The sequence below is a fragment of the Rousettus aegyptiacus genome, unplaced genomic scaffold (assembly GCF_014176215.1).
Source record: "Rousettus aegyptiacus isolate mRouAeg1 unplaced genomic scaffold, mRouAeg1.p scaffold_m13_p_4, whole genome shotgun sequence".
Classification (NCBI taxonomy): domain Eukaryota; kingdom Metazoa; phylum Chordata; class Mammalia; order Chiroptera; family Pteropodidae; genus Rousettus; species Rousettus aegyptiacus.
The window spans coordinates 153,029,039-153,254,858 of NW_023416307.1; the positions used below are offsets into that span (position 1 = coordinate 153,029,039).

The following is a 225,820-nucleotide window of genomic DNA, read 5'->3' on the forward strand; positions in this document are numbered from 1 at the left end:
ATGAAACGTAGTCATTTCCTCTTGTTAATCTGTCTCCCGGCTACTTGATTATTAACCTTGAAGGGAGAAGGAACTTTCCTCCTCCCCCACACATGCGTCACTTCTGCCTGCTTCCTCTTGGTCGGGATTTAGTCACCTGGGGAAATGTGGTCCTGTCTGGGCAGCCACCTGCCAGCAAAAACTCTGCCTGAGGCGAGGGGAACCCGAGTCTTTGGTGAGCAGCTGGCTGCCTCTGTCACCGGAATAGTCTTCATTCCAAATTCTTGGTTGTCGCCCTGTGTCTCAGTTACCTTCTAAAGATCTCAGTTGTCTGCTAACACCTGCGTTTACAGACACCGCCTGGTTGACAACTGTTGACCATCGAAATCTGTGAAAGCTGCTAATTGTGACTCTAAAATAGCTCTCAGTCACAGAGATCATCACTTACCCGGCCGATGGCCGATGGCCGCCCTGCCCTTGGTCCTAGACTCCGGCCCTCACTCCACAGAGATGTGCAAACTCACAGACCTGCTCTGTGCCATTTACTTCAACGTTTTGTTTACTGGTCCCCAGTTCTCCCCACTCTGCCCTCGTGGGACTCACACACTGGTTTGTGGAGACTGCTTTGGTTTGGAGTGTTTTGCTGCTTTGGAGAGTGTGGGACATTTGGAAAGGTAGAGAAAGGCATGCTTCCCAGGGGCCCTCAGGAAACCTGGGAAATTCCTCGGATTCCTGCTTCTGAAGGGTCACGGCTGTTCCTTCAGCCTGGAAATGTGACACATTCCTGCACGCTTCACTGTGTTTTTGTCCTGGAGATTTACACCTCACTCCCCACTCCACCTTGACACACACACACACACACACACACACACACACACACACACACACACACACACCGTAGACACACACCACACCACACGCAACACACAGAACACGATACAATACACAAACATAGCACACATAACACAATGCATGTGCACACCACACACAACACATAATACAGGCAAACATCACACACACACATAACACACATACATGCCACTCACACATACAGCATACGACAGATGCACATGCTGCGTGTACCACACATAACACGAATGTACACACACGACATGTGATACACACACATACCGGAGCCCACAGGCTGAGGGGACCTGGGTTGGGAGGGTCACTGTGCACCCTTGAGCCACCGCACCCGAACCCTGCTTTGAACCCTGGGGAGAAGATGAAACCCTCAGGGTCTCAGGACTGAGTGGATTGTGACAGGTCCGTTCCAATGGGGCGTGTCCCAGGGCCCACCACGGGGGTGTGAGGCTGAAGAGGCTCAGCTGGAGCATATCCGACCTGGCGTGGCCCGCGGGGAGGCCTCGGTGGGGCAGGTGCCCTGGGGACTGCCTCCCTGTGGGGGTGGGAGGGGAGACTATGAAGAGGCAGGTGGGGGAGGTCCCCAGGGGAGGGTCCCTCCCCACCCACCTCCCCTTGTGTGTCCACTCCAAGGACTGAGGGAGGTACTCTTGGGCTACAAGAGGCCCTGGGAGTCTTTAACCCAGGGATGCTCCATTGACTCCCCAAACCCTCCCTCAGGAAACCTGCCCACCTCCAGGAAAGTGCCTTTTTGGAGGTGTTTGCAAAGTTATGCAGCATCTCATTGCAAGAGTTGCCATGCACAGGGAGGTGTAAATAAAGTTTTATTGGCCCACTGCCATACTCGCTTATCTATAAATTGTCCATGGCTGCTTCTGCACATAGTTAGGTAGTTGTGATAGAGACTCTATGGCCCACAAAACCTAAAATATTTACTATCTGGCCCTGTACAGGGAAAGTTTTTTGACCCTCGGCATGAAGGAAGGGGCTTTGGGCTGTGGTGATTCAGAAACTTGGGTTGAGTTCTGGTGCACCTGTTTCTTATCTGGTGATCTCAACCTAAGCTTCGGCCTCTCCAAGCCTCCGTTTCTTTATCTGTGAAATTGGGCGGTAATGCCCATTCTACCCAGTTGTCATGAGTATTCAATAGATAATATGTTAATTGTACCTCTTGGATTATTTTTAGTGGTTATTGTAGCTATTACAACATTCGATCTTAACTGATAACAGTCTTCCTAGAGTTAGTTATACCACTTCACCAACAATATACAAATTGAACTGTCCCTACAAAATTCCTGCCTGTCTTTTGAACTATTGTCAAATTATTTCTACATATGTTATTAATCCCATGAAAACAGTATTACTGTTTGGTTTAAACAGCCAACAGTCTTTAGAGAAATTTTTTAATGAAAAAAAAATAATCTTTTCTATTGACCCAAATACTTATCATTTCTCGTGTTCTTGATCCTTCCTGCAGATCTGGCCTTTCATCTGAGAAAATGTTCCTTTGGCTTAAAGAATTTTCTCTGGTGCTTCTTATAATGGTTTTGCTGGTAGTAAATTCTCTCGAGTTTTCTCAGCTTTTATTTGTCCAGAAAAAAAAAAATTCCTGATATTTTCACTGGATATAGACTTCTGGGGGACACTTTTTTTCTTTCAACATTTTAGGTGCCATTCCGTTGGGTTCTGGCTTTTATTATTTTTATTTTTTAAATTTATTTTATTATTTTTTATAATTTTTTTTGGTTGTTGTTCCATTGAAGATGCCGTCTTTCCTTTGGCTACTTTTCAGGTTTTCTCTTAAACTCTGTTGTTTCGTAGTTTGAGTAGGATCTGCCTAGATGTAGTTTTCTTTGCATTTATCCTGCTCGGGGTTCATGAGCTTCATGGATCTATGAGTTGAGTTTTTTCATTAATGTTGGAATGTTCTCAGCCATTACGTCTTCACACAGTTCTCCGCCTCGTTTTTCCCATCCGTCACTTACATCTATGTTAGATCACTTGATACTGTTTCGCGGTCCTCTGACGCTCTATTCTGTTCTTTTTTCTTTCTTATTTTTTTAATAGACTCGCACACAGTTGTAAGAAGTCTTACAAACAGAGCCTGTTCCCTTTACCCATTTCCCTCAGCGGTACTAAGATCTTATATAGTACAATATCACAGCCAGGATCATGAAATTAATACAATTCATCGACCTTATTCAAATTCCCCCAGCTTTACTTATACTGATGTGCGTGTATAGCGGGAGTGTTTAGTTCAACACGATTTGATCACAAATGTGGTTTCACGTGACCAGCGCCACAGTCAAGGTACGGAACAGCTCCGTCGCTGTAAGGATGCCTTGCATTGCCGCTTTATGACCACCTCGCCTCCAACCCCACGCCCTAACCCTGACGACCACTAATCTGTTCTCTATCACTATGAATTTGCCATTTTGAGACTGTTACATAAATGGAATCAGATGGTATGTAATCTTTGAGACTGGCTTCTTTTCTTTTTTTTTTCTGACTCAGCGCAATTCCTTGAAATTCATCCAAGTTATTGCATTTATCGATCGTTCACTCCTTTTTATAACTGAGATGTAGTCCATGGAGGCTATTGTCTCTTTAACCTTTCACCCCATTGAAGGACATCTGAGTGGTTTGCAGTTTGGGGCAATTATCAGTGAAGCTGCTATGAACATTCCGTGGACAGGCGTCGGCATGAAACACTGAGCTTGCCCACACGCCGAGACCGTTGTTGCATTCCCATCATTCCGGTTGTGTTCATTTGGGTCCTCTGAGAAGCAAGTATCAAGATGAGATTAGACGTAAGAGATCGATTGGAGACAATGCCTGTGCAGGAGAATGGGGAGGGTGGCGGAGGGGGTTGGGAGAACCCCAGAGGGAGACTCGGGTAGACCCCTGTGAAGGGGAGGAGGGAGAAGGAAGGAAGGTCCTAGACTGCTGCCCAAGGGAGTCCTCGTGTCAAAGTCACCCATTGCAGGAGCTCCCCCGTCTCCTAGGGTTGGGACTGCCTTAGTATCCCTGCCATGCCCAGCCGTGGGCTGGGAGCAGCCCATGGGAGGTGTGGCCTCAGCACACCTGGGTTCAGAGGCCGATGTCTGGGACGTCAGACAATCGTGCTCCCCACAGTAGGAGGTCGGAGGGCCTGCCGGGCGGGCCAGGAGGACCAGCAGTCCTCTCCCAGCCCTGCCGTCAGCTCGGCCCCTACTCAGGGTAGGAAGCCTGCGGCCTGAGGCATCCCAGTGGGTGGGAGTTGCAGGAGGGAGGCAGGGCCCCCACCCAGGACGGCCGGCCCACAGTGTCAGGGAGGTACTTCAGCGTCAGTGAGGGCGGGATGTCCTCAGAGAAATCAAACCATGAAATCATTTTCAACACGAAAGGCCCATTTATTTTGACAACAACAAAAAAAATAGTGGCTCCAACCAGCCCTCAGACGGCAGGTGCCCTGCGGACGGCCTCTACATCCCTGGTCCATCCGCAGCCCTCGGAGGGTATGGAGTCAATCTTTCTCATCATTTTTTTTTTTTTTAACAGGATTAGAAGTTCAAGAGTATTTTGTACATCTCAGCGTTTCCCCCTTTCTAAGCTCCCCATCCAGCCTGGTTGTGCCAAATAGACCAAGCATGACACATGGCTCTGGCCTCAGGCCTACGTTTTTTTTCCTCCTAAAGGGTGAGGCTTGAAGAAGGGGGAGAAGCAAAATTAGGCAGACAAAAATAAACGGGACATTCTTCTCCCCCGTCTGTAGGGCTCCCATTCCCCAAGCGGCAGTCGCTTCTCCAGGGTAGCAGATGGGGACTGCCTCATGCCCAGATCCTCAGCTCGCGGTTTCTCTAGCGCCTTCTGGGGTTTCCTCAGGCTGCCCTCAGGATGCGAGGTGCCCCTTTCACAGGTCACGCCCCAGCCATGTTGACTCATAAAAATGTTGCAGGCATTTTTCTTTTTCTTTTAAATATCGCTTTACAAGTGTAGCACTAAAGTCCCCAAAGTCCTCTGGCCTTCGGAAGTCACCCGCTTCTTTATGACCGAAATAAAATAGCCCCAGCCCCCAAATCCCACGAGACTGAAGAATTCGAGCCCCCTCCCCACTGAAACTGCCCTGCCTGTGACCTCCATGTGACCTCCAGGATGCAAAGCCCACAGATAGGTCTCTCTCCTCCTAATTCACAGACACATTCCTTTCTCTCATCTGCGCCTGCCTCCCTGGCCATTCATCTCAGCCTTGTTCTCTTTGAACTTCAGGGTTTTGGTCCTGGGCCCTGTATTCTTCTCTAATGACACCCTCGGCCCAGGTGAGCTCACTCGGGCCAGCTGCTTGAAACGCCAGTGACTTCAGATTTCACAGCCAGCCAGACCTCTCTTCCGGCTGGTTTCTCGCCACTCCTCTCGATTTTCCCCTCCGACCCCATTTCTCTCCAAGTCTGCTGCATGTCAGTAAATGACCCATCGCCCGCTGCCCGACCCTCCCAGTTGCTGAAATGGGAGACTTAGGAGTTCACCTCGATTCGTCCGCATTCCGCCCGCCCGCCTCCCGGGGATCTCGAGTCCATCGGGTCCATCTGCTGTTTCCTGGCTCCAGAGTCCTCTCGCGGGTATCAGCCCCATCACCCCTGGCACTGCGACAGCCCCCTCGCCCTCATGCCCCGCTCCGGGCTTCCCCTCTTGGCTGCAGACCCCACTCCCGGGCTCTTTGTAACACCGCAGCCGTGGCGATCTTTCCAGAGCTTGGCTCAGATCACGTCTCTCTCCTTGTTTAACAATACCAAATGCCAAACCCAGCAACGGGCCAGTGAGACCCCACCTGCCCCGTCCCTGCCCGCCGGTCGTCCCCCACCCTCCCAGTGCTCCCCAGAACTGGGCACTGCCTTCCCCTCTTCAGGAAGGCTCCTCCTGGCGTCTGAGTGCCTGGCTTTTCCTCAAACTTCGGATCTCCCCGCAAATACCAATTACGTCCCTGACAGGCCCTCTGATAATGCCCGTGCTTTTTCGTACAGAGAACGTGCATCCCCCCCTTTACACGAGACTATGAGCGGCCTGTGTGCGTGAGTGGCGGGGGGCGGGCTAACTGCTCATCGCTTGAAGGCCAAGTCATCGATTATTTTCATCTGCTCTGAGGACCTCACCATCAGCCACGCAAAGAACTGGCTGAGCAGGTAAATGACCCTTGTTCTCCTGCAGCTTCGCCTGTCACCTGCCACCTCCTCGGATGCAGCCTGAGGCCAAGGCCATGTGCTTCTTGCCCCAAAAAACTTCCTGTGAGCCAAATAGGGGCAACGGAAAATCCTCCTCTATGCCTTCTAGAGCATGACTCGTTCTAGGAGTCATGGCGTTCCCCTCCGCGGTCGTGGTGACTTAGTGTTTGGAGCTCTGGTACGGGTCCGCCCTTCCCGCTGGGAATAACGACTGAGCTGGGCAAGGACATGACTCTCTCCGGGCCAGTCAGAGTTCCTTCCCAGGAATCTGGGTTTGAGACAGAGTAAGTCGAGTCGATCTTACCGCGAGTCCCTGGACAGGTGGGATCTGAGGGCTGGCGGTGGTCATCGCGTAGCCCGAGAGGCCGAGGGCAGGTCTGCAGTGAGCAGAGACGAGCGGGGTGAGGGGAGGCACCCCGGCGGGGCACCGGCCTCCACACCTGCCATCACCTGCATACCCTGACATGCGCCCTTCCCCCGCCATCGGCTCCCGTGTTTCTCAAGCCAGGCCGAGATGGGCCACTGTCGCTTACATGCAGAAGAGTCATAATACAGAATGCAGGAGGCGAAGATCCAGCCTACCGAGGGTTAAATAGTGGGGGCTCTTTATGAAAGAAATACTCGCCCTAGTCTTTCTTCCCTAAAACCAGACGGATCTGAGTTTGAATCCCAGCTTGGACCCAGGGCGATGCTGGGCTAGTCACTTGACCTCTCTGAGACTCAGGGAGCTCATCAGTAAAATGGAGCTGGCGATGCCCACCCATGCTCTGGAGGAGATACAAAAGGATGAACATGTTACGACGGCCAGGATTTTCTCCTCCTGTGGCCAAAGCTCCCTATTCCCAGGCGTCTGGCGTGTATGGCAAGAGTGTCAAACGCCCCAAAGATCCGGCCCATACCTATTGAGTCAGCCCTGTTTGGGTAGGGATCTATCCCAATGGAATGAATAATCACGTCGTGCCGAGATTTATGGACTCCAGAGTCCAGCGTAGCCGAGAGCTAGGAATGACTCAGTGGTGGGGACCGGTTTCATAAATCCTGGTGAATCACTTCCAGAAACTGTAGTTTAGATTGTGGTTCTCACCCTTCTGGAACCCCCTTTGAAAATGTGAAGAAAAACACCAGCCCTCTCCTTGAAAAGATGCGCGTATGTATGTACATTTTCACAACATTCAGCTCATTTCAGAAAACTCCGGGATCCCCCGAAGCTCCGTCGAATGAATTGTTATTTGAAAGAACCACTGAATGATATATGTCAGTGATATAAATTAACTAGAAAAGAAAAATCAGACTACCAAGCAGTCTGCACAATATGATCTCAGTTTTGTGAAACAAAAACAATTTACTCACCTACGCATGTATACACATACACTCATACACATACATATGGCGGCCGGTCAGACCTCTCTTAAAGACAGAACCTTTGAGCTGAGCACCTCCAGCTGCAGCCCCGGAGCCAAGGCCACACGCTCTCCCAGCCAGCGACTGAGCTTGGTGGGGTACTAGGGCTTAGTCATTCATTCCACCCTCACACAGGACTTTTCTGGGCAATCTTGGTGCTGGAGCTCCATGCTGGGTTGGCCAAAACTCTTTAGGTCTGAGGCTCTCCCTACCCAAACCTCCTTCCCTCTCCCTCTGCTCTTACAGGTGTTGGATGTGCATCACAACCTTTGGCCTAATCTCTCACCCCTTTATATACGAGGGTGACATATTCTGGACACATCACTTGACCTTTAACTCTGTCTTGGCTTTGGCTTCCTAGGGGACTGTGACTGGCTTCAATGTTCTAAGTATTCGTCATGCTTTCCTGATTTTTGTCAACTAATATGATATCATTTTTGGCATCAGAAAACATGTTTTCCTTGAAACATAAGCTTTACATTTAAATATGCTCTGGGAACATGGAGCCCCATGGATCACGAAATTCCTTTGCTTAACAAGAAAGCGAGTGCCTCATTCACCTCCAGTAGTTGATCTTCCTTCTCACAAAGAAGACAGAATTCTTGGTGGCAGCAACACAGAGCTTTCTGAGGTCACGGAACGGAGCACTAGCCCTGGGCAGGTTGGGCGCACCCTCTCTGTCCCCACCGGGGCCCCTGCGCATGCCCCAAATCCTTTGTCATTCTGTTCCAGGATTCTAGATTCTCTCTGTGGGGACAGGGCTGGATGACAGGGACACACACTGTTTTTGGCTGCCTTTTCCCCCAGATCCCAGGCAGATGAGGGCTTCTCGAGGGTCAAGAGAGGTCCTGGCTGCTTTGATTTGTTGAGGCTTCCAGTATATTATTTGAAAACAAATAGCATCAAAATAGAGTTCGAAGCCTGTTGCGTATTTTAAATATTTACCTTAAACAAAATAGCATGCCGAACACCCTCCGGCTCATGCGGAACTTCCACAGTCGTAGCATGATTCAAGGATTTGTTTGTTTTTCAAATGTTCACCTCCTTGCACACAACATGGCAATGTGGCTGATAAGGGGACAGGGAGGGGCAGGACACACGTGGCGAATGCCTTTTTGTCCTCGTCTGGGTGGCACTTCTCTGTTCACCTTCGTGTGAAGACAGCGACGGAGCGCCAGCCCGGGGCCCAGCGTGAAGGGCTGACAGCCCCCTCGGGCCCTCGGTGGACAGACCATCTTCTGTTGCTGTTGAGCCTTATTTTTTTCAGATGAGTCATTGACTCAGGGGGTTTAATATTTAGCTTTCATTTTTTTTTCTGTCTTTAAACATTATTGGCTTCCCACCCCCACCCCTCCCATGCAGACTGTAATCTATTCACTCTGAAAGATTTAAATGATTGGAATTGTTTAAAATAGAAAGTGAAAGTCCCCCCAAATCCCGTCCGCTGCCTTCAGGATAACCACTCCGACAGTTGGGTGTATCTTCTTCCAGCATGTTGTCTTAAAACATAATTAGGAAATATTTGATACATTTAAATATATCACATCCATACTACGAAGCGTAACACTGAAAACCAGACGGTGAGCCCAGCATCCCATGTCGGAACTGGAATAGTCCCTACACCCCGGAAGCTCATGTGTCCCCTGCCCAGGAACGCAGGCAGGTAACCGACGCCCGAAGCATTTTTAATTTAATTTTATTTATCATTTCCTTGTATTTCCTTGTACTTTTGCTTATTTCTGAACTTTATAAAAATGTCTCTTGCTATAAATCATCTCCTGGGACATTAGGATGTATCCATAATAGTGAATAGTGCTGTAGTTCATAAAATGTGGACTGAAATATATATATATATATATATATATATATATATATATATATATTTTTTTTTTTTCCCCACCCATTCTAACATCAGCGGGCTTAGGGGCTGCTTCTAGCATTCTGCTATTACTAACAATGCTGCTGTGAACGGCGGGCTCCTGTCCCCTAGGGCTGGGTTTCTCTGGGGAGAGCCGTTGGCGTGGCTCCTGAGGTTGAGGTCTACAAGATACCTGTGTCCCCGGTGGCCCTGAGTTCATGTCCTGACAGTAGAGAGCCTTCTTTACTCCACGTCCTCGGCACAATGCGGTGTCCCTGGGCTTTGTGACCAGTGGCCATGCGGTGCTCGGCGAGCAGTATTCTCTCACTACTTGCCAGTCCTGGAGGTGGGGTCAGGGTTAATTCCAGGGTGAGTTGGCTCCCGAGGCCGCCTTCTACTGGAGGGCTGGGGGCCGGGATACAAAATCCTACAGCTGCCTTGGAAGGCCGTTTGGCAGTTCCTTACAAAACTAAACTTGCTTTAACCATGGAATCCAGCAGTCTTGCTTCTTGGTATTTATCCAAATGGACTGAAAAACTTACATCTGCACAATAACTTGCACACAGATGTTTATAGCAGCTTTATTCACAGTTGCCAAAATTCAGAAGCAACAGAGATGTCCTTCAGCGGGTGGATGGATAAACTGTGGTACATTCAGACGATGGAATATTATTCAGTGCGAAAAAACAAATGAGCTATCAGGCCATGAAAAGACACGGAGGAATCTTAAATGCATAATACTAGGTGAAAGAAGCCAATCTGAAAAGAAGAGACCTCACGCTGTACTGTCTCAAATATATGACATTTTATAAAAGGCAAAACCATGGATGCGGTAAACAGGTCAGTGCCTGTCGGGGTTAAGGGGAAGGGAGGGGTGGACGCGCGGAGCGCAGAGGATTTTTAGGGCCATGAAAATGCTCTGTGTGATACTGTGACGGTGGATACATGTCATTATGTATTTGTCCAAACCCAGAGAATGTACAGCACCAAGAGCGAACCCTGATATAAACTATGGACTTCGGGTGATAATGATGTGTCAATGTGGGTTCAATGACCGTGATGTGTACCACTCGGGTAGGGGGTGTTAATCATGGAAGAGGCTGTAGGGTTAAGGGGGTCCCACGGGGTATACAGGAAATCTCTGTACTTTTCACTCAATTTTGCTATGAAACTCAAAATTGTACTTTTGAGTACACAGAAGTATAATTTCCACTCTTAAAACTGGCCTAAAGTATAAAGTTTATTAATTTTTTAAAAAATGACATGTGGCTTTATCTTCAGCCTGCACCCAGTGGAGGTTCATTCCTAGATGGGAAATTCATACATTCACAAATTTAGGTGCCGACATCACCCAGCAATCACACAGGGCGGAGAGCAGACATCCAGAGATCAAATCCCAACTCCTCTACTTACCATCTGGGTGCCTTGGGCAATTTACTTAACCTCAGTGAGCCTGTTTTTCCATGTGTAAACTGGAAGTCATAATGGGATTTATCTCAGAGAGCTGCTGTGGGGATTAAATGAGATCATTATGGCAAACCCTTAGCCTGGGCTCCACCAATGTCACAGTTTTTAGCATTAATATTATGAAATACAACATTCATTCATTCATTCCTTCATTCAATAATAATTAAATGCACAAGGTACCACAGTGAACAAGATGGACGCCCTCACAGAGTTTACTGTCTAGTCCAGCCTCCCTCAGGGCACCTGGTGGTGTTAGAAACGCAAGCCATGATCCCTCCCGTTCAGGCTTGGCAGGCAAGCACCCGCTGGCACACACACCCCGGAAGCAGCTTCAGGGGCCGTGGGCAGCCAGGCTGTTGCTCAGATGACTTTGTGACGAGAGGTGGAGTGTCACAGCGCCGGGCTGCCTGGGCTCCATCCAACCCCAGGCCCACTGCGTCCAAGCAGCAGGACCTTAGGCGAGTTCCCTACCTCCTCTGTGCCTCCGTCTTCTCGTCTGTGTGACGCAGTGGGCAGCAGAAGTCACCTCGTGGGTCTTGGGGAGGATTAAACAGTGGCGCATACGTCAAGTGTAGAGAGTGGCACCGGGCACAGAGAGGTTGGTGACGCCTTAGTGACTGTTGGTTCTTGTTCTTGTTTCTGTTCTGACTCATCAGCAGTTTGAACACCGACCCCAGGGGGATCGTCACCAGGGGAAAGTGAGGCTTCCTCCGTGGTGACTCAGAAATCCAGGCAGCCGAGTCATTTCAGCAGCCTGGCGGAGTTCCCAAGAACATGCCTACCTCGTGGGTGTTTATCCCACGGATAGGCTTGCACAGGTGTGAAATGATTTCTAAGTCATCCATTGCTGCGGCCTAGTAATAGCAAAAACATGGACGCAGCTTAGAAGTCTGCGATTAGGGCACTGGTTAAAAACTCCATGACTCACCCAAAGAGAAACGTCGTCCGAAGCAGCTGCATGTGAAATGATGTGAAAAGGTTTCCAAGAGGATTGTGAAGCGCGAAAAGCAAGGGGCTGTGCAGTTTCATGCTCTGTGTTTAAACATGTGTGCGCACGCGCACACACACACACACGCACACGAAGAAATGCACACGTCCACGTTCTTTGGTAACATAAGGGTGGCTGTCTTGGAGGGGACGCTGGTGGGCTGGGGCTCAGAAGTGCAAGAGACGTGTTCTTTGCACTTTGTGCTGGTTTGCACCTTTTGAGTTTGAAGCCATATATGTGTTCTGCTTTTTTTTTTTTTTTTTTTTTTTTTAAAGGGTAAGCAGAGATTGGAGCTGATTCAGCAATCAGCACTCTAGGTCATTGTCTCTTGTTAAACATCTTTTGCTGCTCTCCAAGCAGATGGCCCTGGGAGGGGTTGGGCTGGGGCCAGCAGGCCGCCTCCCTTCCCTGTGGGTATGTGGAGACCACGTGAGGCCTTGTGGCTGGGCACATGCCTCCAGCTGGGTCTTCCTGTGTGGCGGAAGGCCCGGGGTGCAGGGCTGAGACTGGTGAAGAGTGGGCCCCAACTGCCTGGCAGAGGCTGCATGCACACAGTGCAAAGTCACGGTCCTAACATCTGGGTCTGGCCTAGGCAGCTTTCCAGGGCAGACGATCATGACCCAAAGGCTCGTTAGAAGCACCAGGAAAGGACCTTCATCGCAGCTGCTTCTCTCCATTCACAGGGCAGTACTATAGTGAAACTCAGGCGCAGAGCAGCCCAAGGCTCAGGAAACGGATTCGGAGGGGCCAGGGTTTCCTGGCCTGCTCTGGGCATCCGTGGGATGGAAAGAGCCCAAAGGAACCTGGGTTCTTAATTCTTCATCCATCTGCTTGGCTGCAATATAAAGATTCTTTTCAGAACTCTCCCTGAAGTGACCCTCCAGCTTTGGGACACACACAGCATTGTGTGCAGAAACATTCCCTGTAGCCAGCAAAAGGGACAGAAAGGCCCTTTCAGTTAACCGCAAAATAAGCAGGGCTCTGTCCAAGGACAGGGCCCTTTGCTTCCTGGGGCCCTGGTAATTCACAGACTGTCTGGGCATTGTTCATTGCCTATGGTTTATTGGATTTGGGTTTTCCAAATGCCCTAGAGCCAACAATTCTCTATATGTACCTGTATAAAAAAAGCATATGTATGCATGCAAACGTATTCTTAAATCAAATATCCTTTATACCAGTGGTCCCCGGCCTTTGTGGCACCAGGGACCAGTGCTCCTATGAGAATCTAAGGCCTGAGGATCTGAGGTGGAGCCGAAGGGTGATGCTAGCGCTGGGGAGCGGCTGCAGAGACAGATGAAGCCTCGCTTGCTTGCTGGCCACTCACCTCCTGCTGTGCAGCCTGGTGCCCAACAGGCCGCAGACTGGAACCGGTTCGTCGCCCCAGGGGTTGGGGACCCCTGGTCTAATGGAATTGAAATCCAACAAACCACCCCAAAAGGTGCATGTCGACTGATACATAGTAATTAAAATAGTGATCAGAACTGATCAGGAAATAAAGAGGGTGCTGAAAATAGGAATGATTCTGAGAGGGCAGCAATGGGAAGGATGAGCCAGGGAGACGCTCCAGGGCAGGCTCTTGGCACACACAGCAGGAAGCCCCTGCAGCTAGGGCACAGGGAGGGAAGGTCCCCAAATCAAGTTTGGGGAACCAGGGCCTGCTAGCGCAGGAGGGACACTGTAGGGGGGCTGATATCAATCTAGGTAAGCATTGGAGGGTGTGGACCCAAAAGGAGTTCTATGGAAAACGACCTCACAGGGTGATCTGATCATAAAATCACAACTGGGCAGGTCACGGTGGGTAGTCGTACCCCAGGCCTAGAACTTCTTTAGTAAAAAACTTGGCTTTGCCTTAAGCAAGCCCTGTCCACCGTTGCTGTGCATCCAGGTTAACACACCTTTGTGATGTGGCTCTTTTCCTTAGAAAGCTTGACCCTTGGGCGCGACCTTCTTGCAACATTCCTTAGCTCCCTCCTTAATTCCAGAAGCGGAAAAGAAGCTGCAAACTGTCATTTTTTGGAGGAAGCATTTATCTCTGTTGAAATCTCGATGCCAGACACGTATTCTGTTTGGCCCAAATAAGTTTTTATAAAAATTCTCTACATGTTGGGACATTCTTAAATTGACAAGGGTTTAAGCAAGGAAGTGACTGGTCTGGTATTCGCCTTAGGATCACTCTGGCTGCTGTGTAGGAAGTGAAACCTCCCCAGTCACCTGAGTTGATGCAGGGAGCCTGGGGCCATGCGGGGGGTGGGGGTGGGGTGTCCAGGAGTCAGGCTGGCTGCACCCTGAAGTCGCCGGGATCTACTTGGGGGTCAGGAACGCTGATATGAATGAGGCGCCACCCGGGCATGCTTTTTTGTTGCTGCCCTGAGAACCTGAAAAGCGCTCACTCCGGAGAACATGACTTCCCCCGCCTTTCAGAGTACTCGGGCTCCCAGCCACGCTTTGCTGGTCACGTGGGCAGCTTGGACACTTCCCTTCCGTGTCTTAGTCTCCCCATCTGTCAGAGGGGATGTCGGGCCAGCTCAAGGGTCGCAATCTAGGGCTCCGAGGTGCACCTCGGCAAGATGGGCAGCAGGCATGGCCGGGGCAGAGGCGGCGTGGAGCGGCACCGCGCGGCGGCTTCCCGCTCGGGAGACTGAGGCACGGCGGGGCCGGGCGCGGGCAGCCTGGTGGTTTCTGAGACTCCCGCGAAGTTCGAGCCCACGTCCCGGGCCCACGCAGGCGGCCCGCGCCGCGCGCCGGCGTCTCCGCGCGGAGGCCCGGGCCCGGCGCTGCCCGCGGCGGGGCGCGGCCGGGACTCGCAGGGCGCGGCGGCGGGGGCCCCCCGCGCCATGAGGGGGCGGTGCGCGGGCGCCAGAGCGGGACACGCCTTCCGGCTCCGCAGCCCGGCGCGGGGCCGCGGCCCGCCACCGCCGCCGGGCAGCCGCGCGCAGCAGACCCGGCCCCGGGCGCCCGCCCCGCGGCGCGCCGGCCCCGCCCCGCGGCCGCGCCCCCGCCCCCCGCCCCCGCCCCCCGCCCCCCCACCCCCGCCAGCAGGCCCGGGACGTGCCCGGCCCGCGACCGAGCGGCGGGGACGGCGTCCGGCGCTCTCACTTCCGCGTCCCGCCGCCCTCCGGTCCGCGCGCGCCCAGCCACCGCCGCCATCGGACAATAGGCCGTCGGCCCGGCGGCGGGGAACCTCCTGCCCGCGCGGCCGGCCTGCGCGCGGGGCGCCGCGCTCCTCTCGGCGCCGGCCGCGATCGCAGCTCCGCGGCCGCCGGGGAAGCAGCGGCCACCGCGCGCCCGGGACGTGCCCGCGCCTCCGGCCGCCGCGCCTTTGCTCCGGCCGGGCAGGTCCGGCGGCCTCTACACCCTCCGCGCAAGCCGGCCTCACCTCGACCTCGTTCAGCGGCTGCCGCTGCTCTGAGGGTTTCCGACTTTGGTTGCTTAAGAAGGGTGTGATTTTTTGTTTCTATTCTTTTTCCATTTATGATTTGAAAACGAGAAAAGAACACACAGCCGGCCGGGACAGCGAAGCGCCACCGTCTGCCCCCACGTGGACAACTCCAGGGAGAAAAGGAGTTGGAAACTAACTTGGTCCAGCTGGCTTGGAGGCCTCAACTGCGGCTGGACTCCAAGGCCTGGGGTCATGACCCTGCCTCTGGGCAGGTGGAAGGCTTTACCTGTCCTAGGCTGGACTTGAGCCCCTGTTCTCGCCAGCATTAACCCCTCTGATCCCTCCAAAAACACACATACCCACACTACCAGCACGGGACTGCGACATGGATAAGTACGACGACCTGGGCCTGGAGGCCAGTAAATTCATTGAGGACCTGAACATGTATGAGGCCTCCAAGGATGGACTCTTCCGAGTGGACAAGGGTGCAGGCAACAACCCCGAGTTTGAGGAAACACGCAGGGTGTTTGCCACCAAGATGGCCAAGATCCACCTCCAGCAGCAGCAACAGCTCCTGCAGGAGGAGACCCTGCCCAGGGGGAGCCGAGGCCCGGTCAATGGTGGGAGCCGTCCAGGCCCACAGGCCCCCCGGGAAGTTGGTGTCGGCAGCAAGCTGACCCTGGATGGTGCTGCCAAGCCCCCTCTGGCTGCCTCCACGGTAACTCCTGGGACATCCACCACCATGGCTGCTGGGCAGTCCCTGTACGCACCCCAGGAGCAGAGGGCCAGGCCGTATGTCCGTGGCACAAGGCCTGGGAGCCAGGACTGTGGTTCCAAGGAGAGCCTGGTGGTTTCTGAGATGTCTGCTCTCCATCAGCCGGGCCCCTGTGAGGATCCTTCCTGCCTCACCCACGGAGACTATTATGACAACCTCTCCTTGGCAAGCCCAAAATGGGGTGAAGAGCCGGGAGTGTCCTCCGGCATGAGGCCGGGTGTAGGGAGTGGGTGGCCCGGCCCCCCAGGAAGTGATCCGGCCCCACCCAGACCCTCCAGGGACCATCACCTGTACCAGCCACAGCTCTCTCTGAGCTCCGGCAGCAGGCCGTTTGAGAGTGGCCAGGATGGTGTCGACGGCCGCAGCAGTGAGAAGCCAGCGGGCCTTTGGACCACGGCCTCTTCCCAGCGGGTGAGCCCTGGCCGTCCTTCCCCAGGTCCGGAAAACGGGGCCCTCCTGGGGCCCGCTCAGCCCAGGACCCCTTCTTTCTCAGCACCGCTGGCCCTGGGCTGCCCCAGTCAAGGAGCAGTTCCAAGAACAAACTCGGGGTTGGGGAATGAGGTATCAGGCATGATGCCCAAACCAAACGTGGACCCTCAACCCTGGTTCCAGGATGAGCCCAAATCTTACCTTTCTAGTTCTGGCCCATCATCCTTGCCAGCCAGCATGGACAGTTTGCATTTGGGTCCGGCCCCTGGGCTGGGACCCAAGCCTGGCTGCGCAGACCCTGGCATTGGTCCCAAGCTCAGCCCCACCAGCCGTGTCCATCCAGTGATGTCCACTCTGCCTGAGGTACCTTGTAAAGAAGGTCCCCCTGACTGGTCTCCTGATGGCAGCCTGGGGCCTGTGCTCCCGGAGAGCCCCAGCCACAGAGTGAGGCTGCCCTGCCAGACCCTCATCCCAGGCCCTGAGCTTGGACCCTCTGCTGCCGAATTGAAATTAGAGGCCCTCACCCAGCGTCTGGAGCGTGAGATGGATGCTCACCCGAAGGCCGACTACTTCGGTGAGTGAGAGGCTGGTGGCTCTGCCCACAGTGGGTGATGGGGTCCCTACCAGGGGTGCCGTAGCTTTCCTTGAGTGGCTCGCCCCCTTTTCTTTCCCCCCCAGCTTCCTCTTTCAGCTGTTGCTTTTGATTCAGAAACTTGAAAGCATCCCTGGGTAGAAAGCGGATCTTGCAGCTGGGGGCTACCCATGTGCGAAGGGAGAAGCAGGGTGGGATTGCTCATGACTGCTTTCAAAAAAAGGAAGTGCTGTGACTTTGGTTTTCAGGGGTTTCGGGTATGCCTTAGGGCCTCTCGCTGTGATTGGCTCATTCAGGACTTGAATGGCAATAGCTCTGTACAGCCGTGTGCGTGCGTGTGCGTGCGTGTGCGTGTGTGTCTGCAGGTACCGTGTGCAGTGGAGGCAGGTGTCACAGGAACGTGGAATACTTGGTTCCAGACCAGTGATTCTCAGGAGTGTAGTCTCTGGACCAGCCCCATCTCTTCACCTGGGAACTGGTTAGAAATGCAAATTAGAGGGCTCCGCCCAGACAGACTGCATCAGGGACTCTGGGGTTGGGACCCGGCAATCAGCGTTTTCACAAGCCAGCCAAGTGATCCTGACGTTTGGGGAAATTTGGAAAATTTGAGACCTGTGAGCTAGGTGCCTACAAACTCAGCACCCCGACCCGGGTCCAGCCCGCAGCCAGGTTACCCCAGCAGTCATGGGTCACGAGAGGATGGAAGATGCGCTTTGCCGCCTTGGCGTAAACGTGCAGATTTTGTTTTATTCTTTTTTTTAAAAAAAAACCACAGACTCCTGGAGACTGCTGGCTTCAGCCTTTTTCCCTCCACACAGGGTCTGGAGGCAGCAGAAAAGCGGCTCTTTTCTGTGGAGCAGTGATGTAGCCATCTCGCAGGAGAGCGAACTAGAAAGACAGCCTATTTTTAGAAGAGTCTGAGGGTTTTTTTTTTTTTCTGTTTTTTCTGTTTTTTTTTTTTTTTTTTTCCATTTTTGAACTCCGGCGTCTTGGGGTCACGATTGCTCCCTGTGAGGCCAGAGAGCCCTGGGAAGCCAAGTCCCACTGGGGTGGCAGCTCTGCCGCGTGGAGGGGAGCAGGGGCAGGGCAGGCCCCGGAGGGGAGGAGCCCGGCCTGCCGCTTTTGGCCTGTCCTGTTTTCCGTGAACATGAACGGTCGATTCCGTCCCCAGGTGCTCGGAGGGAGGGGTCCAGGCTCCCGTGGTAGCACTGTGTTCTTGCTCCTCCCGAGAACCACCCGGTGACCAGTGACCTGTGACCAGCGACCGCTCTCACACCACCGCGGGCAGCCAGAGGTCGGGGTGATGTGTGTTGGCTTATGAGCGCATAGCACCATCTCACTGAGAACCGTCTCTCTTCTGCAAATCAGTCCCTTTGGGAATAATGCTTAGCTGGCTGTACTGTGGGTTTTTTTTTTTTTTTTTTTAACTTAAACTTTGAATCTTTAATTTCAAGCTCACTAAACAACAAAACAGCAGTCGCGTCTTTCCAGGGAGGCGCATTTACACTCGGATCAGGGTGGGGACACTGGCTAACGCCATCCGTCCGTTCAGCACGTTTTCACTGAGCACCGACCGCCAGGCCGCGCGCTGCTTAAGGCCCTGGGGTGCAGAGGGAGCAGGACAGAAACCTCTGTCTTCCCAGAGCAGACAGCCGCTTCCAAGGAGAGGCAGAGGGAGAGGAGGGGACGGGTCCTGCAGGGGTTGCCGAGGAGGGGGGGGGGCGGTTCCAGTTTTAAATCAGACAGTCAGGGATGGTCCCACCCAGGAGGTGGCATTTGAGCAGAGGCTGGAAACAGGTGAGGGGGCGGACTGTGCATCTGCCCAGGGAAAGCGTGTCCTCAGCAGGGCAGACAGCAGGAGCAGAGGCCCTGGGGACCCAGGCGGTGCCAGGCGCTGGGCTGTACACACTCGACGTGGACTGTGCAAGGTACTTGTCACAACGACCCAGGGAGGCAGGCTCCGTCGTTGCTATGCCTGTGTGACTGACAGGAGGCTGGAGCTCAGAGGGGCCACCCGCCCGACGTCTCCCGGGCGATGCGGCTGTTGCGGGCGTTCGAGCGCCACCATTCGGCCACCAGCCACGCCGCCCCTGGAGCCTAGATGTAAAAACCTTTCATTCGTTCATTCCCTCGCTTTTACGTTTTTTTAAATCAAGGTAAACTTCATGTAACGTAAAACGAGTCATTTAAAAGGGACCAGTCCGGCGGCATGTGCTACGTTCACAGCGCTGTGCAAACACCACTTCTGTCTAGTTCCAAAACGTTTTTTTTTTTAATGGTAAATACTCTTTATTTGATGAGGTACCTAAACCACGCTAAAATGCCTTTAAGTGAAAGGCGACAGTTTCGATACAGGGAATTTCATTAAATTGGCATAGTTAGGACCAAAAAGATGGAGTGGACATTGCCACCTTATCTCCGGCCCTTGCCTTTTTAGCAGGCCGGTGAACACCACCTGAAACACAGCCAGGTCTCGCGGTTCCACGAGACAGCAAAGGGATTTCCTCAGCGTTGAAACGTATTAACGTAACCGGCTGTATACATCTAAATGTAAAACCAACCTCCTGCAGGTGTTCAGACGGCCGTCACCGTTCCTGTGAAAAACCGAACCTTACTAATCGTGTCCAGTCGTATCTTTCTTTAGAAGGTGAAAACAGGGATAGCTCTCACGGAACCAAAGTTACCATCGAAGTTCAAAAAACTGATCGTATTCGTTTAACCACAAGCCGATCTTATTTCAATGAGGCCTGCCCTAGAGAGATGTTCTGTTGGCCATTCGTGATCTCGGCTCCGGTGTACGAGATCAATTTAAATATGGCACACATAAAAAAAAAGTCATGCGATTTACGTTTTGTAATAAATAAGGCAGTGGCCCACTACTACTCCTTAGTAGCCTTTTTGGACAAGCTGTCAAGTCTGCCCTTTCTCCAGGCTCCTTAATGCCAGCAAAGATCAGTTTCGTTTCAGGGGTGTACTTCTTAGGGTTCTCCAAGGACTCCGTCAGTGTCTCCCCTCCCCAGGGGATGTTTTGTTCTTGTTGGCATCGGTGTAGGAAAATCCAGGGGCCTGACCTGTCTTCCGCCTGAACGGACCGCAGAGACTTGGCCAGTCGCGGGCTTCCCCGCAGTACGGCGCCGGGCGCTCTCCTGCACAAAAATCTCCTTCCCCTTCTCAACGCCGCCCATTTTTAAACCGCCTTTTCGTCGCCTGCGATACTGAGAGCCACGCTCGCAAACCAGACGTCCTGCTCTCCCCCAAGACACTTTCATCACCCCAGAAGAAACCCCGTGCCCATAAAGCCCTCGCGTCCCATTTCCTTCTGCCCCCAGTCCCTGGAAACCTCCAACCTACGTTCTGTCTCTGGATTTACCTAGTCTGGATATTTCATACGAAGGGAGTCGTTTTATTTATTTCCCGACTATGCGTTACACTTACATGTAGAAAATTCAAAAGATGTAAAAACAAATATGGGGAAAACTCAGCCTCCCTCCCGCCCCCATGTCTAGTCAGGTGTCCTGGGAACGACGAACACACATAGACGTGACTGCGATGTGCGTGTCGGTCTGTCGGCCACGGTGAGGCCAGCCGCCCACCTGCCCTCTGCCTTTGCCACCGAGCGTGTGTCCCGTCAGTTCTGCGTCGGCATGTGTCGTGTGCGCTCCGGGTCGCCGTTGTGTGGCCGTGCCCCGGGTTACGTGAGCAGCCCTCGTGGGGGACCCTTAGAAGGGGCCACCTGCCAGGTGCAGGCGGAGCTGTGGGACGAACGCCCAGGGGTGCGATTGCGGGGCTGGGGGCTGTGCGCCCTTCAAATGCTGCCTGGTTGTGCTCCTTGGAGCCTGAGCCATGTAGGAGAGGGTCTGCCCCGTGCCCGCAGCGGCCGCCGAGCCTCCGTCCGCACTGTGACCGGCCGTGTGGCAGGGGAGGAAGTCGGTCATCAGAGCACCGAGCAGTCGGTTCCTGACCCAGCCTCGCCTGGGACCTGGAACAAACCCTGTCCTCCACCAGGCTGGGAGGCCGGGCCCGCTGGGGGCCCGCCTGCCACACAGATGCCCCTTCCTGCCCTAGGCCTGGCGTTGTTTGAAAGATTTTGTCTATTTAATAACACACTACATTTGTTAAATAATGATGAACTTTTCCTTCCAACTAGAAGGATATTTGCTGATCCAGGGCCCTTGCCAGAGAGAACCAGGGTAGCGGAACTGTCTCCGCCAGGGTCATCGTAATTCTAGCCAGAAGCAGAGCAAAGTGGATGTGTTGGTTGGTCACCTAGGCCCCGCCCTGGATCGGACACAGGTGTCCCTGTGGGTATTTGGCATCGTGGGAAGAGCTTGTGAATCTCCGCCACCACCTTTGAGAACGCTGAGATCTGAAGACACCTTGGAGTCCAGTTATTGATCAGTTCGTCCCCGAGGACCCTTCTGGCACGTTCCATGGCCGTCTTTGGGGGCTGGTGCAGCGTGGTGCTAGGGAGGCGCTTCTGCCCCGTCTTCCTTCTCCGGGGTCCTGCTGTGGCCTCTCCGCGTGTTTCTGTCCGTGAGGAGAGAGCGGAGGGCAAAGTCCTTCCCAGGCCTGGCTCTCGGAAGACGCCGCCCGGAGCGGCGTGGGCGGCCTCTGTTTCGGCCCCGCCGCCGACACCGCAGGGGAAGCAGAGGGCCTCACGGCCTCCGTTTAATCTTTCCCACCTTTTCCGCCACGGTGTCCACCTGTCTTTCACGCTGGGCCTCTCCTCCCTTTCCGAGGAAAAAGGGCACAGGCTGGGTTTCCTAGGAAGCTGACTGAGACGGAGTGTGGTGTGCAGGTGGCTTTTAGGGGTGTGGGGGGCGGGGAAGGAAGCAGGGTGGGCAGCGGAGCAAGCCCGGGCCGACCCCGCTGGGAGCACGGGAGCCGGAACAGCCCCTCAGAGATGTCCCCAGTTGGGGCGAGGCGGCCTGGCTTTCACTCTACCCATGGGTCAGTTGTCAGATGTGGGTTGCCCTGGGAAGGGGGTGACCTCGGGCGAGGCGGCTCTGTGCCGTGGTGCTGACAGGGGAGGGTCCGCTCCTGGCTGCACCCCCGGCATCTGGGCCACACGCCCTGGAGAGGAGGAGGGGCTGGGTGGCATGTCACAGCGTCCGCCGTGGCCCCCGTCGTGGAGCAGATCAGACCCCGTTCATGGCGACCCTGGGCACCGCGACGCTAATCCCGGTGACCGACTGCCGAGTGCCTGTGCCGCACCAGGCGTCGGGAAAGTGCTCGTGGGCACCGTGCTCGTGTAGCCTTCCCGGCCAGGCTGTTCTCTGTCCACGCCGAGCCACGGAGGCCGAGCCACGGAGGCCGGCCTCGCTCAGGAGCACGGGCGGAGGCGGAGGTGTTGTCACGCCAGCGGGGACGCTGACGCTCGCTCGGCGGCGCTCGGTGGTCTCAGGTCTGAGTTGGACGCCCGCGCTCTGCCCCTCCGGGTCACCGTCCACCCCGCTGCTGCGGGGGCGTCAGTGGGCCCCTGCCCTCCCCAGGCCTGTGCCCACGCCCAGCACCTGTGCACCTGGAGCGCCCTCCACTCTCCCTCCCTGCGTGGGTGGGTCCGGGGATCGGTCACTGCCAGCACCACCCGGGGGAGAATCACACTGCCCCGAGGGGAGAAGGCTCTGCCAGCTCCGTCGGGCACCAGGGGGTGGGGAGGCAAGAAGTCTGTTCCCGGGTCACCTTCACCCGGTGCTGGGTGGACGGGCCGCCCGCCCCTGCAGAGGGAGGAGAGGCTGGCTTTGACCTTCTGTTGCCTTCTGGACGTCCTGCTGCAGTATTTGAACTTAGAAAATCTTAATAGAGACCCGCCTTAGCCCTGGGAGCCTGAAAACTGGTGTGACTCCTCCTGGGAAGGGCCCTGCCCTTGCCAGGGGCAGGGAGCCTGTCACACTTGATTGTGTTTTACCAGCAATGCAGGAGGTTAAACAAGCAGTTTCAACAAGGGACATGGAGAGGCCCTATTCGCTCCTACAGCGTGGAGCTGTTCCTGCAGAAGGCTCCCAGGGTAGAGCCGTGGCCGGGCCCGTGGCAACGCAGCACGTGCCATGTGCTGTGTGGTTCTCGGCTCTTTGGCCAGATGCAGAAGCGTTTCCTGAGCTAGAGGCCCGTTTGCTCTGCACAGTGTGTCTGGTGAAAGCGAGATTAGAAAGGACCAAAGATCTCCTCTGGGAACAGTCGAACCTGAGGCGCCGCTGCACTGCGTTGCTCACGCACCCCAGGGCCTTTGGAGACCCTCGTTCTGGCTAACCTTGGGGTCCTCGGTGCGGAAGACAGCTGGGAGCACTTGGTGCGGAAGGCGGCTGGCAGCACCGGCCGCAGGGCCCAGGGGCCTTGTGTTTGCTGGCCTCCTCCCAGGCCTCCTCCCAGGCCTCTTCCCAGGCCTCCTCCCTGGGCTCCTGTGATGTCTTCGGCGGTGCTGGGTCTCAACCTGGGTCATCGGACACAGGACAGTGGCCTCGGGGCCCGGCACTGTCGGCTGCACATGATGGGGGCTTGGTGACGTCTGTTGAAGGAATGGAGGGGCTTCAGTTGGGGTGCGAAGGGGGAAGGAGAAGGGGGTTTTGGCTGGGGTTATGGCTCTGAGATAGTTTTGCTAAAATTTGCCGAGCAGTTGCTCTTTGCCCGGCACCTCTCAAATCATCTCGCAGGCACTCACTTGCTTAACCCTCCCAACAGCCCCATTTCATTATCCGCGTTTTATAGGTGGGGAAACTGAGGTACACCGGAGCAACCCACCTACTACGTGTCACGAAAGAGCTTTGTTTCGTGCGAGATCTTGACCACCGCGCTGGGTGTCCTCTCAGCTCGTGGGAGCACGGCGGCTTTCCGACGAAGGGAACGGCAGGGCCTTCGCGGTCACGCGTGGGTCAGGGCTGAAGGCGCCCCCTTTCTCTGGTGAAGCAACAAGGAAGGCAGGGCCTGGAGGGGCCTGGGCTGGCGGGGGCGTGGGACCCACTCTTGCAGCCAGGACAGCCCCCGCGTCCCAGGCGGTGACGGAACCACGGAGACCCAGAGATGCGCATGGCCGCGCAGCGAGTGGCCTTGACCACCCACAGCCCCGCGGGCCCCCGACTTTTCATGTTCCTCTGAAGGCCGTGGGTTAGGGCGAGGGAGCCATGCTCTCGGGGCGCCTCCCCAAAGCGTTGCAGGCAAGGATAGGGGTGCGCCAGCCCACAGTTTTCTTGCGGGCAGCCAGGACGCCTCGGCCGGGGTCGATGTCAACCCCGGGCCGAGTGTTGGATGCAGCTACGCTTGGGGCCCGTCTGGCAAACTGAACAGAAACTCTCCGAAAACTAAACAGGCCTCCGACATGTCCAAGGCGCGTCGACAGCCGGGGAGCACTCGCCAGCAAATATTTATATCTGCTCCAGGTTTTGTTTTTCATTTGTCCCCGCCCAGGGTGACCAGCTGGACACGGAGTCTCCGGGGCACGCTGGAAGGCTGGAGACTTTCTGCTTGAGTGTTCCAGGGGGAATACTTGAGGGTCCGTGGCCAGGTTATTTTTAAGTTTTGAGGGCCACGAGTTTAATGTTGACCAAATTCCTTCCTCTTCCGTCTTGTTCTGTGGCTCGTCTCTGCGTGTCCCAGGAGCGTGAGGACTGGTTGGTTACTCATGGTTACTGACAGTCTCTTGGGAGTGTATCAGGGGGCTCCATCTTTCTCTCCACACACACATATTTGTAACATATAGAAAGTTCTGGAAGTCTGCCATGATGGCTGTCATTCAAAAGAAGAGGATTGAGTTTAGCGGGGATCTGCCGTGCAGCTGATCCCAGGAGGTGTAGAGACCCTGGGCGTTTGAGGACCGGATGGACAAGGCGCCCCTCTCACGGTGCAGGCTCTGAGTCACGGCAGGCGCGATCGCGCCAGCCTCTGGGCCGGACAGCACGTGCCGGACACTCCGGCAGACAGACAGCAGCGGACTCGCCTTCTGCTGCCCGAGGCCCCTCTGACCGCAACAGCAGCTGCCCTGTCCTTCGAGCCTCCTGTCGGCTGAGCGGATGGTTTCCTTTCAACGATGGAGCCAGCCCATTCGCTCACGCGGCGGCCAGGGCTGGCCCAGGGCTTGGGCGGAGACTTTGCAGCTGCAGAAATGTCGCCTGTTCTGCTCTCCTGGCCCCCACCTTAGTTCGCGTTGTTTCCTGATGATGCAGTAGGTACTGAATTTAGAAGGAGACGGGTTTCAGGCAGCCCGGCTGACGGTGGCCGTGGCCGGGCTCCAGGGCATTTGCCGACAGAGCTGTCTTCACGTCCAACGTGCTGGCGGCCGGGGGAACAAGTCGCAGGTCTCCCTGTGCCACCTCGGGCGCCCGGCTCTCCTTTTCTGCCTGGGCGTCCTCACCTCATGGGGAGTAGGTGTCCTGTGCGCATTATCATTCCGTTTCCTGTCCTGTGCTGCAGCTGAACTTGGAAGAACAGCCCGCACGCAGCAGAGTGGAGGCGCCTGGGGTGGCGAGGGCGCGAACCCCCGTGCGCGGGTGGACAGGCCCAGGCAGCGGGCCAGTGGGTGGCGATGCAGGCCCGGCCTTGCATCGGCCCACGAGGTCCTCCTATGAGATCATCGTGCCCCAAGCAGGGTGACTCAGAGCGGCCCTCCCACCAGCCCTGCGTGGTCATCGTTGTCCTGGCTCATGGAATCAGAAGTCCATTCTTTGGGGGCAAAAGATGTAAGCTGTATGATAAAGAGGCACCGAAGAAATGAGGACAATGAGGGAAGAAAACCCAACAGCTAGTGATAAGATTCAGAATAAAGTCACCAGGCCCGGTGTATATGGAAGTTACTCATGAAGAATTTGTGGAGTGAATGACTCACGGTGTGTATTTATAATGTTATGTAATCAGAATGAAAGATTGAAGCGTTTGGGTCACGATGCCGCTGCCCAGCACGTGTGAGCCAATGCACCGGGGATGCCGATGCGATTTCTCCGTGACTCGTGCCCGGCGGAGGCTGTGACGCCCTGGGCTGATATTCGTCAGACCCGACACCCTGTCGGGGTTGAAGGATGAGCTTATGGGGCAAGGACTGGGTGACGTGGCTAGTGGCGGGTGGCCGGACACGGAGCGAAAGCTGAGCAGGGGAGGTGCTGGACCTCCAAAGTCCATACACTCGGAGACGCCCCGTTCCCTGGACGCGGCCATATGCCGAGGAGAAGGGAATTTCAGCTGGTCACGTGAGACCTGCCTGAGTCTCGGGGTGCTTCCTGTCTTGCTCGGGTGAATGGAACCCTGAAGCTGGGCTTGTGGCCCTGAACCCCGAGCAGGTCACTGACTTCCCTGCTGGGTCCCCGAAGCTCTCACCTGCCCCTCGCCTCAGCCCTTCCCCAGACCGTTCACCCACCTCTGTCCATCACCACGTCCAGTTCCAAGCCCGAACCACGTGTCCCCTCGACAGCCGTTGTGCAGCACCTACTGGGTCCAAGAGACCGAGCTGGGGTCAGTGGGGCTCCCTGTGTGCACACCGTCACCCAGACACTGTCACGTGCATTCCACACGAGCAGGGTGCTGTTCTGGTCACCGCTGTGTCTCTGGGGCCCAGGGCAGTGTCTGGCACACAGCAGGGTGCTCAGCAAGTCCTTGTTGAACAAACGAGTGACCATGAGGCCAGTGGAGGGACGGGGACATTCCCCGACGCCCTTCTGAGTGTCAGCGCTTCAAGTGGGGGTGTTACCGCTGCTGGGTCCCTCATGCCCACGTGCTAGCGAGCCAGGGGCACCAGGCATGTCGTCCTGCCCCCTCCCCCTGACCAGGAGTTACTCAGGTGGGCTCTCCCACATGGGGGAAGGCGCCCTGGTGACTGAGGATTGGAGGGGCCGGGAGAGGTTGGGATGCCATGGTTTGTGTGGGTGGGAAGTTTGCAGAGCTTAGGGACCCGCTCACCTAAGTCCTGGGGGTGCTGGGATGGGAGCAGGGAGCGGTGCTGGCAGGAACACCTGTCCTTATCTGAGAAGCCATTTGTATCACATGAAAATCAGAATTCGAGGGGTGCTCGTGGGAACAAAAACCCACGTAAGTGTGTCCGCCTGGGCTGGGTCTGCCGTGGGCAGACTACTCAGCGTTCTCGTGCCTCAGTTTCTCTGTCAGGAAAATGGGGATACGGTGGTGGCGAGGGCTAAATTAATTTGTATATGTCTGTACTGCCAGTACAGGAGCCAGTAGCCCAGGCCGTGCTAAGCCCTTCGACAGGTGGCCTGCGTGAACCGAGGTGGCTCTATGTGGAGGGGGAAGTGAGTAGCTCCTTCATGTTTTTATGTTGTTTAAGTGAGAATACTTTGGACAGGTTGGGCTAAATAAAATAGGTCATTAAAATTAGTTTCCCCTGTTTTCACTTTAAAGTGGTACTCGACAATGTAAAATCACAGACGGCTTGCATAGTTTTTCTGTTGGACGGGGCCGTGCCGGACGAAGCACTTGGAATGGGGTGTGGCACATGCTGATAGCTTACTTGTACGCACACGCACACTTACCATCATTATTTTCTCAAAAATGTCAAAGCATCTTTACCTTGTCCCATCTGAAAGCCGAGCTGAAGTGTTTTGTTCAAATCCACAAACGCTTAAACAAAAAGTTGTACTTTGTCCAAGGGAGACTGATTTCACGCCCCCCCCCCCCCCGCTCCCCACGAGCCCGCCGAGGCTCTGATGGAGGCGGGAGGGGTCCTCTGGGGTCCTCAGATGGTGTCTGCATGGGGCGTGACGGAGCAGGTGGTAATGTAGCTGAGCCAGTTTTCCAGAACCTTCAAGGCACCCTCTGTTTAGTGAGTACAGGCAGGGTGACCACAGAGACCGCCCCTCCCCTGGCTGTGGTTAGCGAAGTGAAAAGCGTTTCCTGCGGAGAGCTGGGGGAAGGGGCCGTCACCTTTGGGATGGGGCTTCTCCGGGGCCCCAGCTGACAGGCCATCCACACCCCACACCTCAAGCCGGGCTCTGGAGGCCTTGCCTCGGCGTGGGGGAGGGGCCGCGCAGCTCCCAAAGACCCGATTGTGTGGGGCGTGGGGCCTGTCCCGACCCAGCCGAGGTCCCTCTCAGGTGGCCGGGCGCAAACAGAGGCCCTTTGTCGGCCCGCCGCGGAGGTCCGTGTTCGAGCTGGCAGCCCCTCCTCTGCCCTTGGCCCGCCGGTGGCTGCCACCTGGCCAGGTTGCCCACCCCGGGCGGTGGGCACGAGGGCGTGAGGAGAGGCGGCTCTGCCCGGGTTTACGCCCAGGGAGCGAAGGAAGCGCGGGGTGAGGAACGCTCGGCGTACCCCGCGTGGGGTGGTTTTCATCTCTGCGCGGTGCTCGAGCACCCAGGCCGCCCTTCAGCAGCGAGGCCTCTTCTGACCACCACGAGCCCGCCCCCTTCAAGGGGAGGGGCCGCGGACCCCCGCCTCTCCGCGGGAGGGGCGTCCAGGAACCTGTGGCTATGTTTTTCTAAAGTTGCGTTTACCTACAGTGCAACGTGTAGCCCCGTGAGTTCTGACAGACGCATGCGCCCAGGAAACCCATCAAGATGCAGAGCGGTTCCAACCCCAGAATGTCCCCTCGTGCCTCCTCCCGGTCCGTGCCCGCCCCCAGGCAGCCCCTGTTCCGATTTCAGTTTGCCTGTCCTACGGGGTGACATAACAGATCCATACGGGATCCACTACACGCGACCCGCATTACTCACAGACCCCGTATTTGTGCATTTGCCGACTTGCTAACATTTATTCGTGACCCCAAATCAGGGCTCACAGCTCCTGAGCGATCCCCTTGAGGACAGGTGTCGAGCCCTGTGACGTCCGAGTCACCCACACACGTTCCCGGCTGAGGTCCCGTGGGGCGACACTCTGCTTGTGTGTGCTATTAACGAGCGTCCTTCCCATGGTCCGCGTAGTGCCATGGGGTTTTGTTTTTTGTTTTTTGGGTTTTTTTTCATTTTTGCGCTCTTTGTTGGTGATTTCTCTGTTTTAAGTGGCCCCCAAGCACAGTTGCTGGAGTCCTGCCCGATGAGAAGGCCGTGGAGAAAACACGTGAGTTAGATAAGCTTCGTTCAACATGACGAATCAGCCGCATGCACCGAACACGGTGTCGTTAAACAGAAGCACAGACCCACGCGGCTCTGTGTTGACCGGCGGGTGAGCACGTGGCCCGAGACTCACGGGGACCTAGCCCTGTGTTTCCTCTGGGAGCAGTGGTTCAGTGTTCGCTAACTCGGTATCGGCGGTGACTTCATGGAAGGTAACTATGTGCATGAGGAGAATCTCCCGAAGTCACACGGCGGGGACCGTGGAAGGCGTGGACCCACGTGGCGGCTTCTCCAGGCCTCTGTCCTGCCGTGCCAGACGGGCGCTGCGGCCCACGCGGTCCAGGGGTGCCCCCTGCTCTGCAGCCTCGGCGGCGCCATCTTTGCCTCTGGGCCAGTGGCAGGGGGCGTCCCCCTTTCGTGTTTGCCTCCTGGCAAGGTGGAACACCTTTTCGTATGCAGATTGGCCATTTCTGTTTCAGGTGAGAGCTGAAAAAGCCACCTGGGCTCTGAGTGGAGAGACCAGAAGCCATCAGGGCTGGGGGCAGGGTGCAGGCCTTGCTCAGGGGATACCTCGAACTCCCTCCCTTTGGAGAGTGGAGGGTAGGGAATGATTGAGGCCAGAAAGTGGGGGTGCGCTGGGCAGTGTTGTCCCTGCAGGCAGTCGGGCGAGGCTCGCTGCAGCTGACAGCCCCTGGGAAATCACTCTGGGAACTTCCCACTGCCATGAAGTGTTGAAGCCGTGCTTGGCTTTGAGCAGCTTTCAGAGTGAAGAAAGCAGACTGGCGCAATGACCCCGTCACTCAGAATGGCCTGAAATACTTCCTCTGTGGCTTGGTGGGAGCTCACCGCGTGACTCGGGAACGTCGGGGCGCATGGGGAGGAGGCAGAGGCTGGGAGGCGCAGGAGGCCAGGTAGGATGTGGTGTGTTGCGTTTTCTGCATCCATGGTTCTCAGCCTTGGTCGCACCTTAGCATCACCTGAGGAGCTTTGGCCCCACCCCCAAATTAGAACTGATCCCTGGACATCATGATGGTCATCTACACCGATTCCTACCACCAGGCTTGAGAAGTGGCCATCTGCATGTGTGGCGGGAGCCTGGCACCCACTGCCTCCTGGGGGTATGTGTGTGTGTGTGTGTGTGTGTGTGTTTGATCTTAGAGTTTGACTAGGAGGAAGACAGCTGCTGGGGTCCTTGGTCCAGCTCTGCCCCAAACACTTGGCCCCTTTTCCAGAATTTGTTGACTCCCAGAGCTGCCCAGGTCCACAGGCTACAACTGAGAAAAAGTCTTGCTCAATTTATGTTCAGAATAATTTATTCAGATGATAATCCATTTGGACCCACCCTACCCTGCCTGCCCCCTGACCTTGCCTGGATGCCCTGACCCGCCTCAGCCGGCTTTCGGCACAGTAGCTGGTTCGTGGCTGCGTGACCCCAACAATGAGGAGGTGCCTCCACCAATGTCCAATCGGGGTCGGGGCAGCTTCCGGAGGGCTCCCTTCCAAACTGAGAGGAGCAGTCGCCCAGACCAGCCCCACATGTGAGCTGGGGGTGCAGGGCCACACTCATTGGCCAGCCTGACGGAACCTTTATAGTTCAGACCTTATCACGACAATGAAAGAGGCTGGCTCGCTCGTCACCCAGGTTGGCCGTTGAAGGAGGCCTCCAGGGTCCTCGGCGTGGAGGTTTCTCAGGCAGGAGCAGAGGCAGCAGGGGGTAGCGTTGCCTCAGAGGAGGCCACTTTGCGGGTCCCCTTGTCTGTGATCCGGCCTTTGCAAGGCAGTGGGGGGGGCGGTGTCCTGGCCCTGAGCCAAGTTTGTTTTTTGGCTTCGGGTGTGCGAAGATGATTGAACACCAATTCGGGGTAACTATTTCACAGGGAGTGCTGCTCAGGCCGGGCCGGGGGACAGTGGGGAGGTGTCTGCCTTCGATCAGTTCTACTGTGTCACTCATTCTCAGAGTCTTTCTAGAACTGCTGTCGGGGGTCGGGACAGCCCAGGAGGCAGAGTGGTCTCTGTCCCGCCTCAGTCGTAAAACTAAGCGGTTTCCCTTTGGTCTGTTACCTATATTTAAGGTTCTTCTGATACTTTTTTTTTGAGAAGAGTTTCTCCCTGTTAAGCCATTTGAAAACCTCGTGCACAGGGTTAGGCCGGCCTGATGACATTTCTTCACCGGTGCCCTACTGCGGAGTTGAAACAACAGTGACAGTGACAGTGACCACGCAAATAATAAAATGTCAAATTCCTTCAGGAGTAAAACTTTCCGTCTAGTTCCGGTGGATTGAAAATCGTTCAGGAAGGCCTGTTATATTTCTTGTGCCTCCTAAAGGACGTGACATCACAATAAATCACAGCGTCAGGAGCGTCGGTCACCGGTACCCAGTTTTTCTTCTGTGTCACACAGAAGACTGTGTGTCAAGCTGTGGACAACGGCCCCAGTGCCTGGCCCGCCCAACTCCAGCCTCCTGGGCGAGAGTCAACCTGGGAGGGACAACTTGAGGGTGACATAGGGTCTTCATCTTTCGGGAGGTCGTGTGTGGGAGCGGCCCCACCTGTCTGGGCCCCTCAGCAGGAAGCCTTGGCCTTCTGGGAAACTGCAGCCCCCTTTTAAACCCTACCCGCTGGCCTAGACGTGGGGCGTCTTTCTGCCCCTGTCGTCCTCGCCAGCGCCAGCTCCCTGGCTCACACCATCCCTCACCACCCCCGCCTGTGTCCCAGGGGTCCCCTCTGGAGTTTCCTTGCCCCCAGTCCTTCCTCCTCCAGCCCAGCTGGCTCATCGCTGTGCATGAATCATCCCCCAGCTGCGCACATGCCTCTGGCCTTCCTGCCTCTGCGCCTTCTCCTACCTTTTCCTGAGCCGAGAACACCCTCCCCTCCCCCGGCTCCGGCTGTTGGACACATTCAGTGCTTGTTTGGCACCTAATGTGTGTGGGGCGCTCTGCCTACCTTCCGTCTGTGGGGATACTCACACATATACAGCCAGGCCCTGCCCTCAGCAAGCTTTTTTTTTTCTGATGGACAAGAGGAGATGTACATGACTAGCCCCACCTAGGAGAAAACCACAAGCCATAAATGGAGGTGGGCGATGTGCTTGGATCATCCCTGGTGGCTCTTTGCCTCCGTTGTACATCTTTTAAAACAGGAAGCTGTCCCTTGGCCTAGCCCTTTCCTGTGGGAATATTATGATTTTCAAAAGATTCCCGTTCAGCCACTTTGGAAGACAGTTTGACGGCATCTTACAAAACTAAACATATGCTCACCATACAAGCCAGCTCCTTGATATTTACCTGAGTGAACTGAAAACTTACCTCCACGTGGAAACCTGCACACGGATGTTTATAGCAGCTTTATTCATAATGGCTAAAACCTGGACGCCCCTGAGATGCCTGTCAGTAGGGGAATGGGTAACTAGACCGTGGTCCATCCGGACAATGGAGTATTATTCAGTGCTAAAAAGAAACGAGCTTTCAAGCCACGGAGAGACATGGCGGAACCTTAAATGCATATTGCTAAGTGAGAGAAGCCAACCCGGAAGGCCACGTACTGTGGGATTCCAACCGTATGACACTCTGGAACAGGAGAGATGGCAAAGGGGTCGGCAGGTGCCAGATGTTGGCGAGGAGGGACAGGCGGAGCGCAGAGGGTCCTGAGGGCAGCGAGACGGCTCCGGGTGACATGGGTGGATGCACGTCACTACACATTTGTCCAGGGCGCAGAACGTACACCACCCAGCGCGACCCTCACGTACACTGCGGACTTCGGGCGATGGCGACGTGTCGGTGTAGGGGCATCGTTTCTCAGACGCGTGCCACTCGGGCGGGGCGGGGGTGGGGGTGGGGGGAGCCGATAACGCGGGAGCTCTCCGCACCTTCCATGCGGATTTGCTGCGGACCCGAAACCGCTTTAAAGCGAGTCCTACTTTAAAAAGTGCCAGAAGGGAGTAAATTACCCCCCCCCCAAGTCCCCGCCCCAGTCAATTGACTGTTAATGTTCCCAAAGGCCCACCCAGTTTCGCAAGCTCTCCAGGTAATCCCATGAGACAGAGGCCCTGGGTGCACACACACGTCCTGCCGGGGTCCCTCCGTGCCCGGGACCCCCAGGCCACCATCTCTGGCAGGGGGCGAGGTAGGCTTGACCTCCACCGCAGAGCTGCAGCCAAGAAAGGAGCCGTGCTCCCGCCAGGGAGCTGGTGTTTAGGGACTCACTGGCGCCCCAAGTGCGAAATGTCGAGTGTGGAGCCCCTGGGACCTCTTCTTCCCCCTCGCTCCCTCACCACCTCGTGGGAACGCGGCGGGGGGCACCGCAAAGGACACGTGGCGTGAGCCCCACTTCACGCCTTCTCCTCGCCTTCGGACTGCAGTGTCTTCATCTGTAATGTGACGACGACGGCCGTTCTGTGGGACTGGAAGTGAAGAAACAGGTGTAAATCTCGCAGCGTGTTTGCCGGGCACATCTGGTGCCCGTTAGCGCCCCCTGGGATAACGGGGACTGGATCGTCCTCCTGCCTGAAACGCCCCCCCCCCCAAAAAAAAATCACACACACAAAAAGCAAAAAGCAAACAATATATGAACCAAAGGTTTTCGAGAACCCGGGCGTCAGGGGACGAAGTGATTTTTGGAAGACGGGAAGGAAATGAGGCGAGCCCTGTGGTCACCGTGGCAGAGCCCAGGAGACGCCTTGAGTCGAAACGTAGCTAAGAGTCCGGGGAGACTAAGGCAGCTGGAGTTTGTAGGACTTTAGCCAACTCTTTTCACAGCACCTATTTGACAAAGGACTTGTATCCTCGTGACTCAGCAGAAAGAAAAAAATAGGCAAAAGATTCGAACGGACGCTTCACCAAAGAAGATATGGGATGGCAAATACGCATATGAAAAGTTCACATCATCAGTCAAACCGTCAGTCACTAGAAAAACGCAAATTCAAACCACAATGAGATACTACTGCGTACCTATTAGAATGGATAACATTTAAAAGGCTGTCGTTTCAAGTGTCGGCAAGGCTGTGAAGACACTGGAACTCTCGTAAACTGCTGGTGGGACTGTAAGGTGATAGAACATCTGTGGAAAACAATTTGGTGGTTTCTTAAGTTTAACATACACCTCCCATAAGACCCAACCTATTCCACTCCTGGGTCTTTTTCTAAGAGAAAAAGAAATATATGTCTATACAAACATTTGTACACAAGCAGCTTTATTTGTAGCAGCCCCAAACCGGAAACAACCCAGATGTCCGTCAACAGGTGGGTTGGTCGACCAGTTGAGGTCCTGCCATGCGATGGAATATTACTCAGCACTGAAAAGGGACGGACTCGGTACGTGTATCAACACGGATGAATCTTGAAATAATTACACTGAGTGAAAAGAAGGAGTACGTACTGTAGAGTTCATTTATGTGACCATTAGAAGAAAGTGCGAACTAATCCACGGTGACGGGAAGCAGCTCAGTCGTTGCCCGGGGAAGGGAGGAGGCGCACGAGGCGTGGGCACACGTGGAGCCTGTGGGGACGGCGGGCGTGCGCCCTTCCTCAGTCGTGGCGGTTTCCCAGGCGTGTACAGATGTCGAAACGCATCAGCTTGTGCACTTTGAACGCGTGGTTTGCTGTTCGTCACTCACACTTCCTTAAAACTGTTTGTGTAAAGATGGCTCTGACGAGGGTTTGGAGCGAGGCTTGGTGGGCAGTGAGTCCGAGTGCGGGGGGAGAAATGCATAGCCCTTCCTCCCTTCAGAAACTTTAATTCCTTTTTTTTCCCTCACTTTCCACCTGGTTTTTAGGCTTCGATGACTATAGGAATATGTGATGACTTCCCCTTCCTCTGTTGGTCATCTCTTAAAACCCGGTAGCCGAGGGGCCACGTGGAAGCAGAGGGTGTCGAGTAGCCCTTTCTCCTCCTTCAGCCAGCCTCAGAAGAACTCACTTCTGTTTCTCTGTACGCCTGCCGCTCACACTCAGCTCTTCAGACACCAGTCGTGTGGTTTTTTTTTTCACACCACCAACTCTCCGACACCAGCTGGGTGTCCTCTAAGATTCAATTCAGTTCCGATGCTAATTGGAGTGCGCACAGACCAGAGACTGCCCTGCCCCCGCCCCCACGTCCGGTGCCCCTCGCAAGTCCAGGTTGTCCCCTGTGCTTCTGCCTGACCTGCTGCGCGTGGGTTCCCATAACTCCCTCCTCGGGTTGGATCATTTGCCGTAATGACTCCTAGAATTCAGGGAAACACTTATATGTTCCAGCCGATTATAAAGAATGTGATAAAGGATACTGATGACCAGCCAGAGACACATGGAGTGAGGTCCAGAAGGGTCCGGAGCGCGGGAGCCTCTGCCCCATGGGGTCGGGGCACACCTCCCTCCTGGCCCCTGGATGTGTTCGCCAGCCTGGAAGCTCTGTCCAAACCCCGCGGTTGGAGGATTTTAACGGAAGCTTCATCTCGTGGGCACGATCAGTTACATTAACTCATCTTCCAGGCCCTCTTCTCTCTCCGGAGGATGGGGTGGGGCTGAAAGTTCCACGCTGCGATCATGGCTTGGTCTTTCTCTAGTGACCAGCCCTGTCCAGGAGCCCACCCAGAGTTGCCCCATTAGAACATAAGATGCTCCTGTCACCTAGGAAATTCCAGAGGATTTGGGAGCTCCGTGTCGGGGACTGGGGTCCAAGGCCAGAGAGTGGCAGAGGCCAACGTATGAATTTCCTGCTGCTTGGCCAGCCCGAGCCTCCAGGCGAGGTTGGTCAGCTCGCTGCTCAGCAGGGGCAGATTCTAGTTTCCTGGCTCTTTAAGTGGACTTCCGATGGGGGCAGGGCCAGAGTGCTGTCACTCTGCTCACCATGTGCTGCCTGCCAGTGTCGGGGGCGAGCCTGGCTCCCAGTGAGTGAGAGAGGGTGTTCGTGGGGTGGATGCTTCAGCTGCAGTGATCCTGCAGGAGGGCAGGACGGAGTGAAGGTCTGGGGGGGGGGGGAGGGGGTGAGACTCGTGGGGAAGTCCCAGGCCAGAACGGGAGGGGCCGGGTGGTCAGTAGGAGATCTGGGCAGGGCTGGTCTTGGGTCTGAGTCCCCGAGCGGGTAGTGTGTTGGGGAGTGAGGAAGGAGCCCCCTGTTTTTTCCGGGGGGCTCCATGTGTGTAGCTAGAGTAGCCACAGCTGCCCGCCAGACGGGGGTAGCAGGGCCTCTGAGTTAGAGCTGGGCTCAGATTCCGTCTCTGGAACCCGCCAGCTGTGTGACCTTCAGTTACAGCCCTTTTCCTTCTAGAACTGGGGTTTTAGAAACGGGGTGGCAGCAGCTCCTTGGCTGGAAGGGAACTCCCAGCCCAGGGTCTGCTGGGGACATTATTTGCTACAATATGAAATTTACTTTGATCAATTTTTTTTTCCTGCCAACGGAAGAACAAATCTGTTTCCTGCCCACGTGGTACCTTGTATCCGTTTGCCACAGGCCACAAGGCCGAAGTGTTTCCCTACCTGCATGGCGTCTTACGGGATTGCCCTCGCTCCGTGACTGGCAGGCCGGAGCACTCGTGGCTTCCTTCCTTGCTTTGTGTCTGTGCTAGACGGGCAGCTCGGTGGGAAAGGCCATCAGCAGCCCGAAGGAACAGGAGTGCACGGGGGGGAGGGGGGGGGAGCGCGGGGGGGGGGGGAGGCTGCAGTCAGTAGGTCACGGCCCCCAGATTAAGAGGAAGCCGGAGGAGAGTGTCGCTCCAGCGGCTGCGGGGAGCGGAGGAAGGCCTGCCCTTGGGAGATAAAGTAGCAGGAAGACCGGGAGGCCCAGGCGGGCGGTTGTCCGTGTCCCCTTGAAGACACTGTCCGTCCTGCCACTCACTCGACGAGCAGGAGTGGGGGGCGGGGCTGGTCTGATTTCACTCCCCAGACCCACGCGAGGTGAGTTCACGTCTTCGCTGTGAGGCGGCAGCACCCCACCGACTCACGGGGCTCCTTCTGGCTCCGCGCCTTGGCGAGGCGTCCTGAAGGCTGGTCCCCGACCTGCGTTCCCCGGTGTCGGGCGGAAGGGCCGCCCACGCTGTCGCCCCGAGCATTTCCACAGCATTTCCACAGCGGGGCGAGCGGAGAGGCCGCAGCGACCCGCAGCAGCGGCGTGAGCCTCGAGGCGGTTCCGCCTCGCACCGTGAGCAGTTACGGTCCCGCGGCTTTGACGCCCGCCCCGTCCAGTCTGCTTTGCGTGAGCTTCGCTTGCGGTTCACAAACCAGATCTTGGTGCAAAGGTTTAGAGCCAGCGCAGCCGGGGGGCTTGGGGCGGGCGGTCTGGGCGTAGACCCCGGGACCACCAAACGGTGTAACTGATACCTTGGCACTGCTCGATGTGACGCTTTCCAGGTGCTTTCTCCCCATTATTGAATTGTGCCACAGTCGGTGCTCAGCAGGTGTCTGTGAAATCTGTTTCTGTGTTTTCGCGTGTTTGTTGAGGCCAAACTAAGTGCACTTTGTCAGGGGCTGGGGGTGTGCAGAGGTAAATGACTCTGAATGTTTGTAAAAGGCACTTACTAGGGGGATGGACAGGTGTACCCCAGGTACAAGGAGGCGAAGAGGAAGAGGGGAGGAGGACAGGGCTGCTTGTGGAGCTACACGGGAAGTGATTCGGCTGCGCAGGCCTCTGCTAAGCACCTGCAGAGGCCACCGTTAAGATGCGGCCCCGATCCTGCAGGTACCTCCAGTTCACTGGGCGAGGCAGACAGATGCCCCGGTGACCAGTAAGCTGTCACAGCACAGTAGGTGCCGTGTCCAGGGGCGAACACGCCAGCACCTTGTCCCTACACTGCGCATGCTGCACACCCTGGAGGCCCCACCTGGCCTGGCCTGCTCCAGTGACAGGCCTGGGGCTCCCAGCTGCAGCTGTCAGCACCGCCGGAGTCTGTAGGGACGAGCCTGCTGGCGTGAGCCTCACAGAGCTGTCGTGACAGAGCCTGCCGTCTGCAGCACGTCAGCTTCCCTGATAACCGGCACGGCTCCGAGCGTGCCAGCTACAGGGTGCAGTTTGCCCAGAACTGATGTATTTCCTGACTTTTAAGAGTATCCTACGCCGCGTATGAAATTATCAGACAAGAGGAAATTCTGGTGCTTCTGAATTCCTTGACGTTTTCCATTTCACAGTCACAGAGGCTCTTTATTAACTTTCCCGCTCGCTCGGTACAGAAATACCAGCTGCCCGGTAGCCCGGTCCTGTGCACACGCGTCTCACACATGTGTGCACACACACACACACACGCATGCGCATACACGCGGGGTCATAGTGATGAGAGAGAAGATGGAAGGGCAGGGCATTGGGGAACTTCCTGGGCTCTTGGGAATAGTCTATATCTGGACGTGAGTTTGTGTTACATAAATCATTTGCCAAAATTCATTGGATGGTAGATTTATAATCTGTGTGTTTCACTGCTTTTGAATTTTATCTTGGGGAAAAAAAAAAAAAGATGAGCAAACAATGAACTCTAATTAGTGATTTGCCAGCAGAAGTAAACGGTCATCTGCAGCCGACTTTGAAATGCATCAAAAATAAGATGGATTGTTGGATTGATTGGAAACCAGGTAGTGAAATGTTAACAATTGTAGGATTGGGATATGGGCAAGTGGGTGTTTGCTGTATGATTCTTTCAACTTTCTGCATGTTTGAAAATTTTCATAATAAAATGTTGGAACCGAAGAATTGCAAATCGTATGTTCTCTAGGAGGTTCCATAAACGAGGTCCCCAACAGCCGGTTTTTTGGCGGCCACCGTTCCTACAGATGGCCTCACCTGCGTCCCCAGGCAGCTTAGTGCAGCAGCCTGAGGGCCCTTGGCTTCCTGGGTCCTCTCTGGACCTGTTCAGTGTGGCTAGTTCTCTTTGGACCTGTTCCGGTAGGTGTGGTTGGTTTGGGTGCGTTTTATAGAGGTTGTGTTAGCGCGGAGTTTCTCTGAAGGTGGTCTACTTTATCACCTTAGGCTGATAGGAACTCTGAAACACAGGCTTTCTACCCTGTAGCAAAAAGCTGAGGATTTGCAGCCTGAGAAAGTCCTGACAGGTTGCAACTAGAATCAGAAAAGGATGCCTGAGCCCCACTGACCGAGGATGGGAGCTGGTTATCCTGCTGGACGGATATTGGGGAGCTCTTTTTATATATGTGTGTATAAATGTAATTGATTTTTCAAAAATTTCAACATTATACCATATATTTAAAACATAAACTTTTTCGAGACTAGGCTTTTTTCCTTTCCTTTTTTTTAAGCTATAAAGTATTGCCTGCTCTTAAAATACAGAAAATGCAAAGAAATAAAACGGGCCACAATTTTACATCCCAATGAAATTACTATTTACATTTTGGTATTTCCTCCTAGCATCTTTTTTTTTTTTTTTTTTTCAATCTTATTTACGTGATCATGATGTTTTCATTTGACCATAACGGGGGAGTTCTTTGGAAGACTCCAAGGCCTCCTCTGGGCTGGCCCAGCGCCTAGGCTGTTGTAGTAGAGGTTCCGGGTTGGTCCAGACAGAGAACTTCCAGCTCATTCCCAGGGTGAGATCCGGGGAGGCCCGGAACTTCCCGGAGAGCCCACATATGTTGCACAAACTCCTCGCTGAGTGCAGGGACGTTATCGTCATCCTTATTATTTATATGGCTGTTCATGGAGCATTTACCACATGAAGGGTCCTGTGCCAAGCGCTCTTCGTGTGACCTCTCGGTAACCCCGAAAGGGGCCCCCGTTACCCCATTGTACAGATGAAAACCAGCAGCTCGTGGCGTGGCAGTTCAAGACCAGGTCTTCCTCAGCCTTGTCGTTGAGGCAGATGAGCTCTCTAGAGCGTCTTGGTTTGGAAGGCGGCCTTTACCGCTGCTCTTGGGAACGTGCAAGGTGGGTGGAACTAACCTTTCTTCCTAATTAAGAACCGATGCTCGGAGGACTTACCAGGTGAACGCAAGCCACGTGGGAAGCGAGTAGGCGGGAGGCTCCGGGTTAGAACTGGTGCGTTAACCTTCGGTTCAGCATGTTGGCTCAGAGCTGGCGAGCCAGAGGCATGCGGACAGGCCTGAAGGACGAGAAGGGACAGGAGGCGGGTGCAGGGTGCCAGGCAGGGGAGCCCGGGAGCAAGGCTGAGAGCTGAGAAGGAGGTGAGAGGCCGGCGATGGGGGCAGGGAAGAGCACCGGCTCCGCAGTCCGACAGACCTGGGCCTGGGGCCTGATGCTTTCGTAACACGTGAGGAGGGTAACTCCTGGGTGGTGGTTCCCACTGGGAAGTAAAGGACGTCATTTAGTTGACGTTTCCCGACCTGCGTGCCTGGCACATTATAATCGTGGCGAGGTGTTATGGATGCTGTCTTAGAAACAGCGAGAGCCTTTGAGAGCTTTGGACAAGGGAGTGGGTCAACAAAGTGGAGGCGTGCCGCGTGGGGGACAGCGTGGGGGACAGCATGGGGCGGGCAGTGGGGGCCTGGAGTCCAGCCTGGTGGCTGTCTCCTGCAGTTGGAAGGACCGATCGTTGCAAGCTGGTGGAGGGAGGGAGCATGAGAGAAAGACATTTCAAAGGAGTTGCCCACGGGGTTCGGTGAAGGGTCGGCTTGGGGAGGGATGGGTTTTCTGGCTTCGATCGTTGGCCTTTTGCGACTCGGCTTCCACCGTTCCCTCCTGATTCATTGCCGTGTTCTCGCCCTTGCAGGAGCCTGTGTGAAGTGCAGCAAAGGGGTGTTTGGGGCCGGCCAGGCCTGCCAGGCCATGGGGAACCTCTACCACGACGCCTGCTTCACCTGCGCGGCCTGCAGTAAGTGTGTGCGGGGGCGGGGAGAGGGGGTAAGGATCGTGGGGACCGAGAAAGGAAGGAAAGGGAAGAGCGTCCGTCCAGGAGACACTTGGCCCTCCGCCCTCCACGGTCCCACGGAAAGGCAGGACAGTGTCATCCAGAGCAGGGTTTTGTACCCCCAGCATAGGGCCCACCAGGGTAAGGTGAGGTGACTGATCACCGAGGACCGGGGTTGCCTGGGACGGACTCTGGTGATAAGTCGAGTGGATTCGAAGCAGTCCCTAATACCATCAGGTTTGTGATGCCTGTCAGAGGTCTCGGAAGAGCTGGGCGGGGGAAGCTCGGGGGTTCACCAGTGTCTGCCTGTTGTCACTAATCTCTCCCACTGTGGGGACTAGCCAACCACAAGGCGACTGAGTCAGTCAGTTACCCCCAGCGCAAGGCGGGGTGCCTTTGTAACTCTTTACTTCAATCTTTGGTTTGGAGGCTGCTGTATGAGTGGGAAGTGTGGGCATGTGCATGAGTGGCTGTGTGTGCACACTGCACAGGTGTTGGTGCCTAGCAGCACACACACCTGTGGGCATCTTTGTACTCTGGTACATGCCTTATGAGGAAAGCAGCCCATCAGGAGGCCAGGCCTGTGCTCGGCGCAGCAAATGCTCGCTGAATCCATGGCACCCGCAGTGAAGGTTCTAACACGTTGCCGGACGTTTGCCTAGTCTGACCAGGTCGTGAATTATGGCTGTTTTGTGGTCTTTACCCAAGATCGGTTTTGAGCAGCGTTTTTGAAAAATGTCCCACCGATGCTCTCTACTTCTATACCAAGGCTAGCAGCTGTCAAATAACAGGAGACATTGCAAGAAATCCGGAGTGTCAGGGACAGAGGGGCCTTAGCATCTCATCCAGTGGTTCCCCATCCTGGCTGCCGTGAGAATCACTGGGGGGCATCTTAAAAACCAGCGATGCCCCAGCCCACCGAGCGGAATCGGAAGCCCTAGCGGTGGAGTTTCTGGAGTGGGGCAGGTGTACTATTCAGAGCCCTTCAGTGACTCTAGGGGTTGGCCAGGGCTAAGCACCCTGGATTGGTGCCAGGCTCCTCCTTGTAGAAGCCTCAAGAAACGGGAAAGAAAGGAACTTGCTCTCAGCCGGCCCGAGACCCAGCCCTCGTGGTCCTCCTGATTCCCGGTCTAAAGTTAGCCAGGCGAGCGTGGGCCCGCCCCCTCACCTGCCAAGCCTTCCTTATACGCCTGGCTTCGAAACCTCACGCTTCAGTCTCCACTGCCGTTTTCCATAAAACGCACGCCTGAGAGTGTACGGTTTGGGCGCTGATCAGTATTCACCTTCGTAGGGAAAAACCGGGGAAGACTTTGGAACGGATCAGAAAGTCTTCTGGGCGTCCTCAGTGGAGACACGGTTGTCTGGTTACCGGCTTCCCTGGGCCCTGGTTTTGCTTTTTCTTTGTGCCACGTTGCACTCTGCACGCTGTCCTGATGGCAGCGCATGTGATGTTCACCCGTGACCACGCGGGTCCTGTCTGGTGGCAGTGCAGTCGACTGTCCCCCCGTGGAGACTGACCACTGCGGTCTGCATGTTACAGTGTAGCATCTCTCGTGCGTGGTTCTTCGCAGCCTCCCAGCTGTTACATCTTACCGGCTCCCTCATTAACCGATGAGCGAAATAAAATCTTTGACACGTGATCATACCTTCTTTTAAAAATTATCTTTGACTTTTGGCTTCTACAACTACTTCTCAATATTTGCTCTGTTTTCCAGGAAAACATACACACACACACACACACACACACACACACAACATTAAGTTGTTTTTCTTCTCAAGCAATTAGCATTTGAACTAAGAAAGTTGTTGGGGGAAAAAAACATCAGTGAGTCAGTTGGTTCCTCCTGTGGCTGTGTGACCAGCTGTCAATTCCCTAATGGGTTGAGTTTGTCTTGCTTCACAGTATGACAAGCACAAAGGCGTAAGGAAGACAGACGCTTTGGGTTTTTGCTTGTTCTACCCTTTAAGGCCCTTGAGGTCTAGTCTCTATTATTATTTTCTACTAACAGCACGGTCAAACTGAACTTCTCTGTTCCATGTTCGTGCACCCTAGAATCTCCTCTCCCCACTCACTCCATCCACTTAAGTTCTGGCCAGCCTTGAGGACCCCGATTAAAGGCTGCCTCTTCCAGGAAGCCTTCCTTGTCCCTGCAGCATGGAGTAGCCTTCTCTCCTGAAGCTGGCATGCCCTGCTTTCTTGTCGGTGCTCTCACGCAGGCACGAACCACATTCTCTGGGACTCTGGTGCCAGCAAACTAGGCCCTAGAGCAGAGTTGCTCAAGGAATGAGGACAGGGACTGCATCAGATAGCTCCGCGGTGTTTCTGTTTGCCAAGGGGCCTGCACGCACTCGTGTTGTGTGTAAACACCCAGCCTCCGCCCCCTCCCAGGGCGCAGTTAGAGACCCAGGCATGTGCCTGAGCGGCTTCTCTTGGACACTGGAAGTAGTTTCCTTGTTCAGTTGACTTACTGCCCTGTGACTGCTTTCAGCAGAAGGAGGTACCAGGTTGCTTCATGGCCTGGCTCTGTAGGTCCTCAAGTGTGTCTCTGTGAACGTCATTGTCATCGGGATGGCACAGCTGGGGCCGGGCTCATCCAGCCTCTCCCCTCCTTCTTCGGTGGAAGAGGGAATGAGGCCCAGAGCGGGGAAGTGAATTGTTCAAGGTTAAAAACCTGGCAGGGGAGCTGGCGCCAGAATCCAGATGAGCCTGGCAGCTAAACGTCCCCATCTTTCTGGTCGGTTCGTGTGTATATTTGTGTGTGTGTGTGTGTGTGTGTGTGTGTGTGTGTGTTTCTGTTGCTCTGTTTGCTTTATGAAAATAATATGGCTACAGAGATATATTTCTGTAGGTGTGCACACACACACATGCACACACTCATGTCTTAGATTTTCTTGATAATCTGTTAAAACAGAATGTGGGATCTTGTCAAACTCACACGTGCTTGCAAGGGGAGGCCGAAGCCGGACGCCTTCGATACAGATGAAACGAGCCGCTTTTAAGTTCAGAGAGTTGATTACCTTCCTGGGCAACAGAAAGAAGGGATGTGCCCAAGTTGCCAGCTTCCCGGGTCCTTGTCCTACACACCGAAAAGGACGACACCAGAGGGGCCGGGTGACCACCGTGCAGGCTGTGGGATGCGGAGCAGCCAGTCCGAGATGCAGCTGTATTCTGGGGGTGGGGCGGAGCCCACTCTTTAGCAGGGACGAAGGCTGTCTCACCTCGCGACAGGCACCCAGGGAAGCGAGAGAGGCTGGAGGGAGATGCTCTTATGGAGCTCCTTACAGGCGGTCCCCGACCTTTGTGGCACCAGGGACCGGTGCTCCTGTGAGCATCTAATGCCTGATGGTCTGAGGTGGAGCTGAGGCGGTGATGCTAGCGCTGGGGAGCGGCCGCAAATACGATGGAGGTTTGCTGGCTCGCCCGCCACTCACCTCCTGCTGTGCGGCCTGGTCCCTAACAGGCCACAGACCTGTAGTGGTCCATGCCCAGGGGTTGGGGACCCCTGCCTTGTAGCCGCCTGTCCCCTTGGGTCTTGGGAGGATCACAAGGTGTCCCCACCCAGACCTTTGCCTCCGTGGAGGGCGCGGCGTGGTCCCCCTGTACAGACGCGTGTGGTTCCCCACCTCTGAAAGAAGCAGCAACGTTGAATTCATTTTTAGTCGTGAGGACAGCATGACAACCACGAAGAAAAATTTAAAGGCAGGAACCTGTTACATTATTCTAACGTGGGTATTTTCCCTTCTGGGTTTTGACCAAATTTATAAATTATAAAAATTTCTCTAAAAACTATTAGAATTGTAATCATAGCATATAAACAGTGTTGTATCCTTTTTTATTTAATATTTTGTCATAAATCCAACCACGGCTCTGTAGTCCTCATAATAACCGGTCCCATGGTTACCGGCCGAGTGGTATAAAACCATGGGCCACGGGGCAGTGAGCTCGTTTCCGGGCTGGTGGTTGATCACACACAGCCCTGGCGAGTGTCTTTGTGCATGCGACTTTTTTTTTTTTATCCCTCTGCCGAATTGTTTCCTTGGTTGGTTTTCAGAAGTAAGCTTCAGGGTGTGATGTGTGGGCGGTTCTGTGGTTTGTTAAAGTTCTTCTTTCTTAACATGCTCCGGGGAGGAGAGTGTGTTTGGTTGCCATGGAGATGTATGCTGTGGGTCTCCCTTCTCCCCCTGCAGGCTCTGCCCCTCTGAAGTGGCTGTGTCCCCGACTGGATGCTCTCAGGAAGCTGTTGGCGCACCGGGGGGTGGGAGGGAGGGTCAGTGGAGAGGGCGGGCAGGCCTTGGCTGGCGGCCGCAAACCGTGCGTCAAGTGCGCCGTCTGAGGAGAAGCTGGCGCCCATCTGTGGCTTGAGAGGGGCGGAATGAGAAGGAAGAAAAAGTGTGCTGGGCTCGTGGGGGCAAGTGGCATTCTCGTCGGCACCTTCCGGAATAGACTGTGAGGGAGAAAGACGGCGAGGCTCTGCGTCTTCACTCCAGGCAGGGTCAGGTCCAGCAAGTAAGATTTTGTTCATTTTATAAAGACTAAGCAGACTCCATCCTGGAGTCAAGGTGAACCCTGTTCGCCATGTCATGGCTCGTTCGTGGCTGCTCTTAGTTTTCGTCTGGATGAGTGGGAAAACGATGGGCTAGATGAGCGATTCCACGTATTCTCCTCCCCAAGGCCCACAGGACACGAGGGCGCCCGGGTCCTGGGCGTGGGGACCAGGGCATAGTAGTGCGAGGCCTATGGGAATTGTGCCCAGTGCCAGCCCGAGCTCAGGGGAAGGCCGCCAAGCGCCACACGGGGTCCACGCAGTGCTGGGAGGTGCAAGTCGAGGTCAGAACAGGTGACCTCCGTGCTGTCCCCGAGTGCTTACGTTCCCGGGCGGGGCGTGCACTGTGACCTGCCAGCTGTGCCTCAGGGAGAAAACACAACAAAACCAAGAACTATATGCCATTGTCCATCCAGCCTTCCAAAGAGCGAACATCCATGCCTGTTACCGATTGCGAATGGGTTTTATAGTGAAATCTCGCACACTCGGACCCAGTCAGGGAAGAGTCTCTGAGTCAGAGGAAAGCCCACATCCAGAACACTAAAAAAGGGCCGTTTCATGACTTCAGGTAAGTAAAACAACTAGAATGCAGCCCAGCGTTGCAGAACAGAGGGCCTTAGTGAACAGATCGGTCACTGACTTTATAAACTACGTTGCCAGCCCAGGCTTTGCAAACATCAGAGATTCTAAAACGGTTGAGCGTGAACTAGGAAGCGCCTCCTTTAATCCACGGGAGGCCCGTTTCCTGAAAATAGTCGTCACAGTATTTATAAGCACAGTAAGTCTTCACTTACCGTGGCCAGTAGGTTCTGTGACTTCATGTGCGACGATAAGTAATGAAACCAGTTGTGCCACAGGCTAATGGATATAAACAAGAGTTAAGCTCCTAAGGCATCTCATCCATGTGATAATGAAACGAGTTCTAGGTGAGCTTTCCAGCTAAGCATCAGCCTGACTCCTTCCCGAGCCCTCCACCCACAGCAACTCACCAAATCCTGTAACAATCCAGCGAGTTCAGCACGATCACCTTCATTTTACAGACGCCGGCTCGGAGAGTTTAGTTTGCTTGCGGCTGGTTACATCGCTGTTAAGTGGCGTGACTGAACTTGAGCCCAGGACCCTGTGGACCCACAGCCCTTGCCGTCGGCCTCTGTATTAAGCCACCTTTGCTTAGAGAGACTGTGTGCTAAAGAAAGGATGCTGGCTCTGGACATGGGTCTTGCCATTGTTCTCGGGTCCAGCTGCCGTCTTGGGGCTGTGTGACAGCAAAGGTTGGGTTTTCAGATGACCTTGAGTCGTGCACGCTCTCACGGCCGGGGACCTGGAAGAGGGGCGATGGGACTCTAGGGTGGCTGCACCCATGGCACAGAGGTGGCTTTGGTGAGAAGCGTCTTCCTCCTTAAGGCCTCTGATCCCTCCGTTTCTGAGCCATCACGGTCAGCGTTGCTGTGTGAGCTGAATGAGTCAGTCAGCCGGATCTAAGGAAGAAGCCGAAGACCAAGAACGTGAGAAAGGAAGAGTGGGCCGACCTTCTAGGAAGTCAGTGGGCGAGTGGGCGCGGGAGAAATCAGGAAACAACTGAAATAGACGGTTGGGCAAAGGGCCGTGGGGGTCGAGGGGAGGGCGGAGAGGGACGACTTTTACTTGGCGGGTTATCAAAGCGTCTCTATGTCCGTCTTCAGCAAACTCAGGTCTGCTGGGCGCACCGGAGTCGGGGCCAGGCCTGGCTCCCCAGATCAGACTTTGTCAATTCAACCAGAGGCCACGAAGTCCCTGATGCAGGAGAAAATCAGATTCTCGGTGCCGGTGACGTTAATAGAGTCGGGGTTTTTGAACCATATCGTAGTGGTAACTCCAGGGTAACTTCCACCATTAGCTGCCATGCCTGCTTGCCAAGCACCTGCGTGGTTTTGGATGGAAATCTACATTTCTTTCTTTCACTGATCCCAAGGGTGAGACCTGGTGGTACGCCCTGTGTCACCTGACTCCTTACCTCTAAGAGGAGAATGCAGAGTGTGCTGATAGGCCAGGGGCACGACACCCTAATCAACATGAAGACGTTGTTCTGGGCGCCTCATCTCAGAGCCGGAATCCTGGATTTGGGAGTAAGATCTTTTCTGGGGGTCTGAACTTTATTTCGGCATCATATACACTATGTAGGTCTCCTTGGCTCTCTCATCTTTCTAAGAGCATCTCGTCTTTTCTCTTTTAGATGTACTGTCTCTCTAATGTTCTCTGAAATTCCTGTCCCCAGCGCCAGCTCCGTGATGGTTAATTTTGTGTGTCAACGTGGCTGGGCCGTGGGGTGTTCAAACGTTGGGTCAGACATTATTTTGGGTGTGTCTGTCTGCAAGGGTGTTTCCGTGAGATTAATAATTGATAGGCTGAGTACAGCAGATTGCCCTCCCTAACATGGGTGGGCCACGCCCAATCAGTTGAAGGCCTAAATTTAGCACACAAAGGCTGACCTCCCAAGAGTAAGGGAATTTGAGCTGGGACATCAGTTTTTCTTGCCTGTGTACTGGGACCATCAGCTCTTCTGAGCCTCCAGCTTGCTGACTACAGATCTTGGGAACCTGTCGGCCCCCATAATTGTATCGGCCAATTCCTTATAATAAATCTGTCTACACACACACACACACACACACACACACACACACACAACACACACACAACACATACACAGCACACACACACTGTTGGTTCTGTTCCTCTGGAGAACACTGACTAACATGGCCCGTTCATCTTCCTTCTCCTCGACTTTCCCTTCCTCCCTCACTTCCTGTCTCTCTCATGCTTCCTCGCCAACCCTGGTTTCCGTCGGCACTCCTGCGCCTCTGCCACCAGTTGTAATACGAGCCACTGTTTGTGGAGCAAGAGCAACGTGGGGTCCCAGAGTGGTCACACTCTGTGCGTGGGAGACCGAGGTCCCAACTCAGGCGCAGGCGGCCCCGCGGTGTGAGTTCCTGCCACCGCATCTGCGGGTCCCACCTGTTACAGCACATCAGTCACAGTCCCACGGAGCCTGTTACAGTGCAGACCCCCGGCTCCACCTGATTCCCGAAACCCGTGGACCTCAGGCCCAGGCGCCATGCCGAGCATCCCAGGGGACACGCGGAACCTGCCCCTGGCCCCGCAGCCGGCCTCACTGCCCACCTGTCTTTACCTTCGTTTGGCCTCCGGCTCCCTGGCTGCGGCCCTGAACTCGAGACTCACATGGTCCCGTGGGGCAGCCAGTGGCCACCTGTGGCTGTTGAGCACTTGAACTGTGGCCAGTGTGACTGAGGAGTTGAAATTTTAATTATATTTCATTTTAATTAAAGTTTAAATTTAAATAGCCGCGTGTGGCTAGTGGCTACTGTATTGGACAGTGCTGGTAAAGTTTCTAGTTCCTAAACCAGAGATCACTTATTCATAAGAAATGATCAGTGAACTTTATTATTTTTCATACTTCATACATCACAAAGGCAGTATAGTCACATTGAAAATACAGATATATTTTTCCTCAAATATGTACGTGTATCTGTGTATGTATTTATGTATATATAAATATATATAAACATATAAGTATATAAACATATAAGCATGTATATGTAGCTCCATACCAAAACAAAAGGAATACCGTAACTTTTTTGTGGCATAGATCTGCCAGTGATGAATTCTTTCAGAGTTTGAATGTCTGAATTCATCTTTATTTCACTTTTGGTTTTAAAAGATATTTTTTTTGCTGGGTTATAGAATCCTAGGTTGATAGTATATATATATATATGTACCGGAGGTCTTTGCAGGGAGCCTGGCAACAGCGATTGTGCCGGACACTGAGCACGAGCCAGCGCCGTGCTGGGCTCCGCGCGCTGATGCCCAGCGTCGTCCTCTCCACCACAGGACCCAGGGAGGTGGGTGACCGGCCAGCCTCTCGTTTCTGGGAAGTGGCAAAGCCGAGGACCCTACGCTGAGTGCTTTTCCACGCTCCCCCCTTTCCGTGTCGTTCCTCGGCCCACCGAGGCTGGAGGAAGCCTGCGAAATTCCAGGTGGATCTAGTTCATTTGAGCAGAACCAACTTGGTTGGTTTCTTTTCCGTTTCTTTGTTAAGAGTTAACCTATTTTGGAAAAAGTCGTTTGAAGAAGCGGATCGGGTAGAACTCCGTGCGGTGATGCGAATGTTGTACAGCTTCCCTAGACACGAGTGGCCATCGGGTCCTCAAAATGTTTCTATTCAAGCACTTGGCTGAATTTTTAACGTTTTTTTGGTTTTGTTTTTTTAATTTTAATTGATTTAGGTTGACATATGAATGGCCAGCTATGACCGGTAGCCTTCACGAGAGCACAGGTTGAAATTACCAGTTGGGACAATACACTAAAAACACAGTCTGAACTATTATTAGCTCCACTTCCTTTTCTCAGAAACTCTTCTCCTTGTCGGGAATACCTCACAGTTTTCCTTTTCTGAGGTATTTTGGAAACTGAAATTTGTGGTGAAGTCTTACAGCTAAGGGCCAATTACTTGTCCGGAATAGACGAGTCGCTTCTATTTCTAGAAGGAAGAATGGGGGTAGTGCAGGTCTAGTTTCGTTTGTCAGGTTAGATGGCCGACCCCTCCTTGGGACATTCCCCACTGCTGTCTCCTTCATCAGGCCACACTGCGTTCACCCGCATTTTTCTCTTTTCAACTGAAGGTGCCTCGAAGGCAAATATAAAATATTCATTCACTGCGTCTATGGGAAGTGGCCTGTAGAGTGCATTCTTGATGAGTCTGCACATTTATTAGTCAATATTTTATAAACTCTTAAATAAAGAGCAGCTTTGGGTACTGTATTTTAAAGCTCTGGAAAAACGACTTGTTTGGTACGTGTTTGGTGTGCCTCTCAGGGGCTGTCTCCTGGTGCCCGGAATCCTTCTGCCGAAAGCAGGACGACCCCGAAACTGAGAGATGAAGGTGTCGCACGGCCGTGCCTGCGCCCTCCGCAGCTCTGTGTGTGGCGCCCATTATTCAGGGGCGGCGCGGGTCTTAGCGCTGTGGTCTGACCGAGGTGAATGCCATCAGGTGGAGACCCCGGGGACACTCAGGGTGTGGTCCCGGGACCAGCAACCCGCAGCATCACCCCGGAAAGGCCGGTTCTCAGGCCCCTCCCAGACCTGTGGAATCGGAACCCTGGCGTGGGGCCCGCGACGTGTTGGAACAAACCCACCAGGGCCCCCGAAGCATGCTGACGATTCAGAGGCACTGGCCTGATGTTTGGTGCTCACCCCTCCGCCGTCCCGTTTTGGCCCATGTCTGTGTCAGCACCGGCACAGCCATCGCTGGCATCTTGGGGTCATGCCCCCGAGTGTGTGCCACCACAGGGAGTCGGGACGATGAAACGTGTCCCCCCTCTACTCCCTTAAGGTTTGATCGGGAAGGCCAAGAAATCCGCTTTCTTTCCCCAAGTCTGACAGAGACGCCTTCTGGCCCAAGGAGATACTGCAGGTGCATCAGAGAGACCGGGGCTCCGATCCCCGTTCTTCTACTTAGTTTTAGCCACACAGGCGAGTTGGCCTGGCCGATTGAGCTTTCGCATAGTGCGGTAGGTGGACAGGTCCTGCCTACGGTGCAGGGCACATTGCTGCACGATTTATGAGACCACCGCAGCCCGCCCCTCCACCAGCCCGCCTGGAGTTCTGTGAGGTGCTGCCCGCCCCCACCTCCCGCCCTGGTCCTGGCTGGGCACTGGCGCCACCTAGTGGTGTCTGGCCGCTCCGGCTTACATGTCAGTGAGGACGGCTCTAGGTCCTGCCGGTGAATGAAACAGTGGTGGTGGTTCCCGGGATTTCCAGGTTAGCTGCTGCCTGTTTCACTGGCCAGATCTGGAGTGATTACGGTTCCCTCTGCCTCCCGGCTTCTCGAGATGAGGTTGCTGGCTGTCTTCTGCCAGACGTCACCCTGCCCTCCACTCCACGTGCCTATGGTGGGAGATGGGTCCCAGTCACCAGTCAAGTTACATTCACATGTATGCCATCACAGGGGTTTTTACAGAATTGTCAAGCAAGTGAGAGACAGTGTATGTATAGTGCCCAGGATGTAAAACATGCTTTAAACAAATGAAAATTCCCTCTCTGCTCCCTGGTAGGAGGAGGGAAGTGGGATTCCACACGTAGTGTGCACCCGACGAGCATTAAGTAGTGCGGGTGGGCTGGTGGCACCCTGGGACAAGCATGCGCTTCTGAGTCACACACACCTGGGTTCCCGTCCTGCCCCCTCACTTCCTGGGAGAGCCTCTCTGAGCCTCAGAATTTACAGAACGGAGATGGGAATGTTTAACTTAGGAGTACTGTGTTTTTATGAAGAGAAAAGGAAGCCCCCGCCAGTTGCCAGCAATCCTGGGGTGTCATTTCCAGTGATCCCCAAGAGCAGCCGGTGCCCGCCACCTTGTCCTGCTGCCTGATACTGACTTGGGATGGGTTTTATTTCCACCTCGTTTTGGGGGGAGGGGGAGCCCTTTCCACACTTGCTGAAACCCAGAGGAAGAGACAGGGAGTGAGGTGTGGACTTCTCTATAAATAGCATGTGGCAGCTCAGGGACAGAAAGAGGGGCTAATGATGCAATAATGTGTGTGTGTGGCAACGTTTTTAAACATTTAAGAAACTTTGAAATATGAAAGTTCTAAACACAGTACTTGAAACACAGAAGGCATTCAACAGATGTTAGCTTTTTCTCCCACTGACAAAATACAAACTGATAACTTTGGATGTGGGATTTGGTTTCTAAACTTAGGTGGTCTCTTCAAACTGAAGTAAACACTGGAGCTTGAGTCCTTCAGAGCAGACTAGGGCCCCGCCCTCTGCGGTCTGTGGAGAGGCCTCAATTTTTTTTTTTTTTTTTGAATAGAAGAAAAGCAGACACACCCTTGAAGCCCCTTCCCTGGCCTTCAGGGTCTGAACAAGAGGGTCTGTCTAGCCACCTGGGCAGTTTTTAAAATGATGATTAAGGTAATAACTGCTCGTTATTAGAATTTTGGGAAGCGTAGGAAAGTATTAAGAAGCAAACAACAGGCAAACCATCCACACTCCCCACCCACGTCATGCAGAGACTGTATATGTGGCCACTCAAAGGCACTGTCGCTCTTGGGCAGAAGTCTTTCTGTCTTTTTTCTTTGAATGTCTTCTTTATGTAGTTGAAATATATAATTTTTAGGTCTTTTTTTTTTTTGCCTTTCATATTATTATGTTCTTTTAATTAAAAAAATTATTTTTCAGATCGTAAGTACATAATTCTATAAGAATTTAACAGAAATGGATGAAGCGAAAGTGAAATTTCTCTTACATCACCCACCAGTGTACCTAATACTAGGAAAAAAAACTTTTTAAATATTAAAATGTGTAAAGTAGTAAGTGAAGTTTCCCTTTAATACACTCTACCAGTGCTACATAATACTAGACAAGTTTTTTTTTTAAGAAAAAGAAATTTGTAAAATGAAAGCGAAATTTCCCTGTAATGTATCTACCAGCACTAACCACAATCATATTTATACTACCAAATTGTACTGTACAGTTGTCCAGCTTGCTTTTTTCACTTACTAGTGTATTTTGAGTGTCTCTTTATAGTATAAGCATTTTCCAGTATCACTAAAACATTTATTTGAGTGATATTTTTAAATGGCTACATAATATTTTATCATTTAAATGTACTCTGTTTTATGTAATCATTTCGCTAAGGATGCCAATTTGGATCTAAGTAAACATTTATTGACATCTCAGATTCTTTCCCTAAGCTAAGTCCCAGATAGCCCCACTGAGTCAAAGATAAACATTTTAAAGCTTCCTCTTTGGAAAGAGTTTCATCATTTTTACACTCTGCCGTAGCTTACAGAAATATGCAGGGACAGGAATCGCATGTGACTGTGATCATTTAAAAAATCTTTGTTGATATCCTAAGTGAAAAAGCTCTTGTTTAATTCGCATTTCTAGGACTTCTAGAGAGTTCAGTGCTTTGGCGTGTTTGATCATCTTTCTTTGTGATTTCTGGAACAGAGATAATCTGTCCTCTATTAAAACAAAAAAACTAATTCCCAACTCGGATTCCTTAGAACTTCCTAGACCCAATCCTGGAACCAGACTTTGGTGTTCCACACACAACGAGTCAGAGCCTGTCCTCCCTCTAGGACAGGGGTCCCCAACCCCCCCGGACCGCATACTGGTACTGACCAGTCCATGGCCTGTTTGGACCCGGGCCACACAGCAGAAGGTGCGTGGCGGACGAGTGAAACTTCACTTATATCTGCAGCCGCTCCCCAGCGCTAGCATCACCCCCTCAGCTCCACCTCAGATCATCAGGTGTTAGAGTTTCATGGGAGCATTGTTCCCTGGAGCCACAAAGGTTGGGGACCACTGTTCTAGGAAGCCCCTAGTGGTTTTAGGTGGCCTTCTCGCGCCCTCAAGTGGCCTCGTCGGCAACTGCAGCCTTGCCCCCTTTCCTGTCTTCAGAACCGGGTTCACCCCCTGTAAGTAATCCCAGAGGGAACCGCAAAAAAGGGAACCCCAACAGGCAGGGCTGGGCCTGGGCCCTGTTGCTGTCCGACGACGTGGGGATTACTCTCCTTTGTGTCTGGGGAGCTCCTCTTAGTGTGGGCCGTTTGTGCCCTTGTCGCCTTGGCTCTTGGGGAGGGATGGGAGGTCGCAGGTCAGTTCTCACGCAGGTGCCCGATAGAGACAGAAAGTGGAGAAGATACTTCAGTTCTCATTCCCCGCCCCCCTAAAACTCTGAGTGCTCTGGCTTCTTTTTTATAGAGGTGGGAAATTATAAGGCAACAATGTCATTAAAATTAACTTCCATGGCTGTGAGGGGTTCCTGTTAGAGAACCTCGGAATCTCCTAGCGGTAAGCAGTCATTCTTGTTACACCCTAGTTTTTAACAAGTCAGGAAACACTTGTGAAGAAGATTCCAGAACATTCTAGAAGTGAGGGGGACTAACTTTAAGGGCAAGGCAGGAGTTAAGTTTTAGAGACCTAAAGAGTGTCACTTTCTAACATATGCCCCACGGCCCTTCTCACACTCCTCAGTCCTTACATTCTGCTCCAGGCTATAAAAATAATACAGTCACTGCAGAAAAAACTTACTAAGAATCCCCCATATCCTGTCTGCGGCCACACCACCTGTACAAGCCCGGTCCCATCTGAGCTCGGGAGCTAAGCAGGGTCGGGCCTGGTGAGTACTTGGATGGGAGACCACCTCAGAAGACCAGGTGCTGTGGGCGTAAAAAATAAAAAATAAGGGATTGTAAACTGACAAGGTCTTTGTAATCTGCGAGGTCAATCAAGGGTTGCCTCGCCTAAAAAAAAAAAAAAAAAATCACCCATATTTCTACTCAAAGCTATTGACCATTAACATTTGGCATACACCTGATGTGTATGAGCATACACATCATTTTGGAATCACATAGGCGTGTGAAGTATGTGTATACGTGTCTGTACACACACGTGCACACACACACACACATACATCTTGTTTTAAAATAAGTATCTGTGTCATTAAATCTTTTTTCTGAAAATGCAATATTTTTTATGTCTGCGTAATAGTATAAACACCATGATTGATTTTATAGGACTCAGACATTTGACGGTCATTTTTGTAGGCTATCGTAATGATGCTGAGATGAAGATCCTTTAAACGATCAAACTTGATTATTTCCTTAGGATAAATTCTTGCAGTAAAATTTTTGGGTCAAAATAATCTGAACTTCTAAATTCTGTTGATAGTTAATACCGAATTTTCTTTTAAAAGCTGGTTTAGTTTCTGCCGTCCCTGCAGAGTGGAGAATGTCAATGTTGTTATAATTATTATTTTTTTTTAACCTCTGCCAGTGATAGATAAAATATGGAACATTATTTTAATTTGCAATTTTTTAAAATCATGAGACAGGTGAAGATTTTTCTTTTACATTTATTGGTCGGTCATTTACACTTCTCGTCATTTGTCTTTTCCTAATTTTTTTTTTATATTGGACTGTTAATTGAGTTATTTGCGTTTATGGGCTGTTCTCTTTTGCCTTAGAGTGCAGATATCTTCTCTTACTTGTCATTTGCTTTTGGTTTATAGTATTTCACCTGAAGAAGTATTGTGTGTGAGTGTGTTTGCCGTTTAAAAACTATGGGAAAGTACTATAGCAAATAACCTTTATTTACCTACCACTTAGAATGCACAAATATTTGTTTGTTGTCGTTTTGGCTTATCGACTTATTTTTCACAAAGGAAGTAGCTATTACGGGTAGATTGGTTCCCCTTCCCATCCCATTTCCCCTTCCCCGGGCAGCTGCTGTCGTGCATTGAGTGTACGGATCCTTCAGGCCCAGTTTTTCTACTGTTACGACGTATACGAGTGTCAATAAACAACACGCAGTACTGGTTCGTGTGTGCGCAAGTGTGCATGTGTGTGTGCTTTCACTCACATGTATAGTACCTCTCACATTAATCAACACTGAGCCATCTTCCTGTTTGCACATCAATACGTTCAGTCCAATCCATAAGGGCACGTACAAATCCAGTTCATTTCGACTGCTGTGTAGTATCTCATCCCAGGAACATAACTCTAAATTCTCTCTCAGTGTTTGCGTCAAGTTTCCCTATACCGGCGAACACAGACGATGCTCTGGGTGTCCAGGTCTTTCTCTCAGGGCTGCAGTGAGCATCCGTACCCGCCACCTCCTTCTGCACACCGGGAGGCCTTCCTGAGGGGCGTCCCTCGGCGTGTGCGTGTGCGTTGGTAATGGGTTCCCAGCTCTCTGGCCTCTGGTCACATTCTTCCCTAAGCGGTTGCCAGTCGACACGCCCCTCTTGTCCCGCCCCTTCACCAAGACGTTGTCAGGCTCAGTGGTCTTTGCCCGTCTGGAAATGAGATAGCCTCTCGTCGTGCTTTTAATTTCCACATCCTGTTTGCTGGTGGCATTGAACGTCTTTTTTAAATGGTTATTGCCTAGAGTCGAACAGGTTTGTCCTTCCTATTTTTGACCTTTTTTTTTTTTTTTTTTTTACCTCTGAGTTGTCTTTGTCTTATTGTTGATTTTTTTTTTTTATATATGTTTCAGATACTAGTACTTTGTCATATGGGTTGGCCTTTTATTTCTTCAGCTCAGATTTATTGCCCTCAGACCACTGCCAAGTCCCTCCCAGTATGTAGCTGATTGGAAATCATGTTATAGTCTTAAGCGATGTGGCAGATATTCAGAGAATTAAAAAGTTCTGTGGGAACCACTCAGAGGAGTGGGGAGACACTGAGACAGCATGGGTCTGGCGGGGCCTTCCTGGGAAGTGGGGTACAGAGGCAGAAGGGCACGCGGTCAGCCTCCGAGTCTGCAGCCACGCTCACCCGGGCCAGCCCGCCCCCTCCTGCCCCCTCCACCTCCTGCTTCTCCCCACGCGGCCTCAAGTCCCCGGCCCCCCGCCTTCTCCTTCCACCTCCCTGCCAAGAGGAGCGGTTCGGCTTTTCCACAGTTTTGTCTTTCAGACTTTGCGTTTGTTGTTTTATGTCGAACAGAAGTTTCGACTTTTGACGTCCTGTTTATCAGTCTCTACCTTTGTATGACCATTTGTGCTTTTTATGGCTTACCCAAGAAATCCTGTTCCGCGCCAAAGTCAAAGACACAGCTGCCTAGATTTTCTTAGAACAAGAGCTTTTGTTTTTCACACCGAGCTCTTCAATCCCTCCTTTAGTTAAATCCACCTCCTTTTCTGTGGCTTTCCCTCGTGGATGCTTTGAGTCCTGTCCACGCTCCAAGGCCACGTCGGCAGTCTCTCCTCCGTCCCCTTGTGCTCCGCCTGCTCTGGGGACACTCGGGGTTCGCTAAGGGGATTTCTCTGTGTCTGGAGCACTGTTTGTGTTTGTGACATTGGAGGTTTTGGTTTCGTGCAATGGACCCTGGCTCCAGATTCCACTCGTGTTTTGAATTCCTTCAGTTTGGGGGATTCCCTTTGGAGCCTGTCAGGTATGTTTTGTGCCTGGCACAGGAAATGGTCTCTAAGGGGCCCAGAGTCAGCCAGAAAAACGCTTCTGCTCACCCTGAACACGTGGCCCATGTGTTCAAAGGAACTGATAACATAAGTTGTTCTCGTCCGTGTCCTAGCCTTATGGACACTAAAGTTACTCTTAGAAGTTGGGGCGCTTCAGATTTTTCCCACTCTCGCTCGCCCCCACTTAGAAAAAGAGAAAACAAGAAAAATCATTATCCTTCCCACAATCCGTATTTTCTATAGTTCAGATGAGAAAACACCTGAAAATTAAGAAAGTAGGACTTACAGGAGTGTCCTGATAGGTCATCACCAGCGTCCCTTGAAGAACGTGTTAAAGGCGATGGTCCCAAACACCTATGGGAAACGGCAGCTTCAAAAGGGACTGCTGCCCGGTCCCCAGTCCCTCTAGGACGGCGTGCACCCCGGGCGTCCTGTCACCGATGCCTCGCCGGCTTCTTTCCCAGCACCAGGGAGGTTCGAGCAGTGGGCGCAGGGCGATTCCCAAGTCAGCCCGTGGTCCTCCCCTCCAGGCAGCACCCCAGGGGGCCCTGTCTCCTGGCCTCAGCCACGGGCCACCAGCTGCTTGTAGTAACCGGAGACTTATCGACAGTTGGCATGGTCTGCCCGTTTATTTCTGCTCGAAATGATTTTGCCTTCTTTTCTCTGTGTTCGCTGCATAGTAACATTTTTCGACCCTGCCTCTGTGTTTCTTCCTAGGCCGGAAGCTGAGGGGGAAAGCCTTTTATTTCGTCAACGGCAAAGTGTTTTGCGAGGAAGACTTCCTGGTGAGTTTGTCGCTGAGGCCCCCCTCCCCGCAGTCCCGAGCAGAACCAGGTGTGGAGACGCGGAGGGGCCCCAGCCAGGACCAGAGGGTGGCTCCCCGCTGTGCTGCCCCAGGAGGGGGTCCTGGCCTTCCTTCCGCAGATGCCCACGCTCCGAGGCAAGCGACAGACCACAGGGCTTCAGGCTCTGAAGGGACGTCAGGGTCAGTCGGCCTGTCCTCTTGCTGCTTTGCCCATTTCTGCCTGCTCCACCCATCCCTGACACCTGGGACCCAGGCCTGCCTTCTTTACCTCTCACCCCACCTGCCCTCTGCAAGGACCCAGCCTCTCAATGCCTCGACAGTCCATCTGTGGGCCACTGACCCCCAAATCCAGGCTCCAGCCCTGTCAGCACCTCTGAGGCCAACTGTCGACATCTCACTAACCACTAGACAGTCTCTGGACTGTCCCCTGGCCCCTTAACCCCACTCGTCTGAAGCAGAAACATCACCTTGCCTTGAGTCCTGTCTCTGAGAACCATGTCCTAGGTTCATCCTCGACCCCTGATTTCTAGTCTCTCCCAGATGCGGCCAAGCCCTGAGCCTTGTGCCACCACGTCCTCCCTGGGCCTGCTTAGCTCACAAGGTCAGCGCGGCTCTGCCGGCCTGGCCTCAGGGTCTGCTCCACATGTGCGTGTCCACCGGGCTGAGGGGCGGGGCACAGCCCCAGGGTTCAGAGCGTGCGCAGAAAAGCGCTCTGCCTCCCTTCCCACCTGGGCTCGCTCACCCTGGGGCTTGCCACTTTGCGCGCCTGCGCGCCGCACCTGCCCGCCGCCCACCCCGCATCCCCCACCGTGGGACGCGCCTCCTCCGTGCAGCCCCCGTCTCCGGGGCCTGCCTTGGCAGAGCGCTTGGCGCACAGCATCTCATCCGGTGAGGAGTCTTTCTCCCCAACGGGATTGTAGGCTCCTGGGGAGGGAAAAATATGCATCTCCACCTTTACATCATCGGATCTGAACACGATGCCGAGCATGGAGAGTGGGAGTTGACCTGAGCCTGCATTTCAGGGGTGAGGAGTGTGAGACCCAGGGCTGGCCTGGGACCAGCTTCTTTGTGGATGTGTGGACTGGTCATCATGACTCCCATTTGCCAGGCACAGACTAGCAAACCCAGACCGGCTTAAGCAAAAAGGAAATTCACGCCAGCAGCGCCCTCAGGAGTCATTCTCTCCTCCGGTTTTGGCCCCGCCTCGCACCGTTAGCGTCTGTCTCGAGCACTGTAAGGTGGCCACGTGGCGACAGCCCTGCAGAGCGTCGGTCCTGCTCTGAGAAGCCGCTGCGAACAGCTCCCGGCGCCTCATTGGCTCTCGTTGGGTCTCACGCCATCCCTGGGCAAAATCGTTGGTGCTGGAGGAATGCGAAGCTCTGATAGGCTAGATCTGAGGGTCAGCCCCACGGGAATCGTGGGGACTGTGAGGTGGGCGTGGGGCGGGAGCCCAGGTGAAAAGACGGAACTCTCCTTACCCCCAGAATGGAGCAGGTGCCTGGCAGCCGAAACCGCCGCTACATGGGGAAGAGTTGCGGAAAGTTCCCAACTTTTCCTTTTCCCCACTTTCTTTTCCATTACATTTCCCCCCATTAAGCTGTGTGTGCCATAGCTAAACTTGAAGTACCTTCCAGTGCGTAGTGTACAGTATGTTTTCTGAAGAGAGTTCCTCGTTTCTTTCAAGGCTCCAGCTGTGTGTGTGTGTGTGTGTGTGTGTGTGTGTTGGTAAGGTAAGAAAGTTAATATTTATCGAATTTTTTTGAAGCTAACTAGAAAAGGTATTGGCTTTTTAACCAGAAACAGACTTGAATTTGAGGCTTGTTCTTACTCTTTATAGGCTGTGTGACTTTCACAAGGTCACTTAACCTCTCTGAGCTTCCATTTGCGAAGCAGTATACTATAGACATTGCAGAATTTTAAGGATTAATTAGAGTGGTGATCTCAAACTTGAACTTGCATTAGAATCTTCTGGAGGGCTTGTGAAAACACAACTTCCCTGCCCCCCCCCCACCCCCTCATTTCCCAATTCAGTAGGTCTGGGGTGGAGCCCAAGAATGTGCGTTTCTTAAAGTTCTGGGTGATGCCAGGGAACTCCTCTTCGAGAACCGCCGGGTTGGAGATTAAAGCCTCTCCGTGTGCAGCCTCTTACAGAGAGCCTGGCATGTCGTGGGTGCCAGACACAGCTGCCGTTCGGGCAATTGGTATTAGTATTCGTGGTGGCTTTTGTGGCAGAGAATATTCCATGATTCATCACACAGCTGTGTCGGCCTCGCGGGAATGACAGGTTCCCAAATAGAGTGACAGATCTTTCTAAGAAATTCCTCGTAATCCTCGTGACTGTCAGGGAAGTGGCTGGATCATCTGCCCTGCCTGCGTTTACCTTTCTCTTCTGCTTCCTCTGCAGTACTCCGGCTTCCAGCAGTCTGCTGACAGGTGTTTCCTCTGTGGCCACCTGATCATGGACATGGTGAGTTGGGTCAGTCCAACAAGATCATAACATGGTGGGAGGGGAGGCTTTCAGAGAAAAAAGAAATGAACAGTTGAGAACAGTTATCTTGACTTGTGGTTACAGCTGGTTTTGTTAAAAGTGGACCCCATGCAATGCAGCCTGTTTGCTCCAGTAGCACCCACATTCTTGGCGATTATTGGTACCAGCACCCTCATCCATCCAGTGCACATGATGTGTGCTTCTGATGAAGCTCTGACCTCCGGGCTGTTCAGATCACCAGGGCCTCCCTCTGATCGCCTGTGATCCTGGCGGCCTCCCAGGGGAGATGCCAAACAGAGCCTGTTGTTTCTATAGAATTCTCTGCTACCTCGGAGTCGGTGCAGAAAGTCAGATAAACGTGGCATTATCCGCTGTGTTCAGCTCCGCTTGATCCGTTCCTAAAATGAGTTTTTGGGAACTATTGTTAGTTCTGGAACGGCGGAACAAGGAAGAGTTTTATGCGTTCTGTTTCTTGCTCAGCCACCGGCTCTCTGAACTGTCTTGGGCCTCAGAATCTTTATCTCTTCAGTAGGAACAGTTTTTCCTTCCTTGTCTTTTTATAGAGTGAGGTCGTGGGCTTAAAGAATACAGCGTTCTGATTCTGTCTCAAGGATCAAATTGTCCTGTCCACCTTTGGAGATCAGCCCTGTAGAATTTCCTTAATGTACCGGGTAGAGAAAAATGATTATAGAATATTCTTTTAGCTGAGAGGACTGAAATCCCTCTCTAAGCTGACCTATTCATTCATTCTGGAGAAGGAAGTGACTAATTATTGCTGTTTTTAAAATGTTACCTTTATATTGATGAACAGCTCATAGAATAAAGGGTACACATCTTAAGCGTACAGCTGAATGAATATTTGTTTGCATATACCCATGTAAGTACCACCCAGATCAAGACGTGGATCATCCCACACCCTAGAAAGTTCCCTCTTGGCCTCCTGCTAGTCAAGACCCCCTTCTCAGAAAGGTACCCACTTTTCTCACCTCTCTTGCCCCAGATTTGTTTTGCTGGTCCTGGAACTTCATATAAGCAAAATTGTAGAGTGTAGAGTCCTTTGGATCTGCCTTTTCTCAGTGAGAAAAATGTTTTCGAGATTCATTCACGTTGTTGCCTGTGTTGGTAGTTTATTTTCATTGCTAAGTAGAATTCCATTGCACGGATGTAGCAGTTCATCTGTTCCCCGTTGATGGGGTTTTGGGTGGTTTCCAGTTTGGGGCTATTTATGAATAAAGCTGCTGGGAACACTCTTAGGCATGTCTTTAAGGGACGTAAACACTCATTTCTGCTGGTTTTATGTTGACACATACAAAACAGTGACCCAGAGCTATCCCGTTTATGAAGAGAACCTGCTGTCAGCCAGGCTTTGACACACCACAGCAGAGCTTAGCCCTGTGAGCAGCACCCCTGGGAACATGGCCCTCCACCCAGTCCCCCCTGGGGGGTGGAGCAGGCAGGAGCTGCACACCCTCGCCCCCCGCCTTCCCCAAGAGCCTGCCAGCCTCCTCAGGGTGCCACTGCTCTTTAGCAGAATTTGTCCTTGATTTGAGAATCTCTCTGACACATCCACCATGTCTGAGGTCAACAGCGTCCAAAGTTATAAACGTGATTATACCCTATTCTTCCGGGTAGCCTAAGCCTTCTCTAGGTATTTCATTTATTGCTGTATGACACACCACCCTGACACTTAGTGGGTTAAAACAACAGTGACTTATTATTTATCATGATTCCATGGATCACGAGTTAAGTCAGGGCTCAGCAGGGCGACTCTTCTGCTCCAAGTGGCATTGGCTGGGTCTCTTTCTCAGCTGTGTTCAGCTGGTTGGGAGAGTTGAATGTCCAAGACGACTTCTCATGTTCCAAGCCTGTCTCCCTGGGGCTGTTAATCTCATCTAGTATCTTGCTCGGACTTCCTTACAGCAAGGGAAAGGAAGCAGAAGCTGCCAGCCTTCTTATATCCTTAACTCAGAAGTTCCAGAACGTCATTTCTCCCTCATTCTGTTGACCAAAGAACATCACAAGGCCAGTCCTGACTCAAGGGGAGGGAAGACGGTTTCCCTTCTTCCAGTGAGGAGCAGCCTGTACGTACGAGAAGGGAAGGAATTGAGTTTGGGAGACAATCTTTACCACACTGGATTCTGGCAGGCCTTCTCTAGGACTTGCAAACTCTTAGTGAATGTCTGTCTGGTAGTGACACTTAGTTTTAAAAACAGAACCCTTACCTGCTGCTCAAAATTATAATGGTGCAGAGAAAGATTCCTTCAGATACCATTCTCGGTTCTCCGGCAGAACCCCAGTTGTTCAACTCTTCGTTTTGATTGTCTGTCCGTGCCCCTCCCCCCCTTTGTTCTAGACAGATTAAATACTCTGGGTTTGCAACGTGGAGCTGGGCATTTTCCCACATAAAAAAAATAATAATAATTCCAGCTAGTCGGAGTGCAACAAAATGGCATCTTTATCCTGCCGTGCTCCTGGTACAGTGTGGGTTAAATTAATTTATGGGTTTCTTTCTGCCAAGACAGCTCTAGCCCGAGGGTGAAATGCGTCCCAGGGTCTGAATGGCCAAGTGGACTTTGGCAGCCCAGCGTAGTTCTTTTTATTTCGGTAGTGGTAGCTCGAGAGGGGCCTTGAAAGTTAGCGAAAACCTGGAGGGAATGAGGCAGCCAGGAAGCCGAGCTTTCAGAGGAAGGCTGGGGAAGCAGGAAGTCCTGCCCGCACCTCTGCGGCCGTCCTGCGAGGTGGGCACCGTGTGTGAGTGTGCGGGGCGTGGCTGGCCCCTGGAGGCAGGAAGGAGCGGGCACGGCCCGTCTCTGCCACAGGTCTGACAGTGCACTGACAAGGCTTCCCGCAGTTTCAGGCTCCCTTCCTCCTGCCTCTCTGGGGGCGCCCTGTGTGGTCCCCACTCCCGAATGCCGACGACTGTTCTGTCCGATGCGTGTTTTGGTGCCGGCTTGCTGGTGCTGGTTCCAAAGCTCAGTCGTTTGTGCCCAGTTTCATAGCCCAGGTAATTGCAGAGATGAATCTCCTACTGAGTCACTGAAGATTTTTTCAACTCACATTATAGAAAAACCGAGACTCAGGTTAACTCAGACTTTCATATGCATCGGAATCACTTGATTAAAACACCACCTGCGGGGCCGTACCCCAGAGTCAGAGTCAGTGATTTGAGAGCTCTAGAGTGGGGCCCGAGAATGTGCATTTCTCGCAAGTTTCCAGGTGATGTCGATGCTGCAGACCGAGGGCTCGTACTTTAAGAACCACTGACTTAAGAGGGAAAATGTTTTATCTCACCCAGCAAGAGGTTCGGAGGAGGGCAGTTCCGTGCCGGGTGAATTCGGTGACTCACCGACGTCACCAAGGAGTCTCTTTCCATCTCTCCTCTTCCGTCTTGGCTCTGTCCTGGTTTCAGGATGGCCACTTTCAGTTCTAGGCATCACATCCAGATCAGATGATGCCGAGAGAGGAAAAAAGGTTTGCGAGGCGTTCTCTTCCGTGTGTTTAAAAACAACAACAAAGAGGCTTTGCTTGTACTTGGATTTGAGATAATCGGGGCCTGAGTCACGGCTTCTGGATTATCATGTGGCAGAGTCAAAGCTGCTTAGAAGGGGCCCCAGGAGGCTGGAGTTAAGAGGTTTTTTCCAGAGCTCTGCGTTTTCCTGGGGAATTTTCTTTCTTCTTTCCGTGCGTTCCCCACTTCCCAGGTCTGGAGTGGATCCTTTTGTGGCCCTGCTTTGCATCATTTCCTGCAAAGAACCTTAAACATTTTTTTTTTTTTTTTTTGATAGAGAGCCCTTTAAATTCCTTCCCGAAGGTTTCTGAGTGCAGGAGAAGGATCCCGTTTGGTCTCCTCCTGTTCGTACGTGTAACCGGATCAGCCTTTCCTGACCCGTGTCGTCTCTCCTGACCTTAGTCCAAGTGAAACTCTGGAGCGAGCGTGCCCCGTGCGGTGTGACTGCCCACGCGGTCCCTCCGCCTTCCGTTGTCCCCTCCTTCCCCAGCATCCCGCTGAGTCCTGGCCTCGTTCCTTCTGCCCCCAGATCCTGCAGGCCCTGGGGAAGTCCTACCACCCCGGATGTTTCCGCTGTGTCATCTGCAACGAGTGTTTGGACGGGGTGCCCTTCACCGTGGACTCGGAGAACAGGATTTACTGCGTCCGAGATTACCACAAGTAAGGAGGGCCGGGAGCCGCATGCATGAGCCGCACGGCTTGGAGCTCAGCAGGGCGACAGGTGGCAGCCAGCTGAGGCCCATCCGCAGGCAGCTTGTGCCGTTATCCACAGTTCAGCAAAGGCTTAATGGTGTGAGGGGGTAGGAGGGGCCCCGGGAGCTCAGCTGATGCCGGAGCAGACTGGAGCTGATTAATCAATCATGTTCACTGAATCAAAAAACATCAGAACCGCAAGTCCCATGCCTCCAGCGTTACCTGACTTCACAAGGCCCCGATTCAGGTGGCCGCCGCCACCCTCGGGTGCCTGGGCCTGAACCAGGCACCATGTGGAGAGTAAACAGTCTCTCTCCCTAGTGAGAGGAACCCGAATGTGCCCGTTACCACTGGGGAACAGTCCCAAAGCTACATAAGCCAGTCCCCAAGAGTGAGTCGGCTCTGTCTGCTCAAGGTCTGGGGGTTCACTTGAAGAGCAAAGGCGGGAGGTGGGGCTCCGGGCGGGTCCCGGGGGTGAGTCTCCCAGGAGCACCCCAATGTGCACTTGACTGCTGCTTTGCTTCTCCTCCCAGGGTGTTGGCCCCCAAGTGTGCAGCCTGTGGGCTTCCCATCCTTCCACCTGAGGTAAGAGGCTTCTCCAGACCCGCTCCTGGGGTCCTCCTTGGTTTGGAGTTCTCTCCGGGGTCATTCCCAAGATCTGCGTCCTGTCCTTTCACCTTTAAAGAAAAGTCCTTCTAGAATCTCGCCTCCGAGGTAAACGGTGTGCTCGCCGAGAAGCCCCTCTCCCGTTCGCTGGCGTTCCCCGCCCGGTGCCCGTCTCGTGCCCTGTTCGTCCCTGTGGTCAGGTCAGACTCTGACGTGACGCTCACTCCCCTGCGACGTGCAGAGCCCCCCAGCCGCCTCTCGTTCTTGCTCTTTCTTGGTCCAGGGCTCGGATGAGACCGTCCGTGTCGTGTCCATGGACAGAGACTACCACGTGGAGTGCTACCACTGCGAGGTGGGTCCCTCCCTGCCCAGGCCCCAAAGCCTGACCGACGGCCCAAGAGAAAAGCATCCCAGGGGACCGGGGTGGTGACGGCCCACGAGGTTCAGACAAGGGGCCGCCCTTCAGAGCTGATGGAGGAAACAGGGTGGGGCCCGATTCGTGGGGTGGGGTGAGGCTGGAGAGGATGCAGGCGTTGAGGCCGTGAAGGTCTATACTATTTTCTCCACCATCCTACCCACCGAGTCCCAAGGCCATCACAGCCTCCCTCCTTGAGGCTGCAGAGCGAGACAGTCACAGGGAGTGTGGATTTCAGGTCCTGTTTGGGGGCCACATTGTCTGGCAAATGTGTGATTTGGGGGATGGATTCCCCTCCAGCTCGTAGGCTGTTCTATGAGCCCCTCTCTTTGCTGAGCCCTGGAAGTCATAAAGAAACCCCCACTGGGAAGCAGGGATGGCTCTGGCTGCTGTGAAGGTGGGTGGGGGCCGTCCGCGTCTTCTCTGTACTCACGTCACACACTCCTCAGGCTAAAGGAGCCACTGGTGCCCGTGACTGTTAGGCCCGCCACAGGGCGCCGCTCAGCAGCCCTTGTGTACGGTGCGAATATGGTCAGTGCCGTGGACTTCCAGCCAGAAAGTAGATTCACCCCTGGAAGGAGACGGGACGTATTTTGCGCTGTGGTGCGGGGGTGTGGGTGGCAGGTGGCTTGATCCCACCACCAGCACTGAAGACATAGCTGGGAATCGTTGTCGGCGGTGCCCCAGGTGCTGGCGAGAGAGGAGGGGACCCTGAGTGGACAGTCCCCGCTGCGTGTTCCAGACCAGTGCTGTCCAGTTGGAACTCGAGAGCCGCGGAGTCCCGTCACAGGAGCAGTTTGCTTTCTAGTAGCTGCGTCTAAAACGTCAGAGAAATAGGCGGGATTGATTTTCATGACCGTATTTTATTCTACCTAATCTATCCAAAATCACTGTAAAACGTTTTCCTGAGATATTTTATATCTATTCTATGTCCTAAGTCTTGGATCCGGTGTGCATTTACAGTGATACCCGGGCTCGTTTCTGGGCAGCCCTGTTTTGAGTGCTCGGTAGTGACATGTGGCCGGGGGTTGGACCGTGCGGTCCAGCCCTCCCCCGGGGAGCGCGGGGCGCTCTGCACCCGCATTCCGCGTCGGTCGTACAGCCCTCTGCTTGGTTTCGTCACCGCCGGACATTCTTGCCTCACCAGGACTGCGGTCTGGAGCTGAATGACGAGGACGGCCACCGCTGCTACCCGCTGGAGGACCACCTGTTCTGCCACGCCTGCCACGTCCGGAGGCTGGACAGAGGCCCCTCAGCCCCGGCGCTTCACCAGCACTTCTAGCCGGAGCCTCCTGCCGACTCGCGGGGGGCACGAGAGGCCCGGGGGGCACAGTGAGAGGTCCGCCTGCAGTCCCAGTGGCCCCGGGGGTGGGGGAGTGCCCGCGCCGGTGTGGGGGTGCCTTGCCTTTCACCCCCGAGGTGACCCCTGCTCATCAGGTTTGTGTGTTTGCCAAGTGCCTTTCTCCACCGCCATGCCCTCAGCACATTACTCAGGAAGACCTTCCAGCAAGCGGGTGGCATGTCACAGATCCCATCAGTGCCACTCAGTGACCTGGCCTGTCCCCTCTGGGAACAGCACACTTCAGAGGGAAAGGTTTGCACTGAACGCATTTCACAGTGTCCTCTGAGGAGAGATTTCAGCTGCCGATGTGTTCGGCCCTTTCTCTCCAGGAAATTACCTGCACTCGACGTCCACACACATGTGCACATGCACACGCACGCGCACACACACGTGCACACACGTGCACACACACACCGTGATTTAAGGCTTTCTTCCTCTCCAGAGCTTCAGTTCGTAGAATGGCTGCAAATTTTAATTGCCTTGTGGGAGGAGAAAAGCTCTTAACTTGTGCTTTGTATCTTAGGGAGAATTTTCCTGGTAAAGCGGAGTCAAGTGTTGGAATAAGTGAGACAAGGTGACCCACCAACAGCATTCTGTGTCCCCCCCGCCCCCCAAATCTCCACTCCCTTCCAGGCAGCCGGGGGCCTGACGGGGATTCGTCCTGTTCCAGCAGGGTGTGCTTTGGGGCAAGAGCTTGGTGCGGGCGCCAGGCCCCCTTGACCCCTGTTTGCCCCTTTTCCCGTCCACAGCCCTTGAGAGTCTGTGACCTGGGAGTCGCTCCGGTGAGGGCGGGTCTCAGGACCCCACGCGCGGCCACCTCCTTGTGCCCGTTTAGCTTCTCTAATGATGGGCGTTTGGAGGGCCCGCCCGCGTCCCAAGAGCCAGCCCCTCGTAAACAAGAGGTGTTTGTGTGTGTGTGTGAGACCCCTAAGCCAGCATGGAGGGCGTGCCTGAGGATAAGTTATTATATTCGTTTCACAGGTTTCTCTCTTGCCCTATTCTCGGCATAGGCAAGACATTTGAAGAAACCAGTATAAGGTACACTGCTTTTGTCTGCTTTTTTTTTCTTTTTTTCTTTTTCAATTGTTTCCCTCCACTTTCAGTCTTCCACACACAAAAAATACCTCACAGATAAGAGCTTCACCAAATCTCAGAGAAACAAGGCATTCGGCCCTTGCAGTGGACTCAGACACCTCCTTGGTGTGTTAGGGACCTCTGGCTTCATTCGGGCCCTTCTCCAGCGGGTCAGGGCACTGCCACCCGAACCAAACTGGGTCAGCTGGGAATAGAGCCGATGGGAATTGGGTGCTACAGCCTTACACAATTCATCATGCTGGCTCCCCGAGGTCGCAAGGGCGGAGGGAGGGCCGCACACTGGCAAGATTCCAAGGCCACCTCTGCGCCGAAGAGGCAGAATTTGCCCCGCATGTCACAGGACGTCAGTGCCCCTTGGTATTTCAGTTCTGCTCCCCGTTTCCTTACCTCACACCCAGAGCAAGAGGCCTGGGGGGCCGGGCCGTGGAGGGCGGTCGGCGGAACCCGGAGGCACCCGGGACTCGCAGACTTCAGGGGGCCCGGTTCCACTTGTAGGCCAAGTTTTGACTCCTTCGGGAGCAGCTGCCTGTACGAGGCACAGGACTGGCACTGTGGATTGTTTCCCATTTTTATTCGTGTCATTCTGCCGGGATCCTCAGGCCCGATGTCACTTCAGGCCCAGGCCGCATGCTTCCAACGATCTGAGCCTTCTGAAAACCTGTGGTCGCGCAGGGCTGGGGACGTGACCCCTGGAGTCACATTACTCTCTTGCCATCAAGTCCTCCAGTTCAGCTTCGGCAAGGTGGCTGGGCAGACGAGGCCAGCCGACGTGTCTCGCCCCGTCTCTGCTGGGCCGGGAACATGTCGGCATTTGCCGACTCACCTTTGCTCCACTGTCAAGGCCAGCGGAGTGAAGAAAGCTGCCCGGGAGCCACTGTTAGAAGCAGCAATGACTGGTTCACAGATGGGGTCACTGGTTAAATCTGTGATTCCTGTTCGTAAGTAAGAATTTAAAAATGGCCTTGGTTGAGGTGATTCAGATCTCGCCGTCAATGTGGCATTTTATGTTGAAGAAGAAGAGGAAGAGAATTTCCAGACGGCCTAAAAACCTGGGTGGCGGTTTCTCGTGTTACCAGCGTCCCCGGAGAGGGCGCCGGGCAGGACTCTCTCTGCGTTTCTGTTCCCTCCTGCTCAGGCCCTCGCCGTGGAGAGACATTCGCCTGTCTGGTATTTAAACATTCTGTAAGTTATTAGCCAAATAGAACTGTAATGGGCTTGTATTTATAGGCACCTAGAAAGAAAACACAAGGGCCTGGGAGGCCAGGGTGAATATGTTTGTTGTGAACGTCGGAGCCAATAGCCTTTCCTGAGTCCCCTAGACACCTCTTGGACTTTAGATGAACGAGAATTATGGCCCGGTTCCAGACCCAAAGCCAGCCTCCAGCCTTCTCCCTTGGCTCATTTCGCCCCTTTAGTTTTTTCATGACTCACCCCGCCTCCCGCCCTGACCCCACCTCAGGTCAGAAGCTGCCTGGGTGGGCTGAGGGGAGCCAATAACCCAGTGTGGCCCTGCTGTATCAGGATTCTCTTTGTCTCTCTGATACCGTTCCCCCATCCGTCACTGACTAAAGAGTGCTGTGTTCATCTCTCACCACGGAATGGCATCCTGCCCATGTCATGGCCTGTCCCCAGTGCAAGACTTTCATCGCTCCATGGTTAGTGCTGCAATGAAACCTCCTTCAGCTGAGTCCCGAGGTCATGCCGTTGAGTCCTGGGTGGCTGAGGGACCTGTCACGGAGTTCTGATCACCGGCAAGCGCTGCTCACCTCGCCTCCGCGGGCTCAAGTCACACTTACGAAGGGAAGACGGAACGCTTAGGACCTTGGAGAGTTGGCATTCACCGTCCTTTGCAGGCTGTCTCTGTGTGCCACTTCCCGTGTGTGTGCAAGTGTGAGCTGTGACGGCTGCTGGTACTCTTGCAAAGAAATGTGTGCCAGACGATTTCACGTCCTTGATGCTTGATGCGCTTGTTAATAAAACCCTGTCTGCCAGCAAACCAAATTCTTCGTACTCTCCTTCGTGCCAGAAACAGCCCTAATTTCCCAGTTACTATTTCAAGTAACTTTTTAAAAGTAATAGGGAAAAAAAATAAAACACGAGTGACATATATTAGCTCTCTGTCAGTCTGAGCCAGAACTGGACAGATGTGGGAAATTTCCATGGAGTGTATGAAAATGTCAGCTGTGTGGGGAGGTGGAAATTATTTTCCTCTGTGTCTCTTCCACTATAAAATCATTCAAAAATTTATCGTTACTATAAAATTATGCAAAAATATCGTTACTATAAAATTATTTGAAATTTTACTGTTATAAAATGATTCAAACTATCATGACAATAAAACTGCATCAATTTCTCCAACACCATGATATTTACTGAGTGTTCTTTTGTGTGTGTGGGGTAAGAAGATGGTGCTTTTTGCTAAGTGGATTTGGTCTTCTCTTAGAGCCCTTAGTTCTTAAAGGAACACTTAAGTGTCAAAACTGTGAATGGTCTGAGATTTTACCCTGTAGGTATGTGCCTTATATCCACATTTCAGTCAATGACGGATCACGTGTATGAGGGTGGTCCCATAAAATTGTCATGGAGCTGAAAAATTCCAGTCATCATAAGGTCACGATGCATCACGTGTTTGTGGGGATGCCGGTGTGAACAAACCCAGTGCCTGCCAGTCGTGTGAAAGTGTATCACATACAGGTATGCACAGTGCATAATACTTGATGATGACAATAAGTGACTGTGTACTGGCTTATGTATTATATTTTTATCGCTATATTGGAGTGTGCTCTTTCTCCTTATAAAAAAAGTTTGCATGAAGCAGAATGTCGTGCTACCCTGGCCTCAGCCTCCTGCATCTCGGGTTTTCTGTGTCTCTCGATTGCATTTAACCTCACGTTGTTTCGTACCATAACGTGCTTTACGGGTTTGTAGCCCAGGAGCCATGGGCTCTGCCACGGAGCCTCGGTGTGGAGCCAGCGGTACCATCTAGGTCTGTCTGAGTATGCTCCATGACGTTCATACAGTGACGAAACCGCCTAATGGCACATTTCTCAGAACAGACCCTCGTCGTCAGGCTGCCCAGGACTGTGCTCACAAGCTAGTAAGTCAGCGCGCCGTGGTTTCACGGATCCTGGCGGAAGGTAGGAGACTCCTAGGTCGCAGACAAGGGACAGTTTAACACTCACAGCGGCAGTAGCATTTCGCTTCGTCGGCGTTTGCCCTGGTTCCCTGCGCCCTGGCTCCAGCGGGACCCATGGGCGAGGCCACGTGATGGCTGCACACGTGATGGGCTGTATGACGAGAAGGAGCTCAAGCCCAGAGAACCACGGTCAGTGGGCGGCGAGCCTGCCCGAGGTTGCTCCAGACAGAGACATTTCATTCAAGACGCTTCACTACACCAACATCCTCGACAGGGCAGTGCGGAACTAAGGCAGTCGGCGCCTAGCTCGCGAGGTGTGTGGGAAGGGGAGAGATCTTTGGGGAATCATCTAAGAGCCGGCGGTGCCTTCCGCCGAATCCTTAATACTGAGATTTTTAAGGTCATGCTGTTCTGCTGGTCGTTCAGCCCCTTTCCCTTTTGTGTATGTTGTTTCTCTCTAATGAGGTTATGGCCAAGGAATCCCAGAGGTAGGTGGCCCTCTAGAGTTGAGGCAAATGTGCGCAGAAGGCATGACTGGCAGGGAGGAGGGGCTGGGTGTGTGGTTAGGATGCTCGGGGCGCGGGAGATGGCCCATGGACTTGTCTTCTGCTGCTGCATGAGCTTGTACGTTTAGGACATGGGGAAGCTCCGATGAGGGTGCTGGTTGTAATGCTGTTTTCCTTGAAAATGAAACGTCTTTGTGAGTGATGGGAGAGCAGTTACTATGTTACAGACACAGGCTGCTGTTTTCCTATGACCATAATGCCGCCGGGAGGAAAATAAAGAGTCTGAAAAAGATTTTCTGGGCCAAGGTGTGCTGGTAACCCAGCTTTGGGGGAGGAGGGTAGGAATCATGCCCTGATCTGTGGTGGTTGCTGGTTTCTATGATGTAGATACTCTCATGATGGCCAATTCCAGGCCATCCACATGAAACCCCTGAACTTGGACTTGGAGACAGCACAGTCATGAACGAATACTGGCTGGCTCAGGCCTTTGGGCCATTCGGGACTGAAGCGGTAGGGAACTCTGGTTTGAAGTTCCGTGATTAAAGCAGTGCCCACAGTAACGGCTGGCCCTGACTGTGTGCTCGCTGCGTGGGAGATACTGTTCTAAGGACTAATTTTTTTTTTTTTAAATCTAGATACAGTACTTTATTTACAAATATTTAGATTAATAGCATTTTGTTGCATCAAATGAAGAGTACAGAAGTCCGAATAAGTTCTGGCTTCAAAACAGTAAGACTCAGTGTGACCTTGGGAGTTGGCATCACACCCAGACAAGCTGCAGTCTTTAGTTTGTGACTGCCCATGAGTAGTCAGTTGGTTTTGTCTGTGTAAACATAAACCAGCAGGTCATGAGGACCGTATTCTTCATGATCCCTCACTTTCTGGATAAGACAGCGGAGACACTGAAGGGTGAATTAACTCTCCAAACCTAAGTACCCAGGGAACCGAGCCAAGAGCCCGTCCCAGGCCATCTCACCCGAGGGAGCTGTTTGACCACTCCGGGCACCATAACTCGTCGTTCAGGGTATTGGGTCCTTAAGGCCACTTAGCCTGAAATCATGCTGAGTGTTCGGGGTGGTTTATCGCTGTCTCTATTGGTGTCCGTACTGGTTTCCTGTTGCTTCTGTAACAACTAAACTTAGTGGCTTCAAACAGCACAAACTTATCCTAGAATTCCGGAGAAAGTGGCCTTAAGCAAGGCTAAAATCAAGGGGTCGCAGAGCTGTGTTCCTTCTGGAGGCGCTAGGAGCGAATCCAGTCGTTCTTTCCCCTTTCCAGCCGCCCACGTTTGTTGGCCTGTGGTTCCAACGCTTGACTTCTGTCACCATACCTCCTCTCCAACCCTCCTGCTTCTTTCGTATAAGGGCCCATGATTACATTGAGCACTCTTACATAATTGGGATAATCCCCATTTTATGACCCTTAATCATACCTGCAAAGCCTCTTTTACCTTGTAGGATAAGCTATTCACAGATTCTAGGGATTAGGACATGGGCATTTTAGGGGCGGGGTCACTATTCAGCCTACTCAAGTGCCCAACAAACATTTTGTGTGGGAGTGAAAGAAAATGCTAAGGACATCAAGTGCATTTTCTTCGAGCATCGCTAAGAAGGGGGTTTGCATTTTCCCTGGATTGAGAACAGAGGCGCTTTGTATATAAAAATGATTCGGACCTTGGAGTCCGGGCATAAAAAAAAATCCAAGTAGGTCAGACAGACTCTGAAGGAGAAAAGCCGGAGGACTGATCCAGGACAAGGTCCCGGGTATGTGACAAAGTCTAGGTACGCGACAGCTCCAGGTGTGTGCAACGCTTGAAAAGCCGGTTATGTGGATGCCCCCAGGTGTGTAAGGAAGCCTAGGGCGCTCCCACCCCCTGAGTACACACACATCCCTCCAACAGATCCAAGACCTCAAGGACAGACTGACTGGTGGGCCCTGCATTGCCCATGCAACCTGGTCCACAGCAGGGCCGTGATGGAGGGCAGATGAGGGAATGCACCCAGTTTGGAGACTTTTCAGGAAGCAGACCCCATAACAGAATGGGGGATGTTTAGCAGCCACTCTCTCCTGTAGGACAGCTTTCAAAGGGGGCTGCAGAGATCATTGGCATGATGCCAACGAGCTTCATCTGAAGCTTGGATTGTTGTCATGGAAAGCCCCTTGGCAGATTTTGTATAAAAAAAAAAAAAAAAAAAGAAAAGAAAAAGGTATTTACCTAGGTAACATATTCACTAAAGGAAATACTTTGCTAAAAATGTCCATTTCTATTACCCATCCTTGGCTGATTTCTTATGCTGAACATTGCTTTCCTAAGAATTCAGTTTGTGCTTGTTGGGCCTTAAAAAATGCCCACGAGGGTTGCCTGTTTCTGTCCAGATTAGTTTCCATCTCACTGAATGTTCACAAAAAGGCCTCGGCTTGCATTACACAGTTGGCAAGGAAAATCCACTTCTGTGACAGCGGAAGCTCTCTGCCCAGCAGGGGCTGTCCAGCTGGAAGGTTCTTTTCTCAAAGCCCTGAAACTTAAATCCCCATTTTATTAAGTGAGAGGGAATGTCCAAGAGCCCAGAGCGGGTGACGAGAAGCATCTTCAGGACTAGAGGTGAGGTCTTCTGATTGCTAAATAGCAGGGGAGAAGGGGTGAGGCACATATGTGATCACCATGCACCCCCAGACAGGGAATGGCCCCTAGTCCACTCTGCGGCACACGGTAAGCCACCAGCAGTATGGCTTTTGGGGTCAAGGGCCCAGATTCAAGTTCTCTAACTCAGGCTCTACCACTTAATTGCTCAATAACCTTAAGCAAATTTAATTTCCTCATATTTAAAATAACAACAGCACTTACTTAAGAGGATTGTGGTAGGATTGATCAAATTAATCCCAGTAGAGCTTAGAGCTTTTCATTGCTCAGTAAGAGTGATAGGCTTTAAGTCTTAATTGAGTTTTCCATTGGAATGATGAACAAACTAAATTACAAATGGTCTAAAAGTAAATAGAAAAAAAAAAACAATTTGAAAAGAGCACTTATGCAATAGAAGAAACCATACAGTAAAATACTGGTAGACTGAAACATATCGAAAGTGGAAATTACTTTAGGTGCAAAAATATTATAAAGGAAAAGGTAAACAATAAATTGGAAAAAGACTAATATATTTGATAGACAAAGAATTCATATCCTTTTATATATTAAAAAGCCTAACAAGTCTGTAAGAAAACGTTGAATACATACATCAAGAAATAAATATAAAGGAAGTTGTTTTTTCAGTTATGAAAATTGCAAAGAAATCATAATTAAATTTATAACACTCAGTGTTGGTTAGTTAGCATGCAAGGTACATGTTGATATACATGGTTTAATTTTTTTGGAGGGCAATCTGAAAATATATACCACGTCTTAAAAATGTCGGCAAAATGGACCTTAAAAATGTCAACCATAAATAAATAAACAAATAAATAGAAAAATAAATGTATGTTACAATAATCAGTAAGGAAAAAAAGACAAAAGATGTCCACCAGATCAGTCCACATCGAGAAATTAATAAGACATATCCGAAATAATTCAACACAGAGTTATTTTTAAAAAGCGTCAAACCAACAATCCAAATTCCCAACAAAAGAGTAGTATTTAAAATATCCAGTTCTCTAATGAGATATCTTCAAAGACTATTTAATGACCTTCAATCTTAGGCAACAAGCTAAGGGGACAAAGTGAGAACACAAAGACATTTCTGGTTCAACAATCCCAAATTTGGAAAAATACGTGTGAAGGTAGATCCACATTTAAACATGTGGAAGGAAAAAAAAAAGCGTGAAAGAAAAAAAAGTCTGTAAGGAAAAAAAAAATTACGATGTTAGTGATGCTCTCGGGATGAGAATTCGCATTTTTATTCCCAGTAATGTTCTGTATTTTTCCAATTTTCTATCATTTCCTTGATAGGAAAACAAGTTGCGTTGGAGAGATCAATTGATCGACTGAGTGAGTGACTGGTCAATCCACAGCGTCGGATGTCTCGGCGAGTCCCCGGGGCCGAGTCCCCGCTCCGCCGCAGGCATTCTGGGCCTTCTCCGGTCTTCCAGCCAGGCGCCTACGAAATAAAATACCTCACTAGGTCATCCTGGGTCTTCTTACTGCAAAAACACCCACATTTGCAGGTTGACGCCGGAGCGGGCCAGGTCACTCTCAAGGACGCGGCCGCAGAGTCCCCGGCTCGCGGGCCCCGCCGGGCGCGCGCAGCCGCAGTCTGCGGTTCCCTCTGCGAGGCCGGTTCGAGCCCGCGCGCCCCCATCCCGGTAACGTGGGGCAGCGGCGCTCTTCTTATCCGCGCGGGGGGCTTGCGATCCACGGCGGAAAAGGACAGACTGCCTGCTGCCTTCGTTGCGCTTTTGTGTCACCCGGTAGCTAACCTCCGGCCTCAGCACGCCCCCCGGCCCCCTCAACCGCCACCTTTCCAAGTGTTTCCCTAAATGTACCCCATTTACAGAGATTCCTCGTGTGCGTCATTAATCGGGAGCTTTGCAATTTACAAACCACGTTACACAAACTCCGGGTTCCAAACACAGTTTAAAAGATGACATTTCGGGCAAAATCGCGTTAAAGTTCAAGATATTTAACCTGTACATTTTATAGTCCTTTCCACGGAAGTCCTGAAACATTAGGCCCAGACCTGGCAAAATGTACGTGCCGAGCCAGCCAGGAGTCGAACCTAGAATCTTCTGATCCGTAGTCAGACGCGTTATCCATTGCGCCACTGGCCCCGTACTGCCAAGTCTCTCTCTGCAATGCAGATTACCCTTTCCGCAGCTTCACCAGGCTCTTCAATGCAACCGCTGCATTTCCGCCGCGGCCCCGCCGCACAGCCCTTCGTGCTCCTCCTTTCCCCGACAAGCACGCTCGGCCGCTCCGCGGCGATGACGTCACGGCGCTCCGGCCCACCACGTCGGAGAGCGTCTCCTGCGTGCTGTAGCGCGCGCACTAAGTTTGTCCGCGGCCGCCTCCCGTCCGCTCGCAGGCCTGGCGGGGCGCGGGAGAGGGGTGGGACCAGCCTGGACGCTGCTGCGGCCGCCGCGCCAGGGTGACCGGTAGAGCCGTAGCCGAGGTGGCGGCGCGGGGCGGAGCAGACCGAAAGAGGAGGAAGGAGGTGGTGGTGCAGGATGGCGGCGACGACCTACGAGCGCCTGAAGCTGTGAGTCCCGCGGGTTGGAGCCTGTTGAGCGAAAGGGCCTGAGGGGCGGCGGGCGGGGCGGCAGGTGCGGGGCTCTGGCCCCGGGGAGGGTTTCTGAGTCCCTGGGCGGCGGGCCGGGTGTGGAAGCCCCTCGTTCCTCGCTTTCCTCGCCGGGCGCGGCCTCCCCAAGGCCCTGCCCGAGTCGCCGCAGGCCCGAGGGCGACCTTCTCGCCAGCCTCTCGGCCTCAGCGCCCACGGCGGAGGAGCGAAGCCGCAGACTGGCCTCCGGCAAGCCGGGCGTTTTGGTGCAGCCCTTCACGTTCCTCCCCACTTCTTTTTTTTGGAGAGGTGGCGGCCACGTTTGTCCTTACTGTTTAGCAGAGAGAGGAGATTTTTCTTATCGAATGCACCCATAGCACGTTGGAGTCCACACGTGCCGCCATGGGTTCATTAAATAAGAAAAATCGACAAACCTTTATCTAGGCATCGAAACCTGCTTCACCAGTCTTTAGGATGCAGAAAAAAACGTAAAGTACAGTCAGTACTCTTACGGTCCTGAAAGATTTACTTGGCTTTAAATATTATACAGCCGAAGCGTAAAGTAGTTTCTTAAATCCAGATTGACAGAGAGAGGCTAAACTCGAGAATTTTGACTTTTCTGTAAAGCCAAGTTCTTGAGACTTTGAGAAATACGTTCTGATTTGTTAAAATTGTAAATTAGGTATTTGTAAGGTTTTTGGCTCGTCTTGTCTAAATAAAAATATGTGTATTTTCCTTAGCATTACCATGTCGCCCCTACACTTTTTCCATTTGTGAATAACTTTGTTCTACTCACTTTGTATGTAATGCTTTACCTCTAGACTTTGAAAATTCAGTGGCCACAGTCTGAGAGAATGTCTTTGGCTGCACAAGCAAATATAATCTTTGAGCAGCTCATCCATCCCTAAATAAGTTAAAATATCTTGGTACTTAGGTATAGGTATTTGCTTTGCACGGATATGAAGACATCAGAATGTGGTTTGGGCACTTCCTATGTTCCCCAGAACCTCAAGCTCACTTAACTTTCTGGAAGGTTCAGTTTTAAGTTAAGGACGAAAAGCTAGGAGTGACTACTCAACATCAGATATTTTGTAGAAAAGATGAAGATTACTTTTATCTCAGCCCACTCCCTTTGCCATTCTGTTTACTGTACTACTGTAATTCTCTTTGAAAACCCCAGCTGCACACTTTCCTCCAGATTTTCCTGGCCAAGTTTCCTTATTCTCTTCCAAGTCTCCTTTGCAAGGCGATCACCTTGTTGGTGAATGAATCCAGCAAAGTTTTTTTGACCAGGGGACTGGCTAGGTCAATGTCACATGTGCTCTGCTGGCTAATTGGGTTATTGCTGTCTATCTGATAGTTACTAAAGGGTTTAATGTGATCCTACACCAGGTCTCAAATGTGTTTAAGCAATACGGAGTCTTGGCTTGATACAGCTGAGCGTTAAGTTACGGAATGCAACTGAATTTTCCTGTAGTAAAGACGGAATGGGATGGATTATTTGAGAATTATGATTGTTTATGAGCTGCCAAGGATGCACTAAATTCACCAGTCCAGACCTAAAAAAAAGAAAAAGAAAGAAAAAAAACTCTACATCCATAAGAGTAAGGAAATTTGGCTCTTAAGTGGTGAGGCTGATGCTTTTATATTGATTTTTGTGAGTAGTGGAAACTGTAAATTTGGACAAAAAGGAAATCTGGGGTTATGTGAAAGTCATCCTCTAAGTTGTCATCCTTAGCTTTTTTTGAGTGCTTCTGTAAATGTGAAGATAGAGCTTTTTGCAACTTTGTTTTTCTTTACCAAGGAGTTGCTGATTCAGAGTCTCTGCTCTTATTCCTTCTTTTAGGCTCTTTTTGCTGTGGGGCATGCTGTTCAAGGTTTTAAAATATGGCTCTGACCTTAGGAATATTCTTTTTAGGTGCATTTGGAGATGGAAGTGGTTTCTGACCGTATAAGAATTAGTAGGACGTAATAGCTATTTTAGAAAAACGTGTCTCAAGATATGTTTTAAGATCCATTCAAGAAACCGTTCAATAATATTTTATTACAAAAATACTGTCACTGGGTTTATTGAAATGTTAAAGTGGTTAAGATTTTAAATAATTTTTCTACATTATGCCGTACATTCTCTAGTCCATCTCTGTCCTGCTATGAAGTTCACCTTCTTAACTGCCCTGGTTTCATCCTTACTCCACTGCTCTCCTGTTCCACTTTATGGATCTGCAGGATTAAGTCCACATTTTCTAGCCATCTCTGTATTTTAGCCTCTTCACAATATGACCCCTAACTTTATTTTCCATAACTGCCCAGTGCTCCCCACTCCCTCTTTCCTCCAGACTTGGAGAGTCTCTTAGCTTCGGGCTTGGGCTTATTTTGATCCTTCTACCGAGAATGCCTTCTTCCTCTCTCCCCTCTTTACTCACTGATCACATCATGGTAGAGCTGAGAGATCTCAGGCTTCTTTTAGTCAGAACAGACTTAGCTTCAGATCCAGACCTTGCTACTTGCTTTGCATAGCATGTTACTTAATCTTTGTGAATTGGTTTTTCGTCTGTAAAATGAGAACATTACCATTTCACTATCATAAGGATTAAAAGAGTGTAGACGAAATATCCGGTGTATTTAACAGATACTCACTTTCTCTGGGAAGCCTTTTTTCTCCCACATCTTTCCAAACTTCACTGAGCCAACGTAACCAGCCTACTGTCACAGGGACTACACGCCAAACGTCCATCGGTTTGCACATTCTTTCTCTTCAGGTTGATTAACAGTGTATTTGCTGTCACATGGACAAGAAGACTGAGAGAATAGAGTGATCGATCCGTGGCACAGTTTGAACCACTCACTTTGCTGTTTAGAAATGATGAAATCATCATGTATACTTTGTTTCTCCAGCTAGGCTGCAAGTACGGGGGACACATTAGAAACACCTTAACGCTGGTTTCCTCTCTAGTCCTCAGTGCCTAGCATAAAACCACCTACAGGGAGGATCCTCACTGAATCACTGAGTGAATGAAAGGGACTTCCCAGCGTAGAACACCTATCAGCACTTTAGAAGTCGAACATCATCTGAAGTAATTTGGAATGTGTTCTTTCGAAGTAGCAGCAGCTTACGTCATTTCGTGTATATTAATGTATTTCCAGTGCCTCTGGGAGGTCACTGGTTGATATATACCCTGTCGTTGCTGGAGACAGGGAAATAATTGCCCTTGGCCCCACAGTCAGGTCACACAGCCCAGCAGGGCAAACTGGCCTTGGAACACAGCAGGCCTGGAGTCCAGTGATCTTTCCATTACACTGCATTATTCAGACTACCTTTTTTTCTCTGATCAGATTGCTCTCGCCTTAGTCCTCAGACATGTTTCGTGTAGAATGAGTCACTTATAATGGAAAATAGTTGTCATGCCCATATGGATTTTTAATGTAGAAGACAATATTGATTTGTTCAGAATGTTAAATTCATACTTTTAAACATCCAGGCAATTCTAAATGTCCTGGTTTGCAACTCTTTTTTCTTTTTAAATCATTTGTAGAAGGATGAATGTCAGACAGTGATAAATTTGAAATTACAATAGAAATTCTTTATTGGAAACATTTAAAGCACAAGTTTTTTTTTGTTTTTTTTTTTTAAGGTCAACTGAAATCGGTATAAGGCAGGAAACCCTTTAGAAAGTGAACCAGGCTGCAGCTTGCCTCTTCAGTTAGGAAGTCACCTTCAAAGACTGTCGTCCTGTGAGGTCAGTCAGGGCAGACGTGGTACAATGCTGAGAACTGAGAACGGATGGAGACATATGTGGTCTGTCTCGTGCAACGAATCCTCAGATTATTCATACATCTCTGCAAGGAGGAACGGAGGCAAGCAAACATTTTCCTCATAGATTTAGGTGCAGATGACACGGAGTTCGTGTCCAGGGCGTTGGATGGGTGGCGGTTCAGGCTAGAAAGTCTCAGTTGGTGGTGGTGCGCCTCAGACCACGTGCTGTGCTTGTGTTAAATGCGTGTTCCAGAGCCTTGCAGGAGGCCAACTGTGGGACCTGCACGGTCCGCCGGCTGCCCTGGTAGTTCTGTGCACTCTGGTGGGCCCTTTACAGCCGGGCGAAGCTGGGTGAGGACCAGGGCACGCGGTAGGAGAGCGCTCTGCGGGACCTGGGCTCTGGAAGACCTTGCTGCAGCTTAAAGCTTCGTAGTAGATGGCATTCAGACCTGGTCCTGTGGAGACTGGGTTTTGGAGACGATGGGTTTTAGGATGTACTGAGAAGAGGAAGTGGGTGGGACCTCAGGGTTTTGAGGGAGAATGTGGAATTACAATGAATTGGCTTTCTGGAACTGTCACCTGGAGTTTGGGTTTGGGTTGGGCCCCTGGGCTGTCAGCGAGGAACCAGGGCTATAGGAGAGGTGCAGTCAGTCACTAAGTGAGGGAGAGACCGCTGGGACCCAAAGGGAGGGCGAGTGAGGGGTGGTGGGAGCACCTTCTGAGAATGGCTGTAGTAGCCCAGAGGACCCTTTACTATTTGAGTTTTTCCTTTTTGCTAGTCAGTCTAGGAAAATGCTTTGCCTGTATATTTTCAGGTATACATGATCATTAAGACATTGATTAAATTCTTTACGTAAGACGTTGATTAAATTCTTGCTACAATTTTGTGACATGACAGTCACCATTCTTCTATGCAAATAGTAATTTTATTATTGTTGTTAAATTATAAAATACACAAAACATAAAATTTACCCTTTTAACCATTTTTAAGTGTACAGCTCAGTGGTGTCAAGCACATTCACCCTGTTGTGCGACCATCACCACCGTCCATTTCCAGAACTCTTCATCTCGCAAAACCAGAATTCTGTCTCCATTAAGCAACTCCCCATCCCCCCTACCACCAGCCCCTGGTAACCACCATTTTACTCTTTAATTTGATTACTCTTTAAGTATGTCCTATGTGTGGAATCATACAGCATTTGTCCTTTGGTGACTGGCTTATTTCACTTAGCTCAGTGTACTCTGAGTTCATCCGTGTGATAGTGATAGCATGTGTCAGGATTTCCTTTTTAAGGCTGAATAACGTTTTATGTGTACACTGCATTTTGTTTATCCAGTCTGTCAGTGGACACTTAGGTTGCTTCTGTCTTTTTCACGGTCGTGACTAATGCTGCTGTGAACACGGGTGCATAAATCTCTCTGAGACCTTGCTTTCGATTATTTTGACTATGGACACAGAAGTAGAACCGCTGGGTCACGTGGTGATTCTGTTTTTAATTAATACTGTGGCAGCTCCATCACTATCATTCCACCAGCAGTGCACAGAGTTCCAGTTTCTCCACATCCCCGTCAACATTTGTTATTGTTTTCTTTTCGATAAAAGGCGTTCTGATGGGTATGAGGTCAGCAAATAGTAATATTTTTGAAGTAGGTTGTTTTACTCATTGTGATTTGACAGGATCTTGAAGAGGTTAATTGTTGCCTGAAATATATAATATTACATGGGGAAAAGAAGGTATGACACTAGAAAATCACATTGCAAACAATGAAAGAAAAAAATCCGATGTTTATATTAAATATATTGCCTTTCTTAAAATTTAACAAGGGTAATTTTTTAAAAGCACTTAAATTTTATTGAATGGTTGTAAGATTAAGAGCATTTATATTAAATAATGAGAATTGCCTTTATTGAATTAAACTTTTAGTTTCCTGTGATTTCTTTTTTCTTTTGACCCATACTTGGACAGTAATGCGTAAAAGCATAATAGTCAACTGAACAAAAATTGTCAATAGGAAGTAATTGTTATCTAAGTATTATGTTATTTTGAGATATCTTCCAAAATATGTGTCATCTTAATGGAAACTCGAACTCTGGATTCACATTGAATCCTCTTGTCTTGAAAGAAACCAGCTAGTATTCTTGTTTAGTTAGCGTTAATACCTACTGGATTCCGATAACCTCACCAGACAGTTTGTATAGAACGAGAGTTCCTTTTGCTACACAGTGTCGCCGTGAACTTTAGAGACTCTGCGTCAACAGAAGGATAATGACCAACTCATCTTCTTGGAGGGGTTCTCCTCGTCTTCCAAAATCTATTTCATAAAATAAGTAATGTGAGAGAGTTTTATGGAAATGAGAGACATGACAGCAATCGAGGGCCATTCTTTTTGCAGTAGGGAAAGGATTTTCTCCTAGGTTTTGGGTTATTGAGTCTTTAGTTTTGGTTTCCATGTATTTATTACGTTGAGAACTCCGTAGAGCCTGTTGACCAGTTAATTTCCAAAAACTCCAGGCAGAACTTGGCTTCAGTGACAGTTCTTAGACTTTCTAATCAGAGAATACTCCCTCTTTTTTTCTTATTAGTTACATGCTAACATCAAATCCAGTTAAAGTTTGACCTGTAAAGATCTTAGGAGAAAACAATTTTTAAAGTTCTGTTTACTCTGTCACTGAGCCAAAGAAAACATTAAAGAAGGGACATGTATAAAAATCAACTTAATGTGTTTGCTGACTAATTATGTTATATTCTTTAAGAAAATTGAGCTTCAGCTATCTTGCGTGAGAAATGCCAAGGGGAATGGATAAGCTCAGAGACCTTGTCTGCTTGGTAGCCTGTGTGGAGACGAATAAAAACAAACGTAACAATGAAACCATAAGCACCAGCAAAAATCATACCACTGGCCATTTACTCAAGTGTCTCTGAGGGTAAGTGCCAGAGAGTTAAAGTAAATTTGTCTAGCTTTTGAAATGAAACCTGGGGAGCATAAAACTTAGCGAATAAAGTTTGCTAAAGAAAACAGGTATACTTCAGATCAACGTGAAGGCCAGTTAAAGAGTGGTGGGAAATGGAGGGAGGGAAAGGAGAAGAGGAAGACAGCGGAGGGATACCTGAGCAGGTGACCGTGGGTCAGGATGACACCCGCTGTGAGAGTCCGTGGGGTTCTGCGTCATCACTTTTCATTGCTCTGGGCTGGAACTCTGCGATGACCCACAGTTACTCATGTTTTTATTTTTCATATTTTAACATTTTTAAACTTAATTTTTATTTTAATCTAATACATGTATATAGTGTAAAAGTAAATAGTGCACAAAACTAATAATTAAAGAGAGCATCCTAGCATCCTTCCGCACACTCAGTCACACCGCCCCGGGGACATCCGCTTTCCACCTCTTCTGCGATGTCTTCTGTTCACTCCACATTGCTAAACAATGTGTTTATGCTGCTGTTTCCTGATTTTTTTAGTTTTCGTCTTTCGATGACTTCCTACTTCAGAAGATGAGAAATCAGCTTTACTACTTTTTCCCCTCTCCTCTCGTCTCACTATAGTTAGTCAGTGTTCATATCGTTATGGTTATGTACACACTGTTCAGATGAAGTCAGTAGTACATTATAATTACATTTCCTCATAAAACATTTTTTTCCAAAAATTAGAAAGTGCCCGTTTTATTTTAATTTCCTTGACTTTTTTTTAACGTACCTATCGCTAATTAATCTTCAGTATCTATGGCAGCAAAAACAAAAACAAAAACAAAAAACTGCTTTCAGACATGTCAAGTAACTGTCAGCTCATTTTCTTCTCGGGGACTGCCCTCCGTCCTGCTCTCGTGTGCCCCAGCCGTCCCTCAGGCCTTTCGCGTGGCCTTTTGTGTCGCGGTCTTCCCGGAACCCGTTTTCACCACCATCGTGAGAATTCTCTCTCTCCTGTCTTGTGTTCCAAGTCTAACTCTAGATTTACTCCATATTTGTGAAACCGATTTTTCCTTCTTTCTAAGAAAGAGTGAAAGGTATCTTTTCATAGATGACACATCTGAAAATGTTTTCATTCTATCCGTGTACTTGTTTGATAGTGTGGCTACATACAGAATGGTCAGTTAGAAATTATCATCGTTCCGAATTTTAAAGATCTTGCTGTCAAACAGTCCATTGTGTAACTATTGATTAATCCAATAGTGTGACCGTTGAATATTTCAGTGCTTCTGTCTCTTGATTTGTTTTTTTTCTGGAAACTTTTAGGATTGTCTCTGTGTGGTGTTTTTGAAGTTTTATGTTTTGCTGTGTGTATGTGTGTGTGTGTTCCAATTTGGTGGGCCTTTTCCATCTGGCAACTTGTCCTTTGGTTTGAGGGATTTTTTGTTTTGTTTTGTTTGCACTGTTTCTTTGATGATTTCTTTCCCTTTTCCTTCTGTGCTCTTCTGGAATTTCTGTTAAATGGATGTTGAACACCCTGGATCTTTTCCTCTTTCTCCCCTCTTTTTCTCTCTCTCCCCCTTTTCCCCTCCCTAATACTTTCCTGTTTTTCAGCTCTTATTGTTTTATTCTGTTCTCAAGGAGAGTTCTTCCGTTTTATCTTCCATTTTATCTTTCAGTCTTCTTGTTAAATATTTAAATTTTTTCTGCTGTCAGCCAAGAACATGTTCTTGCTTTCTGAGTCTCTTTTTGTAGCACCCTGTTCATGTTTTGTAAATGCTGGTCTTTTCTCTGAGGCTATCAATTATAAATTTGTTTTGAAGTTTTATTATGTTCTCTGCAGTTCATTTACCCAAAGCTGTTTTTCTGTTTTGGTCTCTGTCTTCTGTGATGGAAGCTTTTCTTAAATACCTGGTGATCCTTGGTTGTCATTTCATGTTTAAGAATGAAGCACTAAATATCTGATTGGAAGCTGTGTTAGTGGGTCAGGACTTGTCAAGTAGTGGCCTGAACTGTAGAGCAATTGGGCAGGAACTCAACTCTTTAATGGAGGTAAAGGAGGGGCAGGTAAGTTTCTTCAGAGACAGTACTAGAGCTCCGGTGGGGCTTTTTCCGAGGGAGAGGCTTGGCCACCAGCGTTCTGGGCATCTGGCGGAAGGGGAGAGTTGGGTGATTCGTCCAGTCTTACGCACACCTTCTCCGTGTCTCCTGACTTCTCTTGGCTCTCACCTGGCTCCCAGCGTTGCTCGAGGTCTGGAGTCCAGAGCTGGTTTTGTTGAACTGCTCTAAGAATCGAGTCCAGAGGTCAGGGAGGGCAGGACACGGAGGTCTGGCGGGGGTCTCATTGCTCCTTACACTTCTCACTGCCTCTGCCGCCTCAGCTCAGTCTCCCCGCCCGCCCCCCCTCACGTCCGCAGGCCTTTCCCCTCTCGTTCTTGAGCCGAGCCTTTTCGCCGTGCTGCTGCTGCAGTCTCTGGAGCTTGCTTTGTTGCCGCTCACCCCGTAGGCAGTTAGATGGTGTGGTGACTTAGTTCAGTAGCCCATTTCCAAGCACTTGTCCCCTTAACCTGTGCGCGAATGATTAGTCTGCGCCCCGCAACCTGCACCCACCCGTTGTCCTCCCCAGGTCCCACGCTGAAAGGTACCGAAGCTTTTTCTGTGGAGGACTTCCGTTTTATTCTACTTTTATTCAAATTTTAGTTTTGTTGATCTCGTTTCAGGTGTGTCTGTCCAGACTGGAAGTGGCATATAGTGTTTCTTATGAAAGAAATTTCAGTTTCTAACTTTGTAATTTTAAGGAGTCTAAGAACATAGTGAAGTCATTTACTTTGTGATCATTAGGAATGTGACAGTAAAGGCCTAGTTCTGTAGCCGTATATTTTTTTGTGTATGATTTAAAGTCTTAATCCAATATGTGTTTATTTTGTCAGTGTTCTCATACCCATACAGATCAGTTTTAAATTTAAATGCCAAGTTAGGGAAGACTTTTTAGTTGGGATACTTTTTTTGTTCCTCTCAGAGGTTTTACAGGTGAGAAGCGTAAATGCATTCATAAAAATAAAGGTGGTCGAAATGTAAGCTACTGAGGGAAAGCAATAGCGCTTCTCTTTTTGCTGTTTATTTAGATGCAAGCTTTGTGCATTGTATTAAGTGGGGAAATGAGGTTGTATGTTGATTAATCACCTTTTAATATTAAGAATAACGTTAGTTATTAAAGAAGTAACACGGCATGCCTGTGGAGAAGTAAATCGTCCTGTCTCCGCAAATGCAGCTGTGAACTTAGAAGAACATAGGCCCCTGAGCAGTGTGAAGAAAACAGCGTAATGAAACCCATGGACTTCACACCGGTCACACCCGTGTAGCCTTCCTGAGATCTTGCCGGAAGCCGGTTGTCTAATGTAAGGCCAACGCAGCCGAGTAGGAGCGTAGGCGGTGGCTTTGTCAAGAGACTAAACACAGCAGAAGAGTTAAAAAACAAAACCCAGTGGTCTGAGGTCATTTAGTAAAATAATGTTGCCACCGTTTTGTGCGGTGTCTTCTTAGTGCTGGGCATGTCTTGTGCATTCTGTCATTTACCCTCACCTGTCACTTACATCTTTTTAATGGAGAGAAAGCTGGGCTGGCAAGTTCAGTGGTTTGTTCAGGGTCCTGTGTAGTAAGCGTGGAGTTGGAATTAAAACTAGGTGTGTAATTTTTTTTTTTTACCAAACTATATTAGGATTCAAAGGCATCCTCTTTCAGTAGGATGGCACGGAAATTGACATGTTCAAAATAGACCCAAGTCACCAAGAACACATTGTTACTAGTAAGAAAGAAGGGGAAACCTTTGTTTAGTAAAATTTAAATGAAAGACTTTCCATTAAAAAGTTGTATCACTTAGAAACCCAAACACCAGGTATCATCAATGCCTCTCATCCTGTAGTGCCAGGAAGATAGTGTTTCTGTTTCTGGGTGTGTTTTGCCCAGGGGTTAATGGGAAGGTTATTTCATTCTAGAGTGGATTTGAATACTATATTAGTTTCTGGTGCTGCTGTGCCTAATTACTGTAAACTTAGAAACTTAAAATAATACAGATATATTACCTCGTAGTTCCTGTAGGTCAGAAGTCCACCACAAGTCTCACTGGGCTAAAATCAAGGTGTCAGCAGGCCTGCATTTCATACTGAGACTCTGGGGGAAGAATCCACTTACAGACTTCTTCAGGGTGTTGGCCAAATCCAGTTCCTTGTGGTTGTGGGCCTGACATCTCTGCTTCCTTGCTGGCTATCTGCATGGGGCCACCCTTAGCTCTCTCCTGTCCTTGCATGTGACCTCAACGTCTTAGGGGCCATCAGCAGTTTGTCACATCTTTCTCATGATTAGAATCTCTCCTTCCCTATCTGCTGTGTCTCTGTGGTTTGCTTTTAAGGGCTAATGTGAGGACATGGGGCCCACCCCAGCAACCCAAGAGGATCTCCCTATTTTAAGGCCAATTGAATCGTAACCTTAATTCTATCTGCAGGGCAGTACCTAGATTGAATGAATAATCTTGGGGGGACATCTTTAGAATTCCACCTACCACAGTCAGTTTTACAATAAAACTCTTAATGTTTGGCACATTCCGCCTGCAGTTTAATTATTCAGACTTTTAACTATGCAAAGTAAAAACGATGGCCGGAAAAAGTAGCAGGGTACAACGTCTGCTGTCTGTCTTACGCTAACATTGTTTTTGCATTAAAGCTTTTTCCTTTTTATAGACTCACATCTTTACAAATAAATCAAGAAAGACATTCGTGGATAGTTTATTATTCCAGAGCATTTGTCATTGATAAATCAGACCTCTGTTTTATATAGTCTTGATATTTTGGGTGAGGATGAACTCCTAATAGGCAATTCTGGTTTGTTATTTTGGAATGGAACTTTTTGCAGATTTGTTTTTGTCATATTCTGACTCGAAGAATATATTTCTTGTAAACATGAAGAGTTACGTTGGTGTGAGTTCTATCCAGATATGTAGGAGGATAATTTTTGATCTTGAAATATTAAGAAACTTGAGATTATTTTGAGGAAGATGTATTTTTCACTGTAATTCCAGGGCCAAAATGTGAAACCCAGGTATTTCTACTTTTAGAATAGCATTACTAGAATAATTATACCTAATTAATTATCAGTTTATTACAATTGAGGATACATATGAATTAAAGCATAGCCATATGGGTAATATATTACCATTCGTGTATCCTGGTTATTTGTTTAAACAAAATAAACTGGGATAGATCTTGATTCCAGTATCTTCTTGTCAAAATGAAATTGCTCAGATGTTGTCCATGTGACAAAGATAGCGAGACCTCCATTGTATTATTTCTTTAAAGTATGAATTGAGTAACCTCTCATGAAAATTTACTACTTTTCTCCCTTCTCTGTTGAAGGATGTTTTCGTTAATGATAAAAAGTTATACCTGTGAGTCAGCCTTTCATAAATGTTCGTTTAATTCTCACTTCTGTGAGGTATTTAGGGTGAGTGTTCTCATCCCCAGGCTTAATTAAGGGCAGAGATTTCTTTGATCACAGTTGTGTTTCACATGTTGTTTCATTTAATCCACAAGGGGATTGATCTCCTTCCCCTCACCCCCCCCCCATCTCCCTACATACCTTATTTTCTTCATAGCATTTACCACTGTCTGAAATCACTGAATTACTTTCTTGCATATCGATTGTCTTCCCTAATAGAATGCAAGCTCTGATCCAGGGACTTGACTTTGTACCTCCGGTGCCTAAAAAAAGGCCTGGCCTGGGGTAGACACTCATGACTTGGCCAGCATTTCACTGCTAGTAATAGGGAAGTCAGGATTAGAACCTCTGTGTTTACTGCAGATCTCGAGGCCTTTTCAGTGTCGCTACTCCAAATGCAGTGCCCTTGTGAATTTGTCGAAGTGACGTTTTGATCAGAAGCTTATGATCAGTTATGCGAGTGCTGGGTTTCGGGCTACGTTGTGTGTTGCCTGTGATCTGGATGATCGCTTCGGCATTACCGGGACTAGAACAAATCATTGGTAGGTGACTTAACACCAAAGCAGCATTGGGAACAGACCATTTCTTATCCATCTTACAATCGTTTTAAAAATAAGAGAACAGCGGAGAGATTTTTTGTTACTCATTTGAACCTTATGAAAAGGACGCTAGAGTTGGGACAGGATGTTCTGTGATAGCACCAGCCATTGTATAAAAGCATTTCTCACGACTGTCAGGTCCTAAGCCTCTAAGCCCTAGAGAATGCAGTGGGACATCTGCCCAGGCACCTACACGGCGTTTAAAAGACTGGGGTGTGGGGTACAGAGGGACTCTGAAGAACGAGCCTCATCAGAATGCCATCTGATGTAGAGACAGCAGTGTTTTCAAAAGCTTATAAAAACAAGTCCTGCTTTTAAAAACAGGTCTGCTTTTTAGTAAACAATTTTTTTTCCCTTATTTGGTCTTTATGTATCATCTACCTCCTAATGCTTCTGGAATGCTTGGCACATGGTAGCTTTTCAGTGTATTGACTTACTCTTAGAATGCAACTTATACTTGTAAAAAATGTTCTGCACATTTGGGCTACTACTAAAAAATTTTTTTTAATTCTAACAGGGGTATGAGTAGATTGCGTGAAATTTGTTATATTTCTTTTCTTTTGTTTCAGGGCTTTTCATATATATATATATACACACATATATATATATGGCTTTATTGAAGTATAGTTGACGTAGAAAAAACTGCACATATTTAAATTGTACAGTTTGATACATTTTAACATATTTTTACACCCGTGAAACCATCACCAGTATCAAGGTAATGAACACATCCATCAACCCAAAAAAGTTTCTCTGTGACTGTAATCCCTCTCTTTTTTCCTCTCTTCACAAATTTAACAACTACATGTGATCCAGCCATTCTACTGCTAGGTCGTCACCCAAGAGAGGTAGGTGCACGTGTCTGCCGTGAGACTGCCGTGAGAATTTTCACGGAAACTTCATAACATCCAAACTGGAAATGCCCGCAGGTCCGTCAGCAAGTGAAGGGAGAAACAGTTGTGATAGAGGCGCACAGTGGAGTAGTGTTCTGTGGCAAAAAGGAACAAACTGTCATACTCAGTTTTAACCGAAGACTGAGGACCTGTCATCTTTGTTGCTTTTTGCTTCATTTGTATTAAAATTGATTTTCATTCCCTTAGCACATCCTCCGCCCCCACACCCCCGTTGGAGGAAAGTAGCCTAATTTTGCGAAGTTAATTATAGGTGAATCGTAAAAGGATACGCGTTATATTTGGATAATTAAGAGTTGATTGCTCCTCTGAGAACTTAGTGGAGAATGGTCAATAGAGGTTTTTCTGCTGCAGGACTCGTTTCTGTGACACCGGATGCCTCGCGCCAGATGCAAATGAGGAGCGATGTCCGCAGTGATCGTGTGGGTTTGGGTTAGATTTTCACGGGCGAGGTGCGTGGAGTAGAGAGAGGAGAATCAACAAAGGACAGGGAAGAGCCCTCGGATGGGCTGCGGCACAGAGAGGACTTTTTCAGGTGTGACTTAGGAGCAGCAGATGTGAAATGGTGTGGCGGGGACTGGTCTCCTTGCCAGCCTTCTCCTGAAGGGCCGTACCTTCCCCGGGCCGTCTCAACAGTGGCCTCAGCCTGCATGTTTCAGCCCCTGCTAATCTGCGTTTTCACTTTCTTGTTTCTGTTCATTGTTACTGTTTCCTGAGATCGTCCCTTACAATACTTAAATTGCTTGCCTGAGTTGTCCAATTATCTCCTGAGAAAGCAACTGTTATTTTTGTTGGACTCTGGTTACAAAGTTGCATACATTTTGAGTTGTCTGTCCCAACCCTAACATTACCCTCTTTATTTTATATTTTATTTTGCAGAATGAGAAGTTTTTTTTCTTGTTTTTTTTTTTTAATGTGGTATTCTAATGACGACAACAACAACAAAACACCTGAATGTTAAAGTAGTTTATTTTAAGCGATTTCCTGGAAATGTATTGAAACTGGTTCTTAGTTTTTTTAGCTGATACTTAACATATGGCTTACTATGTGTCAAATGTTCTTTTAAGTTCTTATCAAAGATTAGCTCATTTTATCCTCACAACAACTTGATGAGTCTGGTATAACCCTTATTTTATGGATAACAGAGCTGAAGAACAGCGAGGATGAGTAACTTGCCCTGGGTCACACAGCACAGGTAGTTTGGTTCTACAGGTTGTGCTCCTGTTATGTTATTTGCCTTCTGCACCATGTGGAATATAATAAATTAGAGTTTATTATGATTTTCTCGATAAGTCAAATTGATGGCTTGACAACAAATTAAAATTCTGTCAGCATTAAATATACAAGTGAAAAGAGGGGCCGTGAACACATAAGGACAGCATTACAGCTTCATCCATTCAGAAGCTGGGAAAATGATGTCGAATTTAAACACTGCTGAAATTGTTATAATAAGTTTTTTAGAAGTCTTGATTTCATTTGGTTTAGTTATTTATGGTTTTAAATTTCTCTTAGGCATATCACACCTGAAAAATTTTATGTGGAAGCCTGCGACGATGGAGCAGATGATGTCCTTATCATCGACCGCGTGTCCACAGAGGTTACCCTCTCAGGTATTTTATAACCAGATTTAGAAGTTTCTGAGAAAGATTCTATACCTAAGTTGCAGTAAGATAAACTAATCAGAGGTTGCCAGTATGTGGATCCCTGAGTATCTTCTTATAAAATTGTAATTCTTGCTACCTCATTTGATTTTTAGACATTAATTTTTATGCTTTCTCATTTTTACAAAATGGAGAAATGAACTTGAAAATTTTACTATCTGTAATGCTTTAAAAACAATGATTTCTTTGTTCTCTTATCTGTACTTTGCTATGTCTGAGTTCCTTATAGCTGTAAGATTTAAGGTATGTTGAGTGTGGGAAGGTTGTTTTAGCATTAAGTGTGTGGAATTTTAATAGCTGCTTGTTTTTTAAAATATTTATGACTGCGAGGATAATTTAATAAATGAAAGATAGTGTAAACATCACTGATTAAAACTTGTGTTTTAGGCAGATGATTTTTCTAAGCTTTATCTGTCTGTCTCATTTGTCTATCCAGTTATATTTTGATTTTGCTTTTTTGGGTATAAAATTTTTTATTTCAGTTGTGTGGAACGCTTATTTCTGACTAGATTAATGTGAAATAATTTTAGTGACATTAATTTACCATGTGTATCACATTTAGACTTTTATATTTCATTTGTTTAAAAATTCACCTCTAGACAGAGTTGTATATTTTTTCTTAAGTACAGTATTTGAGTAACCATAGAGTAGGCATTGAGTAAATAGTAAATATTCTTTGAATGGATTAAATGAAATATGAAAATATTTTGCATAGGGTAGTAAAACATAAGAAAGATATGACTATACATTTCTGTTTCCTTGGTTGTCTATTTACTCTGGTAAGCACCATGTTTATAGTTTTCATCAAGGGGAGTCAGAGCCCTCTTTTAGTTTGCTAATTGAGCGTTTGCTCTGTCCATGGCTTGGTGGCTGCTCCCTCAGGGTAGCTGACCGGTCTCGGCCAGTGCCGGTGCTCCTCTCCTGCAGTTAAATCACGCTGCTTCCTTACACCATGTCAGCGCAACCTAGTGTCTTATAAAAGCTTTAATATGGGTGCGTTTTCAATCACTTTTAACTTCTTAATGACATTTACTTTGTAGGTAGAGATCGTAGACTCATTTGAGTGGACAAAGCTAAAGGTCGTGAATCTTTTGGATGTATAGGTAATACCAGGTGTTTATCAGTAGACACACGAGGAGGTACTTTGACTCAAAGTCAGTGATGATGAGGGGCCGACTCACTCGCAGTTTCTATCCCAGTTTCTCTTTACCGTTGGAAGTGCAGACCACTACCATGGAAAGGAATTTTTTTTTTTCTCCCATGAAAAATTAAAACACATTCTTAGGAATTGTTATACTTTTGTTGGTATTACACTTCATTTAATATAGCTCGCAGCTCTATTTAAGTTTTTCAAATGATCTCAGTATATTCAGATTTTCTTTGAGCTTTTCACTGTCCTGGTATTTCCATTTTTCATGTTAGTTAATTGTGGCATAGCGTTGATAAGTAAATTGAATTACTGAGTGAAACAAAAGTGAAATTTAGACCTTTCTCAGAATTACAGGACTGCCTTTAAGAAAAAGAACTTGGGTTTATAGCAGTGTTTCAAAATGGATTCCAAGGTGATAATTCAGCTGTCAGTGAAAGAAAATTTTTATGGCCACATAATTTTGGAAAACCATGAATTAAACAGCAAAACCACTTTGTTTTACTGTGGGCCTTCTTGGTGCCTATATTCTCTTAGTGGGCATTCTGACTGTTTCTGGGAGAGGGAATAGAGGTAATATGGATGTAGCAAAATAAATGGTGGGGAGACCTTCCCTTCCCGCCTTTTGGGGCATTATTCCCTAAAATAGAGTTCTACAAAATGCTTTGTGAAACACATTGGCTGAAAGTTTAACAATTATGAAATGAACCCTACAATCTAAGGTTAATAGGTTAATTTATTAATAAGGACATTATTGAGAAAATCGCAGTGATGACGCCTCCCTGCATCTGTGTGTTGCTGTTAGGCACGAGAGCGAGGCTTTCCCTCCCTCACCTCCTTGAGATCTACACCTTTGTTTCCCGCATTCGTAGACATGGATAGGCATGTCTTTTTTTGCATGCCTCTGGTTGTACATTGAGATGAAAATCTTTTCTCAACCCTCCCTTTCATTTACTTTCTAATTCTCTTAAAGGGATAAGGACTTACTTTCTGGCAAGAGGTTGGTTAAATTTCACTGAAAGTTGACAGTAGAAAATAACCCATGTTGTACCTGATGAGAATGCTGAAGCGTGGCACTTCTGACAGCTTGTGCGAGACAGGCAGAGACCTTTTATGTTACGTGGTCGTCTTATTCTAAGTTCTACCAAAATGGGGGTGTAACACTAATGAAGGAATATTGCTTTCTAAGAAGAAATAATATATGTTGATTTAGTTGAAGTAACTGAATTTCCCTTTTTATTGGTGAGCATTTTCTATGTGATTTTTTTTTTTCTTTTTAAGTCAAGAAAGATATTCCTCCTTCAGCTGTCACAAGACCAATATTTGGTATACTGGGCACAATCCATCTGGTGGCAGGTAAGGAAAAAATAAGCTAAGACAGGCAAAGAATTTGGTAATAAATTGTCACTATTAGATAAAATGAAGACATGCTTCATAGCATGCTTCAGACAATAAATCTGTAAGTTAGGTATTTACAAAGTAGATATTTGTAAAAGTCATATATCCCAAATTATAAATGGTTAAATTTATAGGCGTGAGGCTCAATTTAAAAAGTTTTGTTTTTATTTCAATAAGAATTGAAATCCCTAGTCAGCTAGACATTTTTCATAAATCTGAGAATATTTAAATAAAAATTTAAATGTATCGATGGACCAGAGTATTCTACCTTCAACCCCATACCGAGTCGAACGTGACATAGTGCGTGTTAGAGAATGCCACCTGGTTCAGCATTATTTGGAAAGTGATTGTATTTCTCTAAATTGCATTGAACTTTTTAAAATTTCCTGTTATATCAGCCACTGTGCTAGATGCTAAGTTATAAAAATGCAAGTCTTTTCTGTCCTGTACCCTACCATCTAGTGAGAGAGGCATTTAAATGGTAAATTACTGCAGTACAGTGTGACAGGTCCTAGGAGAGAGGCACATGTAGGAAAATTTTGAGGGAGGACACTCGTTGGGGAGAACCTTGAACAGGGCTGAAGAATTAGTCAGTGGGAAAGGCTTATCCTGTGTTATTTGTGGGAGGAGGTGGCCAGGATCAGGGTTGGTGTGTTGGGTATGGTGCTGTGATGGCTTCTTGATTCCTGACTACTCATCTTTGTACAAATGTTCCTCGACTTACGATGTAGTTATGTCCCAATAAACCCATCGTAATCTGAAAATATCACAAGTTGAAAATGCGTTTAATACACCTAACCTCCCGACCATCGTAGCTTAGCCTCGCCTGCCTTGAACGTGCTCGGAACACTGCATTAGCCTGCAGGTGGGCAGAAGCCCCTGACACAGTGGATACGCCGTGCAGTATCGGCCGTTTACCCTCGCGATCACGTGCGTGGCTGGGCGCTGTGGCTCACTGCCGCTGCCCAGCATCACAAGAGGGTATCGTACAGTATATCGCTAGCTCAGAAAGAGATCAGCATTCATAATTTGAAGTACAGTTGCTACTGAATGCAGATTGCTCTCGCACCATTATTGTAAAGTCGAAAAATCACGAGTCAAACTGTTGTGAGTTTGGGGATCTTCTGTACCGTCATAGTAACCAGTTCAGTATACCGCCCCAGCACATTCCCTCACCATTTAGAATGACCTGAGGATGCAGAAGTGATCCAGATGGGGCATTGTCCTGCAGTGGTCAGATCTCATGCGCTGGGCGCCTTAAGGTACACTGGGAATGTGTTAGCAGAAGCTCGCCTGCCCTGGGGATGACAGGAAAGAGAGAAGAAGGGTCTTCTGTCCCTCCTTTTCATCTTCTGAGATCACTGCTTTGGCTACCAAAAGCTTTTGCTTGTATCTTTTTGAGAAAAAAATAAATTGACCTTTCAATAGGATTTTTCTAAATAATATGCTGGTCTTTCTATTCATAAATTATAAGATTGCTTTAAAAAATATGAGCCTTTTATCTGTATAGCACAATGCAATCTCATTCTGTTCGTTTTTAGAGTTTAAGTAATAAGGACTGCTACTTTTGGCTTTGGAGTTCCTTATTTATATTTATATGAATTTGGCTTTGCTTTTTACAGGAAATTATCTAATTGTCATTACCAAAAAGACAAAAATAGGTGAATTTTTTAATCATGTAATATGGAAAGCAACAGATTTTGATGTCCTTTCTTATAAGAAGACAATGTTACACTTAACTGATATTCAGGTAAGAAATGGAAGCACTTACTTAATAATTGCAAAACCCAAAGGAAGTAGTCCCGAGGTGGGGAGAGGGCGATGGACCACAAAGAGTTGGTTTTTATGCCTGATTATTTAAGCATCCTGCAGAGCAGGGTCATCTGCATACCTTTGTACCTAGCCATGAAATGTGATGTAAAAAGTTCTTCATATAGTTTATCTTTTTCTTAAAAAAAAAAAAAATAAAATAACTCAGCTCTTAAATTATGAAATTTCATATGGAAAGAAAAAGACAGACAGAAAATGCATGTTTTCAACAACCAGATTCAACTTCATATCCTTTTTGCAAAGAAATAAAATATTAGATACCTTTGAAGTTTCACTCAGTCTGTCTTTCCACCGAGGGAAAGTTGTCTTCACTTTTACCACATGTGACTATGTGTGTGCGCGTGTGTACGTACATGTTCAAACAGCCCTCCTGTGGCACAATTCCTGCATGCACAGATTTGAGTTACCATGGCTTAGGTAATCCCAGGCCCCCAGCAGCACAGTTTGTGTGTCATTGATCGTGTTATATTAACATACTAATGAATTAGCCCACCAAAGATGAAAGTGCAGAGAAACAAAAGGTGGCAACTCTAGAAGTGACATTCAGATTGAACGCGAATGGCTGAGTAGGGGCTGCTGGCGCTAGAGCTGTCGGGGAGACGAGCACGCGGCCGGGGGTCCTGGTGAAGGAGGGCCCATCCGCGTTAATGGCGGAGTGGTGGTGTTTCCCGAGTCACAAACATTAACGGTTATTTTTTAAAACGAGGAATAACAAACGTCAAACCTTGGTATTCATTGGGAAAGCCAGCCAAAATGATTATCAGAAAATAAAGATAAATACTACTTTTGAAGTACTTTCTTTTTATCTTTGTTTTTTTATAAAAAGAATGCTATTTTACTTACCGTTCACCCTCACCTTAAGAACGAGGGTACTGTTCTCTTGTTACTTGCTCTCTGTGTTACCAGGCCCCACATGAATTTGTTTTTCACCTGTGAGGATAATTACACTAACCTAGTCGGGCTGTCTTTGAAAATAAAAGAGAATCTGTGTGCAGTGTCTGGCACACAGCTCCCTAAGGGGGCGGTGTTTTGTTAAAATGACTCTTCTGCCCATTAGAGTAAAATTACTATATCAGTCGATACAGTGATACCGCGCACTGTTTATCGAGCTCCGTCTGTGTCAGGAACCGTCCGGGTCCTGTGGAAATGGCGCGCATCCCCTCCCCGGCCCAGTCCCTGTGCCAGTGGTGGTTAACAGGGGCGCACTTACAGGTGGTTCTCATCCTTTTCTCGCGCTGACAGATTCCTTTTCAAGTATGAGATGGATTAATTTTCTCCTCCCCTTTGTTTACAGTTGCAAGATAATAAAACTTTCCTAGCAATGATCAACCATGTTTTGAGTGTGGATGGATTTTACTTTTCAACCACGTATGATTTGACCCATACTTTGCAGCGGCTGTCCAACACTAGTCCAGAATTTCAAGAAATGAGTCTCTTGGAAAGGGTAAGCTTCATCGTCACTTGTTTTTACATATTTGGGGTTTTTTTTAAAGGGGGATATCTATTTCATCTGTAAAAATGTATATTAATTTTTCTCAGTCTTGATTATATCGGGATCATGTTTCCGGCTTTGAAAACATACCATGTTTCAAGTACACATCACGACCCCAAATTCGGGACCCCAGAATTGGTGTGTGTTACACAGACAGGATTGAGAACCGCGGGCGTAGGTGTCAGAAATCCGACTGGACACACTGTTGCTGACCGCCCAGCTCTCCCTGTTCTGTAGTGGGCAGCTGTCGGCACCAGCAATATAACTATGCTTATAAAATCAATGTTTTGACAAGTGATGCTATTTCTTTCAGTGGTGTTATTTTATAGTTTTTGCAGCTAAAAAGGTAAAAACTTACTGAATTAACAACCTGAAAAGTCTTTATTTTGGGGGGTCGTTACTTTTTATTTTTTAAGAGGAGTGTATCTGTAAGACTAGGCCTCAAATGATCACAACTTAAAATTTCTGCTGGTCAGGAACCTGCAGGTAATTGCTATCTTGATATTTTATTAACAGATATTAGATATGTTTGGGGGCAGACAAAATTTATAAGGTTGCTCTCAGTTACCTGTTAGGTTGAACCATATGAAAGTGCCAGTAATTGACCAGTTTTAAGCAATAAAAATGATAATTTCATACAGTTCAACCTAAATCAATATTTTAGTTGACCGGCTTTTTTAAAGATTTCATAGTGTAATCTAGTAAAATTTATGTCAGCTTAGTGTAGGTTCCGATGTAAGAAATGCTTTTTGTTATGCACTCGAAACTAATATAAAATAATATTGAATATCAACTATAATTGAAAAAGAAAAAAGAGTAAATGATTAAAAAAACCAATAACCTCATGCTTCTGACAGGATGTTGCAATCGTTTTATTCTAATTCTAATCATTTTCCAAAACCACCCACTTTTCTGCATTGTCATTCATTGTTCATTGTGCAGTTCTACAAAATATAAATTGCAACTTTCACCAGCAAGTAAATGTCCACTTCATCCTTTAACATACTTTTGGCACTCCTGGAAAACAGGAAACTTGATTATAAAACTATACAATGAAAGTAAAAAAAAAAAAAAGAAAAGAAAAAAGAAATTTGGCTTTTAACTACAAGTAGACTATTACTTTAAGCAGTCGCTATGTTCTCTATTGGTTTATCAAATGATATGTGCCAAAGTGTAGTGGGATCCCGAAGTAATGTGGGTCTCTGTCTGGGGGGGTCAGGGACAACTTTATAAAGCTGACTTTCGAGCTGAGACTGATGAATAGGCCTTACTGGTCAGGTGACAATGGGAAGGGGAGGGTTCCAGGCAGAGACAGTGACGCTATCAGGTAAAACTGAAAAAGAAGCCATCACATCTGTAGGGAAGGGAAAGGAAATTTTTGGCAGCTAATCAAGGGTCAGAGTTAACACAGGGAACCATAGAAGTGATAAATACATCACATATACCTTAAATATTTTATTTTAACCTAAAATTTTACATTGGTCAATATTTTGATTATAGAACCTTAGGCTTTTCTTTGTTTCTGGTTCCTTGATTCCTGATTGTCTTTCCGGGATGAATTACGTCCATACACTTTCCAGTTTAAGTTTCTAAAGATTTTGACACTTACAGAGCAATCTGTTTGCAGAATCCTATAGATTTTTACTACGTTTCTCTAATCTTTTATAGTTGCCACTCCCACTTTTAATTCAACAGTAGTTTTATTTTATCAACTTGCCTTTTATCAGTTAAATTCCAAATCATTCAGCTTTATGGAAACAGCAGTTTGTTTGTAAGTCACATTTAATCGATATGTGAGAGATTTAGTTACATCGCGTAATGGCGCGTAACAAGGACGGCCCGATGGGGGGCACAGCCCGATGGGGGGCACACCCAGACCTGTGGACGGGCGCCCCTCACCCGGTTACAGCCGAGTGCAGGAGCCGCGTCCTGCGGCTTTTGGCTGGAGGGGCTGTGGGAGTTGTCAGTTTGTGTCTCCTATAAAGAGAATGGAGAGAATTGGTTAATCCACTGAGCTGTTGAGGGAGCTTCTTCTGTGTTTATAGTTTGAAAGTCAGAAGCTCCAGAGACGAGATCAGAGTTGAGTGAGGGCTGCCAGATCCCAGGCACGGGCAGGCCACGCGGAGATCTGGTTCTTTAGATGACGGAGTCAGTGAAGAATTTCCAGCAGACAGGAGGCCTGTCTTCTTGGAGAACTGCTGGCAGCGTGTGGGGGTGGAGTGGGTGGGAAGCTCAAGGCCAAGACTCGAGGCGAGGGAAGCTGTTTTATGGTTAGGCTGGGATCGAGTGCTGGCCAAGGACGATGGCAGTAATGTGTAGAGAAGACGAGTTTGGAAGGTGATTCTGGACTGTGGGATTGACCGGACATGTGAGAAGGAAAGACCCTGTGAGGACTCCAGGTCCAGGTCTCCGTCTCGGCGGCAGCCCTGGCTCGAGGCAGAGATGGTGGTGAAGGGGGGCGGCGTACCCAGACGGGGGTGCAGGGGTGCGGGGAAGAGCAGTTCCATTTGGAGCATGTCAGAGGGACCTGTGTCTAGTTATGAGGTGGAAACGTTGATTGTCACTTTTCTTCCTATAGAAACACCTTGGCAGGAGATTTTTTATTAATTTTAAAACTTCTCTCTTAGGCGGATCAGCGGTTTGTATGGAATTGTCATCTTTTACGAGAACTTTCTGCTCAGCCAGAGGTAATTTACACTAAATAAAACCTGCTCATTCGTCATAGTCCAAGTTTTAATTGAATACATGTTGTAAAATGGCGACATAATCAGAGATTTGGGTAAATAATTCTAATTTAACTCTGTTTATGACTTACAAGCTTTGATCAGGCCTACCCTCTCACATTGTTCTAGGTTGAAGAAGACTAATTATTTTGCTCTGATCTCCTGTAGAAGCCTTAAGTAAAAATACATTGTTTTCTATAAGAGAGAGAGATTGGGTCTTGGTGGATAAATAGTGGAGAAATGAGGGCCAGAGCTAAGTCCCCAGGCGAGTGGTGCCGTGTGCTCTGCATTTGTCCTCCTGTGGGGGTGGAATCCGTTCAGTCACCCAGGAGAGATGCACGGATGTCACCTTCCTCTGTCCTTAGCTTATAGAAGTGAGGTACAAACAAGGAGGCCCAGCTAGGAAGCATAATGTACTGAATCCAGGTAAATAGGTTTGCCTAAAGGCATTATTTCTTGTCACTTGCACTATGTTTTGGGAACGGGAATTGGAGCTGCAGACAGTTAGCATGAGCATCTTCCCCTGGAGGGTGGAGTTGTTGCAGGCGGAGACTGGAAAGGAGGGAGGGGCTGTGTCTGCACCGGCGAGCGGTTCCATTCGTGGTGCGGCCCGAATGCGCAGGCCCACGTGACCGTGGGCGCTGTGACGCAGGAGACGCTCGTTTCAGATGCACAGCTGCCCGTAGTGTACTACCTGGCAGTATCTGTGTGTCGCTCCCTCGTGTGTAAGTGCACTCTATAGTGTGCTGTCTGTTTACTTGTAAAGTGTATTCATTTCTGAACGTAATGCATGTCTTCCTTTTAGGTCCATCGGTTTGCTCTTCCAGTGTTACATGGCTGTATCCTTACATGTCACGCTCCCTAGTTTTCTAATGTCTTTATTCGAATATTATTATAAGGCAGATTTAGAGACAGTCTCAAATATTTTATGAGGAGAGTATTTTAGAATTAGTAGAAACTGCTTTTAATCCAACCCATTAACATAAAGTCTTAGAATAGTGGTTGTAAATGACTATGTTTTTTTAAAAGAATGTGCTCTTCAGAGTGAATTATCTTCTCTCTTCAAGAGTGCTGGGGCTGGCGGTGTAAAGGAGGAAAAGGTACACTGTGTTTTCCCTTCGTTAGACCGCGTATCAGTGAACAAGAGTAGTTGGAACCTGGCTATTGAGATAGCCGCAGGAAGAATGGAGGTAGATGCTGCTGGGGTAGGGGTAGGATCAGCACGAACGCAGAATGAGCCCCGATCATTTATCTGTAAGTCCATTTAAAAAACTTACCTTTGTCATAAACATCAGAATAAAAATAGGGAAGCAAAGCGAGCCGGCTGCGAAAGGGCCAGCACGGTGCGCTGATGCGTGCCTGTCTCAGGACTGTGGGCGGCAGAAACCCAGGGGACCCTTGCCAAGAACCCCCAGGAAGCTGACGGACACAGCAGCCCGTGTTTTATTTGTTCGCTGTGTCAACATGATTTCCTTCAGTTACTGTGCTTGTGAAACGTAAAGAAAGCAGAAGAGTAATGGAGGACACATTTTTCACAGTGGCAGAGGAATAAAAATGAGAAAATCTCAGGATAAGTGCTCCTCCTTATTCTGTTTTTGTTTTGTTGTGTTTTCCTCCCCTTCCTGGAGCTTTCCAGACTCTCCTAAGGATAAAACAAGAGCAAACGTATTTAGGAAGCACTTTAATGGGTTTGGGTAACTTGTGTGTCCCTCCCCCCCCTTTCCCCACAAATGAGGTTATAAATGGACAGATAATGTCAAGGGTGATAATGGATCCCTTTTTCTAGGCAGTTTGTCCATTTAACTAAACCTAAACTTTTAAATTAGCTTCGTCTAATGTGCCTTCTTGGCTAGACGAATAGTTACATGTTTCACATACATGCAGACAGGTCAGCAAGAACAAAGGCCCCAAGTCCGCAGCATGACTGGAGCAGAGAGAGTGGAAAGCGAGAGGTGGTCCGAGAAGGAGCCGGGCCCAGATGGTACAGGGCCGAATAGGCCATGTCTTTGCTTTAACTGTGATGAGAACCGTTGGCCTCTGAGTGGAAGATTGGCCCGATGAGACGGGATCACTTTAATGGTGGTGTTAGAAGGCCACAGGCAAGCAAAGGAGGAATCAAGGAATAATTAGGAGGCAGTTTCAGTAATGTGGGTGGGGGAGGTGATGTCACCTGGGACCAGGGTGGTAGCTGTGATGCTGGTGAAAAACGGTCAGGTTCTACATATGTTTTGAAGGTAGAGCTAATAGGGTTTTTTGCAAATTGTATGTGGAGCATGAAAGAGAGACGTTTACTATGAATCTAAATTTTTGGCCAGAGTAAGTGGAAGGAAGCCATCCACTGGGGTAGGGAAGAGTTTAGAGGTGGGAGAGAGGCCGGAAGTGTCAGACTTCCATTTGGACATGTGAAGCTTGAGATGTCTATGGATACCCAAGTAGATTTAGATTCAGACCCCACATACAATTTGTCAGAGTTGTTTAATCCGGAAATAATGTATGTGATTCCTGTATACGTATTTTTCTTAATGTAGTTCAGTTATTACTATGCACTCCTGTTCTATTAATGGAAAGTACTTTGATTGGATTCTCATCTCAAGGAGGAGTTGTTTCAGAGCCGGCGTGCGCTATTATGTAAGAGGTGAGATTGATTCAGTCAGCGTGATTTACTACCGGGTTATATCACTACTTAACATTTTGTTTTACAGTGACACGACTATAATATTTTGTATTCTGTTTTTTTTTATTATTATCATTTTATAGCCTTATAAATGTTTATCTCCTGCTTCTTTGGAATAATTAGGCAGGTCTTCTGTGCCTTACGCCAGCCACCGTTGTTATGTTATAGTGCAAATATTAAGAGACGCTGGGGACTGCTGCTTACTACTTGAAGAGGAACTGGTCATGTGATTTGCTGGACGCCTGACAGTGCAGCTGAACTCAGTGTAGTTTTCAGTAACCTAAACCTGTATCAGAAAGTATTTTCCTTCATTGTCCTTGGTTTCTTTCATGCATGGAGATGGATGGACAGTTGACTTTATGCCATCAACTTTAAAGAGTTTCATTTTGAGCAATTGTTTTCTAGGCATTGGACTAGCAAATGCCAATTTGCTTAAACCAAACTTTTAAAATCTATATTAAAAGTTACTGTCATGAAAAGGAGTAACTTTTACTTTTTCTTTTTTTTTTTGGCCAGACTATAAATGGGCCATTATATAAATGGTAGTAGTTTTGGGGCAGGAAGTTGTAAAGATTATTTTGTTAATCTCCCATATTACAGGTGATATATCAAGGGAAGAAAGACATGAGTGAGCTGGCTAAGATCACGGAACCAGAGTTAGAGTTAGCGATTCCCTTGTAATTAGATTTTCTTGGATGGAAATATTTTTAATTGAATTTTTTGAATAGGTAATACATTCACATAGTTCAGCAATCAGAAATGGTTCTCATTTCTGACCCCATCTGCTACATCTAACCCCCCACCAGCAGATCAGTTGTTAGTTTCTGTTTATCCTTCCAGATAATTTTTATGCCATTACAGGTGTGTTCTCCTTTTGTGTACAGTGGTTGTATACTGTGCACATTTTCTTGCTCCTTGGTTTTTTTTTTTTTTTTAAACTTAATGTATCATGGAAATCTTTTCATGAAGGTCTCTCCCTCTCTCCTCTTCTCTCCCCTTCTCCCCGCTTCCCCTTCTTCCTTCCCTCCCTCTCCCTTCCTTTCCCCTCCACCCTCACCTTCATCTCTCCATCTCTCTCTCTCACTTTTAAAAATAACTACACAGTCTTCCTTTCCTTTATGGGAATTATGGAAAGAACCAAGTATAGCCCTTGCCTCGGACGAGTACTTGTAGAGAATATTGAGAAGGCATTCTATTACTGATTTGACTCAAAACTTATGTCCCCTTCTGGTAATATGTTAACAAAAAGACTGATACCTGACACCTCAGAATGTTATGTTTGAGAAAGATGTCAAGTAGAAAGAACGTTAAGAAATATTTGAAACAGTTTAATATCTGTTGATTTCTTTCTGATAATTCGGTAGTTTGAGTCATGGACTAGCTTGAAAGCTTGCCTTTGCTTAGCAAGCTTTTCTTAGTAAAAACAGATCTTGTGAACATGACTATAAAGGAATGCTTTAAATATTTGAAAGGACTAACCAGACTTAAGACTAAACACTAGAGCAGTGCTTTTCAAACTAAGCTTTGTGGGTATACTCCTGGAGTCATAGAAATTCTAGGATCATATACAATTTTTGTGCTTTCATTTTAAAATAACTAAAATTATTATAAGTGTTGCTGGACCATTTCCATTATTATAACAAAATGATATTAACATAATGGCTACATTTGCATTAACTATTATGTTCAGTGGTTTGAACTTTCAAACTAGTATTTTTCAAACTGGGATTTATGGATATACTCTCAGGGGTCCTTGAGAAATTGTTTTTTCTTTAAAGTATATCTCAAGTTTGAGAAACACTGTTTTAGAAGAATTACAGGATTGTGTATGTATAAATAACTGATATATTAAATAGCAACCAAGTTCATTTGTTTAGTAACGGGTCCTTAATACATCCCTGTAAGCCTGTTTAAAATGTGCTTCTATTAGATTTCTGATCATGTATTGCACATTTGTTCAAAATTTATTTTTGGTAAGTACTTTTCCACTAATTCGAACTGACTTAGTTCTCTCCAAAATAAACTGAATCAGTGAGTTTCTGGTGTTCTTCTTATGCACTAAATTATAGTTAATTCTAATTTTTTTCAATTTAGGAATTGATTCTGAAGGCCATGCAGCCAACTTCGTAGAAACCGAACAGATCGTGCACTACAATGGGAGCAGGGCTTCGTTCGTTCAGGCAAGCCCGTCGGCCTTCTCCACTGGGTGGTTGTTTTCTGTCATTATTGAAATCTCTCTTCCCTCCTTTTTAAAGTAATGTCATCGTCTACAATGCAGAAAAAGTTCACCCAAAACATTAATCCGGCACTTAGTTGCTGACATTTCCTCCTGGTGAATTAAATCCCTAAAGGAGAGGGTAGGGTAGGAGGTGCCAGGGTTATGGAGACGGAGCCAGCTGACAGCTTAACCCTCTCGGTTCCTTCGGGGCAGTGACGATAGCACAGGCAGCCGACTCTCTCCCTGCCCTTCACCGTGAGACAGTCTCTCTCTCTCTCCCCCCTGCCCCCCGCCCTCTCCCTCGTTGCCCCCTTACAGAGTCGTGGGTCACTGGCTGCTCTAGAGCACTGGTGGCTAAATTTATGAGTTCATCAACATATTCATTTGAGAATGGATAATTTTCCAGCTCTGTTATAGTGCCAAATTATGTAACAGACATAACTTGTTAATTTTTACTCTTAGATAATTGATTTATTTTAGGATTTAGGGGAAACAATGAAGTGCGTGCTACACCAGTGCAGTGTATATAAAATCAGGAGAAAAAGGCCTTTTTAAATGTATTCCCACGAAATACGAACTGTAGGAGCAGGCACACCTGGACTTCTTTCATCGTCTGTAGGTTGTATTTATAGCTTTTCCTTTGTAGTCATTGATATGTATATACTACTGACAGTAAGCTGAGAAAAACAATTTTGTGTGTGTTTATGTTTCTTTTCACATTTCTCTCTTTTCTTTTAGACTCGAGGATCAATACCAGTTTTCTGGTCTCAAAGACCAAATCTCAAATACAAACCACAACCACAGATCAACAAAGTAGCAAATCACGTGTGTATCTTCCATACTTTTCTTATTGGCTAAAAATAGAAGCATAATGACATTCTAGTTTACATGTAGAGCATGTGTTTATTCTCCATAAGTCAGAATCCAACATTTTTGAGGCCTTTCTTGTTTCTGGCACAAAGCAAATCTCTAAACCAAAAGGTTGTATAGATGGCGTGTTAGAAATGTGGAAAAATGAGCTGGGACTGAATGGCATCTCAAAATTAACTTTATAACGTTTATCGTGTTTAGTGTTTTCTATTTGAGATTTTCTCAGAATTGGTAGTTTTGCAGCTCAGAGTAGAATGGCTTGTAATTACTATTTACTGCATAGTATTTAGAATATCTAGAAGACATGGTTCCCAACCTACTGTCATTCTCTTGAATATAGAAATAGAACATTTAAGGAGATACTTTAAAAAACTTATATATATTCTTATAATGTAATCGGACGAAGTGTGTAACTCTTTTTTCCTTTCTAGATGGATGGTTTTCAAAGGCATTTTGATTCACAAGTAATTATTTATGGAAAACAAGTCATAGTCAATCTGGTATGTTTCTTACTTGTTTGGGGGGTACAAACCAAGCAAAAAAATTGCCTTTTTTTTTTTTTTTTTACATAACATAAAATACCATTCTTAACCATTTTTAAGTGTGAAATTTAGTAGCATTAAGAATTTCCCAATATTGTGCAAACATCACTACTGACCATTTCTAGAACCTTTTCTTCTACCAAACAGAAACGGTATCCATTAGACAATAACTTCCCGTTATTCCTCGCCCCTCAGCCCGTGGTAACTCTTCCGCTTTCTGAGTCATCTTTGTATATATAGTTCAGCCTCATTCTTTCGCATATGGATATCCAGTTTCTCCATTACCATTTCTTGAAAAGACTGTCCTTTCCCCATGGGATGATCTTGACATTCTCGTCAAAAATCAGTTGAATACATATGCAGGGGATTATTTGGGGGCTTTTCATTCCATTGGTCTTTGTCTGTTCTCATGCCAGCATGACAGTCGATTTGATTATTATGGCTTTGTGTTGCAAGTTTTGAAATTAGGAAGCATGAAACCTCCAAATTGTTCTTTTTCAAGATTGTTTTGGCTTTTTGGAGTCACTTGAGCTTCCATGTGAAGTACAGGATGGGGTTTTCTTTTTCTCCAAAAAAATACTATTGGGATTTTAATAGGGATTGGATTGAAACTATAGATTGCTTTGAGTAGTATTATCTTAACAATATTAAGCCTTTGAGTCTATGATCACCGATGCCCTATCATTTATGTATGTCGTCTTTAGTTTCTTTCAGTAATATTTTGTAGTTTTCAGTATACAACTTTTTCACCTCCTTCGTTAAATGTATTTCTGAGTATTTTGCTATTTTTGAGCCTTTTATACATGGAGTTTTTTAAATGCCTTTTTGGATTGTTCATTGTTAGTGTATAGACATGCAGTTGGTTATTGAATGTTGATTTTGTATGCTGCAACTTTGCTGAATTCACTTATCTCTAAACTTTCCATGGCATCTTTAGGATTTTCTACATATAAGATCATGTCATACGGAAACATAATTTTACTGCTTCCCTTCCAATTTGGATTTCTTTGTTTATTTTTCTTGCCTAATTGCTGTGCCTAGGACTTTCAGTACTATGTTGAAATGAAGCGGCAAAAGCGGCGTCTTAAATTGTTCCTGATCCTAAGGGAAAAGCTCTCAGCCTTTCACCATTAGGTGTGTTGGTGATAGGTTTCTCACATATGACCTTTATCATGTTGTGGAAGTTTCCTTCTATTCCTGGATCATTGAATTGAGTACTTTTATCAAGAAAGGGTGTTGAGTTTTGTCAGATGCTTTTTCTCCATTATTTGAATAGACTATGTGGTTTTTCCCCTCTCATTCTATTAATGTCATGTATTACATTTATTAACTTTCATAGGTTGAACCATTCTTGCATTGTGGGACTAAATCCTATTTGGTCTTGGTGTATAATTTTTTTAATATGCTGCTAAATTTAGTTTACTATTTGGGAATTTTTGCATCAATATTCATGAGAGACATTGATTTTTACCTTTTTTTTTTTTTTTTTTTTTGGTAGTGTTTTTGTCTGGTTTTGGTATCAGAATAAGCTGACCTCAGCGAATGAATTAGGAAGCCTTCTCTCTTTTTTAATTTTTTGGAAGAGTTTGAGGAGGATTGGTATTCTTTACATTTTTGGTAGAAAATTTGTGAACCATCATCACAGTGAAGCCATCATGTTTTGGGCTTTTCTTTGCTACTGATTCAACCTCTTTATTATATATAATAAATAAGGTCAATTCAGGTTAGATGCTACAATTCAGTTTTGGTATAGTGTGTTTCTAGGAATTTGTTCATTTCATCTAGGTTGTCTAATCTGTTGACATAAATGTTTATGGTTTATTCCTTTATAATCCTTTTTATTTTTCTAAAATTAGTAATAATGTCCCAACTCTCATTCCTGATTTTAGTAATGAATTTTCTCTTTTTTTCTTCCTCGGTTATTATAGCTAAAAGTTTGTCAGTTTTGTTGATTTTTTTTTCCTAAGAACCAACTTCAGTTTCATTGAGTTTTTCTCTGTTGTTTTTCTATTTCTTATTCTATCTCTGCTTCAGTCTTTATTATTTCTTTCCCTTTGCTAGCTTTGAGTTTTGTTTGCTCTTCTTTTTTTTGGTTCCTTAAAGTATGAAGTGAAAGCATTGATTTAAGGTTTTATTTTTTAATTTGTGTGTTTACAATTATAGATTTCCCTTAGCACTGCTTTTGCTTTATTTCATGAATTTTGATGTGTTGTATTTTTGTTTTTGTCTCAAGGTATTTTCTAATTTCTCTTGTGATTTCTTTCTTAACACAATGTTGTTTAATTTTCACATATTTATGAAATTTCTAGTTTTCTTTGTTACTGATTATCGTTTTCATTCTATTGTGATCAGAAAAGATACCTTGTATGACTTAAGTTACTTAAAATTTATTAAGACTTATTTTGTGGTCTAACATAGCATCTATCCTGGAGACTGTTCTATGCACTTTGAGAAAAATGTATATTCTGCTTTTGTTGGGTGGCGTGTTCTGTTTATGTCTGTTAGGGCCTATAGATATAATTGGCTGTTGGTCTTCAGATTCTGTTTTCTTGCTGATCTTCTGTCTGGTTGTTCTACTCATCCATTGTGAAAGTAAGTTACTGAAGTCTCCAAATATTATTGTGGGATCGTCTATTTCTCCCTTCAATTCTTTCAGTGTTACTTCATATATTTTTGGGCCCTGATGTTTGGTGCCTGGATGTCTTGTTACACCCTCTTGATGAGGTGAGTCTTACCAATATATAATGTCCTTTGTCCTGCTAACAGTTTTTTACTTAAAGTCTGTTTTGTCTGATCTTAATATCGTCACCCTAGCTCTCTTTCGATTAATGTTTGAAATACCTTTTTCACCCTTTCACTTTCAACCCGTTTGTGTCTTTAGATCTAGAGTGAGTGTCTCATACAACGTATAGTTGGATCATGTAATTTCTAATCCATTCCGCCAACCTATGCCTTTTGATTGGAGAGTTAATTCATTGATATTTAAAGTAATTACAGATTCATAAAACCTTATTTCTGCCATTTTGCTATTTGTTTTCTGTATGTCTTACAGCTTTTTGTCCTTCATTTCCTCCATTACTGTCTTCTTTTGTGTTTAGATGAATTTTTTTTATAGTGACACATTTTGATTACCTTTTTATTTATTTTTATATATATTCTGGATATTTTCTTCGTGGTTACTATGAGGATTATACGTAGCATCCTAAAGTTGTAATACCTAATTTGCATTGATACCAACTTAACTTTGATCATGTACAAAAAGTCCACTCCCATGAAGACTTGTCCTTTTATGTTATTGATGTCACAAATTATATTTTATTTCTAATAACAGATTTATAATTATTTTCTATGTATATAAGTTCTTTAGAAAATAAAAAGTGGACCAATATTACAATATTACAATAATGCTACCTTTTATAGCTGACCATGTATTTGGGTTTACTGGAGATCTTAATATCTTCATGTGACTTTGAGTTGCTTATAGCATCCTTTCATTTCAACCTGAAAGACTCCTTTAGCATCTTTCATGGGGCAGGTCTATTGATAATGAACTCCCTCAGCTTTTTTTTTTTTTTTTTTTTTTTTTTTTATCTAAGAATGTCTCAGTTTCTCATTTTTTAAAGGATGATTTTGCCAGATAAAGAATTCTTGTTTGACAATTTTTTTCTTTCAGCACTTTATATATATCATCCTACTGCCAAGGTTTCTGAAGAGAAATTGGACTATTGATAATTTCCTGTAAATAATGAATCTCTTTTTTCTTGCTGCTTTCGGTATCCTCTCTGTATTTCAGTAGTTTAATTATAATATGTTTGGTGTGGGTATCTTTGGGTTTATCACACTTGGAGTTTGTTACATGTCTTGGATTTGAAGTTTTATGTCTTTCATCCAATTTTGGAAGCTTTTGGCCATTTTTTCTTTAAATAATCTCTCTGCCCCTTCCTCTTTTCTTTCTGGGACTTCCATAATAAGTGTATTGTCCATTTGATGGTTTACCAGAAGTTCCCTATGCTCTGTTTACTTTTCTTTATTTTTCTGTCCCTTAGACTTGATTATTTCATTTGTCCTATATCTTCAAGTTTGCTGTTTCTTTTTTTCTTCCTGCTCAAATGTGATTTTGAACTTCTCTAGTGAACATTACCATTTTGTACTTTTTAGCTTCAGACCTAGTGTATGATACTTTTGTATAATTTATGTTTATTTGTTGGTATTTTTATTTTGTTTTCCTGATTTCCTTTATTTCTTTGTCTGTATTTTAGCTCTGAGCATACTTAAGACAATTGTTTTAAAACCTTTTTCTAATAAGGTTTCTGCAGGGATGGTTTCTGTCAGTTTATCCTTTTCCATTGAATAAGCCTTGTTTTCTTTGTATGCCCTGTAATTGTTGTCGTTGTTGAAATTTGGGCATTGGGTGGTTTTAATATGATAACTCTGAAAGTTAGATTCTTCTTTTCCATGGGTTTGCTGTTCTTTAGTTTTGTTTTTGTTTTGATTGTTGAAGATTATAGTAATCCATTTGTTTTTAGACTTTACCAAACTATTTTTGCAAAGACTGTTTTGAAACTTTTCCAAACTATTTTTGCAAAGACCGTTCCTTGTCTATTCTTTTAGATCATGTTCAGCTAATGTTTTGACAGAGATGTTTTCGAATGCCAGGATTTAAAGCAAAGGAAAAAACAGAACAACATCAGCTCCCAGTCTCTGCAGATTGGTTCTGTGCTGGAGCAGTCCTTCACTGATTAGCTAAAATTACTCTGAGCCTAGGGGTCATGAAGCCTTAACATCTTAGGACTTTTCTGAGCATGCATCTTGCCTGGGTATGCATGTGGCTTTCTAAAATACTCCTAATAGGTGACTATTTTGAATGTCCTGACTTCCCAAGGAGTAATGCCCCAGCTTCTTCTTCAGGTTTTATATGGTCTAATTTACGTCTTCACCTGAAATCTCTTGTCCTAGGCATCTGTTGGTTTATAGTCCATCTTGTTGCTTTTACAGGCAGAGTCCATCATTTCCTGCTCATGTTCAGAGTTATACAAGGCAGATATAAATGAATTAGTCCTTCGGGTCAGAACAAAACATACACAATAATTTGCAGATAAAGTCTGGTTTCCTAATTTGGGGAGAGGAACCGAGAACTAGGTTGCCACTGATTAAGACTAAGACCATCCCTGCACTGGGAAGGGAAGTGGGGTAAGGGCGAGTAAAAATTCCATAAAACTCCAATGATTTTGAAGATGGCTTTGTCTTGATTGGGCGTTTGTTTGGTTGCTTAATACCTTTGATTGTTTTTCAGGGCTCATACACAGTTGGTCTGAGCCAGACAGCTTCTGGCTTTTTCAGTGTTTTTGTAAGGGAACAAGACTTGGACCTTCCCAGTCTGCCATTTTGCTGATGTCACTCTCTCCTTTTAAATAAACTTAAAGAAAGCCATGTTATTTTTAATTTTTTACAGGTTAACCAGAAGGGCTCAGAGAAGCCACTTGAACAGGCATTTGCAACCATGGTGTCTTCCTTGGCAAGCGGAATGATCAGGTACCTTACTAAAAACCCGTCGCAGGTCTTTTCACATTGGATGGTAACTTGCATGTATACACAAGTACATAGGGCTCACAGCATACATATATTTCAGCTCTTTTTTCAAATACTAGGTCAAAGCATGATTTTGTTGGCCTGAAATTTTCTCTGGTATATTTTTATTGTAGAATAGCTTTTTAACCATTGAATTTTAATTTTAATTTTGTAAACATTTAGTCCCTGATTAAAATCCCCTCTTTGAGGCTTTGTGTCACTGTGACCACTGGGCCAAGACTTGCAGTTCCCCACGATTGCTGGGTGTCGTCTCTGTGGTTCCAGCCACCACGAGCTGGAGCCAGCTTGCTTTGGCATGGCCTTGTCTGGAGTAGCAGCTGTGCCTTTCCTATACGTCACCAGTCACCAGTTATAAACTGTGCAGCCTTGTCAGAGGATGAGGATCCTAAAAGATCAGCGGTTGCCCTGTGGGGAGGTGCAGGGTGATGAGTCAGGCCATTTAGAGCTCCCGCAGCAGGAAACGCGAGCAGGAAGAGTGGGCTCTATTCTGGCAGGAAGTGGTCACAGGCATTGGGGGCAGTACTGGGTTGTTTAGGGAGACATTTTTTTTAACATGGAAAATTTTAAACATAGACAAAAATAGAATCTTTGGGGAAGACTTTGTCTATTTTGTCTAATTCTAAAGCTCTGTAACAAATGCATCAGGCCTTCACCCCATGCACATTTCTGCCTTCTCAGTGGAACCTGTCAGGGACATGTGGGAGGACTCCAAGGAGGGATTCCTGACCAGGGCATGCTCTGGAGTCCTCAGAGGCGCTTACTCAGCATATCCCTCAGACTTGAAGAATGAGGATCTCTGGGTGTGGGGTCCAGCACATGTACTCCGGAAGAGGTTTGCCTGCTGGTGCCTCTGCATACCCTCCACCCCACAGGGTGCCCATAGGTGTGCTCACCGCCAGAGCTGTCTTGAGTTTGCAGCAGCAGCTGACTGTGAGAACTTGAGGCATAGGTCAGAGGCTAAGGTTACACCCTTGATGTTCCGGGGAACTTGGAGGACACCTCCTGCTAAAAGTGAACACCCCAGAGCTCTGAAGACCACCAGATTGAGGAGCATGTTCAAAAGTATATTTAATTTTTTTTTCCACTTCCCTATATATTCTGGCAGGGATAAAGATCAGTCTGTTGGTTAAAGTGAAATTAAATGGTAGACTTATTTTCATCTTTCAGGTATCTAATAGATATTCATCTTTAGTTTTTTAACTGTTATTACTTTGAGTAAATTAAATAGATTAAGTTGATGGATTGGTGAATGACCAGACAGAGAAAAGTCATACAGTTGCACTTCTAAGGAATGGAAAGTTATTCTTTTGGAAATTGTATGAAAAAAAGGAATGCGCAAGGTGATGTGTCTCCACAGGTTTCTTCTTAGACCTTTGAAAGAAGTAGAACTGCTTGACTGTTGAGTTCAGCAGTAAATTAATATATTTAAAATCAGTTATTATCAAAATACAACTATGTAGCTCATTCTTAGAAGATAGAAATGTGATTTTAGAAAGATCTAAGCTTGAGAATCCAGGTGCAGTTAGGTACTAGTGAGTTTCTCATCTTCTTTGGAGAATTCTAGCGCTGTCACTCCTGGTCAGAGCACTCCAAAGTGACTGTCACACTGTCACTTTCTTTGGAGCTGTCTTCGAAAATGCTGCCCCACCCCAGTCTTTCCAGCATCTAACCTCTCAGTTGGCTGACCTCTATTTTTGTGTTTTTGTACCAATTTCTAATTGTGTTTCTAATATCTCACCTGAGATGACCGTCGAGGTCGTAAGAGCCCCTGTCTCGACCGGCTTAGAAGCCCACACTGTTGATGCCCCGTCTGTTGGAGCCAGGAGAGCAGACCCTGCCTCTGAACCACATTCTGTGGACGAGTGTGGTGCCCTTCCAGCCCTGCTCCATGGCTCAGTGTGATCCCTGAGTGGGACGCTGGGTGGAAGTAGAGCGCGTGAGGATTGTCATGTGCCCTGGTGCTCAGGTGCTCTGCAATCTTCATGCTCTGGCTGTCAGGAATTGGTTAATGATTTTTTTCCCTCTCAAGGGGCAACGTTTTCAGCTCATAGTAGGTAGGACGTCTTCACTGTTAGATGTATTCTAACATTGAGATTTGCACCTCTTAAATATTAGATAACTGAAAACAACCCATTACAGATTGACAATCAAGAAAATCCTCTCTACCACGTGTATATGCAATGTACACATTTGGTGAAGTGGAAGTTTTTGCTAGTGTGGACAGTAGCTAACCAGAGTGTGGACCATCCTGCTTCTGCTCTTTCTCACGACCCCCAGGATGCAGCAGACAGTCTAACTCTCCTTGGGCTGAATCAAGTTTGACCATTTTGAACAATAAAATGGGACCTTATTCTGTGCACAGGGGGGTAGAGAGTAAATATAAGCTAGATACCGAATTGGAGAAGGCTTTCGTATTCCAGATCTGATTGCTGTACCTGAGCGCTCTTCCCTAGCATTTACCTGGGCTGCTTCTGTTCTCCTATCCGAGGGTCTCTAGAAGAGCATGTGGAAGTAGACGAGGGTGTGTGTGCGTTTTTTTTTTTCCTTCAGTGGCTAATGAGCACAGTGCTCACTGCGGCAGCACGTGTACTAAAATTGGAACGGTAACAAGCACAGGGAGGCGGGCGTGTGTGTGGACGGGGCGAACCCAGAGTGAAGGAGGCTCTGCTGCTCCCCGGAAGTCTGAATGCCGTGATACACGGAGAGGAAATCGGCTGTGAGGATGTGACTAACAAAAGGAAAATGAATAATCTATGATCAGTTTTGAATATCTTTTTTTTTTTTGGTAGATACGTTGCCTTTGACTTCCATAAGGAATGTCAGAATATGAGATGGGATCGACTAAGTATTTTATTGGATCAGGTAGCAGAAATGCAAGATGAATTGAGGTAAGCTATATTATTTCTCTACGGAGGTCAAGGGACAAGGACATATTTATTATGCATTATCTAACAGGCTTAGAATTCTCTAAATTCACAGCACTTGTCTGTACTATTATTTTTAAGTTGTTTTTTTTTAATCGGAAAGATGAGCTTTTATATTTTAAATATTTTTGAATTCTTAAAAATGACCCGTGACCAGGTATTTTCATATTTTCATGAATCGTCTTTCACACACACGTTTTTACATAATTGAAGTTAGCTTACTGCTGTTTTATATTCAGGTGTTTTCACTAAACATTCCGTTAGGGACGTTTTGTCGTTGGCCTCCCAGGCCTCACAGCGTTTGTGTGTCCCGGCCCCTGTGCGTCCCACCGGGGGGTCACCGCCCCCGTCCAGTGCTCTCCACACCCAGCCTCTGGTCTCCTCTTCCCTTCCTACCGTGAACGATTGCGCTGCCGTGAATCACTCCGGTGTACATAGTTTTACTTCTGTTCAATTATTTCCTAAAATAAATTCTTGAGAGTAGGAGTAATGGCTCCAAGGGTCTGACCATATTGATGGCACTTCCCGTGTGTGTTTACCCATGTTATGTACCGTGTCGGTTCGCGGGTTTACCGTACTCTGTGCATGTGTCAGACTCTACTTATTTTAAGCCAGAAAAGGGAATCTACAAACCATTCTATCAGTTTGCTCTGCCGTAATTAATTAATTGATATTATCCAGTGTTCATTGCGTGCGCTGTTCCGTACGCTCTGTGAGCGCTTGATGCGCATCGTGCACGATCTCGTTCAAGCCTGATCGCAGCCTGTGAGCGGTGCCGCCGCCTCCATTTCGCAGATGGAAACCGTAGGCTCGGAGATGAGGTTAAGCACACAAAGTTAAACAGCGAGCACGTTGCCCAAGGAACTGAGGCCGGCAGACCGGGCCGTTTGCTGCCAGAGTTCATTCTCTTTGCCTCCACGCTATGTAGTGTCATGTTTTCAGTGCATAGAATTATCTGAGGAGATGGTTAAAAATGAAGGAAACACAAGAACCGGTAACGATGGTCGACACCAGTGCAGACATCTGGGTGGTTAAAGGGAGAAAGGGAGACAGATTTTTCAAGTAACACTCTATCGTATCATATGAATTTTGTGCTATTTGTGTATGTTGCCCATTTGAACAAAGGATTTGAAAGTGTTTCTAATGCACAGTATCTGACCCTTGCTTCAGAGATTCTTATTCAGTTTATCTCAAGGCCATACATCTTCATTTTTAACAAACTCAGGGAACTCTGATACAGCTAGAACAGGGACCGTGCCTCGAGAAACCCCGATACGCAGGACGCAGGTGGAATAATGATGCCGCAGGAAGCCCTTTCCTTGGCCATAGGGAAACGTGGTCGGTGTCCATAGCAACCTTTACAATACTCCCAACGCTACTTCTCCCCATCTCGGGTGGTTGGTTGTGGGATAGGGGGCTCTCTCACCTGCGCCACCGGGGCCATGCATTTCCTGTGTGACCTCTGAATTTACCGGTTTTAATAACGTTACCGGTAAGAGACCTGTGTTTTAAGAAGCATGTCCTTAGTAGGTTTAACTGGCTTCGGTATGAGAGTGTTTATACAAATATGCTTTAGTTATTTTCTAGTGGACTCTACCGGCAAGGTGGTGGCAAACCAGGAGGGCGTGTTCCGCAGCAACTGCATGGACTGCCTGGACAGGACCAACGTGATCCAGAGCCTGCTGGCGCGGCGCTCGCTCCAGGCCCAGCTGCAGGTGCGCATTCGTCTTTGCCTTTGTGAAATACGGTAGCAAAAAATGAAAGAAACTTCAGTTTGCAAAACCAGTGACAACACATTCATGTGGCCCCCACCGAAACGCAGCTCCCTCTGTGTTTGTGGCTTGTCAGCCGTGGGTGTGCACATTTTCTGTAAGTGTGGTCAGTATATTTATGCACGATTTTTAATCTTGCCGTTTTCCTCCGGCATTATACAGAATCGTAGTTTTTAAGAGTTGTACTATAATTTATTAAGCCATTTAAGAAGTTGCTACATTTTTGGCCTATAAATAACACTGTAGAGAATATATCTGTATATATTGTTATATGCTTGAATTATTTCCTTCAGGTTAATTTTTGGAAGTTCAGTTAGTGGGGTAAAGAGAGTATGGCCCCAACTGCGCGAGGGTCATGACGTTCACGCTGGCACCAGCCAGCAGTGATAAGTGAATCCATTTCATTGAGCTCTTGCCAGTATTGGATATTTTTATTTAAAACTATTTTCTATTTTAATAGTACAAAATAGTACCTCAAGGTTGTTTTTATTTGCATCTCTTTTATTACTGGCAACAGCGAGTCCAGCTGTTGCCAGGTAAAAAGCTTCTGACACAGTTTTGCTTTACTGTTAAGATCGTGCTGTTGATAAAAATAGAGATAAATATTTTCTTCTGCTTATATTGGGAATTAAAAGTATGTAAAGCCCGCCTTGCCAGATCACGTTGGCATTTGTGGTGAGAGGTGGTGTCCGTGAGCAGAAGGCATCCAGCTCTGCGTGTGACAGCCCCGTGGGGCGTGGGGCATGTGGAGGTGGGACCTCGCCCTCAGGGAGCCTCGCCCTGGGACCCTCACGGAGCACGTGCCCAGGGGGCGGGCTCCCTGTTGGAGTGCTCGGCTCCTGTCACACCGCGTCCCCGTCAGTCTGCCAGGGCGACGTCAGAGGATGGTTTTCAGCAGCCACAATATTAGGAATGGTGGTTCCAAGACCGAGTAACAAAAACCTATTTAAGTAGCTTCTATAATCTTTATGTCACTATTTCACGTGCTGAATGTGGTGTTAAAACCCCAGCCGGTTTCCAAGGGTCCCCGGCAGGACCCCGGCTCGCGTCCGTGCCTGCCACTGTGTGGGCTCCAGTCGTGCTGTCCCCTTCCAATGAGGCGGAGTTGGTCCCCAGTGAAGGTCGAGGGTGGCTCCTGTGCTGGGGGCGGGTGGAGCACCCCGATCTGAGGGGGAGGGGCCCAGTGTCTGAAGTGAGCACTGGAGATGGTGGTTCTGAGAGGGTTGCAGGTGGGTGACAAACGCCACGGTGGGTTCCTAATCTGTGGTTGGTGAACCCAAAGGAGAGGCCGTGGGGTGTTCAGGGTGCCCGGGAACCCTCAGAGGGCTGTGTGGACGTGCAGTTAGTGGGGTGAGTGTGTGGCGTTCACCCAGTGCTCAAAGGGTCCCTGCCTGGGTTAGCGGGTACATTTGGGGGCACGAAGTCTGCAGGCAGTGAACTGTGAGCGGGGCGAAGGGCGAAGGCAGGAGAAGGTTGGGGGACGGCAGAGGAGGAGGAAGCAGAGGCCGGAATCCTGCACGAGCTTTTCTTTCCCCGACGCTCGTCTCCCTGAGGACAGGGAGTCCTGCTGTTCCTGGGGTGCTGGGCCTCAAGGGGGAGTGGGGGGCACAGGGGGAAGGGCGCCCTCCGAGGGGCTTTGCAGCCTTGCGGGGGCAGGACAGGACTGAGGACAGCATCTCCCCCTGCAGCCAGGAGCCACGTGGCGACTTGGCGACTCTGCTTTTTTTTCTAAGTTATGTGTGCTGTTATGTACCACACGTAAACATGGGTGTGGTTCTTATTTCAGAGACTAGGAGTTTTGCATGTGGGACAGAAGCTTGAAGAACAAGATGATTTTGAGAAGATTTACAAGAATGGTAGGTAATTTTTTAATAGAGGCAAAGTTACTCAAATTTTGAACTAAGTTAATATTTTGCATTTAGAACTCTGGTTGTCATTCTAATCATTATCAGCCGGTTTTTACTTTTCTTGACAGCCTGGGCTGACAACGCAAATGCTTGTGCCAAACAGTACGCGGGAACCGGCGCCTTGAAGACTGACTTTACCAGGTAGGCCATGCTCTCAAGATAGCGGTAGCTGTCCGGGTCCCCAGCTTGCAGTCCTGGGGCCTCACAGCCGCACTAGGACCTCGTTTCCCGCCAGTCACCAGTCACATCCAGGTGGCTAGGGGAGGGGCCCGTGCAGAAGGGAGGCCCTCAGCCTCCCTGGGGGGTTCTCATGCCCAGTGAGGATTGAGAACCACACTTCTCAGTTCCCCTCAGGACTTCCTGTGCCCCCACGTCACCCGGTCAGGGTCGGCAGGGCTGGGCGGGCCTGGGGTGCTGCACCTCCAACGGGCACTAGATGCTTCTGACGCCACTTCCCAGGGTGACGCTGGGCAGCGGAGCCAGAACGTTTGAGCCTGTCACCGACGAGGCTGGGTCTTTTCCTGTCGTCTGGATTCCCTAGGAGCAAAATGAGATTTCTTAGTCTTTTTGCTGTTTCATACCGCTTTAGCCGGCTGTGTGTTTCCCGTTTCTTGTTGCAGCTGGAAGTGAGTGTTTTCCCGCTTTGTGCCTACTTTGGTAGTATTTTAGAAAGAGATTGTGGTTTATTTTATAAGGTGTTTCCTTTTTATTTTCAGGGTTGATTTTTTAAATCTTTGTGACTCCTGTATCTCCATACCACATACTTACTGGCCACTTATGCTCACACTGTAAAACAGTGTAAGAATTTAATATGCAAATCTGTAACTCAAAGCTTAACCTCTTTTAACCAGAACTGGGAAGAGAACTCAGTTGGGACTTATAAAGGATGGCTGGAACTCACTGATACGCTATTACAAGAACAACTTTTCTGATGGATTTAGACAAGTAAGTATGTGTTCGATGCTGTTTTTGGATATTAGGTGGCTGTGTCCTTGCTATTCCTCAGTAATATCATCACATCTAATTTGGGCGTTAATAACTTTCTTCTTTCTGTTCTAGGATGCCATAGACTTGTTTCTTGGGAACTATTCAGTGGACGAATTAGACTCTCACAGTCCTTTAAGTGTTCCAAGGGATTTGAAATTCCTGGCCGTAAGAAACCTTAATGTTTTTCAAGTTGTTAACAAAGTGTTGTCAGAAGGCGTAGATGGTGCCAGCTCCCTTTGACTTAAAACCTTATGTGTTGTTCTAAACGGAATATAGATACTTAGGTTTCCCCCAAGGACGAGATCTGGGAGAGGAGTCAGATAACTTTGGAGCGTTTCTTTTCTTTCCTATTTGACTCTCTCTTGCACATCCTTTTCCTGCGAGGTCACATTAGCAGAGGGAGTGCGGAAGGCTTCTCACTGCAGGAGACTCCACTCCCCTGTGCTCAGGGACTGTTGGAGGCAGCCTCGTGACATGGAGGCAGGGTGCAGGCACACCTCGGAGGTATGGCAGGTGCGGTCCCAGGCCACCGCAGTAAAGCGAGAGTCACAGAGTCCCATAAAGGTTCTGATTTTCCAGCGCATGTAAAGTTTATACTGTAGTCTTTTAAGTGTGCAATGCCATTATGTCAAACACTAGGTACACACCTTAATTAAAAAATACTTTGTTACTAAAAAATGCTCACCATCATTCGAGCCTGTTAGAAAAATGGCACTGATAGACTTGCTTAACGCAGGGTTGCCACAGACCTTAAATTCCTAAAAAAAGCAGTATCTGCGAAGCGCGGTAAGGCGACACACAGTAAATGAGGTACACCGGCCTGTGTTTGGCACGTCTCTTCTTTTTCAACTCCTCTCTTCACCGGACTTTGCTAGAGCCTCTCTGGGGTCCCGTTCCAGTGGGCGGGGTGGCCTAGAGCCCGGGTCCTCCCCTGGGCGCCTTCCCTCCACCCAACACCCCTCGGTCTGGAGCGAGCCTTGCTGCTTCAGATCTCATCACTCAGCCGGTCTGCAGATTTGGACAGTTGTGATTGAACCCCTAAATAATGATGTTTTGCCAAAAACAATATATTTTGTGTATCAGGTTGCAGAAGAGCTTTGTCCGTTTTCAAGCATAGCATTTTCAGCACCGCCGATAGCACTCGTGAGTGATGGTTTCTCTTTCCCTTCTCTTCCAGTTGCCTATTATCATGGTTGTTGCCTTTTCAATGTGCATTATCTGTTTGCTTATGGCCGGTAAGTCTGCTCTTATTTCATGTTCTCATGTTCATGTTCTAGAACTTTCTTGTGCAACGTCTTGAGTTTCTGAGTCTACTGGACACTTGACGTTTCCCAGTTAAATTTAATGGGTAAAGTAGCAGATGCGATTAGTTCTTAGATATAACTGGAGGAAAAATATGTACTTAGTAGATCAGTAAGTATTTTTTGTTTTTTTTTTTAACTTAAGATTTTAAAAATATTTTTTCTTATTACCAAAGTAACATATAGTAATTATAGAAAATACAGCCAGACAAAAAAAGAATACTATCATTCTGCCTCCCAGAGGTAAGCTTACCTTGTTTACATATTAATGTTTTAATCTTTATAAGTATGTGATTTCTTTTCAAAAGTGAGACACACATTTTTTTGTAATGTTTTTTTCTTTTTCACTGAGCAATATAAACATTTCTCCATGTCCTTAATTTTTTTGTTGCTCTTTTAAGAACTGCAAAGTATTCCATTTATGGATGTATAATTTATTTAACCCACCACCTATTGTTGGTCAAATAATAGATATATGTTACTTATTAAATTTTAATAAATTGAAAGCAAAATTGCCGAAGAACTGAGCTCTAACAAGGACTTTACCGGTTTTCTCTTTTTCCTCAGTATCCTCCTCTGTTACTAAGTTGATAAGCATTTAAGGTTAAAGTGTCTCCATTAGGTAGGTAGTGCTCAGCCCTGGGAGTTGGAGTCTGTGGCTTGGTTGTATTACACTTTCAAGGTGCAGCCCTGGGCACTCGGGAAGACACACCCTCTGGTCTTCACTCGCCCCCTTAGCGGACTTGTCCTTGGGCTAAGGATTCTCAGCCTGCCTGAGCCAGACCCCTCAGGAAACCCTGCGGACTGCTCCGCCCCCCCCCCCCCGCCACCCCTCTCCCCTCACATGCACAGTGCCCCTTTATTCTCACACACAGAGGGCGCCACCCCCTTTCTGGTTTCCATGGGGCCCCCTGCAGCTCTGTTACAGCACTTACCTTCGTCCTTCACCTGCAAGCATCCAGGGATTCCTTTTGTAGAGGTACCTCTTTGTTGTATTTCTCCTGGTGTGGTAATGATTTGCATCCTCTTTTGTGTTTCGCACTGGATCAGCAGCTTCCTGAGGGCAGTGTGAATTCCTTTTTGTCTCCTGGGTCTGGGATGTAGTAAGTCCTCAGTGAGAATTTATTGAATTCAGGACTCTTTAATTCCAACCCAGCCCCCAGCCCCACCCAGCCCAGCCTAGCCGGCTCCTCTGCAGGGGTCAGTCAGTCGAGCAGAGGGTCGGGATGGCCCTGTTGGTGCCCTGGAGCAGGACTTAGCAGACTTCTGAAAAGAGTCAGATGAGTGTCTTAGACTCTGCAAACGACACACGGGCTCTGTTGCACTGTGGTTTATTCTTACGAGTCTTTAAGAATGGAAAAACCATTCTTAGTTCTCAGTACAAAACAGGCTCAGGGCTCGAGGGCACAGGGTTCATTCACCATGTGGCATGACTGTGGGTCCTGTGTCAGCTTTGGGGGCAGGAGGGAAGGGGACAGGGCCAGCCAGCAAGTGCTTCCCATGATCCCTTAGAGGCCGACCTCAGCTCACTCCCTAAACCCTCTGACTGTGAAACACCGCCCACTAGTGCTGGTTTCTGGGAGCCACTCCACTGCTGAATTAGGTAGTTTTGTCATTCTGATCTGTTTTGTGTTTTCTGGACTATATACCCACATTTCCCTTTGAAACTTCTGGAGATGCCGGAAAGTCAGGACCAAGTGCTCAGCCTGGACAGACGGACGATTCCCAGGGCGGGCTGGGGAGGAACTGCCTTTCTCCTTTGCCCAAGAATTTTAAGACTAGAGCTCTGAAAATTAGCAGTTATGCAAATTTGGATGTGTTTTTGAGTAAAAAGGTTGATGCTATGGATGGTAACATCTCATGTTAGTTACCTGTTATAAAATAGTGAGCCTTGTGATGTTCAGATAGGATAATGTCTGATTTCTGGCCCCTGCTTTGGTTTTTAAGAGAGTAGGACATCGTGCAGCTTGATCTCTGACGGCTACGGCTCTAGGCCAGAGTCTGGGCCGTCGTTTTCTCTCCCGGCGTGCAGGGAAGAGGCGACGAGGGGTCGGCCGTTCAAGGAGTAGGACAGAACTGATCTTAGCGCACCGGCCGCTGCCAACCCTCGTGAACTCGAGTTGACAGAAATGCACGTGGGGGAGTTGTGTTACATGTGTTATTAAAATGTTACTGAGTTTTGTTTTGTACACTTGACTTTAATACATAACTTTTGAAGCACGTATGTTTTGTAGTTATTTTTTGTGTAGGTATTTTGATAGTAGCTAATATCCGTCATAGATAGGACTATGAATTAAATGTAATGTTAAAGCATATAATCTAAAAGTAATAATTATTATTTGTGTGATATAACACGAAATAGTTTCGTCAAGTGGTTCTCAAAGTGCGGCCCCTGGACCAGCAGCATTGGCTGCTGGGAACTTGTTAGAAATGCAGATTCTCTGGCCCACCCCAAACTGCCAGACCGAAACTCTTGTCGCCCTGTTAGCCAGCCCTCCAGAGGGTTCTGGTGCTAGCCAGAGTCCGGGAACTCCTGGTGTAAACTGGAGGCGCAGGGTCTTGTCGACGTGTCAGCAAACCTCTTAATGGTGTCAGGATGTGCGAAACAGCATCAGTGAAACCATTTTCATCAGCTCTTTGTTTTTTTTTACCGACAGGTGACACTTGGACAGAAACACTGGCCTACGTACTCTTCTGGGGCGTTGCAAGCATCGGAACATTTTTTATCATTCTTTACAATGGCAAAGATTTTGTCGATGCGCCCAGATTAGTCCAGAAAGAAAAGATAGACTGAATCTGTGTCTGTGGAAAGCGGCTCGGCTTGGAAGATTCCGTTATGCAGAACTGGAGTCTTTACTGACCCGCTTTCCACTTCGGCCTTTATCCAGAAGCACATCCTGTGCTCCACGTGGGGGTGATAACTTAGAATCGGTCTGGTGTCGCTGCCTTGATGATCTCTTTACTGTCGGGACAGTCGTATTTATCATTTGAAGCTATTCTATAATTAAAGCATAATCTGAATTCAGCTCACAGAATGGAAGGAATCTATCCATTGTCAATGTAATCTTCTGTTGCAGAATAAGTAATATATTTTAAAAAATCTAGCTTCTTTCATTATTTAAAACAGTAAAATTATTTTTCTAGCTCAGTCTTGTCATTGTGGAAGCAGGTGCTGTTAGCAGGCATTCTTTTCACACACCTTTTGGGCTTAAGTTTAATAATAAGCTAACTCTGCTCTGTTTATGAAATGTACTTTACACACATCAAATTTGACAGAACAGCCTGTGACTTCAGGGCGGGGAAGAGAACGGGTCCCGGGATCCTCTGACGTTTCGGCCGGGCTGCCCCCCGAGGTCACCAGCTCAGACTGTTGCAGTCGGGCCAGCAGGTGAAGTGTAAAAGGTGTAAATCAAAGAATGTAAAGTGTGTCCTATGCTAAGGGTCCAAAGCTGCCTCTGCTGTGAGGATCGGCTCAGTGTGCAGAGTGCTGTGGTGGGGCAGCTGCTTCTCCCCCGCCCCAGCCATCTCGGCTTCCCTGGGGGCATTCACCGAGGCAGGCCGGCCCCTGGGGGCCTCGTGCTGGGCGCGGCCGTGCGCTCGGAGGCGGGCGCTGCTTCCCCACTCATGGTACTGTTGAGATGCTCTTCGCTCTTTAAAGTTTTTCGTTAGCTCTCAATAAGTGTGTCTAAAATTTAGTGCTTCCGGGTAGTTACAGTTCTCCAAATCAAGGACCAACGTAAACTTTAATTTATGTGTAAAAACAAACCTGAAAAATATGCTTTAGAAGCTATGCATAGGTTTAAGTCAGACTGTATATTCAAATTGTAATTACGAGGTTTAAATATTAGAAAAGTATGTAAGGTAGTATAATTGCCACTATCTTAAAACAGTTCAGTTAAAGATTGCTAAGATATTTGTGTCATGCTTGAAAATATGTACAGTTTTTTCAAAAGTAGTACCTTGTTTTCCTGAAAATCTCTAAAAGCGCCTTTATTTCAACATTACTTTTTTTTCAACATTACCTTTTTTACCTTTTTCTTTCAACATTGTCTTTTATAAACATTAATAAGAATTGTTGCTTTTAGAAACTAAAGGAAATAATCGCTGGAAAACTGTAGCTTAAAATCAGTCATTAAAAACTCACAATAGGGTAAGTAATTATAACTACCTGTTCTCAACATGTAAATAAGCATAATTTTTCCAAAGATGAGATATTGAAGCTTAGTTCAGGCCTGCTGTAGCATATCACTCAAATGCTGCTGGACGTTTCACTTTAAGAACTTCCTTCAGCAACTGTAACAATGACCAAATCCGCAGGGCCGACGTGGCCGCTTTGCCGGGAGGGAGCCGATGGTGTGTCCGACCGGCAGGTGTCATTCTTCAGTGATTTCATTTCTAAATTCATGTCCTGTACATCCAGAAGTGAGAATAAAATGTATTCTTTTCTAACCACTGTTGGTGTTGTTCCTGTACTTGTCTCGAAAGGAGTGTTCTTTTTTATTTTAGAATTTAAAAATCATGCAAAATAATGCGTGGTCATTATAGAAAAATTAGGCAACATAAGGAAACAAACTAGCTTCTCAAATGCTATTTTGCAGTTATGATCACTTAAGACATTGTGTTTATCCTTATAGTTATCTTTTAGTTATAAAACCAGGGGGAAGCTTGAGTAAAGTGTAATGTCTATGAAAAGATGGCTGCTGTCCCCCCAGCTCCAAACTGTAAAGTGTTCCTGGCCACGGGGAGGTCTGAGCATGAAGGAGCCGCTGAGATGGACGCAGGAGGCGGGGCCCGGGAGACGCTTCTGGAATGGGATACGCGCTCCCCGTCAGGACCCGGACCCGTGCGACAGCGCCTTGCACCGCATCCCACCCGTCTCTGGTTGGCTCTCTACGGGACCGCACTTCCCCCGCGCGCACTGGCTGGGGCTCCGGCACAGCGCTCATGGGCAGTTCGCAGCCTGCCCCCACCCCCGGGACAGGCCCCGCCCCCGCCGCGACCGGCCCCGCCCCCTGACACAGGTGTTCTGCACCTGGCGACCTGGAACCCCCTCCATCCACAGGGGAGAGAATAGAAACTGCACTTAGGGTTGCCCGATTACACTTCAGTGTGAATGAAATTCGGTGTATTATCTAAGTCATTTATTTATTCTTCTAAGTCTTGTTTGTAGCTACGAAATGGAAAGCTTTGTCCCACTCAGGTTCCAGTGATGGGGGCGGGGGTAGGGAGAGGGTCAGTGGTGGGAATTGTCCCCAGAGTCATCTGATGCAGAATTGTCAGTCCTGATGGCACAGGATTTACTCTTTGTGGCAGTGAGGATTTGAGTTGGCTGAATGGGATGAAGCCCACATCGGCCCGGTGGGGAGAAATGCGGGATGTGGGGGGGGAGGGGTGTTGTTGGGGGAAGCGACAAACCAATGAGCGGTTTGGGGCTTCTTCAGCTTGCCTGAGAAGTCCTGACGTCAGAAGAAATTATCCAAATAGGTAAATTATGATAAATCTTTAAAATATGTTTCTTGTCACATAGGCACTCCGACATGGTGTTTTAGGTCATCAAAGCCAGCAAGGTGGAAGTCACCTTCTTAAAATCCCCTCTCAGAAGTGACGTCCCTTCATTTTTGCCATATTATATGCATTAGAAACAAGTCACCAGATCCGGCTCCCTCACGGGGGGGAGGGGACTACACAGGGGCATGGATACCAGGAGGTGGGGATCTCTGAGGATCGCCCCAGCCACCTGCTACCACAGCCAATAAGGAGAGGAAAATGCAAAGCGCACTCGGAGCTAGTGCTGGGAGGGGCCGGTGGCCGCGGGCGGCCAGGCTTAGGCTGGGACCACTGTGGCAGCGGCTCGGTTGCCCCATGCTGCGGAGCAGGCGAGCCCCCCCACCCCCCACCACGGTGGAGCAGGCGAGCCCCCCCACCCCATCCCGCCCCCCACGGTGGCACAGAACCGTGACAGCTTGTGTTTCGCTTACAAAACCCTGCAGTGCAGGCAGGGAGGAGCACTCTGGCGTCAGTTGAAAAACCTGGGCTCTATTTGAACCTCGCTAAGTTTGAACATGATGGTTTGGCCATAAATTCTTTGATTCTCATCCATATGGAAATTCCCTATGATGCATGCACACATGCACGCACACACCTGCTGAGACACGCAGGTAGATCTACAGGTGCGAGTGCTTTCTTGATGTCCAGCCGGATGCGCTGCAGAGCTCACAAGAACGTGAGTTCAGTGGGGATGGGTGAGCAGTTATTAAGGAGCCGTGACATGTATAATTACTCTGATGAATGCCCGGGTCCCAGGTGAACTGGTCAGGTGGCCTATTTGTTCTTAACACTTCCTTTTACAGATTATTCTGAGCGTGAATTTGTTTTAATGTCTTAGCTGAAGGTCCAAGTGTTCATCTTCCTCCATTCACCATTTTCAGTGATGCGTGGCTGTTGCCTGTTTATTATTCTAGCTGTGCAAAGCTGAAGTATCATCCATTAAAGTGTTACATTCTGTGTCCTCATTTTAAGCTCCTGCTAGGGATGGGTTTAAACGTAGACTCTGAGGTTAGGAAACGACCCATCTGCAAGTCCACGCCACCATCATCTCTCCCCTGGGCTTTCTGAAGCAGCTCCTGATTCTTCAGCTTCCCCGTCTGCACGCCTCTCTCATCCCTTCTCCACAGCTACCGGTGATCTTCCTCGTGTAAACGAGGTCACGCGGGGCCCCACCCTGCACCCGCAGTGGGGCTCTGTTGCTCTTTAAAGAAAATCCAAGCTCTTCACCGCGGCCTCCAAGGCCCATGTGACCTGGGCCCTGCCTACTGTTCCGGCCTCACCTCCACCCTCCCCTCTCCATTCTCACCTCAGGGCCTTTGCACTTGCTGCTGCCTCTGCCTAGACGGACCCTCCAGCGATTCTGATAACTAGTTCATTCTTCTCCTTCAAAACTCGGTTCACAAAAGCTTCCTCAACCACTGGTTGAAAGACCAACCCTCTTGCACCATCCCTTGGCCCATTTATTTCCTTCTTAGACACCATCACAGTCTGTAATCATCTCATTCATTATCTATCACTGTCTCTCTTCTCTTCCAGAAGGTAAGTGACGTAAAGGCCAGGGACCATGTCCGTCCTGTTCGGCACCGTCCCCAGCGCCTGCCCACGGACTGGTTTGTAATATACCCTTTGGTGACCTCAACAAAGGCTGATTGATCCTAGGCAGGTGGGCAATAGTCAGAAAGAAAAGTGACTCGCGTGTAAGAACCTGGTCACGAAATTCTGGTTCAGGATTTCATATTTGTAGACGCACTTTTTGCCTTGCAAAGAGATATTTAAATCTGTTTGTTTGTTTTTTCTTCCCCTGACTGGTGTTAAATAGAGAACGATGAGTGAGTTAGTTCATCCTCTGCCCCAGCTTTCCCCTCTGTGAAGTAGAAACGCCATGAATTTGTTTTTCCATGTACAGTGAGTCATGCAAAAATCCAGCACCGCAGTTTACGCACACTCTGCCCCCGCCCCGGGCACAGTTCTAAGCTCACACTCTGACCCGTTGTGCTCTGTCGCAGGGCCTCGCCCAGAGAGAGATCTCGAGATGGGCAGACCACCCAGGACGCCTCTCAGAAGGGCTGGAGAGAGTCTGCAGGAGTTCAGAAGGGCGTGTTTTCTGTTTTAGATCCAGACAATTGGGACTTTTTTCTTTCCCATTTCTTCCTATCTCCGCAGGCGGCCGTCTTCAGACCCTGCATTTTCGCACTGTCACTGGTTACACCAGGAGGTAGAAATGGAAACGGCGATAGAAAAAAAGTCTGGATGGGTCCCCTCCTCTTCTTTATTGCTATATTTCCCCCCCAATTAGCCTGTGTGTTTGCATAAGGAGGAGACATCTTGTGTTGAGAGAAGTTTTAAAACGGCAGCCAGTAAATGACAAAAACAAACAAACAAACAAACCTATAGATATACTCGTTCAGGGTTTTATTTATGATGGCAATTGCTTAAAAGTCAAATATTTCCCCACCCGATTTCTTGGAGCTAAATCAACGGTCCTTATGTGTCCAGTATAAATAGAAAGCTTTCTCGAGTTGGTGATTTGGCCTTGTCGCCATGGTTACTGTTAAGCGTACAGGGATGGAATGTCCCTTTTCCTCTCCAGCTTACTGGAGAGGGGTAGACGAATGTCAAGATGACCACTTTTGTGAAGTACCTAAAACATAGTCAATAAAGAATTTTTTTGAGACAAGACTTATTACTGACTTAAGAGATTTATTGAGAACATTCTGCTCTTCACGAATTTCACAGAAATCAGGGGAAAACTGAACTGAAACTTGGGAGGGCTTCGTCTGGAGCACATTATTCAATGAATAGTGAGATTTCTTCCATCTGACTTTGGTGAGCAAAGGTTACTCTGTAACCCCATAGGAAAGGCTCAAAAATGCTTTTAGACCCTTAAAGGTAATTTTGATGTAAATATGCCTAAATGTACACATAATTTTCTTCTTTCTTAAGTGGGGCGTGGCCCGGGCATCCAGGTTTTAGATGCTTCTAGGTGGTTCAAATGGGCCATGAGGTGGAGACCACTGAAATACAGTAACTGTGAATAATGATTTAGGACATCTGTGTCTACGCTCCTGGGGATACCTGGCATTTGGCGTCTGACCCCAGGAGGGGTGGCCCGTGATGTAGGACCGTGACCACGGCTCGGGACTGATCTCTAAGGATTCAGGAACCAGACCCCGTCCCATGTATTTGCTATCGAGTGAGCCTTGGTAGCCGAGGTTTTCCGACGCTAAGGTAACCTCTGATGAGAAATCAGGGGACTGCCTATTTGGGGTAAATAAATGCCAGTTCATTCACCATAAGGGCAAGTGATCTTTTTAAAACTGGCCATCAGGTGGTGCTGGAAGCATTCATAAGATGGCGGTTTTCAAGACAGCAGGAGCCCTTCCTAGCGCTCCAGGAAGTTCGTGGCATGAAAAGAATTTAAAGTAAAAAGACACCAGCTGAGTGTTTAAAGCGTCTTCAAAGCTGTCTGCACACATCTACCCAAAGGAACTTCCCTGGATCCCGTGATCTCAGCGAAGCACAGAATGTTAGAGCAGGAAGGGCCCCTTTCACTTTAGATTTAACCTTGACCTACTTACTGCAGTTAAAAAAAAAAAAACAAAAGACGGGAGACAGTTGTACGATGGGTGAACGCTCTGTCATGACTCTGCTGTGCCTTCAGTTACAAGATGCTCTGTTTGAGTTATATACATTTTAGAAAACTTATGTACAGATAAATAATTTAAAATTCTTGGTCTTTCCTACGAGGAGTTGGCCACCGCGCCCAATACAAGGTGAAGTCTATGGGGAAGTTGGATGCACTTTCATCCTCATCCAATAAACGAAGCCTCCGGGGGCTGGGGCGGTCTGCGTTAATGCCTCACGTGACCCTGCCGCAGGCAGCCGGGTTGCGGGCGCAAACTGTAATTGGACAATTTTTGTAGAGAAGACTGGTCCTGGACCTGCCTTGAGAGACGTCGGGTTAGGGGAAAGTGAGCCCCTTCGTAGGTCCCAAACAGAGGCCTTCTTTCTCTATGGCCCCGCCTATCCTACCAGCTTGAGAGAACACAGAAACTGCGTGTTCGCCATGACTAAGAAAAGAGAACTAATTCTGCACCAATGTCATTCGGATTTGTCGTCTTGGGCGCTTAAAAAACTTTTCAAACTGATCTACAAATGACTGCGCTCCAATATGTTGGAATCTCTTTAGGGGAAAAAAAAAACTGCATACATTTTATTCCATAAAAATTATAGTCAAATTCCAGCTCATACCGTGCCCAAGTCATAGGTCTTTCCTAGAATCAAGAAAGCAATGGTCTTCAAGGCTGGCCTTGCAAAACCTGCCCCTTGGGTGACCAGGAGGCAGCATGATGGACCTTGGAGGAAGGCAGAGGGGGGGAGGGGCCGCTTCTGAGTGGGGTGTGGGTTCCCCCGAGGGGGTCTCCTTCCTCCACACCCTCCTAATCCTTCTTTATAGACTCAGGACGATGGCGGGCTGAGCACTCCTGGAGTAAATACTTGAAGAAGCAGCCGGAGGTTCCTCCTGTAAGTAGTAGCTGTGAGACTACTGTGAGCCGCGGACGGCGGCCTCTGCGAACCCAGTTCTCAGGCCACGTGGGCTGTGTCTCCTCCCCTCCTGAGGCAGCGCGTGACGAAAGTCCTCAGGGCCACCAGAGGGATGCACATGGTGGAGGAGGCCACGAGCAGCCCAATGACGGCCAGCGCGTACGCGGGGTAATCCTTGGTCACGAGCTGGCCCTGGAAGGAGAGGCTGAGCGTCAGCAGGAGGAACCTCCCCGGGTGGAACCACAGAGCACTGCGCCCTCCTGGCCCCGGGCCCCACCCCCCAGCTCACCAGCAAGGGTACACTGACGCCCCTTGTCATCTTTCTCTTCCACACACTTCGCCAGTGTGCACAGAGCCACTGTTCGGAGCTACCCGCCAAGAGTAAGCAGAAGGCTAGCCAGGGGCCTTGCGTTGGAGGCACCGTGCAATGCACCTACATCTGGGGGCTGCCCTTAGCCCAGCGAGGTCCGATGGAACTTTCTGGGATGATCGAAACGTTCCATATCGGTGCTGTCCAGTACGGCAGCCACCAGACGCAGGTGGCTGTGGTGCTCGAGGCCACTGAGACTAAAGAACTGAAGTTAAAATGGTATTTAATGTTAACAAATTTAAATTTAAATAACCACATGTGGCCAGTGGCTACCCTGTTGGAAATAGCACAGCTGTGGTCTCAGGCGCCTGGATCTATTTGGTGAGGTGACAGATGTCTCCCTCAACGTAAATATGTTGAAATTGATGAGGAATGAGGCCAAAAAGTCAATACATGCCATCTTTCCACAAAGGAAGCACAGGGCAGCCATGCCCAGGGGAACAGGTGTTCACTGTCCAGGAAGTCCGGTTTATAAACCAAAATGCTGCAGGGCCCAGCCCATGACCTTTTCATTGGTTACTCGTCTGTTAGTCTAAAATATTCTGCACGGACAAGTACAGAAACTGGGAGGAAACGTCTAGAAACCGTTTCGGCCATTGAACAGCATACGCTTGTGCCAGTCGAATCTCATAAATAATCGACGCTTGTATCATATCTTTTTTTTTTTCCATTTCACTTTTCAAGTCCTGCATCGTTATCGCATCTTACAAAAGAGTCGGTCGGCTGTGGACACAGAGGACGCCACGGCCCTCCACACCAGTTTGAGAAGCGGGGCGGGCACCATTGCTGGGACCGGACGGAGGGCCGCCTTCCAGCCCTGACCGGTCACGTGGAGCTGGCTCGCTGGGCCCTTCACAACCCGCCTCTGCGCATACCACACGCACTGTATGCTAAAGGACAGTGTCTTCTCCCCACAGGAAAAAAATCCAAATTGGCCAAATTTTTTTCTAGGAGAATGTGTCTGTGTGAGGCCGACCCTCAGGCGGAATGCACCGAGGCGGCTGTGCTGGCTACTCATACAGTGACATTCTGCCTTTCTGTCTGCCGGACAGCGGCCGCCCAGCACCCGGGGCGAGCCTGTTCTGTCTCAGCCGCACCCGGAGCCAGGCCCTCTCAGGATCCTGCAACTCAGGTGTTACCACGAGTCCCCACAGGGCTCAGGAGCCTGTTCCAGCTGGGGCCAGGGGCTGGGGTCAGTGGCCACGCTGTCCAGTCTTGCTCGGCCTTTCCTAAGGAGGCCCAAGTGGACAGAGGCCGGAGGGCCTGCTGGTCCAGGAGAAGTGCACGGCGGGGAGGCAGGAACCCAGTACCTCGCTGCGAGGTCCCGCAGGGGATCTTACTCTGTTTACTGCTGCGCATGGTGAAAAGCTCGGAGCCCAGCTCTGCTGCCTCGGGTTGAGAGCTTTAAAATACCCGGGTGAGGTGTCCATGTCATGACAAATAACCTGCCCACGCCATGGAACCAGTTCCTTGGTTTCAGACGCTAAAGGCCCAAGCTCCCGAGCCAGCAGGTACCTGCGAGGCGTCCCACGCTTGGTACCGCAGGGTCCCCGTGAGGATGTAGTCGCTCAGGTAGAAGACCAGGAGGCTGACGATGAGCAGTGGGCTGACGCCGGCCCACATGACCTTCCAGTACCAGTTCAGAGGGCGGCCAGTCATGGCCTGAAGGTCACTTTCAAACCTACTCGGAAAACAGGAAGAGAAAGTCTGGATTGTCCATGCTGTCGGGGTGCGGAGGGCGGGGGTGCTCCAGCCTGCACCTCCCGTTTGCGTAGGAGGAGCGTGTTCTGGCACCACTAAGGTTTGAACACAACCACCAGGCCCCCCTGTGATTTCCTTCTGGGGAGAGGGGTGTTGTGGGGAGGGCTGAGGTCGTCGCAAAGCAGGGCAAAGCAAATCCCCCACAGAGATGTCAGGCGACATCTGTCTGGTGCCAGCCTTCGGGCGGACGCTGCTGGTGGAGACCAGAGGCACGGTACCCCAGCAATGGCGGGGGGCAGACGGCATGGCGGGATGTCCGTCGAGCCATCCTCAATGCCAGGGGACCCCAAGGGCAGCTCTGCCCCACCCCTCCCCCTGCTGTCTGTCAGCGACGCTACTGCCCATTATAAATGTCCCCCAAGGGGAATCTCTTCTGTCCCCCGTGACCACAGCAGGTTTTCAGACTTGGCACCCAAAGCGCCATGGTCTGGGGCAGCTGGCGTCAGGGGAAGCCGCGTGGCTGCTCGCAGCCCGCCACTGCGTTTCCAGGCACGTCTGCACTCTCTTTTCTTTAAATGTGCCTAAATTTAGCTGTGGCACAACAGCATCCATTTCACCGTGGGTTCGATAGGCTAATCGTGTACTTTTTAACGTACGCACACATAAGTATGGAAAGTGTCTTCAGCACTTTGGGGAAGGCTGGCCCAGCCACCTCCCCATTTTCACAGCGGCAGGGGCCAAGGCCCCCCACACGTGCCTGTAGAGACCTCTGCCTGGCCTCACGCTATGCTGGCCTAGTGGGACCCTGGGCCCTTGGCCACGAAGCCTCACGTGCAGAAGGTGGACGCCTGGGATTTCCGAGACCACACGTGGCAGATAGAGTGGGGTGTCCTTGTTCCTTTACCTCCCCTGCCCTCCACTTTCCTGGGCAGAGAAAGGTGGGCAGAGCTGGCTGCCGGAAAAAAAAGGCGGCGTGGCACTGTTGCTAGGTGGCCACTAGAGGGTGCTGTCCCGCGAGCGAGCGGAGAGACTCCCCTCTCCTGGCCATTCCCAGATGCGGCTGCTTATGGAACCCCGCTCCCGTCCCCCGACCCCGCCCCCCACCACGTCCTCTGGATGGACTCGGGGCCCCTCCCCAGCACCTCCCGCGGGCCCTCAACTCTGTCCCTCTTCCCTCTCTCCCCGACCTTCTCTCCTGACCCCAAAACCCCTCTTAGTGACCAGTTTGTCCCAGTTTACCCGGGACGTTTCCAGTGTTATGTATCAGGAAATCCCTGGGTCCCAGGCCAATGGGGAGAGTTGGTCACTCAGACACCAATGTCCTCGCGACGTTAGTAGCTGTGAGGGAGGCCGAAAGGCCTTCCTTGACCACGAACGTGGTTCTAGAAACTCTGCAAATTACAGCCCCCTGTTTGAGAGTCACAGTTGTCTCCAAGGCTTTGCGAAGTCCCACGGGAGAGAAATGCAGCTTTGTTTAATTACGACCTGAAATCGTTTGACTGCGGAAATCCCTCCGCCCGGCTTCTAGGGACAGAGTGAGGAGCTCTGCACAAGAGGCCTGGCTCCCAGCGTCACAGCTGGTCCCCCGCCTGCCTCCAAACGGTCCGAGGATCAGAAAAGACTGGGTGTGGGGGCAACTCGGCACAACCCTTCGAAAGGGGCTCACATCTGAGCGGCGCTTCCCAAAGCGTGATGTGCCTTGGGACCCCTGGACGTGATGACGTACGGGGGGGGGGGGTGCCCGAGACTCTGCATTTCAAACAAGCGCTGGAAGCTGCTCCTCTGGGACCACACTCGAAGTGGCCCTCAGGGCGTCGGCCCCAGACTCACCTGCAGCTTGTTAGCAACCTGAGTTCTCGGGCCCCACCCGGAGCTACATAATCAGCGTCCTGGGGGGCTGGCGCAAGGTCAAGTGTGGAATGGTGGGGAGTTGGGGGGACCTGGGGGAGCTCCAGCTGCATGCCCAGGTCTGGAAGCTGCTCTGGACCCCTGGGCCTGGGCCCCGCCCACCGTCCATCACCTGAGAGATTTAAACCTGCCAGGGCTCCACTGTACAGTGGGGCTGGGTATCTGATGACCTGAATTTGCCAGGTGTGAGTTATCAACTGGACTTTGGTCAGCGTGCTTGAAAAGTACTGGTTTTGAACGACGGGTCAGAGCGCCCAGTGTCTGGAGGCAGGATTCTCTGACCCGGGAGTCGGTGGGGTTCTTCAATACCCCTTACTGAGAGGTACAGGAAATTGGGGGGATGGTGGTCGAAGGCACACTGAGGGAGGGAGGGAGGCAGAGAATGAGCTGAGATCTGGGGGCCCATCGGAAACGCTGCGGGACAATGGCAAGCTTCGAGAAACGCACGGAAGAAGGGGCCGGGGGAGGGCGGCTCACCTCCTCAGGCCGTACAGGAAGCACACGGCCACCGTCTCCACCAGGACGATGAGCAGCAGGGGCAGGGTGGCGGCATAGTCGTTGAATATGTCGAACCAGTAGTTGCCGGCCTCCATGGTGAACACCATGCCGATGAGGCAGTTAATGAGGCACACCAGACCTGCGACCACGAGACCACCTGCTGACCAGCCTGAGGCCCGCGCCTGGGCGCCCAGGCTTCTGTGGGGCAGCAGAGCCGTGGACTCCGAGGGGACTCTGGCCGATGGGTTCCTCCACGGGGGTGGGAAGTGCTGTCATGGTCTGGCCGCTCTGAAAGTGTGTGTGTGTGTGTGTGTGTGTGTGTGTGTGTGTGTGTGTGTGTGTGTCCTGTATGTGTGCTGCGCGTGTGTGCTCTGTGCGTGTGTGTGGTGGGGCAAGGTATCCCAAGCATGTCATTCACAGGACTGTCCTGCAGGGGGCAGCAGCTCAGTGGAAAAGAGGACGTAGTGGGCATCGCAGGCTGGCGGATTCGCCCCGGCTGTCAGTCTGGTGATGGCTGTGTATCCAACAGCTCAGCCCCTGAGCTCGTGGGGGGTGAGTCGGACAGGAGAGTCGAGCTGCAGGACACCCTCTCAGGACCTCCTAGCGAAGTCTCGGGTCCGACTCCGAGGGGGAGGGGAAGAGCACAGTGCTGACCCGGTTCCCACCGTGCCCCGGGCACGCGCCATGCCCTGGTCCTGACGCCTCTGAGGCGGGTCTCGGGAGGTCCCCTTCGCAGACGGGGAAGCCGAGGCTCAGAGAAGCCGAGGAACTTTCCCAGCGTCCCACAGCACGTAAATGGCGGAGTCGGGATTGAGACAGAGGCCCTTCTGCTCCCAGAACCCGGGTTCTTGTCCCGGTCTCCTTGGGCACCCCACGAAAGGTCCCACCTGCCCTCTCCACTTCCACGCCAGATACCGCCAGCCACCACTCCCCATCCCGGGGTGGGGGGCACACACAAGGAGAGGGTCAGGGCGGCCGGGAGTCGAAGGCACACAGCATGGCTACGGGGGTGCAAGGGAGCCGCTAGGTGCGAGAGGGCTCTGGCGAAGGGTGGGCAGGACTCCAAGGAGATGGGGTGGCAGCTGGCCCTGATGGGGGCTGGGAGGAGGGACCTCCAGGGTGCGGAGGGCTGGCGTCGGCAAAGGCAGGGGTGGGGGCCACGGGGCCGGACGGGTGCTAGCCGCCGCGTCGTGGGCGGATCCCACAGACGGAGTTCGCGTGAAGACGGCAGACGTGAAGGATGCGGACTGTGTGGTTTCGTTTACGTGAAGTTCAAGAACAGGGAGAACAAAGCTGAAATGGTGTCACCTGAATAGAGGGCGGGGTGCCGACTGGGGGGGCTCTGGGGTGTGGGAAATGCTGTGTCTTGACCTTGGTGGGGGTCCCTTGGGTGGATGCATATGTAAAATTGATTGACTTTGTGCTGAAGAAGTGTACGTGCTGTAATTATTAAACCTCAGTTAAAACACACGAAAGCAGCTCTCTCTGAGCCTGGAGCGCTCCGGGGGCCAGGCCGGGGGCTTTGGCCTTGGGGTGGTCGCTTCACTTCCCCATGGTGTGGAGAACGAGACTCACCTGCGCTGGCCCCCGACTGCCCGAAGCGAGGAGAAGGTGGGGGCGGGACCGCTGTGAGGTGGCGACAGCCCCCGTGGCCACCTCCGGGAGCACGGGCCCCCCGAGGCAACCCGCCCACCCATGTGCCCCGACACGCCTCCCTCCCCGAAGCCCAGCCTCTCCCTGGGCCGGCCCGCTCACCTGAGATGGCCTCCTTGGGCAGGTGGCTGGAGATGACCTTGCTGTCCGTCAGAGGGGTGAGGATGGCGGCCGTGTTGCCCAGCATGCTCCCCACGCCGAGCATCAGCAGCATGAAGAAGTACAGTGCCGACCACAGCTGGGACACCTCCATGTTCTTAATGGCCTCCGTGTAGACGATGAAAGCCAGGCCGGTGCCCTGCACGGCCTGCCCACGGCGAGAAGACACCAATTACACACCCGAGGAGGGACTTCGGATTCCTCACGCATGCTGCCTGCTAAGCAACGTGGCTGGAGCTCCCATCTGCAGACCAGCCCCTCGGGCTCCCCCGAGGCTGGACAGACGTGTGAGCTGTCAAGGGTGGTGTCTGTAAAGTGTGAGCAGACATTTCAGTCGAGCTGGGAACTGAGTTCCCCAGTTCTGCCCCAACTCACGTGAATTCTGGGGAGCACAGTAAAGCAATGTTTGGGTAATTTCTGCTTCTGCTATCATGACTGGCTCGGTGTCTGCAGCCTCAGTGGCTGGGTGCTGAGGTGGGAGGGTGGGGCCGGAGCAGCAGGATGGCGGGGAGCCGGCCTGGCCCAGCGGTCAGCCAGCAGGCGCAGGGTCGCTCAGTGGCCATGTCCCCGTGGCAGTAACGCAGTGGTGGGGAAACCGCGCCTGGGACTCCTGCTTAGAGACAAACCCCCTGAGGGGCGTGGAAGGGGTCATGGTGGGGTGTCCCCTGGCAGCAAACTCTCTCCAGAGGATTGCTTTCCCGATGTAGACCCACAGGACCACCAGAGATGAGCGAGAGCGAGCCTGCAGATTTATAAACCCAAGAGAAGACAAGCCACTGTGAGTGTAGAGTTGGCAGGGTAAGAAATAAGATTTAGAACACCCAAGGGTGGGAGATGCTGGATGGCGGGTCAGATTCGGACTGTAAGTAGGCTCGATGGCATGGTGGGATTGCTCATCCTGAGTGTGACAATAAGGGAGTGACTGCTGGTAGAGAATTTAAAGATAACAAAGTCTACTAAAATGGATCTGCTTTGTGTTACTATTGTGAGTAGACAATTCTCAGCAGTGTAATAAAACACTTCTTCCCTCAAGGGCTAACTGTCCTCACTCCTACCTGAGGATACCACCAGGACAACTACTCAAGATGTATTTAAAAAAAATAAGAGATAAAATTACAGAGATAAACATATAACAAGAAACTATTGGAATGAAAAGCACGTTTAACGAAGCAGTGTCTAAAAAAATATTGAATTAAAAAGCTCAATTGACAGTGAAATGCTACATATGGCTGAAGAGAGAATTAATGAACTGGAAGACATGTCCAAGGAATAAATCTATAATGAAGCAAAAAAGAGGATAAGAAGGTGGGAAAACATAAAAGAGAAATTAATAGACATGTAGGCTTGACGAGATGGCCTAACATAGGTCTAAATGAAATTCCAAAAGGAGAAAATAGAGGAGAGGCGATGATTAAGAGATACGAGGCATGAATCTTCCAAAAACTGATAAACTACAGAGATCCACAGATCCAGGAAGCCCAGCATCACCCAAAGCCTAGACTAGATAAATAAAAATACCTCCATGCTCAGATTACGGAGGCCAAAGACTAAGGGAAGATGACGAGAGAAAACAAAGAGAAAAACCTGGGGAACGGAGTGTTTGCAAAGGACAGAAGAATGTCTGAGCAGCAAGATGGAAGCTAAAATCACGAGGCAAAATCGTCCAAGTGTTGGGAGAAAATCGCTTAGTTTGAAATTGTCTATTCAGGGGGAAAGCTGCCTTTTAAAAATGGAGCCAAAAATAGACATTTACATGCAAACAAAACCTGAGAACATTTATCATCAAAAAACCTGTTGTAAAAGAACGCGTTTTAAGGAAGAAAAGGAAACAAACCAAACCCTCACAAGACAGCTGGGATGCAAGACAGAAAGGTGGATAAATACAATGGTAAATATGAAGGTAAATACGCCCTGTATAAAATCACGATTGCATCCAATTCATGGGTTTGAAAAAGCGAACTGGACGGAAACGGTGTAGAAACAGGAGGGACACGTCGAAAGTGTTCTAAGCCCTCGTGCTGGTCGGCAGGGAAGTCGAGATGCCATTTAACTGTAGACGTGGTTAAATTACATATACACGGGAAAATTTCAAGACGAGAAATGGAGCACACAGATTCCAAACACTAGAGAATAAAGTGGAATGAGGGGGTGTGGGGAACCACACTAGGAAAAAGTCTAAAGAAACCAATAACCACGTAATTCTTGGACATTGGGCCAAGCTCAAGAGTAAGTGAGGGAGACTCCCAGGTGCCGAGGACAAAGAGGACCTTTGAAACAAGAGCACTGAACAGAAGCCGAAGCCAAAAGGAACGAAGTGTGGTCTTATCCATGAAGTGGCCTGGCAGGACTCCCCACCCGTGAAGCAAAGTGCCACAGGGCCTTCCAGGGAGCTTGCCGGCAGCCGACGCCGTGAGCCCTTGCTGCTCCCTACACTTGTAAAATAAAATATTCTCTGGAGACACTCTCTAGAAATAGTCTGTAGAAGTATTAAATACAAGAATTAGACAAGCATGTCCACTCTCATTTCCACTTCCATGATGCTAGAAGTCCTAGTGCGCGCGCGCGCGCGCACACACACACACACACACACACACACACACACACAAATGAGATACAGGGATCAAAAAGAAAAATGCAAAATTTTACCTGCGAGTTATATGAGTTTACATAGAAAACCGAAGCACATATATAGAGAAATGCGAGACTCAGAGAATTCATCAAGGTTGCTAGATACAAGATCGACACACAAAAACCTTTACCTTTCTTTTGCAACAAAAATGATGATAGAAACAGGAAATAAAGACACCATTCATAATAGCAACGAGAATATAAGGTCCCTAGATAAAAAGCTAATGAAAGATGTGCCAAGATGTTCATGGAGAAAACCGAAGACTCAAAAAAGATCTGAGTGAATGATGAGATAAAGCATGTTCTTGACTCAAACATCACAAAAACTCCTGAATCAAAAATATTAAACCTCCTCGATTTACATTATAAAATCAATGCAATTCTAATAAAAATTCCTAAAGGGCTACTTTCCCTCAGTGGGACTTGTCGAATTCAACCCAAAATTAATGTGAAAAAATAAAGATCCCAGGGTCTTAAAGAGAATTCTGTAAAATATAAATAAGAGTAATTTTAACAACAACAAAAATTATTTTTAAAGCTAAATGTCTATTAGTGAGGGAATGGATAAATAAATTATGGTATAGTTACTTGTGTGCGCCAATAAAATTCAGCACTTAAACAGAATAAACCAGATTCCACATGTACTGTTATGGACAGATCTCCAAAATGGAATGTTGAATGAGAAAGACCACTTATTTCCATATAAAAATGGCTAGCAAAACAATATTATTTAAGAAGACGTATGGGTAATAAAAATGTCAAAATGAAGGTTCTTGTCTCTGGCGAGCAGGGAAAGTTGGGGGCCAGTAACATAAGGGTTTTTAACTTTGTTCCTGTAATGTATTTTTCATATACATATATGTATATGTGTGTATGCATATGTATATATACACGTATATGTATATTTATATGTATAAAAAACCCTGAGCCCCAAATGACAAAATGTTTGCAAATGTTTACATTCAGCATGGTAGATATATGGGTGCTTGCTATATTATTCTTTGTACTTTCCTGTCTTTTTAAAATTTAAAAAGAGAAGAGGAGAAGGAAGAAAGGGCCGGGGAACCCAAAGGACTTTATAGTAACGGGGCTTCCCGGGCAGCACTTGGAGGGCATGGCGGTCAAGTCGTCCTTCTCCGACAAGGAGTGCCGGGGAAAGTCCCTTCTTCGGCGACCTCGCCAGCGCCTTACCGTGTCCAGCTCCGACTCCAAGCTGCAGTTTTTAATCTGTGGGAACACCTCGCTGTATCGGCTGGGGTAGGTGGACGCTAGGTAGCCCTTCACTTGCTCCAGGTTGCTGGCCGTCAAAAAGCCATCTTCGAGGTCGAAAGAATTGGTCAGCAGCAGGATCACCCTGCAGGGCAGAGAGAGCATCAGGTTGACCTTCAACCGACTGGAAAGGCTGTTGGTGCCAAACCCTCCTGGGAGGTTAGGCGCTGGGGGCCTGCCCTCCGCCTGCCTTTTCTTTCCTGATTAGGTGAGGCCTTGAACAAAGGAGATCTGTTGATTCGGTGACCATAGAAGCCTCGAATGAAAACAGTGATGACAAGAGGAACCAGCCCACGCTGACCCGCCGCAGGCCCCCCGGCTACTGCACCGAGGACCGCAGAGCCGGCGCCCTTCGCCCGACACCCCTTGACTTCTCAGCAGCCACCTCTTCCCGGTGCCCCCTCTGCTCAGCGCTTTGGAGGCGAGCCTCGCCCCTCGAGGGCCGGGGCTCCCGGGGCTCCCGGGGCGGCCTGGGCTCACTTGTTCATGCAGCTTTCGTAGTTGAAGGTGGCCTTGAAGCCGTAGATGGAGAAGGTGACGATGCTGGCGAAGATGGAGGTGGAGCTGTTGATGAGGGACACGAGGACGGAGTGCTTCTGGCAGTCGTTGGAGGGCTCGCTGTAGCTGGCGAAGGCGATCAGGCTGCCGAAGCCCAGGCCGAGCGAGAAGAAGATCTGCGTGGCCGCGCTGATCCAGGCCTTGGGGTTGGCCAGCTGCTCCATCTGGAAAGCCGGCAGACAGGGACAGGGCTGAGGGACCGGCCGAGGGAGGGAGGGAGGAAGACGGGGCGGAACTTGCCCATGGCACACAGTCAGCCAGAGCCAGGCCGGGGCTGGAGCCCGGCGCTCCTGGGCCCTCTGGGTCCTGTCCCTTCCCCGCAGCTGAAACACATCCCTCCTGTCCTATCCTCCTCAGCTCGTTCCCCATGGGAGGTGTGCAACTGGAAAGTGTCAGCTCAAATCCTTTCAAAAGGACTCGAGCCCCCGATCCATGCTCCAGGCACTGCACGGGTCTGGGCCTCCGGAGGCGGAGGTGGTGCGGCCTGGTGCTGGTCTGCGTCTGGGCTGGGTCCCAGCAGGGCCACGAGGGGCCATCTGGAATGCGATGGCAGTGATTTTTTGGGGGGCGGTGCTGCCACAGTCACTTTGTTTCCAGGGTCCAGATCTGCCGAAGAACTTGTCCTGCCCCCAAGGCAGTAGCGCCCCCCCGCATTGATGAGTACTAGCTGTGGGGTGCCTGGGGAGTGAATGGGCTCGGGAGAGATCCCGGAATAGCCTGCTGAGTGTGGATTCACCCCTGTAGAAAAAGGGGTGCCTGGAAGTGGCCAGTGAGATGATCAGATGGCACTCATGGTGGACAGCTGAGTCTGCAGGCTGGGAGGAGGGCTTCGGATGGGACTGGGAGCCAGGAGGCCAGACGGGGCGGGGCGGCAGTCGGTCGAGGGGCAGTAAGGATGACAAGGCGTGGATGAAAGACTCCACGCCCCAGAATTCACAGGGCTCGGGGACTGCCCGGCTGAGGACGTGACCCAGTGCCCTCAGGTAATCCACACCCCTCCCGCAGCCTGAAGGGGTCCCACCAACCTCATGGGTGCACAACAGCTTTCACCCACCCTGCATCTTCCCTTCTCTTCACCCATCCTGGGAGATGGCAGGGTGAAGGGGGGGGCACCCTTCCCTCCAGCTCCTACCTTGGGAGTGAACATGTATATCAGGCCATTGGTGGCTCCGTGGAGCGTGAGGCCCCTGACCAGGTAGATGATGAGCACACAGTAGGGCAGCAATGCAGTGAAATACACCACCTGCGGCACCAGAGGGCACAGTCAGCCTCCTGGCCCTCTTTCGCCCAGGACAGACCCGCCGTCCCCTTGAAGCTCCACGCTGTCTTGGGTATTCGGGCTGCCGATAGCTGGGAAAGGCATCGTAGGTTCTGGGTTTGGGCTGGGAAACGGGGTGCGGGGGACGCCGCTGCCTGCGTCTGTAACTGCCAGGAAATCTCTGGGTTCAGTAGAGAAGAGAAAAGCAGGAACCGAGGCCTCTGCCCGCCGTCCTCCTTTCAACCTGACTGTGTTCCAGAAAGGGTCCGGGCAGCTCACAAACATACGTCCATCACAGAAACACTTAAAAGTTGCCGGGAGAAAAATCAGTGTAAAAAGAAACTGTGGGCCCTCAGGAAAAGGCAGCCCGCGGAATGTGCGTGCGAGGCTCTGCCCAGTTTCTGAGCTGGATTCATTCTGAGCTTCCTAGTGGCCTAAGCAAAGAACAATCGCTTACGAGATTTATATTTTCTCTTAGGAAAAAAAAGGGGTGGGGTGGGGTTTTGAGGAAGGACAGATTTCTCAGGACCAGGGCCCGAGAGAGGCTTGGTCATGAGTACTTGTCAAGGACAAGTAGTGATGTTTGGTGCGGGGACGGTGTCCCTATAGCAAATACAATAGAAATTCAATGCTGTGATGTTTACGGAAGGTCTCACTTCCACTGGCTTCATGATTGCACATAAAGGAATTTTTGGTCAACCGAATCTTTTCCCGTGGACACGCATCTCAAGTTCGATGACGTTCTGCCTTTGGTTTTCATGGTGGTTCTGGCATGGCCTCTCCTACTCAGGGTAATTCTAACTTTTAGAAAGCCTGAACACAGAGACCTTGGGGTACACGTGTACTCCTCAAGACCGGGACTTCTCCTACTTATCACCTCATGTGTGCACCAAAGCGTCTCAGGTAAAGCAAAGAAATATTTTGCAAGTGTGTGTGTGTGTGTGTGTGTGTGTGTGTGTGTGTAAAAGCAGTTTCCTTAAAGTTCAGGTCCCCCTGTGAGAAATATAGCTGTGACCCACGTCCAGATGGGCTGGAATTGCACACACTCCCACCGAGGTGTGGTGCCGTCTTCCCGTGCATTTCCGAGGCCACCAGAGTGGCACCCTGTGCCCCCCACCCTGTGCGTTGTCATCATCGAGTCTCAACTGAGGTCACTGCACCTTGGGAAGAGTCGTAAATCCACCGGCGATTACAAGGAAACAACACACCAGGTGAGAGAGAAAGAGGAATCAGTGGAAAGTGAGCTGGATGGAATCCAGGGGCAACAGGGGAGGGGTGGCCAATGTCCATCACTAATACACGCTCAGAGGACACTTCGGGCAGGCCCTCGGAATGTCTCCCTTTCTTCTCAGGTGAATACGTTTCCTGGAAGATTCTCTAGAGTCGTGACCGGGGAGGAGTGGGGGGAGCTGGCATGAGATCCGTCCAGCCTTAACTACTGGGAAAAACTATTTTTGGCAGATCTGCACAAACTCGTGGAGGAAAAAAGGTGATTCCAAGAGAGGAGGCCAGGAAATGGGATACCGACAACGGCAAAATCAATCCCTGTAAATAACGCTGATGGGACACTTCTGTCATGGAGCGGGTGTGGCTTAACCAGAGGAAAGAGACAGAACAAATAAGTTTCGTGGCATGACATGGCCTCATTTAACATATTTATAAAACGATCTAGAAAAAAAAAAGATGGCTTCATTCAATCTCTAAGTTCACAGATGCTGCTCTCAGATCTTTTGGGTCATGTTCATAATAATCTGGCAACGACAAATTGCAAAAACACTTTTTATGAGCATAAATACCAGCCAAGCTTCGAGATGGGACACAGTGAGTTGCTTTAGGCTCTCAGCTCTGCCAGAGAGCACCACCCACTGGTTCCTCAGCTCAGTCCTGGGATGGGGTGGGTGCTTTTGCGTCTAAGATACTGGCCATCGCAGCGTCTTGGAACCCAAAAGAAAATGTCTTACCGAGCACAGTACTGGGGTCGTCACAGGGTTCCTAAAATACGGGGGGGTAGTTCTGGTCTCGATGCCTCAGGAAAAAAAAACATAGTGGGGCTGGAGGAAGTGATTCAGGTGGTCAAGAGGGTGAGGACAGGTGGACTCTTAGGACCTTCAGAAGGGAAAAGTTGGGCTCGATTAAGTCACAAAAGAAGTGGAGAGAGCGCACAGGAGGCGGCTCACCAAACCACGACGATGGGGGGTCCTTGGGGCAGAGCTGGGTGTGCCCACTCTGCCCTCGCTGGTCGGTGCCCTCGGGCAGGTCGCTTTACCTCTCTAAGCCTCAGGTGAGTGGGATATGAAATCTACCACGAAGGGCTGTTGTGAGCTTGAGACGCTGGTCCCGCCCAGCTCCTGCTGGACCTGCTATGAGGAGTGACCGAGGATGAGGCGGGGACCGTGGGGGTCCAGGGCAACTGCTGACGCTTGAGAAAGATGGAGATGAAGGAAATGCTCAAAGCAAACCTTCTCCGTGGAGCAGGTTAGAGATGAAGGAGCATCTCAGCCTGCAGATGCACCGAGGAGAACGGGTTTACAAACGAGGCCTGAGAGCTCCGCAGGGCGCCGGACAGCAGCTGAGAGCAACGGTTCTCAAACTGGGCTGCACATCAGAGGCCCCTGGGGGGAGCTTTTCCAGTCCCCGGGCTCAGGCTGCACCCCGCATCGGCTTCCCCGGAGCCTCTGGGCGCAGGACTGAGACAGCGGAGCTGCCAACGTGCTCCAGGTGGGACCAACGTGCAGCTAAGCGTGACGGCCAGCGGCTAGGCTGTCCTGGGGACACCTTCGATTGTGTAAGGTTTTTAAAGGAGGAAGACCTCACTTCTAGTTGCTGGGTGCCACCTGCGTGGTATGGGTTTGGGACTCGCTAGTACAGAAAGGCTGTCTTTTTAGGGAATGTGAAATTTCGAGGTTTAGGGGTGCAACTTCACACTCCTTTGGCCATTTTTATAGTCGTCCAGCAGGTGGTTTGTGCGAGCTCACCGTCCACCCCCCCCCCCCCCCCACACACACACACAGCCTCCGCCCTTGACTGCAGACCGCAGCCTCTCTTGGCTGGCCCAGGGCCCCAGGCCTCGGCCTCGGCCTGCGCTGCTTGCCCCCGCCCACCCGGAGCACCAGCCCCTCCCGTCCCACCTTGCCGGTGGACTCGGTGCCCCGCAGGGTGCACAGGTACACCACGAGCCAGGCCAGGATGAGGCACAGGGCCGGCTCCCACTGCACGCTCCCGTTGTCCTGGATGGACGGTGAGATGTTGAGGGTTTTCCTGTACCAGAAGTACTGCGTGGAGGAAGCCTTCTCACACTCCTCCTCGAAGCCGGTGCGGTTGCCGTTCAGCGGGCAGACGGACCACGGCAGGGGGTCCTTTGGGATGACACAAGCGTTACGTGGAGAGGCGAAGGCCGAGGCCAAAGGTCGGGGCGGGGAGGACGGGAGGTGGCCCCGATGCGGGGCCCTTGAAGAGGAAACACTGGCCCCCAAAAGGCAGGCGGCTGGAATGAAGGCGGACGGGTGAGGGGCGCAGATGGGGCTCCCCATGCCGTGCCGTCCTCTGGGGGTTTGTTGAGGATCAACAAATTATTCCGATTTTGTCAGAACAGGACTCGTCGCTCTCACCCTTGGGAAACCGTCCTAATAAGTATACAGATCTATAATGCCTGCGGTGCGCACGGTAACCCTTGTCAGCGTGGACAGCCAGTCCTGCACCGAGCGGGGAACTGGTCACCAGGCCGGAAAGGAAGGGGAGCCGCCCCGTTTCTCCCCAGAGGGTGGAGCGATGCAGGGTCGTGCCTGGTCTTCGTGGAACTCCAGGCTGAGCCAGAGAGAGGACCAGGGGTCGCAGCGAAGCTCGGGGCAGAGTCCTTCCTGTCAGGCATGTACACAGGGCATTTTCCAGTGGGGCGACCCGGGGCAGGCCGAGCGGGTGGCCAGAGCAGGGTGTGGGTGCGGCACCTTCCGAGTGCAGATGCCAAGGCCTGATCACCGAGGTCATTCACCCGAGCACTCCTCGGGGCCCCCAAGATTCAAGGCTGTGCCCAAGCGCTCCAGACTGCTTGGAGTGAGTCCACAGTCCATGGCCAGTTCTGCCTTGCTTTAGGACCTCGGGGACAGCGTCTGTCCCATGAAGGCCTGGCTCAGCGGCACACAGTGAGACATCCACCCAGTTAGCTCCCGTCTCCTCCCCTCTCTTCGCATCTGGGAAGAGGCTGAGATGGAAGGTGGGGGCGGTCAGGGGGCAGTGGGGTCCCTACGGGTGGGAGGCAGGCATCCAGGAGGAGAAGTGGACATGCGCAGTGGAGGGGACAGGCCTCTTGGCTCGGACATGCGCAGTGGAGGGGACATTCCTCTCGGCTGGGAAGCGAAGACTACCGCCCAGCGAGCACAGGGGTCCCGCTCTCTGCTGCCCTTTGCGGCCCCTCCCACATTTTCCACACGGAGCCTCAGCTATGCTATGCATGTTTAAATGTTTAGTTTGAGGAACAGCCGCTATTGTGTTACAGGGGTGACAACCGTCCTTCCAGAAGAGCTTTTGGTCTGCAGGGAAAAGGAGGCGCTCAGCCTGGAGTCAGAAATCTGGAAGGACCAGCGACGGAGGCAGGAGGGTGGGGGCAGAGGGGGAGGGGACGGGAGGTGGGGGGGAGGAGGGAGGCACCGTCTTGCTGGGTTGGTGGAGTCCCGCCCCACCGGCTCTCTCCCAGATCTCTCCCCAGCCCAGCACAGTGGTTCTCACTATTTTTGAGGTCACATCCTTCAGAGAGAACCTGATGAGAGCCGTGGACCAGCTCCCCGGAAACGTGCACACATGCGCGTGCACACACGCATGGGCACAGTCTGGCTCGCCATGGCAGGGTCCACGGATCCCAGGTTCAGGAGCTCTCTGCTTGGCTTGGGGTGCTCGGCTTCCCCGCAGCCCTTCACACCACTTCCTGGTCCCCCCCCCACCCCAGTCTGTGGCCCTCAGCCCCCCCCCACACACACCTGTCCCCCACGGGGCCCTGCTCTGCCCACCCCCGCCCCCACCTGTCCCCCACGGGGCCCTGCTCGGGCACGGCCAGCTCACCTGGAAAGAGTGGAAGAGGTACCAGAAGGCCCAGGCGTTGATGACATTGTAGTACATGGACAGGAAGAAGGACACCACCACGCTGGCCACGCCTGTGCGGAGGCGGAGCTGTGAGGGCGCCGGGACCAAGCGGAGGCCGGCGCCATCCACTGAGCCCTGGGACAGCCCGGCCGCGGGGCCGACCCACGACCTCTCAGTGGCGTGAAGAAGAGGAAACGAGCATATGCACAGGTGTGGTGGGGTAGTGCCTGGCGCATAGTAGATGCTCGCGGAGAGGCGCCGTTATTAGTAGTTAGTAGGAGGCAGTTCCCAGAACGGCAGTTAGCTAGGACAGAGTCACAGCTCCATGGGAGGCAGCTGTTTCCCTTTCACAGAAGAGCAGCGTGGTCTCGAGACCCCCGGGGTGCGCCTCCTGCCTCCCCCGCTGCTGCCCTCCGGGCAGGAAACCAGCCCCCTCTCAGCCCAAAGTCTGTGGCAGCCCCTTCCTGGGCCATCTGTCCACGCCATTCGAGGGCTTTCTCTTCGGCCTCGCGCTTGCTCTTTGGTCCCAAACGCACCCGGGGTACAGTAGGGGGTGGGTCTCCGGGTGAGGGAAGACTGGAGAACGCCCACATACCGACACCGCCCAGGTAGGGGCTGATGGTCCTCCAGGCGCCGATGCTGCCCTGGCGCATGCGCTGTCCGACCGCCAGCTCCAGGTGCAGGAGCGGCATTCCCTCCACGAAGAGCATGATGATGTAGGGCACCAGGAAGCTCCCTGCGGGGGTCCGGAGCGAAGAGCAGGCCGTCAGCAGTGGCTGTGCTCAGAACCCACCAACCTCTGTGCAACGCCCTTCCATCCATCCCGCCTTCTCCCTTCGGCCTTTCCACTGTCCATCCATCCTCCCAGCTTTCCGCCGTCCCCCATCCTGCTGCTCCACACTCTTCCACCTTTCCACACATCCACCTTTCTGTCATTCCTCTAATCCATCCATCCAGCCATCCATCATCCATCATCCATCATCCATCCATCCATCATCCGTCCATCCATCCTCCATCCATCCATCCATCCATCCATCCATCCATCCATCACCCATCCATCCATCCATCCATCCTCCATCCATCATCCATCATCCATCCATCCATCATCCATCCATCCATCCATCATCCGTCCATCCATCCTCCATCCATCCATCCATCCATCCATCACCCATCCATCCATCCATCCATCCTCCATCCATCATCCATCATCCATCCATCCATCATCCATCCATCCATCCAACATCCGTCCATCCATCCATCCATCATCCATCCATCCAGCCATCCAGCCATCATCCATCATCCATCCATCTAGCCATCCATCCTCCATCCATCATCCATCATCCATCCATCCATCATCCATCCATCCATCCATCATCCATCATCCATCATCCATCCATCCATCATCCGTCCATCCATCCTCCATCCATCCGTCCATCCATCCATCCATCATCCATCCATCCATCATCCATCCATCATCCATCATCCATCCATCCATCATCCATCCAGCCATCCATCCATCATCCATCCATCCATCCATCCATCCATCAATCCTTTTATCTTTCTACTCATCCATCTGTCTCTTTGTCCATCCATCCGTAAGTGACATGCAGCCATGTCAGTTAAAAAATCTTTAAATACTTCCATTCTGGGCAGTAAATTGGCCCTGTCCCAAACCTCTTGTGCCCCCTCCTCACTGCCTCTGCTGCCCCAGCCCTCGGCCAGAAATCCCCACGCCCAACTCTATTGCAGCCACCAGTGGTTAATCAGAGCCAGGACCACGGAGTTGTTAAATATTTTGAACATCACCCCTGAATCCATCCGACCAGCTGCCCACCTCTGCACACTTGCTCTGGGCTTTTGCAACCCCGATGCTGCCCCACAAGGAGGTGGTTAGGTGTGGGGAGATAAGGGGGTCCCCAATAGGCAGACCCCAGGCTACCACCTCCTTTGAGGGAGCACCTTCATGTGTATCTGTTTTATACAGTGGCCTTCAGCCTAAATTCCATTTTCATGAAATTGACTGATATTAATTTTAAATCCATTGGTTCCCAAGGAGCCATCTGCAGACAAGTGCCCTCGGTGATAGTGGGAAGCCAGAGCGTGTGACTGGAGCTTTGGGCGCCCTCCCCACTGCCTAACCCGTGGCCAGAGCCAGGCGGTCTGCTGCAGGGGACAGGGGTGGGAGACACTGCCTCTCTTTTTGGTCCTGCCCCCTCGTTTTCTGCAGCCCTTCGGCCATTCCTGCTCCTGAAAAAATGTCCAGTGGGAAAAGAAGGCAGGACTTCCGAAGAAGGTGAAAACCCTGGTGCTACAGCTGCAGGGAGTCAGGAAAGTTACGGAAGGAACTGGCTCCAGAAGTGTTAAGGTAAACAACGAAAGCCGAAATCCGTAAGTGCTTATGTAAACATCTGGCATTTACAAAAATGCCTCCGTGGTGTGAGTCAGTGGGGTCCGCTAACCAACAGGCTCCCCCAAAGCCTCTCCAGCATGCCACGAACCTTGGCACCGCCCCTTAAGTATCTGCACAAACATTCCACTAGGAAAACGAGCCCAGAATTCATGTCATCGGTCCTTGGACACTCAGGCTGGTGCCCGTTTTCTGCCATCCTGAAGCAGGCTGTGGGACAAAGCGTGGTCCACGTGTTTGCTTATTTCCTCAGGATGGAAATTCCAGAAGTAGAATGTGGGGATGGGGAAACACAACCAGGCCGAGCCCCGTGGGCTCCCCCACCGCAGAGAAAGGAGAGAGGAGAGAGTGGGGCTCCCACCAGCAGGGGCCGTGACAGTCCCTGCTCCGGTGGGGGCCTCGAACAAATCCCGCCCTCCCGTTTCCAGCCCCTGAAGATGCTCCCGGGGGCCGTGCTCCCCTTCTGCCCTGCAGAAAGGTGTTTCGGCACCTCACCAGGTTCCTGTCAATGGCAGGGCGCCTGAGAGGCCATCAGGGGGTCCCACACAGGACATCCCTGACAGTAAAGGTCCTGTTGATCCTACCTGCACAGGGCAACATTCGAACTCTCAGTGGTTATAAGAAAAGCTCATTTTCACCCAAGGTGTTAAACAGTAACCACTTGAGTGAGGCCTGGCAAGGTCCACAAAAGGCTTGTTTCTTTGACAGGGCCTGCCTGGTGGCCCACTGCCCATGGGAGGCTAGAAGTCCCAGGCTTGGTGCCCAGGTGGGAGTACGGGGCTCTGTAGCCCTGCCCGTGGGTCATTTCTGTGACCGTTCCTGCCCCCAACCACACACACACACACACACACACACACAATTCCCATGAATTTGCTCTGCATCATTTTTCAACAACTAGAACAACTGAACATTCATATGCAGAAAAATGAACCTCAACTCATCTCACATTTTATACCAAAAAAGAAAAAAACCACCTCAAAATGGAGCAGAGACCTATAATTACAACTCAAAACGATAAAACTTCTAGAAGAAAAAAACACACGAGAAAACCTTTTTGACCTTAGGTTAGGCAAAGATTTCTGAAAGACAGCATCAAAAGCACTATTTGTGAAAGAAAATATTGACGAATTGGGCCGCCTTTTAAAATTCTGCTCCGCGAAAGACACCGCTAGGGAAAATAAAAAGACGAGCTACAGATTGGGAGAAAAAATTTGCAAACCACGTATCTGACAAAAACTTTGTATCTGGAATATATAAAGGACTCTCAAAACTTAATAACGAGAAAACAAAGAACCCACTGAAAGTTGCACAAAAAAATTTGAGCAGACATTTCACCAAAGAAAAGACATGAATGGCAAATTAGCACATGAAAAGATACTCACCATCCGCATTCATTAGGAAAATGCAAATTCGAACCACGATGAGATGCAGTTTTGACGGTCTCTTATAAAGTTAAAGCCTACGCTTCCTATGTGGCCCAGCAATTGTACTCGAAGGTGTTTTCTTTACAGAAATGAAAACTTAGATTCACACAAAAAACCTGCACGTGGCTGTTGATAGCAGCTCTATTCGTAGCCGTCAAAACCTGGAAACAACCTAACTGTCCTCCAGGGGGTGAGTAGATGATGAACGCTGGCAGATGTGATCGGCAATCACAAGAAACAAGCTACCGGCCCTCGCCACAACATGGCAGGCTCTCGAAAGCGTGACGCTAAGTGAGAGATGCCCAGATCGCAACGCCTCGCGCTGTAGGATTCCATTCATATGACATTCTGGAAAAGGCGACAGACGCTACAGGGACAGGAAACAGATCGGTGGTTGCCGGGCGAGTGAGGGGGGTCGTGGGAGTGGGGTGTGTGTGTGGGGGGGTGGGGGTGGTGGCTGGGACCAGGGGCAGGACCGACCAGAAGGGCGTGACCGTGTGACGTTAACACACGTGCACACATTTCTCAGCACGCACAGAACTGGACACCAAAGAAGGCGGATTTTCCTGCACGGACGTATATCTCAATAAAAGAAAATTTTGTTTTGTAATCAGTTTGGAAACGAGTCCAGTGACCAACCCTCTTCCGACAGGACTGTGCCCCACGCTCCTTTTATGTGGAAATCCTGACACTGGCTGTGCATGAGGAGACCTGGCATTGAGGAGAGGCAGACAGACAGAGGCCTGCAGAAGGGCGCCTTTGCTCCCACGTACCTTGATGGGGCACACTGTGGGAGATTAAATACAGCCACACTTTTCACCCCTGTGCCCGTGGAGGGGGGGCATCCATCCCCCCACCCGTGACTCTGGGCCGGCCTTGGACTTGCTTTGTCTCAGGATGTGGGGAAAAGGGTGCCATAGTGTCTCCTCGGGATGCCTTGCAGCCTGGCCTTCATTCTCTTGGAACGCGGCCCTGAGACCACTTTGCACAGACGCTGGTCCAGACTTGAGAGGACAAGAGGCCATGTGGAGGAGACCTAAGGGCCCTCCAACTCAGCACCAAATGCCAGTGTGCGCACGGCGTTCCTGTCCAGATGACCCAACAGTGAATGTAGCCACGCGAACCAGGCCAGACCAGACCAGTCGAGAAATGTGCGGCCCACTCAACAGAACTAGGAGAGATAACTAATTGTCGTGTTAGCCCTCTTTTTTTTTTTTTTTTTTGGCTTCGTTTGTGTATTTCCTAAACACAAGGACATTCTTTTACATAATTCTACTGCAATAAGCACGTCTCGTCAGTCTCCTTGAATCTGGGACAGCGTCTCAGCCTCTTCTCGTCTTCTGTGACTTTGACGTGGTGACCTAGCCAGTTATTTTGTGGAGTGTCCCTCACTTTGGGTTTTGGCAGGGACATGAAGAGGCACGTGAATTGATCTGCCCCGTTCCTGGCGACGTTAAGTGTGCTTGCTTGGTTAAGGCGGCGTCTACCAGATTGCTCCACTAAAAGTTACTATTTCCCCTTTTGAAATAATTAAGAATCTTGTAGGGAAATAGTGTGAGGCGAGGTAACCCTGCTGGCTCTCCTCAGAGTTTGCCCACAATCATCTGTCGATGATTCTTGCCCGAAACTATTAATACCGTGTCGGTTGCCAAATGATGGTCTAATTCCATCCCTCTCTCTAAGCCCTTGGGTTTCAGAGTTCTCTGTCATACAGATATAGGTGGCGGAGGCGCCCCTCCAGCCCCGCGTGGAGGTCTGTCTGCACCGACCTGGGCGAGTGGGACGTTTATAGCCACGGATTTATCCGGAGGGCGTAAGGCCGGCTCTCAGTCTGGTTGATTCTTGCTCTTCACCACCTGCCACGACCCCCCGACTGCAGTCCCCGCCTGCTGGTGCCCCCCCTGCAGCTGTCCTCCCACAGCTTCTCTCAGGTCAGGCCACTCCCCGCCTCCCCTCCCCTTGGCCCTTCCACCTGGTCACTGCCCTCTTTGGCTCCCCCTTACACCTAGAATGGCACCCGCGGCCTCTGGGAACACGGGCTGCCGTCTTCCTCGTCTTCCTCTCCGAGCGGCTGGCCTCCCTGGCTCTGTCATAGTCACGTGACCCGTCTGGCTGCTCTGGCCCCCGCATGCCTGTCCTTGGTGTCCCCTCTGCCTGGACCGCTTTCTTCCTTCTTTCTGTTCTCTGCCAAACTCGGCTTCCTCGGAGTGGCCAGCCTGGTCTGCCTTAGCGAAGACAGTCCCCGTGCCAGAGCGCCCCTCCCACGCCCTCCCCTGCTGGACTCTCCTCACGGCAGATACCCACGCGAAATCGTGCTGCAGTTCAGTCGTCTGCTTGCTGTCCATCTCCCCTCAGCATGGACGCTCTTGCTCCCTGATCTGCTCGGAGCAGTGAGTATTCGTTGAATGCAGGAAGGAATCGTTGAGGTCTCCCTAGAACCTTTCCAGATCACCCAAAACTAAGTTGGGGTCCCCTTCTCTGGTCTTCGGTCTCGTAGCTAGCCCTTGATCACTGAGTGTCTACTGCTTGGCCCACCCCTACTTCTCTATAGAGGTCCTGAGGGCAGGGATGGGGTCTGCCTGGCTCACTCTTGAATCTCTAGCTCTGAACACAGAGCCTGGCACAGACCATTTGTTGAATGACTACCTGATGGGAAATAGTTCGACAGGAGCGGTTCTACTTGTGCAGGTGGGTCACGAGGCTATTCCCAGGAAGAGATGACAGAGAGGTCTGGTAAAGTTCATCACGTTGCTAAAAACACCATGTATTTAAAAACTTCATCCAACATGACTTTGAACTCCGACTTTACTTTGTGTCTATATTGGGAAGATGTCCACTGGGTAAGTCTTTATTGGCCTGTACCTCCCTCAGAAAGGACAAACGATCAGAAAGAAGACTTTGGACCTTTAATGAGCTGTAGATAAAAATCAAAGCAGCGCCCTCAGGTCTGAGAGCAAATGTCTTCCTCTGAAATCTACTGTGAGAAACGGGGGATTTGTATAAAATGTCTGGAACATGACCTCCGAGAGTCAAGAGGACATTGTGTTTACAGAACGGTACCAGGCGATGATGAAGAGAAAGGGCAATTCAAGAAGAAAAACAATTAAATGAAGACGAAAAAAGTACCGTGGTTAATTTAAAACCAATGGAGGCAATAAGTGAAATTAAAAAAAAAAAAAAAAAAAACCACCTCGAGAAATGACCCTGCAGGCTAGAGGAAAAGGGTGAAGAAGCGGAAATTATAAGAGAAGAAATGAAGCATGGACAGCAAGCCAAAGCATTTCTGTCTGTAATAAGAGCTAAGGAGAGGAGACACTACGCACAGCAGTTAGAACATGTGCGATAAATGGGTCCTACGAGGCATTCCTGGGGCACGTCACTGAGACGGCTCATCAGTACTAGGGCAAAGGGGTGACTGTTTCATACCTAGACAGAGAGTTCGCAAAGTCTTGAGGTGAAATTTTCATATGCTATCATATAAAGTTCTATGATATCCTAATTACATAGGGTACCTAAGAACTAATAAAAAAATAAATCTGGCTGCAGAGTTCTCCTTTGCAGAACTAAAAACCTGAAACATCTTCACAGAATGGAATAACATCTATATAGTTTTGAGTAAAAATGATCGTAGCTCATTCGCGTGGGATAGAAAGGGAACATATTTTCAGATATGCTTAGAACATGAACCAGCTATTAATTATTCCTGAAAAAATTACTTTCAGGTGAACTATAGCCAATTAGTACTGGATCATGATAAAACACTTACACATGGAGTTTTGTTATAAAAGAACTAATTAGTGATAAACCAACTAAATAGGATTAATTCTAAAAATAATATTGTTAATATCATTATAACACAACCCAAGCGAAAAACGTTCATTCTCAAATGAGCAGACGTGTAATGTTAGAAGTATAACGGTCATTGTCATGTGTCTGAAATATTGACAACTCTCACAGGCGATACCAGCAGATAACATTTCATTCTCGATACTGATAATTAGAGCAGATTAGTACACTCTTTATTTAAAATTTTTTTTTTTTAAGAAAAGTTTTATTAGAAGGGAAAGTACACTTCCAGACGTGGAAGCAGGCCCGAGCCAGGGACGCATGCCTCACTCGAATGGCCTTATTTAAAAATTTAAAGGAACTACTAGGAGACTAAAAATAGGACTTATACCTTCAAAATCACTTGAGGAAAAAAAGTAAGCAACGGCGATACACTTCATGTTGCAGAAGAGCAAAATAAAACTCGACAACAGCAATGACAGGAAGAAAACAGCAAAGCAGTACGAACGTGATGAAAAATAACGGCAAATACGTCATGACAATAAATGTGAACGGAGCAAATTCTTCCACTAAAAGGTAATAATCACTTTGGTTAAATGTGTAAAACTGCAAATGACTTAAAGTTCCACACTGGCGAATGAGTAAGTTATGTTACACCTGCAAAGGGACTGTTATAGAGCTAAGTTCATATTTTCAAATAATATTAAATGATCTTGGAACCGATAAGAGGTTAAGTAAAAAAAAAAAAAAAAAAAAAGGAAGGCACTAAATTACAAATAAAAGATGCCTCTTACCTTTTAAAGCAAAAAATGTGTTAACGGTTGTGACCTCTAGGATCTGGAACTTGGGGTGATTTTGTATTCTATTTCCTCGTTGTATTTTATTTGTTTATATTACTCTACTTTCTACCATGAAGGTGTGTTACATTTATAACCACAACACACACACACACACACACACACACACACACACAAATTCTACAGCATGATGCCACTTATTGCCCTAATTATTGTAGCCAGCACCTTATCTGTTTGCTAAACCCCAGAATCTCGCCAGAAGAGAAATTCCTTCTATATAAAACTGATCTCTGCAAGCCCTCATTCATGTCTTGCTCTATTTTTTTTTTGAGACCCACAAAGAGAAAAATTGGAGTCAATTTTGGAGTCAATTTTGGAGTCAACTTTCCAGGGAAAGTTTATTCAGGCTTCCAAACTCTCCCTCGGCGTACACACCTCCGTCCTCTACAAAACCCGCCTGGCGCCCTGGGCCCCAGGCTGGGTGCTGATCTGAAGGGCTGTGGCTCCAGCGGTGTCATGGGGCTGGCTGACCCGAGCGAGCTGTGCACATCTCTTCCCAGTCTGCATCCCGGGACACGACGTTGCTATTCTGAAATCCGCCATGGCGGGAATATTTACACCACGGTAATCTGCAAATGCTGCAAATTAGGTCCTGGGCCTCCGCCAAAAGCTAGTCGTTCGACACTTACCAGTACCCCACTGCCTGGTCCCTAGCACTGGTGGCTTGGAAGGGGGCTTCCTCCTAAGTGTGGTCCATGGACTAGCAGCTTTGATGGGCATCACTTAGGAGCTTGTCAAAAATGCAGAATCCCTGCCCTCCCACCAATATCGGAGTCAGAATCTGAGGGGCGGGGTCCAGCAGTTTACCAAGATCCTAAGCACCAGACTAGCAGAAGGGGCTTTGAGGGGAAGTGGGGCATCCAGGCTTGAGTGTCATTGTCCTACTGCATAGTCAGATGTCCTACAACATCCCCCTCTTTATGGTTCAAATATCACAGAGAAAAAAACTTAGGAAAGATAAAAAATCCGTATTTCCACGAGCCACACAACCGTTCTCACTTCTCCACATTTCCTCCACAGTTCGAGTACGTGCTTATATAAAACTCGTGTTTATTTTCTATGTGTTAGTCTATACAGCACATTTGCACCCCAATTTCTTTCTGAATAACTTAGACCCCGACATGATTTGCCGAGATCTGCTGATTTTTTTGAGAAGAGAGTCCGTGCGGTTCTTCCAGCCGCCCATCCCTCTTCTCTTCCAGGGCCGAGTGCTGTGTAGAGGTGGCTGGTACCTGGAATGTAATCTGCAGAATTAACATTCCTTGTGCTGGGCCTGGAAAACAGGCCTCCCCGGTTCCAGGCAGGGCCCCGCGGGAAGGAGCGTGAACCCCTAATCCGTTTTATTCTGGAAAGTATTTTGGCACAGCTTCGCCCTGTGGTTTATCAACAAGCTCTTTGTTGGCTGCGGGTGGGAGGGTCACAGCTCTGTTTAGAAGGAAGTAGTACACCCCTATGGAGTCTCTTATGATGTGGTCGGTTTACCCTTTAGCTATAGGGAAAGAATGGATCTGTAAATCGCCTGGGTTTGGGGGAACATAAATCACTTATTAATAGGTGACGCTACTGGCTTGGGTAAGCCACAGGCACCCCCACCTCACGCACCCTGTGGCTTTTCATAACAGACCTGGCTCGTTCATCCAGCAAATATTTACTGGCGCCTCCTCTGACCCCACCGCTTCCCAGAGATGGGGCTAGTGGGAGACAGAGAAACTCTGCAACAACGTGCAGTCCTTCTGACCAGGTGCTCTCTTGGCCTGATAGGCAGTGGGGACAGTCGGGGAGAGTGACCGAGAGACAGGGTAACATGTGGCCTGGCCTGGAGGGAAGAGTGGGAGTGTGCCAGGCTAACAACAGCTTCTCGGGGGAGGACGTATCCTGTGCGAGGTGTGGAGGCAGAGAGGAGGCATTCGCCAGCCAAGAGCTGTTCAGTATTGTTGAGGGGAGGGCTGGGCTGGAAGAAGATGGCGGGACGTGAAGTAGAAATAGAGGCAGGTGTTAGGTGGGCAAGTCCTCACTGTGCCAGGATGAACGACTTGGTTATTATTCTGCAGACACTCATGCCTGAGAGGGTAGCATCCATCCAACCAACGTCTGTCTACCTCCAACCTGCCCATCATCCATCCATCCATCCATCCTTCCTTCTCCTCTGTGTCTGCTCACTTGTCAACCACCATCTATCCATCTACCTAGCCACCTACCAGACTAAGAAAACTGTGCACAAGACTTTTTCTTTCTTTTTCCTGGGTCCTGAAGGTCTTGCGGTTTCCTCGGCAACTCCTTATATCTATTCTACTTCAGAACTACTCCGCCCTGTGTCCACCTGTAGACTATTCAGGTGACGGTGTTATTGGAAACAAAGAATAAAACAGTCACGTGATAGCAAGGTTCACCTGGCCTGATGTTTGGGAAAGAATAAAGGTATCATGGGTAGGTGTGCTGAACACACATAACGACAAGAAAATCCCATCCGGACAAATAATTATTTCAAAAGGCAGTTATGAAACAGCACATGGCAACACATGCCCTTCAGAGAATTATAATGTATTTATGTCCTTAACACTAAAAAAAGACTCAGAATTAAGAATGCATAGTTTTAAAAAAAAACTATGGATTAATCTTTTTGTCAATTTTTTTTTTTTTGAGCTGGTGTAGATAGGGGAGGGGAGAGTACGGCTTTAGATCTTAGTCTTCTAAATTAGTTAAATTTTGTAAATACTTCAGTCTAACATCTTTCATTGTCCATTTGGTGAAATAAAAAAAAACATGTAGATTACAGATGATACCACACACACACACACACACATACGTGCACACACCCACACTACAAGGTTAACGAAAATCACTCAGAGATAAGTCTTGCTAATGCTTCGGTATATATTTTTTCCGTTCTCTTTTCTCTGTATATTTTAAAACCTGATCGAGATCATCCATTTAATACACCGTGTTGATTCTGACTTCCCCTCCCTCCATTTAGTGTATGAAATGAAAACATACATCGATTTTTTTTTGAAAACACCATCTTAATGGGCTGCAAAAAACGGCATCGCATGGGTGCTCTATATTTTTTGAACCAGTTCCCTGTAATCGAGGGCTTAGGAAGTTTCCAGTGTTTTGCTCTCATTAAAAGAAGGGGGCCAATCTACCACTGTCTCTACCTCCTGTCAGAACTCTCATGATTCTCTTTAGATAGAAGTCTAGAGACGGAATGCCTCAGAAAGGCTTCTTTTCATGCCGAGACTTGTCTCTGTTGCCACACCGCCTTCCAAAAAGGCCAGTGGGCCTTCAGGGAGGCTATTTGGCATGCCACGGAAAGTGACCTCGGCTCTCTGGGTATTAAGGGAATGTGGTGTGTTTGCTGTCTAGTGAGCGTGCTGTGATACCTCAGAGGAAACAAAGAAAGAAAGAAAGAAAGAAAGAAAGAAAGAAAGAAAGAAAGAAAGAAAGAAAGAAAGAAAGAAAGAAAGAGAAAGCAAGCAAGCAAGCAAAGCAAAGCAAAGCAGAAATAGAATGTCTTGCCTTCCTGCTCTCTGTAGTGTCAAACTCAAACCAATCTTTTTTTTTTTTTTTTTTTAATTAAAAATCTAAAGCAATAGCTCGAGATCCTTCTATCCTCCTTCTATCCTGAGTTTCGAATGGTGCTGCCAGGAATATAAGTTTCTGAACCAAAAGGAGCATATAAAGAGTTTCTTTCTGCTGAACAAGCCAATCGACACTTAAGCGCAGGGTTTATTCACTAGGAGTCAGACCATTGTCACCTCTTCCCCCGAGGGAGGAGAATCGTGTCCCCTTGCGCCTCCTAGAGCGGCGGCCTGGCCACCAAGGGCGGGGTGGGGTCTGCCGTGAGATGGGCCTGGGGGACTGCAGGGGGCTCCAGACGGCGGCCTTGGATCAGAGCTCCAGCCGTGGCCCGAGACGCTGTGCGTCCGCGTCTGGCTCTGCCCCTCTCAGAGCCTCAGTTTACTGGTCTGGAATACGGGACCGATCCGAGCGCGCGGCCCCAGGCGCGTGGGGACCGAACGGCAGCCGGCGCCGCCCGGGGCGCCCGCGACGGTCCGCCGCGGCGGGGGCGCGCGGACGCGCACTCACCTCCGCCGTACATCTGGCACAGGTAGGGGAAGCGCCACACGTTGCCCAGGCCCACGGCGTACGAGATGCAGGCGAACACGAACTGCAGCGGGTTGGCCCAGAGCGGCCGCGCCTTCTCCATGGCCCCGGAGCTCGCGCGCTCGCCGCCGCTCGGGCGCCCGCGCGGCTGTCTGGGTGCCCGGCCGCCCGGCGCGCCGTCCCGCCCCGGCTCGGCCTGGGGGTGGCCCCGCGCCTCCGCCGCCGCCGCGCGCCCGGCTTTTTAATTGCTAATCTGGTTCACGGCGCGCCCGTCGGAGGGGCGAGGCCGGTACCTGGAGGACGGCCAGCCCCACCCCGGCCCGGGAGGCGCCCGCGATTGCGGGGTGCAGGGCGGAGCCCCGCTCCCTCCCCGGCCGCCCCACGTCGGGGCCTGGGCTGCGGTGAGCTGTGGAGCTCCTCGGAGGGGCCAGGTTCCCCATCGTAGGCAGTGCCTTCCGAGCGCCAGGCTGTGCCCGGAGACAGGGCCGTGACCCAGGCAAGCACCCCTAACCTTCCCGTAGCCAGCCCCGGCAGGAGGGACACACTTAAAAATCGCGCTGGATATAATGTCCCATTTCCAACTATTTTTGACCCACAGAATCGTAGTCAGCATAGAGGACGGAGAGACGCAGGAAGGCGACTAGGGGGAAGCAGACGGCTTCGTGGTTCCAGGGGTGCTGGGGTGGCCAGGGAGGGCTTCCAGGAGGGAAGCCTCGCATCGCTCAGAGGAGGGAAGGGAGGGAGGGACCCCCATCCCCGGGCAGAGGGAGAGCGATTCAGGCAGCTCAGTTCGGTCCATCCACTCGGCAGGCGGGCCCTGCGTGCCTACTGTGTGCAGGGCAGGGAGTCTGGCTCTGTAGAGCTCCGTGGTGGCACCGGGACTAGGGTTTTGAACCAGCACTGTGCCTGACTTTACTGCTCTGACCCCTCTCAGAGCCAGAGATTCTGATTGATTAGCCTGGGCCTGGGGTCAAGGAAACCTCATATTTCTACCAGTCTCGCAAGGTGACATGGTTCAAGGTGGTCGCTAGACAGTCTAAGCCTGGCGCTTTGGAGTAATGCAGGATCCGGCTTTGAAGCTCAGCTCTGTCACTGACTTAGCTGTGTGCCCTTGGATAAGTCGCCTAACCTCTCTGAGCCTCTGTTTCCTCATCTGTAACGGAGCACATTTCCTCCCTTCCCAAGGGCTCATGTGAGGATTAACTGACAGCTTACTACCTGGCACATAGTGCTGAACAAAGAGGCCATTAATATGAGTCCCCAGTAGGCTGAGTGAATGCACCGGGAATGCACTAAATAAGTTAATATCGATGACACACTTTGAACAGTGCCTGATGCATTGTAGAGAGCTAAGGAAGTGGACGTTCGTGTTGGGCACTTACGGATGAAGCAGTAAGGAACGTTTCAGTACGAGTCGTCGGGAGGATGCACGCGCTCACCGCTGGGAACTTCGGGGTCGTCCAGGGTGTGCGTTCGTTCAGCTTTGGAGGCTCTCGCCCGCCCATTTCTCGCTCTCGCCCGCCCATTTCTCAAGAGGCTGGACCAGTTCGCACTCCCACGAGTTTCGGTTGCTCTGCATCCTCCCCGGCACCTGCAGTTCTGTTTTTAAAGGTGTACCCGGTCTTATGGGTCCATAGTGATGGTTCACCGGGGCTTTTAATTTCGACTCCCCTGACACCAATAAGGCTGCGCACCTTTCTGTAGGCGAATTGGGTCGTTCGGATGTCCTCTCTCATGAAGCGCCTGTTCAAGCTCTTCCCCAGTCTTTACCTGGCTCGTCTGTCTTTTTCTACTGGCTCGTAGTTCTTTCTACGTCCTGCACGTGAGCCCTTCGCGTATGACGCATTTCTTCTCTCCCTCTGTGAGTTGCCTTTTTACTCTGTCGCTAGTGTCTTCTGAGGAACAGACGTTCTTAAATTTAACAAAGTTCAATTGATCAATCTTTCCCTTTAGCGTTCTCTTTTAGTTTTTTTTTTTAAAAAAAATGCCCTGCTTAAGAAATTTCCCCCGTATCAACTTCAAGGGCATGACGCTATACCTGAGAATCTGTGGTCTCTGTGATCGGCAGAGCTAGAGCCGCCTTTGTCACGCTGAGGAGTAGTTTAGACTGCACGTCGCTGCCTCCAGCTAGTGGCTTGGTGACCTCTCGTTCTCACCGGTGAGTTTTCCCTGTGGGGGGGGGGGGGGCCCTGGCTCTGTGGTGCTGTTCAGGACCTGGGCGCCCTGAAGACACCCTGCACAGTGCTCTGTCACCTGGAGCAGGAGGCTGCTTGGACATACGCAAGACCCCTCTTCTATTTCCTACCTCAGCAGGGATCAGGCCGGTTCCTCCCTCCATTCATCCGGCCAGACTCCCTGGAGCCTGTTGAGCGTGTGGACCCTGATGGGGGCTGCGGGCAGCACAGGGAGATCTCCTCAGGTAGCCCCACAACAGGGCTATGGTTCTCTGGAGCAGATGCTCAGGGCTCCTGGTGGGATCTCCACACCTTCCTAAAACCCACCCACCTGGTAGCTCTGATGCGACAAGGCCAGTTGTGCTGCTGTGGCTGCAGAAGTGGAGGGCACAGGCCTGAGGGGGGCGGGTGCGCGTCCACAGGGAGCCGGCAAGGCAGTGGGTGGAGATTAGTGGTGGTGGCTGGTGAGGATTTAGCAACTGGCTCTCTGCAGCAAAAGCTCGGACGTGCAGCATTCGCCAATTGCCATTGTGGCCGATTCCAAGCCACCGATCTGAGGTCCCCGACATGAAGTTGGGGAGACACCTATGGTAACTCATCGTTGTATCAAATTTCCACCACAGAGGTGCGATGGACGTAGATACCCTCGAGAGCATAGATAATAATTGTGTGGTAAATAATTAGGGAGTGGAGGTTGTGGAGTCTTTATTACCTCTGTTTTAAATCATTGGTTAGTTTACATAATTTAATTTTTAAATCATGGCCGTGTTTAACGAGCAGCTCCCAAAGTTCCCGAAAAGGTACCAGTTGGCACTCGCCAGCCGGCCCCACACTCCCAGGCGCTCAGGGCTGACCATCGCCTCTGTGTGTCAGGGACAAGGGAACGAGCTCAGCTCTCAGGCATCTGGTGCCCGTGGGCAGCAGGGTGTTCCGCCCCACCTGCGTGCTCCCTGGGGGCCTCCTCTGCCAGTAAGGTCGTCTTCCTGTGGCCCGCCTGCCCATCTTCCCGTGGCCCACCTGCCCGGCCTCGCTGTGCCACACATCAGTCGGGACACGACTCCCTGAAGGATGCAGGACTTACCTGATTTCTGGAAGAGGGCGGAGTAAGAGGGGTGGCCTCTGGCCTCGGCTCGGTCGCATGGGTGTGGTCACGGCCTGGTGCCGGGATTCCAGATTCTTACCCCACCAATTACCGCCACCCCTGGGCTTTCAATAACGTGCCCCCTCTCGTCAGCCCTCTGTGACTTAACCCCCATCAGTGGCTCCCTGTTCCCCACAAGATAAAGTCCAAGCTCCTCAGCCCGGTCTGTAAAGCCTAAAGGAATTTTTTTTTTTTTTGATTAGGCCCTCAGAGATTTGACCCTTGCTCACCTGTGTTCCAGGAGGAGCTAGACTTTCATGTGCAATTTTTTTTGTTTCTGAGCGGTTCTCTCAACCAGGAACACCTTCTCCCTTCTCGACCCAGCAAAAGCCTGTTTGTTCTTCTTGACCCAGATGAAATAGAATCCCCTTTTAAAAAGCCCTGGCACCCTGTCCTCAGCCAGAACATATTGCCCCTACTTTCCTGTCCCCGAGCCCGCGGTGCACATTTGGTTTCTAACGCTTTGAGTGCTGACTTTTCACGAAGAGCGTGAGATAGGCGTCCCCTCTGGTCTGTGGCTGGCAGCGTGTCTTAGTCATCCACTTCTCCTCAGTTCCAGTCTCATGGCTGAGTCTCAGAAGGTGGCTGAGAAGCGAAAATCCTGCTGCGGGATCTGAGCACTTGGGTATAAATTCGTCGACGGCCCTGAGACGTCGCGTTTCAGAATATTTCCTCAGACATTCCAGTTTTTGCCGCCCACCTACGATGTGCCAGGAGCCTGCGAGGCTGGGACTCCAGGCCAGACCTCAGGACAAGACCGTCCTCCCTCCCTGCTGCCCCAGGCACCTGCTCGCTCTCCCCGGGGACCACGGAAACACACGTGGTGCCAATAGGAGCGCGAACCGCCTGGAGGAGATTCTGCAAAAGAGACGGGGGTGGGGGGGCTGCTGGGGAGACTGGCCCTGCTGGGGTGGTGAAGAGGAGGGTCCCCCGAGAGCCTGGCAGGGGGGGAGCTCCACCTCAGGGCTTAGCGTGTGCATGTGTACGGCGTGTGGGCGTACGCGCATATGCACGCGCAGGTATTTGTGTGCACACGTGTGTGTGTGGTGCTGAGGCAGGAGCACCCTATCACCTTTCCTGAGACCCGAGACTCTCTTGGCGGCGAGGGAAGCTGTCTGGCCTCCCAACCCTGGAATCTCCGAGCCACAGGTCCCCTTCGAGCTCGGCGCCTCAGGCATCCGTGTGCCCACAGATCCCCTGCGGGCTTTCTAACATGCAGGTCTGGCTCCGGCAGGTCCGGGATGGGGCCCTGGATTCTGCGTTTCCCACGTGCTTGCCAGGAAATGCTGCTGCTGCTGCTGCTGCTGGTCCAAGGCCCGCATCACCGAACCGAGCCGCCCGCTGCGTCCCGTACTCCAGCCTCGTCCGCCGGGTTCCAAACCGCTGTTTCTGTCATTCGTGTGAACCACGTGCACTATTATTTATTATTTTCCTTCAGATGAATCTCTTTTGTTTCACTTCGATACATTGGAAAATGAAACTTGATATCACGGCCACATATGTAAAGCCAGTGGTGTTTTTCTAACGCACTTTACGATAAATCGATAGATACTCATTTGAAAATGTCTGTCTACGGTGCCACCTCGGATGACCCTGTGCCTCCCAGTGACATGTGCACCACGTCGGCACCACGGACCTTGCCCACGAACTGTTCCCCAGATGTGCCCAGGACTTGGGCAGAGCAGTCCCACGATCATTTCTTTACATACGGTGTTTGTGTGGAATTTCTTCGGACAAAAGAGTTCGGGTCCCAAAAAAAGTCCCCGAAGCCCGCTGCCCAGCCCATACCTTTGTTTTCGAGAGGAGGACCTGGACGTGTGCTGTCCGGTGCGGTAGCCGCTGGCCACGGGTGGTCACTTAACTTAAAATTAATTACTCAGAGATAAAATGAAACACCCCGTCCGTCAGTCGCACGAGCCACGTTTCAGTTGCCCGGGAGCCACGTGGGGCGAGAGGCCGTGGGGCCGGACGGCGCCGAGACAGAGCGATCCCGTCGCTGCAGGAGGCTGCGCTGGACAGTCCTGCCGCCGGGATCCACCTCCTCTGGGCGGGGACCGCGGGCAGCTGCTTGAGACACAGCGATGTCTCCAGATGACGAAAGATGGGAGCTACCTTCTCTCTGCGCCTCCGTCTCCGCGATGCTGAACATGATACCTCACCTCCTGCGGGGAGGCCAGGAGTGCTGTCCGCGGATCCTTGAAGCCACTCCTAGTCTCCTTTCTAACCTGCCCCCTGGGCCCTGTCGCTGACTCTCCGCAATCCCTCGGCACCTCTCTTTGGCCTGGATCTCACGGTCAGCCGGTTCTGCATATTCCTCTCCTACCCACCTTTGCCCCCGGTCTGTTGCTCAGCCTTGTGCCACCCAAACTTGAGGACGTCTGGGCTCCCCGGACTGCTGTTAGGGCTTCTGGGAAAACCTCACACAGCCGTGGCTGGGTCTGCTGCAAACACAGGTCGTGAGACCTCAGCGGGGCCCCACGGGGCTCGTGCCTTGGCGATCCATCTCTGGGCGAGGTCTGTGGCCCTGGACCAGGGCTCCGGCTCTTCTCTGCGTGCCTCGGACCTCTCTTTCCATCCCTCTCATCCCACCGCCGGCTTAACAGAGGTCCTGAGAACCCACGGACAGCCAGACAACTGAGGGGCAGCCCCTCCGGGCGGGGCACCCCTGCAGTTCGCCCTCCCTGCCGGCCTCCCTGGGCGTGGGGCCACGCCCTCCTGGGGCTTTGCCGTCCCTCCCACCACCATGCCTGCTCTCCCTGTCATCGCCGATTGTGTGTGTGTGTGTGTGTGTGTGTGCGCGCGTGCACGCGCGTGCGCTCTGCATTCTCTCTCTCTGTCCCTCATCACACCGTTCGCTCCCTTACCTCTCGTAAGGGAGAGATGAGGCACCAAGACCTGAATCACAATGAGTGCATTCTGTACGGCGGACCAGTAAGCACGGTTACTTATGGGTCCTGGCTCTCATGAAGGAAGCTGCTAGGGACATCCTGGTACGTGTATCCTGGTACGCAAGTGCAAGCATTTCCAGGGTGGGAACTGCTGAAACATAGTACGTGTGGATTTCCAGCTTTGCCAGGCGATCCCTAAGGTGGTCGTATCAATTCGTATATGTGTATCAATACTCCCGTTGCAGCCTGAGACTTCTACTTGCTCTCTATTGCATAGACAGGTGACAGCGGGGAAAAAAGGGGGGGGGGGGAAGAATTACTAAAAATTTAGAACAAATTAAAAAAGTGAAAAGTAAGATAGGGGAAATAAGTCCAATATGTCAGTAAGCGTAGTAAATATGAATGGATTAAATGGACCAAGTGAAAGGCAGAGACTGTAAGAGTGGAGTGAAAAATCACACAGTTAATGCCATGTACAAGAAACATACCGAGCATGAGATCACAGAAGAGTTTACAGTAACATGATGAAAAGGGTATACCAGAAAACTGTTATCCAAAGTAAAGCCAAAGAGAGCTGTATTACACCGGACGAAACAGACCGTAAACCAAGATGTGTTGTTAGCGACAGGAAGGACATCTATCACCACAAAGAGCATATTCTCAAAGTTGAATACAACTAATCAGATAGCTTCAAAAGATAGGAAGCGAAAATGGACAGGGCTACGAGAAAAAAACAGGCGTACTCGCCATCATCTTCTAGTCGTTACTGATCAATAAAGCATACAATAAAAAGGAAATGGAATGAAAAATTATGTAGATTATTATGATAAGAACCAAATGGAACTTCTAGAGATGAAAAAATGTTAACTGAAATTTAAAACAATAGATGGTTTTAAAAGTGGATTGGACGCCACTGAGGAGAGATTCGATGAACTCAAAGATATATCAGAAGAAATTTTCTGGAAGGTTGCACTAAGAGATAAAGACGACAATACGAAAAAAAGTTGAGATATAGAACTAAGCTATATAGGGCAATAAAGTCTAGGTTATGCTTACCTAAAATTCTAGAAGAAGAGAGAGAAACTGGAACAGGACAATGTTCAAAGGACTAAGAAGAACCCAGCATTTTCCACCACGGATTCATGTAGCCCAATGAATCCTATGTAGGATTAAGGGAAAAAAAAAAAAAAAAAGGAATTTACATCAAGATGTGCCATCTCCATCATCACGAGCCCTGAATCCACGCCAAACATCGCACTCCAGAGGAGCGTTTAATTTGTGGGATTTTCAGAAAATAAGAAGGTAGAACTTAAATCTTGAACAGGTAGAATGGCAGGTAGCTTAGAGGAGTGATAAGAGTTAAAACGTTCTAAGGAGGTGAATAGCTTTAGACTTTGGGAAAATATGCAAAGTGAAAATTTCAAGGACGTGTCCTCCAACGCTCTTTGCAGCCCTCCAGGATCTAAGCAGGGTCCCCACGCTGCATCTGGCTGGAATCAACAGAGACGCTTTAGGACCGTTTTGCCACCTTTTTATTTTCGTGACATTAACTCTCTGAAGAGCGCAGGCTCATTGTTTAAATTGCAGAATGCCCTAGATTTGGGATTTGCCTGATTATTTCCTTGGGGGGTCATTTAACTGCCTCTCCCCACCCCCACCCCGTAACTTGCAGAGGATGTGCTCAACTTTATATGGAGTATGTGTATATACATCAGAAATATTATGGCCTTTTCCGTGCACCTAGGCAATTAATGGTGTTCGTAGTGGATGAACTTCAGGGGGAAATGCGTGTATACCTTTCCTCGATTTACACGTGCAAGATGAGAGACGTGCAGACCTTCTTCACGGAACACTTCCAAGCAGTTTAGATAGACAATCTTGCAAATCTAACGAGAGGCAGAGAAGACCCCAGGATGGCGAGGAACTGCTGGCCAGACCCGAAGGCTGGGACGCTGCACGGAACTGGGCCTGGGGTGGCAGCTGCCGGCTCTGGCTCCGGTTCTGCTGTGAGATACGAGGCAACTAACGGGACACAGAAGACTTTAACGGCAACTTTAAGAATGAGAGAAAAGAAAATGCAAAGCAGCCTGAGGCTCGAAAGCAAAGAAGGCGTCACCGAAAATAATGTAGGGAAACGCTAATACGCACGTTTGCATTTATATAATTTACCAGTAGATACTGGGCAAAACTCAGGGCTCCGTCAGAGTCGAGTGAGGTCAAAGAGAAACATACGTTTAACATACTGTGTCCTTTTGTTCATGTGTACTTCCAAAAGACAACTGTTTCAGCAGAGTAACAAGGATTCGCTGTAAATTGATGCTCATGTTGTCTGAAGTAACTAATTTGGGTAAACGACACCCGAAGAGGACTTCGCTCAGAAAGACCCCAACGGAACAGGCGCTTTTGGGGTGAGAGAGGGCAGATGCAGAGATGAGCTTGTTTGGAAAACACTGCGAGCTTCTCCCCACGACCGCTCAGCTGATCACCACCTAAGGAAGATGCGGCCGGTGCCATGAAAACCCCGGGCCGCAGGCGGGAACGACCCCTCCCGTACTTTCTGTTGGTGTTGGCTGAATTTATTTCTTCACCTCAAATACTTTTGCTGGGAACAAGCAGGCAGGACCAACGAGGAGGCGTAATCTGGCGGAAAAAAACAGACGGAACGCTGCGAAAATATTTTCAAGGGTCAGCGCACAGCTGGGGCCACACGGTTTCAATTAGGGGCCCCCTAAGGCGCCGCGCTGTGTCCGGCTGCGCGGCTTTGTGCCTGTTCTGTCCTTTCGCGGCGGGAGCGGCCCTGTGAACCCCGCTCCGCCAGAGGACACGCAGGCTTCGTGTCACGAGCGCAACGGTTCCGATTCTGCTGGACGTCTCCGGCCTCTCCGTACTCGGCTCGGGCCCTACGGACGACCACGGGCCTCACTGGGGATCGTCACTGGTGAGAGACGCAGGCTTTTACGCCTCTTAAATTTCCTCTCTAAGATGTGTTCAGAGTTACCAGGAAAACAGTCTTAAAGATCATTTTGTTGTGTATGCCATACACACTTCTTCTCGTGAACTGGGGCCCGAAATCTGTCCCCTGCTCTCCCGGGCGCAGGGGTAAACGGGGCAACCCAGATCCAGGCCTCAGGGCAGGCCTTCCAGCTGGAGGAGGACAGGGTGACATGCTGTTGCTCCGCTCGTCTTAAGAAAGAACAAATCCTTTCGCTTGACCCCACTTTCCCCTCTGGCTTTTGCCCAATTTTTTTTTCTTCTTCTTCTCTGTTTTATAGCAAAACCCATCAAGAGATGTCTCCATGTCTCTCTCCTCCCATCGCTCCTTGGCCACCTGCACCAGGCTTACCGCCGCCAGTCTGCTGAAACTGTCTGTTAGGGTCACCGATGACCCCCATGTGACTCCCTCTGGAGGGAGTTGGTGCCTTGAGGGAGAGCGCAGAGGCTTCTGGGGGGCGGATAACGGGAGATCCTTCATCTGGGTACTGAAGTGTTGATTTTGTGAAAATTCTTAGACCTGTACACTTAGGATTTATGCACTTTGCTGCATGCAAATTCTACTTGGAGTGAAAAAAAAAAATCCTGACTCAGTAAGCCTTACCGCCACCACCACGCCTACCTCGGTCGAAGTCACCCTGTTCCCAGTCTTGCCCAGGGACCGGCTATCTCTGATACGGCCACAGAGTGGTCCTTTTAAATGTCATCAGGGTTTATCGTTCTCTGCAGTTTCCTTCTGAGTAAAATCCCCAGTCTTTCCGGCAGCCCCCGAGGCCACCACGGTCCAGCCCTCCGGCCCTCACTGGCTGGCGCGGTTCCGCCTGTGGCTGCCTTTCCGTAGACCGGGGCCACTCCCATCAAGGCCTTTGCCCAGCTTTTCCCTCTGTTTGGGGAGCTCATCCCCCAACCAACTCTTCACAGCCTTTGCTCAGTGTCTCCTCAGGGAGCCCTCCCCCGACCGGCCTGCCGGTCTCGCGTCCAGCACCCCTCCGGCACCCCCGACCCTCCTTACTCCACTCTGTGAACATTATCTCGCCGCAGCACTTTCTTCTTCACATCCGGAAATGATAATGCCCCTCCTTCCCCGCCGGAAATGATAATGTCCGCCCAGAACCTATGGATGTGAACTTTTATTTGAGAAAAGGGCCTGTGCAGATGCCATGAAGATACGGATCTCGAGACGCGGTCGTCCTGGATTGGGACGGGCACTAAATCCGATGCCACCTGTCCCCGGGAGAGGGAGAGGAGAAGCGGAGGAGGCGCACGGAGAAGGTGATGTGAGGACAGAGGCAGAGGTGGAGATGATGCGTCTGTGAGCCGGGGGAGGGGGGCACTGGCGGCCGGCAGGAGCCAGGAGAGCGGCCCTCGCAGCCTCCAGGGGATCCACGTCTACCGCTAGCCCACCCCGACGTAGGAATTCTGGCCTCCAGGACTGTGCACAGGTGAATTTCTGTTATTTTGACCCAGCAAGTTTAAGGTCATTTGTTGCAACAGCCCTAGAACACTAATGTACAGACTGTATAATTTATTTACAATTACTTATTGTTTATATTTCTACATTCTATTACTGTTAGCGCCATGAGGGCACACATTATTTCAAATACCAATGCCTGGCACGTTATAGGCACTCAAGCCGAAAAAGAATTGATTTTATTTATGAAGTGTAGGAACTACTGGTTAAAGTATGCTACAATTTAGTGGAAGAGAGAAATCGTGCTATACAATTTGTGTGCAAAAAGAGGAACGGACTGCTGATACACACACCGATATGAATGAATCCGAAATACACTTTGCTGAGGGAAAGAGGCCCGACATGAACGAGAACATTCTGTGTGACATCATCACGTGAAGTTCTGGAAAAGGCGAATCGAAGCTATCAAGAGAGAAAGCAGATCAGCGGTCGCCCAGGGCTCACGGTGGAGGAGACCGACTGCGAAGGGGTAGGAAGGAATTTTGGGGGGTGATGAAAAGATGCCCTGTATCTTGATTGTGGTGGTGGTTATGAATCTATCTAGATTTGCCCAAATTCACCAAACTGTCCCCTGAAAAGGGGAGCATGTTATTGGGTGAAAATTAGGCCTCAAAAAGGTGATAAAAGGCGGTGGTTTCTTTGTTTAGAGTAATGTCATCACCATCTAAACCCAGCACCCACTGTGGACTCTGGAGCCGGTCTAAAGATGTCATTTGTAAGTCCAAAAACATGTGGCAAGAACGTACGGTCCAAGGGAGCAGACACTATAAAATCGGAGTCACGGAAAACAAACAGTCCTGAGGGCCGGGAGCTTGACGTCCACGCCCCCCGCTGCATCCGGCCCTGCGGACGGCCACGTGGCCTCGGTCACGCGCGAGCCTCGACGGGGCTAGCCCCGCGGCTGCCCCGGGGGTACCGCGGGGTTCATTATCTGTCCCCCTCACTTGTGCTTCTCGCCATCGAGCTGTTCTCTCCTCTACGATGGGCTTAATTCTGGTAACAGATCGTCGCGTTCACTCGCAGAGTCAACACCAGGTAAAGCATTCGAAGGTTTAGTTGAATATTAATCAGTTATTGATTCGGAAACACCGCTGGTGGCTTTCAGCTGTTTTATAAGAAAGGAAAGTTCCAGACCAATCTCTCACACGAATATTGATGCATAAATCCTGAATAATACATCAGCGAACAGGAACCAGCAAGATATAAAAAGATAGTATATCACGACTACCACAGGTCAGGCCCCTGGGAGGCAGGCTCTGAGGCAGAGATCGGCGTGTAGAACATCAGTTAGCGAGCGCCCTTGGGCAGGGAAGGAGGCAGGACTGGGCAGGGCGGGTGGAATGGTTCGAGACCCTCCGGCAGCTCCAAAGATGGGACGCACTTCAAGTCCCACGCCGGGGCGAGTGGGCCCGGCCTTCACGCTCCTCACCGACTGCTGCTGGATGCGGCCGCCCTGAAGGGGCTGTGAACTTGGACCAGGGGGGTTCTCTACAGCTGGGTGGTCTGCGGAGGACCAGCTGAGGGCCAACGGCCGGGGCCATCGTCCTTAATGTCTCAAGGACATTACCAAGAGCGCAGCGGCAGCCAAGGCGAAGCCCAGGCCGCTGGGACAGATGGCCACAGGACAATGAACCACATTTATCCATTGCGCCGCCGGCCCCGTGCTAACGACCACTTTTAAATTCAGGCAGCTGATTACACAAGCAAAGGTGCCAGCTCCTCGGGTCCTTCTCCCGCATACCAAGAAGGGCGACACCGAAACAAAAGGGGCCGGATGACCGCAACACGAGCCGAGAGACTGCGATGCTGGGGAGCCCGGTCCAGACCGCACCGAGCAGCCGAATACTCTGCAGGTCTATCCCGAGCTCATCGGAGCCTCGTCAGAACCCCTCGGGGAAGCACGCAGGCTTGCTTGCAGGGATGCCCGCGGAGCAGGTCCTCGCATCTTCTGGGGGAACCACGGGGCCCAGACTCAGAATGGCTATGCTTCGACCCTCGCCTGCAGGGCCTGCGTGTACCCATGACAATGACCCGAGTACGCTGTGCTTCGGGACTCCAAGGAGAGTTTAACGTGAGACAATTCAGCGTTGCAATTCACGACGTAAAGAGAAAAAAAGAAACGTGATGTCATCTCAGCAGATGCAGAAGAGGTATTTGGCAAAATTCAACACCTATTCATAAGTTTTATAAATGCTCTTAGCAAGCTGGGAATCACAAAAGGTTCCTTAATCTAATGCAGGATGTTGCGAATACTACCCTTATTGGTAGAAGATTTACAGCGTTCCCCAGAGGCCGGGAGAGAGGCGAGGACGCCCTCTTTAGCGCTTGTTTCCCACACTGGACCAGAGGTCCTTGCCAGCGCACTAAGGCAAGACAAAAAATGAAAGGCAGAATATCTCATTTACCCAAAATTACGTACCCGAAAACTGCACCTATCTGAAACAACGCTGAGAACCTGACATGCTCTCCTAAAGCAATCTGCACAGGGCCGCCTGGACGCCCCAAGTCCACGCGGCTGTGGCCTGGCCGAGCGAGCAGCCGAGCGAGGGCCGAGCGGGGGTTGTGATTCTTCCCATTTGAGGCGACTCTTTGACAAGCAAGTGCTGACAGCAGGTACAGAATGCCCCGCGCGTTTACTCCTCTGTCTTCTCCGTCCATCGGGGGGACCACATGCTCCTGACCTCCCAGCCGCGCCCGCTTGTCTGACCCTGGAGGTGGCCAGAAGGTGGTTCTCTGCGTCTCTGCACCCGAGCGCGTCTCGTGGCCACCGGCGCGTGCTCCGCTCAGGCGCAGCAAGTGCCCGGAGCCGACGGCGCAGGAGCAAAGCTGCGGCCGATGAGTGAGGGGTGGGTGGGTCGGGCCTCGGCCTCCTCGCTCCCGAGGGGGCTGGAGCACGGTGCTCGCCAGGGGCGACCTGCTCACTGACGCGTCCTCGATCCGTTTTCTTCCCTGCCCCGCCTCGTGCCCCTGTGCCCGACCACGCTTCCCGGGGGCACCACGTAACCCCAAATCCTTGTCTCAGGGCCTGTTTTTAGGGGAGCCCAGCTAGAAGAGTTGATCGATGCCAGCGGTGCCCCTAGAAAGCAGTCCCTCGGGATGAGACACTGGATGCTAGTCAGACAGCAACCGGATCCCACAGCCGACGGTAGGTGCGGAGGTGATGAGCTCCACGTGCTACTGGATCGCAGTTTTCCACACTGTCACCCGGGATGGAGTGGGATGAGGGAAGAGAACGACAGGCTCCAACCGGCCGACGGTCCCCTCGGGAGTTGCTGTGGAAACCAGAACGCCCCGTGGCAGCGTTTACAGAAACCTTCGGCTCCCACGTGCAGAGGACAGGATGCACCAAGAATCGGTTCAAGACTGGATCATAAGGGGCGTGCAGTTACAAAAGGGACGAAATTCACCCCCAAAAGTCTCCTTTGTTTAAGTCAGGGCTCTGATTAGGAAGGAATGAGACTCTGATTCATGAGATGGGCCCCTTGGGGCAGGCGCCCTCAAAAACCCTGACACCGCAGGGCCTCCTGAACCCTTGGGCCCAGCAAGCGGCTCACTGCTTCGTGCTGGAGAAGGGCAGCCCGCCCCACCTGGAGATCATTCAAAGGCCTCTCCGGAGAGAGACTGGCGAGATAAGCTCAGTCCTCCCTGAGACCTGCCTCCACTTACCCTCATTACTCCTCAACAGACCAACAGGGCCGAGTATCAGCATGGCCTGTGTAGAGAAAAACACCATCCTGCTCATGGGGGAAGTGAGTTCTTCTCCCAAAGAGCGGAGGAACTTGGCTAACCTGGACGGGCAGGATGCTAGTTCGGTGGCAGGCAGGACAGAAGCTGGATAAGGAAGATTTTACGGACATGGGGGTTCTAGTCTGTGCGTTAGGGCTTGGCCCTCTGACAAGGACACATGAAGCCAGGCCCAGCACACTGCTGCAGCGGCTCCCTGGGCCGCGACGATGACGGTGTACCGGAAGTGAGGTGGGGATCCCACCACCGCAGAGTCCTGGGGAGGGGTCAGCGGGACGACATGCTGGGGAGCCCGCCCGTGGGATCCAACATGAACACCCAGACGCTCAGCGGTGGCGGTCCTGTCGGCCGGAGCTGACGAGAGGAGATGATCGTACACGACTGGACTCCCCAGCGTCAACGGACAGGATTCCAGAGTGAGAATCTAATGGCGCACTTGGCCATCGGGAAGAAAGACGAATGGGCTGCAAGCCAGAAGAGCAACCGGGGGCCACGGACCAGCGGCTACTAGAACACGGTGTCCCAGCGATGAGCCGAATGGGCAACCAGCGAAGTGACCAAATGAACAGCTGATGAGTCAACACGGATGTCAGCCACCGCTGTGGAAAACCGTATCTCACACGGGTCCCAGACCCGAGCCAGCTCAGTTCCAGTGCCCGTCACCCGGCGGAGAGGCTGGGTCCCCGGAGGAGGAACCCTATAGCACTGTGGCAGTCATACATAATAAATACTCCCCATGATCTCGCGCAGGCTGCAGAAGCCCCGACTAGGCGACGTTCTGCAGGCAATGCTGCTGGCCGCCCGCCACCTCGACGAGAAAACGTCATCGGATCCCTGAACAGGACATGGCGAACAACCTGGATGCTTGGTCGACATGTGCATCAGAGAGGAGGGGGCGAATCCTGCAAAGATTAGAGGCTGAACCCAGTGGTGAAGCTTTTGGAGGCCCAGCGATCCGGGGACTGCTGGGACATCCTGCCCGGTCAAGAGCCGGTTGCTGTATCTTGAACTTTCTACAACCAAGAAAAGCATGACATCCGACAGTCTGGATTCTGGAGCCGGCATGTCGCACACTCGGCAACACCGCTCTGGCCATGACTGGGTCATTCAGAAGGTTGCGTTTTGAGCACACGGAGTCAGAGAGGGCTCAGGAGCCCTCTGTGCCTCGGACTGTAGTGCAAGCCATGCTGTCGCTCGGGCCACAGGGCCCAGAGGACCCCCAGTGCAGCAGTGCGCAGATGCTCACGGGCCCCAGCTAGAGAGTGCGGAAACTTCTGGGCTTCCGGAGGAAGGTGGCAGAGAACTTTCCACTCTGAAAAGTAGCTCCTGGCATGCTACTGGGGCCTCCATCGTGAGCTGAGTCTTGCCAGAACCCCTAAGCCGTAAGGTCAGGTGGCACCGAATCCGTAATAAAGTAAACATGGCACACTCAGGATTGGGCCAGGAAGGTCCATAGGGCACGAGCAAATGGCATGAACAGTGGTCTAGACTCCCGTGTCATTGCACTAAGACCTTGCCCTCGGGTCACACCACCTGTGGCAACAGAGATGGAAAGAAAGTCCAGGTTTGGCCAACGAATGGGTCAGCTCCACATCCGGGCCCAAGCCCCAGACGGCTTGCTGCTGCCCTGCCAGCCCCTTCGGCGGCCGACAGGACCGTGTGGGGTGGACCCTTCCCCAGTGAGCAGAACTCCGAGCGGCCCACCGGGTCCACTTGGTGCGCAGGGGGAGGTCGGAGGTGAGACTGTGCGTGGACCTCTGGCAGTGGCGACTGGTTCGGCTGGAGGGCCGGGGTCCTGCAAGGATCGGATGTGGGATGCTGAAAACGAGGGGGTCTGAAGAAAAAGCGTGAGCCCAGACTCATGGGAATGAGCACTGAGTGTGCGGATAGATTTGTGAACGCTGTTTTTTGTTTCGTTTTGTTTTGAAGAGCAGTTTAGGTTCACAGCAAAACTGAGCGAAGATACAGTTCCCATACCCTGCCCGTCCCTGTCCCCACAAATGCAGCCTCCCTCGTCCGATGACAACAGCCCCGCCAGAATGGACCATTTGTTACAACTGAGGAACCTACACTGACGTTATCATCATCCCCCAGAGTCCACATGCATCTTCGGGTTCACTCGTGGTGTCGTGCATTTTATGGGCTTTGGTAAGCGCTCGATGACGTGCACCCACCATCGCAGCATCCTACAGAGTATTTTCAGCCCTAAGAAGCCTGTGCTCCACTGTCCATCCCTCCTCCTGCCCCTGCCCCTGGAACGACTCAGCTGTTTGTTGTCTGCTTTCTTTTCCAGAATGTCATGCAGTTGGAATCATACAGTCTGTAGCCTTTTCCGATTGGCTTCTCCCACTTAGTAATATACATTCACGTTTCCTCCATGTCTTTAAATAGCTTGATAGCTCATTTCCTTTTAGCTCTGAATAATATTCCATTGTCTGGATGGACCAATCTATGTATCCAGTCACTTACTGTAGGACACCTTGGATGCTTCCAAGTTTTGACAATGATACAGAAAGCTGCTATAGACATTCATGTGCAGGTTTCTGGGTGGATATAAGTTTTGCTGAACTGAATGGTACGAGTACATACAGCTTTGTGGGGAATTGCCAAACTGCCTTCCGAAGTGGCTGTGCCATTTCGCATGCCCGCCAGCAATGAGTGAGGGTCCTTGCGGTGCCATGCGCTCGCCAGCATTTGGGGGTGTCCGTGGTCTGGATCTTGGCCACTCTAACAGATGCGTGCCCGTAACTCACTGTTTTAATTTGCATTTCCTTGATGACATGTCAGTAGAGCATGTTTTCATACACCTATTTGTCAGCTGTACCTCTTTTTTGATGAAGTGTCTGTTAGGATCTTTGGCCCATTTTTTAATCAGGTTGTTTATTTTCTTACTGGTGAGTTTTGAGAGTTCCCTGTATGTTTTGGATAATACACAAAGTCCTTTATCAGCTGTGCCTTCTGTAAATATTTTCTCCCAGTCTGTGGCTTGTCTTCTCGGCCCCTTGACATTATCTTTTGCAGAGCAGAAGTTTTTAATTTTAATGAACTCCAGCTTCTCAATTCTTTCTTTCACGGATCGCGCCTTTGGTGTTGTATCTAAGAGGTCATCGCCATACCCGAGGTCATCTAGGTTTCCTCCTGCGTTAAAATCTTCTAGGAGTTTTGCAGTGTCGTGTTTTACATTTTGACCTGTGATCCGTTTTGAGTTAATTTTTGTAAAAGGTATAAAGTCTGCGTCTAGAATCATTTTGTTGCGTTTGGATGACCAGGGTTCATAGCGGGCTTCTTGGTGATATTTGGGAACAGCAACGGTTGGGAAGTTTTACAACGTGAAACTGACAGTGTGACGAGGGTAAACGAGCAGGGCTCAGACCCGTGAGAGGAAGCATGCTCACTAGGCGAGCAGCGCTGACCAGCAGAAAGGCTCGTTGGGGCCGAGGGGGGGGCTAGAGCAGGCAGTGGAAGAATGTGGGGATGTGTTCATGCAGCGTCTCGGGAGGTCCTCAGCAGGCCTGAGCCCCAGCTGCCCGCACGGGTTACTCTCTCAACGTGTCGCGGTTCCTCGGTGGAACCACCTCCCCAATAAACTACCTGCATCCGTTTCCTCGCCCTCAGGCCTGCGTTTGGGAGAACCCGAGTGAGACCCTTTTCAACAAGGAGGTCTTGCCGGGCACCTTGCTGAACTCCTGACAGGCCACGTCTCTTTCTGCTAGAAGACAAATGCGTTTGGTCTGCCATGGTATCTTTCTAGGGAGACCTATGCTGGCTCCAGGTGGCACTAAGCTTCTTTTCTAAGTGATCGTGAAAACCCATCTAATAAGCTGTTAATAAGATAGCAGGCCCACTGTTATTTTTTTTAATTATGAAGAATTTCTAAGTCTCAATTTTGCTTGGTCAAACGTCGGTAGTTTTTTATCTGTAAAATACTGAAACCTTTTCTTCCATGCAATTACATTTTGTTTTGTTCAAATATCATTGCCTAAATACTATTATTTTGTTTAAATATTAAATAATATTTTGCTGAGTGGCTTTTATTTCTGAAAGGTATGAGAGAAATAATATCTTGAATTTCTAATAGCAGAGCTTTAGAACATAAGCATTTACACATAAGTGGAAGGAAATCATTAATTCCGATTTTTTGCAACCCAATATGTCTAAAGGTAGCAAGCATTTAGAAAAGTAAACATCTCTATATATCCTTTTCAGTTCACCAGAATGGAAATAATAAATAGCAAAGGCTTTATCAAATAGGATTACAAATTCAATGTAGAGCAATATTTTCCTTAGAAAGAATTATTATATAAGACATAAGCAAATAATCATTCAACATATATTTGGTATCGACTCAAAATATAACACATAGTGAAAAGAAATAAACAATTAAGAGTTGAATAGAAGAAATTAATTTAAAAAAAAAAAACCCTTTACATTTTATTTTTGTCAACCAAAGGTCTGGGTCATAATTTAGCAGGAGCCTAGAATTTTTAAGTTCAACCAAAGGCGCCAACACAGTCTATATAGCTGATTACACTGAAAAGTCAGCAATCGAGGCTTCGGACACTATTCCTAGAAAACCAGAATACGGAAACGGAAAAAGGCTTTCTTTTTTGGTTAAATGAGATAAATCCTAAATATTTAAAAACTAAAAATTTAAAACTGCATTTGTTAAGGGCATGAGTTAAAACATACACACACACACACACACACACACACACACACACACCCACCCACCTGTGACCAAACCAGAGCACAGAAAGCATTTATATGTGAAAGAATCATCATGTTGATTTATGTCAAAGAATGTCATATTTGTTTATCTCAGTGCAGGCACAATTTTAAGGGTTTAAGGTTGCAGAAATACTTTTGAATTCCCTATTGAACTGGGACACACCACACGGAGTATTTCAAAGTTGCTACCAAAAGACAAGCTGAAACGCTCCCCAGCAATTACAGTTTCTCGACATACCTTCCTTCCCCACAGGCGTCATCAAACTAACAAAGATGAAGGGAGAAAATAATTAAGTGGCTTCTGAAGGAGACACTTAAGCCATTTAATTAAGAATTCTGTTTCTGAATTATATAGAGCATCCTGGTCCATAAATAATGGAACAGATTTTTAGAGAAAGTATCAATTTTGGGCTAAAGAAATGTGGGGAGAACCTGGAATGCTCAGTGAAGCCCTGAAAGGACACAGACACGGACGAGTGACCTAAACAGTGCGAGAGGCGGGAAGGAGCGCGCGGCCCGTGCACGCTCGTTGGTGGACTCGGCCGCCTCCTCTGAGTAGCTCATTTTTTGAAGACTGCCTTCTGTGTCCTTCCATCTTAGCCTTTCTCATTTGTTCCTTCAATATTTTAACATAAAGACTACAAGAAAAATAACAAATTCAAGACTAATATTAAAAGCTTGAATAACAATAACGAGCCTTACCCTCTGGTCATTAAACTCTTACGGTGAATAAAATCATCATTTGGGGACGTGGAATTACCTCTTTTAGTGTTCATAGAGCCTGCGACATTCAGCTTTGGGAAGTGAGAATAATTACTTCCTAAAAAATATGTGAAAAGCGCTTTCCTTCTGAGGCATTACTGCTTAAGGGCTTTATTTTACTATCTTACGGCATAGTGCCACGTTACACGACTGCAGATACGATGCCTAATTTCTAATGATTTATCCAAATCACTCAAGAAAAAGCAGGACCAATGCGATGGCATAATCAAAACCTCTTGAAAATGCAGTTATTGGTGATGCACATAAGTAAACTATAACCAAAAGCTGAATCTGAGGTCTGATAATTGATTTTATGATGTATATAAAAGTGTTCTTACTACCACGTAACTTAAACAATATTCTGGAAACTGAAATGTAAAGATCACAGCAGCCCCCGTTTATCTGCCAGGGATACATTCCCAGACTCCTGAGTGGGTGCCTGATGCTCTGTTTTTTTTCCTACACGTACAGACCTTTTAACTTAAAGGAAGCACTTTACACTTCTCCTTGGCATATCCGAATGGCCAGCATCTCTACTCTTATGCCGTGGGGCCATCATTAAGTGAAATAAGGGTCACTTCGACACAAGCACTGTGATACCGTGACAGTCCATCTGGTAACCAGGATGGCTGCCGAGTGACTAAGAGGCAGGTGGTGTTCACAGGGTGGACATGCGGACAAAGGGCTGATTCCTGTCCTGGCCGGGATGGAGTGGGATAGCACGAGATTGCATCGCACGACTCAGAACGGTGTGTAATGTAAAACTTATGAACTGTTTATTTCTGGAATTTTCCATTTAATATTTTTAATGAAATAACTGAGGTTGACTGCAGGTAACTGAAATGGCAGAAAGCGAAACCGCGGATAAGGAGGGATCACTGTACATTTTTCTGACTCTAGATACTTCCTCAACCGTAGAAGTACAGGATGTACCTGACTTCTCCATCAGTATTCTCATGATAAGCCGTGCTGCAAAAAATGTCTGAATTTCCGCCGATAAACACAGCATTTAGACAGACCGAAGTAGTTAATCAAATTCTCACATTCACTATTAATTTTCCTTGGTACTGGTAAAAATGCTGCCTGTAAAAGGTAGTATTCACATTTTCAATAGATATGTGTATTTTTCTGATGATCAAATAGAGAAAAGGAGTTAGATTTCATTTTAAAAATAAGGTTTATTTGTAATAACTATCTTTAATAACTCCATTTCATATTTACCCTGGGGGGTGCACAAGTATAGATATTACTGGCTTTAACATTTATTAAAAAGGTATACTCTTTATACTAATGCAAAAGGATAAGACTCTTCTTCCTACCCCAAAGTCTCTTCTTTACTGAAAAGGATTCTCGGTGCATATGAACCAAGACTCTGGAGCGCTGGGCGGAGGGGAGTCTGGGGTGACTGACTGGAATCTGTCGGTCTCTCTCGTCTCAGTTAAGCAACTGCAAATTGGAACTCTAGTTCTAAATATTAGAAGCAAAGTCTAAATATTAGAAAAATAAAGAGAGGGAATATAACAAACTGCTTCAAAATACATGCCTGAGGTGAGAAACAGCTCATGCTTTCATGTGGTGGCAGCTTCCATGAAATTTTCTTCCGTTTTTAATCTTCAGGTTCATATCTGGAAAGAGATATAAATTAAATTAAGAGCATAATGTCAGAATACCTTTTGTTGTTGTTATTGTTACCAAGAAAGTTTACTTGGAACACTTCCGGTGACTGAACCAATGACGCTGCATTTTTCACTTTGAATCACCGCTAACGTGGAAGTCGGGTACACGCAAGGCACTATGACGGTGACCTAGAGGGCACTCCTGAAGCGGGCAGAACGGGCCCGTTAACTGCAAAGATACAGTCAGACTCAAGTCTCTATGTCTGGCATTTAGATACATGGCAGCTCAGTACAGTAGAAATCCAGTAATTATCCAAATTGTCAGGCAGACAATTTGTTAACGAGCCCCCATCTCCAAGGACAAATGTGATCTTAGACTCACTCCCTAACTCTGTTCCCTAGAACCCTGATAAAGGTAAAATGTCGGCTGAGTTTCCAGGCAAAACTGCTAATGACAAAAATGACCCTGATGAACAGATGCCGTCCAGACCAGGAGGTCTGTGAATGGACCGTAAGGGCACGGTGAGAGCCCCGGCTTTAGGCCTCCCTCTGTGGGGAATTGCTGTAACCTCACATGGTCCCGCCTGGGCATCAGGTGGCCAGACAAGTCCTAGGTGGAGCGTGGACCTCTCGGCCATGCCGGCTATGGCACCCACCCGCGTGGACCTCATTCCCTCGCACCTAACTTGCCACCTGAGGGCATAGTATACCCAGGTCTTGGACGCAGCAAGGCCGGCACCGAGGAGAAATGCCCAGCGCTGGCCTGCGCTTGCCGTGTGTCCTGTCCGACGCCCCGCTGCGCAAATCCACCACCGAGAGCAGCCGACCGCAGCTGCGCGCGAGCCTCCGGTCCAGCCGCACCTGAGCAGCAGCCCAGTGGGTGCTACGGATGAGGCTAGGCTGGTGACCCTTCGCCCAACCCCCGTGCAGGCTCTGACCAAACAGTGGAGCAACTCCCTCCAGCCTGCTCTAGGGACACAGCTCGGCTTTAACGAAGAACAGCCCCAGCAGGGGCACGAGCCCGAAGCACAGGGCCTGCAGGGCTTACTTCGCCAGTCTTCTCCTCAGGTCTTTGAGTTGGTCGTTCTTCTTGGTAAGAATCTCTTTCATGTTGCGATAAGCTGCTGTCTGCTGGAATTTCTTTTCTAATTCCTGTGCAATGAAAAACGTCAGCCCATTACTAAAGAATAGTTAAGGAAAGAATTAACAAATCCAAAGAAAATGTATATTTTTTGCTCTGATTTTACTAGTCTTCTGCTTATATTATTTTCTACTTTCTTTAAAAAATATACTCATATAAAATTAAGACTATCCAAACTTTAAAAAGACATTCTTTCAAATGAGAAGCCAATAGTAACGTTTCCCCAAACATAATGTTAGCAAATGACTCAGAAATACCAAGCCCTAGGAAGGAACTCTATTTGAAAGAGTAAACTGACTTTCAGGTAAAATAAGCATGATCTTTTTCCAAATCCCAAAGCAGTGTCAGTATTAGAGGAGGAGAATTTTTAAATTAGCTAAATTTTTACTCCCAAATTCTGAACAGTCTAATCCTTAAAGAACCCAGTCCTCAACATATTTCTTATGAATTAAGGAAAAGGCATAGAATCCTTTTTAAAAAAAGTCACCCATCCCTCTGTCAGGCTGTAGGAGGGACGGACGGGAAGGGCGACGGGGAGCAGGGCCGTGCAGGGAAGCCACCGTGGAGGAGCACGCCGCCATGCCACAGGGAGGAGTGGAGATCTTTATTATCACAGAGATTTTAGTGCCAAAGATGGGAGAATCTCAGTGCCCAGAAATGACAAATCTTTAGAACACATGCTGGTTAAAACCTTCAGAAAAAATAACGTGAATCTGCAGTCGTCCAATCAATTCCTCCCACAGTTCCCCGTCATTCCTCTGAATTCCGTTCATCATTTAACTGGACATTTAGAGACATATCTGACCTTTTCGGCCATGCTCAGCTGCTCCTGAACCCTGAGCAGGTCATGCTTGGCTGTCGCTAGACTCTCCTCTAGGGACTTCTGATTTTCTGTCTTGTCGTTAAGTGTCTTCTGAAACTCACTCTTTAAAGTGGCAACTGTGTTTTCCAAGTCACTCAAATCTTCAGCCTTTATAAAATTCTATGAAAAATATACACATCATCATAACTTTATATTGACATCTTAATTAGTGACTGTTTTAGATGGTGATTCACCAGCAAGGGAGATATAGGCGAACGAGGTGTGTTGCGTGTGTATGTCGGCCACCTGGGCCAGCGGCCTGGGTGCGCTCCAGCTCCTTGGGGGGGCGCCAGCACGCCCCCCAAGTGCACCCTCAGCCTTCAGTGCATGGTGTCCAGCACATGGCAGATACTCGGTCACTGATTTCCAAACATGTTTACGTGATTTATGAACTGCTAGGATTCCGAAGAGGAACAAGTGAGGCGAGACCCTAAATGTGACGAGGCTGCATGTCCCAGAGTTAGGAGGCCACACAGGTGTCATGTTGAAAAGTCAAGTTCAAAAAATCCCAGTGAAGAATTTTGAAATATACAGATGGAAGAATAATAAAATTAATGCATTATTATTAATAACATTTTACTTATTATTTATGAGAGCCAAATGAAGCTTATTAATTTTATAGTTTGCTAAATTTACCATATTTTAATTTTTTTATATTAATGGTTATACACATTTGCACACTTTGTCAGCTTAATACAAGCAGATGGATCCTTTCTCTTGTTTTTGACTGGATAAAATTTATAATAGAAATAAAAAGTTGTATTAATAAGACAGGAAAATGGGCTATAATTGCTAAGTATTAAGATGAAGCAGTACTATCAACAAAAGAAAAATTCTTTACTCATTTTTGAAATAGGACCTTTCAAAAGATTTTATTTCTGCAACCAGTGAAGGCATGTATGCATCTTGCTTTTGCCAAAATCTTAAAAGTAAAATTGGAGCAAAGTCCAAAACGGCTTTTAAAACAAATTCATCATCCAAACTATTTGCAATTGTTTTCCTTTGGGGGACTTATAAAGCTGTTCTGGAGATATTTATTTAGCTCTCTGTTTTATACATTTGTGGTCCTTAGTATATAATGATTGAAAATTACATGTATTTTCCTTTGTATTTTTTAGCCACATAAGAAATATCCTCTTATTTAAATGATATCTAGCTACAAATGAAATGATGTAACATCTGTGATCTCGCCTAAAAAACAGAAACGGGGGTGGGGTCGGGGAGAAGAAAGTAGAGGTAAATATGAAACCCGACTGGCCTTGCCTAACGACTGGTGAAGCTGAGTGCTGCGTACCTGGGGTGCATTACACCTGTCTCTCTATTTCTGTATGTATTTGTAATTTCCCATAGAAAAAGTGTAACACAAGCCTAGTGGGGCAGGTTTTGGGTCTGTTTAGTAGACATTTACAATGACAATAAAACCACTAGAAAAGCCAACACTGCAAGGACCATTCACTCAAATGGGATCCTATTACAGCTTCCAGCCTCAACGGACGGCCCCCAGAGGCAGAGCTGTGCGCAGATGACTCCAGGCAGGCGCAGCGACACTCGGCCATCACACTCAGACAAGCCCGGAGACCATCGACCCTGGATCTCGCTGCATTACACAAGTACCACTAGATAGACATGGATCTGAAGGTTCGTAACAGGTAAACTCACTCTATTTTATCAGACTCAAGAAAGGCAAACTAAGTAATAAGTTTTGCATAATAAAACTCACATACAAATATAATTGTAACTAAAAACTCGCGTTTGTTTCTTTTTTTTCCCCATTATAATTGGGATATTAAAGTGAAAGAGAGAAAACTTTAAAAAAATAAATTCAAGCCTGTGTGCCAACGGGCTCTCGGGACATGGGAGGCACGCGAGCTGGGCATCTGCCCCTCTGCACCGGAGGACGGCGAGGGGAGGGCACTGGTCCTCACCTGGCCTCTCCTGGACAAGGTGTCCCAGTGCAGGACAACAGTGGCAGGGGAGCGGCAGGGGGCGGGGGATGATGAACAGTAACTAAAACTTAACATTAAGTTTATACTTTTATTCTACTCAGCAAATCTGAAAAAGACAGCTAAAACTGATTTCACCTTTTGATTTCCTTGATCAAGCTGTAAATCTTGCAGGGCTCTTTCTAGTTTTGATTTCTCATCCAGTGCGTTTGTAGCCTATAATCAAGTTTAAACAAAACACAATCAGTATTTAGTCTGTAAGTAACTCTCCCACTAATCTTGTTAAAGTATTTCTCAGTTTACCTGTATTTCAATGGTCTTCAGCCTCGACTTCAATTTCTCATTCTCTTCTTGAAGTCTTAAAATTTCCTTTGTGGGTAAATTCAAGTTTTATTATTTCAGCCAACTATTTTTAATACTTGAAATTACTTATTTCACTTAAAAATTTATTTTAAAATCAGATTTAAATTACATTATAGATCAAAAATGTGTGCCCCAGTTATTGGTACTATTCTAATTCTACTCAGCCCCACGGGATCATCTTTGGCTCTAAGACTTCCCGTTCCTTCTCTCACAGCCTCAGACTCTCTTCAGCCCTCCACTTTCAGCCCTTCCCAAAGTCCCCATCCTATGCCACTCTCACCTTGCTGATCCTGCAACTTCGGGTCTGTTCTCGGCCTACACTGCACAACGCTGTCACTTATCCTCAAACACAAGCTTCTGCATTCCACTACCCTGTGCCCAAGCCTCTAAATGTTTCTGACAGAGCGGAGGCCAAATACCTTTGCTTATAAGCAGCTTAATCACTAGTCGCCTGTCGTCCAGCCTTATTTCTTACTACGCTCCAACACATACACCGGCCCGTCAGAGTGCTGCTCTGTTCCAATCAGGCCAGCCTGCCCCCTGCCTCCGACAGCTGCCTATTCTGTTCCTCTGCCCGCCGGGCCCCCTCCTCCTGCCTCTGACAACTTAACCCATCTTTACTCTTCAGCCCGGCGCAGGCCCTGCCTTACCCAACAGTCTGTCCTCAACTGCTCTTATGCACATGGAACTGTCTTCTCTGTGGCACCTGTGGCACTTGTGGCACACACATTAGCATCCTCCTGTTTCCTGAAGATCAGTTCTCCCTTCCCAATGAAACTTTAAGGTTTTTGAGAGTGAAAAGTCAGATATTATATTGCTTTTTACCTAACAACATCTGCATGATGTTAATACTGGAGTTACGAAGAATATTTATTTGTATATTGGTAATTCATTTTCACAAATCTCTCAATAAAATTGCCTTAATCGTTATCACAGCCCATAAACTTCTAAATGTGCGTCAATAAACACTGTCAAAAATTCCATGCTCTTCACTTCACCATGAGAAGACGTGACCTGGAGCTGCTTCAGACCATCTGGAAGGTAAGTGTGCCCTCTTCTGGCCCACTGGGTACCACCACATCAAAAACCTGCAACGGCCTAATTGCCCTCCGCGGACCACAGCCTGAATCGGCCTCCACTCTCAAGCTGTGCAGGCGACCGGAGGGCACAACAGAGGGTTTGCCATTTCTCAAAATGATGGCGGCATTACCTTATTCAGGAGTTCTGTCGTCCCACCTTCGTTAAGCGGAGCAAGTTTCGGCTTTATGATATCTATGATGGGCTGAAACGAAATACAGAAACCAAATTGCAGCCATTGCAGAATAAATAGCGTGTGATCCCTGAACGCTGGCACTTTCTAGGGAGACACCGTGTAAACATACGCCCCAGGATGTCAGCTCCTAGAGGGTGGGGGTCCTCACTGGTCCCGTTCTCTGTTACGCCCCGATGCCCAGGACGACGCCTGGCCCATGCTGCCCAATACGAATTGGAGATAAACATGAAACCCATCCGCTCCATATCTTGTCTAAAACAATACAGATGGGAGGGAAAGGGGGCTAGGTGCTCAGAGCCAGAGCGGACATGAATCCTAGCCTCTAGGGACCGGGCTTTAGCCTGTGGGCGCTGAAACACAGGCTCTGCACAGACCCAGACTCTGGGGAAACCTATAACTCTGATGAGGATTAAGGGAACCACACTGCAGATGAAGAACACCTTGGCACAAATGTTCCCACAGTTTAGCAATGTGTATTCAAAACAAAAGAATCCATGCCCTCTGACCCGGAAATGTCAGAAAGGTATTCTAAAGGAATAAGTGGAGGATTGTTCTGTATGTGCAATTCCCGGGTTCATCTCGGCAGCACTCACCACCCAACACCAGGGAGGCTTATGGTGCGTCTATACGACGCAGTGCTGAGTGGTCATCGCAGATCCCGAGAATGGTTAACGAGAGAGGTAGGTAACCATTATTAGCACAGTCTCCACTTGACAGATGAGGAAAACAGGTGAGTGAGAGAGAAAGAGAGAGAGAGAACAAGAACAGCTTTTGAATTCTGCTCTTGAATGCTTTTCCTTGAGAGTTCTCACCTTAGCTCTGAATGCTCTGAGCAACCTGAGGATTTTAAATACTGGTTATTAAGATATGGACTTAAAATGACTTAAAAAGTTACCTTTTTATTCGAAGATGTAAATTCTGCTTTTTCAAATTCTGCAACTTGTTCTAATAATTCTCTTGAAGATAAAAGCAAATATGAAAAAAAAACATTTATTTAAAATAGAATTGTATCACACACATAAGAATAAAACCACTCACACCAATCTAGTACATGCTGGAGAGAACAGAGATGAACAAGACTCAACACTAATGGCTGAGAATCCAAACCGTGTGGATTCCACTTGAATCTCCCACAACGCCCAGTTATTTTGCACCTACTGAGTGTGCAATATGATATCTAGAACTAAACTACAATGCTAATACAGATCTGTCTGAAATTTGTAGTCAACTCTGTATTTTTGAGGTGCCATGGTGAGACACCTTTGTTATATAATACACACTGTTAGCTAGTAGATGAAGACAAACTGATTTTAAAAGAGCAGCCTCCTCCAAACGGAATTACGGTACTTTGCGATATCGCCTGAAAAAGAGAGTATCACATATACTGAGGAAGAGTATGACATAGTCTCCAGAAAGATGGCCTGCCGTGACCCACACAGTTATTTTCTTCCGTTTGCAAAGGTAAACGAGAGCTGACCACACGGAAGCGCACAGAGTGAAGGGCGGTGACGACTCTTCTAAGCCTCGGGACGGGGCGTTTGCCTGCCAGCGCCCTCCCGACAGCTGGTGAAGCGGAAGGGTTTCCCTCTGCTACCGGGGACCTGCCCAGTGTGGACACTGCCCCCCGGGCTGCACGCTGCCACTGTGTTTGGAGAACAGCTCGCAGGGTTCAGCGGCCAGTCTTTCCTGATTTCTGGCATGACTTTCTCTTAGATGAGTTTCAATTTCACCGATTTTACTGTGCTTTTTAAACTTACTGAATTCTTTGATGGTACTCAGAGTGTAAAACTATCTTTTTACATTTTCTATTTTAAAGATAAGTGTGTAATTTAAAATGTAATTATTTAGGAAAAAACTTCCAATACTACTAGTCTGAAATGATGATATCTGAATATTTGTTCAAATGTTTCATCTCTATTTTCTAGTTGACCTATCTCTATAAAGATTTATTATAATGCCAATCAGGCTAACAACGATATCATGTTAATTATTAATAACCTGAAAAGCGATTTCATAAATCTCGAAAGCCTTTATAACACCTAGAAAGAGTAGAAACAGAGAGCTTTGGAGGGGATGCTGAGTGGCGCTTAAGAGAGCTGTGGCCCTACCCAAATTTTCTCAGGCACTCGCCCCAAGAAAAGCAGCAGTAAAGACATTTACTAACTTTTAAGACTATGCTTGGGCCTCCATTGTCATAACTGCAGGTGCAAATTTTATTACCTGTTTTCAAGTTCAGAGATATCTGTTTGTAGCTTGAGGTACCACTTCTCAGCCTGCGAGAAAAGCTGCCGCAGAAGCAGCACGTTGGTGTAGGCCGTGTTGATGAGCTCGGACTCCACCTCGCTGTGGACCACAGCCTGCAGCCCGCTCAGCACTTCAGAGACTTCGTCTATGGTGAAGGTCTCCTCCACCAGCCTGAAAAACCCCATCCAAAACTTCTGCATAAACAACAAAAACTGTTTGCAAAGCAAAACAAAACAAAACAAAATAAAACGAAGAAACCCACATTCATGTCATCTAGGCCAGGGGTCCCCAACCTTTGTGGCACCGGGCCAGGGACCAGTGCTCCTATGAGAAAGCCTGATTACCCCATGGAGCTGAGTAGTGATACTGGTGCTGAGGAGCAGCTGCAAATACAGATGAAGCTTTGATCCCTCACCAGCCACTCACCTCCTGCTGTGCGGCCTGGTTCCTAGCAGGCCATGCACCAGTACCGGTCCACAGCCTGCCTGAGGGAGAGAACCCCTGATCTAGGGAATGAAGGGTTATTGTGAAAACCTCTCTGGGAACTGTCTTCTTTATTAATAAAGCAGACCGAAAATAATCAAAACTTGATTAAATTTTAAAGTCTCTTGAACAATTAAATTGTGGCACACTATTCAAATGTGGATATCCTTTAATAAGCACATGCTCAGAGACATTCCCCCAAACTATTTCCTTTTTTCTTTAATTTTTCAGATTAAAAATCTTTTGTGCTTTACATTTTCCACTAAAATTAGTCTTATCGGAATTAGTAATTTCAAAAGTCACCTGGAAGGTATCATTTCTCCTTCCTTTCCATTTGTCTGGCATTTCGAAAATTGTATGAACTATTTAGATGTCAGTAAATGCCTGTGAGAAAATCAACGGTAACTACATATTGCTTCTCCTAGCATTCCTGAGACTCAGAAGAAAAGATGACCAACTCCAAAACGAACTTATTTTAGTTAAAGCTTCATGGACCACTGACCACTCCATAAAAATGAACACTATCATCCACAACTGTGGTAAAAATCCGCTCTGCCGCAGAATGTGTTTGGTTTGGGAGGGAACTTTGAAGCCATTTCTTCAATGCCCTCACTTTACAGACGGGAACACAGACTCAGTGTGTGGCGGTGACCTGACCGTGGTCCCACTGGGGGTGACTCAACCACACGATCATTTCCAGCGCTCTTGGCAACATGCCCCAAAGCATCCATCCTTGAGAAAGCTGCTGTGCGCACCTCCTACTTTCAATGAGTTTCACAGTAACTCAATCCCGTCCTTCCCTTGCCTCTGCCCTCAAAGTCCCTTGTCCCAGACACTCAGAAGATGAAGAGCAAGGACCCCAAACTCAGGTTCATCTTCTTACTCAATTCCAAAAGGACCTAGTAAAGGGAGGTGCACCAAAGTTATACTCAAGTTAATATTATTTGGTTTACCATTCTTTAATGTTTCATTTGGCCAGTAGAATTTAACCATTCTTAAAAAACCAAAACTTGACCTATTTCTGATGAAATATATTAACTAAATATATTAACAGCCATTCTATACTTTAACAGAACATATCAAAAATCAGCTTTTAAAAATCTGCTTTTATTGGCAACCCAAGTTCGTTATTACGAAAAGCAGTTAAGGTGCTTGGATGCATAAAGTAAGAAATGCAGCACCTTCTTTGGCTGTCCCATGGCCTCGACAATTAAATTGCTGCTTACATCTGCTGGAGGATAGGAAACCAAATTATTGAATGGAACAGATAATGGTCTACGGCTGCAGGTCTCTGCTACAGAGTGAAGTTCATGGCTTTATGACAGTTGCAGCTGACTTGGAGGCCTTTTTCATTTATGTCTTACCTGACATTTAAGTGTGCCAAAGCCTTATCCCCAAGTCATCTGATGTCTCTTTATTATTCAGTCTTTTTCTTTGGTTTCCCTATTGTCCTCCAGATCAAACATAAATTTTCTATGGTCTTTATCTTCCATTATTGTCCCAACCAAACTAATTATCATCTCTTGCTACAAAGTCAGCTAACAATTTTGGTACCAGTCAGAAAGTTTTGCAGTTTCCTGCTGTTTTCCCTGCGAAGTTCAATATGAAAATCAATGGTAACTACGTATGAACTTTGCAGGTGTTTCCTTGCTAATTGCCATATCTTATGGCTCTAATCTTAATTAATAACTCGGTAGCTAACGTTCTGGAATCTTTAATACAACAAGCCAATCATTCATCCTGCAAGCACTTTCCTGACTGCCCTCCTGAAACTCTGCAACCCCTTCATTATCACATGTGCATCACACATGCATCTTTGGTAACTGACTGCTCCCACCGCAATCCAATCTTTTGAATTTCACATATCTACGAGGCTTAGTGTAGCTGCTCTCAGTGGATTAGTACTCCCGGCCATGGTTTGTGTGGTCTCCGCTACAGCATCCCCACCCCGGCTGCCAGAAAGGATCCGCATTCCCACTGGGTTCCCTGACAGTCCCCTGATACCTGCTGTCCTTGAGGTCTTGGAAGCAGGAGTCTACAGTTTTGAGTCTCAGGCCTCTTTTTGAACGAGCAAAACGCATATAATTAATAACTTCATTTTGATGGTGCTCATTTAGGCCCAGCTCTGCCTGAAAGAGAGAGAAGTAATCGTCAGTCCTGAAGATGTAATAAAGGAACCAACAATGGAAACACACAAGATATCCTACGGTGGAGACTGCTAGATGTCCACTAAATTCTGTTCCTCCTTTCTTCCCGGGACATGGCTACCCAACTAGGGGACACTTCCCAGCCCTCCTGTGGGCAGACGTGGCCATGTGACTACTTCTCAGCACTGGATGTGAGTGGAAGAGATGAGGGCTATTTCCAAAGCCTGGGCCTTGAGACATGGGGCGCATCTTTGCCACACCCTATTTCTCTAAAACCTGGAGGTGGTGGTGGCTCAGCTGAACCACGCAGACTGCAACCATGGCCTAGGGGCTGGTGGAGCAAAATGAAAGGGATCGTATCCCTAAGTGATTTTGTGGAGGAGCGGTGACCTACTCATCTGAGGTGAGCAGTGAGGTTGCTGTCGAGGGAGAGAAAAATAATCTTCTGTATTCTTTAAGCCATTGGTTTTTGGATCTTTATTACAGCCATTTAACCTTACCCCATCTAATACAACTTTAAAAAATATATTTGGTTTTAAAATAGCTATTAATATTGGTCCTGATTTTTAAACCAGATGAGAGCTTGACAACTATGTGCTAGAGATTAATGAAACTCTTTTCCATCTTACAGCTATAATGATAATTAAAAAAGGAAGTTACAAAACTGAACATCTAATGTAGGAGACTAAATGAGTGAGAATTATCTTTATTTTAAGAATAACTTGAACTATCATAGCCGTCTTATAGGAGACAAAGGTCTAACTGCCAAGCCTCTCTCCAGGCTTATCCCTCACTCTCAGCATGCAGCGTAGCCTCCAACATTGTGGCAGCCAACACCAAGGTCGTTTAGCATGACCTCCTTCACCCCCTGAGTCCTTTACCATGGCGTTTCTGTACCCATACACATCCTCACCTTCTCTTGGCAGTCCCATTTTCCTTAGGACATAAGTCTACAAGGGGCAGGACCTTGCCCATCTGACTCCCTGAGATATACCAGTACCTCTCAAAGTGCCCAGCACATGAGAGACATGTGCCTGACAAATAAACTTAGAGTATTCCTTCTTTTGAAGGCCACTCCTTCATGAGGCCTAATTGGTTCTCTTTCAAACTCCTGGAGAATTTTACTTAAATAATTGTTCCCCCTCTCAACATTCTATGGGTTTCTTCTTCCCTTGAGACTATAGAGAAGACTATGTATATAAACCTCATTCACACTTAAAACCAACAACAACAACAAAAAACCCAATCCGCTGAGATTCCCTCTAGCTGCATTTCTCTACTTCCCTTCTATCATCTAGTCCTTAAACCCACCTCCTTTTGTAAAGCTCACCAGCGACTTAATTACTAATCCACCTACATGGCTGTTGCCTTGTTCTCAGCTGACCTGCTCCATTCTTTGGCAGCTAACTACACCTTTCCTTCTTGATCTCATTTGTAGGCTCCTCTTCTTGGGGCTGTCTCTTAAATAATCTGTATTTCCCAGGGCCCTGTCTTGTCTCTATCCTCCCCTTGATGACATAATCTATCTCAAGGTTTCAGTTGAGACCTATACACCTATGACTCTCAAGTCCAACAGGCTGACCCACAGATATGTGTCCCCAACTGTACCATGAACAGCTCCAACAAATCTTTTTCGCTCCATTACAGCGGTGCTCCAACTCTGGTTTCATCCCCTTTGCTGAACACTTCAGTACTGTGTGATGTTCTAGGTACGGTTGCTAGTTAAGTTGGCATGGTATATCCGCTGGAGAGGTTAATGGGATATGTTTGAGCATACAAGATGGGGCCTCTTTTGAACAAGTCAAAACAAATGAAATATCACCTAAATATCCTCAGCTGTAAAATGGGGGGCTTGCACTCTTAAAGTCGTTCTCACATCAGAAAGCTGGATTCAAACACATTCTCCCACCTCTGGCTTGTTAACACATCTTGTTTACACTGCCAAAGGGTGCGTGCGCGCGCGCAAAAACTTGAGAATTTTTGGAACCGAATGAAGATCCCGCCTTGCGCCTTCGACTTGCAGCCGGTCCCCGCCAGCTCTCTTCGCCGTCCGCCTGCGAGGTGTGACTTGGTCCGGGCACCCCGGGAAGGGGCGAGGAATAGACATAAAACGATATGGCGGAGCGAACCTGCTAGGAGAGGGCTTCACCTAGCACTGTCCCGGAAGGGCTTTGGCCGAGGTTAACTGAACACTCCCATCCTCCTCAGGGAGGTTCAGGGGCCGACTCAAACCCGCTGCAGGCCACGCCATCACTCCGCAGCCCCAGCTCCGCGTCTCCAGCCCCGGCCGCTGCCCACTGCTCGGTGCGGCGCCAGCGGACCGGCTACTCACCATGGCGGCGGGCGGGAGTCCGCAGCCCCGAGGAGCGCAGAGGTCAGGCGGAGCCTCGTTAAACCTGGGATCTCCGAGGGTGGGTGGACCACAGAGGATGGGGAGGGAGGGCGGATTGTTTAGAAGCCTCCGGTTGCTAATGGGAACGGAGGCACGTGACTCTGTAGTTAGGCACTTTTATTGGCCCTCAAGATCACGCGACAGGAAGTGCAGGCTGACAGACCAACCACCGCATGCGCATGAGCTCCCAGAACCCGGAAGTCCCGCCTTTTCGCGCCACGCTGACTTTGGGGGCCGGTCGCCGTTGCCAATGGCAACAGGAGGGGAGCGGCCGCTCAAGGATGCCAGGCTCTAGCGCGGCGCGCGGCGGAACCTCATAGTCTGGAGTACCGCGAACGGCTTTTCCTTCACTTGCCGTGGCCTGGCGGTCCCGAGGACCGTCGCCTCGGCATCTGACTCCCAACTTCTCGACGGTCTCCTGGGGCGGTCGGGCGCGCGCGCCCTGGACCTCTCTCCAGGAGCTCCAACTCGGCAGAGATAGGCCGACAGCACCAGCGCTGCCAGGTTCTCGGATAGAGGTTGGAATGACCCTCATCCCACCTCGCGCATTCTGCACCGTCCCCCCCGTATGCCTGGTTAAAAACAAAAACGAAAACAAAATAACTCCAATATAACACCTTTTTCATTAAAAATAGCTAACGAAGTCGTTGAAAGAGCAGGGAATTTCTAACTATTATGCTTAAAATCATCGGGGAAACTTGTTTAAATAACGATGCTGTGGCTCGGAAAATCTGAATCATGAAGTCTAACTTGGGTCCTTAGCGTCTGCCATCTTTACCAACGCTCCAGGAGTGACCACGGACCACTCTAAGAAACACTGCCCTAGAAGAGGCAAAGGTGTACGAGGAGAGAGATTATTATTGCAAATACCAGGAGTTTGGCGCTCGAGTGGGTGAAAGCCATTGAGTGGGCATAAGCCATTGAGGAGGCATTTCAGCGTGCTCTGAAGACAGAAACACGAGCCAGATGCAGTCCCTAGGGAGGCAATAGGTAAGGTAAGAGGTGAGCTCAGCAGGATCGACACTGAGATAGACACTGAAATAACGAGCTCAGAGCAAGCGAGCTCCCTGAGCGTCTGGGAGACTTCAAACTGAAGAGAGGTGTTTGGCGTTAGCCCTGACTCATGAATAGATATGGTAACTTAGATAATGCCTTTTGGGTTTATGTCGCTTTTGGCCACTACGTGGTGCAACTTAAAATGGATCACAACTGGGACCTAAAAGTCTGGAAAGAATTTGAGAGACCTGGTTCCATCTGATTAATTTATGGCTGTAGAGGCTGAGAACCAAGGTCACATGTTCAAGACCTCAGAGAGCTGGGTGGGGGCATCTGAAGCTTGAGCCTGTGATGAAACGAATGTAAATATGTTTTCAAGAGCAAAACCAGAAAGCAGATGTGAGCTATTCTCGTCCAGTGGGTGTTAAATCATATTCTGCTTTCAAGAATTTCATTTTTCTTTTTTCATTTCTTGCCACATTCATTTTATGTAAATGGTATACCAAATTATGTACATACCTTAGTTGTCCCAAGAACTGAGCTCAATAGATTTTATACTTGAAAATTTCATTGCTAGAACAAAGTGGCAACAGATAAATTCTATAGAATAAAGCTAATTTACAAAGGGGCAATGTCTTTAGATAAAGAGGTGCAGTGATGAAAACACGTTATTAAATGATCAATACAATAAAATGGAAGGCATTAAAATGGACAAATTTCAATTCAGATAAGTAAGAGCTAGAAGAAATAGTATTTTCAGATGGGGAAAGTCAGCTCAGAAAAGTAAAGGATCTTGTCCAGCAACAGAGGCAGCAGAGCCAGGTCTGGAACCCAAATCTCATGATTGCTGGCAAGAGTTTCTTGAACATTTAGTTGCACTCAAATACAAGTTACAGGGCTCTTCCAAATTTATCCCCACCCATCTGGATGTAAGGCCCCTCACTCTCTGTTTGCAGGAGGTTACGTGTGTCTCGTGACTGGAAATGCAGGGGAAGAAGGAGCAATTTGCTAATTCGAATGGGGCGTGGCAAAGTCTCGGGGCACAGTCAGGAGTCTGCTGTAGCAATCTAGGGATGATATGCGGGCAGTTGCCCATGGAAGGATCTGAAGTCTCAGTGACAAGAACAATTGACAGTTCTCCCCCGCGTGAAACCTGGAGCACTCTCAGGCACAGAAGGATGGTCTGGGGGCATTGGCTTGGCTATGCCCAGCTTCACTTTGGCCTCGCAGTGGCATCTGGACAGGATCTGTCTCCCTTCAAAATCTGTAAGGGCTGGTTCTCAAACTGTACCCCCCACTCCCAATTACAACCACCTCGAAGTTCAGTTGAATTTTTACTTTACCGTGTCATCTCACATTTCTGTTCAGTGGGTGTTTGTTGAATTTGATAATAATAGTTGCCTACTCTGGGCTAGGCACTCCATTTCCATAGTTAATCTCCACAGTCCTCGGTTCCTTTACTGCATAGACATTCATTGAATTCACAGGGAGAGAAGGTCATTTTCTTAGGTGTTGTGGATTCAAGATAAAGAAGGAATTTCATAAACACTTTTATGACATTTAAGTAAGCACAGTTGTTTGTCAGTTTGCATTTCTAAGGAAACGTGTGTGTATCTTCTTACAGGCAGCCTCCTGTGCTTGCTAAGTGCTGTTAAAGTGGAAGGGCCAAAGCAGTGGGTGGATAATGCAAACATTTCATTTGTGAGTAGTAGGTTTGTGGCTTGGGGATTTTTTAAGTTTTTCTGCAAAGCTGCATCAGCTAGTTATTTTAATTTAAAATCCTGTTTTAATTTAAAATCTTCTGTTTCAAGGATGTTATGATATCACTTTTAGCCAGGCTACCCAGCTGAGTTGAATGTTGTTACATAAGCTGTTTAAATAGTGTCAGCAAATACGGTCTTAAATTGATGAATTTGGCTCATGAAAAGGCTGAACTTGTGCTTTGAGTTGTTTACTAGCTTGGGTCGATCCCCAAAGCAAACAGTTCGAGCTGTGAGGGAGAACAGCTCAGCCCTACTTTAATAGTGAGCTTTTTAGTCTCACTCTATTTTTTTAATTGCTGCGACAATTTTAAAAGTGTGTGTGTGTGTGTGTGTGTGTGTGTGTGTGTTGTGCGCATGTGTGTCAGTTTGGAAGGACTGGATGGGAGGCATTCAAACAAGGCCATTAAATACCTCTTAGCATAGTTCAATGTAAGTAAAATGAAGACCAACTCTGTCTTTTTAGATTATTACAAAATGAGGCTCTTAGGAGTTTATAAGTTACCTGTCACAATTCTGGCACCACCAATTTCGGGGGATTTATAAGCTAGACTAGAGGGATGTGAAGGTGATCGTGGTCTTAGCAGTGTTGACAGATTCACTCATTGTGCCGCTATTTACAGAGCCCTTTTTGTGCAAGGTTCTGTGGGCGTGATAGCGAGAATCTGAGAGAAGCGGTGGAGGGATTCAGGTGAGGTTGGTGAGGCTTTACTTAAGTAAAAAGAAACGATTTTTAAAAATATTTCAGAAAAAAAATACAGGTGGTACTCAGAAAAGGTAAAAATCTTGAAGTGGTTATATGGGAAAGAGGAAAGTATGAGAAATACTGAACTGGTAGGTGGGAAATGGTTAGCAGAAAATCATTTTGGGGGATCGTCTTGAAGAAGGCAGAGCCTTTGGAGCATGGCATCTTGCATGTAATACTACAGGGTCCTCTCCATCTTCCCCCACCCTGCCCAGATACACCTGAGAAAGTAGCCAAGACTTTAAAGAAGGGAAGAATCTAGAATCAAAAGAGTCTTTACAGGAGCTATACAGCATTTGAGTGGGGCTCTAGCGGCAAGATGCTATTTTCGGTTCTGTTTGCTCTCTCAGTCAGTTGGTTTCAAAATGCTCTAGTGACCAGCAGAGTATTGGAGGGTGCTGACAAATTAGATTAGTAAAATCACTATCACATGCATTAAAGGAGGTCAGGCAAGGAAGTGGTTCACCGTAAAATACTACAACTCCCTTTAAGATTGTGTGGATGGCGCTAATTTCTAAGCCCAAATGACAGATTAGTTTCACTGATAAATCCCCCAAGAGAAGTAAACACCAATACCATCAAAAAGTTAAGCCTATCTGAAAACAAGTCAGAAATTGGTTGCGAGGAAACCTCCTTGCAAGAAAAAGTTTCCATGAATTTGGTGCAATGTACCAGATCCTTAACCATAGCCTCATGTGCACATCTATGTTTGAGTTAGACCAGCAAGCTCAGGCTTGGTATTCAGCGATTGTTCATGGAGGACTGGGTACGTGAAAGACACTGTGGGGCAGGGGACAATGAGCAAGGCGGGATTTGTCCCTTTCGCCCTCAGCCTTGTAATCGAGTCAAGGGAAAAATTCAAGCTTGCAGAACAATCTCAAAAGCAGACAGTGAGTGGTGTGGGAGCTTGGAGAATGGAAAGTGAAGAGGAGACATTCAGGAAGGGTCCAGAAGGCAGAGGAAATTGGACCAGGCTTTGGAAGGCATGTGGAAGAGCTGTAGGTGGGCGTGATAGTTACGAAGGAGAGAAGGTTGTCCCAAGCAAGGAACCAGAATTTTCATCAGGTGAGGCAGTAGAAGCATCCAGAGGTGTGCATGTAGATCCATTTCTATTTCAGAGGACCTGTACTAGTGTCTTATTCAGGAATGTAGGCCCACCTCGCCCTGTAATCTTCGCTAGATGTTTACCTGGACTACTGTCAGTGTAAAGGTGTTCACCCATTGCATCCCATCTTAGCGGAAAACAGACTTAAATTTGCTCAGGAAGTTTTGCCTACAGGGTCTGCCTGGGAAGGTCTGAATGGGCCAGTGCAAGCTGGATTCAGGAACGGAGGTTTTCTCAGTGGGATGGGTCAATAGAATGAAAGCAAAAGGAAATGTCATTCTTAGTTGAGACGTGTTCATCTTTCCCACCACTACATTTCAGGCTCCTTGAAGGAAGACATCTTTATTATAGGGTCAACTGGAGCCCCCTCAGCAAGGGCTGGGCCATAATAAGCCCAAAGAAACAAAGTCCCTGCTCTCTAGGCTCCAAGCTATATATAGTGTGAAAGGTAGACCTGTCCACTTCATGTGGTCGCCTTACTGGGGCGACTGTATCTGACATGCACACAGTCAGCCTGCAAAGCGGAGACGTGTGATGGTGACAGCTTTATTAAACTGTCACGGACACACCCGAGGAGAATCGCTCTGGACATCTAACACTCAGAATCCAAACCTTCAGTGATGGCAATGGGAGATAAATGGCCCTTCATTGTTCTTACCTCATAAAAGTGGGTCTTATGGAAAAATGAGAAGAGAATGCAAAATCTTAATACCTATATACATAGGACAGCAATAATTTTGCATTTTAAGAGATTTAAAGTAAACTATGAATTTTTGTACTTGATTTTGTGTGAGAGAAACCATTGAAACATAGTTATTATTATTATTATTATTATTGTTAATTTTTTTTTTACTGAGATCTCTGCTTGTATTCACATAAGAAGTTTCTGTTGTCTATGTGTTCGGAGATTGTCCAATGTATTTTTTTACTTCTAATTTACAATATTGTGAAGATTTCTTTCAAATGAATACATATTTTTACAGCTATGACATGTCATTATAGTTATCGTTTATTGCATACTTACCGTGTTTTAGGAACAAAAGCTTCATGTTTAAAATGTAATATTTAATTTAATCCTCAAAACAACCCCATGAGATAAATACTATGATTACTACTCTTATTTCTGAAGGGGTAAAACTGAGGCTTAGTGTAGGTAACGTTTACAAGGTGACGCTGCTGTTTGGTAGAGGGGCTGGATGTGGATGAATGCGGAGGCCGGCAGCCAGGCGCATGGTCTCCCGGCCCCTGCAGAGTGGACGGGCCCAATCGTCTGGCTCTCATACCTCCCGGCTGCACAGCCGCAGTGAGTACCCGTATACCACCTGGAAGCTCCATGCGGACCATTCCATCCTAGCCATTTTCTGATGCCCTGATTCCCACCCTCTCCCTCCAAATCCTCATGTGCTCACTCCTGGATCCCTGAATTGCTTATTAGCAACCCTAGTCAACACTTGCCCCTCCTCATCTTCCTCTGTATCTCATAGAACACACTTTCTATTTCTAGATGTCATAAGATCCTCAGCATTCTTCCTTGAACACTCTTCCTCCTTCCCACCATTCCTTCCCCCAGCACATATAACCCATAGTGGCGCTGGTGGTCTGTGTCTCCTTCGTAGTCACTTAGTAACCCTTCCCTCAACCAGCTGTGTCTCGAGTTACCCACCTCTACCTGTCTTCTGTCAGCCATCTTCTATCAACTTCCAGATCATTCTCTCATTCTAGCACACTCGAGGCGGGTGACGTCTGGCTCCACCCTGTCTTGCCGTGCCTGATAATGACGCACCCAGCACAGGTTTATCCTGGGTCTGCCTGCCGGTCTCTGGCCACCTTAAGCTCTCTGTCACTGGCACCTGCCCCGTTCCCCGCACCTCATCATAGCCCACAGCTGCCCCATGGCGGTGCTGAAATCTTGAACTCAGAAACGACCCTCTCTGATGATCACCAACTGTCTGAGCACTGCACCACCTCCTCCACTTTCTTAGACCTTGCCTCTGACCCGACTATCTTTTGAACCTTCTATGTCCTTCTGCCCTATCGTCCCTTCTCCTCGACTCACCTCTCTTGATCCCACGTCCAGAGCTCCACTTCACCATTCGACCATGAGAAGTTTCTGTTTCTCTCCAGATAACCCTCGGTTATAACATCAGCTCAATCAATTCCAACCTTAAGTCCATTCAGCCATCCTTTTTTTTTTTTGGTTCTTGCCTCAGAACCAGAAAAGTCACATAACTAACTATATCGGCTTCATAAAAACTCTCGACTATTTTTTTTCTTCAATTTCCTCTGGGCTTTCCAGCTGCTTAGACCTTCTGGGTCAGCTCCTGTCCCCCCTCACCCAGTGGCTGTCTGCTCAAGTTTCCTAGTCCTCAAGTATTCATCACCGCCCCCTTCAAATCCCACAGATGAGCCCCCGTCTGCTTTTCTGAAAGTGTAAGCTCCTTTGCTGTCCCTGCATTTCTGCTCAAAGTGAGTCATCAATAAGTGAGGACATACTTAAAGATTATTACCACTTGGTTTTGCATAGGACATGAGGAAAAAGACATTCTTAACAACTTTGGCGGGATGATAAAGCCGCATGACCCTTTTGTAGGACAAACTAGAAATTACAATCAAAACTGAAAATGTGCACACCCTTTTACTCAGTGATTTGCCTTTTCTCCACTTCTGAGAATTTATTTAAGAAAAAACGAGCACAAAGATGTGTGTACAGAGATGTTTACTGCGGTTTTGCTGTGGTGAAAATCTCAAGATCGTTGAAATGTTTTTTTGTTTTTTTGTTTTCGGTGGGGGATGACTAAATAAATTATGCTGCAATAAAGTGGAATTTTTTACAGTTGTCAGAAAGAACAAAGAGGAATCTATGTGCATTGGCATGGAAAGACATATCACAAAATGGAAAAATCAGGTTGGAGAGTACTAGTCACAGTAAGACTCCACTTACTTAGTTATAAATGCACATACAGATGCATTCGGAAAGACAGAGCGATAAACTCCTAGCCCCAAATCTGGGCAGGGGTGATAGAATGGTATCTGTAATTTGTATCTGTAATTTTAATTTTGTTAATAAGTGGACATTACTTTGGAAATTTAATGATGTAAAAAAAAAATAAAAGCCAATACAAAACACTCTTTCTTACATTTGCTATTATTTTATGCATTTGCCATGATCAAGGCCTCTTTCTTCTAAGGGCCAGGCCTCTTTTCCAGAAACTTCTCTTTAAATAAGATCTGAGGAAGAAATTTCAGGTCTCCGAGAGAGCAGAGTAGAGACCACCCAAAAGAACAGGCCCTTTCTTTATCCTTCACTCCAGACGCTACTGCTACCGTTTGGAGATTTTCACTTCAGTTGCAACAGTCTGTCGTTCATTTTCTTCCTTTTTCCCCAGATGGCTGAGCAGACCCAGGCCTGCCATGTGGGAGGTGAGGTGGGTGGAGCCAACGGAGGCCTCAGCTGGCAGTTGGTTGATTGTTTCATGACCCGTTTCATGACCTCTCTGAGCAGGAATGCCTGGCCTTGGTGAGGTCCTGTCGAAACCTCCGCCGGATCTGAACTAGGCTCATTGGGAAGGTCCCATTCTGATGTTTTACAGCAAAATTAAACAGGAAGCTGGCATATGTCTTTGGCTACAAAGATACACCATACGAGCATTAGGCTCATTTTCTTTACTGTGCCATGGGGAATATCCTTAATGAGGAAGGTGTATATCGATTTTAGTGTGACTTCCTTTAAGAACAATGATTATCAATTACGGCTTAATTTTTAAATGTAGGGTAAGTATCACGGTGGCCACACAGAAAATCTGAGCTCTCATCTCATCTTCCAGAACACCCATCTATGTACCTTCTGCTCCTTGCCTTACTGATTCTGAGAAGGGCCTCTTGTCCAAGGCTGACCATAACGCAGCTCTCATGGTCCTGTCCGACCCCTTCTGCCTCCAATGGGACTCAACTCCATCAAGTATCCCTCAAGATTATTTAGTTTCTCTATCTTTATTCTCTTCCTTTCTCTTTTATCCTTCCTCAGTTTAAAATCATGCTCAAGTCTCCTCCAGATTAAAAGTGAAACAAAACAGCGATAAACATTAATCCTAAACTGACCTTTTCTTTGTCCAAACTTTTTCCATAAATGGCTGCCCAACTTTTTCCTTCTCTTTTTGCTAAACTCCCTGAGAGAGTATTTCCCCTGGATTGCTCACACTTCACCTGTCATTTATCCTGCAGTCTGGCTCTCTACTTCTCTCTCTTGAAACAAACAAACTCCAAACCATCAGACGATCCACTGGTTGCCAGATCTGATGCCTCGTCCGAGTCAGCTTTGCAGCATCTCACAGTATTGGACCGTTTTCTTCTTTACACTTTCCTTGGCTTTGCTGCTCAGCGCTCTCCTTTCTGTTCCTTCTCGCTCTCCATGGCTGGCTCCTCTTCTGCTCACCTCTGAAAATCGGTGCCCTCAACTTCTCTTAACACCGTACTTTTCTTGTCTGTGTAATTCCATTTATTCCCAGGGGTTCATCTGTTACGCATGAGGATGACCATCAAATCTGCACCTTCAAGCCATACTTCTCACTTACACACCCAACTTATATTTCTAGGAGCTTACAGGTTTTCTCCAGCTGGGTGTCCCACAAGCTACTTAAACTCAACACATCGGAAGAGAACTCAGGACCTGCTGGTCTGTCTTGTCCCTATTCCATCACCAATTGTTTCATCATCATTCGCCAATGAGATGATGCAGAGCCATCTTTGAGTTCTCTTATCTCTCTTGCTGCTTCCTGCATATCCTGGGATTAAATCTCCTAAAATAATTTTCAAAACCATTCCTTTCTTCATTCTGAGAGCTACTCCCTTGGTTCCGTTTCTCTTAACTGAAATACTAACAAAAAAGCAATAGCAACAATGACCAAAACAATTATAATATGTCTAAAGCATTCATCAGTTTACTGATGAGTTTTCTGCTACTAGAATTTAGATCAGCTTCATGGAAAAGTTGGGGAAAATTGAGTGAGTGGGATATAAATTGATGGATATTCTCCACCTTCTCCATGAAATGAGAGTTCAAAATAAAAGTTTAATTGTATGCTGGAAAATCAAAGTGATGATTCTTGCACACCCGACTTTGTGAACTGAGAGGTTGGTATATTAAGTATACCAACCTCAAAGTTAATCACATTGACAAAATTGCCCAATGGGCTAAAATTTATATTTAAGAATTTTTAAAGTAAATTTTAAAAAAATCTGCTAGAGATTTTATTTGGCAAATAGACTGCAAAATCATATGTTTTTAGTTTTCATTTCTGATGTGTGAAAAACAGTGTTTTGTGGTTTTTCAAATCAGTTAATTATAAGATCATTTTATCAAGGAAGTGCTAGTTTTAATGCCTTCTAATTTTTCATTTTTCTTGTGAAATAGATTACATCAATGGGCCATAATTTTTTTTTAAAGTCCTTTTACAGTAAACACTCAATTTTCAGGGAGAAAATACTGGCTAATTTACAATTGTTTCCAGGAACAGTGATTAAAGATATGAATAAGTTGTAGATTAAAAATAAATGCTACTGTATTTAGCTCTACCGTTTCATAACAAAATCATTTTGTGTTGCTATTCTTTACTCTGGAAGATTCCATGAGGTTTGTATTGATAAGTACGTTAGCCGAAATGAGAATTAGCCCTTCAACATTACCTTCAAGGTCAAGGGCAACTCTGGGGCACAGGACCACTGGGATAAACATGATGACAGAGAAGCATTCCAAGTGACAGGTAAATTAAATAATGCACCTGCTTACATGTTTACCTAGTGTTGTAGAGATTATTTATTAATATGACTAATATATTTCTATCTTTTGTTAAAATCACAGGCTTTATTTTACAAACTATATATCATATATACTATAAAAACTATATATCATATATACTATAAAACTAAAACTAAAACAGAAAAAGCAACCTTGCTTTTTATAAAGGAGATCTTTGGAGAACGAGAAGCTACAGACATGACTGCTTTGAAAGTGTCTTTGTTTAGACCTGAACAGAAAGGATAGTGAACTGTGTTATAACTGGACTCCTCTTTTGTCTCATCATCAAAGAGTTGGATCTATCTTTATTCACAGAGCAAAGAGTTTTTCTGTAATGTCATCATTAAAAAAATAATTCTAAGAATTGTTGATTTGAATCTTGAGGTTGCAACTGTTTGTTATGGGAGGTTTACTATAGAAATTGGTGTTCGTGCCCTCAGAATTGTAAATTGTGGTTGTCAGAGGTGGTTGATTTACTTCATCATCCTTGTCATGAACCCACTGACTGAACTCACGAGCCTCTAGGACGCTCTCTGAGAAATAGGCAGTGGGAGATAGTGCTCCTTGTAAAAGTTATTTACAGGAGAAAATAAAAACGACTCTAACAGTTGAACTCGAAAACAAAATGCAGGAACTTTCTTTTGTGGACGGCGAGAGTCGATTATAGAACACGTGGGCGGAAATGGGAACTAACGTCTTTGCGCATTTTAAAAAATTTGCTACGCAGCACTAACTTCATCCCATGATGAACCTAAAAGCCTGGTCTAACTTTTCTGCTTCATTCACATCTATCAGAAAGATGCCTGGCCCTCCATAGACCTCTAATTTATCGCGATACTTTCATCTTTCACCAACAAAAAGCGCCAATGGACCGGTTCTCATTTTTCAATGGCAAAAGGTAATAAACGAATGAAGGTGGATCTTTCACAGAGAACATGTCATGGGACACTTATAAGTAGTGTAAGGAATTGAAATCAAATTCACTTCCTTTTTGTAAAATAAGAATTTGGGAAACTTGAAATGGAATGACATATTAATTATATGCTAATCATAGAATATGGCTCTAATAGTCCCTAAGGATGATAGCATGATGAACCGCCAATGAGAGAAAAAAAAAAATAAAGATTTCATGTAGATTTTAAAATTTGCACTGGAAGTAATAACTTATTCAAGAAATTATGCCAAGAGAATGAAAGAAGAGTGTGTGTCCACGAGGGTATGTGCATGCATATATATGCATGTACGTGTTGTATATGAGTGTGTGTACATGTGCAAGAGTGTGCGTATGCATGTGCATGAATGTGTGTGTGTGTGTGTGTGTGTGTGTGTGTGTGTGTGTTAGTGGGGAAAGAGAGGAAGTGGAAAGGAAGGGACTTCGGAATCCTAGGAGAATTCAGATGGAAAAAGGGCATTTATCGCGAGACTATCTTAATACATGCTTTTTTTTTTTTTTCAGGTTTTAAAACTTTTTCTTTGCATATTTAAAAAGTCATGCATTCCACTAACCAAAATCATTTGAACAACAAACAGAAATGGCGCTCGGTCCACACCGCACTCTGCGGCCTGCGGGACACCGTGCATCATCTGGGTCTCTAGCTTCCTCGTCGTCCCGCCCGGCGTCTGCCTTCACCACTGCCCGGGTTCTTTCCCTCCCCCGCGGGCCAGACAGGCAGGCGGGAGAGGCAGGTGCAGCCGTCGCTGTCAGTCGTCCTCGGATGTGAAAAGGGGCCGCGCAGGCATTTGAACTTGATCCAGCCTCTTTGCATCTTCCGAAGTTAGACAGCTCAGAGAAGTAAAACGAGGAGGCAGTGCTGGTGGGAGGTACCCTGCGCATTGCCATGTGTGCCTCGTCACGATTCACCTGCTCGCTTCTCCCGTCCGATCGTTTCTTTTGATGGCAGTGGATTTTTCTCTTGTGTTTCTGTCTTCTTCCATTTCGACTTACCGAATTTCTCAATCTCAGCCCTATCGGGTTTGTCAAGACATGGTTGCAGAGGAAGCCGAGCGAGGCTCGTGAGCAAGTGGTGTTTGATCTACTCGGTAGCCGATGCAGAATATTAAATGCTTTTTTTTGTAGATGAAAACTGACTTCTCTAATAATAGATTTGTGAAGTTCTCTTTGGCAGGCAAAGATTTTCTTTGATTGACTCTTATTTTAGATTTTGTCTAAATACTTAGGACAGGCTCATATGGTTCAGTAAAAGGCTACCATGTGACTTTCAGAGCACGTGGAACATACAAGTTCATTGTGAAAATGGGGCACAAAGGCCAGGGAGACTCCAGGCGAAGCTTTGGAGAGGAGGGGAAGGTTGTTGTCACATCTGGTCGCACAAACACTGGCATGACAAGGAAACTCAGCTCAAGGGGTTTCTGTAATAAATGCGGAGTGGTGGAGCTAGTTACAATATGTGAGCCAGTTTCATCTTTCCTCTTTTAATTTTTAAAAATCCCTTTTTAAAAAAACAAAACAAAACAAAAACTGCTACTAGGAGAGATTTTCAGCTTAAGTCTCCCAACAGATTTATGATTCAGTTTATGGCCAATAATTTTCTGTTTGAATCTCATTTGGATATATTTCTTCTAGGTATTTTATTTGGGATTATTTTTAGAAAAAAAATATATAACTCTATCAGGGGTCCAAGAACGCTGGCCGTGCTGAAATGAGCTTAGGCTGAAAGGCATCATTTCAAGGAAACTAGAGATGGCCTATGAGTGGTGTTTATTTACAATCTCAGTACAGATACCCCTGTGAGCATTCTAGTTATTTTGAAGAAATGCAGAAAAGCAAGAAGGAAAAAAAAAAATCATCATCCAAAGATCAAAACTTCAGAGGGCAAAAGTTCAAGGAAGGATTTTTTTTTTTTTTTTTTTTTTTTGATGTTAAAAAGCAAAGATGGATTGTGAGTAAGATCGAGAACACTGAAGTGCGAAAGCTCCGCTCGGCCAGAAGCACCAGAAGCAGCGTTTGGTTGGCTGTGTGTTTGTTTTTTCTCAGCCAGCGGCAGTCAAACACATCTGCTTTATTCTTCAAAGCCTTTTCTGACTGGCTCCTGGTCTCAGATAATCTGATTCTTTTTGCTGCGGCTTCAACGTCTGCAGAGGAGGGTGGCTGGGCAGGCTGTTTCAAATGAAGTCTTGCAAACGGCCTGACCCTGTCTGTGAGTGAGTTGATTTGCAAAAGTGTGTGCGTGTTGATACGAGGGGCAGAATCACAGCCGAGGCCTTAGATGGGACCATAACCTAAACCATTGGCCCCGTATTACGAGCTCAAGCATGCAACTGATTTGAGGTCTATCACTTTCTCAGGCCTCACCAGTTACATTTCTCAGCGTAACTAACTGGAAGATATTACTCACCTAAAAAAGAAATCTATTTATTGAAGCTGAAAGCCTCGAGGGACATTCATATCATTTATTACGAACCTGACCTGGGGACAACTGAGGTCCAAACCAGGCATGTGGTTTTGCCTAAGGTACCAAGCCACCGTCAAAGCATTTTATTTCTTACTCAGCAGTTATTATTATCGTTGTTATGGAGTTCATTTTTCCTAAGAAAATAAAAATTATACACGGCTAGCTATGGACTCCCGGTAATCAAAGTTTATTTATTTGTTCATCATATGTACATTGAGATCTGACATATGTGTCAGACACTGTCTTAGGCTCTGGGGTGACAAGGGTGAGGAGAACAGACATGGTATGTGCTCCCATGAGGTAAAGTGAGTCGCGAAGCGGTGTGAGTTGTTTCTAAGCAGTGCTCTTCCTCTGGAGAAACTTGCAGATTAGTTTTGTCCTCTGCGTCCTCCATTTGGAACGACTAGGGACGCGTGGAGCAGCCTGGAGGAATGCCTCGGCCTCCGCCAAAGGACAGAGAAGTGTGTCGCACAAAAGGTGAGGTGCTGGGATGCGGCGGCTTCTTTTCACATGGATGTGACCCCCCAGGGAAGGAGCCAGGAGTGACGTGGGGCGAAATCCGAAAGCAGGCCCGCGGGACCGTGGAGGATGCTGAGGAGAGGGGATTCCACACACACACCCTCCTCGACAGTTGTCTTAACAACGACAACGACAGTGACAATGCTCGGTCTCCTCAGCGTTTCTTCTGAAAACCATGGCGGGGAAGCCATGACTTCCCGAGGGGATCACCTGAGGACGAGCTCTCATATTTTTCTTTCTACAAGTCTTATGTGATGAAGAAAGAGAGCTTCGCCTGGGTTCTTGCTGCAGGTGAGGAAACACTTGTAATGGCTTTGTGGCTCGGAAGTGTCTTCAAGCATGAGGCGGTCAACTAGCTCTTGACTTCGAATGTGAGTTTAGTGACGACACACGCCTGACAGAGAGAATCGCCAGCACAAGCCTGCAGCCTTCCCTCACGAACGCGCTCGGCATTCTCCCGTGTCTTGAAGATGAGGTGCGAGCACAAATGTGGACAATAATAACAGCGATAATTTATTGCGTCATCTTGCCATTGTTCTCTTAGAAAGCAGAGCTTCCTCCTTTAAGAATGTGTGAAGGTGATCTTTGGAGCCACTCGTGTTTTGAAACTTTATTTTAAATTGAACTCAATTTGGCTGCTTGGTTTCTGATGAGACCAGTAGTATTGTGGGAGTCAAGACTAATTCAATAAAACACACCCATTGAATATATGAAAAATCATGAGTCGATGATGATACTAAAAAGGAGAAATCTACAAGAAACTCATTTGAGGCAGCTAATGTATGTAATTCAAGGGAAAGTACATTTAATGTCTTTCTAATAGGAAAAATATTTCAGGGCAACCAAATAGCTTCATTTGATGAGATAAAACTCTATTTCACAGCAGAATGCCAGCCAGATGTAGAATGATAGACTTAGAAATCTTGCAATTCATGATCTTGCAATTCCAACGAGAATGTAGATGAAGCAGGGGGTACCAACTCATGTTGAAGACATTAGGGGGAAGGTCGACGGGACCTACACATTCATATGGAACCAAGTAACAACAGCATGGCTCTGGTCATCGGGAGAAAAACGCGATTGTACAACGGATGGATGAGACGGCCATCGCCCTAGTCTAATCACAAACGGTGGGACAACCAGATGTTACATGTCTCCTGATGTCAAGCATTCTAATATCACGGCATCACCTGGGATGCAGTCTAGCCAAAGATATTTACCTGGGGTCTAATCGCCCTGTAGATGTAACTTCCAAGAAAAACACAGACAGAGCAAGTCGACTGATCCTGGAGGCCAACGAGGGAGGCCTCTCCAGGCCCAGTGGCCGCAATAAGAAGACTCCACGAAGAAAGAGACTAACGGCTAGATTAAAAGACACCGAAGGGCCATCAGCTGCCAAGTGCAATGCGGGGTCCAGGATTGGTTCCTGGTTTGGACAAATAAACTGTAAAGAACGTTCTGAGGAATACTCGAGGGTATCTAAATCTATTCAGATGATGTTAAAAGAATCATTATTAATTTTAGCTGTAACAGTGTTACTTTTTGCTATGTCAGAACATGTTCTTATTTTTTTTTAGACATGCACTTTGTTGTATTTAAGGGGCAATGTCATGATGTCTCTGCTTTATTCTTCACAGGTGACACATCGTGGGATAGTCCGTGTGAAATAGATTGTGACGTTCATGGCCCCTAAGGGATGGCTAAGCTCATGTAGACTTTTAACCAACCAAACTTATCCGAGACAACCACACTAGCAGGTAATGTGTAATTATAAGTTGCTAACAAATAATGAGTAAAAATTGTGTACACTTTCTAAAGACGGAAGTCGTTAAGGTAAGGTGAAAAAGAGTGGCATAAATTATTTAGTTTAAAAAAATGAAGAAGGCATTATCACAAGAAGATAAGTAAAAAAAAAAAAAAGTCAAGACCTGATAATTAACTGAATTTTAATATTGCCACCAGAACCTAATTTCCGCTGTTTACAATGATTTTGACAATTTTTCTTCACTTAGTGCTACTCAAAAATCTTTATCTACTAGTAAAATTTGATCAACCATAGGGAATGGTTAGATAAATTATGGTATGTCCATATCTGAAATACTGTAAAATCATTACCAGTTAAGATTGGATTTATTTTAATTTTTGGAGTAATATCACACAACATAGAAACCTGTTTATGACATAATAAGTGCAGAGTATACAACTATATTACAACATAGTCCTAATTTTATATAAGTAAAAATGATTTAGCCCCAGATAATTGCTGAGGGAGGAATGAAGAGGTACCATCAAAAACAACAGAGGTGACAGTAAAAAATTATAGAGCCCGCCAGGCATGAATTACATTATGGCCTATTTTAAACAAGAGAGTAGTTTCTCACCGCATTGGGCAGATGTGGTAAATTTTCTGACATGATAGAAAGAAACTCCTAAATTTACTCAGCTCCCAAACTGAGAGTTGAAAAGTTGAAGCCCTTTTGTCCTTCTCAGAATGACTAAACTTCAGCGAGCCTCCTCATCACCAAGCACAGCACCAGGCAGTGGACCAGAAAAGGCATTTCTGTGACAGACCCTAGAGAAGCGAGAGAAGCGTCCAGGGAACCTGACAGTGGAGCAGTTTAAGCCTCCTCACAGTTTTACTAAACGTTCCTACTCCCTCTCCGGGAGGGGGACCGAGGCAAGGCTGTGGTGACAATGCAGGGGACCGGGATCCACCTAGAGAAGAAACACAGGCCTCTCCTCAGCTCCGAGAAGAAATAGGAACTTCGCCAAGTGTTGCATTAAATTAAAAGTTGGAAGAGAACTTCCTCTTTCACAGCGCAGGTCAATTAAATTCTAAGCATGTTAAACAAACGCACATCCCCCAAATTTTTGAAGTAGAATACTGAGCAACAATTCAAAACTGACGTAGAGGCAAACGCATGGGCGAGGCAAGATCTCCAGGCTTCCCCGTCACAACGGGCGTCATGGCACCGCACTTAAGAGGCGTGCACGCGTGCACAGGCACACACATGTATGCACGCACGCACACACGTGCACATATGTGCACGTACCACGCACATGTGTGTGCGTGCAAAGACAAGGCTCTGGACGAACACACACCGAACTTTTAATAATAAATACGAATGAGGAATGAGGAAAAGAATGGAATAAAAAGGAACTTTAACTTTTTTACTCTATTTCTGAATTAAAAACATTTTCTTTTTATAGCCACAGATGTCCATTCATTTCTTATGTAATTAAAAAAAAAAGACAGAGGAACTCATACACTCTTGGTGGAAATGGAAAAATGGTACAGTCAGTCGAAAACAGTTTGGCAGTTTTTCAAAAATTAAACTGAGTTGCCATGAGACCCAGCCATTTCACTCTTGGTGTTTACCAAGAGAAATGTGTGTATATGCATAAAGACATGAATGTTCGTAGAAGCGTTATTCGTAGTGGCCCCAAACTGAAAGCAACCAAAATGCCCACCGACTGCTGAATGGGTAACAAACTGCGGCATAGCCACACAACCGAATACTACTTAACAATGAATTGTAAAGGGCAGCTATGAATCGCACGCGGCACCTGTACGCCCTCGGGAAGACAACTGCTGACACTCCGGGGCCTTGTTCTTCCAAGAAATTTTCATACCCACCAGACTGTCGTCCTCCATAAGGACAGGTCTCGGCTGATACACCAGCTGTATTGCCCGCATTAAGCCAGAAAAGCAAGTGTTTTATAACTATTTTGAATCAATAAATGAATGTGGAACTACCCCATTCTCTCCATTTCATATTGTCATTAGAACTTTTTCATGTCACTAAAAATTCTTTGAAAATATATTTGTGGCTGCCTATCCTTCCACTATCTGGATGTACAGTAATTGATTTTAGACTTGGGTCGTTAAGCATTGTTCAATATAATCAATACTGCTGTGCCATTCAGCTTGGTGTATAAATCTTTGGGTACATCACAGAAGACTTGCGTCTATCATGGGGCGATTCCAAGACAATTCATGGACTCGATAAAGTAGGTTAACAACTTAATTTTACATTGGGCAGAAAAGAATAAGACAGTTACATTTTCCATCTTTAAAATTCACTTGTTAATTAACTTCTCTTCCTGACATTTCTTCTTTTGTAAAATGGAAGTAATAATAGCCTCCTGCTCTCAAGGTGGCTGTGACCATTAAAACAGGTGGTGTGAAAACAGTGCTTATGACAATGCCGGGCAGAGAGAAAACCGTGACGATGGGCGCTTGTGGGTCATTCTCGTGCCAGGATTGCCCAGGTAATTTCCCTCGATTCAAATTTTTTTCCTGGGATCTGCCAGTGGGAACGCATCTGTCAGCCCGGCCTGAAGAATCTTTCGGATGGGTCAGAATTAAATAATAAGATCTGCAGATCTCGCCGTTATCACTTAGCGCCTCTTCGGAACACTCATCTTAGCCCAAGATAAACGTTGGTCCCAGTGCAGCAGATCCCATGATCTGGCTCTCAATGGCTCCGGGGATCAGAGGGATGCGGGAGAGCGATGTTCTTTTTTGAGTGGATTTCCCCCAGCTTTTAGCTGAATTTCAGGGTTGAGTCAGTGAAACTTGGTTGAAATGACTAGCTTTGTAGCATTGTGGTAGCAAACCATAAATCATTCTGGGCTCCTTAGGAAGCTCTGTAAACTGTAGAAAACCAGATGATGCTTAACTGAGCTGTTTGGACCGTTTTGGATTTTTAGCCAAGTTTCTGGCTCTTGAGTCTCGGCATTTAGCAGAAATGTTTAGTGAGTTAACACACATGCACACACACACACACACAAATTAATAAATAGATATATAAATAAAGCTTCTGTTCATTTAGATCAACAAAGAGAAGATGAATCTGTAAATATAGATTGATTCAATGTCTGCAAATTTACCTTTATTGAAATGATAAAGGTAAATTTTATAGCTCAGGAAACTGAGATTGAGTGACTTGCTCAAAACTCCACTTAAGAAGGGGCGAGAGGGATAAACCCAGCTCTCCTTGACTCCAAAGTAAGCATATAATTTACATGCTGTAAAGTAATCATAAGAACCAGCATTTTCCCTGTACCCCTCAGTTTGCAAAGTCCTTCAGGTACGTTGTCTCTTCGGGCCCTGACCATCCTTCTCTGCTCAGGCGGCTGCTCTAGTGCAGGGCTTCTCCCCACGGCGCCCAGACCCGACATCGTGCTGCCCAGAGCGGGGATCTGGCTCAGGAGCACTGCTAGAAGCACAGGCGCCAAGGCTCCATCAGACCCCTGCCGACTCAGAACCTGTATTTTAACAAGATCCCGAGGTGGCGTGTAGGCATGTAGGCACATTAAAGTTTGCAAAGCACTCCCATCAACTGCACACGTCACGGCCAGAGCGGAGATACGCAGAGTCATCGAGAAGAGAGAGGGTGTCCCCCAGGTCAGCAGGTCTTGTGTGACACCGATTAAAGAGCTAAAGAAAGCATGTGTGCATCGAAACAGGCTGTTCGGGCAGGGAGGAACAGAGGAAAGAGTGTCACGGAGGCATCCACCGACAGGCAAGTCGTCACGGCTCATGGCTGGAGGGTGTGGGCTCAAGGCCATGGGCAAGGTCAGTCCTGTCGTGCAAGGGAAGCATCAGGCAATAAGCCTCCCGATACTGCATGTTTGCCATGGGAGACCCTTGGGAGAATAGGATAAGCAGACTAACCCATTTTTATTGTTCAGGATTCATGAGGACCTTCCTAGAAGAAGCATACCTTCCTAATTTTTGAGAAAATGCGGCCAACTCTGAGCCCATCGTAGCTTGCACCATTGAGGAGCCCATCCATTGTGGAAGGTGGCTGGGCTTGGCCGTGCACTGGTAGAAAATGAAGATCCGAAGAAAGTTTCAATTTTGGTGTCCTAAAATCCCCATCTCACTGAAATTAAAAAAAAAAAAAAATCAAGTATGTCTGATCCAGGAAGGGGGAGGTCGCTCCAAAGTCCTGGAGAATCCAAGACAATGGATATGTCATCTTCTAACCTCTTGTCTAAAAACCATTTATTCTGGGCTTGCAATTTGGCTTCTTCACTGGGTCAGCCCATGGGGGAGAGAGAGAAACCTAAAAATGTAAAGAGACTCCTCATGACATCTGGTTTTATATTTTCCTCCAAATCTCCATGCCTTTCCATTATGCAACTCTGCCTCTTTAAATGGGGTATGGCTTAGAAAGTTGTAACGAAGATGTCTCTGAGATGACGCCTGCCAGACCAGCAGCCCTCGAGGCCCCTCGCCGTCTCGGTGCCTGCTCTGAAGCTCAGACTGGTGGGAGGGGCAGGGCAGCATGTTACATGGATGCTCGAGAGGGAGCCGTGTGGTTTGGGGTCCGGAAACCAGGTGCCTAGCTGTCAGGCGACACCCACAGACCCAGGCACCACCACCAAGTCAGGTGCCTCTTGGTTTTGGCAGCTCTGAAATTATGAGTTGACAATCAGGTGGCACGGAAGCCTGGAAACAAAGTTATCAGCTAATCAGAAAGGGTTGCTTGGATGTGGTTTAGACATCCTGAAAGTTAGCACAATGTGGCATCGGGTGGAAATTGCTATGCCCAGGATGAGTGATGGTGTGTGTGTGTGTGTGTGTGTGTGTGTGTGTGTGTGTGTGTGTGTGTGTTTGCAAACAGAGAACCTATCTGCTCTTAACTATCTAATTGACAATGAGAAATTTTGACAAACGGGATGATTTTATAACTTTCTGAAGAGAGGTAATCACATATTTGCGCAAAGTCTACTTAATAGACTCAAAATAAGTTACAGAATGTTTTGCGCTATTCAACAGGTAGAAACACTTGTTAGAATACTAAGATGTTTAATATTAATTCTATAACGATGCAACTTATTCCTGAACACAATCTTATAGTAAAATATTCAGTGATTATAAAACTAAACTCCCCTTGACCGCCTCCCGCCAACCCCTGACTTCATCCTGGAGGAAAGCGCTGTGGCCATTTAGGTTTGACTCCTCCCAAAGTCTTTGCTCTGCAATCGTAAACATACATGTGTCCCTAGACATAGAGATCACGTCATCCTGGTGTTCTGTTTTGTTTCCGTCAGAAATGCCACTGCGTCGAACATGCCACCTGCGATTTGCTTTGTTGGTTCAGCGATGACCCTGGAGAGCTTTCGGGGTCAGCACCGATTTGACGGACACCGCCTTCTTTCTCAACTACTGCATAGAGTTCCACAGAACGGATAGACCACCCCTCATGAAATCACTGTCTTATCGACGGACATGGAGGTTGTTTTCCCTTTTCGCCAACACGAGGGCCCTCCTCGAGGACGCGCGTGGACGAGTCTCTAAAGGGGGCACCATCGTGCAATTGCTGTGGCGCGGGGGTGCAGCCATCACATGCCAGCGGCTCCCGCCATCGTCCCGTCCCGACGCGGCTGGCCCAGTCCACACACTCTCAGGGGTGGGAGACCGCTCGGGTGTGCCCCACCCCAGCGCTCGATAGTAAACTCACGAAGAGGTACCTGCTTGCAGGGGGAGCACAGTATGGTTGCTGCGTAACGAGCATCACCCCGCTTGCTACTCAGCTAGAGAGTCTTTTCGGATGCTTTCCTTCCCTCCCCTGGGAACCGCCTCTTCACACGTTTGTCCATTTTAAGATGGGGGTTATTCGTCTTTTTCTATTGAGTCTGTAGGAGCAGACCTCTTTTCTAAGGGAAATTGCAAAAAGCAAGTAGGAACACGTTTTTTTTGTTTTTCGGTTTTTTTTCTTCAGAAAGTCATGAAAGCATCTGCTTGCAAAGGAATGAAGAAACAAAGCCTTTGGTGTGTGTGTGTGTGCACGCACGTTTTTTCCATGGCGTGACTTTAACACCCACACACCCTTAGAGAACGGAATGAAGCCCCTAAGACTGCAAAGACCAAGATGAAAGACAGAGAGAAGTAAGGTGCTTCTACCAGACGCCCGACAGCAAGGAGGGCCATTTCCAGCCGACGGCTGACTCTGGCTTTCACTCCTGCAGAAGGCCTGGTTTGCAATCCCGGGGCCAGCTCTTCCCCGTAGAAATCTTTTCTGTTGTGGGAGCTTAGGATTTGGGCTCGTGCTTGTCAGTTGCCTATCTAAGGAAGTGATGTCAGTCTGCGGCCTTCGTGTGAGGTTATCTGAGGGGCTCATCGCTCACGGTAGTGACAGAGACAGAGAGCAAGCAGGTGTCAACAAGGAGGGGCAGGCCCAGGCTCATTGACTCACGCTCAGCCGCAGGAGAACGTATCTGCACAGGGCATCTTCCCGGGTGACAGCTGAAGGCTCGGGGCTTGAGACAACGGGGCACTTGTGGGGTGCAGGGGGGCTGAGGAGGAAGGGGGCGGGAGACCCATCCTCTCTGTAGTTGCTTCCAATGGGTGTGGGTGAGGCCTCGGAGCAAAGAAACTCCAAAGATGGAATGTGGTGTGGACTAAGGAGCTGGATAAGTATGGCGCAATCCCTTCAACCCTCTGTTTTAAAATATCGTTGATACAGATTGGGTAGGGAGAGGCTCCAGACATGTTAAGAAAACAGGCCCAGGGAGGTTGTGTTTCCATCCTTTCTGAGAGCAGCCAGGAAGCGGAAGCCGTCACTGAGGAAGAGGAGCCCAGGAGAGATGTGTGACAAACACCTGCAAGAGAACAGGGACGGTCTGGACCCATGGGGGGCTTACTGAAGCACGGATTGCCCGTCCCGTCCCCAGAGTTCCTGGCTCAGGGCGTCTGAGGCTGCTGCTGGTCGGGGGAACACGCTTAGGCCCATTGGGCTGCAGAGACGTTGCCAGAGAACTTTAACTGGGGAGAATACAGACGTCGGGAGGGTTCGTCGATGGTGTGTGGCTGTGGTCTCTTCTCGGCTGCTGGGGGGTGGGGAAAGTCAAAGAGAACTCAGAAATGCCCAGGTGTGCCGAGGGGCTTCCAAAGGCAAGTGAAGCGGAAGTCCTGGGTGGCACCAGCTGTGGGGCCGTGAGGTCTCAGAAACATCGCCCTCCTCACAGCTGAGGGGCAGGACTAGGGTGAGATTAGACTGTGATGAAGAACGAATATTCATGAGAAAAAAAAATACACACACACACACACATTCTACCCAGGTACTTATATTTTTTTAACCATTAAAAACTTGAGATGAGACAAACTGCCCGGATGAACCCAGCTTAAATTGCAATTTATAGAATCACGAAGTAAACGCTAATCATTGTTTCAAGACACTACATTGTGGATTGGTTTGTTATGCAGCCGTAGCTCACTGACACACCTTGCTTGCTTCAGTTGGAGCGCTTCTCAGGAAATTCGGTTAGCTGCTCAGACTCGGCTTCCTTATTTTTAAAAAGGACACACTCTCTGTCTCACAGTTACTACGGGGCTTAATCGCGGTGATATTCGTAAAGCTCCTGGTGCAGACTAGGTACTCGGAACATTTATTTATTTATTTTCTCTTTCCCTGAAGAAGAGTGGGATCACCCTCAAGAGGAAGCCCACACTGTTCTCCCCCAGGTACAGGAGAGAGCGAGCCCTGGGAAAGCCCCAAGAGGCTTCGGAGTCATTAAGAGCAGAGGCTCCTGGGAGAGGAAGCCAGGGTACGCTGTTGGTCGGGACACGCCTGATAATTCGGTTGAATTTGAATGACATGCCTGCATCGGTCCATTTGTCGAATTTCTCTGTAATATTTAGAAATAAAATCTAATACAAAAAGAAGACCCACTATTGTTGCTTTGGCACCTCCCAATTGCCAAACTCTCCGACAGCAAACATGAGCCCAATCCCAGGGAACAGGTACGAATGACCTGTTTTACCGAAGAGGAACCTGAAGTTCTGAGGCAAAGGCCGCCCTGCAAGTAAGTGCAGAATTGGACAGACCCCAGATAGAACCATTATGCCACGGTGATACCCTTCAGGAGAAAGTACCGCTCACTGAGCACACGCTGAGATCCAGGCCGTGGCTTGGCTCTTCCCTGCATGAACTCTTTTTGCCCTCACTGCAGCCTTTTCGGGGGACACATTTTTCAGGGTGAGTGGCAGTCATCTAGCACTGTTCCACGGAGCGTGGACCTTTTGACTCTTTTCCTTGGCCATTTCCAGGGGTGCAGTGGGTGGGGGAAAGTTCAAGAAACTTGGGGCCTTAACACAAAAAGAGAAATGAGCTAAATCTTTGAGGCCAACAGAAAGGAAGGACAGGTCACCTCAGAGGTGGTGGGATGGAGGAGAGGAAGGAGAACTATCCCCCAGCCGCTGCTCAGAGCCCCCGGAGACAAGGCAGCTGGGGCAGCAGCCAAGACGGCCGTCTCCCTCGTATGCAACCTCGAATATAGTGGCGGAACGGGGTCATGAACACAGGTCAGAGAAAGGGAACATACGGGTGTCCCAAGTCCTACAGCCTGAGATAGACTGAGTACTTCCGGGCCACAGGACTCGGTTCAGGACAGCTGTTATACTTTATTTGGGGGCTTTTTTTCTCCCCCTAAATATGGTTAATATTGAAAACCGAGCATTTATTTCTCAGATGGAACCCCATGAGCAATCTGAAGCCTGTGATGGCATCTGAATTCGCTTCCATGGGTAAAAGCTCACGAAGCACCTGTGTGCGCGGCAGGTAGTGTGGCTATAAGGAGGACACAGGAGCCTGGAGGTCTTGGGTCCACTGCCCCCTGCCCCCTCCCCAATGCTCTTCTCTGAGCTTCCACTGTAGGGACCTGGCCTTTTGATGTGGTTGTTCTATTGTGGCCATTTTGAGCCTGAGGCCATTTTGACACAGCTATTTTAATGCCATGGAAAATTTCTTGACTTTTTAAAAACTCCAGCCATTGAACTTTCAGTTTCTAAGAAAGTTAGCAAGTATCAGTGGGCAAGGTCAGGGACAGTATGAAGGCCGACATCATGGGAAAAACTGGGGGCCGGAAGGGGCTCTGGGAGGAGGGTCCATTTTCAATATACATTTCTCATAGGAAGAGAGGTGAAATGTTTAATGGTTGTTAGGGTTACAAAAAGCCCCCGAGTTAAAAAAAAAAAAAAAAAAAAAAGCCTGTCGGTAATCAAGATAGCATGGTATTGGGGAAAGAACAGGTAAACAGATCAATATGATGGAATAGATAGCTGGGAAATAGACGCCCATCAATACAGGCCGCTGGGCTTTAACAGAGGAGCCAAGACAGTCTCTGCAGCAAGTGTTGTCGGAGCATCTGGACGGCCACACGCAGCGAAGCCACCTAGACACGGACCTCGAGATGGATCACAGAGCTCCATGTCAAATGCAAAACGAAAAGACTCCCAGAAGATAACACAGGGGAAACCCCAGATGGCCTCAGGTGTGGCGATGGCATTTTAGATACGACGCCGAAGGCACACTCCTTGAAGGAAAGGGCTGAGCAGCTGGACCTTCTTAAAACCGAAAACTTTTGCTCTTAAAAAGAAATGTCGAGAGAATGAGAAGATAATAAGCCAGACCGGGAGAAAATATTTGCAGAAGATGCATCTGATAAAGGGCTGTTATGCAAAATATAGAAAGAGCTGTTAAAACTCACCGAGAAGAAAACAAAACAACCTGATTAAAAAATGGGCCAAAGGTCTTAACAGACATCTCAGCAAAGAAGGTAAACAGATGACAAATGGTAGTATGAAAAGATGCTCCATCGGGGAAATGCAAAATTAAACGAGATATCACTATACGCTTATTAAAATGGCCAAAATCCAAAACACTGACAGCACCAAATGCTCGTGAGGATGCGGAGCAACGGGAACTCTCGCTCATTGCTGGTGGGCATGCAAAAGGGCACAGCCACTTCAGAAGGCACTTGGGCAGTTTCCTACAAAACTACATGTACTTGTACCATTCGATTCAGCCGTCATGCTCCTTGGGATCTTGCCAAAGGAGTTCAAAACTTATGTCCACGCAAAAACCTGCACATGAATGTCTACTGCAGCTTTATTCATAATTGCCAAACCTTGGAAGAACCAAGATGTCCTTCAGTAGGTAAATGGATAAATAAACTGTGGTCCATCCAGACAATGGAATATTATTCAGTGCTAAGAAGAAGTGAGTTACCAAGCCGTGGAAAGACATGGAGGAAACTTAAATGCCTATTGCCAAGTGGAAGAAGCCAATCTGAAAAGGCTACAGACTGTACGATTCCAACGGCAGAACATTCTGGAAAAGGCCAAACTGTGGAGACAGTGAGAGATCAGCGGGTGTCAAGGGTAGGGGGGCGGGAGGCATGAATCAGCGCAGAGGATTTTTAGGGCGCTGAAACTATCCCGTGTGATGCGGTGACCGCGGGTACACGTCGCTCTGCGTTTGCAGACCCACGGACGACACCGAGAGTGGCCCGTCATGTGAGCCGTGGACTTCGGGTGGTCGCGATGCGTCAGCCCAGGCCCACCGATTGGAACGCACGTGCCCTCGGGCGGGGGATGTCGACAGCGGGGCGACGAGGCGCGTGGGGGGCACGTGGGGGGACATGCGGGAGCTCTTTGTACCTCGGGTTCCGATTTGCTGGGGCCCTAAAACGGCTCTGGAAAAACGAAGTCCGTTTTTTATCTCGAGCCTGTCAGCGTATCTGTCAGCATGCCGTCACTGCAGCGGTGAAGTCCAGTTAGCGGCTCCCTCCCTCGGTCTGGGCCGTCGGGGGTGGCGTGGCGGGGAGGATATGAGAGCTCTGAGCTCACACCTGTCCCAGGCTCCTCCGGGGAATGAGAAGTTCCCTCTACTACTTCCTGGCATCTGCCTGCCTCGCAGCCTTGTACCTCCGCTCTGCATCTCAGGGGAGGGGACCCGGGAGCCCTGAAGCAGCTCTTCCAGGGCTGGGTGCTACCTGAGTGTCCCTGCTTCCCGTGGACCACGGGGGTCACAGAGTGGCAGGAATCTTCTCCTCCCCTTAGAGGCAGAAGCCGGAGAAGGGTCTGTGGTGGGTGGAGCACAGGCTTCTGGCCCCTGTGGTAGCCCAGCTAAGGGGAAGCTGTCACCCAGTCGGCTGGGCCTGGCAGGTGGGCCTCACACTGAGAGAGCCTGCGGAGGCACCGTGAGGTTTCGCTGTTTGCCCTGAAGTTTCCCACACAGCAGCGGGGCCGTGGGCTATTACACGTGGAAGTCAGATCATGCCGTTCCCCACATAAATGCCTTCGGTGGCTTTCCCTCACACTTGGCATCAGATCACAACTACGGACCCTGGCCTCGGGTCCTCACTCGACAGGGCCCCACTGTTTCTCTGGCTGCCCCTCACACCTGTCTGTCCCCAGCATATCGGTCTCCTCCTCCTCCTCGTCCTTGGACATGTCGAGCCCTTCCTGCCACCTGTCCCCCTCTTCTGGGGGCGGTCACCCCAATCGTCATCGTCATGAGAATTTCTTGTCCTACATGTTACCTCTTTAGCGAGCCTTTCTGAAGCCCCTCAGTCACCCCCTCGTCTCTCTGCTTTAATTCTCTGCCATTTCGTTTAATCTCAACTGTCTCGTTTACTGCTGTCTTCCTACCTCTGAGATCAGGGCTGGCACCCAGTAGGAATTTGACACATATATGTTGAGTGAGGGACTCGCACGGGATCTTCCGAAGAGATGAAGCGTGTCAGGGCAGAGGGGACGGTTTCTTATCAAATAAAATCGCAAATCCTGCAGCTCGTCTCATGATTCACGTGCTACCAGCACGAAACCTCAGAAGGTGAATTTCCCTTATAAATAGCTGATGTTTTGCAAGAGCTTGGCGCTGCGATGAACTCTTGACCCCCCACTGTGAGCTCCAGCGGGGGCGGGTGGGGGGGGAGGGGGGGCCTTCTCTTGAGCACCACAACCATGCCACATCCAATGCGAACTGCATCACCGTCTGCTGCAACCAACGTCTCCTCTCACGTTCCCTCCCTGTGAAAGGCACCCCAGTCTTTCCAGAGCCTGCAAGGGATCGTGCTCCCCTCCTCCTGCGACTCCCCATCTTTTGCCAGCTCCTGTGGACCACACAGCCGTGTCCCATGCTGCTGCAGGGTGTGGATTCACTCATTCGCTCAGTCATTCATTCAGTCTTTCATTCATTTATTCATTTATAATTCTCTCTCTGTCTCTGACAGCTGCCTCCTAACCAGCCTCCCAGCTCTCCGTGGTTATTCACGGGAACTCTGCGCTCGAGCAGAGGAGAGCGGTTTGGCCGTGGCCCAGCCGCCCTCGGCCTGCATCACGGGCAGAGCCGTCCTAAGGCAGAGATGAGGACGCTAGCTGCTGAAAGGTGGGTCCATCTAGGCCAGCACTGTCCCCTGTGGTGGCCACGAGCTATAGGTAGCTATTTACATTTAAATTCAAACCAATTGCAATGAAATGGAAAATTTTAAAAATCGACTTCTCAGTCACCCAATCACAGTTGACGTGTTCGTTGGCCACGTGTGTGGGGCGGCTGCACACTGAGTCAGGCCGACGCGGACCGTTTCGCTGTCGTAGAAAGCTCAACGCTGGATTCCCGGGACTTAGAGGGGTTTCACTTTAACCAGTGACACAATCAAAGGGTGATGAAAAGCTCCTGCAATGTGCGGCTGAGCTGAACCCGTGGCCAAGACCCCTCGGGAGCCGGTGGGCAAAGGAGAGTCTTCGTATTTTACTCCCTGGGAGTTTGCCCCCGGACCCCTCGTACCTGTAGTGACCTGACCCTCACCACCGACGACCGCTCACCCCTCCAGACACTTTGGAGTCCCCAGGTTAAGATGAGGCTTTAATCACCGAAGAGCGGAAATCTAGCACCGTCCCCTTCCAAAGACCCCGCCCCCCGCCCCCCAGTGCATGGAAGCCTCGGAAGCCTCGGGAAGGAGGAGAACAAATGTGACCTGAAATCAAGTGTAAATATGGACAACCTGGAAAGGAGAGGATTGACGCGAAAGCCGTGTTAGACACTCGGAGTGTGGGCATGGGCGAGAGGGGACCTGGGCCTGGTGTGCCGGACGGCACAGCTGAGGGACACGGAGGCGGCGGCCACACCTCCATCTGCAGTTACCCGCTGCTCGCCCTTCGGCCCCAGGCACAGCACCTGGCCCGGGACCCAGGGGGGGTGCGCACGCGGCCCTGCTCTCTGGGGCTCACTTTCGGCGGGTTAAGAATGCAAAGAGAAATGCCCTCTGCAAAAGGGAGCCTGCCACCTCCCCTAGTCACCCAGCTCTGGGTTCCACCTACGAAGGGAGAAATACAGCGAGGAAAAGAAAGGCATGGAGATTTCCCTCCGAGGAATGAGCCTCAACCGAACAGCCCCAGAGAGAACCACCTCTGTCCCGGGCTCCTTTGAGAAATGAGTTCTCTCTGCTACTTCCTGGCACTTCCCTGCCTCCCAGCCCCACGCCTCCTCTCTGCATTCCAGGGGAGGGGACCTGGGGGGGGGTCCTAAAGAAGCTCTTCCAGGGCTGAGTGCTACCTGAGTGTCCCTGTCTCACCTGAGTGCTGCCTGAGTGCCCCTGCCTCACCCGGACCGTGAGGATCGCACAGCGAAGGCGAGCTCCTTCCCATGACGGCATGCTTACTCCTTCTCTTCTCTCCCGACCGCCTCCCCAACTTCCCTTCCTCCCACCGCCTCGCCCAACCATCGCGGGGCAAGCAGTGTCTGCTCATCGCGCCCTTACCTGGGGGAGAAGCGACCTGAGCCAAGAGAAGGCAGAAAGCGTGGCATCTTCCTGCGTCTACAGTGGGTGCATGTCGCAGGCTCCTGGAAGCCTGTGTGTCCCAGCTCCCGGCCACGCACG

The 225,820-nt window shown here is 48.8% G+C and overlaps 5 protein-coding genes, 2 long non-coding RNA genes, 1 other non-coding gene and 1 pseudogene across 14 annotated transcripts; 4 read left to right on the top strand and 5 right to left on the bottom strand.

The window, feature by feature from the left end:
- Positions 1-14,813: 14,813 nt before the first annotated feature.
- Positions 14,814-70,524, top strand: LIMD1 (LIM domains containing 1). 2 transcript variants are annotated; one of them, XM_036219922.1, is made up of 8 exons: positions 14,816-16,912; positions 40,547-40,648; positions 57,927-57,994; positions 60,419-60,481; positions 64,540-64,670; positions 65,237-65,288; positions 65,593-65,661; positions 66,872-70,524. In XM_036219922.1, the coding sequence occupies exons 1-8, from the start codon at positions 15,520-15,522 to the stop codon at positions 67,004-67,006; spliced, it is 2,013 nt and encodes a 670-aa protein (XP_036075815.1). In that variant the 5' UTR covers positions 14,816-15,519; the 3' UTR covers positions 67,007-70,524. The 2 variants fall into 2 exon arrangements, with proteins under 2 accessions (XP_036075816.1, XP_036075815.1); XM_036219923.1 differs by lacking the exon at positions 40,547-40,648 and having other exon boundaries at positions 14,814-16,912.
- LOC118602707 lies at positions 54,342-54,459 on the top strand (annotated as a pseudogene).
- A 3,794-nt stretch (positions 70,525-74,318) lies between the features above and the next one.
- LOC118601788 lies at positions 74,319-76,704 on the bottom strand. Of its 2 annotated transcripts, none has more exons than XR_004950615.1 (2): positions 76,274-76,704; positions 74,319-75,888 (listed from the first exon to the last, which is right to left on the bottom strand). It is a non-coding gene; the product is annotated as an uncharacterized LOC118601788 (long non-coding RNA). The 2 variants fall into 2 exon arrangements; XR_004950616.1 differs by having other exon boundaries at positions 76,468-76,701.
- Positions 76,486-76,558, bottom strand: TRNAR-ACG. Its single transcript has one exon. It is a non-coding gene; the product is annotated as a tRNA-Arg (tRNA).
- A 125-nt stretch (positions 76,705-76,829) lies between the features above and the next one.
- SACM1L (SAC1 like phosphatidylinositide phosphatase) lies at positions 76,830-126,155 on the top strand. 3 transcript variants are annotated; one of them, XM_016141335.2, is made up of 20 exons: positions 76,830-76,986; positions 92,180-92,277; positions 94,757-94,831; positions 96,496-96,623; positions 97,998-98,147; positions 100,823-100,882; positions 101,724-101,757; positions 103,452-103,553; positions 105,687-105,772; positions 106,549-106,635; positions 107,112-107,180; positions 112,675-112,754; positions 115,601-115,699; positions 117,312-117,450; positions 119,294-119,363; positions 119,483-119,555; positions 120,266-120,359; positions 120,474-120,566; positions 121,579-121,636; positions 124,360-126,155. In XM_016141335.2, exons 1-20 carry the CDS (start codon positions 76,955-76,957, stop codon positions 124,494-124,496), a joined length of 1,764 nt encoding a protein of 587 aa, XP_015996821.2. In that variant the 5' UTR covers positions 76,830-76,954; the 3' UTR covers positions 124,497-126,155. The 3 variants fall into 3 exon arrangements, with proteins under 3 accessions (XP_015996821.2, XP_015996822.2, XP_015996824.2); XM_016141336.2 differs by lacking the exon at positions 121,579-121,636; XM_016141338.2 differs by lacking the exons at positions 120,266-120,359; positions 120,474-120,566; positions 121,579-121,636; positions 124,360-126,155 and adding an exon at positions 120,131-120,254.
- A 3,777-nt stretch (positions 126,156-129,932) lies between these two features.
- SLC6A20 (solute carrier family 6 member 20) lies at positions 129,933-161,658 on the bottom strand. Its single transcript, XM_016141339.2, has 11 exons — positions 161,430-161,658; positions 149,465-149,605; positions 148,849-148,940; positions 146,925-147,152; positions 143,671-143,781; positions 142,461-142,702; positions 141,903-142,065; positions 138,027-138,231; positions 136,251-136,410; positions 133,680-133,845; positions 129,933-131,986 (listed from the first exon to the last, which is right to left on the bottom strand). Exons 1-11 carry the CDS (start codon positions 161,548-161,550, stop codon positions 131,834-131,836), a joined length of 1,782 nt encoding a protein of 593 aa, XP_015996825.2. The 5' UTR covers positions 161,551-161,658; the 3' UTR covers positions 129,933-131,833.
- A 20,846-nt stretch (positions 161,659-182,504) lies between these two features.
- On the bottom strand, positions 182,505-195,859 carry LZTFL1 (leucine zipper transcription factor like 1). Of its 3 annotated transcripts, none has more exons than XM_016141340.2 (10): positions 195,751-195,859; positions 193,276-193,400; positions 190,765-190,959; positions 189,440-189,500; positions 188,482-188,553; positions 187,212-187,277; positions 187,047-187,124; positions 184,909-185,085; positions 184,011-184,114; positions 182,505-182,971 (listed from the first exon to the last, which is right to left on the bottom strand). In XM_016141340.2, exons 1-10 carry the CDS (start codon positions 195,751-195,753, stop codon positions 182,953-182,955), a joined length of 900 nt encoding a protein of 299 aa, XP_015996826.1. In that variant the 5' UTR covers positions 195,754-195,859; the 3' UTR covers positions 182,505-182,952. The 3 variants fall into 3 exon arrangements, with proteins under 3 accessions (XP_015996826.1, XP_036075283.1, XP_015996827.1); XM_036219390.1 differs by lacking the exon at positions 195,751-195,859 and adding an exon at positions 195,328-195,680; XM_016141341.2 differs by lacking the exon at positions 195,751-195,859 and adding an exon at positions 195,027-195,680.
- LOC118601663 lies at positions 186,279-190,359 on the top strand. Its single transcript, XR_004950483.1, has 3 exons — positions 186,279-186,614; positions 188,208-188,312; positions 190,006-190,359. It is a non-coding gene; the product is annotated as an uncharacterized LOC118601663 (long non-coding RNA).
- A 12,201-nt stretch (positions 195,860-208,060) lies between the features above and the next one.
- On the bottom strand, positions 208,061-213,839 carry LOC118601743 (thymosin beta-4-like). Its single transcript, XM_036219678.1, has 2 exons — positions 213,780-213,839; positions 208,061-208,243 (listed from the first exon to the last, which is right to left on the bottom strand). The coding sequence occupies exons 1-2, from the start codon at positions 213,837-213,839 to the stop codon at positions 208,061-208,063; spliced, it is 243 nt and encodes an 80-aa protein (XP_036075571.1).
- Between the last annotated feature and the right edge of the window lie 11,981 nt (positions 213,840-225,820).

Bases quoted from the DNA above. Each gene is read 5' to 3' on its own strand.
- LIMD1 (XM_036219922.1), top strand. From the start codon at position 15,520: ATGGATAAGTACGACGACCTGGGCCTGGAGGCCAGTAAATTCATTGAG. The intron at 60,482-64,539 runs GTGAGTTGGGTC...TTCTGCCCCCAG, and splicing joins GCCACCTGATCATGGACATG to ATCCTGCAGGCCCTGGGGAA. The intron at 65,662-66,871 runs GTGGGTCCCTCC...TTGCCTCACCAG, and splicing joins TGGAGTGCTACCACTGCGAG to GACTGCGGTCTGGAGCTGAA.
- SACM1L (XM_016141335.2), top strand. From the start codon at position 76,955: ATGGCGGCGACGACCTACGAGCGCCTGAAGCT. The intron at 92,278-94,756 runs GTATTTTATAAC...TTTCTTTTTAAG, and splicing joins CACAGAGGTTACCCTCTCAG to TCAAGAAAGATATTCCTCCT. The intron at 121,637-124,359 runs GTAAGTCTGCTC...TTTTACCGACAG, and splicing joins TATCTGTTTGCTTATGGCCG to GTGACACTTGGACAGAAACA.
- SLC6A20 (XM_016141339.2), bottom strand. From the start codon at position 161,550: ATGGAGAAGGCGCGGCCGCTCTGGGCCAACCCGCTGCAGTTCGTGTTC. The intron at 142,066-142,460 runs GTGAGCCCAGGC...TCTGCCCTGCAG, and splicing joins TACGAAAGCTGCATGAACAA to GGTGATCCTGCTGCTGACCA. The intron at 138,232-141,902 runs GTAAGGCGCTGG...CGCCGTGGGCAG, and splicing joins TGGAGTCGGAGCTGGACACG to GCCGTGCAGGGCACCGGCCT.
- LZTFL1 (XM_016141340.2), bottom strand. The intron at 189,501-190,764 runs GTAATAAAATTT...TTTATCTTCAAG, and splicing joins ATCTCTGAACTTGAAAACAG to AGAATTATTAGAACAAGTTG. The intron at 188,554-189,439 runs GTAACTTTTTAA...ATTTCGTTTCAG, and splicing joins TTACATCTTCGAATAAAAAG to CCCATCATAGATATCATAAA.
- LOC118601743 (XM_036219678.1), bottom strand. From the start codon at position 213,839: ATGCGGGCAATACAGCTGGTGTATCAGCCGAGACCTGTCCTTATGGAG. The intron at 208,244-213,779 runs GTGGGTATGAAA...GCTACCGAGTAG, and splicing joins TTATGGAGGACGACAGTCTG to ATCAAACACCACTTGCTCAC.